At 41.7% G+C, this 209,163-nt stretch overlaps 1 long non-coding RNA gene and 3 pseudogenes across 2 annotated transcripts; 2 read left to right on the forward strand and 2 right to left on the reverse strand.

Moving 5' to 3' along the window:
• Window positions 1–37,053: 37,053 nt before the first annotated feature.
• Window positions 37,054–138,723, forward strand: LOC135968705 (uncharacterized). 2 transcript variants are annotated; one of them, XR_012428821.1, is made up of 3 exons: window positions 37,054–37,262; window positions 134,047–134,140; window positions 138,590–138,723. It is a non-coding gene; the product is annotated as an uncharacterized lncRNA (long non-coding RNA). The 2 variants fall into 2 exon arrangements; XR_010583646.1 differs by lacking the exon at window positions 134,047–134,140.
• LOC107128320 (N-lysine methyltransferase KMT5A pseudogene) lies at window positions 130,552–131,478 on the reverse strand (annotated as a pseudogene).
• A 14,308-nt stretch (window positions 138,724–153,031) lies between the features above and the next one.
• Window positions 153,032–166,269, reverse strand: LOC102121483 (vomeronasal type-1 receptor 45-like; annotated as a pseudogene).
• A 21,115-nt stretch (window positions 166,270–187,384) lies between these two features.
• Window positions 187,385–188,473, forward strand: LOC102121871 (complement component 1 Q subcomponent-binding protein, mitochondrial pseudogene; annotated as a pseudogene).
• The last annotated feature ends 20,690 nt before the right edge of the window (window positions 188,474–209,163 follow it).

Genomic DNA, 209,163 nt, shown 5'->3' on the forward strand with positions numbered 1-209,163 from the left:
AATAAAAAAGACTGTAAGAGAGTATTATGAACCCTTGAACACCAGGTGGATGACCTCAATAAAATGGAACAATCCTAGAAACATACTTCCTGCCAAGTGTCAATTATGGAGAAATAGAAAATCAGAATAAAGCTGTAACTAACTAGTAAGCAGATTGAATCACAGTCAAATTTCTCAGACAAAGTAAAGCACAGGACCAGGTAACTTTACTGCTAAATTCTACTGATCATTTAAAGAATTAATAACAATCTTCCTGAATATTTCCAAAAAGTTGAGTAGAACGAATCAGTTCATTTTTTTGAGGCTGGCATGACCCTGATACAAAACACTATGAGTAAAAAAAAAATACAGACCAAAGTCCCTTATGAAGACTGACTCATAAATTCTCAATAGCATGCTAGCAAACCCAAGAACAACTTATTAATAGGATTACACACCATGATTAAGTTTATTACTATAATGCAAAGTTGGCTCATCAATGAAATACACCACATTAACAGAATGAAGAGAAAAAGACTATACATGATTATCTCAATTGATATAAAAAAGCATTTGAAAACACTCAACACATTTTTATGTTAAAATTACTAATATTACTAAACAAAGACAGAAACTACTTCAACATGAGAAAGGATGTTTATTTAAAAACCCACAGCTAACATCATACACAGTGGTAAAAAATAAAAGTCTTTTCTATGAGAACAGGAACAAGGTAAGGATGCCTGCATTCATGGTTGCTATTCATCATAGTACTGAAGTCATAGTCAGATAAATTAAGCATGAAAAATAAATGAAATCCATGCATATTGAAAGGGCAGTTTTAGAAGATACATAACCTACCATCGGGGAAACACGAATCGTAAACAAAATGAGACATCATCTTATCTCACTTAGGATGGCTATAATTTTAAAAAATTACAAATGCTGGTATGGATGTGGATAAAGAGAAACATACACTATTGGTGGAAATTTAAATTAGTACAGTCATTAGGAAAAACAGTATAAAGTGTCCCAAAAAATTATCAATAGAACTACCAAATGATTCACTAAATCCAATGCTGGCTATATATCCCCAAAACGGTAATCAGTATATTGAAGAGACATAGCTGCTTCCATATCTAGCACTATTTACAATAGCTAAGACACGGAATCAACCTAAGTATCTATCAATGGATAAGTGAACTTACAAATGTGGCACATATACGCAATGAAACGCTGTCCAGTCATCAAAAGGATGAGATTCCGTCCTTTGCAGCAACACGAATGAATGCAAAGGGCCTTGTGTTAAGTGAAATAAGCCAGGTATCAAAATATAATACTGCAAGTGTTCACTAATATATGGAATCTGAAAAAGATCTCATGGAAGAACGAGTAGAATGCTGGTTACTAAAGGCTAGAGGGAGCAAGAGACGGGGGAAACAAGAAGAGACTGGTTGATGAGCACAAAGTTACCGTTAGGTAAGAGGAATATATTCCAGTGCACAGTAGGGTAACTATGGTTAAAATTTTTGTATCATGTATTTCAAAATAGCTAGAAGAGAGAATTCTGAATGTTCTCACCGCAAATTAATAAATGTATGAGGTGATGGATGTAAGTCCCCTAATTCTATTATACACAATGTAAAAAATATATCAAAACATCACACTGTAGCCCATGTACAATTATAGGGTCAATTAAAAACAAAATTAAAAGAAAAATGAGGTCATCGGCTAAACTTCTGCCCTCTAATTGTACAGAAAGACATACAAATACAGAGAATCACAACTCGCCAGAAGAGAAACCCGTAAGAGAAACTTGAGTAACCATCAGTACTGGGGTTGGAAATCTACACTGTAATTGAGGATTCTCTGAAGCCTGAGAGTGGACAAGTTTAAGACCTAAAACTCTGGGGCGGCCAGCTTTAGGTCCTCGTTTTCACTTTTGAGGTTTTTTTTTTTGTTTTTTTTTGATTCAGAGTCTCGCTCTTTCACCCAGGTTGGAGTGCAGTGGTGTGATCGCGGCTCACTGCAAGCTCCGCCCTCCGGGTTCACGCCATTCTCCGGCCTCAGCCTCCTGACTAGCTGGGACTACAGGCTCCCGCTACCAAGCCTGGCTAATTTTTTGTATTTTTAGTAGAGACAGGGTTTCACCATGTTAGCCAGGATGGTCTCCATCTCGTGACCTCATGATCCACCTGCTTTGGCCTCCCAAAGTGCTGGGATTACAGGCGTGTGCCGCCCGCCCGGCTTTTTTTTTTTTTTTTTTTTAAGACAGAATCTGGCTCTGTTGCCCAGGCTGGAGTGCAGTGGCTTAATCCTCGCTCACAGCAACCTCCGCCTCCCAGGTTAAAGTGATTCTCCTGCCTCAGTCTCCCAGGTAGCTGGGATTACAGGTGCCCACCACCACACCCAGCTAATTTTTTTGTATTTTTAGTAGAGACGGGGTTTTACCATGTTGGTCGCGCTAATTTGGAATTCCTGACCTCAAGTGATCCGCCCTCCTCGGCCAACCAAAGTGCTGGAATTACCGGCGTGAGCCACCGCGCCCTGCCCTACTTTTGAGAGTTTTATCTTCAGAAGCCTTACCAGATTCTCACAGTATACATAGACAAATCTCATCGTTTCTGGTATAGGGAAGGGAAATGTACCCATTTTAAAAGTCAGTCAGAATACTCCGTTCTTACCAAGCTCTGCCATCAGTAAAACTGTTCTAGCAGAGTTGAACCTACTGGGGATTTTGTCGGAGGTTAACCAAGCTGAGGTAAGGGAAATACCCGTCTTCAGACTCCTCTAGTTTTCAATGTGGGAGAAGAGAAATATTCGACTCTAGACCACAAAAGGGAAGGGACACCAGCAACTCCCAACCCTTCTAGCCTTTCTGTTAAACCTAACGGGATGGGAAATGTGAAGCGTTTTTTAAGATAGCAGCACAGAGACACAGACTCACTAAAAGAACCAAAACTCACAGCGGTTGGAATGAAGATGTCCTTCTATTCTCAATACATGCACCTGGATAAATTAATGGAGGGGCGGGTGTGAAAAGCAACCTTCATTTTGCTCCCAATATCTGCTGTTCTGTCTATAGATGTGTCCTCTGAAGGACTGAGCGCTTTGTCTATGTAGAGCTTATAGAAGTAATATTTTTCTGATTCCCACAAAGACGTTTTTGATCTAGGTATGATCCTAAAATCTAGAGACCACTGAGTAACATATATGAAGAACCCTGTGAATCACTGGAACCAGCAGGGAGACAGTGGAAAAACCTGACTTTGCATTTTACTCATTTTGGAGGTTGGACTATTGGAAGCTATGTGTTGTTTAAAGTACTGAGAACATGGAATCCACTGGGCCGAAGTAGATGAGCTCACATATGAAAAAGTTTGGAGCACGGCTGTTCCTATTGTGTCTTCCAAAATTAGATCAGTTCCTTTTTCCCTTTGCTGACTTCCTTTTCCACAATAATAAGTCTAGGTCTTGTCCTCTTTCTTCAGTTGACATAAAAATTATAGGCCTGGAGGGAGATGAGCTGATGGTATTGTTTTCTTATAATGAAATGTTGCGAGCCTCATTCTTCATATGTGGACTTACTCCAGGACTTATCTGGGTAAATGTCTGTCAGCATTATTAATGGTGAAAGTGTAAGACACAGGCGAGTGACAGAATGAGGCAGGATTTTTTCATCGAAGAGCTGGAAGAATAGTCTTTTCACAATTCATATTTCAGTAAATAGTAAGTACAGTAGATGTTTCCAAATAAAAAGATTAGTTTTATGAATCTTATGAGGTCAAAAATGTGTTAATTTTAACAGAATCTTGGTAATTTCGTAGTATTGTATTTGAGTTGCAATCATATTTTACTTTTTCTTATTTTTCTTAGTTTAATTTACTATGTTCTTAGGTTAAATATATTTCATAAAAAGAAATCTGAACTAATTCTGAATAATTCAGTCATTCTTCTTTGTTCTTCTAAATTTAAAATGACCTTAGCATATTTATAATACTTAATAACCATTTAAAATTAAGATGTCATCAAACATGAGATTACTTTTTAACATTTTACATTACTTAACTTTTAGCAAATGACCATTAAATTATTTTGTTCTATTATGTTACATTAACGCTAATATACATACTTTGCTGGTTGTTAAAATCTGTCTGGAAATGTTCATTTGTCATTTATTCTTTTTTTTATAATTAGTGCCTACATTACAGGTATAGGAGCTTGTAATATTAAGCATAGTTGCAAGTATTTAAATTCAGTTTTAATATTTAATAATTTTTAATAGACTAAATGTTATAAAATGTTCTCCATATTAGTAAGAGTAATGTATTTTAGTATGAGAAAATAATTGTTTGCAAACTTTGAAGGATAAAACATTTCCTTTTTATTTTAAAACATCTAAGTTATGCATCCATACAGTCTCTGAAAGTTTCAAATTTGTAATCTGCTTATTGAAACTTATATTCTCAAATGTGACAAGCGTATTTAACTTTTGTTGTCAAAATGTACAAGTTAGCTTCGTCTGATTTCAGCAAGGATAGGGCCCTCCTGTGGTCTGTGTTTCTTACATGAAGGCTGAGAGAATAGAGTGAGGTTAACTCGAAACAGAAAGAAAAAAAAATGAAGATTGTCCATTTGTGATCAATGAGAGCACAAAACCATTGAGAAAATTTTACAGTACAAAATCATTATGTCTGTGAACATTAGATAAAGATATTAAAGCATTTTAAACACTGTAAAGTTCTGCATTTTATGCATTTAGGGAGGAGGATAAGGTCAGAAAGAACCTCAATTGCTTTTAATCTGCATACATAAAGAGAAAAGATGCATTTCTTCACATTTCCATTCCCACTTGTAAATTTCCCTCCAAATTTAATATTTGACACAGTTAATAATTGTGACTTATAATCTCTTTACTGTGATATACGGGGGTATCATGGTTTTTTAAAAAAAGCCTTGCAAGCCTTTAGGAAAGAAGGGTATCATACTCACTTAAACCCTCTTGGTTGGGGTGATCAGAAAACAAACAAACAAACAAACAAAATACAAACTAAAAATATTCCCATACAATTTTTAGCGTTTTTCAGAATTGGCCGCACATGATTGGGGACAATATCTGTTCAATGATTTTTGTGCCTCCTCCTTCTGCACTGATACTTTCCCTGCCTATGCTTTCCCCCAGGGCAGCTGAGAATTAAATGTCTTGGAATTAGCAATAGGCTTGTCAGCAAGAGCTGTACTTTCAGCTGCACCCCACACTAAGTTTAATTTCTGAAGAATTGTTGACACATTGCAGTCCTTCAATGATATCTAATGTTTATCATAGTTATTCTTTTGGCATTTATATATTTTATAAAGACCTGTATGGCACTAATTTGGGTGATAAAGGGTTTTTTCTTTTCTGAATTATCCAACTGATTTTTTGAGGTTGCCACATATTGCCACTTATCAACCAACCCTTGCAAGTTGGCACCCAAAATACTCATAATCACTTTTTGCTATTAGGATGAATCACAAAAGATGACTCAACTAATGTAGGAAAATTTGTGATTATAAGAACACTTTTGATTAATATAACAATAAAAGGTTTTCTTCAAATGAATTATATTCTTAAATCTACAAAAGGCAGAGTGAAATGATCACTATTCAAGTGATAGTATTTATAATAGTAAAAGTTAAATGTTGTCATGAAGATAAAAAAATATAGTTTTATCTAACTACTTTTAACTCAAAGGAACACAGTCATTTGATGCAAATCGCTGTCAGATTTCTGTAAATGGCTCCTTTCTTTCATCATGCCCCGTCTCTGTTCTTCATTTGTCTGATCCAAGCCCACACAATTTATGATGTTCTTTGTTCCTGGTGAATTAACGGTGTTATTTTTCTAGCGTTATTGATGATTATGGCTGCATTTTGGGGTTTACAATATTGAGAATGGTCGTAGGTGAAAACCAGTGTAATGAGAGTAAACTTGATCCTCATTGTCTGTTCCGGGGAGTGCTCAGAGGCTTCCTCCTTAGCCCTGGCCATCTCTAGTTGTCACTTCTCACAGTGAGAGATGTGCATTCTGATTTAAAGTTTTTTAATGTATCAAATATAACTCAATTCTTTATTGCGCTCTGACCCACCATGTAAGTAACTTCACATTGATATTTCTTCTGTTTTATGACTCCCACTTTATTAACATAATTTTGCAAATCCCATGTTTTTTTTCAGAATGGAATTGCCAGAATTATTTTTTTAAGTTTCTAAAACTTTAAAATGTGGATAAGAACCAATAACGTTTTTGATATGTTGAAAGCAACTATCAGTTTAGTTCTGGCATTTGAGATAACATTTTAAATGCATAACAAAAATGAGTAATTAAAGTCAATTATTTTTACACCATAATCCGTGGGGACCATGATTGTTTCCTGGCCAGGCTCAGCAGCCATGCCATGCAGATTCTCATGGAGAAACACACCATTTGATAATCCAGAAAATCAAGTCTTTTTAAGTCTGTGATGGTCACTTACAGAGTGAAGGACAAGAATTAGAGGAAATGAGCTAAATATCTGTTGGTAGTGAGAGAAAAAAATACTAAAATTATTATCGATATTACTTTAATTATTTGCACTGTCTGTTTCCAATGTATGGCTTATTACCTTTAAAATATACTAATAAAATTACATAAAGATAGTTAATAAAACATTGCACACATGTTATTAGCCCATGCCCAACTCTTCTGTTAGTAGTACTGGAGTGTGAGCTTAATATTTGAAGAACATTAAACTACTAATTTAATATGATCCCACAACTGTTTCTGGTTCCAAATTGCTAGTAGAAACAAACTGTGCCAAGGGTGCCAATGTGGGCTCGTAGGAGCTCTCTGTTGTATGGTTCTTGCAGCAAAAAATAAATGTGTTCCCTTCCTAGAGTAAGCCTTTGAAGAAATCAGTTAGCCAACTATACCATCACATAGACAATAAAATCTATAAAATCATATACATTAGGCAGCTTTAGAGCAATTTTTACCTCAGCCATTAATTCCTGATTGTTAGGCAGAAACGCTAATTGTCAAAAATGTGGCATTGCCTGCATATGTATATTTATGGGACAGTATAGTGACAAGTGACCTGGAAAATATAGTTGGACACTTTCATCTCATAGGAATCTAAGTGAATATGGTGGCTTTCCATTTCTCCATGTCATGAAGCTAAAGTGTTCTAAGTCCTGGATTAAATTCAATTGCCAAAAATGATGCCTGAATACCAGCTAAGTAACATGAGATAGCAACTGCAAAATTATTGTGTGAAATTTTACAAGATATTCTGGTATTGAAGATATTCTGAGAAAACTTTAGGGAATTATCTTTATTATTGGAGAGAGTATTTTTCTAGGCATTTGAGAGTGTCCCTACAGTAAGTGACATCTCAGGAAAAAGATCAACATAGGATATTTAATGCAACCTCATGGTCGTCATAAAGTGATTAATGTGGTGATTTTTTTCTTGACAATAGAGTGGTGGCAATCCTGTACTGAGAGGAAGAGTTAGTCTCATAAGAGATCTCCAGGATGTAAAGCAAGCTTGGAGAAAGCCAGGACCATTTTTAGGTGATGAAGTTAGTAGAGTTTTGGTAAGCACAATATTGCCCCCTAAAGACGTCCATGTTAATTCTTAGACTGGGAATATATTAGAATTCATTGCAATGGAAATATAAGGTTTCAGATGAAATCAAGATCGCTAATCTGCTGATTAAAAATAATGAGATTATCATGAATTATTTTAGTGGGCTCAGCATAGTCATCAGAGTCTAAGACCATAGAAGAGACATGAAGAATAGGATGTTTTCAAGTTATGGGATGTGAGAAAGACTCAACTGGATTTTAAAAACTATTTATTTTAGTTATTCTTTCCACATTAGCATAAATATTCATTCACTTCAACTATACAATTACCGCTGAGTAATTTTATATGTCCCTCACCATTCTGGGTGCTAAATATAAAATGAGGGAATATAAAGTGATGATATCATTTCTAGAAAGGGAGGCATAGGTATGACAGAAGTTTAGAAACTGTGCACTCTACACAGGCGTAGATGTATCGATGTTTTACATATGCAAGTTATTTGATGTAGAAAATAGTGCAGAGGTTGGATTACGCAGAATTTATATGAGATAGAGCTAACCAATAAGAAGTGGGTACAATTAAAATGATGGTCATGAGCATATGGATCTCTAAAAAAAATTGATAATGTGAAACCTATTTTTTCCCAGCTTATGAAATATGTTTCTTTGCCATTAAGATGAACACACTTTCCATTTATCTTGTGCTTAAAAATGCCTTTTTTCCCCAAGCTGCTATTGGACTTTCAGCCAACATTTTATGTCTTTTCTTCCACATCTTCACACTCCTTCAGCATGACAAACCTGAGCCCCATGACCTGATCAGCTGTCACTTGGTCTTCATTCATGTAGTGATGTTCCCCACTGTATTGGATGTTCTGCCTCCAGATGTGCTTGAGTCACCACATTTGGGGAATGACTTCAAATGTAAGTCATTGTTCTACATAAACAGAGTGATGAGGGGCCTAAGTATCTGTACCATCTGTCTCCTGAGTGTACACCAGGCCAGCACCATCAGGCCTAGCAACTGCTGGTTGGCAAGATTTAAATATAAATTCACAAATAACATTATCAGTGTCATCTTTTTGTTTTGTCCACTTAATTTTTCTCTCTGTAGTAGCATAATACTCTTCACTGTGGCTTCTTCCAACGTGTGCCAGACCAACCTGCTTCAGGTCAGCAAATACTGCTCACTTTCTCCCATGAACTCCATCATCAGGGGAGTGTTTTTTACTCTGACAATATCCAGAGATTTCTTCCTTGTAGGAATAATTACACTGCTCTCAAGTGTGTACATGGTGATCCTTTAGTCCAGGCATCAGAGGCGATCCCAGCACCTCCACAGTACCAGCCTATCCCCAAGATCCTCCCTAGAGAAAAAAGCAACTCAGACCATCCTGCTACTGGTCAGTTTGTTTGTGGTCATGTATTTGGTGGACCTCATCATCTCATCCTCTTCAACCTTGTTATGGACGTATAACCCAGTCATCCTAAATGTGCAAAACCTTGTGGTCAGTGTCTATGCTACTGTCGCTCCATTGGTACAAATCAGCTCTGATAAAAGAATAGGTGATACACTTCAAAATATGCAATCAGGTTGCTATAAACTTTTCACAAGTTAGTGATGAAAAATATTTCTAAAAAATAAAGTCTTCTCCTATAAATTGTTAAGTAATCCCAAATTTAATCTATCTGATTTAAATAAAATGTATGAAATCATACTTTGATTATATTTAAATACTTTTGAAATTGATGCATCCAAAGACTATGTAATTTCTTTAGTTCAGTGTCCACTGTGAGTCAATATTCCCCTATCAAGACTCTTACATACTTATCTTCATTTAATCTCAGTAGAGGAAATGTTTCTGTCTTGAAGTATGTCCTTAACAATCTTCCATTGGTAATCAAATTTCTCAATATTTTTACTTTCGGAAATATTTTAATCTACTCTTATATATAAAAGGCACTCTAGCTAAATATCCAGTTCTATGTTTTATGCCATGCTTTTTCATTCAAACTTTTCTGATTGAAAAAAATTATGTCAATTTGAATTTTTTGTTTAATCTAGAATTTATTTTTCAAGGGTTTTAAGTGAAATTTACATGTGGCTAGATATTAGTTTGGTCATGCTTAATATTTTCTCACCTTTATTGGGGAACGATTGACAAAATCACATACATTTAAGATTTCAATGTGATGTTCCGATATATGTGTAACTGTGAAATTATTACCACAATCAAGCTAAATACATGTTCGTCACTTCCTATAGTTATTGTATTTTGTCTGTGTGTGGTGACAACATTTAAGATCTACTTTCTTAACAATATTCACTTCCTTAATACCTTATTTTTAACTATAGTCTCCATGCTGTATATTAGGTCTCCAGTATTTAATCACAAAAACAGGTGTGTGCCATTTGATCCATTATCTCATTACCACAAACCCCATCTTCTGGTCACCAACATCCTACTTTATGTAAGTATAATTCAAACACTTTTAAAAATTCTATGTGTAACACAGATAACTCAGTGTTCATCTTTCTGTGTCTGGCTTACTTCACTCAGCGTAATGTCCTCAAGGTTGATCTATGATTTTGCAGATGGCAAGATTTTCTCTTCTTTTAAAAGCCTGAATTGTTTTATTATTGGAGACAGAGTCTCTCTCTGTTGCCCAGCTAGGAGTGCAGTGACATGATTATAGCTCACCATAACCTCAAACTCCTAGGTTCAAGTAAATCCTCTCACCTCAGCCTCCCAAGTAGTTATGACTACAGGTGTGTACAACCATGCCCAGCTTATTTGTAGAGATGGAGTTTTGTTATGTTACGTACATGCTGGTCTTGGACTCCTGGCCTCAAGCAATCCTTCCATCACAGCCTCCCAAAGCACTGGGATTATAGGCTTGAACCACAACCCCCAGCTATATAACATTTTCTGTATTCACTTGCATGTTGATGGACATTTAGATTGCCTTCATATCTTGTCTATTGTAAATAATGCTGCAATAAACAGGAATGAAGATAGGTCTTCAAGATGGTGATTTTATGTTTTTGATTATATACCCAAAAGTGAGATTGCTGATCAAATGATGGTTTTATCTTCAATATTTTTATGAACCTCCATACTGTTTTTCATAATGACTTTAACAATTTACTTTTCCTGTGGTAGTGGTGCTTCTTCACTCATAAATCTGGGAAGAAGACAAGAATTTCCACTTTAAATACTCTATTCAGCACTGTACTGGAGATATTAGCTAGAAAAACTATACAATAGAGATAAATAAATGTTTCCAGATTGTAAAAATAAAAGTAGAACTATTTTTGTTGTAAATGACATAATCTTCTACACAAAATTACAAAAAGAACTCACTAAAATACCACTAGAGTTAATAAACAATGTTATCAGTGTCATGAGATATAATATCCACATACCAAAGAAGACTCTACTTTAAATAAAGGCAGTCAACAATAAAAATAAAATGAAGAAAACAATTCCACTTATCATCACATCAAAAAGGACTGTTTGGGGGCAGTCCTGTGTGAAAATTTCCTTGCCCTTGCTTGTGGGGCAACTCTAACAGTGTTGAGCTAGAGGAGGAATTGCAGTAGTCAGTAGGATTTTTAGGAACTTACTACAGAAAAGAGAATGCACTATACAAAAGATTGGATTCTGTCTCCCCTGACTTACAGTTTAGACAAAGAATGGTGGCACAGCTTGGATGTCAAATTAGATTCAATGGAAGGTGAGAGAGCTGCTCTGAAATGCAAAAACTGGAGAGGGATAGTGAGATCCTCAGACACCTGTGAAAACGAAATTAGAGAGGAATATAATGGGAAATCTAAGGCCCTGGGAAAAAGCCTGGGTGAGACTCTTAAAAAAAATTAAGAGAGTTAAATGTAGAAAAGAGATATTGAAGAAAAGAATAAAAACCACAACACAGGCCCAGACAGTTCCAGGCCTAGAAAATACCTGAGAATTCCTTATGCCTTCATCATAGGACAAACTCAAGGCTTAGAGGCCTGCTAATTAGTAAAGGTCTTCCTTACCAGTCGACAAAAAATGGGAGATGTGGCTGCTTTACTTCATACCAAATTTTTGACAAAAGGTTACAAAGCATACAAAGAAAAAGAAAAACATGATCCACTGAAAGGGAAAAACGAATCTCCACAAACTAATTATATAGAAACACAGACATGCGGATACTAAATAAAAGACTTAATATTTGAAAAACATTAAGCTATTAATTTAATATGATCCCACAACTGTTTCTGGTTCCAAATTGCTAGTAGAAACAAACTGTGCCAAAGGTGCCAATGTAGGCTGGTAGGAGCTCTCTGTGGTTTGGTTCTTGCTGCTAAAATAAATGTAGTTCCTTACTAGAGTAAGCCTTTGAAGAAATCAGTTAGCCAACTATGCCACCATATAGACACTAACATCTATAAAATCATATATATTAGGCAGCTTTAGAGCAATTTTTACCTCAGCCATTAATTCCTGATTATTTGGCAAAAATGCGAATTGTCAATAATTCGGCATCACCTGCATATGTATATTTATGGGACAGTATAGTGATAAGTGACCTGGAATATATAGTTGGACACTTTCATCTCATAGGAATCTGAGTGAATATGGTGGTTTTCTATTTCTTTATATCATGAAGCCCAACTGTTCTAAGTCCTGGATTAAATTCAATTGCTAAAAAATGATGCCTGAATACAAGCTAAGAAACATGAGATAGTAACTGCAAAATTATTGTGTGAAATTTCACCAGATATTCTGGTATTGGTGATATTCTGAGAAAACCTTAGGGGAATTATCTTTATTATTGGAGAGAGTATTTTTCAAGGCATTAGAGAGTATCCTAGTAAGTGACATCTCAGGAAAAAGATCAACATAGATTATTTTGATACAACCTCATGGTTGTCATGAAGTGATTCATATGATGATTTTTTTTTTTTTTCTTGACAACTGAGTGGTGGCAATCTTGTACTGAGAGGAAGAGAGTCTCATAAGAGATCTCTGGGATAGAAGGTAAACTTGAAGACAGCCAGGACCATTTTTAGGTGATGAAGTTAGTAGAGTTTTGGTAAGCACAATATTGTCCCCAGAGATGTCTATGTTAATTCCCAGATACTGAGAATATATTACAATTCACAGCTATGGAAATATAAGCTTCCAGATGAAATCAAGATTACTAATATGCTGATTAAAAATGAGGAGATTATCATGAATTATTTTAGTGAGTTCAGCATAGTCATCAGAGTCTAAGACTGTAGAAGGGTCATGAAGAATAAGATGTGTCCAAGTGATGGGATGTGAGAAAGAGTCAACTGGAATTTAAAAGCTATTTATTTTAGTTATTCTTTCCACATTAGCATAAACATCGATTCACTTCAACTGCATAAATACTGCTGAGTAATTTTATATGTCCCTTACAATTCTGGGTGCTAAATATAAAATGAGGCAATACAAAGTGATGAAATCATTTCTAGAAAGGGAGGCATGGATACGATAGAAGTTTAGAAATTGTGCATTCCACACAGGCATAGATGTGTCAATGCTTTATATACATAAGTTATATGATGCAGAAAATAGTGCAGAGGGTAGATTATGCAGAATTTATATGAGACAGAGCTAACCAAAAAGAAGCGAGTAAAATTAAAATGATGATGATCATATGGCTCACTAAAGAAAAAAACATTGGTAATGTGAAATCTACTTTTTCCCAGCTTATAAATCATGTTTCTTTGCCATTAAGATGAACACACTTTCCACTTATCTTGTGCTTAAAAATGCCTTTTTATCCCAAGCTGCTATTGAAATTTCAATCAACATCTTACGTCTTTTGTTCCATATCTTCAAACTCCTTCAGGATCAAAAACCGAAGCCCCATGACCTGATCAGCTGTCACTTGCCCTTCATTCATGTAGTGATGTTCCTCACTCTAGCAGATGTTTTGCCTCCAGATGTGCTTGAGTCGCCACATTTGGGGAATGACTTCAAATGTAAGTCATTGTTCTACATAAGCAGAGTGATGGGGGGCCTACGTATCTGTGCCACCTGTCTCCTGAGTGTCTGCCAGGCCAGCACCATCGGCCCTAGCAACTGCTGGTTGGCAAGATTTAAACATAAATTCACAAATAACATTGTCAGGGTCATCTTTTTATTTTGGCCACTCAATTTTTCTCTCTGTAGTAACATAATACTCTTCACTGTGGCTTCTTCCAATGTGTCCCAGATCAACCTGCTTCAGATCAGCAAATAATGCTCACTTTCTCCCATGAACTCCATCATCAGGGCAGTGTTTTCTATTTTGACAATATCCAGGGATTTCTTCCTTGTAGGAATTACGCTGCTCTCAAGTGTGTACTTGGTGATCCTTTTGTCCAGGCATCAATGGCAATCCCAGCACCTCCACAGTACCAGCCTCTTCCCAAGATCCTCCCCAGAGAAAAGGGCCACCCAGACCATCCTGCTGCTGGTCAGTCTGCTTGTGGTCATGTATTTGTGGACCTTAGCATCTCATCCTCTTCAACCTTGTTATGGACGTATAACCCAGTCATCCTGAATGTGCAGAACCTTGTGGTCAGTGTCTATGCTACTGTCGCTCCATTGGTACAAATCAGCTCTGATAAAAGAATAGGTGATACACTTCAAAATATGCAATCAGGGTGCTATAAACTTTTCACAAGTTAGTGATGAAAAACATTTCTAAAAATAAAGTCTTCTATGAATTGTTTAAGTAATCCCAAATTTATTTTATCTAAATTTATTTTATCTAAATTAATGTATGCTTTCATTATGTTTAATTACTTTTGAAATGTATGCATCTAAAGACTGTATAATTTCTTTAGTTCAGTGTCCACCATAAGTCAAAATTCCCCTATCAAGACTCTAACATATTTATTTCATTTAACTTTTGTACCAGAAAATGTTTCTGTCCTCTTGAAGTAGGCCCTTAACAATCCTCCAATGGTAACCAAATTTCTCGATATTTTTACTTTTGGAAATATTTTAATCTACTCTTTTATATCAAAGGTGCTCTAGCTAAATATCCAATTCTATCTTTTATGCCATGCTTGTTCATTCAAACTTTTCTGACTGAAAAAGTTATGTCAATTTGGATTTTTTTTGTTTAATCTAGAATTTATTTTTAAAGGGTTTTAAGTGAAATTTACATGTGGCTAGATATTATTTTGGTCATGCTTAATATTTTCTCACCTTGACTGGAGAATGATTGACAAATAAAATTACATATATTAAGATGTTTTGATATATGTGTACATTGTGAAATTATTACCACAATCAAGCTAAATACATGTTCATCACTTCCTATAGTTATTGCATCTTGTCTGTGGTGAGAACATTTAAGATCTACTTTCTTAACAATATTCACTTTTATAATACTTTATTATTAACTGTAGTCTCCATGCTGTAATTAGGTCTCCAGCTACCCTAAATGCCAGCCCCTGGTCACCAACATCCTACTTTGTGTAACTATAATTCAAACACCTTTAAAAATTCTATGTGTAACATAGATAACTCAGTGTTCATCTTTCTGTGTCTGGCTTATTTCACTCAGTGTAATATCCTCAAGGTTGATCTATGTTTTTGCAGATGGCAAGATTTTCTCTTTTTTAAAAAAAGCCAGAATTGTTTTATTATTGGAGACAGAGTCTCTCTCTGTTGCCCAGGCTAGAGTGCAATGACCTGATTACAGCTCACCATAACCTCAAACTCCTAGGTTCAAGTAATTCTCCTATCTCAGCCTCCCAAGTAGTTATGACTACAGGTGTGTATAACCATGCCCAACTGACTTGTAGAGATGGAGTCTTGTTATGTGACCCCTGCTGGTCTTGGACTCCTGGCCTCAAGAAATCCTCCTATTACAGCCTCCCAAAGCACTGGGATTATAGGCTTGAACCACCGTGCCCAGCTATATAACATTTTCTTTATTTACCTACATGTTGATGGACATTTAGATTGCCTTCATATCTTACCTACTGTAAATAATGCTGCAATAAACAGGAGTGAAGATGTGTCTTCAAGATAGTGATTTAATGTTTTGGAATATATACACAGAAGTGAGATTGCTGGATCAAATGATAGGGTCTTTAAAATTTTTTGATGAACCTCCATACTGTTTTTCGTAACAGCTTTAACAATTTACTTTTCCTGTGGTAGTGGTGCTTCTTCACCCATAAATTTGGGAAGAAGACAAGAATTTCCACTTTAAATACTCTACTCAGTACTGTACTGGAGGTATTAGCTAGAGAAACTATACAATAGAGATAAACAAATTTTTCCAGATTGTAAATAAAGTAAAACTACTTTTGTTGTAAATGACATAATCTTCTACACAAAAGCATGAAAAGAACTCACTAAAATACTACTAGAGTTGGTAGACAATGTGATCAGCATCATGAGATATAAAATACATATACCAAGTTAGATTATACTTTAAATAAAGGCAATCAACAATAAAAGTAAAATGAAGAAAACAATTCCACTTACAATCACATCAAAAAGAACTTTTTGGGGACAGTCCTATGTGAAAATGTCTTTGCTCTTCTTGCTTGTGGGGCAACTGTAACGGCGTTGAGCTAGTGAAGGAATTGAAGTAGTCAGTAAGATTCCAAGGAACGACTACAAAAAAGAGAACCCCAATGAGGAGGTCCCTGAATGCCCACAAAGGTCTGTGTGGGTTCTGTAGCCCAGATTCCCTTCCTGATGCCTGCAGGCCACCCTGGGAGTGCTGAGATGCTCCAAAAGCTTCAGCAGACTTCAGAGCCTGCATGTGGTTTGAAACTGCAAAGGGTCACTATCTAGTAATTAGAGAAATGCAAATCAAACCTACAATGAGATATCATCTCACTGTAGTTAGAATGACTATCATTGAAAAGATAAAATATAAGTGTTAATGAGGATGTAGGGAAAAGGGTGTCCTTACACCCCATTTAGTGCGAATGTAAATTAGTACAGCCATTATGAAAAACTGTAAGTTCCTCAAAGCATAAAAAATAGAATTACCACATAAATCAGCAATCTCCTTACTAGGTACACACACAAAGAAAATAAAATCAGTATGTCAAAGTGATATCTGCATATGTTGATTGCAGAACTATTTACAATAGCCAAAATATAATCAATCCAAATGTCCATCAAAAGATGGATAAGTATACAAAATATGGTATATGTACACATGGAATGCTGTTCAGCCAGAAAAATGGGTGAGATCTGGCCATCTGCAACAATAGGATAAACTTGGAGTACATTATGTTAAGTAAAAATCAGCCAGCCACAGACAGGCAAATACTGCATGATCTCACTGGTACGTGGAATCTAAAAAAGTTGGTCTCCTAGAAGTTTAAACTACCATAGTGGTTACCAAAGGCTGGGGAGGGTAGGGGAGACAGGGAATTTGGGAACAATTTGTCAACAGGAACAGTGTTACAGTTAGAATAAATAAATTCTGGTGTTCTACTACACAGTAGAGTGACTATATTAGCAGTAACACATTGTACGGGTCAAGATAACTGGATGAGAGAAATGTTAATGTTCTCAGCACAAAGAAATGATAAATAATTAAGGTTACAGATATGCCAGTTACCCTGATTTGATTATTACATGATGTATGCATGTGTGGAAATATCACATCATACTCTACAAATATGTAAACTATTATTTGTCAATCAAAAAATAAAATACAACAAAAAGGAGTGCCAACAAAAGTTGTTAAAAATAAATAAAATGGTATACTGAAACAAAAATTAATAAAACAAAATCTGGTTGACTGTTGGATTCTCCAGCTATCATCTTCTCCCTTTTTACTCCCAAATACCTCACATACTTCGACTATCTTTAGGAAGTGAAGTACCAGGCTGGGCAACATGGCAAGACCTGGTCTTCACAAAAAAAGAAAAAATTAAAAATTAGCCACGTATGGTGATGCATGCCTGAGGTCCCAGCTACTCAAGAGGCTGAAGCAATGGAATCGCTTGATCCCAAGAGGTCGAGGCTACAGTAAGAAAACAGAGACCTCCTTGCATGTGAGTGTGTGATAACTCACACATATATTTCTGGCTTAGAATTTGAGGGAGGAAGAGGAATAATCTCTTATTTTAGGCAGGAACCTCTGAGAATAAGGACAATGTTTTAATAAAGCAGTAAAACTTCAGGATACTTTCTTCCTTCTTTCTCCATAATGGGCTAATGACTTATTTAGGACTTTCTTCTTTACATTTTTTTTTTCTTTTTTGAGACAGAGTCTCTTGCTCTATCGCCCAACTGGAGTGCAGTGATGTGATCTCGGCTCACCACAACCTTCACCTCCTGGGTTCAAGCGATTCTCCCGCCTCAGGCTCCCGAGTAGTTGGGATTACAGGTGCCTGCCACCACGCCTGGCTAATTTTGGTATTTTTAGTAAAAACAAGGTTTCACAATGTTAGCCAGGCTGGTCTTGAACTCCTGACCTCAAGTGATCCGCCTACCCAAAGTGCTGGGATTACAGGTGTGAGCCACCTCTCCCGGCCTACATTTTCTCTATTTGCAGATAATGTGAAAAAGTTCTGCTGACATGTTTTGTGACAGAGATGTGTAGAACTCACCACGAAGTGAGCTGCTGGTTCCCACCTCCCTGCTCAGGGAGCAGCTCTTACAGTAGATCTTCAAGCTGCAGTTTCCTTAGGGCTTCTGGCCTCTCTGACAGTCCACAGCCATAAGGGACAGCGATCTCAGTTACAGAGGGACTTGAATGTTTCCCAGAGTGAGTCTGCTGGGTGGGGTCACTGCAGTATTCTGGAAGGGTCCTTGATTGAACATTTGGTGACAGGGCACAAAGTCCACCCCCGAATGTTTTCCTAATAAAATGCACATTTGGTGCATTTTGAGCGCATTGTGTAGGCTAAGACGCAGACCTTTTGGCACAGACTTTCTTCTTGAATATTTTTCCCACAGGGCCTGGCACATAATAGTGCTCAAAAAATAGTATTTTCCCTTCCAGAGGGTCACAATAAATAACTACAGGTGGGAAATGATAGAAAAGAAAGAGGCAACAATATACAATTGAAGTGAGGATTAGAAATTCTTGTTGATAAAGCTAATTTTGAATTTGTACCCCAAAGAGTTTAAAATGCCAACGACTAACAGACATTTATGAGGTTGCAAGATACTAGATGAAAAAGAAACGACTTACTGAAATGCCGAAATTCCCACCGCTTGTAAGATGACAAAACTGATTGAAATCGGTTGTAAGATATGTGAACAGAATGAGACAGCTGCTGTTACAGCCTAAATTTCCACCACATTTTTTGTACCAACTACCCCCAGATACGCAGACTGGATCCAAGAGCTAATATAAATAACTGCGCATGCCCAAGGACTTCGGCGCCCTCCCATTTCGTTCTGCCAATCGCCTACTGATCTCAGAATCCACCCCCTGACTGTTTTCCGAACAAAGTTAACTACCTTAAAGCCAACAGGCGGAGATTTAAACTAGGCTCTTGCCACCTGTGAGCCAATTTTTTTTTTAAAAAAAAACACCCTTTTTTCTAAAAACCCAGTGTCATGAAATCGGCTTGTAGTATATTAGGCAGCCATCCCCTATCGCTTGGTAACAGTTTGAGCCACAATTTGAGGCTAAATATGCATTTATTTTTATAAAATAAACATATCTGTACTTTTATATTATACTTTTAAAAAAATCTGTTTTTATTGTGATTATTTTACGGTTATTTAAAACAACCTCAGTGACTCCTTTTTTTTTTTTTTTTTTTTAGACGGAGTCTTGCTGTCGCCCAGGCTGGAGTGCAGTGGCATGACCTCGGCTCACTGCAACCTCCTCCTCCAGGGTTCAAGTGATTCTCCTGCCTCAGCCTCCCGAGTGGCTGGGATTACAGGCACCCAACACCACGCCTGGCTAATTTTTAAATTTTTAGTACAGATGGTGCTTCACCTTGTTAGCCAGGCTGGTCTTGAACTCCTGACCTCAGGCAATCCACTCACCTTGGCCTCCCAAAGTGCTGGGATTACAGGTGTGAGCCACAGCACCCAGCCGACCGCATAATATTAAATCAAGAGAACATGTCATAAGTTTAACATTTTTCTACTGGACATTGAGTTTCTTCCCATTTATATTTAATTGTGTGATGAGTTCATAAAAGTTTCTTTGCCTCAGCATATTGTAAATCTTTTGATTATTGTTATATTCTTATTCCATAGCAGTACCTGCTAGGCCTGACGGATGAGTTGATAGAAAACTAGCTTCAGCAAGGAGCTTCCACAGGTGAACTTGGTTCTGCAGTAACAACAGCTCCTGTTGCATAAGGCAATACAATTACTCAGAAAGACTAGGGATAAGATACCTACATTTTCCTTGCATGAAATGGGTTACCAGTTTACTATGGGATTTATCTTTCCTCTTCTCCAATTAATTTATAATCTATTTCACCTTTCTCTTTCCTGGCCTGCTAATTACTGCTCTGTTTGAGGACAGTTGCAGGAAACAGTCTATGATTTTCTACCAGCGTGTTTGTTATAATTTTATTCTACTATTCTGTGAAAATGTGCAACCTCAGGCCGGGCGCGGTGGCTCAGGCCTGTAATCCAGCACTTTGGGAGGCTGAGGCAGGCGGATCACGAGGTCAGGAGTTTGAGACCAGCCTGACCAACATGGTGAAACCCCATCTCTACTGAAAATACAAAAATTAGTTGGGCATGGTGGCGTGTGCCTGTAATCCCAGCTACTCAGGAGGCCGAGGCAGGAGAATCTCTTGAACCCGAGAGGCAGAGGTTGCAGTGAGCTGAGATCACACCACCACACTCCAGCCTGGGCAACAGAGCAAGACTTCATAAAAAAAAAAAAAAAAAAAAGAAAAAAAAAGAAAATATGCAACCTTCTAACTCTCAGTTCATGTTCTGATATTTTCAAATTTTTAGAAAATGTCAGAGGAGAAATAGTTGAGCCAATTTGTAAAATGAATTTCTATTTATCAGCATAGGAAGAGTACATATTTAGGAACCACAAACACGGGTGGAGTTGGCCCTCCTCATCCATGCGTTCCACATCCCTGGATTCAAACAACTGTGAATCAAAAACATTTTTTATAAAATGTATCTATAATGAACATATACATACTTTTTTCTTGTCATTATTTTGTAAGAAATACAGTATAACAACCATTAAGGTAGCATTTACATTGTATTAGGTATTATAAGTAATCTAGAGATTATTTTAAAGTATATGAGAGAATGTGCACAGGTTATACGCAAATACCATGCTATTTAATATAAGGGATTGTGCATCCATGGATTTTGGTATCTAAAAGAGTCCTGAAATCAATCTTTCAGGAATATAAGGGACTGTATATAATAAAATGTGCACAAATAGCATTCAAGAAAACTCTAGCCATTACTACCACAATTTGATAAAATGAATAACAGACTCAAGCCTTTCCTTGCCTCATATGACTTGGCTGGCAGCCCCTGGGATATAGCTCCCTTCCAGAAAGATGCACATTAAGATCAATGTGTGCAGTTGAGGGAGAGTCAGTTGGCTCTACACTGAGAATAGATCACATGCTTTCTCATTCACACTTCTGCTTCCTGAGATTGTCATCTTGAGAGGCATACCACCTTGCTACAGGAAAGAGGTTCTTAGTAAGCTCTGTCAAACATTGGGTTTCATGTTTTTACTATGTACCTACAGTTGCAGATCATGGAAAATTTGAGAATATATAAAAATGGCTTTCCAGCGTTAAGAGGGAAATTTATAGTACTAAATGCCCATATCAGAAAGCAGGAAAGATCTCAAATCGACACCCTGACATCACAATGAAAAGAACCAGAGAAGCAAGAGCAAACAAATCCAAAAGCTGGCAGAAGACAAGAAATAACTAAGATCAGAGCAGAATCGAAGGAGATAGAGATATGAAAAATCCTCCAAAAAATAAATGAATTCAGGAGCTGACTTTTTGAAAAAATTAACAAAATAGAGCACTAGTTAGACTAATAAAGAAGAAAAGATAGAAGAATCCAACAGACACAATAAAAATGATAAAGGGGATGTCACCACTGACCCCACAGAAATACAAACTACCATAAGAGAATACTATAAACACCTCTATGCAAATAAACTAAAAAATCTAGAAGAAATAGATAAATTCCTGGACACATACACCCTCCCAAGACTAAACCAGGAAGAAGTCGAATCCCTAAATTGACCATTAACCAGTTCTGAAATTGAGGATGTAATCCAGAGCCTACCAACAAAAAATCCTAGAACCAGATAAATTTACAGCCAAATTCTACCAGAGATATAAAGAGGAGCTGGTATCATTCCTTCTGAAACTATTCCAAACAACTGTAAAGCAGGGACTCCTCCCTAACTCATTTTATGAAGTCAGCATCATCTGATACCAAAACCTGGCAGAGACAAAAGATAAAAAGAAAACTTCAGGCCCATACCCCTGATGAACATTGTTGTGAAAATCCTCAATAAAATACTGGCAAGCTGAATCCAGCAGCACATCAAAAAACTTATCCACCACAATCAAGTCGGCTTCATCCCTGGGATGCAAGGCTGGTTCAACATATGCAAATCAATAAATGTAATCCATCACATAAACAGAACCAAAGACAAAAACCAGCTGATTATCTCAATAGATGCAGAAAAGGCCTTTGATAAAATTCAACATCCCTTCATGTTAAAAACTCTAAAAAAAACTAGGTATTAATGGAGCATATCTCAAAATAATAAGGGCTATTTATGACAAACCCATAGCCGGTATCATATTTAATGGGCAAAATCTGGAAGTATTCGTTTTGAAAATCGATACAAGACAAGAATGCCCTCTCTCACCACTCCTATTCAACATAGTATTGGAAGTGCTGGCCAGGGAAATCAGGCAAGAGAAAGAAATAAAGTGTATTCAAATAGGAAGAGAGGAGGTCAAATTGTCTCTGTTTGCAGATGATATGATTCTATATTTAGAAAACCCCATTGTCTCAGCCCAAAAACTCCTAAAGCTGATAAGCAACTTCAGCAAAGTCTCAGGATACAAAATCCATATGGAAAAATCACAAGCATTCCTATGACCAACGATAGAAAAAAAGAGAGCCAAATCATGAATGAACGCCCATTCATGATTGCTACAAAGAGAATAAAATACATAGGACTACAGCTAACAAAGGATGTGAAGGATCTCTTCAAGGAGAACTACAAACCACTACTTAAGGAAATAAGAGAGGACACAAACAAATGGAAAAACATTCCATCCTCAAGGATAGGAAGAATCAATATTGTGAAAATGGCCACGATACCCAAAGTAAATTATAGATTAAATGCTATTCCCATCAAATTGCCATGGATATTCTTCACAGATTTAGAAAAGAACCACTTTAAATTTCATATGGAACCAAAGAAGGGCCTGTATAGCCAAAATAATCCTAGGCAAAAAACAACAACAACAACAAAAAAAACAAAAAAAAAAACAAAGCTGGAGGCATCACACTACATGACTTCAAACTATACCACAAGGCTACAGTAACAAAAACAGCATGGTACTGGTACCAAAACAGACATACAAGACCAATGGACATAAGACATAAGACAAAACAGACATATAGATTAATGGACATATAGACAAAAATTAACTCAAGATGGATAAAGATTTTAATGTAAAATCTGAAACCATAAAAAACCCTAGAAGAAAACCTAGGCAATACCATTCAGGAAATAGGCATGGGCAAAGACTTCATGACAAAATGCCAAAAGCAATTACAACAAAAGCCAAAATTGACAAATGGGATCTAATTAAAGAGCTTCTGCACAGCAGAAGAAACTTTCATCAGAGTTAACAGGCAATCTAAAGAATGGGAGAAAATTTTTGCAATCTACCCATCTGACAAAAGTCTAATATCTAGAATCTACAAGAAACTTCAACAAATTTACAAGAAAAACAACAACTCCATCAATAGGTTGGCAAAAGATATGAACAGACACTTCTCAAAGGAAGCCATTTATGTGGCCAACAAACATATGAGAAAAAAAAAGGTCAACATCGCTGATCATTAGAAAAATGCAAATCAAAACCACCATGACATACCATCTCTCACCAGTCGGAATGGTGATTATTAAAAAGTGAAGAAAGAATAGACGCTGGTGAGGCCATGGAGAAATAGGAACACTTTTACAGTGTTGGTAGAAATGTAAATTAGCTCAACCATTATGAAAGACAGTGTGGCGATTCCTCAAGTGTCTAGAACCAGAAATGCCATTTGACCCAGCAATTCCATTACTGGGTATATACCCAAAATATTATAAACCTTTCGGCCAAGCGCGGTGGCTCAAGCCTGTAATCCCAGCACTTTGGGAGGCCGACACGGGCGGATCACGAGGTCAGGAGATCGAGACCATCCTGGCTAACACAGTGAAACCCCGTCTCTACTAAAAAAAATACAAAAAAAAAAAAAAAAAACAAAAAACTAGCCGGGCGAGGTGGCGGGCACCTGTAGTCCCAGCTACTCGGGAGGCTGAGGCAGGAGAATGGCCTAAACCCGGGAGGCAGAGCTTGCAGTGAGCCAAGATCCGGCCACCGCACTCCAGCCTGGGCGACAGAGTGAGACTCGGTCTCAAAAAAATATATATATATTATAAATCTTTCTTCTATAAAGACACATGTCCACATATGTTTATTGCAGCACTATTTACAATAGCAAAGACATGAAACCAACCCAAATGCCCATCAGTGATAGACTGGATAAAGAAAATGTGGTATGTATACACCGTGGTATACTATGTAGCCATATAAAGGAATGAGATCATGTCCTTTTCAGGGACATGGATGAAGCTGGAAGCCATTATCCTCTGCAAACTAACACAGGAACAGAAAACCAAACTGCATGTTCTCACTTATAAATGGGAGTTGAACAATGAGAACACGTGGACACAGGGAGGTGAACAACACACTTTGGGGCCTGTTGGGGAATGAGAGGTGATGGGAGAGAACCTAGAGGATGGGTCACTAGGTGTTAGTCTCTGCTAAAATAGTTTTCCTGATGGCAGAGCTTTGTAAGAACACAGTACTCTGAGTGACTTTTAAAATGGGTACATTTCCCTTCCCTATGCCGGAAACACGATGAGATTTTTCACCTATACTGTAAGAATCTGGTAAGGCTTCTGAAGATAAAACTCTCAAAAGTAGGGTCGGGCGCGGTGGTTCATGCCTGTAATTCCAGCACTTTGGTTGGCCGAGGTGGGCGGTTCACTCGAGGTCAGGAGTTCCAAATTAGCCTGGCAAACATGGCGATAACCTGTCTACACTAAAAATACAAAGAAAAATAGCTCGGCGTGGTGATGGGCACCTGTAATCCCAGATAAGGCACGAGTATCGCTTTAACCTGGGAGGCGGGAGTTGCAGTGAGCCGGGATCACTCCACTGCACTCCAGCCTGGGCGACAGAGCCAGATTCCACTTTAAAAAGAATAATAAACACAACAACAACAACAACAACAACAAAAAAAAAAACCTCCCAAAAGTGAAAACGAGGACCTAAGGCTGGGCCCCTTGGAGTTCTAGGTCTTAAACTTGTCCACTCTCAGGCTTCAGAGAATTCTCAACTACAGTGTAGGTTTCTTACTCCAGTAATGATTGTTACTGAAGTTTTCTCTTACGGGTTTCTCTTCTGGCGAGTTGTGATTCTCTGTATTTGTATGTCTTTCTGTACAATTAGAGGGCAGAAGTTTAGCCGATGACCTCATTTTTCCTTTTTAAATTTCATTTCTAATTGACACCATAATTGGTTTGGACCACGAGAGCCCTCCATGTGAGGGAAGGGACACCAGCAACTCCCATCCCTTCTAGCCTTTCTGTTAAACCTAAGGGAATGGGAAATGTGAAGCGTTTTTTAAGATAACAGCACAGAGACACAGACCCACTACAAGTTCCAGAACTCACAGTGGTTGAAATGAAGATGTCCTTCTGTTCTCAGTAAGTGCATTTGGACGAATTACTGGAGGGGAGGGGTGAAAAGCTGCCTACATTTTGCTCCCCATATCTGCTGCTCTGACTGTAGATGTGTCCTCTGAAGGACTGAGCACTTTGTCTATGTAGAGCTTATAGAAGTAATATTTTTCTGATTTCCACAAAGACGTTTTTGATCTAGGTATGATCCTAAAATCTAGAGACCACTGAGTAACATATACGAAGAACCCTGTGAATCACTGGAACCAGCAGGGAGACAGTGGAAAACCTGACTTTGCATTTTTCTCATTTTGGAGGTTGGACTATTCGGAGCTATGTGTTGTTTAAAGTACTGAGAACATGGAATCCACTGGGCCAGAGTAGATGAGCTCACATATGAAAAAGCTTGGAGCACAGCTGTTCCTATTGTGTCTTCCAAAATTAGATCAGTTTCTTTTTTTCTTTGGTGACTTCCTTTTCTACAAAAATATGTCTAGGTCTTGTCCTCCTTTGTCAGTTACCTTAAAAATGATAGACTTGAAGGGAGATGAGCTGATGGCATTGTCTTCTTATAATGAAATCTTGCAAGCTAAATCCTTCATATGTGGACTTACTCTAGGACTTATCTGGGTAAATGTCTATCTGTCAGCTTTATTAACAGTGAAAGTGCAAGACACAGGTGAGAGAATGAGGCAGGATTTTTTCGTTGAAGAGCTGGAAAAATTATCTTCTCATAATTCATATTTCAGTGAATAATAATTAAGTACAGTCGATATTTCTAAATAAAAAGATTAATTTTATGATTCTTATGAGGTCATCAATGTATTAATTTTAAAAGAATTTTGGTAATTTTGTAGCATTGTATTTGAGTTGCAATCATATTTTACTTTTTCTTATTTTTCTTAGTTACTATGTTCTTTGATTAAATTTCATATTTCATAAAAAGAAATCTGAACTAATTCTGAATAATTTAGTTATTCTTTGTTCTTTTACGCCTAGCCAAGAGTGACATTTTTTAGTATGAGAAAATAATTATTTGCAAAGCTTGAAGGCTATAGCATTCTTTTTATTTAAAAAATCATCTAAATGTTTTATCCACATAGTCTCTGAAAGTTTCAAATTTGTAATCTGTTTATTGAAACTTATATTCACAATATTTTTACATTTAAAAATACCTTAGTATATTTATAATATTTATAATCATTTAAAATTAAGATGTCATAAAACATGAGATTCCTTTTCACCATGTACATTACATTTTTATCAAATGACCATAAAAATTATTTTGTTTCATTATGTTACATTAATGCTAATACCAATACTTTTCTGGTTGTTAAAATCTGTCTGGAAATTTTCATTTTGTCATTCATTATATTTTTGTATAGTGTCTACATTACAGGTATAAGAGCTTATAATATTAAATATGATTGCCAATACTTAAATTTGGTTTTAATATTTAATATTTTATTAATAGACTAAATTTTATAAAATGTTCTCTGTATTAGTAAGAGACAATTCTCATGGCTGAGCCTTCTGAGTAGCTGGGACTACAGGCACACACCACCGCGCCTGGCTAATTTTTGTATTTTTAATAGAGACGGGGTTTCACCATGTTGGCCAGGATAGTCTCAATCTCCTGACCTTGTGATCCACCCACCTTGGCTTCCCAAAGTGTTAGGACTACAGGTGTAAGCCACAGTGCCTAGCCAAGAGTGACAATTTTTAGTATGAGAAAATAATTATTTGCAAAGCTTGAAGGCTACAGCATTCTTTTTTTATTTAAAAAATCATCTAAATGTTTTATCTACATAGTCTCTGAAAGTTTCAAATTTGTAATCTGTTTATTGAAACTTATATTCACAAATACGACAACCATATTTCACTTTTGCTGTCAAAAATTTACAAGTTAGCGTCATCTGATTTTGGTAGGGATAGAGTCTTCTATTGTCTATGTTTCCTAAAATGAAGACTGAGACAATGCAATGAGGTTAATCCGAAACAGAAAGAAAATAAATGATAATTGTCCACTGGTGATCAATGAGAGCATAAAACCATCAAGAAAATTTTGCAGTACAAAATCATTATGTCTGGGAACATTAGACAAAGATATTAAAGCATTTTAAATGCTGTGAATTTCTACATTTTATGCATTCAGGGAGGATAATGTCAGGGAGAAAGAACCTCAACTGTGTTTAATCAGTGTACATAAAGAGAAAAGATTCATTTCTTCACATTTCAGTTCCCACGTGGAAATTTCCCTCCAAATTTAATTTTTGACACAGTTAGTAAGTATGACTTGGCTGGGCATGGTGGCTCGCACCTGTAATCCCAGCCCTTTGGGAGGCCAAGGCGGGTGGATCACCTGAGGTCAGGAGTTGAAGACCAGCCTGGCCAACATGGTGAAACCCCATCTCTACTAAAAATACAAAAGATTAGCCAGGCGTGGTGACACACGCATGTAACCCCAGCCACTCCAGAGGCTGAGACAGGAGAATTGCTTGAACCCTGGAGACAGAGGCTACAGTGAGCCAAGACTGCACCCACTGCACTCCAGCCTGGGTGACAGACTGAGACTCTGTCTCAAAAAATAAATAAATAAATAAATAAGTATGACTTATAATCTCTTTACTGTGATACACAGGGATCTCACGGTTTTTTGTTTTGTTTTTTGTTTTTGTTTGTTTGCCTTGCAAGCCTTTAGGAAAGAAGGGTATTATACTCACTTATATCTTCTTTGTTGGGGTGATCAGACAACAAACAAACAGAATATAAACTAAAATTGTCCTCATAGAATTTTTAGAGTTTTTCAAAATTGGCCGCACATGATTGGGGACCACATCTGTCCAGTGTTTTCTATACCTCCTACTTCTGCAGTGATACTTTCCCTGCCTATGCTTTCTCCCAGGGCAGCTGAGAACTATGGGTCTTGGAATTCGCAATAGGCTTGTCAGCAAGAGTTGTACTTTCAGCTGCACCCCACACTAAGTTTAATTTCTAAAAAATTGTTGATACATTGCAGTCATTCAATGGGATCTAATGTTTATTACAGTTATTATTTTGCATCTCTATATTTTATAAAAACCTGTTTATGGCACTAATTTTGGTGGAAAAGGAGTTTTTCTTTTTGAATTTTCTAGCTGATTTTTTGAGGTTCACATGTATTACCACATATTAACCGACCCTCTCAAGTTGTCAACCAAAATACTCATAATTACTTTTTGCTATTAGGACCAATCACAAGACTTAAAAGATGACTTAACTAATGTAAAATATTTGTGATTAAAAGAACACTTTTGATTAATATAATAATAAAAAGGTTTTAAAAATAATTATATTCTTTAATCTACAAAAGGCAGACCAAAATGATCACTATTCAAATTATATTATTTATAATAGTAAAAGTTAAGCGTTGTTATAAAGATAAGAAAATAGACTTTTATCAAACTACTTTTTAGTCAAAGTAACATCGCCATTCGATGCAAATAGCTCTTGGATTTCTGCAAATGGCTCCTTTCTTTTATTATGCCCCTTCTCTGTTCTTCAGATGTCTGATCCAAGCTCACACACTTTATGATGTCTTTTGTTCCTAGTGCATTAATGGTGTTATTTGTTTAGCATTATGAATGATTATGGCTACACTTTGGGACTTACAATATTGAGAATAGTCCTAGGTAAAAGCCAGTGTAATGAGAGTAAACTTGATCCACATTGTCTGTTCCCGGGAGTGCTCGGAGGCTTCCTCCTGAGCCCTGGCCATCTCTAGTTGTCAATTCTCACTGTAAGAGATAAAATGTACATTCTGACTTAATTTTTTAATGTATCAAGTATAACTCAATTCTTTATTGCACTCTGACCACAATGTAAGTAACTTCACATTGATATTTCTTTTGTTTTATGACTCCCACTTTGTTAACATATTTTTGCAAATCTCATGATTTTTTCATAATGGAATTCTCAGAATTATTTTGTAAAAGGTTTCTAAATGTTTAAAATGTTGATAAGAACCAAAAAGGCCTTTGAGAAAATTCAACAGCCCTTCATGCTAAAAACGCTCAATAAATTCGGTATTGATGGAACGTACCTCAAAATAATAAGAGCTATTTATGACAAACCCACAGCCAATATCATACTGAATGGGCAAAAACTGGAAAAATTCCCTTTGAAAACTGGCACAAGACAGGGATGCCCTCTCTCACCACTCCTATTCAACATAGTGTTGGAAGTTCTGGCTAGGGCAATCAGGCAAGAGAAAGAAATCAAGGGTATTCAGTTAGGAAAAGAAGAAGTCAAATTGTCCCTGTTTGCAGATGACATGATTGTATATTTAGAAAACCCCATTGTCTCAGCCCAAAATCTCCTTAAGCTGATAAGCAACTTTAGCAAAGTCTCAGGGTACAAAATCAATGTGCAAAAATCACAAGCATTCTTATACACCAGTAACAGACAGAGAGCCAAACCATGAATGAACTTCCACTCACAATTGCTTCAAAGAGAATAAAATACCTAGGAATCCAACTTAAAAGGGATGTAAAGGACCTCTTCAAGGAGAACTACAAACCACTGCTCAGTGAAATAAAAGAGGACACAAACAAATGGAAGAACATACCATGCTCATGGATAGGAAGAATCAATATTGTGAAAATGGCCATACTGCCCAAGGTAATTTATAGATTCAATGCCATCCTCATCAAGCTACCAATGAGTTTCTTCACAGAATTGGAAAAAACTGCTTTAAAGTTCATATAGAACCAAAAAAGAACCCACATTGCCAAGATAATCCTAAGCCAAAAGAACAAAGCTGGAGGCATCACGCTACCTGACTTCACACTATACTACAAGGCTACAGTGACCAAAACAGCATGGTACTGGTACCAAAACAGAGATATAGACCAATGGAACAGAACAGAGTCCTCAGAAATAATACCACACATCCACAGTCATCTGATCTTTGACAAACCTGACAAAAACAAGAAATGGGGAAAGGATTTCCTATTTAATAAATGGTGCTGGGAAAATTGGCTAGCCATAAGTAGAAAGCTGAAACTGGATCCTTTCCTTACTCCTTATACGAAAATTAATTCAAGATGGATTAGAGACTTAAATGTTAGACCTAATACCATAAAAACCCTAGAAGAAAACCTAGGTAATACCATTCAGGACATAGGCATGGGCAAGGACTTCATGTCTAAAACACCAAAAGCAACGGTAACAAAAGCCAAAATTGACAAATGGGATCTAATTAAACTAAAGAGCTTCTGCACAGCAAAAGAAACTACCATCAGAGTGAACAGGCAACCTACAGAATGGGAGAAAATTTTTGCAATCTACTCATCTGACAAAGGGCTAATATCCAGAACCTACAAAGAACTCAAACAAATTTACAAGAAAAAAAAAACAACCGCATCAAAAAGTGGGTAAAGGATATGAACAGACATTTCTCAAAAGAAGACATTCATACAGCCAACAGACACATGAAAAAATGCCCATCATCGCTGGCCATCAGATAAATGCAAATCAAAATCACAATGAGATACCATCTCACACCAGTTAGAATGGCGATCATTAAAAAGTCAGGAAACAACAGGTGCTGGAGAGGATGCAGAGAAATAGGAACACTTTTACAGTGCTGGTGGGATTGTAAACTAGTTCAACCATTATGGAAAACAGTATGGCGATTCCTCAAGGATCTAGAACTAGAAGTACCATATGACCCAGCCATCCCATGACTGGGGATATACCCAAAGGATTATAAATCATGCTGCTATAAAGACACATGCACACGTATGTTTATTGCGGCACTATTCACAATAGCAAAGACTTGGAATCAACCCAAATGTCCATCAGTGACCAGACTGGATTAAGAAAATGTGGCACATATACACCATGGAATACTATGCAGCCATAAAGAAGGATAAGTTTGTGTCCTTTGTAGGGACATGGATGCAGCTGGAAACCATCATTCTCAGCAAACTATCGCAAGAACAGAAAACCAAACACCGCGTGTTCTCACTCATAGGTGGGAACTGAACAATATCACTTGGACTCGGGAAGGGGAACATCACACACTGGGGCCTATCATGGGGAGGGGGGAGGAGGGAGGGATTGCACTGGGAGTTATGCCTGATGTAAATGACGAGTTGATGGGTACTGACGAGTTGATGGGTGCAGCACACCAACATGGCACAAGTATACATATGTAACAAACCTGCACGTTATGCACATGTACCCTAGAACTTAAAGTATAATAATAATAATGATAATAAAAAGAATATACTGTTTTGTTTGTGTAGGAACAGAAAACCAAATACCGCGTATTCTCACTTTTAAGTGGGAGCTAAATGATGAGAACACATGGTCACAGAGAAGGGTGCAGCAAACCCTGGGGCCCACTTGAAGGTGGGAGGAGGGTGAGGATCAGGAAAAAGAACTGATGGGTACTAGGCTTAATATTTGGGTGATGAAATAATCTGTACAACAAACCCCCATGATACGAGTTTACCTACATAACAAACCTGCACACGTACCCCCGAACTAAAAATAAAAGTTAAAAAAAGAATACACTCTTTTCTTTGAGAAGTCTCACAAGAAAAAAAAAAAAAGAAAAAAGAAAGCAACTATAAGCTTTGTTCTGGCATTTGAGATAACATTTTAAATGCATAATAAAAATGAGTAATCAAAATCAATTATTTTTACACCATAATCTGTGCGGACCATGATTCTTTCCTGGCCAGGCTCAGTAGCCATGCCATGCAGATTCTCATGGAGAAACACACCATTTGATAATCCAGAAAATCAAGTCTCTTTTAGTGTGTGATGGTCACTTACAGAGTGAAGGACAGGAATCAGAGGAAATGAGCTGAATATCTGTTGGTAGTGACAGAAAAAAAATACTAAAGTTGTTATCAATTTTACTTTAATTATTTGTACTATCTTTTTCTGATGTGTGGCTTATAACTGATAAAATATACTAATAAAATTACATAAAGATAGTTAATAAAACGTACATATATATTAGTCCATGCCTAACTATTCTGTTAGTACTGGAGTGTGAGCTTAATATTTGGAGAACATTAAGCTATTAATTTAATATGACCCTACAACTGTTTCTGGTTCCAAATTGCTAGTAGAAACAAACTGTGCCAAGGGTGCCAATGTATGCTGGCAGAAGCTCTCTGTGGTTTGGTTCTTGTAGCTAAAATAAATGTTTTTCCTTACAAGAGTAAGCCTTTAAAGAAATCACTTAACCAAGTATACCTTCACATAGACACTACAATCTATAAAATCATATACATTAGGCAGCTTTAGAGCAATTTTTACCTCAGCTATTAATTCCTGATTATTAGGCAGAAATGTTAATTGTCAAAAATTTGGCATTGCCTCCATATGTATATTTATGGGACAGCATAGTGATAAGTGACCTGGAATATATAGTTAGACACACTTTCATCTCATAGAAATCTAAGTGAATATGGTGGTTCTCTATTTCTTCATGTCATGAAGCTAAAGTGTTCTAAGTCCTGGATTAAATTCAGTTGCTAAAAAGTGATGCCTGAATTCAAGCTAAGTAACATAAGATAGCAACTGCAAAATTATTTTGTGAAATTTTACAAGATATTCTGCTATGGGAGATATTCTGAGAAAACCTTAGAGGAATTGTCTTTATTATTAGAGAGAGTATTTTTCTAGGCTTTCGAGAGTACCCCTGTAGTAAGTTAATAAGACATCTCAGGAAAAAGATCAACATAGATTATTTTGATGCAACCTCATGTTGTTATAAAATGATTAATGTGGTGATTTTTTTCTTGACAATTGAGTGGTAGCAATCTTGCACTGAGAGGAAGAGTCTCATAAGATATCTCTGGGATGGAAAGTAAATGTCAAGAAATCCAGAAGCATTTTTAGGTGACAAAGTGAGTACAGTTTTGGTAAGCAAATATTGCCTCCTAAGATGTCCATGTCAATTTCCAGATACTGGGAATATATTACAATTCATGGCAATGGAAATATAAGGTTTCAGATGAAATCAAGATTTTGCTAATCTGCTGATTAAAAGAAAGGAGATAATTATGAACCATTTTAGTGGGTTCAGCATAGTCACCACAATCTAAGACCATAGAAGAGTCATGAGGAATAGGATGTGTCCAAGTAATGGGATGTGAGAAAGACTCAACTAGCATTTAAAAACTATTTATTTAGTTAATCTTTCCACACTAGCATAAATGTTCATTCACATCAACTGTACAAATACCACTGAGTAATTTTATATATCCCTCACCATTCTGGGTGCTAAATATAAAATAAGGGAATATAAAGTGATATCATTTCTAGAAAGGGAGGCATAGGTAGTATAGAAGTTTAGAAATTGTGCACTCTACACAGGCATAGATGTGTCGATGTTTTACATATATAAGTTATTTGATGTAGAAAATAGTGCAGAAGCTGGATTATGCAGAATTTATATGAGATAGAGTTAACCAGTAAGAAGCGGGTAAAATTAAAATGATGATGATCATTTGGAACTATAAAGAAAAAAACACTGGTAACGTGAAATCTATTTTTTCCCATTTTATGAAATACGTTTCTTTGCCTTAAGATGAACACACTTTCCACTTATCTTGTGCTTAAAAATGCCTTTGTTTCCCAAGCTGCCATTGGACCTTCAGCCAACATTTTATGTCTTTTCTTACACATCTTCACACTCCTTCAGCATCACAAACCTAAGCCCCATGACTTGATCAGCTGTCACTTGGCCTTCATTCATGTAGTGATGTTCCCCACTGTATTGGATGTTCTGCCTCCAGATGTGCTTGAGTCACCACATTTGGGGAATGACTTCAAATGTAAGTCATTGTTCTACATAAGCAGAGTGATGAGGGGCCTAAGCATCTGTACCACCTGTCTCCTGAGTGTCCACCAGGCCAGCACCATCAGCCCTAGCAACTGCTGGTTGGCAAGATTTAAACATAAATTCACAAATAACATTGTCGGCGTCATCTTTTAGTTTTGGCCACTCAATTTTTCTCAGTAGTAACACAATACTCTTCACTGTGGCTTCTTCCAACATGTCCTAGATCAATCTTCTTCAGGTCAGCAAATACTGCTTATTTTCTCCCATGAACTTCATCATCAGGGGAGTGTTTTTACTCTGACAATATCCAGAGATTTCTTCCTTGTAGGAATTACACCGCTCTCAAGTGCCCACATGGTGATCCTTTTGTCCAGGCATCAGAGGCAATAGTACCAGGCCCTTCCCAAGATCCTACCCAGGGAAAAGGGTCCCCCATACCATCCTATTGCTGGTCAGTTTGTTTGTGGTCATGTATTCGGTGGAACTTATCATCTTATCCTCTTCAATCTTGTTTTGGACGTATAACCCAGTCATCCTGAATGTGCAGAACCTTGTGGTCAGTGTCTATGCTACTGTCGCTCCACTGGTACAAATCAGCTCTGATAACAGAATAGGTGCTATAGCACTCAGAGTGCTATAAACTTTTAACAAGTCAGTGATCAAAAACTTTTCTAAAAATATAGTCTCCTATAAATTAAGTAATCCCAAATTTATTGTATCTGATTTAAATAAAATATATGGAATCACACTTTCATTATATTTAGTACTTTTGAAATGTACGCATCCAAGGACTATGTAATTTCTGTTGTTCAGGGTCCACCATGAGTCAATATTCCCATATCAAGACTCTTACATATCTATATTCATTTAACCTTTGTACCAGAAAATGTTTGTCTTCTTGAAGTATACCCTTAACAACATTCCATTGGTTATCAAATTTCCCAATATTTTTACTTTTGAAAGTATTTTAATTTACTCTTGGATATTTAGCTAAAGTACTTTTCATAAATAAGAGCTACACCACACCCAAGAACAAAAGCCTCACAGGAGCTCACTGTTCTCCTGCTGGAGGGGCCTAGACTGATGTCAAAGAGGGTTCTAACTCCTCCCACCCTCTCCTCTCATTGAGAAATTGAGCCACACTGCCACACAAGCTTGGAGAAGAAGCTTGGAACACATTGTGGAAAGGACCTCTGTCACTCAAACGCTGGCCTTTCTGGCCAAGTCTCCCGTTTGGCACTCCTTCTTCCTGAATGCTCATGGTGGTAACATTGGGCTGTATCCTGCCTGGGCTCTTGCCTCTCATCTGTCCTCCGTCTTGCTCTGTGTGCCATGTTTCTGAGAGGCCTAGATGCTTCTTGGTCTGCCTCAATGTCTTCAACTAAGAACACTTTGGAGTCCATCAGGGAGCAACTTTGCAGAGATCCGTTTCATGGTTGTTTCCCTCTCCAGCCCTATTTCTGGATGACTGGGCAGATATGACGATGCTGGAGCTCTGGGCTTCAATACCCGTCCGGTACAGGGAAGCCCCGTTGGTCTCCATGTCCCACTTGATGGCTATGTGGTTTGTCTAAAGTAAGGGCCAAGTGACCATTTCCGGCCTTTGCCTTCTAGGGAAGGTGATGTTGCATTTCATCTGCACTTCCCATCTCATTCTTGAAGGACACGCACTTCCTCTGCTCCTGAGTGGGACTGTCTCCCAGAACTGAATCTTTTGGCTACATGGATGTCAGGAAATCAAAGGGATTGATTTTGGCTGGGTGCAGGGGAGGGTGCCCCAGGGTTAACTGGCCTCCCGCAGGCATCCCTGAATATGGCTTGCACTCTGGCACAGGCCCTCTCCTGGTTCCCAGGTGTGCTTTGCTTTTCCTTGGCTTTCTTGGGGAGGTCACCAATGCCCCACGGGGCGCATGCCTGGACATCATTGTGGGTCTCTCCTTCGCCCCATACGACCCTCAGAGACACAGGCTCACTCCATCTGCTCTTGGGGGACTCCAGTGCCACATGTGGTCAGATTTGCTAAACATGAGACTCGCCCCTGTCCCTGTTTGCAGGGGTCCCGGAAAGCAGTGTCGGGATGCAGGAGTCCCCAGGCTTAGCAGACTAGGACAAACTACTGCTCCGCCCAGGGAGGTAGGAGGTGGTGGGCTCATGGGTCAGTCCATTTTCAGCTGACACCACGCCTTGAGGCCCATGGGATCTTTCTGTGCCCCAGTGAGGCTCTTGCCCTCTTACCAGATTAAGCCCATCCCTGTTCACCCGGTGGGATCCAAAATCGGATCCGAAGAGGAGTCCGGAGATCCAAGCCGGGGTCCTGAAGCTCCTCCTCCACCAGGCATGGTACCAGAAGAGGACTAAAGGAGTTCTTGAAGACAGGGCTCCTAGGAGTCCGGCCCTGGGTCCAGCACAGCCGGCTCTCCCACACCTCCCCTTACTCGCTCCCCTTTTCTGCCACCGCTGCTGCAGCCCCCGCAGCCCCCGCAGCCCCCGCAGCCCCCGCAGCCCCCGCAGCCCCCGCAGCCCCCGCAGCCCCCGCAGCCCCCGCAGCCGCCGCCATTTTTGAAAGGGGCCGTAGCCTGATTTCCAGGGGCTGAGCGCTAGTCGGCCTAACCAATGCGCATGCGTGAGACCAGAGCCGATCTCGCGTTACAGTGACCCCCACTGTTGCCCGGGGATGGGTCCCTGAGGCTGGGCCAAGCAGTAGCCGTCCGTAGCAGTGCGTGGGTGTCGAGGCTCCGGCCTTACCTCTCCAGGGGATCCACAGGATGGTCTCCGTAGGCCAGGAGTCGCGGAGGGCCGACCGGGATGAAGAAACCTTAGGCAGAGGAGTCCCGGGGAAGCACCGCGCCATCCCAGCTCAGAAGGTGTGGGGGTGAGTCTCCCCGGAAGTCGTGCCTCCTGTCATCTCGAGGACAGGCCTGATAGTGGGTTTGTGGGCTGCCCTCTTACCCGAGGGTCGTTCTCGCTGACAGCAGAACCCGGCAGCCTCAGGGACTGCCTGGGGGTGGGTGTTTCTGTGCCACTGCTGTCTGTGTGCGTATGTCTCTTTCTGTCCTCTGTCTCTCTGTCTCTCTCTCTGTTTTTCTCTCTCTCTGTCTCTCTCTGTTTCTCTCTCTGTCTCTCTCTGTGTGTCTGTTTCTCTCTCCTCTCTGTGCATGTGTGTGCCCGTGTGCGTGTGTGTGTTGGGATGAAGGTCGGCCTGTCTTTGGTGGGCATCTTTCTGCGTCTCCTCCTGGGTGGTGTCGCCGGTTGTCGGTCTTTTTCAGTGGTTCCACTTTGGGTTTGTGAAGGCCCCAGCGAGGTGGGGAGCCTGCGTGGTGATCCTGGAGCTCTCAGCTTCCATACCTGTATCTGACAGAGAAGCTCTCTTGGTCTCCGTGTGCCGCCTGATGGCTGCATGGTTTGTCTACGATGAAATGATGGGTTTTTTTAAGGTTTTTTTTTTTTTTTTTCTCATTTACTTCATGTAAACACCTTAAACACATTTCCAATATCTGACGATTATGTGATGTTTAATTTCTTCTAACCTTCATCTTGGTAGCTTATTTTTTTGTGTACTTCATAGCATATAAAAACTTGTAATTTGAAAATAATTTTGTTTTTCTATTTGAGAGATTATACATGAAATAACTTTTTTTTTTTTTTAATAGAGGGAATAACTTTAGTCAATACTTTCCTTTCTTTATTCCACAAAGGCAGTTGAATAATCCCCAAAGCCTTGAGGTCCGTGTGTTCACCCGGCACCTGAAGGGAACACTGGCTTCTCACTTTGATACTTCTACGGGTCCTTCCGTTAATTTACTTCTGGTCCTGGGAAGCTCCCATGTTTTCCTCTAAGTGTGTTGGTCATTTTATGAATTTTCGTAACTTCTGAATATGTTTAGATATCTGCATTAAGTAAGATATGCAGGCTGGGCACGATGGCTCACACCTGTAATCCCAGCACTTTGGGAGGCCGTGGCGGGTGCATCATCTGACATCAGGAGTCCAGACCAGCCGGGCCAACATGGCGAGACCCCGCCTCTACTAAAAATACAAAAAATTAGCCGAGCATGGTGGCGGGCTCCTGTAATCCCAGCTACTCGGGAGGCTGAGGCAGGAGAGTCGCTTGAGTCCGGGAGGCAGAGGTTGAAGTGAGCCGAGATAGTGCTGTTGCACTCTAGCCTGGGCAACAAGAGCGAAACTCAGTCTCAAAAGAAGAAAAAAAAATTGTAAAGATATTTTTGTTCTAAAATGTCGAAACTTCACATTGCATACCTGAGTAAAATATTTCACATTGATATTATATGCAGAATAATGTCTCATAAGAAATTCCAATATTCTTCATTTAGAACATCACCACCAATATTTGCGTGGGGTAATTTTTATTAATATTTGAATATATATTTATATTTTGCACACATGTTTAAGATATAATCCTCCATGTTAAGAAATAATATGTGTTTATGACCAGAATTACTGTTCTTCTTTAATGTTAAGATAATATTAGTAGAATTAATCATGTGAATGTGAGAGGGGATCTCATTCTGTCACCCAGGCTGGAGTGGTGCAGACATGGCCCACTATAACCTCAAACACCAGGGCTAAAGCAATCCTTCCACCTCAGCCTCCCGATTAGCTAGGACTACAGGTGCATGCCACCAAGCCTGGGTACTTTTAAAATTATTTTCTGGAGATGGAACCTCACTGTATTGCCCGGGCTGTTCACAAATTCCAGACCTCAAGTAATTTTTTCCCTTTGGCTTCCAAAGTGTTGGGATTACAGGAATGAGCCACTGTGCCCAGCCACTATATATATATATATTTTTTAAATTACGACATTTATTTATTTATTTATTTATTTATATTATACTTTAAGTTCTAGGGTACATGTGCACAACATGCAGGTTTGTTACATATGTATACATGTGCCATGTTGGTGTGCTGCACCCATTAACTCGTCATTTACATTAGGTATATCTCCTAATGCTATCCCTTCCCCCACCCCACTCCCCACAATAGGCCCTGATGTGTGATGCTCCCCTTCTTGTGTCCAAGTGATCTCTTTGTTCAATTCCCACCTGTGAGTCAGAACATGTGGTGTTTGGTTTTCTGTTCTTGCGATAGTTTGCTGAGAATGATGGTTTCCGGCTGCATCCGTGTCCCTGCAAAGGACACAAACTCATCCTTTTTTATGGCTGCATGGTGTATATGTGTATTCCATGGTGTATATGTGCCACATTTTCTTAATCCAGTCTGTCACTGATGGACATTTGGGTTGATTCCAAGTCTCTGCTATTGTGAATAGTGCCGCAGTAAACATACGTGTGCATGTGTCTTTATAGCAGCATGATTTATAATCCTTTGGGTATATCCCCAGTAATGGGATGGCTGGATCAAATGGTATTTCTAGTTCTAGATCCTTGAGGAATCGCCACACTGTTTTCCACAATGGTTGAACTAGTTTACAGTCCCACCAACAGTGTAAAAGTGTTCCTATTTCCTCCACATCCTCTCCAGCACCTGTTGTTTCCTGACTTTTTAATGATTGGCATTCTAACTGGTGTGAGATGGTATCTCATTGTGATTTTGATTTGCATTTCTCTGATGGCAGGTAATTATGAACATTTTTTCATGTGTCTGTTGGCTGTATGAATGTCTTCTTTTGAGAAGTATCTGTTCATATCCTTTGCCCACTTTTTGATGGGGTTGTTTGTTTTTTTCTTGTAAATTTGTTTGAGTTCTTTGTAGGTTCTGGATATTAGCCCTTTGTCAGATGAGTAGATTGCAAAAATTTTCTCCCATTCTCTAGGTTGCCTGTTCACTCTGATGGTAGTCTCTTTTGCTGTACAGAAGCTCTTTAATTAGATCCCATTTGTCAATTTTGGCTTTTGTTGCCGTTGCTTTTGGTGTTTTAGACATGAAGTCCTTGCCCATGCCTATGTCCTGAATGGTATTACCTAGGTTTTCTTCTAGGGTTTTTATGGTTTTAGGTCTAACATTTAAGTCTCTAATCCATCTTGAATTAATTTTCATATAAGGAATAAGGAAAGGATCCAGTTTCAGCTTTCTACTTATAGCTAGTCAATTTTCCCAGCACCATTTATTAAATAGGGAATCCTTTCTCCATTTCTTGTTTTTGTCAGGTTTGTCAAAGATCAGATGACTGTGGATGTGTGGTATTATTTCTGAGGACTCTGTTCTGTTCCATTGGTCTATATTTCTGGTTTGGTACCAGTACCATGCTGTTTTGGTTACTGTAGCCTCGTAGTATAGTTTGAAGTCAGGTAGTGTGATGCCGCCAGCTTTGTTCTTTTGACTTAGGATTGTCTTGGCAACGTGGGCTCTTTTTTGGTTCCATATGAACTTTAAAGCAGTTTTTTCCAATTCTGTGAAGAAACTCATTGGTAGCTTAATGGGGATGGCATTGAATCTATAAATTACCTTGGGCAGTATGGCCATTTTCACAATATTGATTCTTCCTATCCATGAGCATGGTATGTTCTTCCATTTGTTTGTGTCCTCTTTTATTTCACTGAGCAGTGGTTTGTAGTTCTCCTTGAAGAGGTCCTTTACATCCCTTTTAAGTTGGATTCCTAGGTATTTTATTCTCTTTGAAGCTATTGTGAATGGGAGTTCATTCATGATTTGGCTCTCTGTTTGTCTGTTACTGATGTATAAGAATGCTTGTAATTTTTGCACATTGATTTTGTATCCTGAGACTTTGCTGAAGTTTCTTATCAGCTTAAGGAGATTTTGGGCTGAGACAATGGGGTTTTCTAAATATACAATCATGTCATCTGCAAACAGGGACAGTTTAACTTCTTCTTTTCCTAATAGAATACCCTTTATTTCTTTCTCTTGCCTGATTGCCCTAGCCAGAACTTCCAACACTATGTTGAATAGGAGTGGTGAGAGAGGGCATCCCTGTCTTGTGCCAGTTTTCAAAGGGAATGCTTCCAGTTTTTGCCCATTCAGTATGATATTGGCTGTGGGTTTGTCATATTATTTTGAGATAGGTTCCATCAATACCGAATTTATTGAGAGTTTTTAGCATGAAGGGCTGTTGAATTTTGTGAAAGGCCTTTTCTGCATCTATTGAGATAATCATGTGGTTTTTGTCTTTGGTTCTGTTTATATGCTGGATTTCGTTTATTGATTTGCGAATGTTGAACCAGCCTTGCATCCCAGGGATGAAGCCCACTTGATCATGGTGGATAAGCTTTTTGATGTGCTGCTGGATTCGGTTTGCCAGTATTTTACTGAGGATTTTTGCATTGATGTTCATCAGGGATATTGGTCTAAAGTTCTCTTTTTTTGTTGTTGTTTTGTCTCTGCCAGGCTTTGGTATCAGGATGATGTTGGCTTCATAAAATGAGTTAGGGAGGATTCCCTCTTTTTCTATTGATTGGAATAGTTTCAGAAGGAATGGTACCAGCTCCTCCTTGTACCTCTGGTAGAATTCGGCTGTGAATCCATCTGGTTTATTTTTAAATAAACAAAATGCATAGTATTTCTCTTTGTGTAAACCTTGTTGCCTTGCCTTTTATATCAAAGGGAAGAAAAATGTGAATAGCTTAAATTACCTTTTTTCACATAAATTCTGAAAAGGCTTACAAAACATATACTAGTCTCTTTGTATCCTTGAGGAATTGGCTCAAGGATGTCTCATAGATATGAAAATCTAAGGATGTTCAAGTCTGTAATATCAAATGTCATAGTATTTGGATATAAATTATATATATTCTCTTATATACTTCAAGTAATCTCTAGATTACTTATAACATGTAATACAATGTAATGCCATGTAGATAGGAGTTATACTGTATTTTGTAAGAAATAATGACAAGAAAAAGGTCTGTACATGTGCAGTACAAACCATTCCTTTTTCAAAAATATTTTTCATCTGCTTGGTTGGAATCATGAATCTGGAACCCAGGAATACAGAAGGCCCCCTGTAATAATGTTGTTACCTTTGGGATATTGAGGAAAATAGACTTAAATGCTGCAAGAATTTTTAAGGGTGAGCCTTCATGCAGACTTCTAAATCTCAGGCTGTTTTTGAATGTTCACATTCACTATAAACAATAATAAACTTAAAAATTCATAAAACCACATTTTATTTTATAGTTTATCAATTAAATGACTAATTTATTTCTAGTTTGATGTTAATCCACTAATTGGGTTTTTAAAAAGTGCACAATATGTTTTCGCAAATCATAAAAATATTTTTATTAATTTTGTTTGTAAATAAAATAACTGATATTTCAGAGCATTTTCTGAAATTGGCAGAATATTAACTGCATTAGGGTGGCATGACAGCCTGAGGAGCTCTGCTGACCCACTGCCCTGTGGAATGTAATAATTATTTTAAAACAATCATTTAAAGCCTCTAAGAAATATCCTAAAGGCAAAAAGCAAATGAGGCACATCTATTCAAAGCAATTCACAAAATCCTATGAGAAATGTAAAAATCTGTGGTGTTTGAACACTGAACACTGCCTGCCTCTCTATCTCAGCTCAGTGAGATGAACACCACTCCAGGCTGTGCACCTAAGAATACAAGGTTCTCTATCCACCTAAGCTTCCAGCAAGAGGTCTTTTTCTGAAAAAATTATGGCTTTAACATTTATTTTCCTACCCATTACTGAGGTTACATCCTGTGTAGGTGTGCTTAAAAGGTGGGAACATTGGTTCCTACCCAAGCCTTACTGATGGACTAGAAGGTCTACTGTAAGCATGGTGTGCCCAGAATACTGGGACACTGATCAGCCTTGCCCCAGCTTGTGAGATGGTGGATCCATGCCAGGAGACAGACTGTGAAGATATCAGGCTGCTGTCCCTCTTCTCCATTGAACACTTTCTTCAAAAGAGAGGATCAGTCAAAAAGCAGCTTGCCATTTTCTCCACTCAAGCTTCAGGGTTCTATCAGAAAGACTTTTTGAGGTGAAAAGAGGCAAGTCATAAAGCAGAGAGCACCTCATTGCTTGCCAAAGAAATTCATTTCAATTTTAACAGAATTTAAGAAGTTCAAGCCAAAGGGCACCCCATCTTCAAGACAGAGAAAATAGAGGTTAAAAGTAGTTAGCAAGTAATTTATGAAGTTAGTGAAAATAAAGCCTAGACTGTAAGCCAGCTAGTATGTAGAAAAAAAAATAAAACAGAAAATAACATTGCTAGGAGAAAATCATTAGATTTCTAGACAACATCACACACTAACCTTAGACAGTATTCCTATAAAGGAGAAACATGTTTGCATCACCTTATAGGACAAATTTATCCCAGGACTTTGTTGCAAATAGCCCTCAGAGAGTAATTAGTACAGTTTAATATCTGATTGCTTTCCAAGAGGGGAACAGAATCCCACCAATACCACTGTCATTCCTGGAAGACTGTGGACAGAATCAAAGCTGAGCCACTCCCCCTCCGGTTGAAGATCAATGAGAGGCTTAACACTGTGAGGCAGAAATAGACTTCACCAAGATAATCCAGCCAGCCACTAACCAGAAAACCAAGCTAATAATGACAACACAAACTAAAGAAGGGGAGCATACACTGAGAAGTTTCAATATATTATGTAATCTGTCCAGCTTGTGATGAAAATTATAAGAAATGCAAGGAAACATGAAAGTATGACCCAAAAACTGGGGGAAAAAAGAATAGTCAGCAACAAAATCTGCCTGGAAGAACAATAGATGTCAGAGTTAAAAAAAAAAAAAAAAAATACTTTCATGTAGACATAAGTATGTTCATAGAACTAAAGGAAAGTATGACAAAAGGCATAAAGAAAATAACATCTTGGAAGTAAACTAGCAAAACCAAACAAAAGAAACAAACTAGCAAATAACATGGGTTGATGAGAATGCAGAGAAATTAGAAGAATTGTGCACTCTTGCTTGGAATGTAAAATAGTACAGGAGCCATGGAACACAGTATGTGAATTATTCAAGAATTTAAAAATAAAATTACCACACTATCCAGTAATTTTGCTTTTGGGTATATGCCCAAAATAATGAAAAGCAAAGTTTTAAGGAGATATTGGTACACCAGTGTTTACAGCAGAATTTTTGACAACTAAAGAATAGATGCAATTCATATGTCTATCAATGGATAATGAGAGAAAAAAGTGGTGCATGCATACAATGGAACATTATTAAGCCTTATACAAAATGGAAATTCTGACATGTGTATGATATCCGTGTACCTTAAGGACTTTATGTGAACTAAGTCCATCTTAGAATGACAAATGCACATGATTCTACTCATATCATGTATCTAAAGTAATCTAATTCATGGGGACAAAAAGTAGAATGGCCGTTTCCAGGGATTGGGGTATAGGAGAATGAGGAGTTACTGTTTCATGGGTACAGTGTTTTAGGTTTGAAAGACGAAAAAATTCTGGAAATGGAAGGTGGTAATGGTTATACAACATTGTGAATATACTTAATGCAAAAGAACTGTATGCTGAAAATGATTAAGATAGTGTGTGATTAAGATGGTAAAGATGGTATATAATTCTGCTCAGGATGCCATAACAAAACGCAATAAACTGGGGGGCTTAACAGAAATTTACTTACAGTTTAAGAGGATTAAAGTGTCAATAGCTTGTTAAAAATTACGACTTGAAATGAAACAATGTAACATATGACATGATAATTTAACTCTTGTTTGTATCAGTTAGGCTATGGCAAAATTGGGTTTTGTTATATAGTTCATTCTTTCACTTAAGGTCACAATTTCAAGAATGTGCAGATGATAAAGTGATAATTTATTGTAGTTAGTATATAGGATACTATAGTATACTATATAATACAGCATATTATATAGTATATAATATATTGCAGCATTATGTATTATAGTATATTATTGTAGTCTTAACAGTTGATTGTGTAATGTGTTTTAGCTGCCTGTTAGCCCAGAGAATAATTCCAACATATTTTAGGTACATTATATAATATTTTGATCAATGACAGACTGCAGGTGTGATGGTATAGCCTAAGTGTGAAGTAGGCTGTATCATCTAGGTTTGTGTAAGTACAGTATAATGACTGCACGATGATAAAATTGCCTAACAATGCATTTCTCAGAATGTATCCCTGACATTATGTGATGCATGGCTATATATGTTTATATACGCACACATAACCGTATGCACATGCACTATATACACACACACATGCATACAAGATAATAGTGTATACTATATATTATATTGAGGTAGATATTTTTGAATACAGATGCAAAAAAAGTCTCAAGAAAAGTGCTAGAAAACTGAATCTACCAATATACAGAAAGACATATAATTCATTACTGAGAGAAATATAACCCAGAAAAGCAATCTTGTTTTGACATGTGAAAGTCAATTAATTTAACCTGTCATTTTAATAGAAAAAAATTCAAAAACCACAAGATCAACACAATAGATGCACAAAAACCATGTGAAAATGTTCAACACTTGACAACAGAACAATACATAATGAGCAGAAAACTTTTTCAAGCTGCTTAAAGGCATTTATGAAAATATCACAGATAACATAATTAATGTTGACATTTAATATGATATGGATTCCGTGTACCCACCCAAAGCTCACATTGAAATGTAATCCCCAGTGTTGGAGGTGGGGCCTTTGTGGGAGGTGATTGATCATGGGGGTGGTTTCTAATGGTTTAGCACCATCCCTCTAGTGCTTTTCTCATGTTAGAGTTCTCGTGAAATCTGGTTGTTTAAAAGTGTGTGGCCCCACTCCCTTCCTCTTTCTTCTACTCCAGCCATGTGAGAAGTGCTGGCAACCCCTTTGCCTTGCAACATGATTGTAAGTTTCCTGAGGCTTCCCCAGAAACTGAGCAGATAACCAGCATCAAGCTTCCTGTACAGCCTACATAACCATGTGCCAGTTAAACCTCTTTTCTTTATGAATTAGCCAGTCTCAGGCATTTCTTTATAGCAGTGTGAGAATGAATTAATACAACAATGAATGTTTTCTTTCTCAGATTAGACACAACACATTGTTCTATCACAGATATCTGTTCATAATTCAAAGTGATATGTGCAAATAAAAGCCAGAAATAATGACAAAGAGTAAAGAGTAACAGATTTAAATAATAATTCACTAGACTATATTCTGTAATACATTTTGTGTACTTACAGATTAACACCAACTCTTTATTAGCAAAGAAAATATACTTTTTTACATCAAAAAACAGTAGCACTTGGTATACAAATAAAAGATGAAAATATCTGAATCTTGCCATATTAGGCCACTAAGAAAATTGCAATGTTTAACAAAAACTCAGTTTTCAGTGGCCCATTAATAACGATAATTAAACAACCATAAAAATTAAGCCTATATACATATTGGAAATACATTTCAATGTACACATAACATTAAACAAACTTGGATGAAAAAATTACTTATTGGCTTAAAACCCATGCTACCTATTAAAATTATGTATTATTGCTTAAAGAGTACCTACAGAATTCTCACCTTCATAATTCTTTGCAGAAAAGGGGAAATCCATAGTCCAGAGACCCTCTTTAAAAATGAGCCAGTGATAACCACAATCTGTTTATAACTCATATAAGATTTCACTCATTTTATAAATTTTCTCAAGTATTATAATTAGGCGGCATCATGCTTTCCATATTACTTAACATCTACAAGATTTTTCCAGCAAAAGTTTTCACATGACTTTTAAAGTAGTTATTAAAATTTAGAACTTTATGTATTTTCCACACTACCAGAATTTCAATCCAGTGTGTATTTTTATATTTATGAGGTCAGTCCATGGCATATGCCTTGTATCCTTGAATGAATATGTAAGAAATAAAGAGAGTCCTATATTTGGCACATTCATAAAGTTATTTTATTCTCCAGAGCAGGTAATTTTATGCCACCAAATACAACTGGAAAAACTAAAGGCCTTACCACATTTTGTACATTTATAAAGCTTTCCTTCAGTATGAGTGCTTTTAAATTTTCGAAAAGCATGAAAAACCCCAGAAGGCTTTATTACATTTCTTACAGCCTTTGGGTTTTCTCCTAGTTTGGTTCATTTCATGTCATAGAAGAAAACTGGAAAAATCAAATACTTTGCCACATTACTCACCTTCATAGACGTCACCTTGGGGTTATTTGTTGACAAAGAATAGGCGTTTTTGATGTAAGGAAAAGAGAAAACAAGAAACTAACAAATTCAAATATATTAAAATTAGAGAATTAAAAGACAAAAAACTGACACACAAATCTGCAATACATACAATATTAAAATTAATGTGCAATGTAAAAATAAATAAATAATTTACCATATATGAAAGAGGATTCATCTTCTTGGTAATAGAATACTCAAAATATAATATAGATAATATTTAACATTTATTACAAAGAGAAAGGTCAGTCAATTAGAGAATTCTAAGTGTTGATGACCACACCTAACAAGTAATTATGCATTAATAAAGGAAGAGCCTGTGGATACCGTTTGTTGCTATTTATTGTGATTTGGAATTTACCACAATCTGCCATCTAGTAATTTTTCTATACTGTTCAGAAAATTGATTGCGCATTTAGATTTGGAGACTGAAGAAAATGATAGGAATAATATTTCTTTCCAAGAGCAAACAGTTAGCTTGAAAAAGCCCACTGATGTGGACAAGTGGATAGTACAAAGCCTTAAACACTAGTGTGTGTAAAACAAATTGAGGCAAGGAAACCACTGATAAACATTTTCATTTTAATTCCATTAATATAACATAAATAATACGTGTTTAAGGTAGTGAATTTGATGGTTGCCCTGATTTGATCATTACACAATGTATGCGTGTATGGAAAGTTTACATTGTATACCATAAATATGTAAATTACTATTTGTCAATCAAAAATAAAGTAAAACAAAAAAGACACCAAACAAGAATAAAAATAATAGAATTGTATACCAGGACAAAAATAAATAAATTAAACCTGATTGAATGTTGGAACCTCCAGCTACCACCTTTTCTTCCCTCACCCTCTACATTTCACATACTTTGACTATCCTTAGGAAGTACAGTTGCCTTTCCTTGAAATCATTAGTAAAGATTAATGAGATGCTTGCTTGGCTGCTTAAGCATGTGTGTTATAACACCCAAAGAATAACGAAAACGCTGTTCAAAATTTATGGTATGGAGGAAAATAACTTGAATTATTTTTAATTAACTCAGTGTTGAAGCCTTATTTCTTCTGTCTCCTGTATGTGAAGTAAACATTTTGAGGTATTTATTAGTATTAAAAGTATCATTTAAGGAGGAAGAAAATAGAGACCTTTGTGCACTTGAATGATAACTCATACATATTTCTGGCTTAGAATGTAAGGAGATGGAGGTGGAATAATGTCTTTATTTTAGGCAAGAGCCTCTGAGAAGAAATGCAATGGGTTAATAAGGCAAGAGAGCCTTAAGATGCTACTTTCTTCTCCCTTTCCTCAGAATGGGCTGTGACTCATCACTCAGGGCTTCTTCCATCACATGCCCCTCTCTTTGCAATTGATGTCACAAAGCTCTGCTGACAGTCTCTGTGACAGAGCTGTTTGGAACTCACCTTGTGTCCCCATCCTGAGCTGCTAGCTCCCATCTCCCCACCTGGGGAGCAGCTCCTATGGCCGATCCCCAAGTGCAGAGTGCTCTGGGCTTCTCTCTCCCTGACTGCCCCAGACAGAGGAGACAGAGATCTTGGGGTAAGACTTGAGCTTCTTCCAGAGTGAGTCTGTCCCATAAGGGTTACACCTCAGCCTAGAAGACATGCCCAAAATGCCTGTCACCAAATGTTCAAAGACCCTGTGAGGTACATCCTGTAGACTGAGGTGAAGTCCTTTTAGCCCAGACTTTCTTCTTGAAGGTATTTACCATAGTTTATGACACATAATAGTGTTCAATAAGTAGCGTGTTTTCTCTTTTCCTGCCAGGGAGTCACAAAAAAACAGCTACAGGGAGAAAGTGTTAAAAAAGAGAGGAAAAAGTGTATTACTAAGTGAGGGTCAGGAGTGTTTATGCATGAGGCTGATTTGAGCGAAGATCTGAGAAAGAGACTATGAACTGTTCTGGATTAGTTACACCATTTCTCCATGATAGCATCTTCTATAATCTCTACCAAAAATGACTGCTTTGCTTGAAAGCTTTTCCCCCAGAAGGTACTGCTGTGTTACCTTTATCAGCTTAAAAAAATTAGGCCATACAATACAATATTAAATATTGTATGTATTGTTTATCAGTTTAAAAAAATTAGGCTAGGGATGGTGGCCCACACTTAACAATCATTTTCGGAGGTGAAGGCAGGTGGATTGCTTGAGCTCAGGAATTCAAGACCAGCCTGGGCAAGACAGCAATACCCCATCTCTACAAAAAACAAAACAAAAATTAGTGAGGTGTGGTGCCATGGCTCTGTAGTCCCAACTACTTAGGAGGCTGAGTAAGACCCTGTCACAAAAAAAAAAAAAAAAAAAATCTGGAGTTTCATTTTGTGTCTTTGTGTTGTTTAAGCAACTGGTATTTTCAAGCTAAAAATTAAAAGTATTATGGAAAAACTAATAATTAGGTATTCATAGGCAAAGAATAAGGTCATATAATTTATTTGTTATAAGATGTAAATGTTATGTTCTAGAAACTTTTTCTCTGATTTATAAAAGTTTCCCTCTCAAGAAAGTTTTTCTTTATGTCTTATAATTTAAAGACACCCTGGATTAAAGTGTGATAGTTCTGTTGTTGGAGTGAGGATAATGTTGCATACAACCTGCCTTTTTTGGCATCATCTTACCCTACTTTGCAGAACAGAGATACCAAGGGTTGGCCTTATGAAGCTGGGGCTGTTTTTGCATTGTGATTTCAGAGATGCTGAAAATACTGATTTTCTAATACCCCAAATTACACTAAAAATTTAAAAGACTTGGGCTTTTTTAAGTCTTGAAAAGTTTTCACCCTGAGTTTCTGTTAAAATCTAAGATGAAAATCAGCTTCCATCCAGAATCCTACCAGGGGTTGCTGCCAGCCAACTGAATGACTTGGATTACAAGTGTGAGCCACCATGCTCACCCATCCAGTATCAATTTTTACTGCAATGTTATCGTCTGGTACTAGCATAAGTATAGATTCACGTAGGCCAACAGAATAGACTAGAAGGGCCACTAATAAACACATTAATTTATGGTAAATTGATTGTGTCAAATATGCCAAGAAATTGTAATAGGAAAATAAATGTCTTTTCAAAAAATTTTGCTGGGAAAATTAAATGTACACTTTGCAAAAGGAACAAGTAGACCCCAACTCAAACCGCAGACCCCCAAAAATATTCAAAAAGGGTAATATATCAAAACGTAAGGGGGTAAACACAAAATTCTTTGGATAAATCCTATAATTAATATTTGTATTCTTGGGTTACATAAATATGTCTAAGATATTACACCAAAGGCACAATTTTATTAAAAAAATAAATCATACTTTATTGAATTGGAAACTTTTGCTTTTAGAACATCAAAAAGAATATGAAAAAATATGCTGCTTAATGGGAGAAAATATTTTAAATTGTATACATTATTTGGGTCTATTAGGGTTTATAAAGAACACTACATATATACATATATTATATATATAAAATCTCGTTTATTTATGGAATCTTAAAAACCAAACTCAGAGAAGCTAGTATCTAGAATATATAAAAAAACTCTTATCAGTCAATAATAAAACAACTATTGACCAAAATTGACAAAAGATTTGAATAGATGTTTTCCATAGAAGATACACAATTTGCCAATTTGCTCAATTTCATTAGTTGTTAAGAAAATACAAGTCAAACCACAATTAATACTAGTTGACACCCACTAGAATGACTATACCAAAGATACAATGACAAATGTTAGAAAAGAAGTGGAGAATATGGAACTCACATATGCTACAAATAGGAATGTAAAATATTGCACCACCTTGAAAACAAAACGAAATAAAAATGTGGCTATCCCTCAAAATGTTGCACATAAAATCACTATAGGACACAGAAATTCTAACCCAAAGTTAGTATGCAAAAGGAATGAAATTCCTATAATCATACAAAGACTCTTATGAGCATTACCACATGTTATGCTCATAACATGTGGTAATGTCCATGCAATAGAATGCTACTCGCCATCCAAGAGGAATGATGTAATGATGCAAGCTACAACAGAAATGAAACCCAAAAGCATTAGGCTGAGTGAAAGAAATCAGACCCAAAAGACCACATAATTCATGATCCTGGCTATTAGAAACTCTGATAATAGGCTCATCTATAGAGACATAAAATTGATTGTTGTCTAGATCTGACATGGCAAAGGTGAATGCAAATAGGATGCATTTTCCTCCTAAGAGACACAAATATTCTAAACTTAGGTGGTAATTAAGCTCGCATGGCTCTATAAATATACTAAATAGCCTGGTGGTGTACTTAAAATATGTGATTATATTATATAAAATATACCCCAGTAAAGCGTTTTAAAAAATTAACATGTCAACATACACTAAGGTTAAGATTTTCAGAAACCCAAGTCACGGATTGTAAAAATGAAATCTATTTCTTGTCCATTTCAAAGCATAATAAAGAAAAGGGAGGCGGCAAGCTAACACGCAAAGGTTTGGTTACTGATGCAGGAGTGTTAATGGGCAGGAACCACGTGATTCGTTTAACCAGGTCAGAAAAGCAAAGGAAATGATAATAATTTATTGAAGACCACTCTGACTCAGAGTGACTCAGATTGTTAGGAGTGTGAAAGCTGTACTCGCAGGGTTGGGCGTATTTCTTATCAAACACAGCTCGAAAGAGCCATCTCACAAAAAGGTTATCAGCGACTCTCCTATCCGCAGTTGCCTGGAGTTTTACAGTTGTCTACCGCCAGTCCTAAAACTGCATTGTAGTCACTCATTCTAAATCCAATGTAACACTCAAATCTAATACGGAACTCCACATTTCATGACTACCAGGTTCAATAATTTGCCTTTTTTTTCACGGCCAGCCCTCCGCATTCTCTGTTTGAAGCCCTACCTGTCGCCGCTCTCTGGAGCAAAATTGTCCACCTCGGGAGCTCAGGCTGCGGGTCCGCGTTCGGCACCGAGTGCCAGTGTTGGCTGGCTCAGGAGCTGTGGGGCGGGCTTGGCGCTCACACGGCGCCGATTTCCCCTGACAGTCCCGGGATCCCGAGGCCGCCCCCCACCAGGCAGTGCTCCGCGCAGCAGGCGCCCCAGGGGCTCAGGTCTGCGCTGGAAACTGCGCCTGGCAGAGAAGGAGCAGGGTGTGCGCCGACCTCACTCTCCACTCCGCACCGTCCGCCAAGTAAACCCAATTCCAGTTCCCTAATAAAAGGATGCAGAGGTGCGCTACTAGCTCCGTCCTTTCCTACTGCCGGCCCTTAAGGGGTGGTCCCGCTACCAAGGCTCGAGGAGGTTCCCCACCCAGGAGCACCGCGACTCCCCGGAACTGAGTTTTCCATGCGCCACGTGTGGCAGGCAGGAGCCCAGGCCTCCTGGCCGCGTCCACCGGGCGGTGCGGAGGGCAAAGCCGGTTTCACTTGCTTCCTCCGGGACCCAGAAAGGTCTGACGCCAGGAAAATACCCTGCCCCGGGTAGGGGCGACCCTAGGGGCCCCACGGATCTATCTCACAGATGCCCTACAGAAGGGCCCTGCAAGACCTAACCTGATGAGGCCCCTTCCACCCTTTACTTCTCGGGGGAGCCATCATTCCCCTGCGAGCCCTCCTAGGTTATTCCCGCGCACCCTGCATTGACCTCTGGCCTTGGAGCACCCTCGAGTTTTCTCCGCCGGAAACGTGGGGACCCCACAATTATTCTCTTCCAAAGACGCCTCCCAAACCTGTCTCCTGGCATCAGCCACGCTGACACACCGCGGCGACTGCCCAGGCTGCCCCTTCCCCGTCCCAACCATCTCGGAGTCTCCACAATGACTTCCCCAGGTCGAAGGCTGTACTGAGACCCCGCATAGCGACCCCGACACACAGGACGACCCTCCAGCACTCCCTCAGACATCCCGCCCACCCTACAGTGGAGACTAGGCCCCACCCTCCATTCAGGCGATGAGTTCCCCCAACCACCCCTAAAAAGATGCTTTCCCGGAGACCCCGCACAGGGCGCCTCTGTCACACAGAGCGACCCTATAAATCCCTCCCCAGACATCCTCGGCCCTCCCCAGATGGAGACCTCACAAGCGGAGGACTCCCCTGGAGAGGATCCTCAGAAACCATCCTCAAAGCCACCACCACAACCAGAAAGACCCAAGGGAGAATCGCGGCCACGAAACTCATCTCCACACACGCACTCCTCCCGGCACTCACGGCCACCTCATCCCATGGAGACCTCAAAACCCTCTCCCCATGTTGCAGGGAAAAGAAACAGAGAGTCCAGCAGAACTTCCCGCAGGAGAATCCATTTTCCTTTTATTCATTATGCAGTGGAGCTAAAGTGCAGGGCACGAAGGATTTTACACAAAATTTTAAGTTCTTATGTATAGGTTTTCGTGGAAATTTAAACATTTAACAATGATAGGGATAATAAATAATAAACTCATCCTAAGTACATTATCACTAGGTTTCAGCAATTCTTACTTTGCCATTTATTTTCAACTATCAATCCAAATATCCTGGTAGTATTTTAAATCAAATATAAGATACAATATCATTAATTTTGGGAAAATTTAAGTAACTATATCTAATAAGTGAAGATAAAAAAGAAAATATCATTATCACAACTAATACAATTTTTAATATACAAAATAGTTAAATTTGTGTATTTACCAAAGAGTAGACTCTACAACCACTGAAGGTTTTGCATGAAATGTTTTAACATCTTTAGTCAATATTTTATCTTCATACACAAAATATCAATACATGTAAATTCAGTTACATATAAAGGGCCACAGATTATGGTTGGAGGAGGAAATTGCAAATTGACAGTGGGATATTCCAAACTACTGTACTGTGGAAGTAAAAGCAAGAAAGAAAATAGGGATTCCTATTGTTTCTGATAAAAGGAAAGGAAAAGTAACTCCCAGAAAGCCACTCCCTCACTTTGCCATATTCAAATGTCTAGGACAAGGCACAGGTCTGGCCATACCCAAGGAAAGATGAGGATTCAGGGTGTAACAAAAGACAGCAGGGATCATGGAGCATCTTAGGATTCTGCCCCCCACATCCACCCTTGCACAAAAACTTGATCTAACGTCTCACATTGGTGGGGATCTGGTCTTGTAAGGAAAAACAAAGTCTCAGAAAGTGTTTCCCGTGTAGGTTCTGAGGCAGTTGATCCTCAGCGCCTTCTATTTTGGAAGCCAGAAAATTCTTTCTTGATTGAGAAGGGGTGCAGTCCTGTGCACCATAGGAGTCCCGTTGTTGACTGCATTTCAGTGGGTGCCACCAGTTATTACAACCAGAACTGTGTGGGCAAACTTCCTCAGGATGCAGAAGCCACTCCCATGAGAACCGCTGCTCCTCTCCATCTGTGAACAGACTGACAGATGCAGGCAGCACCAGCAATCTCTTGAACCACTGCGGTACACTGGAAAATGTGAGTCGTGGTGTGTCCCTGTGTTAGAATTATTGAGAGGCTTTTTTTTGTTGACAAGTGCTGAGACTATAGAATGCACTAGGGCAAGATTAGCTGGGAAAATGATCTTCTGATAACGTTTTGAACCCAGATGTTCCTCCTTTGTTGTTTTCCCAGAACTGGATTAATTCAGTTTTCACTTCTGTAGCTCCCCTAACAATCCCAAGGCCAGGTCTTTTACTGCTTCCCTAGGTGGCGTGACCATTATTGGCCTAGGGAAAGATGAGCTGATTTCATCTCTTCCTTTATAACCATGATGTGGGGACCTCATTTCACATGCACAGATTCCCTCCAAAGACTAGGTGAGCAGGCCTGAGCCACTGTGGTGCTTGGAGTAATGACAGCCTTGCCCCGATGCCACTCTCTCTTCCCACCATTGTTGACTTTTGGGCCATTGCACATTCAGTGCCTCAGTGGACAGAGAACCAAACCCAGGTGCTCTCACAAATCTGGAGCCAATTCTAAAGGTTTTTGAGCTCCAGCTCAGTTCAGACCATTGTCACCTGCTAGGGACTGTGGGTGACTGTGGACACCACTGGCACCTGCTTGAGACTGTGGGTGACTGTGGACTCTGAGCTGGGATGTGCTGTGTCCATGTGACACTCCTCCCCAAGAGTTGTTCAACAAGGTGGTGCCCTAGGAATGCCATCTGGACCCAGTGAAGGAGGAAGGGCAGGAAGCACCTGGCACCCACTGTTCATACCACCATCACCAAATTCCACAATGTGGCAAACTTGAAGATGCTTCCTCTGGATGAAAATCCTAAACAACAACAACAAAAACAAATAACAAAACAAAGAAAAAAAAGAAAATCCTAATTTTGTTGTTTCTTTCAGCAGAAGTGATATTTTCTAGTCTTTACAGTTGAGAAGTTCAGGGTCTCTTAAGGCTAATTTCTCTCTTTAAGATAAGATGGCATTAGAGCACCGAATACCAATGAAGTTCATGCTGATAGCCCTTTTCATTGCAGCTGCATCTCGATGCAAGTCTTTGTATTCACACAGCCGTGACATAGCCTAGGAAAGTAAATCAGAGAGAAAACAGGTACAATTTTAAAAAGGGCTCCAACTTTTTTTTTTTTTTTTTTGACATGGTGTCTTGCTCTGTCGCCCAGGCTGGAGTGCAGTGGCGCGATCTCGGCTCACTGCAAGCTCTGCCTCCCAGGTTCACACCATTTTCCTGCCTCAGCCTCCTGAATAGCTGGGACTACAGGCACCCACCACTGCGCCCAGCTAATTTTTTGTATTTTTAGTAGAGATGGGGTTTCACTGTGTTAGCCAGGATGGTCTCGATCTCCTGACCTTGTGACCCACCCGCCTCGGCCTCTCAAAGTGCTGAGATTACAGGAGTGAGCCACCGCGGCCAGCCAGGCTCCAGCATTTTTATAAAAGGCATCACTGATAAGAAGCCACACATACAGATTCCTTTAGATGGTTCCCCTGCAACTGCTTTGGCTGAGGTTTATACTGCCAGGTTCTGAGGATGCTACTCCCTGCCCATTCACTAAGGTGATCTCCTTTAAGGGCTATGAATAGATTGCCACAGCCAAAAGGAACTTACTTTATTAAGTTATTTTAAAATTGGGTTCATCACTTGATGATACAGTCACATAAAAAATAAAATAGGCCTCCCAAAGATTTCAAGAGTATCGTGACACGATCCTAACAATATCATCTGTTACCTGTGCACTTGTTCCTTCAACATAATAAACATGCACTTGTGCCAAAAAATCAATTTACTCAGTGATTCAAATTCTATGCCATCTTTATTAGTTACTATATATTCAAAGCAAATTTTCATGAGACAGGTGTGTGCTGGGCTATTTTGGAATATCCAAGAAGTCTAACGACTGAAGCACCATAAGGTGCTACTTATATGCACACTCTGGTGGAAAAATGTATTATTCTAAAGTACCACCAAGATACCAGAGAAAGTGCCAATTTTATATATGTCGATTTCAGTTGTAATTTTCCTGTATACTCACTGAGGGTCATAAGCCATAAATCTTACATTGCCCATGTCCTTCCTACAGCCAGTACTTGAAACACTGGCACCTTATGCAGTCTAAGTACAAGTCTCTCAGCCACTACTGCTTTGTCTAATAAACTCCTGGGACTGCATCATGATATATACAGTAGACAATGGCATAAATTTCCAAACTGTGTAAGTAAAAGACAGTCAAGAGTGGTAAGTGCATTGTGTATGTAGATATAATTAGGAATACAATTGCATTTATTCACGTATTGTTGTGTGAATGCATAGAGGTTAAAAACAAAACCCATTAAAATCAGATTAAATTTAATTAAAAATATTCTGAATTATGGTCATAGCAGAAAGAATATCAATAATTTTTTAAGAATATGGATCATTGGCCAGGTGTGGTGGCTCATGCCTGTAATTCCAGCACTTTGGGAGTCCAAAGTGGGCAGATCACCTGAGGTCAGGAGTTCAACACCGGCCTGACCAACATGGTGGAACCCCATCTCTACTAAAAATACAGTATTAGCTGGGTGTGGTGGCGCATGCCTGTAATCCCAGCTACTCGGGAGGCTGAGGCAGAAGAATTGCTTGAACCCGGGAGGCGGAGGTTGCGGTGGGCCAAGATCGCGCCATTGCACTCCAGCCTGGGCAACAAGAGTGAAACTCCATCTCAAAAACAAAATAATTAATTAATTAATTAATTAAGAATATGGATCCTTCTATAAACTATAACAGATAAGCAATACGATGCCAAAGAAATAAGCTCTTTTGTCTGTTAATTTTAAGGCTTTCATTTTCCTAATCACTACTTAATATGATTTTGTAACAGATGTTGGCTTTTGTGGCCAATGAAAAACTCCAATAAGTGACTTCACATCCTTACCTCCAGTCTCTGTGCTTTATCTTTGTGAAGAAAAGTAAATAGAAAGTACAGGTCATAGTCATTTGCCAAGGCACGCAGGTCGAAGTAATATTTTGCATAGACACTGGCAGATACATGAATATTAAACTCAAGTAGCTCCAAGAAACACTTCTCCATCTTGCTCCTGGGGGAGGAGAAACACAATAAAACCAACGTAGGACAATTCTAGTCAAGTGGGTTATCTTTAAAAATATCATTCTGAGCTACTAGGATGCTCTAAATTCTGTTCTGAAACAAATAAAGGCTGCCTGGTCGGGTTCCTACACTGATGTCCAAACAAGACACAGCTGCTTGGGGTCTCTTCTGCATCCCAGCACCCCAAGTTTGGGATGAGGGAAAGGTGGAAGCCTCTTCTGTACTCCTGCTGCGGACTCGGGGTTCATTCTTCAGAGTTCCCTTAGGGCAGCTGCACAACTCAGACTCCGTGCTCACTCATGAGCCCCGCAATAGCAATCACATGACAGGCATGATGGGTGCCATTTATTAGCTCTGAAGGACCTCCAGGCATTTTTACCAGGATGATAACAGGAAGGGGCTTACTGAAGTAGAGAAGCACCAACAGGAGGACTGGGCGCATCACCACAGCAACAAATGGACCCATGGAGAGCCACCCTATTATCTCAGAGGAGGAAAACTCTAAGGCTACAAGAAGGATTCATCCCAAATACCTGAGCAAGCTACATTCCATGGCAAAAAGAATCCCCTTCCCTCTGCTCCAGCACACAAGGCTATGTCAAGGGGGCATAACTCAAGTTGCTGCTCACCTCAGTATTATGAAGAGTTGAAACTGCCACTATGACAGGGCAAGGATATTCTTTAATTTCAAAGGCAGAAAAATCAAGGAGAGACATTTTGGCTAGACTAAACCCGTTTTATGATGTGATTTCTAGTAGGGCCCTGACCTTACACACGCAGTGTTGCTCCTGAGTTGGGAATGCAACCCTGAAGTGCTCAGCATCTGTCACCCCTGGCCAGAACGGGATGTGGGGGAGTTGAATGCAGTGGAACAGGAAAGGGCTGGGAGCCATCCTCTGCCACATGGTCATCTAGCCGCCCTCACCAAGGCTAAATTAATAGGTACACAGAGTACATCTGGCTGTCTTCACAGTAATCCCTGTAATGAGTTAATTGCTTAAAAATGATCAGTATCTGAACAATACATTTGGTTTCTTGGTTTGAAAATTTTAATATTTTACCCACTGGCTAAGTCAACAAATGCTTGATGTTCTCCTGTAAGGGGGACAGTTAGATCATGAGCCAAGATGTGGTGATCTCATTTGCTGAACTTAAAACCCAGTTGAACCTACTTCCAAAATTAATTTTCTGTTCACATGTCCATAAGTCTATAGAAATTTAAATATATATATTTGAAGTATATATATAATTTGAATTATATGTATAATTCAAATAATACATGAATAGATAGCTAATCAGGACTAGACTTATTACAGGAATTAAAGGCACCTCACGATCCCTTTTTATTTTCTTCACTCGTACATTGTAACTGTGTAGAAATACAGTACTTCACAGCATTAACATATTAATAGAAATTTAATCCTGAAGAAAAGCATTCGGTGTATAGAATATGCATCTTCTGGGCTTTGTGGTTTTTTAAAATGGCTAGGTGTTTGAATAGCATACCCTTTACAGACACAGCAAATTTTCCAAATAGCGGCTACTTAGTTTAACTTACTCTTTAGAAAGGAAATATATTCTAGGTAGACACATAGATGTTGGAAAGTTTTAAGAAAAATCTGATGGACACCAATTTTTTAACTATTACATTTACATTCAAAATGGGACCATTACAAACAGTCCACAGCAGGGGGCTGAGACAAATGTCTATTAAACACTTTGACGTAATGCTTTTCAACTTCCCAAGATCATAAACAGAAGCAGCCTGTTCGGAGCATAGCTCCTGGTGTTTCTCCGTTCACACAGCAACAGCACTGTTTGGAACTGGTCTTCTTGGAGCTGGGCTCTGCCCCCACTGCTCCTGGAGCTCACTTCTGTGGAACCTGCACATATCCCTGCATGTGCTCTGATCCTGTGACTAGAACTCAGAGCCCCAGCCAGCTTAGCTACAGGTTTTGAGAACAATTCAGCTGTCATGATGGTAGAACTAAGTGTTCATGATTACAAATTTGAAACTGCCTTTGCAAAAATTATAACTGAGAAAATCATGACAGTGAAAGAGAGCTGATCTAACTGGCTTCATCTTGCTTCTAACCTCCAAGCTGTCCTTGTTCATTCCTAGGCAAAGGCCAAACTAACTTTGGGATGAACTTGGTTTATGGTTTAACTTTGAAACAAAGACGGTAGCAGCCCCTTCCCAAAACAAACCTGTTTCCTGCCTAGGGACTAGACTGCCTTTCCAAGACTAACAAATAGCCACAAGATTAGAAATTATGGTTTAGGAGTCATGTGGCTGAAGGCTGCAAGAGTCTGAACCTCCCCATATTGCTCCTGGGAATAGCATCACTATTGTTAAACCTAAGATCAGAGCTTGAGATATTTTGCAGGCCCTGTATTGGGATCAGGTGGCACCACTCCAATCAATAAACTTGGCTCATCTGGTTTTGTGGCCCCCATCCAGGTGCTGACTTAGTGCAGGAGGACAGGTTCACCTCTCTCTGATTCCATCTCTGATGTGACCAATCAGCACTCCCCACTTTCTGACCCCCTATCCACCAAATTATTCTTTAAAAAACCATCCCAGAGTTTTTGGAGAGACTAATTTGAGTAATAGTAAAACTCTGATCTCCCGTACAGCTGCCTCTGTATGAACTAAACTCTTTCTCTATTGCAATTCCCCTGTCTTAATAAATCAGCTCTGGCTAGGCAGCAGGCGAGGAGAACTCAGGCAGTCACAAATCTTGCTTCCTTTGAGGGACCAGTTTGCAAATTGATGACTATGATCAAGGCCACTTTAGTGTTTGCAGTGTCCAAAGTACTTCTGTTAGTTTCAAGTTCATTTGCTGTCACACTCTTTGCTAAAATGGCTACCAGAAATACCACCACGATCACTTGGTTTACACTATTAGCAAAGTAGTGTCAACAATAGGTTTTTGGTTTTGTTTTTGAGACAGGGTCTGGCTCCATCACCCAGGGCTGGAGTGCTGTGATGTGATCACAGTTCACTACAGCCTCAACTTCCCAGGCTCAGGCAATTCTCCCACCTCAGACTCCCAGGTAGCTGGGATCACTACAGCTGCCTGTCACCATGCCCGGCCAAATTTTTTTTTTTTTTGTAAAATTTGTACGGATAGGGTTCACTGTGTTACCCAGCAGGTCTTCAACTCCTGAGCTCAAGCAGTCCACTCACCTCAGCCTCCTGAAGTGCTGGGATAACAGGCATGAGCCACCGAGCTCAGCCACAAAGGGGTCATTTTTAAATGTAGATATACACTGAGGTATATCGACAATAGACACTATATTTGCAATTGCAGACATACACTGAGGTGATTCAGAATGATAGTATTATCTGGAGTCATGGACAAAGGTCATAAAACTAACTTGAGCCACTGCCTGGAATGATCTTGATCTGCTGCTGCTGCTGCTGCTTAATGTGAACAAGAGCTGCTCCCTTGTCTTGCACAGATGCAGCCTGCACAGCTGTCCTCACTGTCCAGCGGGCACCCAGGAAGGCTCTGCTGGAAACGCCTCCCTGCTCACCCTGCCTGTCAGCTCCAGGGCCTGTCCCTTCATAGCAGTCATGAGGCAGGATTGGAAGGGAGCCCTGGTGAAGCTGTGTTTCAGTGTCATGTTGGTGCATCTGGGAGGAACTCCATGACTCTGCAAGGCTCCTCGCACTCTCATGGACAACTCCAGACCCCAGTGTGCTGCTGCGGATGTCTGAGTACTCATGGAGCCTTGTGAGTGTAGTGGGCATGGGGAGATGCCCCAGAAATGCTTCTTACACTGTAGGAGGTGAACGTTGGAGCTTCTAACTCAGGCTGATTTCCAAACACATGCAACACTCCCAATGGGGAGGGGCCAGGGCACAGGAATCTGTGGCTATTTAACTTCATATCTCAAGGTTCCTATAAAAACAGATCTTCAGAAAAAAGGGGGAGGAAAGGACCAGCAAAAGCAACTTCACAATGGGTGTCTTAGGTTGAAGCTATAACTTCTCCATAGTCCAGAGTCCTTAAGACCTTGACAGTGGCCAATTATTTCAAAGGCCAGGTGTTTTCCCCTTAAAAAGGGACTGAAACTGGCAGATAGCTTCTAAAAAACTGTAAAGATATTTACCGTACTGTGTCATTCTGATAGTACACTTGTATGAGTTTTGCCAAAAAACAATCAGAAAAATACTTTTCAGTTTATCCAGGAGGTTATTACAACAATAACACATCAAGACCTACCCATGAATGCCAGAAAATATAAACTGTTATACTAAAGCTGCATAGAGAGAAGTCTGTGGCCTTATGCCTATTTCCTTTGTCTGCACAATGAAACCTATAAAGATATTTTCTACAATGTTAACTTGGAGAGCAAATGAGGTAGCGAAATTGGTTACACATTTCGCCAAAATCTTATAAACTCACATGTTCTCAACTGCAATGTCCTTGGGATTCTGGCTGTCATCCACACTGCACAGACCACGACTTCTCCAAACTTTGGAGGCAAGAAGCATGGCTCCAAGGACAATCTTTTTCCAATTAGTAGGACAAAGATCAATGTTAGCACTAGTTAAAAGTCGTTCGATGTACACCTGCAAAATAGAGCACTGCTCTTTGATTTCAGTTCAGTTTAAGTGTGGTGATACAAACATTTAAGAATGAAAGATTTCTTCTGGTTTTGACCAGAAAGTAAGTGCCTTTTATTCTTATGTTCTGCAGAGACTTTGCTCAGACAAAGCAAGAGGCCAAATCACAGTCATAGTCAGATACCTCTGCAGCCTACTCTGCCCATAGACATTTCCAGCCCAATTTCGGTCACAGGGATGACTGGACATCCCTGTGGGCATGAAGAGAGGCACCGTCAGCCCCTTCACACTCATGAAAGGCAGCACAAACTCAGGCCCAGTGCAGATTAAGTTGTTCAAGCAACACTCCAGTGCCTTCCGTGTGCAGTGTCACAGCTGGCTGGCAGGTAGATAGGAATTTTACAGGTGTGCCATGCTTGAAAATGTAACACCCAAGTGATACTGAGAACACTGCTGTCTTCTCCTTTTCACAATAACTAACCGGCTCTTGGGACAGCAGCTGAGGAACTGCGGGTCAAGAGCACTTCCCAATGCCTGCCATGCAGACAGCATGACAAGCGCAGGTCTCTGTCGCTGAGAAATAGTTCCCATATTCAGTGCTTGATAAGGAACGCATGTGTATGAAAGGAGGGTCCTGCTCACAGCCCCTATTTTCCACATCTCCACAATCACTTCATGAAAACTCATTTCTTGTCCTACGGTATCTGCATTCAGTCAATTCGGTTGGCTTTTAGGCAGAGACAGCTGTCGGCCTCTGTTTCCCTGGGGTTCCTCTCAACCTGCCAAGCAGTTTGTGAGACAACCTCAGGAAGTATTTTCTGTTTATCCAATTTCTGTCCTATAAAGAACTGGGTGAGGGACCAGCTGAGTGAAGGTGACAGAGGTGAGCTGGCAGGCATTGCTACCCCAGAGGGTGCTCTGCAGAACAGTATGTCTCTGTGTTACTTGATGTTTTTGTATCAAGACCAAAGGAAAATAGTTCATTTTAAGAGAGTTCATTCATTGTCTGAAGGTTGTCAGATTGGCGGCTCAGATCGGGCAATGTTCTCCAAACTCAACTGTGTTTTCAAAATCAGATGGCTGTTGAACGTGATATGTTCTTATGAGAGATTCTGCTCCCTTTCCCCCTAACTCTGCACGATTGGGTATCCTAGGAATGACCCTCCCTCCCAGGGTTCAACTCCATGGGACTCGTTAGAGAGCACTTAAACAGTATTGGCGAGCCCTCAGCCTCCTGTCACCTTTACTGGTAAGCTGTACTTGCTGACACTCGCTAATATCACTTGCCCTCCTGGGTCAGTGAGAAAGGTCCTTTTTTAACACCAACTCTTCTATCAGCACGGTGGATCCCATCCCACTTTTGCAGAACACTGTTCCCCAAATCACCTCTTCTTAAAGACTTTCTCCCTCTCTGCCAGAGATTTCCCCTAATACAAGTGTGTGTCCTGTTCCCATTCTGCTCCCCGCAGCTCCCCAGAGGCATCCTCTCATTTGCTCACAGCATCAGGCCCTGTTGCCAGCTCCTCACCTCCCATCTCTCCTTAACCCACCTCACCCAACCCCATCACTCACCTGAGACTCCTCTTGCCAAGGTCCTCAGAGTCTTGACACCTACAAACCAGAGCCCTTCACCCCAAGTCTCCACTCCCCAAGCTAGCCTTATTCTTGTCCAGGGAATTGCCATTGGCCAAGCTCCTGGGGACTAATAAATGTGAGTTACCCTGTTTCAATCTGTGTGCAATCCCTCTGTCCCTACCTTCACTGGTAGGCTGCCTGCTTCAGATTCTGAGCCGCCATGGGTCACGGCTCATCTACATCACCCTAGCTGATTCTTTATCCTCTTCTCTGCCCCAACCTTCCTCCCAACTGCGGTCTACTCTCCCCAAAGCAGTCGCCATCACCTCTTAAATTAAGAACACTGCACTCCCCTGCTCAAGATCTGCCATGAGTGCCCCCATCAAACTGGAGTAAAACCTGAACTTCTTCCCATGGCCTGCAAGCCAAAGGGCTCTGTGAGCCGTGGCACTGCCTGTGTGGCCTCATCTCTTCCATTCTTTCCTTCATTCCTCTCACCACATGGGCCCCTGCTGTTTGTTCCTTGAACACACATGAAATGTGTTCCTGTCTCAGTCTTGGCACTCATCCCACTGCCTGTCATGCCAGCCCTCCTTATTGTCCTTGCTTTATAGTCAGGTCACTGTTCAAATGTGACCCTCTAGAGAGGCTCTTCCTGATCATTCTATCTGAAATAGTGAGCCCCTCCCGTCACTCTCTCTTTATCCTGCTTTATTGTTTTGCTATTTTCCATAATCTAAAAAAATGCTTTACTCATTACAACATAAGCTGATAAAGACAAGCACTGTGTTCAACCTGTCCTCTTCTCTACCCCAGCACTTAGGAGAGTGGGACAGGGTCGGCATCCAGCGGGTGTTTATGGAACGGACAACTTCTTGCAGCATTTAGCACTGTGACCACAGTCTTTCCTATCTTGAACCTGTGTTCTTCTTTTATTATCCTCTCCTGCTTTTCCTCCTCCCACTCTAGCCACTTAACTGGGGGCTTGTCCCTTACATGCGGTAGTTCTTACAGAGCTATCTTCTGTCCATCTTCCTTTCTTTTCCTTTTTAGAGATGGGGAGTTGCTATGCTGCCCACGCTGGACAGAAACTCCTGATCTCAAGTGATTCTCCTGCCTCAGCCTCCTGAGTAGATGGGACTATAGGTGTGTCCCACCATGCCCAGCTTCTCCACTTTCATTCTACATACTTTCTCTGCATTTGAGCAGCTACTCTCTTTTTTTGGAGACAGAGTTTCACTCTCATTGTCCAGGCTGGAGTGCAGTGGCACAATCTCAGCTTACTGAAACCTCTGCCTCTTGGGTTCAAGTGATTCTCCTGCCTCAGCCTCTTGAGTAGCTGGGATTACAGGTGCTGCCACCACACCCAGCAAATTTTTTGTATTTTTAGTAGAGACAGGGTTTCACCATGTTGGTCAGGCTGCTCTCGAACTCCTCACCTCAGGTGATCTATCTGCCTCAGCCTCCCAAAGTGCTGGAATTACAGGTGTGAGCCACTGTGCCCAGCTCAAGTACCTGCTCAAGAGAAGCAGGTACTCTTACTCCTCATTCCTTATTTCCAGTTCAGATTCATGCTCCAGTCCCATAGATCCAAATGCTGACTGCACATGGCCACTCTGCTGTCTTACAGGCACACCAAATTTAGCCTGTCTACAGTGAACTCCCCCTTCTTCCAATCCAGCTTCAGCTCTCTCTCTCTCCAGCTGGAAGTTCCACTCCTGCTTCCCGCCAGCATGTGCTGAAATTCCAAAGGGCCTGCAGCTCAATGAAGAGGCCTATGTCTGATCCAATCCCACGGAGGGATTTCTATGCAGGTGCCTAGCAGAAGCCTTCTTTTCTAAGCTCTAGCCAGATGCTAAAGGAGAGGGTATCTTTTATCTCCTGGCTGTGTGGTTGACATTCCTCTACAGGTTAGTGTGGGGAGGGGTAAACCAATCCCAGTCATCTGAAGAGGAATTCATATTCAGAATGAGTCTCACCACAGGAATTGTGTGAGAATGATGTAGAGGTGAGAACACAGCCATGGCTTAGCAGGCTATCTAGCAAAGCCTGTGTCCAAGTCTTACTGGTACCACATTCCTGAGCTATTTCCGGAGCAGGCACAAGAGGTCAGCAGGAACAACAAAGCATTCAGACTCCCAGTCACAGCATGCATCAGAAGTGCCCGGGGAATATGGCCTGGGACTCAGCTTAGACCTATATGGGGAATATGGCCTGGGACTCAGCTTAGACCTACATTGGAATCTGTTGAGGGAGAAACCAGAAATCTCTCCTGCTGCCTTTAATAGCAATTATTCTGTGATAAGAAAAGCAATGGCATCATTTTAAACCATGATGATGATTAAACTCAAATATGTGTATTTACTTTGCTTGCACAGGTTTCTCTTAAAAGATCTGATGATAATTTCAGGAATCTACTTTTGGTTAGAAACATGGCCATACGCTGTGTAGGAGACCAGTTGTTAAAGATGCTTTTTAGATAAGAAATATCTTACCAAAGCTACGATGGCACATGGAGCTGTTAGTTTTATGATTTGAAAAAGAGTACAGAAATATCTGAAAATACAGTTGCGTGTGGGATCATGCTCGAAGGATTTCCCTGGAGCCTTCTCTTGCTGAAAGAAGAAAAAAGACAATATAAATATCCACTCAAGAAAACTTTTTAGACCTCTTAAGATGGCAATGTTCACATTTGTGCCCACGTGTCCCTTGCAACAATTTTGATGGGACAAATGTCTTTTAATTTTAGAAATATAAACAGCAGGATCTTAAAATATTTTTGGTTTTCTGCAAACATAGGCCCTAAGGTGGTCCTGTGGCTATCATATATCTGAAGAAGGAAGTTTTTAAATTTTTATAGCATTTAAACTGATTTAAATTTAAGTTGTTTTCTAATTCTATTCACAGAGATTGTGCATATGTGTTAGGACTACTTACAAATACTTATATTGTTTACTGCTATCGAAAATTATTTTTTTAAATGACACATTTTGTTATCTGGATGGTATATTTACTCCCCTTAGCGCACTAATTAAACAAAGCTGCAAGTCAGCTCTTGCTCCAGCATGCCCAATTGACAACACTCCTTATATAAGATGATTAAACACAACAGAGGCAAGACTTAAAGGTGGGTGATTTTGACTTCAGCATGAACTACATACAACTCTGAGACAAAAACAGAACCTCAAAGAAAGTGACACTTACTGAAAGTGGATGTATTGACTCTTCAAAAATAGCCAGAGATCTATTTGCATATCTATAAAATAAGAACGTGCATTTAAGAAATTAATTCGGGAATTGTTAACATCTTGGTGAAGTATCTGCTGGGAGTAGGACATGGAGGGTGGAGGGAGATACATCTTGTTTGCTTTGGTAAAATTCGTTCACCAAAACAGTTTTTGCACATAATGTCCTGAACTGTGAAGTCTTGTCTACATTGATGAGCCAGACTTGCCTTTAAATATTGACCCCCACTGCTAACAGGAATGGTAATAAACTATATCTATTTTCACTCCTCTGACCTCATGCTGGAGCACAAGACCATTTTATAAAGCAGTAGCGGTTGCCAATAAAGTGTTTAGAACTTTTAATAAATGTGAATGAGATTCAGATTTCCCAAATCTTCCTTTATTATACGTTTATCATATTTGTTTAAGTAGTTTGAGTTATAAACTTAATTGCCTTTTTATTTTAAAACAGGTCAGTCTTGAATGAACTTTAAAAAACTAACACATTGTGTGCTCACTTAGGAAACTAGTGGTTCTCCAAATGTGGTTTGTGTACCCCTGAGATTCCCTAGGAGGTCCATGATGTCAAAACTTTTTTTTCTTTTTTTTTTGAGACAGGGTTTTGCTCTTTCACCCAGGATGGAGCACAGTGGTACAAACATGGCTCACTACAGGCTTGATTCCCTGGGCTCAAGCATTCCTTCTGCCTCAGCCTCCCAAGTAGCTGGGATGAAATGTGCACACCACCATGCCCAGCTAATTTTAAATTCTTTTTTGATATAGATGGGGTCTTGCCACATTACTCAGGCTAGTCTCAAACTCTTGGTCCAAGTAATTCTCCCACCTTGGCCTCCCAAAGTGCTGGGATTACAGGTGTCAGCCACCACCTATGGCCCAAAATGTTCTTATAAGAATACTAATTCAACCTGAGAAGCTGATTGAAAATAAAACATAAGAATAATTTATTACTTTCTGAAAGTATTAAGACATTGCTTGCTTTCTCACTGTCAACACTTGTAATGATTTCATAAAAGCAAAAGTGGGTAAAACTGCTGGCTTCTCAGTATGAATAAAGGCCATGGTGCCAAATTGTACTAGTATTCATTCCACTCTTCACTGCCCCTTGCAGTTTTTGTTAAAGTAGCCTGCTTCACTTGATAATGTCCTTGATGAAACAGTAAAAAATAATGGTGTTATTAAATCCTGAACTCTCTTTTTGGTATTCTAAGTAGGAAGTTCACATAAAACACTTCTGCATACTGGAGTATAGTCATGTTAAAGAAAAGCACTTGTGACTTAATTGTGCGCTGAACAAGCCAATTTTTCACAGAACACCATTTCCATCTGAAAGTATGACTGACTGTCATTCTCAAAAGGAAGTCAAGTGAGTCTGTCATTTCAAGGAAAATAACAAGAATTTGTTGTCTATAATAAAGCTAAAGCTTTCAAGCTAAAAATCAGGACTTGGAAAACTCATACCTACTACTGGGAGCTTGACAGCGTCTCAATATTTGAAGACATTTTTATAATCATGGTGATACGTATGAAAGTGAGTTTTTTTGACACTATATATGAATATGAAGTAATATTTTCCAAATAGCCAGTGCATAATATTATAAAAGCCAATGAGGGGAAAGATCCATTTATTGTACAAGAAAGATCCATGAGTATTAGTGGAATGAATTCATTGATATGTACAATCCCATTATAACTGTTTTAATAAATCAGCACTTGTGAAGTTTTGGTGTGGTTAAAGGATACCCACAATTACTTGAAAGCTTTAAAAATACACATTTTTTCCTACTATATATTTGCATGAGGCTAGTTCATCTTTTTCTTTCTTTTTTACAATAAATTGCAAACAAGACATAAATACACTTTGAGATCCTCAATAATTTAAGGGTTAAAAGACTCTTGCAGACCAAAAACCCCACAAATGATTCACTTTAATGCTGTAAGATAAGCACTCTACAGCTTATAATGTCTATAGTTAAAACCTAACAGCGTGTGTCATATTATACAAAGTGATGAGCTGGAGTAACAAGGCAGGTTTTCAAAGAGCTCACCTGTGCTTTATGTTGTAATATATTGCCGAAGTCACACTGTGGAGGGGAAAGAAACATATTTGTAAGAACTGATTTTGTCATTTGTTAGGCCTGAATATATGTTTTTAAAAGGAGGGAATTCTTTTAGTGGCTCTGAAATCTTCTTGTTCAAAACAGTACTATATGAGCACTTTTCTTTTGTTTTAGCTCTCTGGCTTTATAGTGAAAATAGGAGAACCAAAATGCTAGGCAATATGCTGTTAGAAGATGTTTCTGCTGGTGGTTATTATATATAAATAATGACATATTTTCCCTGTCACTTGCTCTTCTACCCATAGAACCTTTCATCCCGTGCAAGTCACTTACATCTATGTGTACATATGTTTACATTTAGGCCATATAGTAGTGTTTTGCTTTTTTAGTGGCTAGGCCCTGCATTTCAGCTGATTTAGTTCACCATCACCTACTCACCCATTTGTCATTATTTCCCTAAAAGCACATAATGAATGTGCTTTATACCAAATAAAGTAACTTAAAATCACCTATGCATAATTATTAGCGGAAAATTTATTAGTAAACATAATGCACACAAAAATTGATGACACTTGTAGCTATCCTGAAATAAGCAGCACTAAACACACAGTGTAACACTGCATCATAAAATACTCATGACAGGTGTTTCCACATTCATTTAAACAAAATATTAGTGAACAAATGCAACTCTTCAGATGTATGTTACCGTGGTCCTAAGTCATCCTCAGATGTTGTGTGTCAGCAAACAGGGGCTTCTCTTGGATAAGTTCTGTGCTTCCATTTGCCCTCAGCATTTAAAATGAGGCTCACAATAACTTGAGAAGGCAAATTTGGTTTGTAAAAGGTAGGCCTTACAACATTATTAGCATCTAAGATGGATATTTCTATAGTGCCTCAAACAGTTTCATCTCCAAATTGATTTTGAAATCACAGAACTTAAAGTTACATGCTGAAAAGGACCACTGAACCTTACATGACACCCATTTTACAAATAAGAGAACCAAGGCTTCAAACTGATTTGCCCAAGGTCCCCAAATAGTGCTTTTGTGAACTGCAGGTGTTCACAAAACACCATGGTATGGTTTAAATTTAAGCATATGTACACATACATAGAAATGACTTGCACAGACGAAAGGCTCTATGGGTAGGAAGAAGAGCAAATGACAGGGAAAACGTGTAATTTATACGTTAGAACCATCACTCCTCCACGCAAAGGAAGCAGTGGCCCCACCCGAGGAGCTTTTAAAATGGCTTCACCGCCAGCTGGAGACATTCTGATTTAATTGGCATTGGGTGTAATTTGGGCATCAGGGTTGTTGGTAAAGTTTCCCAGGTGATTCCAATGTGCAGCAAAGTTTGGGAATGACTGAGTTAGGGTTAAGGTCAGAATCATCTGGGATGCTTTTATCCATAAAACAATGCCTCACATACTTAACCGTTTTTCTAAAAGGCTTGTGAGTGCCCAGAGATGGAGGGAATGTGGAGCTGGGAAGATGCATGTGTTTGTAAACATATATTTTGAAGAAACATGTATATGTGATTCTAGTATGGTTCACTCATCCCTTGGAGAACAATGGACTACTAACCATGAAAAACATTTTTCAAAAGCCAATTTGCTGTATTAATTTGCTCAGTAAATCTTTAATCAAAGTAAATATATCAAACGATCCCTTCTAAAATTTGAGAGCAAATTAAAACTAACTGTATTTCAAAAATAGACTTCTAGGCCAGGCATGGCAGCTCATGCCTGTAATCACAGCACTTTGGGAGGCTGAGTTGGGTGGATTGCTTGAGCCCAGGAGTTTGAAACCAGCCTGGCCAACATAGCAAAACCCCGTCTCTAAAAAGGAAAAAAATATATATATTTTAGAAAAACTTGTAAGACTTAGATGACGCTGGAAGAAAAAGCAGAACCTCTACTTGTTTGAGCAAGGTGAAGCTTAACAACTGCTTTTGAATTGCGTACTGAAACATCAGAATCTTTTGAAATCAGAAGAAACCAGGGACTTGAGCCAAAACAGAGTGCCGTTTTACTCAGGGCTGAATACAAACATTAAGTGATGACTCCATAGAGGCCAAAGCTCAGGGCTTTAGACATAGATGGAGTCTAGTTCCTACTGAAACAGAATTTGATCTCAGTAATTGTTATACCTGAGAGAGGAAAGTGACATTATTATGAGTAAAAATTTACCATTTTTAATTAAACTAGGTTACTGACAAATTAGCTTAACAAGCTAGTACATTAGAAACAAAATTAAGCTTGTAACCTAGTCATGTTTATAGACTGGAAAGTTAAGTTAGGGATAAGGACATTAACATTCAAAGGTAGACTTCTCAAACTGTTTTCCTGAAAATCAACACTCATAATCTAAGGAGATGTTAATAATGTTCCCTGGACATCTCCAGCGGAACTGAGCTTTGTTGTGACTTTTAAAAAAAATATTTTATTTTATTTTATTTTATTTTATTTTGAGACAGAGTCTTTCTCTGTTGCCCAGGCTAGAGTGCAGTGTCGCGACCTCTGCTCACTGCAAGCTCCGCCTCCCGAATTCACACCATCCTCCTGCCTCAGCCTCCTGAGTAGCTGGGACTACAGGCACCCGCCACTGCGCCTGGCTAATTTTTTGTATTTTTAGTAGAGATGGGGTTTCACTGTGTTAGCCAGGATAGTCTCGATCTCCTGACCTCCTGATCTGTCTACCTCAGCCTCCCAAAGTGCTGACATGAGCCACTGTGCCCTGCCTGTTGTGACTTTTTAAAGAAACTTGAACCCTTCTTTTGAGGGTATTTTGAAAAGTCATGTGTGATTGTGGCCTATGAAGTGCTCATGCATGATGGGAAAATTTAAATGCAGATACACTATGGCACCACTGGAGGACAAGCTGTTCCTTCTTCCAAGAGTACTTTCCAAAGTAATACTCAACGTCTTAGGCCTAATAATTTTTCACAGAAACATCCAATAAAAAGCACCTCTCCTTCCCATTAGGTTCAACACTGTCATAACATAAATGCATCAAATAAATAGCTACACTATTTCTGGGATTGCTTATTTGCTCTCTGGCTTTCCCTTCTACCACACAGCATCTAAGGTTAAAAGAGAAACAAAATTCATATTTAGGTCCCAGCAATCCATATATCATTGACATTAATTCCTTAAACTGCTTGCTGAAAAGGGAAACCAAATGGCTGAGATGACAGAGGATGGCCGGGATGCTTTTAGCATACGGGCGTCTGTCACTCAGCCCTTGGCAGCCTCATTGTACTCACCTTTCTAGTGTGTGTCTAAGATCAGGCTGGCTGACTGTGCTGTTATCTAGCAATATGGTGGAACATGAGCTGTATTTTCTATCAAGATGCCATGGAGGTATCTGAAGGAGAAAGAAGATAGAGAAAAATGTCACAGTAGGCTGAACTTACAAAAGTGTGGGCTGTTTTCCTTAGTCAAAATGTCCAACAATAAAACATTAAGATATTTCTTATGCCCTGTGACCTGCCTGAGTGTGGTATCGTGAGCAGCTCTATGGGAAACTTACTGGGGATGCTTCACTTCCGCAGGTGATGTTCAAGGAATGGGTTATAAAATGCTGCCCTTGCTATGATACCAATCATCAAACCTGGCTCTATTACGAATTCCCTTTATAAATAATGGGAAAAGTTTAAAATAAGATTTCATGTTTTTTTAACTATGCAGTAAAAAACAGCTGAGATTTTCTATTTCTATTATTCATTAACTACAACAAAACGTCATACATTAAAAAATATTGGCACAAGACCATTTTTATTGCAGCAAATAAAGACCTAATACTACATTCACTAAATTGCTAATCCTAAGTGTGCTCATTCAAGAGACAGTGTGATGGAACCAGCATCTTAGAGTCAGAGACTCTGTGTGCCAGGGCGGCTCAGTGACCAAACAAGTGAGGGGCCATAGGGTTCTCTGGGCCTGTTTCCTTGGGGGAAGATAGAAAAAGTGCTGCTTTAAGACTCTCTCACATCTGAAAATGAGATGATGAAAACAACTTCGGGAATTTAACTTTCACTTCATGTTTGCATAAGACTGCTATTACATTACTCAAATGAGAACCTCTGAGAATACTTTGCATTCATTTCAAAAGTTGATTGATTTTATCTTGTAAGTTATTTGACACACATCATGGCATTTTTCTGCCTCATTCATGCTGCTCTCTGCCCGGAATAGCTATTTCCCCCTTGTCCCAGCAAGCTGCACCTCCTCTGCCTTCTGGGATCCCTCTGGCAGCAGCCACACCACAAAACATTTCCGGTTTTGTGTACTCCTCAGTCTAATTCACCGTTTGTTACATGATAGCAATTGCCTGCAGAGCATCCTTCTGGTGAGAAAGTAAGCCTCTCCAGGGGAGGGGGGGCCCTTCCTCTCCTACCTGCAGCTGCTGAGCACAGAATGTTGGAGAAATTAAGGTGTTCAATAAGTGCTTGACAAGTTATTTAAATCAGTTACAATTTGGAAGGTAAATCTTCCTACAGTTACAGATCGGTGAAAATCTATCTGCAGTGCTATCAGAGAGGTTACAGTGAACCTTTCGAGCCCTCTAGAAAATGAAGTATCTCTAAAACACTTTAAAAGTATCTATTCATTTGTCAAGAGCGCAACAGTCAATATGGAAACTGCCTCATCTATGTTTAAAAAAAAATGCTCTTCTTGGCCGGGTGCGGTGGCTCACTCCGGTAATCTCAGCAGCTTGGGAGGCTGAGGCGGATGGATCATGAGGTCCGGAGTTCAAGACCAGCCTGGCCAAGATGGTGAAACCTCGTCTCTATTAAAAATACAAAAATTAGCTGGGTGTGGTGGCGGGTGGGTGTAATCCCAGCTACTCAGGAGGCTGAGGCATTCCAGCCTGCGTGACAGAGCAAGACTCCGTCTGAAAAAATAAGTAAATAAATAAATAAATAAAAGCTCTTTCTTAAAAATAATGGCAGTAACCAAATCCTAGTTACCAAATAGTTGAAGAGATCAACAGTATTATTTAAAACCAAAAAATACCAATTATTTTAGCTTTTAAAAAATAACTCAGATGAGCCTGCCTTCCTTCTGTTGGGATATGCTTGTCTGCATCATGTTATCACAATCTTCCGTCAGGGCCTCCCACAAGTACATAAAAGACAGGGAAGGGAGAAGATCTAGTGGTTGTTTATAACACGGTGAAACCCCGTCTCTACTAAAAAATACAAAACAACTAGCCGGGCGAGGTGGTGGGCGCCTGTAGTCCCAGCTACTCGGGAGGCTGAGGCAGGAGAATGGCGTAAACCCGGGAGGCGGAGCTTGCAATGAGCTGAGATCCGGCCACTGCACTCCAGCCTGGGCAACAGAGCGAGACTCCGTTTCCAAAAAGAAAAAAGTACACAGTATTTAAAAATTGCCTGTAGCCAGTAATCAGAAATATCCATACAGTCTAACACCATTTTGCTTGTTTTAGATGCTTTTTACTGTAAATTCACTTACTTCTTAACAAAAATGCCAGATGTTTTTGAACAATATTACTATATGAAGGACCAAATTTTCCTTCAAGGTAGAAATGTTTTAACTCTAGCTAAACTCTTGTGTTTCTTAAGCTATTCTATTAATATGTATACTTTACATTAACAGTGTATGTGTGTCGATGTACACACTTTTATTGCCTCAAAAAACAAATATACTATGAAAAATGAAAATTGACTCATTCAGATACTTTCATTCCAAATGAAAGAAGGTATCCCTTAAGGTCACTACTATTAGGGGTAATACAGCATAATACTACACCATAACAAAAGTTGTTTCTGAGGAAAAAATCCATATATGAGAATAAAAAGAACAGAAAAAAAAAGTACCCAAACAGTCTAGTTGGTACAGCTTTAGATGATATCTGTCCCCATTTTGTTCTATTTAGAATTTCGTATAATGAACATATATTGTTTTTTGTTTTTGTTTTGAATTCTTGCTCTGTTTCTCACCCTGGAGTGCAGTGGCCTGAACTCACCTCACTGCAATCTCTGCTTCCCAAGTTCAACCAATTCTCCTGCCTCAGCCTCCTGTGTAGCTGGAAATACAGGTGTGTGCCACCATGCCGGGCTAATTTTTGTAGTTTTAGTAGAGACAGGGTTTCACCATGTTGGCCAGGCTGGTCTTGAACTCCTGGCCTCAAGTGATCCACCTGCCTCAACCTCTCAAAGTGCTGGGATACAGATGTGAGCCAACATGCCCAGCTCTCAAGATCACTTTTTTCTCCCCATTTTTTCACAAGACATGTTTCAGATATTTTAAAAATAATTAATGACTTTTAGCTAACTTAAAAATTTCTAACACTTTGTGCACTAACAAAAACAGTTCCATCTATGTTGTACAGCAATAGGACCACATGGCAGGTATGGAGTTTGAATAGAATTCTTACACAAGGCCTGAGTGGAAAAGTGTAATATGCTTATTGTAGGTAAAAATAGAAATTGTCTGAATTACTGTATAATTATATCAAATTTAAACTTAGATTTACACTTATATATGGGTTCTAAATTTGGATTAAATATGATGGATTGACCAGAAATTTATTTTCTCTTCCTTCTGAAATCTCATTAGCATTAGTCATAAAATAAACATTATATACAGGACCAGGAGACAGGATAGATGGCAGATGATTCTGAGTCAATGCTGCAAGTTGAAAAGCAGATAGAGGAGTGGCAACTGACATGGAAGCACAACTTTGGAGCTGGCAGGGAGTGACTGGAACAGAAACAAGCAATCTTGTTTGAAGAACCCAACCCAGGCTCCAAAATCAGAGGCACATGGTACCTGGGAAGGTAGCGTGAAATATACAAGACCAGCAAGTTCAACTGTAAATCTGTGCTTAGAGCCTCAAGTCTACCTCTCCTCCCATCTTATAAGGAATTTGGAAAGTCTGCCTCTCCTCCCATCTTATAAGGAATTTGGATGTGTATTCTCTGGATATATTATACCTGAGAGTTTCTGGGCTCAGAGCTACAAGGGCTGAAACCTGGGAAATGGGAATAAATTGCACACACAAAGTGAAACTCCACCTTCTTTCCCAACCCTGCTTCTGGAAAGCCAGCAGCCATGCTTGCACTGCCCAGGCAGAAAATTGGGAGACCCTTCTTGGAAGAAAACTGAACCAATGCAAAGAAAATACCCTCATGCCCTCATATGATACACTGAGGTCCCCCAAAACAAAAGCTGGCTTGACCTCCAGATCCCCACAATGAGACCCCTCAGTGAACAAAGGTCCTGCTTCCAAATAGAGAAAGCCAAAGGCCACCACACATCTGAGGGAAGTCTCCAATAAGAGTTCAAAATAACAGGAAAAAGGAATTCCTGGGACCAGTAAAAATTCAGGAGCAAAACTTTTTTAAAAATCTTAAAATAATCTCCTTCAGGAGATTAAAAAAAAAAAGTCAATAGAAGGGTTAGCGCAGAAAGTCAAAGAATCTCTAAGAAGCAGAGCAAAAGACAAATTGGAAAATAGGAGGGGAAGAAATTAAAGATCAATGCAGAAATACTGATCTAAGAGGCTCAATATCTGAATCGTAAGAATATTAAAATAATAAAACAGAGAAAATAGGACAATTCTCTAAAAGAGATAGTCTGAAGGCTTAATGGCCACAATAAAATAAAAGGTTCCCACGAAGCTGTATTATACAATTTCAGAATCCCAGGAATAGCGAAGGTCCTAAAAAGCTCGAGAAATGTAAAAATGTATTACATATGATGTATCACACAATGGCAGTAGTTTCAAGAACAGTATAATGAAAACACAATACAGAAATGTCTTCAGAACCATGAAATTTAGTTTTCACTGTAGGATTTTATACTCTATAACAAAGGAGGGGTTTTGAGAGAGGCTAGATCTCTATACATGTGTGCCCATGGGCTTTTCCTCAGAAACTGTGCTCCAGCACCACTGGGGAGTAACACAAGGCAGAGGGCAATGCACAGTCTAGGACTCAGGGATCCAACGTGAGTGGTCACAGAAGAGTTCAGAGAGGGCTCCCAGGCAAACAGGCTCAGGGCAGCCTAGGGAAACACAGTCTGTCCTGGAGGAGGATAACTAAAGGCCAAGGAAAGTTGCTTCCAGAGAAAACATGGAACATATGTTTTAGTAGATAAAATACTATTTTTGATAGGCATGTGACAAATGTTACAACACTTGGGGAAGAATAGCTGTCAAAAAAGAGGCAAAGGAACGTAGTCAGAAAATTAATTCCACACACAAAATAATGACGGATGTGAAAACAAAGAGGCCAGCTGGGGGCTAATGGTGGCATTTGGCTTTATGAGCTATCATGGACTAGGAAAAGGGGGGTTATCTGGGAGAAGTGCAGAAGTGTTCAGATTTCAGAACTATTTCAGAGAAACAATGAAGGATGTACAAGGAGGAGGCACAGTCAGAATACTGCATGACTCAGCAGTGAATAATAGGTGCATGGTCATAATCATGTAAATATCAATTAGTGATTTAATAAAAATGTGTTTCAGGTGGAAGAAACGGGGAGGGAAATAAGGTCACAGTGGAGTGAGGAAGCTACACTTTCACCTGCTACGACAGGAAGTCAGCAGAAAGTGTTGAAGAAAGTGGATTTAGCTATTTTTAATTTTACTGAAATACAAAAGATTAAATATTTAAGGCAGAATTTTTATCACAACCAAATTGTGTAACTTAAATGTCAGACACCCTTAAACATGGTCACAGTAAGCTAAAGACTGACTTACTTAAAGTATAAATCTGATATTAGGAAAATAGAAGAGATTTAGAAAATCCACCAAAAAATGATCATGCGAACAGCACTGACTCCCTGTTAAATTTTCAAGGAATCATGACAGAGTTTTAATTCAAACAATTAATTTCTTAACTTTTCAAAAGCTTACTTACATAATATAGGTGAGAGCTCCTCCTCTTTTCTTGCACTAAGAATGAAAAAATAACTAATCAGTTCTGGCATAAATACCATAGGATAAAAGTAGTTGCTAATCATCTGATTATCACTATATGAGATAAAATTCCATTTTTAAAAATTCTTACCAACAAAATTTATAATTTAAATAATCTGGCATGATGAATCTCATAAAGTAAAATCTAAAAATATAGTTTTACTTTTTGACCTAACAGATATTCTGTTGCACAAAAATGAAAGAATCCCCATGTACACAAGGAAAGGCAAAACAAATTAGGCAATGTGTGTGCCCTCCAAGTCTCATGTTGAAATGTAGTCCCCAATGCTGGAGGTTGGGAAGTATTTGGATCATGGGGGCAGATTCCTCATGAATGGCTTAGCGCCAACCCCTTGGTAATGAGTGAGTTCCTGCTCTGAGTTCATGCATGATCTTCTTGGGTTTTTGTTGTTTGTTGTTTGTTGTTGTTGTTGTTGTTCTGAGATGGAGTCTCACTCTGATGCCCAGGCTAGAGTACAGTGCCGTGATTATGGTTCACTGCAACCTTGACCTCCTGGGCTCAAGTGATCCTACCACCTAAGCCTGTGGAGTAGCTGGGGCTGCAAGCATGCACCACCACACCTGGCTAATTTTTAAATGTTTTGTAGAGACAGGGTCTCATTATGTTGGCCAAGGCTGGTCTCAGACTCTGGCCTGAAGTGATCTGCCTGCCTCAGCCTCCCAAAGCGCTGGGGTTACGGGCATGAGCCACTGCACCTGGCCTGATCTGCTTGTTTAAAAGCAGGCAACACCTCCCACTCTCTCTTGCTCCTCTCAATATGTGAGAGATGACTTCACCTTCCACCATGATTATTAGGTTCTTGAAGCCCTTGCCAGGAGCAGATGCTAGCACAACACTTTCTGTATGGCCTGTAGAACTGTGAGCCAATAAAGCCTCTTTTCTTTCTAAATTATCCAGTCTCAGGTATTCCTTGATAGAAATGCCAAAATACAGGACAGATGAGAAATTTAGCTGGTAAAAAATTTACCTATTGTATATACGAACCCCTAAGCAGTAGTGTTTTCTGATTCTACATTTACACATAGCTTACTTTCATTAGCAGGATCTGATAGCTGACAGCTCTAAGAACCAGTTTCTGGCCGGGAGCCAATCTCTAGATGCACTAGAATCCCTGCAAGCATCCCAAATGACTTATCGGTCATCTACTAATATGTCGCTAAAAAAATAAATGGGTCTTTACACAACTGAAAAGTAGCCTATCTGAAACTCGTGTTAAAATGAGCGTGCCAACATAATTGAACATGGCATCCTCAGCACACAAAATCATTTGTTCTAACACAGGTCCGAAGAAAAAAAGCTACAAGGAGGACTTGGGCCACACTTTGTTCCCCACAGTGCCTCCTGCTTTGAAGTTGAACTGGTCTCACTGACACATTTCCCACTGCTGAAAAGACAGGGACATGGGGTAGGTTTTCTTCTACTTTCATATACTCCGTGTGTGAGAAGCCCATGGCTCTGGAAGAAACTGAGAAATACAATAATCCTAACCAGAAGTTACCAGCTCAAGACAGGCAAAGTCGACACAAACTATGAAAATGCAGGGGAGAAACCCATGTTTTATTGTGCGGCATTACTTCAGATGTTATTATAGAACCCCCACTTCTTGTATTCTTGCTATTGAAAATAACTGAAAACATGGTGTATGACTTTTTTGAAAATAAAGTGAGATTTAACAGAATGTCACAAAAAATAAGCAGGAGTACAGAAAACTCCTAGAGTTCTATTGTCATCCTAAAACAAGCAGGATGTGGAAACTTTACGCAAGTTTCACACACTAAGGCTAACCTGGAAAACAGCACAGGCCATGTTTACCTTTCCATTACATTCGAATGAAAAAGTTCTGAGTAGCATGAACATGGATGTGATAGGCTCGTGTGGTTAGAGCACTGTGTAAAAAGGAGGCCAGAATCACAGATCCAATCTAGAACAACGGATTCTTTTGATTTGTTCAAGTGAAATCCAAGCTGTAGCCTAAATTCTATCACTCATCATTAAAATGTACTCTTTGGAGCAAGGGAAAAATGGCAAAGATGTATGAAGAAAAAGGCATAAATCCATGACTACTAAACTAAATCATGTGGCCAATTAATTGCATTGATAAAAATGTCACCAAATGTGTAAACATAAAGTCTGCATGTTTCCATGAACAGTGACAACTAAAGGAAATTATGTCACATATTAATTTAAGACACGTAAATATATGAAAAGTTGAAAAATTTTAACTAATATCTGAGTTCCTCTAAATACTTTCTGTAATACACGAAACAGAAAGGTTGTAGTTTTTTGCTTGGAGGAAGAAGCAATATTGTCTTACCACTCATTTGATATTTTCTCAGGAAGAGTGTGCTTTCCCTTGGATGATCAGAACCAAAACCTGTAGAGGAAGAAGAAGGAAAAATGTAATAATTTAGATGAGCAGAAAAGATTCTTTTTAAAGCTACACATCCATTTTAATCACTTTTAACAGTCTTGAGAAAAGTTTTTAGTGATAAATGTAAAGAAAATAAAGGACACAATGTCCCAATTCTACTGGAGAATGCAAAAATCACAGAAGTTCTCCACGTATGTGGAATAAAACCAGGCTGTGTCTGGGACTTCTTTTTAAAACTTGCACCTAAATAAACTGATGCAACTTGTAGATGAATTGTATACATGCCCTCCTCCTTTTTATCCAATAAAACCACCCTCCTCTATGCTGCTATTACCAGCACATTTTAGGGAAAGTCTCAAGCAGCAAGTGATGCTGTGGTCAATTACTGTCAGACACCAGCTCAATATGTCAAATATGTAAAAACAAAGAGCTGTTTTGGTGAAAAAACAATTTTTTAAAGAGACAGGGTCTCACTCTGTTGCCCCAGCTGGCGTGGTGCAATGGTGCCATGGAGCCAGCATAGCTCACTGAAGCCCCAAACTCCTGGGCTCAAGAGATCCTCTTGCAGCTGAGACTATTGGTACAAGCCACCATACCTGGCTAAGGTTTAATCTTTTTTTTTTTTTTTTTTTTTGTAGAGACAGGGTGATATATGAGACATACATGGAAATGTGTTGTAAATCCTAAAGAATGATATAAAGAGTCTATTTTGGGCTCTCATCCAGCACTATCCATCTACTGCCTAGTGTGTAAAACCACTCAGAGGCTTACCTTACACCACCAAACAAGGAACAACATTCACAAGTACTTGCATGCTTTGTGTATAAAGGTACAATTCATTCACATACTGTCTTTGTTCATTCTTTCACGATTTGTGAATATTCCGAGAGTACAGTACTTTCCATCTACAAAGGCACATTCATCATGAAGCTTAATAATTCTAACGTTTAAATGAATTAAGAGGCCAACCAAAGTTTAAACAGAAGAGCTGTAAGACACTTCCTCTATAGGAATGAAATCTGTAGCATACATTTTCTATTTTGAAAACTTAGTTTTCGCCTAGCCTTGGGGGATGAGAAAGGGGCCAGAACTGGGCACTGGGGTAGGGAGGAGGAAAGAAACCACCAGATGCAGCAGGTAAAAAAAAAATGGGGGTGGGGGGCTGGGCACGAGGCAAGGGCAGTCCTCCTGCCTGGTGCCTGGGCCTAGGAAAGCTGGTTAGGGGCAGGAGGGAGGAGCCCGAGGCTGTGGATGCTTCTAGAGGGGACCTTGGGTCAGCAGCGGCCAAAGATGCACCTGAGGGCAAACAGTATTAGTCGCCTCCTTACCTTTGGGCGTCTCCTGGTCGCTGATGTTCTGCAAGTCATGGCCCTCGCGGGCTTCCAAATCGGACTGAGCAGGCTCCACATCAGTAGGGTGTGGCGCTACTGCCACCTCCGCCTCCGCGAGGTTATAGCTGCAGGGCGGTTCCGCCCACCGCACCCTGCGCTGACTTGGCTTGAGGCTGGCATTAGGGAGCAGCATGTTGCATCTGCAGCGCCTCTGCTCCTCTCTGCCTTGGCCTACACCATTGCTTGACGCTGTCTCATAGATGTCAGCGCTGCAGGACAGCTCCCCAGACCTCCTGCGCTGGCCCCGCTTGGGGCTGGCCTTGGTGCCGAAGCAACAGCTCAGCGTGTTCCCCATGGGGTAGCTGGGGTCCTCTCCAGCAGCTTGGGCCTTCCCTTGCTTCCAAGTCTGCAGAGCTTAGCACTTCCACCTCTTCCCAGCAAAGGCACGCTGGCAGGGCAAGCCCCTGGCTATGGGGCTGCACCCCACCAGCAGCCCGCACCCCGCCTCAGCCGCCTCCCCTGAGCTGACTTGGCTGCAAGGGTCCCTTGGGAACCTGCTTGGTTTATTTAGAACGGGTCTAGATGCAACAAGCCTGAGAGCTGTGATTGCGGAGAAGAGAGCACAGAGGGAGCTCCTCCTCCTTCCACTGCTTCCCACCAACTGAAGGAGGTTGCCCTGCCAACCGCCAGAGCTCCCTCCTGGTTCCCAGGAACCAATCAGGCCCAGAGTACCCTCCACGCGCCCCCGCCCCATTGTGAGGTGGGAGGCTAGGCACCTGGCTCACCAGGCCCCGCCCTGCTGGCAGCCCCGCCCCCACCTTTCATTCATTGCTAGCTGCTGAGAGCTTTCAGGTTTCTCCACTGTGAGGAAGATGTGATGGTTTCAGCAAAGGAAGAGGTTTATGTAAAAGAAAACCGGGCCTGGAGCGGTGGTTCACATCTGTAATCCAAAACTTTGGGAGGCCGAGGCGGGCAGGTCGCGAGGTCAGGAGATCGAGACTATCCTGGTTAACATGGTGAAAACCGGTCCCTAGTAAAAATACCAGAAAAAGCCGGGTGTGGTGGCACGCGCATATAGTTCCAGCTACTCGGGAGTTGAGGCAGGAGAATCGCTTGAACCTGGGAGGCGGAGGTTGCAGTTAGCCAAGACCGCACCGCTGCACTAAAGCCTGGGCGACAGAGCAAGACTACGTCTCAAAAAAAAAAAAAAAAAAAAAAAAAGAGAGGGAGGGGAAGTGAGGAGAGGAGAGAAAACCACACATAATAAGATTTTAAATGTGATCGTAATTGCTTTTTTTTCTCTTTTTTTTTTTTTTTTTTTTTAGACGGAGTGTCGCTCTTGTTGCCCAGGCTGCAGTGCAATAGCGCGATCTGGGCTCACCATAAACTCCACTTCCTGGGTTCAAGCAATTCTCCTGCCTCAGCCTCCCGAGTAGCTGGGATTACAGGCATGCGCCACCTTGCCCAGCTAATTTTGTATTTTTAGTACAGACGGAGTTTCTCCATGTTGGTCAGGCTGGTCTGGAACTCCCGACCTCAGGTGATCCACCCGCCTCGGCCCCTCAAAGTGCTGGGATTACAGGCATGACCCACTGCGGTGGGACAGTAAGCACTTTTCATTATGTACTAGGTGCATAGCTCCAGACAAAGAACAGTGCCTAGAGTTAGACTTCTGCTCATCTAGAAGGATCAAGTCCAAGGGCTTGAGTTTTTAGACAACTAAAGCAAGTATCAGAAGCAAAATTTTAACTTAAATGATTTAACAGGGACACTGATTAATTCAGAACAAATTTCTAAATTTTGGAGACATTTTTATTTTATCTATAATCTTAAAACAATCTATGTATAGGATATATATATATATTAAAGATAGGGCCTCACTCTCGCCCAGGCTGGAGTGATTTATGTAATCTTTTTCATGCTCGGTTTATCTAAAAAATATGAATAATAACACAAATCTTACAAACTTGCTCTAAAAATTAAATGAGGGACATATAATACTCCTCCCTCCGTATATTGAACATTTACAAAATTACAGGCATTGTGTCTAGATTTTTACACATGTACCATATATAAGCCTCATAACAACCCCATCTTTTATAGGTGAGAAAACTGAGACTCAGAGGAGTTAAAAACACGTTCACGATCATATAGTAATGAATGATGGAACTGGGATTCAATCCAGTTCTGTCTGACTTCAAAGGTGGTGCATCATCTTAACAAAGACCAAGTTATTCTCAGCACATGAAGGTACTCAAAAGATATGGATTCCCTTTTTCTATCCCCTTATGTGTGAATTTCAGTGGCTTTCACAGCCTCAGAACAACCCCACACACCCTCCCAGGTTGCCTTTCAGTGGTTCCCTTCTTCTTGGGGCTAATTAGGACTCTGCATATTTAGACTACTTCTTCAATCACCTCTTTATAAACATGTGTGGATCAAGTAATGAAATTTTCTAGGCCATAGGTTACTAACTGTGAATTAATTGTCTAGCTTTTTTATTGCAAATTTATTTGTAACACATTTTATTGCATAAAAAAAATCACAGGATCTACTGAGTTTGTACAGAAAGGTCCCAAAGTACACTGCAGAAACATCTTACTGACTACACAGGAAGACCAGCCCGAACACACAAAGCAAGAGTCCCTCCAAAGGCCAGGTGTGAGGTGGTTCTTGCCTATAATCCCAGCAATGTGGAAGGCCAAAGCGGGTGAATCACTTAAGGCCAAGAGTTCGAGTCCAGGCTGGCCAACACAGTGAGACCCAGTCTGCATAAAAATTTACTTCTTCTTCTTATAATTAAAAAGGGTACCTCTAACATTGCTTTAGAATAGAGAGCTCTGGTCTAGAATTCAAGATACGGAGTTATGAGTCCCAGTGTGGTTACTTAACTACTGTTGTGACTTTGGGTGTGTTATGTAATCACTATGATTCTCAGCCCTTTCTTTGCAAATTATCAGCACTGGAATAGATGATTTTTAAAAGCCCTGACCAGCTCTAGCATTCAACGATTCCGTATTAGTGGATACTTGTCAAAACCATAATTTACTTCTTTAGTGATGCCCTGAGGTGTTCCTGTAGTTACAGGAAACGTGGAAATAATATAGTCATACTGGTCATAGGAAATATGACCATATGGTCAAATATGGTCATAGGAAATAAATTTGGCTTTGCTTTTAAAATGGGTGATTTAACCACATGGAATCTATGACCATTTTGAGAAATAACATGAGACAGTCAATGTGATGCAGCCTAATGTGGTCCCAAAGTGTTTCTGCAGGATCAGAAACTCACAAAAGCATTCACTTCCCCATGAATATACCATTGAGTCCTCTAGCCACAAAAACTTACAGTCCATATATGTTGTAATGTTTAATACTTGTGTGAATTACTGCATTTATAATGCACTCCTTGAAAGAGTATGGCCTGCTTCCCAAAGTTCTTGGTACTGGAAGCCCAACTGCCATTCAGTGACTGGAAAACCCTCTCCCACCTTCTCCTATTTCCTTCCATGACTGCTGGATTATGAAGGAACTGAAAACCACTGGTTAAAGAAGCAAGTGATGTTTATCCTGAGAATGACTGACAACATTTCAGTGAAAAAATGAGAGTAGTCTTTGAATAACTGAAGGTCTATGGTAGAAGAGGGTGTCAGCTGGATGTGTTCTGTAGACCCCTAGGATCCATGGCATGGTAAGCCCCTAGCGAATGTTTATTGAGTGAATAAATCCTGTACTGCTCCCACAGCATGGACCAAGACCATGGGCTGCCATGGGGTCCTGGGGCTGAACTGAGCCCTGGCAGGGGTAGTCTCCTCATGCTCCTTTGATCAGAAGGCTGCATGTGCTCTACATTTTAGAAGTAACCCTGTGAACTGGGACATTCAGACTCCAAATGATGAGTACCATTTGCTTTGAATCACGCCTGTAATCCCAGCATTTTGGGAGGCCGAGGCAGGCGGATCACAAGATCAGGAGATCAAGACCATCCTGGCTAACACGGTGAAACCCTGTCTCTACTAAAAATGCAAAAGATTAGCCGGCCATGGTGGCGGGCCCCTGTAGTCCCAGCTACTCGGGAGACTGAGGCGGGAGAATGACGTGAACCTGGGAGGCAGAGCTTGCAGTGAGCCGAGATCACACTACTGCACTCCAGCCTGCATGACAGAGTGAGAATCTGTCTTAAAAAAAAAAAAAAAAAAAAAGCTTTTTTCATCTAACAGTTGGGTTATTAAAAAGTACCTCCGTAAAATAAAGTACTTTGGCTTCACTTTCCATAAAGAGTTTCCTCAAACACTATGTGTTACATCAGAAATCAATGTGCTCTGTCTACTTTGTCTCTGTTATCTCCAGAACCGATTTTCCTTACCTTCATTTAGTCTTAGTGTGATATGTAACAGAATCAAGTGTTATCACTATTATCTCAAAACCATGTTTCTTTTTAAATTTCTTTTGTTATAGAGACCAGGTCTTGCTCTGTTGCCTAAGCTGGCCTCGAACTCCTGGCCTCAAGCAATCCTCCTGCCTTGGTCTCCCAAAGTGTTGGGATTATGGGCATGAGCCACGACACCCAGCCTGAAAATCTGTTTCTTAAGGAGTAATGTAGAACACATGACATTCTTAAATATACCCCAGCCTTCTCCAACTAAGCCAAATTGTTTAAAAGTTCTATAATATTTAAGATTCAGGATACTGTATTTCAACCTCCCTAAAAACAATGTATTAAATCTTAGAATGCATGTGCCATAACCTCACTTTTCTGACAAATAGTAAAACATTTCATGAGCTTGGTACAATGACTTGAAATAAAATGGTAAATTAAAAAAATTAAAATATACATCCTGCATTTTTTTCAATTATGTATGTCAAAAATAGTAACCTAGACTAAGACATCCATTTCAATCCGTAGATGTTTCAAGCCACAAGATTTAATAATAAACAATATTGGGTCTAGGTAACAATTCCCAGCTAGATCAGGGAAGCCCTAGCTCTACGTGGTATTACGGTATAAACATAGTGTCTCTCTTCACTGTCAGGGAGGGATGGCCTATCTCTGAATATAGGATGCACCTTCATGAGCCATCTTATTTACCACACTATATTTCTTTGCTAAATTAAATACGCATTTTTTCGGGAGAAGACATAGCACTACATGGTACCAAATACCAACCAAAAAAATCAGACAAAAAAAAAAAAAACCCACAGATAAATAATAAAACATTTCAACTTCTGAAACACAGCAACATTAAGCCACCTCAATTTTCTTTTCCCAATACTCGCAGTACCCCCAATTGCTCATCTTATGAAAACATGGGGAACAACATGTGGTATGATAAGGGGGAGTTACATCTCAAAACCATGAAAACCAGCTTTAGAGCTCAATGTTAACTTCCAACAGAAGTAAAGAGCTAATGAGTCTTTGTAACTTTTTAGTTACAAAGATGATGCAGTGGCAGAAATAGCTCATCCTCTTATAATATTTTCTGTTATCGCTGTAGTCATATGAGAAAGAGATTTTCTATTTATCTGTCTCAACTGAGAAGACTTCACTGTCTTGATTCTTTCGTCAGGAACCATGCGCCTCCTGGCACTGTCACTCAGCTACTTGAGCATCTCTTGAACATCTCTTGAACAATTCTGTTGTTGGAAGTTTATAATGTCAGGTGCCAGCACACTTGAAATGCGTGAAAATGAGGTGATACACACAACACTTCTGTTCAAGTTTTGATTCAGCCTGCCCCAGTGACCTGGCCTCTTTTCTCACTGGATGCAATGGAGAGGCCATCAGCATTAGACTGTGTTCTGAATAATCAGAGGACATTGTGTTTTGCTTTCATCTGAAAAGATAATAAATAAATCACAAACCCGGAAAATGTAAAAGCTATGAGTGATTATAATGCCAGACACTGGCTGTTTTCTCAGGTTAACTGTCCACATGATCAGTGCTACCAGACAGCCACAATCTTGTCTGTGGAATAGGAGAGAGAGACAGACCCGCTTACAGTGAAATGTAACAGTGTTGTCCTAGTTCCTTCCTGACTTGTACTGATGTCACAGTCCTAAGATTAATTCATCGAAGTTTCATTAGGGATGATCATAGTTTTTAAATGGGCTTTGTAGAAAAGTTAAATCATTTTAAGAAACAGCAGCCCCTATTGTATTGAGGAGCTAACAAGTTTTGGTGGCTCTTCTGGTAAAGTAGCATAGATTTCTAATATTGTTTCATCTTAAGACAAACAAAACATTGTTTTTTTTCATTTTCCTTAGAGCATGATTCATGAAATACTTTACATAATTTTAAATGTTCAAATTATAAACAAACCTTTCTAATACAAAATACAAAAAGTCCAATAGTATACATTAAAAGTTTGCAATCACATTACAGAAATGGTATCTTTTTTTTTTTTTTTTTGAGACAAAGTCTCACTCTATCCCCCAGGCTGGAGTGCAGTGGTGTGATCTGCAACCTCTGCCTCTTAGCTTTAAGAGATTCTCATGCCTCAGCTTCTGGAGTAGCTGGGATTACAGGTGCCTACCACCACACCTGCTAATTTTTTGTATTTTTAGTAGAGCCAGGGTTTCACCCTGTTGGCCAGGTTGGTCTCCAACTCCTGACCTCAGGTGAGCCACCTGCCTCAGCCTCCCAAAGTGTTGGGATTATAGGTGTGAGCTACCGTGCCCGCCCGGAAATACTATCTTCTTATTGCACAGTTTTAATAATGTAAAATATTTACTCACAACTGCTTATAATATTGTCAATAATTGATGATGATATTTTGTCTGTAACTTGTTCTCCAATCATTGGGCTACAGACCACACTAGAAAATAACTGTCCGCAAAGCGGCTACAAACATTTAAATTTTAAGAAAAAGCTTGTTACTGACAGGTACTTGTACACACAAAGCATGCTATCTTTCCCAATAGAACTTCACATTGCATTGAAATAATCCACTTATAGTAAAACAAATCTTGCTTTAAAAAGCTTACCTAGCCAGATGTACTCCATAGTAAAGTTTATTTAAGGTTGGGGCTATTATATTGCCTGTTGCCCACATAATCTTAACGTTATAAATATGTCAGAGGAAGACAGTGTCATGGTACACAGCATTTGGACTACTAAACCACTTCTTTTAAGATGAAGAGTTCTAAAAACATAGTTCAAGTGTCTAATTCGAGCAAAACCAGCAAGTGAGTTTCACTGGAATACTGCAGGGGACGCCCTTTCTCCCTCTAGGGACTATTAAGTTTTAAGAGAAAAAAAGTGAGGATTGCCTGGGCGCTTTCTGCTCCTGAGGCCGTTTTCCAGTCACTTTTTTTTTTTTTTTTTTTTTTACTTAAAAGGTTGCAGAGTTCTCAAGAACAGTCAGATTCACTGTGGAAGGACCCGAGTCCCATGTGTTCAGCTAGTTTATACCCTCTCCTTGTTCTCCTGGGTGACCTGGCGAATGGACGCTGCCTGCTGTGCAGGCTGCTGAGGTGCTTTGTCCAAGCTGACGTCAGGGAGGGCTGGTTTGCGCCTTTTGCATCCCAGGGTACCCAGAGGGATGGTGCAGCAGCCAAAACTTCCAGGGATCTGGGAAAAGCCTCTGTTCCGAATGATGGAAATCTCATTGTTCTTTATGGCAAGCTCCTGGGAGAGAGCTGCAGCAGGCTGTTTCCAAAAATTGGGGTCGCCATTCATTATTCGGGCTGCCAGATCCTTCTGGAATGTTTCAGAGAACTTCAGGCCATCACTCCCTAGCAGAGTCATGGACTGTTCCACCGAGGCAGCTCGCCTTGGGGGAGGGTGTGAGGGTCCTTATTCCACATGTGAGTGCCAAGTGTACCTGGAGGTTGCCCTTGGTGGTGAAGGCCCTGCCCCAGATGGCGCCGCTGAATGGCTTCTCCCCAGTGTGGGTGCCCTCCTGGAGCTGCAGGGCACCCGCGGCACGACAGGAGAGGGGGCAGCAGCGGCGGGAAGCCCGGGCCCATCCCTGTCTTAAGTCCAGTGGTGTCCTGGACTACCCCCGCAGCATCCGGCCCTGCCCGGCCTGATGGCCTCGTGGTGACCTTGAGCTCCACCTGTGATCATGGTGTGCGCGGCGCTGGAGACCCGACGCTGGCCTGTGGAGGGCCCTCCTCTCTGCTGATGAACTGCAGGTTCTTTGCCGACCCGCGTAGGCGGCGGGGACGGTGGTCAGGTCCTGGCGGCTAGTGGCCGGGGCAGGCGGGTGGGCTGTCCAGCCTCTGGGTCCTGAGCGCTATTCCCTGGCTGCAAGTGGTCCCCAGTTGGGTCCCTCTGCTTGTCCCCTGGGACCTGACAGCAGAGACTATTGTCCCTTGCCCCTTGTGAGCTCTAGGAGTTTGGCAGATCTAATGAAGACCTGGTTTTCAGTTTTGCATGCTGTAAACCTTGATTTCCTTGCATGATGTGACTTGATTTGACCACAAGTTAAAACTGAGTCATCAAAGCTGAAGCTGGGCTGTGACTGCCGGTCAGAGTTCTTAGAGGATTTCACAGCAATGTGAAAGCTCTTCCAAACTACCCCTCCTTCTTAAAGTGTCTGCTAGACACAGTGACTTCCTTTCAAAGTCCATGCCACATTCTGCTTTTCCCTGCACAGCCAGCCAGAAAAACCCAAATTAAAAGTCCCTCAGAAGAACGACAGTGTGGATAGATTGCTGTTTGGGGAACATGGCCAGTCTGCCCTATTCACAGAGTGGTGCATTCAGCCTGTCAGACACGCCACATGCTGCTGCGTTCACTTCATGATGATTACACGAGGAGCAGCATTCTGAAGGAAGGGTCTGCCCAGCCACCAGCAGCTGATTTATTCTTTATATACAATTAAAGGTCAGGGTTCAAATGAATGCCGGCATCTGGGAAAAGCCATTATTCATGTATGGATCAGACTGAATATTTGTCATTTCTCTGGTGACTTCACACACTACCTGTGCCTTCAGACTCAAATTATATTAAGCAGATGCTTTAAATCTTTTATTTAGTTTCATTTTTGATCTTACTCCACTTTTCCAGATTATCTGGGCTCGTTTAAAATTAGCCCTTGCTGCTTCTTCATATATTAAAACAGGAAAGGAGGGGAATTACTTCTTAGAATGTATTGTGTGCTAAAGATGAATGCAAATGATTCGACTATGATTCTTAGTGACCCACTATGAGCATAGTAGAAAACTCAGTACATTAATGCAATACCTGTTTTCACATCATTACTTCTAATGGAACTGTTACCAGGATAATAGCTTGACCTTTAGCTAGATTTAGGTAGCAAAAATGCATTCTGTCTCCTCGATACCTCTATTCACAGAGCATATCGACTGTTTGCAGATCAATGCAATGACAGTCTTTTGGCCTTGTTCTTGAGGCCTCATCTGCTATCGTAATGGAGAGAATAGGATTTTGTCTTCAGTAGGGAAATTCCAGTTAAAAGTCTCTTTTAAGTTTATATGCAATCCATGAACTGGAGTGTCAATAATGTGTCCAGTGGAAATATTTATTTGTGTAGGTATTTTTTGAAAAGCCTAGTGCTGCACCTTCAAAGATCTTAGACACAGACCCAGGAGACGGTGATTTTCTTGGCTTCCTTCTATTGAAACCAAGTAAGTTTTCATTGAAACTAGAGAAAAAAAAAAAAACAAGACATAGTTGCCCTTTTAGTGACTGAGAGAATATTTGAGCTCAAGGTTGGACTAGAAGGGTCTGGTCTGAACCCCCTCATGACGTGGGAGCAGAGTCCACAGTCTCCTTTGGCTTATCTTAAACTTCTTGCCCGCACACATGGGAATCATTCAATGTGGTGTAGTCCAAATCCATTTTGTTAATTTGGAGCCATGACTTTCTAATGTGTGCTAATTTGGACACATGCATTTCACAACCCAAGAAAAGAGGGGTTGCTATGGAAATTAACTGTATGAATAATATTACAAGGGGAGAGATGTTTACCTGCTAAGACAGTGGATTCAGCCATTTTTGTATATAAATAAATAGGCACATATTTTTATATAAATAAATAGGATGCTAAATGCAAATATTTTGTTCTGTTTAATAAAACAGGACTTCAAGAACCTTTTGGAAATTATCTGATTAGTAAATGTTCTTGTGGACATTTGAAGGCAATAAGACCTTGCTTCTTTGAATAGATCCTATTAATTAAAGACTTCCTGCTAATTCAGATAGAACATTTTTCCCCAGTTAGTCTAAATTTGTAAGCTAATGTATTTGCTTCCATTAGAAACAAAACTGGAAAATATGTTTGCTTATTTATCAAATACTTGAGTTCTTCTTCAGAAAAAGGCACTATAGTAGGCGCTTTGAGGGAGACAAAAGAGATGAAGACCCTGAAGTTACTTAGAATCTAGTGGCAGGGATTTGAAAGCATGTGCACCCCCAGGGATAGCCTTTCCTCGGCACATCCCCACCTTGCTCTCCCGGTCCCCCCATATCATACATTGGGCAGCCTGGTTGATTTTCCCCCCAGTCATTAATTCTGCTTTCTAAGCATCACTGCCCCTCTCTGCAGGTGGGGCTTCAATGGAACCTTTCCACTGAGACTCTTATCATAGCCCTACATCTTCCTCTCACTCCCCAGTCCCACTGTCATCCTGACCACTTCTCTGTCCACATGACAGATGGCCTAGCCTATGTAGTCACTGGACCTCATTCATGGTGACATTCACCTCTGCTACATTTCAGCCCTGCACTGTTGGCCACACCTTATCATCCTCACATGCATCTGCTCCTCAGCTGCTGCTGCATGTCCCGGTATCTCAGGGGACAGTTCTTCCAGCTCCATGACCCCTGCTTGCCAACCCATTGACATCTGCATTCCCTGATCTCTATAGATATCTTCAAGCCCATGAGCCTTTTTCTGTCTTCACATCCTTCTGTCCTTCCTAGATTTGGGGGGTGAAGGAGATGGGAGGGAGTGGAGAGGTGAGTTCATTCATGCCAGGTCACACCTTCAGCATCTTCAAGGAATTTTATCTTTGTTCTTCTGCCAAAACTGTCCAGCAAAATCCTGAGCCTAGACCAGCCCTATCATCCATTGTCCTAAAGGAGCTGCAGGGGACTGAGGTGGAAAGCCTGTAGCCTGTCGCCACACTGCATAGCCCTTCCCCATAGCTCATCTGCAGCTTGGCAGCTGTATTAGTTGTCTGTGGTCCACTTCCTCTCCGATTCTTCTCAGAGAGGATCCCTCACCTCCCCCACACCCTCCATCCTCCAGAGTCCCTCACCCCTGAGCCCACTGAGGCCTCCGGAGTGTTTGCTCCAGCCTAGAACCACTTCTGAATCGACCATCTTCCCTTCCCGTGGGTTCAGAAAATGACGTTTCCCTCCTTCTGTTAGAGGAAGCCCCTTCATATGTATTCCAGATCCATCAGCCCCAGCCCTCCCCCCAGGGTGGTGCCTTTGACCATCTCCTCTTTTTCCCTATATCCTGCTCTCTCCTGCTACACCACTGCTCCCTCAGCCTGCACCCCACACCCAAGTCCCCATCCCTTGGCCCTCCTGTCTCCCCTTTTCTTCTGCCCTCCCCTCTGGGCTAGGTGTCCCGAGAGTGGCCACACTTCCTGGCCCTTACTAACCTTCAGAGGGCACCAAACTATCTCTTTTACCCTCCTACCCCTCTTCTGCCCTGCAGCGTGCTGGTCCCTCCTTTTTATTAGAACCGCTCACTGGCCTTCCCACCACTCTCCCCACCCCTCCTGCCTGGCCAGCCATGCTTGGGCCACTTCATGCACTCCTCTGCTTCCACCTTCTCCTGGGCAGCGTAGCATGCCCCAGGGCTCCCAACCCAGCCTATGCCCTTTCCACTCTCTGTGTTCTCTCTGGTGAGCGTTCTCTCTCTTACTATTTTGTTTTGTTGTTGCCGTTGTTGTTTTTTGAGTCAGAACCTTGCTCTGTTGCCCAGGCCGGAATGCACTGGTACGATCTTGGCTCACTGCAGGCTCCGTCTCTTGGGTTCAAGTGACTCTCCTACGTCAGCCTCCTGAGTAGCTGGGACTGCAGGTGCGTGCCACCACACCTGGGTAATGTTTTGTATTTTTAGCTGAGATGGGGATTTACCATGTTGGCCTCGCTGGTATCAAACTCCTGACCTCAAGTGATCCACCCACCTCGGCCTCCCAAAGTACTGGGATTACAGGTGTGAGTCACCGTGCCCAGCCTCTCTCACTGTTTTAAACACCACATGTATGTCTGTGCCTCTTAAACCAGTGTGTTCAGCTTGGCCCCTTCTCTGAATTGTAGATTTCTCTGTCTCAATACACTTGGCCTCCTTGTCTGCAGGTTCTGCGTCCACAGATTCAACCAGCTGCAGATTGAAAATGTTCAGAAAAACAAAATTCAATGCAACAATAAAAAATAATGCAAATAGGCTGGGCATGCCTCCACTGCTGTTGTATGCTCCAGTGTCTCAGGGCACAATTGTACAAGTTGCTTAAGGTCTCGCTTGATTGCCCAGGCTGGAGTGTAATGGTGTGCACTCCAGCCTGGGCAGCTCACTGCAGCCTCGAACTCCTAGGCTCAAGTGATCCTCCGGCCTCAGCCTCCAGAGTAGCTGGAACCACAGGCTTGTACCACCACTCCCGGATTTATCTGTTTATTGACTGATTGACTGATTGATTAATTGAGACAGGGTCTCACTATGTTGCCCAGTCTGGTCTCAAACTCCTGGCCTCAAGCAACCCTCCCACCTTAGCCTCCTAAAGTGCTGAAATTACAGGTGTGACCCACCATGCCTGGCCTATATCAGGGACTTGAAAATCTGCAGATTTTGGTATCTTCTGGGGGTCCTGGAACCAAGACTATATCTGCCATCTCCATGTAGGTGCTCCACAAACACCCCAAACTTAGCATGCTCCAAACCAAGCCTGCGATGTTCTTTTAGCTCACACACCTTCTCTTTCTTCTCTTGTTACCACATCATGTGATTAACCAAACAATGCCAGTTCTCTGAGAGACCCTAGGTGCTTCACTAGCTCAGACTTTCACAGTAGCTTCCTGAAGGGGAGACCCCTGCTTCACTCTGAGTTCCCTGAAATGTGTCCACCACACTAGTGCCATCGATCTCTTACTGCACAATTGGATTGTTTCCGTGTATTTGGCAGTAGAGATCACCTATAGCTGCTTTTCTTTTTCAAATTATTTCCTTAGGATAAATTTCCATGAGTAAGATTACCAGTCCAAAGGTGTAACAGTTTTATGTCTCCCATTAAATATTACTCATTTCTCAAAAGGGTTTTGCCTGTCTGAACCAACAGTAATGTTTGAATGTACCAATTTTATTAGTATCAAGTATTAGCTTTCTAAATTGTTTTTCTAATTTTAGTAGGTATAAAGTGTGTTTTGCAGTTCTTTGGTTTACATATTAATTGAATATTTTTCCTAATATTTTTATAAAATATTTTTTGCCCATTTATCTATAGGGACTTTTGAAGTTATTCTTTTATTTGAATGAGCTCTTTATCTGATGATAGATAGTGAATCTTTTTGGTCACATTTAGTACGACTAGCTTTTCTCATTCTGATGAAATGTCTTATTTTTCATTCAATAGAAATTTTACTTTTTTCTGTAGTTGAATCTGTCAACATTTTCTTTTGCCTTTTTGTTTTTTAAGAGAAACCTTTTAAAACATTGAAATTACCAATATTTGAAATACCAAGGAGGCAACGTGATGTGATGGCCTACCAGATCTTGACCTTATGAAAAACAAGTTGAAAAGATGAGTTTTAAAGTGCTCAGGAGTGAGTGTGAGGCAGAAATGTCAACCCCAGTGCCGCGTGTGCGGCCACATGTGTGCACAGCCTTCCCACGATCATTGTCCCACCTCCCTTGTGTCATGCCATGGGGTTCTCCTTAGTTCCCTTTGTGCTTAATTGGGTAGTTCTTTCCTGGGAGCTCGTGCGATGTACAAGGGGTTGACTTGAAGTAGAACTGGAACTTTCATCATGACACCAACTGCATTATTATTTGAGTGGTGATTGAGTTAATAGAAATCACCATGAGAAATACCATCTTTTCATGTAATTTCGCATTCAATTTTGAATTGACAACAAAGAAAGTGAAGTCTTTTAATACATTTGCTAAACCTTGTCATAACGTCAGTAGACCCTTAGGAAACATTTTCGTCTCTGCTTATAAGGCACATACATATGGATGTGGAGCCAGCAGAAAGAACAGCTTCCATACACAAGAGCAGCTTCCATACATACACCACATCAAGTAAAAGGGATTTTAAGGTCGGGGGTGTGCACGCGTGCTTGCACAGATTGTGTGTGTGGGTTTAAAATTCTGGGCTTGGAGCTTCTGGGATTATTCTTCAAGGAAAAGTAGCACCAGTTGAATTGTGACTGTTCAGATTTGGTCACTGAAGTCTCAGTTTCCCCAAAGTGACAGTGGGGGCCAATTTACTAGTGAAGAATCCCTGTGTAGTCAGCTTTCTCCCATCAAATAAGAATAATTATCTCTAGGAGGCCACAAATCTCTAGATATTATTTTTAAATTTCATATAAATTAGTGTAGCCATTGTGAAAAGCAGTATGGAGTTTCCTCAAAAATTAAAAATAGAGGTTGAGGCAGGATTGCTTGAGTCCAGCAGTTCAAGACTAGCCTGGGCAACATCTCCAGATGTTTTGTGGAGATGGAGACCCTATCTACACACACACACACACATACACACACACACACACACACACACACACACACACCTTAAAAATTAGCCAGGCAAGCTGGCACGCACCTGTTGTCTCACCTACTTGAGAGGTTAAGATGGGAGGATCACTTGAGCCCAGGAGTTTGAGGCTGCAGTGAGCTATGATTGGCCACTACACTGCAGTCTGGGTGACAAAGCAAGACACTGTTTCTTAAAAAAAAAAATAGTGTGGAAATTCTGTAGAAGGCTGTTCTCAGGGACCCAGAAAGACCTTGCTGGCAGTGGGTCACATGACTGAGTAAGAAACACAGTTTAAACGTTGTTCTGGTGCCTCCCTCATGCTGTATATTTTAGACATAAACACACCTTATTTTCCTTCTGTCGTCAGATGCTGAGAGTGATTATTATGAGTTCTGGTCTCTATTCCCTTCCCCTGTCCCACCAGCAAAGAGGCACACACCCAGCAGGGATGTGCTGCCACGTCCCTCTTCTCTTTCCCACAAGCAGACTGGCCAGGGAACACATCCCATAACCATCTCACATTTCTATTAATAATTCATATCACAAATGCCCATTTTCGCCCCAGGTTTGCCCATTTCTACAGGATGAGATCCAAGCCATAGGCTGCTCCCCACCCCTCCCCTCCTCGAGGAGCCTCCACTCACTTGGAGACTGCCCACTCCTGCCTCTTAGACATCAGAATATTTGATATCGAACATTGTAACTTTTGACCACTGCTTTAGATGATCTGCCCCGATGCTTGTGATCAGCACCTTGGCCCTTCTCTTCTGCGTTCCTAGCAGGTTCTATTAGCAACTGAGAAGTGGAAGATGGCTGTAAGACAAAACCAACCCTAACATGCAGACGCAAACAATAGTGTATCGGCAATGACCTGCCAAGTACATTTCATCTCCCCATTTTGTCAAATCCTGTTACACATCATTCCCCTCTAGGGCACAGAAGCGGGGACCCAGCAAATTCAAACTAGAGCCATTTTCTCTCCTTCCACGATGCTGATAGGAACCAAGAGGTCTGGATCAATAATATTACATGCTGTCATGCTTTTTGTCTTGATGATTTTCAGTCTAAATGATAATACAAACAGTGTTGCACAGATATTGCACAACTTCATACTCATTTATCATATCTGGCTCCATTCCTGGAATGAGGTAAGGACTCTGACTCCACAAGCTAATTGGCTACCGCTTAAGGAAGCCTGCACTGCCTCTGAAAAAAAAAAAAAAAGAGAGAGAATCAATAGATTCTAACGTAGTTTTCCTTGCACTGCATCAGTAAAGTAATGTCATTATGAAGACACTGCAATCTTGTCTTCTCTTGTTGGTCTAAAAGCTTGTTTGTTGTTGTTGTTGATCAGCCTTTGGATGGTCTGCCCTAAGGACTAATTTGCTTGGTTCTGCAGAAGCCAGTAGGGTTAGGGGCTGTTACAGACTGAACTATGTGCCCCCCTCAATCTCCTAGAATTCATATGTTGAAATGCTAAGTCCTGGTACCTCAGAATGCACGCGGGTTTGGAGATAGGGTCTTTGCAGAAATCATTAAGTTAAAATGAAGACATTAGAGTGGGCCCTAATCCTAATTCTAAAACCTGGTGTTCCAATTACAAAAGGAAGATTTTGACACAGATGAGAAGCCATGGGGAAAAGATGGCCATCTGCAAGCCCAGGAGAGAGGCCTAGAGCAGACCCCTCCCCTACACGCTCAGAAGGACCAGCCCTGCGGACACCTTGACGTGGACTTCCAGCCTCCAGAACTGTGAGAAAACACATTTCTGTTACTTTAAGTGACTGCAGCCTGAACATACTAATACCTGGGCCATTGCAGCTGCCTTACCCATGATGATTCAGAGGCCTGAGGTGTCCTGATGCTGAGCTCTACACCCCAAGACAGTGCCTCTGAAGCTAACAGTGCCAAATCCAGAAACCAAACTGACCAGTTGTTTGGTGCTTATACACCCCACGTCTGTCCTAGATACCCTGGAGACACAGTGCCAGGCTTCCACCCCAGAAAATCTCAGTAGAAGGTGTGCAACTGGAGCCTTTGTGGGCAACTGGTCTGAGGTTGAGTTGACCTCCTGCCTTTCTCTCAACAATTCTCTGGCCAGGGTAAGGTTTTCCTGGGAAATCCTCACTCACGTGTGGACTTGTGGAGGCTGTGCCCACCCAGAACCTCTCTTCTGATATTTTGTTCAAGAATAAACAAATATTCTGATATTAAACAAATATTCTGATATTTTGTTCACGTTGTTCTTATAAAGCTCACAGTCACGCCGCCCTCTCCCCAGAGTCCCACATGTTCCCAGTGGCCCTAACTCGAGTGTTTTTGTGGAAAAAGAGGAACAGAGAGTATCGAGGCACTGCGCTAAGCACTTTCCAGGCACGATCGCATCTCACCTTCACTGCCTCTCTGAGCGGAAGGCATTGTCCTCTTCATCTGCCAGATGGAGAAACTGAAGCACAAACGGGTTAGGAACTTGTCTGAGTTCACACAGCTCATGAATGAGGGGAATGGATTTGCTTTTGAGTTTCTAAGGCCTGTGCTTTGCTGCTACACAATGCGAGAGAGGTGACCAGATGGCCTTGAGCTCCTCTCCCTCCAAGGTAACCATGGGGAAAGGCCCAGTCAGGACCTAGCCGGATTACTGCTTGTGACATTTTGCTTCTGGAAGTTTCAGAATCTGTCGCACAGAGGCTGGCAGGGGACATGCCTTTCATAGGGCACTGTGGCTCATACCCATAATCCCAGTGTTTTGGGAGGCCATGGTGGGAGGATAGCTAGAGGCCAGGAGTTTGAGACCAGCCTGGGCAACATAGCAAGATCCCATCTTTATGATCCCATCTCTAAAAAAAAGAAAAAAAGAAAGAGAGAAAAGAAAGAAAGAAAGAAAGGAAGAAAGGAAGGAAGGAAGGAAGAAAGGAAGAGGAAGGAAGGAAGGAGGAAAGAAAGAAAGGAAAGAAAGAAAGAAAGAAGAAAGAAAGAAAGAAAAAGAAACTATGCCACTCTTAGAGACCCAAAAGATTGTTTCTGGCTCCATAATGAGGCAAACAGAGAAAGTGAGAGGAAGCGTTCAGGAGCATCCACACACATTTAATAGAGCAATGCTATGTTGCAAGAATCTAGTAATAAAAAAGAAAAGAGCTTGTATTTTGTATGTTTTTTAATACAAAAATTTCCATTTCTCATCACATATTAGATCTCATTGCAAATAAAAACCTGGGTCCTTACCACTGATAGTCTGAGATGCCCTGCTGAGACAGAGGTCTCAGTCACTGACAGAAGGTAAGATGACATGGAAAAATCTGGAGGCCAGGAAATGCAGGGATTCTCTCCAGCTGCCATAGCCACATGGGGGATACCCAGCCACCAGGAAGTTCAACATGAGCCCCTCACCAACTGTGCCCTTAGTAAGAGGTTTTCTGGAATAGTCAGATAGTCTGTCCTGGAAGTTGAGAATTTGGCTTTCAGCCCTGGGTTTGGGTTTTTTATTTGTCTTTGAGACAAGGTCTGGTGGCTCTGTCACTCAGGCTGGAGTGCAATGGCACGGTCTTGGCTCACTGCAGCCTCAACCTGCCATAGCCCTGGTTTAGTGGTGTGACCTTGGGCCAATCATTTAATCCTCTGTCCACTGATTTTCTCATGTGTAAGCTGGAGATCATAATCCTAGTGCCTACCACATCGGGTTATTCTATGGAATAAATGTGTTAATTTGTGAGCGTTCAGAGCAGTGCCTGGCATACAGTAAGTGCTATGTATGTGTTCACTATTATTACAATTAGGTAGAAGTCATTTTCCCTTCTCTAGCCTGTGTTCTACTGAAACAGTTTTTAAACTACTTTTTTTGGGATATTCCTCTTTGAAGGAGGTATTTCAAGACTTCCGTAAGCATCTGACTTACATTTAATTTTTTTTTTTTTTTTTTTTTTTTTTTTTTTTTTTTAGGCAGAGTGTCGCTCTGGTGCCCAGGCTGGGGACTATTGTGCACTTTATGTACACACACCACCTCCTGTGAGCTTGGCATAACTCCTGTGAAGTGGGTGGTGACTTCTTTTATAGAAATTTCAAAAGTGAAACTCATTTTCAGTCTGGGCTCAGACTGGATATCTGGTATACCAAACCGTCTTACAAAGAAATAAGCAGAAGCTGATCACGTGCTGAAGCTCAGAGCCAATGCAGAGCCCGTAAGAGTCAGAGATAGGTCCAGCCCTGGGTCTATACGATGCCAAAGCACCTCTCCTCCACCTCGGTCTGAGCCAGGCCTTGCAAGTCTACCCCTCGCCCTTCTCGGCCACTCCAACCTTGCCCCTCGGTGGTTGAGGCTCTACAAAGCCCTTGGAAGTCAGGGAACACGGAGCCCTAGAATCCTGCGAGAAGGGCCCGGACAAAGCAAATCAATTCTCCACCTGGGAGGCACACAAGGCCTCTTCTCCACCTAGAGAGAAAATCAGAGGCAGGGCTGTTTTGTACCAAGGATGCATCTGTCCAAGGAAATGTGCAGGTGTGTCACTTTTGTTTAGGGTTGGGTTTGGTTTGGTCGGTACAGTAGCTTGGATCCAGGGCCACTCATATTTGATGGGGTTGAGGACAGCACTGCCAAACATCTTACACGGAGCAAGTCAGTCCTGCAGAACGAAGGTCTGCTCATGCTGCTAGTATGGCCTTGTGAGGAATCACTGAGTCCCATCAGCTAACTTTTCCTTTTGTATCCTCTCCTTATCGTTATCATCTTGACATTGACCCAAAGGGCTCAGTCCAGCACTCTGGACTCCATTGCCTGCTCAGGCTGCTGGAGGAGGCAGGCATCCAGAAACACGTGACAGAGCCTTTGTGCACTCGAGACTTTTAATCTCCTTAATGAAATTCATTGGCCTCTTGGGAGGCAGCTCTGCACTGGCCCTCGGTTTCAGCATGTGATCAACTTTTGTTATTTCTTTTAAAGACCAATTGACACACCATGGTATCCAATCTTCTCCCTGAATTCCGGGTCTATTTGCCAACCAGAAGCAAAACCAGAAATACACACACTTACAAAAACAGCTCAGGAAACCAAAGCTGATAAAAATAAGGAGAGCAATTTTCTGTCTCATGGTGACTTAGTGTTATAAAAAAGGCCAGTCAAAACCCCATTACCAAGGAAAGATGAAATCACATGGGAAAGGAGAGATGGGAAGGGTTGGGGGAAGAGTAAACTGCCTGAAGCTTACAAGATAAATAAACTGGGCTGGAGTATATCTAAGAACCAGCTACAAAAAAGATAAAAAGGGAAGAAAAGTGAAACACCTTTTCTTTTTTTTTTTTTTTTGAAACAAAGTCTGGCTCTGTCACCCAGGCTGGAGTGCAGTGGTGCAATCTTTGCTTACTGCAACCTCCACCTCCTGGGCTCAAGCTGTTCTGCCTCAGCTCCTGAGTAGCTGGGATTACAGGCATGTGTGACCACGCCCAGCTAATTTTTGTATTTCTAGTAGAGACAGAGTTTCACCATGTTGCCCAGGCTGGTCTTGACCTCCTGACCTCAAGTGATCTGCCCACCTCGGCCTCCCAAACTGCTGGGACTAAATTGAAAGAAAACCAAACATCAAGAGATTTGTTTGAGCATCCAGATTTGTGTTCATCCAGATACACCACAATCACTCTGAAGCAGCTAGAGCTGCTTTACAAACCAGCTTGGCAGGTCATATCTCTGGGCAAAGCCTCTGATAGGGCCCCTTACCTACCAGACTGATCATATATCCTGGACATATCTCCCTGTGGGCTCTCCTGTGCCATGCTGGTGGGTCATTTTACCAACTGGGCAGTGGGCTTCAAAAGAACAGTCCTATTTGGGGGTGAGGCCACCTTGTGACTTCCAAGTTCTCGGTTCTGTTTCTGCACCAGCTGCATGGGATAACACCAGGAAAAAAGAAGCACGAGGCAGGACCGTCCAGGCATGTAATCCCAAAGATTACAGGCGTGTAATTACAGCCACTTTGGGAGGCCGAGGCAGGCGGATCATGAGGTGAAGAAATCGAGACCATCCTGGCCAACATGGTGAAACCTTGTCTTTACTAAAAAATACAAAAATTATCTGGGCATGGTGGTGCATGCCTCTAGTCTCAGCTACTCAAGAGGCTGAGGTAGGAGAATCACTTGAACCCAGGAGGGGTTGCAGTGAGCCAAGGTAGCGCTGCTGCACTCCAGTCTAGTGACAGAGCAAGACTCCACCTAAAAAAAAAAAAAAAAAAAAAAGCAGTATCTTAAGGATCTTAGAGGCAAAGAAGCACAGCACTGACAATTCAATTCATCACTACTGTGCATGACAAACTCATTGCAAACACCTTGCTTCCTGACTTTCTGAAGATCAAGTCCAGATCCAGAGTCCAGATTTTAAAAGCACAAAGATCCAGCATTTTTGCTGTTGGAAAGCTCCACTTTCAGATCAATTCAAGGAGAAAGTACTTCCTAGTCTCTATGTTCCCTACATAGAGGAAGAAAAACATTTTGTCTACTCTCTTATGTTCAGTTACTGAAGCCTTCAAAATAAAGGGATAAAAGCCATTAACAAGAGAAATGCATAAAAATTTTATTTGATGTTAATATTTTTTCTAGCACAGGAGGCCTCACAGAAAATAAGACCCCAGGCTGGGTGCAGTGGCTTTCGCCTGTAATCTCAACACTTTGGGAGGCTGAGGAGGGTGGACCACTTGAGGTCAGTTGTTGAAGACTAACCTGGCCAACATGGCAAAACCCAGTCTGTACTAAAAATACAAAAATTTGCTGGGTGTGGTAACACACAGCTGTTAAGTCCCAGCTACTTGACTTGGGAGGCTAAGGCAGGAGAATTGCTTGAACCTGGGAAGCAGAGGTTTCAGTGAGCCAAAGTTGTGCCACTGCACTCCAGCCTGGGCAACAGAGTGAGACTCTATCTCAAAATTAAAAAAAAAAAAAAAAAGACCCCAAAGAAGTGGTCAGACTCAGGGGCTTATATACCATTTTAACAAATGGTGATAAATTGTGAAGTGACTAGACAAAGGAAAGCAGATCATTTGGGCTTCTAGGAGTGGTAAACTGTGGAACAATAACTAGGAAATGTATAGTAGATAAGGGATAAATAGTAGGATTTGTTATGCAGACTCACTTTGGTATCGTCTCCAGTGATAAGTCATTTCCATTATTAAGTGTTATTCTCCTCTTCTGGTACTGGAGAGTGGCACCACTTCACAAATCCTTTACAAATGGAAATTTATGTTACCTTTACAAAGGGAAACGTGGCCTGCTTTTAGGCAGAAAGGAGAAGGACAGAGAACTTTTCCTGTGTCTGTATTTTCCCAATTGCTTTCAGCTCATAATAATCCTTAAACCAAAGTGGCATATTCTGGGCCCCTTCACCTAGGAGGAGAAACGTGACATAATGATGAAGGAGAGGGTGAACGCTGTAAAGACAAGGGCTATAACATTATCCATCATCACTGAACCAGGATCTAAGGGTGCTGAACACACAGTAGGCACTCAATAAATATATGTAGAATGAATAAATCAGTGGATGAATGGATGGATGGATGGATCAGATATTGGATCAAATAGGATTGGAGCAACTACAAGGTGTGGAAAGGAAAATTGCAGCTTATTGAATGCTAGCTCCCATAAAATACCACCAAGACAGCATGTTGATAAAGCAAAGATCATGGCAGTAAGAGAGAGCACTACCCCGGCAGTCATAACAATGTCTGAGTGGCATAGGTAAATTCAGGGTGTTTATGACGTTTAAGAATCTGGTTTAAGGCAGCTCTTTAAGTGTGCGGCAGACTAAGATTGAATAGAATTATGATGTCATCCAGGATCATGGAGACAGCAAGGTGAGTTAACAGTCATTGGATGCAATCTAAGTAAGTTTGGGGAAAATTCCTAAAACAAACACTAAATTTACTTGCAATCTTTATCTTTCTAGGCAAGTGTTTCCTGCCATAGTGAAATCATGTTGGTTGATACAGTTTGGATCTGCGTCCCTGCCCAAATCTCACGTCGAATTGTAATCCCCAATGTTGGAAGTGGGGCCCAATGGGAGGTGATTGGATCATGGGGTTGATCCTTCATGAATGGTGTAGCACCTTCCCCTCTGTGCTGTTCTCATGATGGTAAGTGAGTTCTCATGAGATCTGGTTCTTTAAAAGTGTTTGTCAGCTCCCCAACCATTTCCTCCTGCTCCAGTCATGTAAGATGTGCCTGCTTCTCCTTCACCTTCCATCATGATTGTAAGTTTTCTAAGGCCTCCCCAGAAGCAGAAGCCACTATGCTTTCTGTACAGCCTGTGGAACCATGAACCAACTAAACCTCTTTTCTTTATAAGTTGCCCCATCTCAGGCATTTCTTTATAGCAATGTTAGAACAGACAAATACACTGGGAAAGACAGTGGAATAGTAAAGTCATGTTATGAAGACCACATTATAGTAGTCATGTAATGCAGACATGAGGAGGCTTATGTGGGTTTCGATGGTTTCAGTCCTTAAGCTAATGGCCTTAAGTAAACTCTTCTCATTCCACTGTGTGGCACATACAGAAGGGTAAACCATGTTTGTCCACAGGAAGGCAAACAAACCTTAAGTGGGCTCCAAGATAGAGGTGATGGTTGATTTCTGGTCATTGAGGGCTGAGCCATATAAAGGAGAGGTGATTCGGGTGCCTTAGACTTCAGTATCCTCTAACAATAGCCTTGAGGGGCAGGACCAGCTACCTAACATGCAGGCCCCAGTGAAAAATTAAAATGCAGGTCCCCTTGTTTGGAAACTAAGAATTTCAAGCAGTTTGGTAGTTCCTCAAAAAGTTAAACATAGCATCACCATATGAGCTAGCAATTCCACTCCTAGGGATGTGCCCAAAAGTGTAAACAGGCCGGGTGCTGAGGCTCATGCCTGTAATCCGAGCACTTTGGGAGGCTGAGATGGGTGGGTCACTTGAGGTCAGGAGTTTGAGACCAGCCTGGCCAATATGGTGAAACCCCGTCTCTACTAAAAATACAAAAATTAGCTGGGGGTGGCAGAGGGAGCCTGTAATCCCGGCTACTCAGGAGACTGAGGCAGGAGAATCGCTTGAACCCAGTAGGTGGAGGTTGCAGTGAGCCAAGATCGTGCCACTGTACTCCAGCCTGGGCAACAAGAGCAAAACTCCATGTCAAAACAAAAAAAGAAAAGAATTGAAAACAAGGACTCAGATACATACCTGTATGTCAATATTCAAAGCAGCACCATTCACAACAGCAAAGGGGTGGAAATCACCCTACTGTTTATCAAGAGATAAATGGCTAAATGGTATATCCATATGATGGGATCTTATTCAGCCATAAAAAGAAATAGCATTCTGACACTCGCTGCAATATGGATGAACTTCAAAAACATTATGCCAAGAGAAATAAGCTCAACACGAAAGGACAAATGTTGCATTATTCCACTTCTATGAAATATCCAGAATAGGCAAATTCCTAGAGACAAAGTACCTTAGAGGATACTAGGAGCTGAGGGGAGGGGAAATGGGTTGTTACTGCTTAATGGGTACAGAGTTTCTATTTGGAGCAACAAAAAGTTTTTGAAACAGATAGTGGTGATGGCTCCACAACATTGTGAGTGTAAATAATGCTACTGAATTGTACACTTAAACATAGTGAAAATGGCCAGATGTGGTGACCTGTTATCCCAGCACTTTGGGAGGCTGAGGCAGGCAAATCGCATGAGCCCAGAAGTTTGAGACCAGCCTGGGTAACATGGAGAAACCTCATCTCTACACAAAAATTTAAAAAAAAAAAAATTGGCTGAGTGTGATGGTGCACACCTGTAGTCCCAGCTACCCAGGAGGTGTGTCAGAATGCCATTTCTGAGGTGGGAGCATCACCTGAGCCCAGGAAGTCGAGGCTGCAGTGAACTGTGATCACACCACTGCACTCTAGCCTGGGTGAGAGTATATGATCCTGCCTCAGAAAAAAATAGTCTCACAATTAAAGCAAAATGTCTCACAATTAAAATTAAAGCATGCAATACACATATAAAACTATGTGTTTGTGTGTGCTTTTTTGTTAATTGTGGCAAATTACTGTATATATGTGTATATATATGTACACATATACGCATACATATATATATGTATGTGTATATATGTGTGTGTGTATATATATGAAATAATTCTTTTAAAATTGTAAAACAAGAAAAATGAAGAATTCCAAGATGGCAACAGCAGAGCATTAACCAAGTCCAGGGTCCTTCTGAGCATGGGCTCTTTGTGAACCTAGCCCTGCTGAGAGGACACAGAGTCCAAATCTAGGTGTCATTCCAGCTCCTGGAGACCGAGCGCACAAAAGAAAGTGCTGCCCTGCGTCGCTGTAGACCTACTTCTGGACTCCAGAATCTACTCAGTGATCAACAAGGATGATCACTTGGCTCACGCCTGTAATCCCAGCACTTTGGGAGGCTGAGGCAAGCAGATCACCTGAGGTCAGGAGTTCAAGACCAGCCTGGCCAACATGGCAAAACCCCGTCTTTTCTAAAAATACAAAAATTTGCAGGGCATGGTGGTGGGCATCTGTAATTCCAGCTGCTCATGAGGATTAGGTAGGAGAATCACTTGAACCCGGGACACGAAGGTTACAGTGAGCCAAGATTGCACCACTGCACTCCAGTCTGGATGACAAGAGCGAGACTCCATCTCAGAAAAACAAACAAACAAACAAACAAACAAAAACATATATTAGTACCAATTAGAGGTGGGGGAGGGAATGAAAAGGTGGGCAAGGCATAGCCCTGTCCCAAGAAACCTAATAAAAATGAGATTTCTTGCCACCTTGGTCACTTGTGCCTTTGATGATCAACCCTTGATCTGGGCTTTACTGAGCAAAAGGAGTGCACTTGTTGCAAGCCAAACCAAACCAGTGACCTCAAGACGAGCTTCCAGAGCCTGGAGGTTACCTCTTGCTTGCAGCAAAAATACACACATTCACTTGTGGCCTTCAGCTCTTTCACCTCTGGGTGGTCACTCAGCAGGAGGGTGGAGACTCTGCCTGCTGGCAGAGACCAGATCCCAAACAGAACATCCCCCACTAAAATTGTAAGAAACAGTTCTCTAGCTCCAACCCTGTCTACCATTGTTGGTTTCCCCAGCCACCCAAAAGCTTTTCCCATCATTTCTGGGACATTTCATGGATATTTGTGAGTCTCTCAACAACCCCATGGTATGCACTACTTTCTCCAATTTTAACACTGATTTTCCGAAAGGACAGGCACTGCCCCAATCTCTGAAAGCCTGGAAGCCCTAGGAAGGTGCTTCACCCCAGTCCTGCCACCTACACACATGCCTGTGGCCAAGCAGGACATCAATCCAGCCCCCTTGCTATGCAATTCCTCCCTAAAGAAGACAGAAGCCTGAATCATCCCCAGCACCCCAGCGTGGGGGCATGGCGTAGGTTCTCAGGCACTCCTAAGATCCTCAAGGAAGGTCCGGGAGGACCATGTGTGTGGCCTTGCTGCGCTAAAAGTTGCCTTTCAGGGTTGGTGCCAGGCCTGGAATCTGCCCCAACAGCTCTCCAGGCAAACCAAGATGGGGCCTGAATCCTGGAGATTTCAGTTTGATCTGCAGTTCCTGACATACCTGAACGGTAGGGCCTGGGGTGCTGCAGCCAAGAAATCACAATACACCTCCAGTCCTGATCCCTTCTCCTCTAACGCACTAGGACTACAGATATCAGAGGCACAAGCCTGGCTTGAGAGCCTTTAGCATAAAACGGCACAACCCTCTAGGTACCGCCTTTCGGGGTTTTAGAGTCAAACCACTCTTCTTTTAATAAGGTAGTGAACCGATCAGCTTTTTCAAATTTTTTTTTTTTCAACTGATAGATATTACCTTGGAAAAATGTGCAGAAATAGTGCCCCCTAATGGGGGTCCTTCACCACCAAGATCTGTTTTCACATTGCCACCCACCCCTCTGTTACAGGAAAGGGGTCCTGATCCAGACCCCAAGAGGGGTTCTTGGATTTCACCCAAGAAAGAATTCAGGGTGAGTTCACAGAGTAAAGTGAAATTTTATTGAGAAAGTAAAGGAATGAAGAATGGCTACTCTATAGGCAGAGCAGTCCCCGGAGGCTGCTGGTTTCCCATTTTTATGGTTGTTTCTGGATCATATGCCAAACAGCGGGTGGATTATTCATGCCTCCCCTTTTTAGACCATATAGGGTAACTTCCTGACGTGGCCATGGTATTTGTAAACTGTCATGGCGCTGGTGGGAGTGTAGTGGTGAGGACCACCAGAGCACAGTCTCGTCGCCATCTCGGTTTTGGTGGATTTGGGCCAGCTTCTCTATTGCAACCTGCTTTATTAGCAAGGTCTTTATGACCTGTATCTTGAGCTGACCGCCTATCTCATTCTGTGACTTAGAATGCCTTAACTATCTGGGAATCTCAGCTTCATTTTACCCAGCCGCTATTCAGGATGGAATTGCTCTGGTTCAAACGCCTCTGACACCTCCACCATTCCCAAGAGCCTCCTTTGCCAAAACTGTGCGTCTAACAATAAGAGCTAACATTTACTGAACATGTTCTGTGTGTCAGGTTTGGCCATGTGATTTCATTTCATTCTTACAACAACCCTGTAAGAGAAATATTATCTCCCCTTTGCAAAACAGAGAGCAGGTTCAGGGGGGTGAAGTGACTTCCCAAGATCACAGGCTAGTTCGTGGGGTAAGGTTCTTCCTTATTCACATGCTGTCAGGATCCAGATGAGACGTTTATCCTCCTACACCCCAGCTTGATTTCTGAGGAACCACTGGGCAGGCTTCAAATGTAGGTACAGTGAGCTGACTTGTAATAATAACAGCCAATTTCTGAGTACCTACCACATGCCAGGCAATGGACATAGTCTTTCACTTGACAACAAGATATATGTTTCTGCAGCTTGATATTACAGGCTGATCTTTGTTAGAAAATAAATGATTTGGGGGCTGCTTTTCAGTAAAAGGAAAACTTTCAAAACCTTATAAAGGACTTCCTTACCCTCACTATCTGCCTAAATAATTTCTTTTTAACTCCTATATCAATAGTTTAATGCAGCTGTGAACGCCTGGGCTCAAGCAACCTATCTAGCTCAGCTTCCCAAGTAGTTGGAACTACAGGCATGCATCACCATGCCTGGCTAAATTTATTTTTTTAGAAATGGGGTCTAACTATGTTGCCCAGGTTGGTCTTCCTGCAGCTTTGACCTCCTGGCCTCAAGCAATCCTCCCACCTTCAACTCCCAAAGTGGTGGGATTATTGGCATGAGCCACCACACTCTACCCACAGCTGTTCATAAAACTTCAGATGATAAGCAGTTTTAATGCCCAGAATTTAACTACATGGAGTATGTTCACAGCTTCCTGTAGTTTCTAATCTCCAGGTAACACACCTCTCCCATTTTTGCTGTCCCAGTCCTTCCACCAGCTTTATAACTTAATTCCCTGTATTCAAGCTCTCTCTGTTTGAAATATCTAAGGTGATTTCTGCTTTTTCTACTGAACACTTACTGATAAACCATTTTTCCATTTCTTTTCCTTTGTAGATTTGTGTAAATACCCAAGGTTTTATCATTCAGGTGCCTGTCCTCTCTTCTTTTTGCTGAGTTCTTCAATGTGACCCTTCTGATTTTATTTATTTATTTATTTATTTATTTATTTATTTATTTATTTATTTGAGACGGAGTCTCACTCTGTTACCCAGGCTGGAGTGCAGTGGCGTGATGTCGGCTCACTGCAACCTCTGCCTCTAGGGTTCAAGGGATTCTCGTGTCTCAGCCTGCTAAGTAGCTGGAACTACAGGCACTAGCCACCATGCCCAGCTAATTTTTTTTGTATTTTTAGTAGAGATGGGATTTTGCCATATTGACAAGGCTGGTCTCGAACTCGTGACCTCAGGTCATTTGCCTGCCTTGGCCTCCCAAAATGCTGGCATTATAGGCCTGAGCCACTGCGCCCGACCCTTTCTGGTTTTAATTTTTTGGTTATCATCGTTTCTTCCCACCACCCTCTCAACATTGACAGGTGAGAGTTGACGCTTGCCTTTTATTGCTCTCCTTTGCTCTTAGATCCCTGTTGCATTAAACTACAAAGCAGCTAAAGCACTGTACAACCCAATCACTTCCTCTGGGACACTGCCACCTGGGAGCATCGCTGAAGGTTTTGTTCTACTAGGTCATTAGAAACAAGAACTGCAGGCCAGGTGCGGTGGCTTATGCCTGTAATTCCAGTACTTTGGGAGGCTGAGGCCAGTGTATCACTTGAGGTCAGGAGTTCAAGGCCAGCCTGGCCAACATGGTGAAACCCTGTCTCTACAAAAATACAAAAAAATTAGCTGAGCATGGTGGCACACACCTGTAATCCCAGCTGCTTGGGAGGCTGAGACAGGAGAATCACTTGAACCCAGGAGGCGGAGGTTGCAGTGAGCCAAGATCATGCCATTGCACTCCAGCCTGGGCGACAAAGCAAGACTTCATCTCCAAAACAAAACAAAACAAAAAACCACTAAGATCTGCCACAACGGGGCTCTGCCCCTGTTGATGGGAACTACACATAACTAACGAACAGGAAGATTAGTAGCAAAATGGCCTGATCCTTCTCAACATGGTTCTAGTAACTTCCAACTTTTCCAGTCTAGATTTCCCTGTATATCTTCTTTTCTTCCTGATTACTACAAACCTTCAAACCCAGACATTTTTGAGTCCATGTTTGCTTTTCCTTTCCTCCCTATCATATGGCACTTTGCTCTGCAGAGGACCAGATTCTCGGTCACACTGTACACACTTGATTTTTTTTTCTTTTTTTTTTAAGACAGGGTCTCACTCTATCGCCCAGGCTGGAGTGCAGTGGTGTGATCTTGGCTCACTGCAGCCTCCGCCTCCTGGGTTCAAGCAATTCTCCTACCTTAAACTCCCGAGTAGCTGGGATTACAGGTGTGCACCACCACGTCTGGCTAATTTTTGTATTTTTCATAGAGACGGAGTTTTGCCATGTTGCCCAGGCTGGTTTAGCACTCCTGGACTCAAGCGATCCCCTAGGCCTCCCAAAGTGCTGGGATTACAGGTGTGAGCCACTGTGCCCGACCCACTGTACACTTTTGAAATGAGAGCTGGCTTGGTCTTTAGTTGTGGATGTTGAGATGTCAGAGGTACCCAACAATCTGGCAGATTTAAGACTAGACTTTATCTTGTAGCATTGCAAATACCACATGGGTATTTGATACCCATGGGATATAGGTTAGATACCAGATCTCTGTTTCAAAGCTGAGGTAAATAACGTTCAGAGGAGTTTACCACTTGTCCAAAGTCACATGGAGGGTAGGAGGCAGAGCAGGTCTGAACTCAGGTCTTTCTGTTGCCACAGCTCCTGCCAAAACCTGCAGCCAATGGAGGAAAACAGAAATGAAAGCACTGGATCTTAAATTCCAACAAAACGCTATTGCTCCCCTGTCAACCTGCTGGACTTCTTGGATAAACATTTCATTTGGACATTCTTCAGCAACTCTAGAAGGTTTATCAGGAGAACTTCCAGTTCAGAAGGGCCTTCCAGAGTTAATGTCTCCTGAACCATTCATGCATATGGAATACAGTTACACCAACAAGGAGGGTGGTGTGGCAGGCGACATAGGGCATAGAAGCCAGGAGACAGAGAGCAGGGAGGTCATTAGTTTTACCTTTATACTCCTATGTTACATTTGCTACAACAAGCAGGATTCTTTTATAACTTGAAAAGCATCTAGCAACAAAATTAGGAGCTTGTGGCAAAGATAATATTATACATTCACCAAATCCCATTTTATTTTTCTTCTTCCTATGTACATAAGAAGACTACAATCCCAGCCATTTTTGTCCTTAGATTGGGCCACCATAACTGGATTCTGACCAAAGGGACATGGGCAGAAGGGATGTATACCACTTCCAAGCCTGGCCATAAAATCTCCCATGTCATCATCCACCCTCTCTCTTCGTCTTCTGTGGCAAATTGTTTTTTGTGACAGGGTCTCATTCTGTCACCCAGGCTGGAGTGAGGTGGTGTGATCATGGCTCAATGTAGCCTTGATATCCTGGACTCGAGCGATCCTCCCACCTCAGACTTCCATGTAGCTGGGACCACAAGTGTGTACTACCACGCCTGGCTAATTTTATTTGTAGAGATGGGGTCTCGCTAGGTTGCCCAGGCTGGTCTCAAGCTGCTGGACTCAAGTGAGATCCTCCCACCTTGGCCTCTCAAAGTGCTGGGAGTAGAAGCATCATGAGCCACCACACTTGGTCTGTGGCAAATTCTTGAGGGCACATGATGGATATGACACCATCACAAGATGGATGCAGCCTAGATTTTTGAACCAATTATTGGAGGAAAGCCACCAAGGAAAGCCACTTGACCTACATCAAACAATAATTGTATTGATATAGGAGTTAAAAAGAAATTATTTAGGCAGATAGTGAGGGTAAGGAAGTCCTCAGTAAGGTTTCCCTTTTAATAAAAAGCAGCCCCCAAATCATTTATTTTCTATCAAAAAGCAGCCTGTAAAATCGAGCTGCAGACATAGATAAGGTTGCAGACATAGATAAGCAAGATGGAAGCTTGCACAGGTGAATGCCAGCAGTTGTGACAATAGGAAAAGGCTACCAGGGCACCAGGCATGTTCAACATGGCATCTCCATCTTCCCTTTTCTTTGTCAACCAGGTAGGAAACCCATTTGCATAATAAAAGATTAGGGTGGGGGGTGGTCCGCTTCTTCATGTGCTATGTAAATGTCACACCTGGTCCAACCAACCTTTGGGCCCTAGGTAAATTGGACACCGCCTCTTCAAGCCAGTCTATAAAACCCTGTGCACTTCACCATGGGACTGGAAGATGCACTCGGGAGCCACTCTCTCTCTCTGCAGGAGAGAGAGCTTTTCTCTTTTTCTCTATAAAATCTCTTTCACTATTAAGCCTCCGCTTTAAAACTCACTTCTCATATGCCTCTATCCTCAAGTTCCTTAGCATGAGATGATGAACCTCCAGTATTTACCCCAGACAATGATGCTGCTTCAGTATGAAGCCATTGAAAATAAAAGGTTTCTTTGTTACTGCAGCACTACCATACCTATCCTGACTAATTTGGATTTCACATATGCCAGGGGATTCCAATGTCCCACAGAAGTCCTGAGAGGGCATCTTGGTTGCCTCACTCATGGAAACAGCCTTTTGGTGTTTTTACAACCTGGATTTATTTCAGATGTTAAGTTCATATGAGGATCTAGTTCTGAGTAGAGTTCCATTCCCTTCTTCTCCCTCTGAATTACCTTCTCATTCTCACTTTGTTGTGGTGTGCTTATTCCAAAGAGAAATAAATCAACGACGTCATCACAAAGCACATAGCACATGTACTTTACATTCTCACTGAAACAAGACCTGAAAGAGGAGGAAATTTTATTACAATTTTATTCCCCTTCAAGGACCATTCTGAATTTTACGATCCTAATATTTATTTCTTGTTATAGTAAAACCTTGAGTAAACCATCAGGGACTGAGTTGTTTTAGGCAAGTGTTTCGCATAACTAGAGTTTATGCATTTAGGCATTAAATGCTGTTGACTCTCACATGCTTGGAAGGAAATATTAAATATGAAATAGGAAGCATAGTGAATGAAGTAGGGTGACATATTTTGCCTTTTCATGGTGATTCAGGATTCACCTGAGCTCCTTAAATGTGCTATGCTTCCTGAAGAGGCTCGTGCCATCATCGCTGCCTGGAGCGGTTTTTTCCTTCCTTTGTCTCATTACATCATTTCTATCCTTTGGTCATCAGCTCAAAGAGCAGCTCCCTCAGGCACAACTGTATACATTTACTGAAACTCATCTAACTGTTCACCTAAAACAGCTGAATTTTGTGGCATGTAAACTATACTTCAATAATGCTGTTAAAAACAAAACACACTGTCAAGGAGGTGATGCATAACCGTAACCCACCTTTTCTTTAAAAAGAGTTGTTTTTTTTTCTTTTGTTTTTTTTTTTTTTTTTTTTTTTTTTTTGAGACAGCATCTCCCTCTGTCACTCAGGCTAGAGTGTGCAGTGGCATAATCTCTGCTCACTGCAGCTTCAACAACCAGGGCTCAAGTGATCCTCCTGCCTCCACCTCCCAAGTAGATGGCACCACAGGCATGTGTCACCATGCTGAGCTTTTTTTTTTTTTTTTTAAGGTTTGGAGTCTGGCTATATTACCCAGGCTGGTCCTGAACTACTGGCCTCAAGCAGTCCTCCCACCTTGGCGTTCCAAAGGGCAAGTATTACAGGCATAAGCCACAACCATGCCTTGCCAAAAATGGCACATTATCTCTGTGAGCTTCCTCTCAAAACCCATAACCCCAATCTAATCATGAGAAGAACATTAGACAAATTCTAATAGAGGGCATCCTACAAAATTTAACTGATCAATACTCTTCAGAATTGTCAAGGTCATCAAAAGCAAGGAAAGGTTGAGAGATTGTCACAGCTAAGAGGAGCATCAGGAGACACTATGACTAAATGTAATATGGTTACCTGGATGGGGTCCTAGGACAGAAAAATGACATCAGATAGAAACTACAGAAATCTGAATACCTGGCTGGGCATGGTGGCTCATGCGTGTATTCCCAGCACTCTGGGAGGCCGAGGTGGGCAGATCATTTGAGGTCAGGAGTTTAAGACCAGCCTGGACAACATGGTGAAACCCCATCTCTAGTAAAAATACAAAAAATTAGCCCAGCGTGGTGGTGCACACTTGTAGTCTCAGCTACTCGGGAGGCTGAGGCATGAGAATCGCTTGAACCCGGGAAGTGGAGGTTGCAGTGAGCTGAGATTGCACCACCGCACTCCAGCCTGGGCAGCAGAGACTCTGGCTCAGAAAATGAAGTTCACTTAATTTACATTTTTGAGAAATTCCCCAGTTCCTCAAGCCAGATCTAATTGCCTGCTACGTGTTCCTATAGCAATCTGGACTACTGGTTAAATGAATTAATTTATCACCATATGTAATTATATGTTTGTGCATTTTGCTCACTGCTGTATCTTAGTGCAAGGTCAGGGCCTGGCTCTTGACAAGAGCTTAGTAATAGACATAGAGTAAGTGCAACATCACAGAATAAAAGTTTCATGACAACAGGATTTCACCTGTTCTGTTCTCTGTTGTATCCCCACCACCTAGACGATGTCTGGCCCCTGATACACACTCAATCAGGATAAATTCCTCCCCAAGTGGAGTCAAGGAATCTTTTCCCTAGTGATCCAGGACTCTCGACCACCCTGGATCTCTTTGGGGTGGCCTTTCTGCTGTGGGTTGGGGGCACAGGCTTGTGGGAAGAGATTGACTTCCTGGGTCCTGGCTGAGGTTCCACATCTTTCCTCGGCACTGGGCTCTGTAGAAAATTTTCAGCTGGGGCAACTCACTGTTCAGTTAGCACCATTTACCAAAATGAGGGAAAGTAAGAGAGGGGCAAGGAGAAGGTGCAGTTTGAAGAAGGTCCATGAGACATCTAATTGATAAAATTAAGTAGGAAGTTGCATACATCTGTCTACAACTCAGGGGTGGCGTAAAGTTGTAGCTATAAAGCTGGGATTCACCAGCCTATACATAGTGTCTGAAACCAAGAGAATGATGGTGCAGCTGCTGCAGGAAATAGCATGGCACTTCCTCAAAAGATTAAACATGGAATGACCACAGGATCCAGCAATTCCGCTTCCGGGTATATTCCCAAAAGCATTGAAAAGAGGGTCTCAAAGACACATTTATACACAAATGTTTTTAGCAGCATCATTCATAATCACAACAGGTAGAAGCAACCCAAGTGTTTATCAACAGGAGAATGAATTTTTTAAATGTGGTCTATCCATATAATGGAATATTATTTGCCCTTAAAAAGGAAGGGCATTCTAACCCATGCTACATTTACTTCCTTCATTTATCTTTGGAAGTTGCATCCACTCTACTGGAAGAATCTGTTCTAAACCTAAAATAGCTTACCTCATCCTGCTCATCCACATGATAAATAGTCCAAGTAGCATCTGGTGAGACAAGAAAAGAGAACAATCACACACTTACTCTTCTTCCCCCTTATCGTCTACCCAGCCATCTAACCTTCCTCTTGCTCTTTATCACTGCTTTCCTCCTTTCTTCTCTGGACCAGAGATATAAATCTGTCCTGAAAATTAATTAAATGGAAGTGAAGTTTCAGCAGGTTTTCTTGCGCTATGATCTGAAGTACTCGAACTCCTCACTTAAAACACAGAAAGACAGGGAATGAGGATGTAAATATCCCTCCTTTTAAACTTTCTAATTTTCTAAACCATCTCAAACCTACATTAAGTCAGGGTTATGAAACAGTCTGCTATTCTAAACAGCACTTGGCAGGAATGTGTGAAATTGTTGAATAAGAAGGAATTTTAGAAGATATAAATTAAAGTTACCTTGACTACCATTAAAATTGCCACCAATCTTGAGCAATAAAAGGTGAGGTGGAAAGAAGGCAATGACAAACAGATTGCCTCAGATCTCAAGCAATATTCATTTATCAGAAGCATCTCAGAAGCAACGACCCCAACTTATATTACAAGAAATATTTCAGCTTTCTTTCCTGAATCTACCTCACAGAAACTTGGGAAATGCACTACAGGCTGAAAATCCCTTATTCAAAATTCTTGGGACCAAAGGTGTTTCCAGTTTAGAACTTTTTTAGATTTTGAAATATTTGCAAATACATAATCAGATATCGTGGAGATGGGACTTATGTCTAAACACAAAATTTACATTTTATATATACTTTATACACATAAGGTATACAGAAAGTAATTTATAACAATACTTTAAAAAATTTTGCACATACAACAAAGTTTTTACTTTGTTTAACTGTGACCCATTTTCCACTTGTGACCTGGAGCGCATCATGTCAGCACTCAAAATGTTTTGGATTCTGAAGCATCAGAATTTGGATTTTCAGATTAGGGAAGTTAAACATGTGTTAGATAGATGAGTACTTTCCTTCTGATAATTACTCCACAGTGTTCCAGCTCATCAGAGGCAGAGCTGCGACCAGATCGGGAGCCCTCTGACCCTGTGGAAGTGGCTGTGTTCTTCTCTCTCTTCTAAATGGCCCAGTGGGGGAGCCCAAGCCCAAGCCCAGGTGAGTGGGATGCACCTGTGGTAAAGCCTGGAGCCGAGGCTCAGTGACGGAGGATGATGGTGAAACAGGAGTGCAGTGTGGAGCACTGGGCATGGGCTGGGAGTGTGCTGGGCACAAACCACCATACACAGCTGTCCAAGTTGTGCACTAAACAGGAGCCTCTTCCTGACGGGGAAAGGATAGGCTGAATTCCACCCTATATTTCATTATTACTTGTGCATCCCAGCGCAGATGGAGCTATATTCATCCAGAGGAAGGGGTTGGATGACTCACAGCCCTGGACAGACACTCTTATCTCACAGGATGGTCAGAACACCCTCTATGGTTGAGCTGGGACCTGGGATAAAAGGAAAGCAAATTTGGGGGGTCAAGGAGTGAAACTCCGCTAGCCTAGGCATGACAGCTTCAGAGAACCAAAACGGGGCAGGGCAGGGTGGCTGGTTGCCACACCTGTGAAGCCCACCCAGAGGCACTGGGTTTGGTGGACATGGGAACAGGGAGCACTTCCCTTCTGATCATGCTAAACCTACCAGCAGATGGTGCCGCGCATTCCCACAGGCTTCTTCCCATGTCTGTGGGGACTTCGGAAACCAGCCCAGTGCAGCCCAGTGCAGCCCAGGCCTCCCAGTTCAGTCACTTCATTTCAATAACTAGTATTATGTAACAATACTTCTTCAACTTTACAAGGACCTACACTCTGTTCATTCTACCTCATTTTCACTATGTTTAACCCTACACTCCCCATGTTCCCTGTTCCATGTCTATTGTTGCTCCCTTGCCAATATCCTTTATCTTCCTTGCCACATTCTCCCTCTGCTGCATTGCCTGACCCTCCATCCCATTAAATCGAACTCTCCAACTACTCCAGGCCTGCACACACATGGCAGAGAGTGGCTCCAGAAAAAAACTGTATATTTGTGACTATTCATATCCTGGCTGCTTATACCCTACAGTGTCTCATTTCACCTCCACGCACCCGATGGCAGATGTGGAAACCAGGGGCCGGTGACCTCCCTGGGCCTGGTGTCACATACTACGTATGTGTTAGGACCAGGACCAAACTGCAGGACTCTTGGGTTCATCGGGAGATTCTGCAGGCCCAACCAGCAGGAATTGGATCAGACAAGTGTGTCATCTTGTCACAGCTTGTTTGTTTCCTCATTGTGTGTCTTTAAGCAAGTCAGTCTACCTCTATGAGCATCAGTTTTCCTAAATCCCACTGATGGTACCTACTTCATGGGCATATGAAGGATAAGATGGGCACAAAATGAAATGACATGTGTGAAAGAGCTTTGCATGCTCCCAGGTGCTGAGTAAGGCGGAGGACTGCTGTTGTTGATGTCAGTGTCAATATCATGGTTGTGGCTGGTTAAGGTAGCGGTGGAAAATGCTGCAGGAAGGAGCAGGGCCATGCCTGTTCCCTACACCTACAGTTTCTCAGTGCAGAGTGGGGTTGATGATCACTGATTATTCCTCTCTCCAAGAGGCCATTCCTGGCCAACTTGGTGCCACCCAAGATCCCCATTTGAGAGTAAATTTGATGTGAGTGGGCACAGCAGGCCTGAGCTGGGGTTAATCCCAAGGGCTCCCAAACAGTGAGAGACTTTGTGACCTCAAGTTAGGGCAGGTTGCAGGTGGGATGATATTTAGCGCAGGCCAGGCTTGGTGCCAGCTCTCGAGCATGGTCCTGGTTTCAGGCTGCAGTTGCCCTTTCGTTTGTGATCTGGTTTGGATCTGTGTCCCCACCAAGTCTCATGTAGCATTGTGATTCCCAGTGTTGGAGGTGGGGCTCAGTAGGACGTAATTGAATTATGGGGTGGCATTTTCATGAATAGTTTAGCAATCCCCACCCCCTCAACTTGGTACCATATAGTGAGTGAGTTCTCATGAGATAGATCTGGTTGTCTAAAAGTGTGCAGCACCTCCCCTTTCTGTTTTCCTCCTTCTCCGGCCATGTAAATTGCTGTTTCCTGTTCATCTTGCACCATGATCAGAGCTTTCTGAGGCCTCCCCCAGAAGCAGAAATTGCTAAGGTTTCTGTATAGCCTGCAGAACCATGAGCCAGTTAAACCTCTTTTCTTTATAAATTACCCAGTCTCAGATATTTTCTTTAAGTATTATGAGAATGGACTTATATACTTGGCCAGGGCCAACCCTTCCAGAGGCCTTTTGCACTGAGATGGTGGGTATCTAACCCACCCATCTTTCCCCTGGGCTCATCAGGGTAGCAGACTTTGAGCCCCAGCTATCCACCCAGAGGACATCCACCAGAAGCACATGAAGAAGGACCTGAGTGACCTGCTGAAGCTAATGGAAGCTCACTTTGAGAACAGGAAGTAGGAGAGGGAGCTCAGTTCTCTTAAAGACAAGATTGTAGGCATTATGTCTCCCCATCTAATGCTGCCTCAGGTCCCAGTCTGTTCTCTATCCCTTTTGTTTGGCACCACCTCCTCCAAGCAGCCTTCCCTGGAGCCCCAAACCCTGCTCAAGGTGGGCTCTCCTTCAGGAGCCCCTGCAGTACTCTGAGCTGCTCCTGCAGCCCTAGCTGGGTCTTCTTGGGTCTCTGCCTTTTCTCCCCACCAGACGGGATGCTCCTTGACAGCAGGAGCTCAGTCTCATCAGTTTCCAGGCCACCACAGGGCCTAACTCAGGACCTGGCAATGGAATGACTGGTCACATGCCTGTTGTCCACTCTTGTCCTTGCGTCCTCCTCCCCAACCAATGAGGTGAACTTGAATGTGACCTGCAAAATCTTATATTATTCTTCTGCTGAGCATGAAGGTTGCTGTGATTCCTTTTCTCTTTACCAAGCTTGCCTTTCCACAGCTGTGCTCCTCTGACGTGAATGACCTAGCCACCTATCTGAGCACAGAGCACAAAGCAGATGGCAGGGCAGGGTGGGGAAGCGGAAGGGACAGTGGCAGAGCTAGGCGGAGACTGCCTGACATTTCCCAAATCATCGCAGGCAGTCTCGCCATGAGTAAGGTTGGATGTGGATTATCTGCAAGTGCCCTGCTGTGGGCAGTCCTTATCTAGCCAGGGCACTCTCTGTGAGGCCCACCTGCTGTGGGGCTGTCTCCTGCTGAAAGCGGAAGGACTTGGAGGAAGAGTGCCACTGTCCTAAGACTCTGGGAAGGAAAATTCCCTATGAGTTCTCTTGTGGCTCTGTCAGGGTCCGGCACCTGCGATGCCACCTACTCCCCATGCACACCTGGGTGGGCTTTGCCTCTTCTCCATAGGCGAAATGGCAGGCCCAGCTGGCCGAGCAGCTGTGCATCTGGAATGAGTGGAAGAAGGAGCAGCAGAACTGCCTAGCTGGGAGTGACCCTCAAGCCCAGGCCCACAGAGCCCCTCAGGCTCCCATCTCCTGCCTCTACAAACCTGGTATTTTAAGAGACTCTCCAGCCCTCATCCCTTGCCCAGTCTAGGCTTCATGGGACATAGAGAGACCATGTAGCAAGTGGGAAAAACGGGAAGGAAATTTGTGGTAGTCAAGAAATGAAACTCGGCCAGGTGCGGTGGCTAACGCCTGTCATCCCAGCACTTTGGAAGGCTGAGGCGGGCGGATCATGAGGTCAGGAGATCCAGACCATCCTGGCTAACATGGTGAAACCCCGTCTCTACTAAAAATACAAAAAAAAATTAGCCGGGCGTGGTGGCGGGCGCCTGTAGTCCCACCTACTAGGGAGGCTGAGGCAGGAGAATGGTGCGAACCTGGGAGGCGGAGCTTGCAGTGAGCCGAGATTGCGCCACTGCACTCCAGCCTGGGCGACAGAGCGAGACTCTGTCTCAAAAAAAAAAAAAAAAGAAAAAAAGAAATGAAACTCCACCAGCCTGGGCATGGCAGCTTCAGAAAGCCAAAAAGAGGCAGGCAGTGCGGCTGGTTGACATTCATGTGAAGCCCACCCAGAGACGGTGGGTGTTGTGGAGGTGGGGGACAAGGAGCACTTCCTTCTGATCATGCTAAACCTACCAGCAGATGGCACTTTGCATACCCACAGGCTTCTTCCCGGTTCAGGGGACTTCCGGAAACCAGCTCTTTTCCTGTGCAGCTTTCTTCTTGTGCAGCTATTGAAGACATCACAGTAACAGGCCCTCTCCGGTAGCTCCGAGCTGGAGGGGATGATGGAAACTAACACTCAAGAATCTGGATCTGATTCATTTGCTCACTTTTCATTCATTCAATAGACTCCTGTGTGCCAGCCTTGTGCTGTAAGTACACTCAGGAAGCTCATTGCCCAGTGGGGTGAAAGGTGAACTCATCCATAAAGACCACCAGCTTCAGCCAAGAATCAGGAATTCCTGTCCCTGTCATTAATTTACTGTCTTTCTCCTTTCTGAAAATCAGAAAGACAGGGTTCAGTGAAAGGAGGAGAACAGGAGGAAAGTTGAGTAGGACACCCTAAAAAGAAGGCTTTGTCAAACATGATGCATTTTGGAGAATACATTCAGGAGGAAGGGGAGCAGCAGGGATCCCCAGGAAGTCCCGGTATAATTGTGAGGAATTAGGTGTCCACTGCAGCAGGCAGACTTTTGTTAGATTCCAGAAAGATATTCCCAGATGTTGTTGTTCTAAGACTGAGACCTCCCCATGCCCAAACCCTAAGCTGGTACTCAGCCTCTGTTTCACTAGGAGGGGCCTGCTGGGGTAGAGGGCTGCAGGCGGTGCCTGCTTGGATAAGGGGCTGCAGGCAGAGCCTGGAGCATCTGGTCATCCCCGCAGCACCTCATCCCTGCCTCCAGCAGTGCTGAGGAGGCGCCCAGGGGGCTGGTGGAGCTGGAAGGTCTCTGTGTCTAGAGTCAGAGCTCTGGTTAAAAACCCAGCTTTGCCACACAGAGATGTGTGGCTTTATGCAATCTCTGAGACTCAGTTTCCTCATCTGGGATGAATATTGCCTTCCCTGCTGCTTTAAGAAGCTCAAATGAGCTAAGATGGATCATGTCTATGTGCTACACAGCTGTGAGGTTATTTGTCCCTGGGAACTCATCTCGATCCTGATTTTTGTCCCCCACTCCTCCTAGATCCTCCATTCTCAAGGTAGAAGGGTTTATGTAAAATTCATTTTCTCTATTTAGTGAAAGCAACAAAACATTTTCTTAGATATCCAAAATTGCTGGCTTAGAGCGAGACTAGTGTCCCTGCCTCTGCCCCTATGGTTACTGTACTAACCAAGCCTTTGGCATCACCCAGCTATCAAAATAGTCCCAGCCCTAACTACCACACTCAAGTCCTAGGTAACCAGGCCACCAATCAAAAGTGTCTGAATTATCTTCTTTTTTGTTCTGTGTCTCTCTTTGCCTTTGTGTTCTCTGCCTTCTCTCTGTGTCTCTTTTGTAGTCTTGGTCTTTCTTTCTGGGGCTCTCTCTCATGGTTTCCTGGCTTATCAGGCCCAGGTAGGCAACAAAACCTCAAACCTTCTTCCTCCCCATAGTTTTGGAAAAGCCCTTGGGAGGGGAAGGCACTTTGCTGGAGGGTAGGAGTGTAGAGATTGGGCTGGGTGAGGCGAGTGAGACTGGGGAGAGGTAGAATGGACTGTTTAGGCAAAGAAGGGCGGGGCTGCTGGGACTCTCCGTGCCCTTGCCTGAGATTCCCCAGGGAATCCAGGTAGTTGACAGTGCAAGGTGTTACAGCAACAAGAGCGTAAGAAGCTAGGCTTTCTGCAGGCCTCGCTCCACCCCACGCCCGACAGGGAGTCTGGGGAGGGATATGGGTCATTCTAGTTAATTCCTCCAACTTGCCACTTCTTCAGACAGAAAAAGTGGAAAGAGGCAGAGCGAGTGGGAAAAGAAGATTCTGGCTGAGAGGAGGAAGGGGCTGGCCACCGACCACCTGAATGGAGATCAGCTGGGAGGGGTGGTCCTAGGGTGCTGCCAGCATCTGCTTGTGGAGGGAGTGGCTGCCTGGCCCAGCACTCCGAGGAGTGGCCAGGGGGTCTCAAGAGGTGTGGCTGTAGCACCCCCACCCCAGAGTTTCTCTAATAATTGGTAGAAAGGAGGGTACTCACAGGAGGTACTGCCTGAGTGAGGGGCACCTGGAATCCTCCTGGGGCAGGTCAGAGACTGAGCCCTAGGAGAGAAAGACTCTGTCCCCTAACTGAGAAGCAGCAGGCGCCTGGACATGGGCTGTCATGAGGCCACCAGCCACTCACACCGTCTCCTGCATTGCAGATGCACCATCCCCGGAGATGAGGAAGATAAGAGACCACAGTGAGGCTACATTTCAGGCACACAGGCTGGCTGGGGTAGGGCCTGCCTTCCACCCACCAAGCCCTGCTCCCAACAGGCCAATAAGAGACTGAGGACTGGGGGACAACCTTCCTGGGGTCACACCAAGGGTAGGGGTCTCCTCAGGGTGAAGGAGGGCCCGGGCTACTGGGATGGCTCTGATACCTGGCCCTGGGCTCTGGAAGGCAGGCTGGGGGTGGGTGGCAGGGGACACCCATGCTGCAGATGAAGAGACTGAGGCACAGGGCTCCGAAGCTTCCAAGAGTGGTGAAGAGGCCAGTGCTGGCCTGTGGGGACTTTGGTGTTGGTTCCGGGTGAGGTGGGCCACCACAGAGTGAGTACAGTCAGGCGTGGGAGCTCAGGTGGCTGCTATGGGGTGGCTAGAGTGAATGGTTAAGGGAAGCAGGAGGCAATTATCACAGCCCAGCAGGAGGGGAGGGTGGCTGTGGGGGCTGTACGAAGGGTGCTGCAGCACTTCTCAGCAAATGGGCTGTGGGTGTGAGAGAGCGCTCAGAGGAACCATGCCCAGCCATTTTGGCTTGGAACAGTCGCAGGTGGACGTTGCCTAGCCATGGTGCAGACAGCTGGAATGTGGAGTTCTGATACTGGAAATGCTAAGAGAGAAGCAAGTGCTGTTGAGGGTCCTTGTGGGACAGATGCGTGGGGATAGTTACACCTTGGGGACAGATGGTGTATGGCCTGAGCCCTCTGGGGTGCAGCAGGCAAGGAGGTGAGAGGAACCAGCCAAAGGGACAGATCTGGGGGGAAACCCAGGGTGGCAGATCCCAGGAGAAGCCGATCCCAGGAGAGGATCAGATAGATCTGGGTTAGGATAAACATTTGTCCAGTTCAGCTGCCTGCTCAGCTCCTGACCCCACCACACGCCCTGGTGCCATTGCCCTGGGTTCCTGCTTGCCCCTGCCCACGCGGCCATCCCGGGCAGGTGTTAGGTGTTTCTGTCCTGGTGGACTCAGGCTGTGCGGGTCACTGGAGGGCCCCTGTCAGAAGGCAGTGTCTGGCAGTGGGTGGCATTGAGTCACTGTGGTCTTCCAGTCCTGAGAAACACCCCTGCCAGAGCCTGCTGGGCTCTCTCCCTCACCCCAAGGACCTCCAACCTCCAGCCTGGGAGTCCTGAGAGGGCAGATCAGAGCTCTGGAAGGTGCCGCTTCCTAGTGTCTGTCCACATTATATGCACCTGTGCCTTGGCAGCCCCCTCTTAAAGGTGGGCATATCTCTGAGTGTGGATGGCATGAGGTCATTGTTGAGAGGAGGCTACCTCTCCCCTGTCCTGGGGCCCTAATGCCTCCATCCTGGGGCATGGCACTCCAGCCTCCCCATGAGACAAAACAGGAAGGTGGGTCCCACCTTAATTCCTAGGGGGGAAAATAGTTGGGCTGTGAGGGTGGAGGTGGAGGCAGCCCTGGATTTCAGGAAGAGGAGGAGGTAGGGCTTCAGGTACTATCCTCACCCGGTGCCTGCCAGGGCCTGGAGCTCTGCAGAAGGTGGTGCAGGGACTCGAATTCCAGTGTGGACTGATGCCACCTGGCTGCCTCTGAGGCTCCTGGTTCTGCGGGTGTCTGGGAGTGTCTCCTGGGTAACTGCTTTCAAGGCCTCTCCTGGCTCATTCATGCAGCTGGGCTGCCTGATGAGTTCTGGGTCTCTCACTTGGTGGGCCTGCCACAGGGTGCCTCCCTGAGTAGGTGGGGGCTCTCCCTACAATGCCCTTTTGCCCTGAAGGCTTCCAGGCCCACCTGGAGCACCCTGGGCCTCAGCAGGAGCAGTCATTTGGAGGAAGAAGAGGCGGAGGAGAGAAGATAACCCAGCTCTGAGGGTTAGGATTGGGGGACTTTGTGTTGAGGCTCCTGGGAGCCTTGTCAGGTCCAGAGATACTTGAAAGGCCAACATTCTCCCTACATAGTAGGGTAAACTGAGGCTGGATGGTAGGCAGGGGCAGCCTTGGAAGGGCGTTGGGTCAGATGGGCCTCTGCTCCCCATCTCTGCCATGGCCTTCCTGTGCAGCTTTGCCAGAAGTGCCCCTACTGGACTCAGCCCAATTAATGGACAGGAAGTTGCCTGCCATGCCAGCCATCCAGTCCATTTGCTTTTTGCTGCCTGGCGATCAGCAACCCCACTTCTTCCATCTCTGGGAGGAAGAGCTACAAGACTTCCTCAGACTGCACCACATCAGGGCAACAAGGTGTGCCTGGAGGTGGGGGGTGGAACCTGGGGGCTGCAGGGCAGGGCCTGCGGTCCAGTTCTCTCACCTGACATCTTCTCACTGCTATACCATGAGCAGTGGAGCCTACTCACGGAGAGCGTGGTAACCTCAGGTTATGGCCACTGCACCCACAGGGTGGAGAACCAGTTCAGCAGCATCAGCAGATGTACAGTAGCACCTACTATGAACCAAAGTCCAAAATAAGATGCACACTTTCCTGATGTAAGAATATACATTTCAATCCATAAAAATGTGTCCCTCATAATTCTTTCAAAAACATCTGCTTTTTTTCTCTGCAACTTTGTGTTCTCTGAGTTATCACACTGAGTGAAGAACCCCATGATGAGCTTATCTTCACATATTTAACAAATATGATTTTATCGTAACATCCACTGCAAAATTGTAGGATAAAGCCTATTTGAATTATAGTAGAAGGGATATGAAACAATTAGGATGGGCTATTCTGAAAAATGTAGTTAGTTATTTCTGTGTTTGTTTTCTATTAACCCATATTAATTGCTAATAAAAATACCTTATTTTATCCTGTGAAGTTTAAACTGATCACTTGGTAATGAAAGGGGTCTGAGCTGGGTCCTCATTAGCTACTTGCTATTGCACTGTAGGTTGATGGGCCACCATTGCAGCGACTCTGATTTCTTGACAATAGCGTCTTCATTTGGGTGGCAGGTGGGCAGATGTGTGTCAGGGACTACAGTGCTGAGCTGTCCCAAGCTCCAGGTTTCAGCTAGTCTACCCTGTCACTGTTTAAAATTCTTTGGTGTTGTGTGAAGATGGGAATAAACAGCCCCTGAACGCTGAGAACAGCTGTGAGTGAATCCTAGGGTGGTCCAAGGGGTCCTGCAGTGGTTCCAGGGCCCTCTGTGGCTTCTGTCTCCACAGTTTGTTGAGTGGTTTTGCTGGTCTTACATTCTATGGTATGTGGTATGGGAAACTGAGGTCAAGGTGGGGCAGAAGGGTGATGGTCAGCTTCTTGGAGGGCACTGCCAGACTATTTTCCTTGTAGTTCAGCAAGTTTCTTGTTTGAACTTTCTTCTGGTTAAGTGTTCCTGAGTTCTGAGCACAAGGGTAAGAAAAGAAGAAAAGCTCAGAGCAGTCTGAGCTCTGTGAGGTCTGCAAAGCTTATCAGGCCCTGAGAGCATGAATATGAGGCTTCAGCCATGACCCTTGCCCATTCCTAATTTAAAGATATTTTGTTCCTGACTAGCTGTCTCATGCATTATCTTCAGGTTCCTGGAATCTCTAATACAAAGAACAATATGTAGCCCATCTGTAGCTTATATGTTTTAATGTATATTCCCGATAAACATCTTAGAAATTGCTCTTTTTCCTTTCCTTCCTTCCTTCCTCCCTCCCTCCCTCCCTTCCTCCCTTCCTTCTTTCCTTCCTTCTTTCCTAATTGTGACATATTACTGACCCTAGAACAAAGGTGATGTGACTTTCCTGCATGAGCCCTGTTCACAGAGAAATATTGACATTTCCCTGGCCCAGTATTCAGGTGTTGTGACTTTCCTCCCTGGTCCTGCCCACAGGTGGGATTGTGACCTATACCTAGGCCCATGTGACAGTCATAATAATGACTTTCTTACATGGAGTTAGCCAATAGGATAAATTTTTACTTTCATAGGCAGACTTACAAGTAAGGTCCTTGGTCTCCTAATTTAAAAAAGGTCACAGAAGATTATAGCACTCACATGTATTTTATAAAGCCCTTGGGTTGTATAAAGAGTGACAGCAGGGCCCAGCAGACAAGCGAGAGTGTGACTCTCATAGGCACATACAGCCAACAATTAGGATTATCACCTTCACACATGAGAGCAGTCCACAGTTGGAATTGTGACTGTCATATGTGGATCTGGCAATAGACTGGATGTTGACTAATTTCTGGATCCATGTCACAAGCACAGTGTTGACTATGGTACCCAGACCAAGCCAAAAGACGATATTGACCATAGCTAGGCTTGGGGCAATGGGTAATGTCCTGGGTTTCCTGCCTGCACAGAAGTCTCAGAGGACTACGAAACTCTAGTATATGGTATAATTCCCTCAGGTGGTACAGAATATGTCAAAACAAGGCTTGGCATACAATTTAAATTGTGACTCGTATGTACATCCAGTCAAAAGTTAAGTTGGTCACCCTCACAGATGGACAATGCTCACTGCTGAGGTCCTGAATCTCTCATGAATGCAGCTGACGGTTGAAATTTTGACTGTCAGATATGATCCAGCCACAAGTAAAAGTTTTTCATAAAATTCAACATTCCTTCACATTAAAAATCCTCAACAAACTAGGCATTGAAGAAATATAACTTAATAAGAGCCATCAATGACAAAATTACAGACAACATCCTACTGAATGGACAAAAGCTGGAAGCATTTTACTTGAGAACCAGAAAAAAAGAGTGCTCACTCTAACCATTCCTATTCAACATACTGAATGAGTACTGAAAATCCTAACCAGAAAAATCATGAAAGAGATGAAAATAAAAGGCATCCAAATGGAAATAGAGGCAATCAAACTATCTCTGTTTGGAGGCAATATGATTCTATACCTAGAAAACCCCATAGTCTCTGCCTCAAAGCTCCTAAGATAAACAACTTCAGCAAAGTTTCAGGATACAAAATCAATGTGCAAAAATCAGTAGCATTCTTACACACAAACAAAATCCAAGCTGTGAGCCAAATCAAGATTGCAGTCTTATTCACAATAGCCACAAAAAAAAAAAAAAATACTGAAAAATACAGTATACCAAGGTGGTGAAAGGTCTCTAAAATGAGAATTACAAAACATTGCTCAAAGAAATCAGATATGACAAAAACAAACGAAAAAATATTCAATCATCATAAACAGAAAGTATCAATATTTTAAATGGCCATACTGCCCAAAGCAATTTACAGATTTAAAGCTACTCCTATCAAACTACCAATGATATTCTTCACAGAGTTAGAAGAAATGCTGTTTTACAACTTGTATGGAATCAAAACAGAGCCCAAATAGCCAAGGCAATTCCAAGCAAAAAGAACAAAGATAGAAGCATCATGTTACCCAACTTCCAACTATACTACAAAGCTATGGTAACCAAAAGAGTATGGTACAGATACAAAAACAGACCCATAGACCAACGGACCAGAATAGAGAGCCCGGAAATAAAGCCACAAACCTACAACAATCTGATCTTTGACAAATTCAACAAAAGTAAGTAATTCAGGAGAAAGCTCCCAATTCAATAATGGAACTGGGAAAACTGCCTAGTCATATACATAAGATTGAAACTGGATCCCTTCTTTATACCATATATAAAAATCTATAGTAAAAAAGAAAGCTCTCAAAACCCACAGCCACTTCACTCACTTGAAAACATCTATAAGCTGTTTTCTGTTTTTTATTTTATTAAAATAAACTTACTGTGTGCATTTCTATAAAGAATTAACCCAGTTTCAGGAAACCCTGTCGCAGCAGGGAAGGTAAGCAACAGTCTCCCTGACCACGACTAGTTTCATTACGCACCCTGATGCTTCAAGATGTTCAGAAAAGTGGCAGCTTGGAAGAGTAAATCTATGCCCAGCCTGTGCTCAGGGTCACAGGCTCAGTAACCTTTTGAGAAAGCCAGAGGGGAAGCTTGGCTTACTGTGAAACCTTTTAAAAACATATTCAAAGGCTTCAATGAGTGCCTGTCCAGACGTTAGAAGAACATGGGCCTGGAAACATCAGGTCCAGGCAATTGAGAGGCAGCGTCTTCCTCACACCCTGTCCCTGGACATTGGGGTGTGGGGGGACAGTCCTGGTTCTTCCACTGGAGGAGTTCATGTTCATGTTTGACTTTCTTCTAAAACCTGTGCTGTGTCTTTGACTGCATGCCGGGAAGCACAAACATTTGACTTCATGCAAAACAAATCCAAAAACAACTAGAAGAGAAAAGTTTTGGTAATATAAGGTCATCTCTTCAAGTCCACCCTGGAAACCCGTAACATATATTTAAATATTACAGTGAAAAGGCAGCTTAATATACTTTTTAAAAGCATCTGAAGTAATCTGCTAAGATTAAGTGTGTAAAAAAACTTGGATTCCCTTTGAGGGTACTTTGTCCTTTGAAGAAGGGAAGGTGGGGCAGGGAGGGCGCCCGGCCCGGGTTAATGCTTCAGGCACCCGTCGGCTTCCAGGGAGCCTTGCTGCGGTCCCCACAGTAATACAGGAGCACCTCCCAGGCCTCACTATCTCGGGAGGTGTTGAGGATGGCCGTGAGGTAGCCGTCGATGTCCTGCAGGTTGGTTTAGCAATTCCCACATTTGCTGTGATTGATCAGTGTTCCTAAGCGATTTGTGTCTCTAGTTGCATCCAGCAGGTTTTGCTCAGATACTGAAAACAGTAGAGGTAGCAGCTTCCGGAGGGTCCTGTGCGTACACAGCCTCCTGCATCTTGGCGTCGCGATCTTGAGGAGGCCCCGCGGTTATTTCACCACAAAGGCACTCTGGGAGAAATGCTTGATGGCGATGGCATCCCTGCCTTTGCCATCAATGAGGTCATTCTTCATTCCTTCTTTCTTCCCATCTTCAATCAAATCATCTGGTATTTTCCTTTCTTCGGACTGCAGCTCACCTTTGCTCTTCCTGGAGCTGCTTCGGACAGGGTAGAAACCTGAGAGTTTGCCAGTCTGTTGCGTTTTTCCTTGATGTTTTTTCCAGAGGGGGCGGCGGGGGGTGCTGTGTGCCCTTGAAGGGCTTCTTCGGAGCTTGCTTGGTGATGGCTGCATTGGTGGAATCACAAGACGAGGTTACAGTTTTGGGAGGTTCTGCTGCTTCAGATTATTGGTTTGGAAAAGGTGCCAGGGGACTTCTCCTGGCATGTTTGATCTTCTGTTCCTGAGACTTCCTGGTGCTCCGTATTGCATTTCCTTTCTCTTCTCGTTTCTTGGAGATTCTGGCTAACGGTTTCCTTGGCATTTGACTCCGTGATGTGTAACTGAGTTCTCTTCCGGAAGCGGGGAACGTATTCCAGAGCATCTGTTGGGGCTCATGTAGGAATAGATCTTTGATCGCCGGGTGAATACATTCTCCCCGTCCGTGCAGGGCTCCTCGGGTCCCTCCACTCCACCATCTCCAGCCCTCGCCGTCGCTGCCACCGCCGTCTCCACCGCGCGGAGCTTGGGCTTCTTTCTGCCCGTAGCCCCGCCTGGCCCTCGGCAACACCTCGCACCCTGCACGAGCCGCCACCGGCGCTGTCACCGCTGATGCCGCCGTCACTAGCCCCCCCGCAGCTCCCCCTCCCCCATGGCCGGAGAGGCAGGGCCGGGCATCCGCGCCACCGCAGTCCGGGGTGGCCCTGAGCACAGGACACAGGGAGGGAGACGCAGAGCCCTGTCCTCTGCGGCCCCGACCACTCTCCAGTGCCATTGCCCACCATCCGGCGCCTGGCCCGGGGAGGGGGCTCAGTTCAGCTACTGTGGAAAGCAAAGTGGCGATTTCACAAATAACTTAAAACACAAGTACCGTTAGACTCAGCAATCCTGTTACTGGGTATATACTAAAGAAATAGAAATCTTACCATAAAGAGACGTCTATGGGAGTACAGGACAGAAACCCCTCACCTCCCACGCACCTTCTGGGCTAAGTAAGACTTGAAAATTTCCTGTGAGGCTCCCTGTAGGGGGCTCCTAAGCAGGCGCCGGCTTCTAGAAGGATTAAACATTTTTCATGAACCTAAGCCTCTCTTCTGTTGTCTTCCGTCAGATGGACACGCATAGTCTAGAAAAACTTGTTACTTTGTTTTCATTTTAAACAAGAAGTTGACTTAAAAAACAAGTCGCAGGAAGTGGAGAGAAAACTATTCAGGATTCAGTTTTTTTCTTTACTTCTTACATCCCTTCCCTTCTTCACTCCTTTTCCCCTCCCCATCTTTCTTTCTTTCTCTCTCTCTTTCTTTCTTTTCTTTCTTTCTTTTCTTTCTTTCTTTTCTTTCTTTCTTTTCTTTCTTTCTTTCTTTCTTTCTTTCTTTCTTTCTTTCTTTCTTTCTTTCTTTCTTTCTTTCTTTCTTTCTTTCCTTTCTGCTTTTCTTTCTTTCTCTTTCTTTTCCTTTCTTCTTTCTTATTTTTTTTTCTTTTTCCTTCCTTCCTTTTCTCCTCCTCCTCCTCCTTCTTTTTAGGAACACCTATCCCTACCTGGAGACAGACTGTGATGTATGGAACACATGTACAGAAAGATTAGTTACAAAATCTCTTTGAATTTATAACAATAAAAAGCATTAAAATCGTCCAGTCTAAAAATGTATTTGCAAAGGTTTTTACATTGTTGCAGATTTTTGTTCTTTTGTTTCTTTGTGCTTGTTTTGGTTAAGACCAATAAATTCCTCTTCAAAGCTTCCTTAGTCTTTCTTGCTCTGTACATAGCCCTTCCTGCTTAATCTGTAAAGATCACTTGCTTCTCTGCTTAATCTGTACACAGCCCTTCCTGTTTAATCTGTAAGGAGCACTTGTTTCTCTGCTTAATCTGTAACTAGCAAATCTTTTACTCTTACTCTGTGAACCACCTTTCCCGTGCCCAGACATGCCTTGTACTTCTTCTGTAAACACTTCCCGACTTAGCAAAGTACAGCTTCTCCCTTCCCGCCTAATTAGCCATATTCAATTTCAAACAGTAGCCAATAGGTTAGCTTAGACTGTGCGGTCAGACTCCAGCGAATGGGGAAAGGACACAGAAACAAGAATTGCCTTAGGGATAAAAACCCCTACCCTAACCTGCTAGATGTGCTCTTGCGATGGGCAGGAAGCAGGCAGCACACTTCTGCATAAGTAAATGTGTCCTGCTAAGAAGTTTTCTGTCTAAGTACTGATTTTCTTTGTGGCACCAAGCACTTGTTTCCAACATCAGTGAGGGCAAAGTAATTACTAGTAGATGAGCGTAAGAGCTGAGTGAGGAGCCACTGAAGAAAGGGACTCTTTTCACAGAAACAGTATCTTCCCCACTCTATCTCCACTGGATGTCAATCAACCCATGCCACTGGTCATTTAGTAAAAACAAGCAAGCACACAGAAACTGCAGCATGCTTGCACACCTACACCAGATACTTTCTGTACACTAAAGAAATGGGGGCCCAGTGTGGTGGCTCACGCCTGCAACCCCAGCACTTTGGGAGGCCAAGGCGGGCGGATCACCTGAGGTCAGGAGTTTGAGACCAACCTGGCCAACATGGCGAATCACTGTCTCTACTAAAAGTACAAAAATCAGCCGGGTGTGGTGGTGCACACCTGTAATCCCAGCTACTCTAGAGGCTGAGGCAGGAGAATCGCTTGAACCCAGGAGGTGGAGGTTGCAGTGAAGCAAGATGGTGCCACTGTACTCCAGCCTGGGCAACAGAGCCAGACTCCTCTGAAAAAAAAAAAAATTAGAAGAACGAAAGAAAGAAAGAGAAATGGGGAAGGAGAAAGTAAAGGATAGAGAGAAGGGAGAAGGATACTCTACCAGTCTCTACCAGTCAAGTTGTGATGGAACCATATGGTGATTTTCACATGAGAATGTCTGCTTGGTCTGTGGGAACAGAGTTATAAGGTAAAGTAGCATGTGTGTTCTTAGTAGACACCTTTTCTGCTGCTGGAACACCACATATATTCTATCTTTGTCCCCCATTTCTGTCTGTGCAGGTGTGTCTGTTTTACCGATTGCTGCCCATAAAACTGGAATCTGGTCTGTCTCATGAACAAACCCTGCCATTCGACATAGGCTTCCACTCACTCAGTAAGTGATTTGTGCCTCCTTCCTTTCTGCTGCAGTCCAGCACCGTCCTACCTGCCACCTTCAAATACACAGGGTCATTGTCCTCAGTCTTGATTCAAACCTTTCCTTGGCCACAGTGGAGCCTGAAAGCTTCGGCTTCACAAAATTTCCTGTGAGGCTCCCTGTAAGGGGCTCTTAAGCAGGCACGGGCTTTGGGAAGGATTAAGCATTTTTCATGAACCTAAGCCTCTCTTCTGTTATCTTCCGTCAAACACACACACGGACGCTAGAAAAACTTGATTCTTTGTTTTCATTTTAAACAAGAAGTTGACTTAAAAAACAAGACGCTGGAATTGGAGGGAAAACTATTCAGGATTCAGTTTTGTTTCTTTACTTCCTTGCTTTCCTTCCCTTCCTCCCTCCTTAAAGGTCCTAAGTCTGTGCCAGACTAGCAAACTAGCAAGCCAGCGAGGATGTGGCAGAGCTTTACTAGTGTTTTTATTACCATTCCTACAACAGCAGCAGCAACAACAACTACTGCTTCTAATAGTGGTGATAACTATAGTAATGATGAATAACAACAGTAATTGTAATTGTTGATGTTTAGTTTATATATTTATAATTGATAATGTCCTGCAATTTACTTTAATAACTTTTATGGCATGTTACTTTCGGCATAAACCTCTGGACCCCTCCACATTCCACCTTAAGGATGAATTTCACATATGGCCTTATGGCTGCCCACCTACCGGTGTGGGCCCTCTCTCCCCTCTACCCCTAGACCTAAAATCTGGTTGACTTTCTGAGAACACATAGTAGCCATGGCACTCATATAATCCATTTGATAACTTTCTGGAGTGGCCACATCCGCTGCCTGCCAGTGGTAGCCCACCACACCTCATGTTGGTTGACCTGGACTGGGCAAAGAGGAGCATCTCTAGGGAGGCTCAGGTCTGACCCTCTCTCCTCCATCATATGGGAGGGATCTAAGCATGGACAGTGGAAGCCTTCCAGCCCCACTCATACTCACTATTACCTGGCCTGTGGCAACCCCTGAAACAGGGGTGGAGAGGCAGCTCCAACCACTTCCAAAATCCATCCCAGCTAGTAAGCAAGCCCCAGGAAAGTGGAGTAGAGGCAGGATGACCCCTGTCCCTTAGCCTTGGGGTGCATTGGCCACCTCCAAAAGCCCACAGGGTAGGTGGGGCCTCCAGCCCACTCTACTGGCACAGGTAAAAACAGCTCAAAAGACCAGCTATCGCATCAATACTGCAGGGTTCACAGCAGGACAGCGATGAACACTGCTCCCCACAGGGTGGAGAAAGAAAGAAAGGATGAACTTTGGAAGGGTGCAGTGGCTTATGCCTGTAATCTCAGCACTTTGGGAGGCCCAGGAGGGTGGATCACCTGAGCTCAGGAGTTTGAGACCAGCCTGGCCAACATGGTGAAACCCCATTTCTACTAAAAATGAAAAAATTAGCCAGGCAAGGTGGTGTGTGCCTGTAATCTCAGCTACTCAGGAGGCTGAGGCAGGAGAATCGCTTGAACTGGGGAGGTGGAGGTTGCAGTGAGCCGAGATCACACCATTGCACTCCAGTCTGGGCAACAAGAGCGAAACTCTGTCCCCTCCGCAAAAAAAAAGTATGAACCTTAGGAGCACCCTTGTGTGCTGTGGGACGAACGCTCATGACAATGATTTCAATAAATGTATCAGAGTGAGGGAGCTGCTCTACTATGTAGGAAACCTCTACCCAGGAACAGTTTGTCTCTGAAGGGTTAACACCAGGCTCTGCAAGAACGTGCATTACCTGATGGAGTGCCAACAGGACCACACTGTTTTTTGTTTTTTTTTTTTTTTTTTTTGGTAGCAGTTCTGATGAGCAAACAGAAAGGCTTGACCCTTTACATGTACATGGTTCCTTGGGTCTAGTGGGTAGACTTAGATTTCACAGTACAGACAAAAGTTTTGACTGTTCTTTCTCAGTGGTCAGTAACTGCCCTGCAAGTGTGGAGAAAAACAGGTCCACTCTGCCATAGGTGGGGCAGGAGCTGGTGGTTTGAACCATGAAGTGCACTTGTGAATCATGTGGCCTTGGGGTAGCTGGTAGAAGCCTAGGACATAAAGAGCCTTTTTCTCTTGGTTTGGGGTGTCAGGAGATGGGGTCTCAGTGATTCAGTCATTTCAGGGTATGTGTTGGGGCCTCTAGGGCTCAGGGCTGGGATGTCACTGACTAACCACGCAATACCAAGTACCCAGCAGCTAAGGGGTATAGATTGTGTTGAGAGGAGAGTTGTAGCAAGTGTTTGGAAATAGCCATGCTCCTGCTGTTGTTGAAGTGACAAAGAAGTGGCTGTCTGTTTCTCAGTCAGGGACGAATGTCCAAAGCCCTGGGGACCCAGTATCATTGGAGGACTTCCATTCAAGTTCTATATGCTCTGGCAATTGCTAAACTTCAGAAAACAGAGGAGGTAAAACTTTTTGTAGCTGGTCTGGCCTTAGAGGTCCACAACCTGTCATCAATGATGCAAACTGCCCCATACTGCACCCTCATCCACTACCATATACAAAAATCAACTCAAGATGGATCAAAGACTTAAATCTAAGACCAGAAATCATAAAAATTCTAGAGTATAACATCAGAAAAGCTCTTTTGGAAATTGGTTTAGGCAAATAATTTATGACTGAGACCCCAAAAGCAAATACAACAAAAACAAAAATAAGTAAATGGAACCTAATTAAACTAAAAACCTTCTGAATAGCCAAAAACAAAACAAAACAAAACAAAACAAAAAACCAGCAGTCAACAGACAACAAACAAAAAATATTTGCAAACTCTACATCTGACAAAGAACTAATATTCAGAATCTATAAGAAACCCCCAAAAATTAACAAGAAAAAAAAACAAATAATCTCATCAAAAAGTGGATGAATAGACAATTCTCAAAAGAAGATATACAACAAACATATAAAAAAACAGCTAAGCATTACTAATTATCCGGGAAATGCAAATTAAAACCACAATGAGATATCACTTTAGTCCTGCAAGAATGGCCATAATTAAAAATTAAAAATAAATAAAAATAAATGTTGGCATGGATGTGATGAAAAGAGAACACTTTTACACTACTGGTGGGAATGTAAACTGGTACAACCACTATGAAAAATGGTATGAAAATTTCTTAAAGAGCTAAAAATAGAACTACCATTTGATCCAGCAATCCCCCTATGGGTACCTACCCAAAAGAAAATAAGTCATTATATGAAAAAGACACATGTACACAAAGTATGAAAAACTTTATTAGTAAAGAGTATTAGTAAAAAAAGTGTTTTGGCAGGAACTAAAAAAATGTTCAATCATTTATTAACGGAATGTCTATTTAATCTTATTAATATACTGCATACATGACAAGCTAAACATCAAAACCAGATAGTTCAAAAAATTTGATAAAATAATATAATAATTTTAGCATTTTCTTGTCTCACCTCAAGCAGATATAGAACCCATTCTCACTGATTCATGCTCCTTACTTTAAACATGATGATTACATGCTGGAAAAAACTAGATTTTCTGGATTATCACTTTTGTATTTCTTCAATGAGGCATTTGAGGGAATCAGTACTGGGCCTGGACAGGAAGAAATCATGATCACCATGAATAAAGGTAAACAAATAAAATGGATTTAATTTTTCTGTATCTTTGGACATTTGTCTCAACTATCTGGGCTAAACAACTGACTGTTTTCTTCCATATACCAAAATTAAGCATTTTGTATAGCAAAAGGCCAGTTTCACTGGAGGGAGCCTTGGGGAAAGAGAAACAGAGGGAGGAAGGATCCTGGGGGTTGAAAGATGAGGGTAGTAATCTGGTCTTCTCTGAAAACAGTGCCCCAAAACATAGCACCTTTAAACAACCAGTAATTAATATCTCACAATGTGTTGGAACCAGAATAGGGGCGTAGCTTGGTTGGGTGTCTCTGACTCAGGTTCTTTCATGAGGTTGAAGCTGAAGTGAGGGATAATTTGTTTTCAAGCTATTGTGGCTGTTGGCAGAATTCAGTGTAGACTGAGAGCCTGAGTTTTTCTTGGTCTATTGGCCTTGTCACTCCTTCAGTTCTCTGCCACGTGGACCCATACACAGAGCAACTCATAACATCAACATTGGAGCTTGCTTCTGCAATGTGAAGAATACAACAGAGAGACCCAGAGAGAGACAGAGACAGGAACAGAGATTGAGGGAGCAAACACAAGACTGAGTAGAAGGGAAATTACACTGTTTTCGTATATAATCCTGGGAGTCATGATAGACTGATGGTCTATTTTCTCCCAAATTTATATCTCGAAGTTGTAACCCTTAATGTAATGATATTAGGAGGTAGAAGATAATTAGGTCCTGAGGATGAAGTCCTCATGACTAAGTTTACTGGCTTTATAAAAGAAATCTCAGCGAGATTTCTCTTGTTCTCCACCAGGTGAGGATACAACCTGAAGTTTGCAGTCGGCAATTCGGAAGAGTTCTCACCAAAGGCTGACCATACTGGCATCCTGATATTCAACTTCCAGACTCTGCAACTGTAAGAAATAAAATTTCACTGCTTATCAGCCATACTATCTATGGTTCTTTGCTATGGCAACCTGAAGTTTGAGGTGTTACCCTACCATATTTGTTATATTCTGTTGGTCAGAAGTGAGTCACTAACCTCTTCATGCTGGAAGAGGTTATGCAGCTGCTCACTTTATGTATCAAGGTGAGGCACATGGGTCTGATTCTAAATATAATGAGAAAACACTGGAAGGCTTAATGTAAGAAAATGACAATATTTGAATTTCATTTAATTTCGACATCTCATGGCACAAAATTAAAAATAAGGCACAGAGAGAAAATTACTCTCCCAAGATCACACTGCTGGACCCCAGGCCTGTTTCAATTATATATCATGCCACCTCCCACCCCTTATGGTAATTTTTGCATCTTTAAGTTTGCACATTATCTACTTATGATGCCATACCTTGGGTTTTATAAGTTTTACCTCATATACACCTGATGAGTTTCCCAGGAAGAAGATTCTAGCATTGTTGCCATTGTGCATGTTGGGTGACAGAGAAGGTCCTGAAACACACACTGACTTGTCTAAGGTCACAGAAATAGTAAGACAAGATGTTCTGACCTATATGTGTTTCAAGCCTGGGTCCTAGACCATATCCAGCACTTCTCAGGAAGCTGAGAAAGGGGCTAGGGGCTGTGTTCTCATGATTGTGGACAAGGGAGGAGTTTACATGGGAAAGGAGGGTGAGCAGTCAGGAGCCCAGCAGGGCCTGTGGGTCGGTCTTGTTAAAGGAAGGAGCCCAGGTGATGGAATCTTGAAGTGACCTCACTTCCTTAGTTACAAACGCCAAGCGAATTTAGAACTCTGGTAAACTGGGACCCTCATTTTAGAGATAGCCCTGTGTTTAGTTAGAAGATTCTGAAGACAGCAAGATGTTTTCCTGCTGTATCTTGGATTTCTGAGGCTCTCACCTCAGGAAGGCTTAAACTGAGAGCATTTCCTTATGATGTAGACATTGGCTCATTTCTCATCCCTGCCTCTTGTGGAAGGGGGCACCCATAGGTAATAGAAGGCCACGTGGGGCAGGCCCATCCAGGCCAGGCCTCACCTTTGATATCATCTGGGCAACCCTACACCTCTCCTTATCACCATGTCTTATGGGAAAGAAAGAGATAATGGGTCCTTTTCTGACAGGAGCAGGTTTTCAGCTGTTGAGAAGCTAACACATCTGCCAAATTTATACCCCAGGTTATGGCTGGTAGGATAGAAAGTTAAGTGCTGGGGACTACCTTTATCTGTTCAGATGTTTATTCAAAAACTTCAAGCTGTCATCTGAATTTCTCCCTGGGAGGAGGTCAAGGCGAATGTTGCTTTGTGCCTGATCTAAGGGGCAGAATTTTTAATGGGGGTGTCCCGTGTGGTGAAACCCAGGCATGCCATTGACACCTCTTGGCCAGGCTTGCAGGCATTCTCTTTGCAGAGCTCCATGAGGAGCTGTTTGATGAGTTCAGCTACTTTGTCTCATTGGACAAAGAGCAGATACACCATGTCAACAACCATGGGCAGGGTTGGTCTGGGATGGAAGTGGGCACAGTGGGGTCTCCAAAGAGACCCAAAAGACTAAGGAAGGCCCAAGATCCAGACCCAAATATGAGGACTCCCTGGAAAACGTTTTAGAATTTCCTCAATTAAGTGTCCCAAAATCCCTTCCCAAAGGAATCTGGCGTCCATTAGTCCATAATAGCAACTTAGGTGCACAGTCACCAGTCATATACTTGTAGAAATATCAAAGAAAACACTTTTGTGCTGTTTTTACTTTACACTAGGCCACGAGTGTCTTTGCAGGTTGCTACTATGTTTATTGCTTTAACTACCCACCCCAGATACCTCCTGCAACAGGCAGCTTCAATGTCCTCCCTGCCAGAACTTTTCTAAGATTTAAAAATGTACACTCTTACTAGAGAAGGGTTTTATCCAAATAGCAGGGGTTACACAGAAAGGGTCATTAGTCATCTCACAGAACTCATCGCTATAGCCCTGTCAGGGTAGGAGCTGTGCCCTCACATGTCTTCATGATATTTCATAAGGGAGAGCCTTTTACTCAGTAATTAAGCCTTTTAATGCTGATGGATCCTGACATAATAAATTCTATTTCCATTTCACTCATGCTTCAGGAAACATCTTACGTGTGTCCTAATTGGCTATGACACTTTGCTATGGCTTCTGTAATAACACAGGCTGAAGTCTCTAACAACAAAAATTGAGTTTCTCACAGTTCTGGAGGCTAGAAATCCAATCTGAAAATGGTGGCTGGGTGTTTTCTCTGAGGTCCCTCCTTGGCTTGCATATGATCATCTTCTATCTCTGTGTCCACAAGATCTTCTCTTGTGCTTTTCTGTGCCCTGACTGCCTCTTCCAATGAGGGCCCCAGTTATGCTGAATCAGGATGTATCCCAATGAATTCACTTAACCTTAATTACCTTTGCAGAGACTATATGTTCAAATATAGTCACATTCTGAGTCACCAGGTACTAAAACATGAACACATAAATTTTGGGAAGGGGAACACAATTTAGCTCATGACATGTACTAATCCCTGGTAGATGACAGTCTCTCAAGAAAGAAATGACTCAGTTTAAGAACAGGCATATGTAAAGTTGAATAGCTAAAGCCAGATTGTGTTCCAGAAGGGCTGTGACAGGTATACTACCAACAAGAGTTTCTGAATGTATCTGCCATTTTGGATCCAGACTTCCCTGGATGTTAACCCTCTTTGAATTATTTGACAAACTGGTATCAAGGTAGCAAAGAAAATTATGTTTCAGGGGGCGCGCCCAAGATGGCTGAATAGGAACAACTCCAGCCTCCAGCTCCCAGCGTGAGTGACACAGAAGATGGGTGATTTCTGCATTTTCAACTGAGGTACTGGGTTCATCTCACTGGGGAGTGCCGGACAATCGGTGCTGGTCAGCTGGTGCAGCCCAACCAGCGAGAGCTGAAGCAGGGCGAGGTATTGCCTCACCTGGGAAGCACAAGGGGGAAGGAAACTCCTTTTCCTAGCCAAGGGAAACTGAGACACACAACATCTGGAAAATCGGGTAACCCTCACCCTAATTCTGCACTTTACCAAGGGTCTTAGCAAACGGCACACCAAGAGATTATATCCCACACCTGGCCCGGAGGGTCCCACGCCCACGGAGCCTCCCTCATTGCTAGCACAGCAGTCTGAGATCTAACTGCAAGGTGACAGCAAGGCTGGGGGAGGGGCGCCCCCCCATTGCTGAGGCTTAAGTGGGTAAACAAAGCCACCGGGAAGCTTGAATTGGGTGGAGCCCACTGCAGGTCAAGGAGGCCGGCCTGCCTCTGTAGACTGCTCCTCTGGGGACAGGCCATAGCTAAACAAAAAGCTGCAGAAACCTCGGCAGAGGTAAATGCCCCTGTCTGATAGCTTTGAAGAGAGCAGTGGATCTCCCAGCATGGAGGTTGAGATCTGATAATGGACAGACTGCCTGCTCAAGTGGGTCCCTGACCCCTGAGTAGCCTAACTGGGAGACATCCCCCACTAGGTGCAGACTGACACCTCACACCTCACACGGTGGGGTACACCCCTGAGATGAAGCTTCCAGAGCAAGAATCAGACAGCAACACTCTCTGTTCAGCAATATTCTATCTTCTGCAGCCTCCGCTGCTGATACCCAGGCAAACAGCGTCTGGAGTGGACCTCAAGCAAACTCCAACAGACCTACAGCTGAGGGTCCTGACTGTTAGAAGGAAAACCAACAAACAGAAAGGACACCCACACCAAAACCCCATCAGTACGTCACCATCATCAAAGACCAAAGGCAGATAAAACCACAAAGATGGGAAAAAAGCAGTGCAGAAAAGCTGGAAATTCAAAAAATCAGAGCACATCTCCTCTTCCAAAGGAACGCAGCTCATCACCAGCAACAGAACAAAGCTGGACGGAAAATGACTTTGATGAGTTGAGAGAAGAAGGTTTCAGTTGATCAAACTTCTCAGAGCTAAAGGAGGAACGACGGAACCAGGGCAAAGAAACTAAAAACCTTGAAAAAAGAATGGATGAATGGATACCTAGAATAATCAATGCAGAGAACACCTAAAAAGAACTGATAGAGATGAACACCATAACACGAGAAATATGTGACAAATGCACAAGCTTCAGTAACTGACTCAATCAACTGGAAGAAAGAGTATCAGCGATTGAAGATCAAATGAATGAAATGGAGCGAGAAGAGAAGCCTAGAGAAAAAAGAGGAAAAAGAACAAAGCCTCCAAGAAGTATGGGATTATGTGAAAAGACCAAATCTAGGTCTGTTTGGTTTGCCTGAAAGTGACGGGGAAAATGGAACCAAGTTGGGAAACACTGCAGGATATCATCCAGGAGAACTTCCCCAACCTAGTAAGGCAGGCCAACATCCAAATTCAGGAAATACAGAGAACGCCACAAAGATACTCCTCAAGGAGAGCAACTCTAAGACACATAATTGTCAGATTCACCAAAGTTGAAATGAAGGAAAAAATGTTAAGGGCAACCAGAGAGAAAGGTTAGGTTACACACAAAGGGGAGCCCATCAGACTAACAGCAGATCTCTCAGCAGAAACTCTCCAAGCCAGAAGAGAGTGGAGGCCAATATTCAACATTCTTAAAGAAAAGAATTTTCAACCCAGAATTTCATATCCAGCCAAACTAAGTTTCATAAGTGAAGGAGAAATAAAATCCTTTACAGACAAGCAAATGCTGAGAGATTTTGTCACCACCAGGCCTGCCCTACAAGAGATCCTGAAGGAAGCACTAAACATGGAAAGGAACAACAGGTACCAGCCATTGCAAAAACATGTCAAAATGTAAAGTCCATCGATGCTAGGAAGAAACTGCATCAACTAACGAGCAAAATAACCAGCTAATATCACAATGACAGGATGAAGTTCACACATAACAATATTAACCTTAAATGTAAATGGACTAAATGCTCCAATTAAAAAACACAGACTGGCAAATTGGATAAAGAGTCAAGACCCATCAGTTTGCTGTATTCAGGAGCCCCATCTCACATGCAGAGACACACATAGGCTCAAAATAAAGGGATGGAGGGCGATCTACAAAGCAAATGGAAAACAAAAGCAGGGGTTGCAATCCTAGTCCCTGATAAAACAGAATTTAAACCATCAAAGATCAAAAGAGACAAAGAAGGCCATTACATAATGGTAAAGGGATCAATTCATCAGGAAGAGCTAACTATCCTAAATATATATGCACCCAATTCAGGAGCACCCAGATTCACAAAGCAAGCCCTTAGAGACTTGCAAAGAGACTTAGACTCCCATACAATAATAATGGGAGACTTTAACACCCCACTGTCAACATTAGACAGATCAACGAGACAGAAAATTAACAAGGATATCCAGGAATTGAACTCAACTCTGCACCAAGCAGAACTAATAGACACTACAGAACTCTCCACGGTATCACAGCCAAATTCTACCAGAGGAACAGGTGGAGTTGGTACCATTCCTTCTGAAACTATTCCAATGAATAGAAAAAGAGGGAATCCTCCCTAACTCATTTTACGAGACCAACATCATCCTGATACCAAAGCCTGACAGAGACACAACAAAAAAAGAGAATTTTAGACGAATTTCCCTGATGAACATCGATGCAAAAATCCTCAATAAAATACTGGCAAACTGAATCCAGCAGCACATCAAAAAGCTTATCCACCATGATCAAGTGGGCTTCATCCCTAGGATGCAAGGCTGGTTCAACATATGCAAATCAATAAACGTAATCCAGCATGTAAACAGAACCAAAGACAAGAACCACATGATTATCTCAATAGATGCAGAAAAGACCTTCAACAAAATTCAACAGCCCTTCATGCTAAAAACTCTCAATAAATTTGGTATTGACGGAACATATCTCAAAATAATAAGAGCTATTTATGACAAACCCACAGCCAATATCATACTGAATGGGCAAAAACTGGAAGCATTCCCTTTGAAAACTGGCACAAGACAGGGATGCCCTCTCTCACCACTCCTATTCAACATAGTGTTGGAAGTTCTGGCTAGGGCAATTGGGCAAGAGAAAGAAATAGAGGGTATTCAGTTAGGAAAAGAAGAAGTTAAACTGTCCCTGTTTGCAGATGACATGATTGTATATTTAGAAAACCCCATTGTCTGAGCCCAAAATTTCCCTAAGCTGATAAGCAACTTCAGCAAAGTCATAGGATACAAAATCAATGTGCAAAAATTACAAGCATTCTTATACACCAGTAACAGACAAAGAGAGAGTCAAATTATGAATGAACTCCCATTCACAGTAGCTTCAAAGAGAATAAAATACCTAGGAATCCAGCTTACAAGGGATGTAAAGGACCTCTTCAAGTAGAACTGCAAACCACTGCTCAGTGAAATAAAAGAGGACACAAACAAATAGAAGAACATACCATGCTCATGGATAGGAAGAATCAATATTGTGAAAATGACCATACTGTCCAAGGTAATTTATAGATTCAATGCCATCCCCATTAAGCTACCAATGACTTTCTTCACAGAATTGGAGAAAACTGCTTTAAAGTTCATATGGAACCAAAAAATACCCCGCATTGCCAAGACAATCCTAAGCCAAAAGAACAAAGCTGGAGGCATCACGCTACCTGACTTCAAACTATATACTACAAGGCTACAGTAACCAAAACAGCATGGTACTGCTACCAAAACAGAGATATAGACCAATGGAACAAAACAGCGCCCTCAGAAATAATACGACACATCTACAGCCATCTGATCTTTGACAAACCTGAGAGAAACAAGAAATGGGGAAAGGATTCCCTATTTAATAAATGGTGCTGGGAAAATTGGCTAGCCATAAGTAGAAAGCTGAAACTGGATCCTTTCCTTACTCCTTATACGAAAATTAATTCAAGATGGATTAGAGACTTAAATGTTAGACCTAAAATCATAAAAACCCTAGAAAAAAATCTAGGTAATACCTTTCAGAACATAGGCATGGGCAAGGACTTCATGTCTAAAACACCAAAAGCAACGGCAACAAAAGCCAAAATTGACAAATGGGATCTAATTAAGCTAAAGAGCTTCTGCAGAGCAAAAGAAACTACCATTAGGGTGAACAGGCAACAGAATGGGAGAAAATTTTTGCAATCTACTTATCTGACAAAGCTCTGAACCTGTAAAGAGCTCAATCAAATTTACAAGAAAAAAATGAACAACCCCATCAAAAAGTGAGCAAAGGATATGAGCAGACATTTCTCAAAAGAAGACATTCATACAGCCAACAGACACATGAAAAAATGCTCATCATCACTCACCATCAGAAAAATGCAAATCAAAACCATAATGAGATACCATCTCACACCAGTTAGAATGGCAATCATTAAAAAATCAGGAAACAACAGGTGCTGGGGAGGATGTGGAGAAATAGGAACACTTTTACACTGTTGGTGGGACTGTAAACTAGTTCAACCATTGTGGAAAACAGTGTGGCGATTCCTGAAGGATCTAGAACTAGAAATACCATTTGACCCAGCCATCCCATTACTGGGGGTATTCCCAAAGGATTATAAGTCATGCTGCTATAAAGACCCATGCATACATATGTTTATTGTGGCACTATTCACAATAGCAAAGACTTGGAATCAACCCAAATGTCCATCAGTGACAGACTGGATTAAGTAAATGGGGCACATATACACCATGGAATACTATGCAGCCATGAAAAAGGATGAGTTCATGTCCTTTGTAGGGACATGGATGCAGCTGGAAGCCATCATTCTCAGCAAACTATCGCAAGAACAGAAAACCAAATATCGCATGTTATCACTCATAGGTGGGAATTGAACAATGAGATCACTTGGACACAGGAATGGGATGATCACATACCAGGTCCTATTATGGGGAGGGCGTAGGGATAGCATTAGGAGATATACCTAATGTAAATGACGAGTTAATGGGTGCAGCAAACCAACATGGCACATGTATATATATGTAACAAACCTGCACGTTGTGCACATGTGCCCTAGAACTTAAAGTATAGTAAAAAAAAAAAAAAAAAAAAAAAAAGAAAGAAAATTATGTTTCTATTTCCACTTTTCCAACTGGTATGTTTGAGTTACCTTTCAGTTGTTTTGTGCTTATTTGGGTTTTCTGTTCACTGAGTTATCTCCTCAGATCCTTGGCCCTCTAACAGGCTTTCTCCCACCCTGGAGTTTCCCAGCATGGACACTTTTGCCAGGTGTGGGGTTGCTGCAGCTGTTTCTCTCCCTTTAAGGTTAGAAAACGCAGTCATGTTGCTTTAAGTCAAAAGGGTTGTGCTAGGGTTTCTTGCCCTGTGCCCTGTCTTTAAAACAGAGAAAATGCAGCGTCCCCATGCCCTTCCCCTCTATGTCATGAACAGACTGAGCCCCAGGTAGCTTAGAGGAAATGTCATGCAACTCTCACCCTGGAAGATTCTCATTCTGACCTGTGTTTTGGAGCAGCCATTTGACATCACAAACCCTGTGTTTTCTCATTTCTACATTGAGAATGATTTTTGGTAACTCTCTGGGATAGTGCTCTTCATAAAGATTAACACAACAGGTGAGTGCTGTTGTTCTACAGTTGATGCAGTATGATGAAGATGCCTTGAAGTTATTAATGGATTAATCATTCTTTACCTCCACATCAAATTTGACATTGGAAGCCTAAAATATTCTTCACCATGAACATGTATGTCCTCCCCATGCACAGGTCTCTAAAGGATGGGGACCTCCTGATCTGAGCCACACATTCCAGTCCTCTGGTGTTTCATGGTCTCGTCACTGACTGTGTGTTCCTTCTTTCCCCCACCCACACACACACGCCCACGTACAAATATGAGTCTATCCTGAACCTAGAGATTTGAATGAAGCCAACCTCCCAGCCAGGGACAAGGGAGAAGCTGATGCAGTCCCTGGCCGCAGCCTTCAGGGGTCAAACTATCTTCTTCTTTACCATTTTCCTGAACTTATACCAGGACTTCACCACCACTCCACAGTTCCCAGACCAGATGTTCAGTAGGCAAGCTTCTGTTTTCTCCAAGGCACAGTGGTGACTCTGCCAGCTACTGTGTTTCAGAATAACAATGCATCTCTATTAGCCTCAGTTTCCATCTCTGAAGAGAATTGTACCACGAACCTCATACAGTTTTTGTGAGGAATGAACGACATAAAACATGAAAAGTGGATCCCTAGTGCCTGGCTTGGTGGAAAGGCTGCTGGGCATGCTCTGGTTGTTCATATTTATATATTTTTTTCTGTTCTTTCACCCAAGAAGCTTTTTCTCATGTCTCAGTGACTCATGTCCTTCTATAATTGGAAAACCATGTAGAAGACATACCTGTTCTTACATTTGTAAAGGACAGTTGAGCTTCATTTTAGCTGGACTTTGTCCTTGACCCAGAGAGAATGGATATCCATGGTGCTGAGAAAAGTACAGTCAGATATATGTAAAGAGGTGGGAGTTAGGGCTAATGTATTCATCACGTATATATTAAGCACTTTTTCAGACACTTGGCATAATTCAATGAAGAAAGCAGATGACAGTTCCTGGGCCTCAATTTATTTTATGGAGTCAGACACTGACAGTAGACTTCATAAGCAGGTCATTTTGACAGAATGTGAGATATGATTCCCTTATGCCCTCCTGTATGTAGGTATGGATGCACGTCTCAGCTTCTGATCAGAAAGAAACACCACAGGACCAAGTATAACCATTTAAATATTTGAATAAATTTGTTTCAAAGTAACATCCCTTCATGATAAAAACTCTCAACAAATTAGGCATCGAATAAATTCACCTAAACCAATTAAAGGCCATGTATCACAAATAAACAGCTAATAATATATTAAATGACACAAAGTTGCAAGCTTTTTCTATAAGACCTGGAACACAACGAGAATACTCACTTTCATCAATCTTATTCAATACAATACTCTATATCTAAGCCAGAGAAATTAGAGAACAAAATCAAAGGCATACAGATTGGAAAGGAATTTAACTTGTCACTGTTTGCAGATCACATAATTTTATATATGAAACCTTTAAAATTCCACTAAAAAAACTGCTAGATCTAATGTAGAAATGTAGTAAACTTGTGAGAGATAAAATCAACATACAAAAGTCAATAGGGTTTTTACACACTAACAAGAAACTATGTAAAAGTATTTGAAAAGGAAAACAAGAAAATAATTCCATCTATAATACATATAAAAAGTATACTCAGAAATAAATTGAATCAAAAAGGTAAAATCTGTATGTTAAAAGCTAAAAAAAGTTTTAAAATTTGAGGTCAAAAATTAAATAAAAACAAATGGAAAGATGTCCCTTATTCATGAATTTCTAGAATCAATATTGTTTTAATATCTATATTACACAAGATAATCTGCAGATTTAATACAATTCTTATCAAGATATCAGTGACATCCTTTACAGACGTAAGATAAAAATTCTATAATTTATATGAGGCAAAAAAGGCCTTGAAGAGTCAGGGCAATATCAGCTAAAAAAGAAAAATGTGCAAACATTACATTACTTGACAACAAAACATGGTACAAAGCTATAGTAACCAAAACAGTATGGTATGGGCATAAAAACAGACACATAGGTTAATGGAGCAAAATAAAAAGCTCAGAAATTCATGTATTTACAGCTAATTGATTTTAGATAAGGGTAACAAAAATACACAATAAAGAATGATAGTCTTTCCAATAAATAGTGTTGGGAAAACTAGATATTCACACAAAGAACAATAAAATAACACCTTCATTTTACACCATATATAAAAATTAACTCATAATTTATTAAAAACTTAAATGTAAGACCTGACACTCTGAAACTGCTACAAAAAAAAAAAATAGGGTAGAAGTCCCATGACATTGATCTGAGCAATGAGATTTTGAATTTAACCTCAAAATTCCAGGGAACAAAACTAAAAATAAACAAATAAGATTGCTTCTAACTAGGTCAGGCACGGTGGCTCACACCTGTAATCTCAGCACTTTGGGAGGAGGAGGCAGGTGGATTACCTGAGTTCAGAAGTTTGAGACTAGCCTGGCCAACACGGCAAAACCCTATCTCTACTAAAAAAAATACAAAAATTAACCAGACATGGTAGCGCATGCCTGTAATCCCAGCTATTGGGAAGGCTAAGGCAGGAAAGTCGCTTGAACCTGGGAGGCAGAGGTTGCAATGGGCCAAGATCGTGCCACCGCACTCCAATCTGGGCAACAGAGTGAGACTCCATCTCAATAAATAAATAAATAAATAAATAAATAAATAGAAAGATAAAGACACAGAAATATAAAAAATACTGAAGAATAATTAGTATAGGTAATTGTAGAGAAGTACTAAAAGTATGACAGAAAAGAAATGTATTTAAAAATATCCACTTCTGAGTTGTTTGTAGATGTAGACACCTGACAAAGACTTGCTCCTACATTACACAAACAAAAAAGCTAGAAAAACTGCAAATGAATGAATGGTTTGTTCTGAACCATTTAGAGACCTGAAGTCACAGGGAAGACAACAAACCCAACGACAGGGGATGGAGAAGCCTGCAGGTAATGGAGGCCCCAGGCTTTTATGTTCACCCGAAAGACCATGTACACTGGTAAAATTAAACCAAAACTTTTGAAGTAGTACCTGGTGGCTGTGTGTAGGTGGGTGAAGGAGAAGGTGAAACCCTGGAGTCTACAGACATAAGGTTTACACCTTTGTTAAGAGTGTTTCTAGCAACCCTACAAGGCCTGTCAGGGAGGATGGGGTAGAATCCTGAGAATGCTTCCCCAACAGTGCTGATGGGGAGGGACCACTATCCCACCCACTGCTACAATTCTGGAGACATAGCTTTCCTGTCTCTCCTATAGAATACAAGGCCCAATGTGCAGAGTAAGAGCATCTAAACATGAGCCAGAGGGAACCGTGAAAAAACTCACAGCAGCTGATGGTGGAGAAACAAGGCCAACATCCACGTCTGCACAGATGCATCTCCCATAAAGCCTAGCCAGGAGCAGGGCTTATGCCTATAATTCTAGCACTCTGAGAGGCTGAGGCAGGCAGATTAATTGAGCCCAGGAGTTCAAGACCAGCAATATGGTGAAACGTTGTCTCTACAAAAAGTACAAAAACTAACTGGGCATGGTGGCACATGTCTGTAGTTGCAGCTACTCGGGGGGCTGAGGCGTCAGGATCGCTTGAGCCCAGAAGGTCGAGACTGCAGTAAGCGGAGATTGCACCACTGCACTCCAGCCTGGGCGACAAAGTGAGACCCTGTCTCAAAACAACAAAAACAACAAGTAAACTAAACTGTTAATTTACAGGGCACTGTTGCAGACCTACTTCCACTGGGATCTAAAAACATGGACTAGGAGCCTCTCTACTAGGAGAGGAGAGACAGTAATGCGCCCTTGTCCCTGCATTGCATCTACAGGAGTGGCGGGAACATCTTTAAATGTCAGTCACCACACACCCCAGTTGACAGTGCTGTCTGAGGCTTCCTCAGAACATCAGAGATATCCTCACTCCTTCACCTCCTGCCACCAAGTTAAAAAACATGGAGTTGGCCAGGCACAGTGATTCACACCTGTAATCCCAGCACTTTGGTAGGCCGAGGCAGGTGAATCACCTGAGGTCAGGAGTTCAAGACCAGCCTGGCCAACATGGTGAAACTCCATCTCTACTAAAAATACAAAAATTAGCCGGGCGTGGTGGTGGGTGCCTGTAATCCCAGCTACTCAGGAGGCTGAGGCAGGAGAATCGCTTGAACCTGGGAGGTGGAGGTTGCAGTGAGCCGAGATTGTGCCATTGCACTCCAGCCTGGATAACAAGAGCAAGACTCCATCTCAAAAGAAAGAAAGAAAGAAAAAAAAAAAGCAGTAAAAATCAGAGTAAAATACAGCTGTGTACGAGACCATCTCTCATAAAAGGCACCAAGGGAAGGCATAGCAAACCTGGGAGATATTGGCAAAGTATCCTGAAAAGGATTTCAATTCCCTGGTGCTCAGAAGGTTGTTGCTGCCATAACAAATTTCAATCTCAACCTACCTCTCATCTACATGACCACAAACGCCTACACTAAGGCCTATCTGAGGGAAAACTGCTCATCAATAACCTAAAAACTATTTATACTGTTTCATACAACATATACTACTGCTTTTAACAAAAATTACAAGCCAAGCCACAATATTTTGTTTTAATGTGAGATCTTTATTTGTGTGAGAAGCAAATTAAAAACTGTAAAGGACGGAAAAAAATAAGCCATCAGGTAAAGGGGTCAGAAGAAATTAGGCATCACAAAACCTAGGCATATTGGAAATATGTTTAAATTTGTAAGCAAATGGGGAAAAGGGGATAACAAAATAATCAGAAAATTATAAACTAAACAAGCAAATTTGTAAAAGAGTCAAACAGAAATGGAATAATTTCAATATATATTAATATACAATGTATGAGTTAAATATTAAATTAGACTGAGTTGATGACGAGAGGATTAATGAACTGGATTAGTGAATTGGACTATTGAAAAGAACGAATGTAGCCAAATACAGTAAGTGAAACAAAATAGTAGCAATCTGAATGTAATAATACATATATAAGTAACAGAATGAGAAGGAACAAAGCAAAATTATTTTACTTAAGTCCATACAAATAATAAATCACACTAATAAAATAATTACTTTCAAATTTTGAAAATTAAAAACCAGATATAAACTCATAAATTCAGAAGTGTGCCGTGTCTAAAAGAGAGCAATAAATAAGGATATTTAACAAAATAACAGGCAAACTGCATAACACCAAATAGAATGAAGACAATTAAAAGCCATGAGAAGGAGAGAGAACCTACAAGGTGAGAGTAAAATCTCCACAGCCTGTGCAGACCCAGAAAACTGAGAAATAAATATTAAGAGTTCTGAAAAAAAGTTACTGTTCAACCTATAATTGGATACATAGCTAGCATATTTTTAATAACTAAGGGTAAACCAAATTATCTTAAAAAGTAAAAAAGAGAGAGAGAGAAAGAAAGGGAGAGAGATTGTATTTACCAACAGGAGCTTCTTGAGTGTACACTTCAAGAAGATAGAAAAGTTATCTTATAGAAAAATTAGGGAATCAAAATTAAAGATAAAGAACCTGTAGACACAGGAGACTGTAGGGGTGGACATTGAATTCAAGAAACCACTAAGTCTTTGGCGGCATAGGTTTCAAAAGAATTTAGATAGATTAAAAGTGTCATTAAATTATATATCAAATCATCTACTTCTTGGATAATTTAACTAATGTCAAAATAATCTATTTTTCAGACTATTTTTATAATTAATTTATTTAAAATTTATATTTATATTGCACATTACGCAAAATTTTGATTGTCCTTTTATCAGAACTAGTAAGTGCGAAAGGGCTGACAGTGGAATAGAAACTGCCCGCAAGCCTCTGGACACTCACAATGACTGAGTCATAAGCCAATAATAGAGATGAGGAGGATGAGATAATCAGGTCCACCCACTACGTGACCACAAAGCAACTCACCAGCACCAGGAAGGTCTGGGTGGCCCCTTTCTCTGGGGAGGTTCTTGGAGAGAGGTTGGTTCTATGAAGGTACTGGGATCGTCTCTGATGCCTGGACAAGAGAACTACCACGTATGCACTTGAGAGCAGCACGATTGCTACAAAGAAGACATTCGTAAGCAGTGGCAGCATGAACGACAGGCTCCTGATAATGTAGCTTATGGAAGAAAGTGAGCTGTATTTACCCATACTTAGCACATCGGTCTTGGTCCCATTAGAAGAAGCCACAGTGGGCAGGGCATGGTGGCTCACGCCTGAAATCCCAGCACTTTGGGAGGCCGAGACGGGCAGATCACGAGGTCAGGAGATCGAGAACATCCTGGCTAACATGGTGAAACCCCGTCTCTACTAAAAAATACAAAAAACTAGCCGAGCGAGGTGGCGTGCGCCTGTAGTCCCAGCTACTCGGGAGGCTGAGGCAGGAGAATGGCGGGAACCCGGGAGGCGGAGCTTGCAGTGAGCTGAGATCCGGCCACTGCACTCCAGCCTGGGCGACAGAGCGAGACTCCGTCTCAAAAAAAAAAAAAAAAAAAAAAAAAGAAGCCACAGTGGAGGGGAGCAGGTTACTACTGAGAGACAAACTGAGAACCCATAGGAAGAAGAAGGAGTGAAAGATGTAACCTGTGAACTTCTGTTCACTCTTTGCAGATGAGGAGGTGCCAAGGCTGACGGCGACGGCATGGCGCATGCTCAGGAGGCAGGTGGTGCAGATGGAGAGACTCCCCATCACCCTGTGCATGTAGAAGAATGCCTTCCACTTGAAGTCACTGTAGTCACTCTGAAAATACAGTGACTCAAACAGGTCTGGAGATGCCAAGAAGATCACAATGAGGAGCAATACTAAGTGGACAAGGGCCAGGTGACAGGTGATGAGGTCAGTGGGCTTAGGCCTCTGATCCTGAAGGAGGGAGAAGATTTGGAAGAATAGGAGGAAGTTGTTGGCTGTGAGTCCAACACCAGCTTGAAAAAGAAGGGCAATTGTTAGTAGTACCTTAACTGGAACATGGTCATCTTAATGATGAAGAGGAATTATATTTTATATATCTGGGGGAAAAAAAAATAGACCTCTTATCATCAATGTGAGTTATTGTATAGTCAAAATTATTACTAACCTTATCATTTTAATTTTACCCGTTTATCTTGATTAACCCTGACTATCTCATATAAAATTTTTAAATGCAGCCTGAGTATTATATTTTACAACAAATAACTCACATATATATCAAATATCAACACATCCACAATCACACCTATGTACGGTGCACATTATCTATACTCATATAGTACCTGTGGCTCACTCCTCAAAAAGCATTTCTTTACTTTCTGTATTTTTTGTTTAATTTTAACCACCCATAATAACATGCATATAAAATAAATCATGGATGCTTTTACCACTGAACTGACGTAAACTTTATGCTAATGGAAAAAGAATCACCAAAAATTTTTTTGAAAAATGTTGCATTGAATCGATCCAATATCCCATCACTCTAATGCTTTTCTTATTGCCTCCCTCTTTCATATTTAAATACCCTTCTAATTGCATAGGGCTTCTGCTAATGATGAAGATAATCTATCATGAAGTCAGATGCTTATTAACCTTGACACCATCTGTACTTAATTTTCCTTTGTCTTATTAGCTAAGTTATTCACAGGATCTGGGGTTTAGGATGTGAACATTGCTGTACTAACTGTGTCTTTTCAAAATGGTCCTGGTTCTCTTGAAGCTTAGTTTTAACATGGTACTCCTTATCTAAACCCTCATCATCTCAGAAAGGAATTACAAAAACCCTGCTTCCAATTTTCAAGAGAATGAACAAAACATTTCTAAAGTTTATGGCATCCATAATTTCACATTAAAATGCTTATGTGAAGATCTTTTACTTGAGCCTTCACTTAATACAGGAATACCCTCCCATGCCTTCAAAAACACGTTGCTCTTCAATAATAAAGGCAATTTTCTTCATATGTTAATTGAAAGATCTCTATCAAAGTAATTTTCTGAAACTTTACTGAATAATTTAAAAATTGTTCTCGTGTTATTTGCTCTGGATGCTGGCATTATGATTTTATTAAATCAATTCAATACTGGCATAGAACAATTCAGCTGTTTAATACTAAAACAAAATCCATAGGCACTCTATTTTTCTTCTGAGATGTAAAAGTGTTCAATTGTTTTCAAAGTCACTTAAAACTACACTAGTCCCTAAGTGTAAATATGTAAGGCAATGCAAATTATGTGATAGTTCATGTTTTTGGCTCATACTCAGAAAATAATGGCTGAGGTAGACATTGCTCTAAGACCACTTGGTGCATATAAGTTTATAAAAAAAAAACTGCAGCAAATAATTTTTACTTTTTATCCAAGCACTTAATCTATTAAAGGGACATATTTATTTCGACTTACAGATCCAACCAATTGATAGTTCTCAACAATATACATTTGTACCCTCAGCTCAGTTGGAATCTGTTGCCATATTGCACTCAGGAGAAACACCAGAAGAATATCGACAGAAAGTCTTAATGATCTTCACATTATAAGGTTCACAATCCAAATGCAAATCAAAACCACAATGAGATACCATCTCACACCAGTTAGAATGGCAATCATTAAAAAGTCAGGAAACAACAGGTGCTGGAGAGGATGTGGAGAAATAGGAACACTTTTACACTGTTGGTGGGATTGTAAACTAGTTCAACCATTGTGGAAAACAGTATGGCGATTCCTCAAGGATCTAGAACTAGATGTACCATATGACCCAGCCATCCCATTACTGGGTATATACCCAAAGGATTATAAATTATGCTGCTATAAAGACACATGCACACGTATGTTTATTGCGGCACTATTCACAATAGCAAAGACTTGGAATCAACCCAAATGTCCATCAGTGACAGATTGGATTAAGAAAATGTGGCACATATACACCATGGAATACTATGCAGCCATAAAAAAGGATGAGTTTGAGTCCTTTGTAGGGACTTGGATGCAGCTGGAATCCATCATTCTTAGCAAACTATCACAAGAAGAGAAAACCAAACACCGCATGTTCTCACTCATAGGTGGGAACTGAACAATGAGATCACTCGGACTCAGGAAGGGGAACATCACACACCGGGGCCTATCATGGGGAGGGGGGAGGGGGGAGGGATTGCATTGGGAGTTATACCTGATGTAAATGACGAGTTGATGGGTGCAGCACAGCAACATGGCACAAGTATACATATGTAACAAACCTGCACGTTATGCACATGTACCCTACAACTTAAAGTATAATAATAATATATAAATTATAAAAAAAAAATAAAGTTATAAATCCACAAAAATAAATAGAAGGCATCAGTTGATTAAGAGATTTCAACATCTGCAGGGTCTGGGTGGGAAAAAATATATTTTAAAAAGTAAAAATAAAAAATAAAAGGATTTCAACAACAACAACAACAACAACAACAACAACAACAAAAAAAAAAAGGTTCACAATCCAGTATAAGTTAAGCAAAATTTGGGTATGAATCACTAACATACATGGAATTATTTAATAACTATGTACCAGAATCTTTTTATTATTCTTCTTCAGGTATTGTAGGTTATCTAACAGAGAGAATAAATGTAATAGAAAAAGTAACATAACTAATAATTTTAATATGTTCTCTTTTTACCCCAAAGACATCCATCTCACCATTTTTCATTCATGCCCCTACTCTGTAAATGACTCACACTATTATGTGACCTTCTACCCAATGGGACTCTAGGTCATTGGTGCTGAGCCTGGACACTGAGGAGGGCCATGGTTCTTGTGGATTGAGATCAACAGGTAAAGTACAAGAGTATTAAATATGAATTTCACATAGGTAAAAATAGTGAGTATATATATATGTGATATATAATAATAGTTATGCATAGAAATGCTACATGCAAATGTTCAAATATTTTATAGTTATATTAAAAAGTTATTGGTTTTCTTTCTGAATATTAAACCTAACTGTATGTTCTGTATTTTTATTTGCTGAGTCTGGCAATTCCAACATAAAATAATCATGAGACCTGAAAACATGGGATACCACTGAGAGAAATTAAATAGAAGAAAACGATCTATGAGGTCATATAGGTTGATCTGAGTGTAAGAATTGGGTCCTGTTTGATACAGTACACACTCAGAAATCCAAACGCAAATCTCAGCACTCACTATGAGATCTGGCAACCAGCTTGCCTTTGGGTTGAGGGTGAAGCCCCTGAGCACTCTCAGAAGACAGATAATACAGATAAAGTTCATCTTCATTATTCTCACTTTCATCTCAGGATATTCTTAATACTGTAAGCCCCAAAGGATATGCACAATCATGGATGTTAGGGAAAACATCCATCCTTTCAATGGACCAGTAATCAAAGGTTGATTATAAAGTCAATGGGCTTGATCAGACATCAGAAAAAAAGATTGTCATGAGAGAAAGAAGTTATTCACAAACCTATCACTATTTTGCATTAGAGAATATGCTATTTTGGACAAGATAAAGTTTTATTAAATTGATTTTTTCATCATTATAATAATATTTACTATTTAGAATTGTATTTTTTATATGTTTTAATAGTTTTTTTACATTCTTCCTGACATACATTTATGCATAAAAATCCATATCAGAAAATAAATAACACCTTGTTTTATTTTTACTAGTTTAATAATCAAAAACGTCATATTCTCATCAATTTCACCATATTCTATGAACAGTGTCCTAGAACATATTACTAGCCATCAACTATGGTTATAAAGAATGAAGAAATTATGAGAATTGCACATGACCTAGTTGGTAGGGCAGTAGGACTTTTTATTCACTGGCAATAGTTGGTAAACTGACAAACACAGCTGGCAACATCAGAAAAGGGAGTCACCTTTTCCGGCTAAAACAATTTTATAAAAATCATTTGTGTAATGTACAAATAACAAAAGAATAATTTTGGCAAGTTCCAGATACCACTGAGAAATGAAACTGGAATGCATCTACTATTCTATTGCAATTTAACTTAGCAAGAGTGCAGACGGTAGCACAGTGCTCACTAAATGCAGATATTCACTATCTCAAGACATTTTATTTTCACCTCATCTGAGAAAAAAAACATGGGAAAAGAAAGTGTCACTGCAGAGGTAGGAAACAAACAAACAAAAAAAACCACCCTGGCAGGGCATGATCACTAATTCTGAACTTTAACTTTTTGGAAATCGTAAAATTATGTGTGCCAGTGCATTTGTTTCTGATTACCAAACTCTAAAATTTTGAGCAAAATATAGGACTTTTTTTCCTAAATGCTTTCAAGGTATTTTACCATCATATCCCTGTGTATCAGAGTAACAGAAAAATTATACTCATATTAACTGTGTCAAATATTGTATTAAGAAGGAAATGGAGGGCATGCCTTTCTGCTCAGGTACCCTGATCAGGAACAATTAGGATCGATTAAGACTCATCTTTTCAGACATCTTCCCTCTTCTACATGAGCACAGGGCTTCTAACACGAACACATTTAAGAAAAACTTAAAATTCTCTTATGGTACAGATATAGAAAAGTTTGCTACTGATCAAATTTCTTAAGGCTTTCATGCCCTTGTGAGTAAAAAATGGACAATTTCCGTCATTGTCCTTTTGTTTCTTCTGTTTGCAACAGTGTCTTGGTTTCATTCTCTCTGTCTTTCATTTTAAAGATACATAGACACTAAAAGACATTAACCTTATTAAATACAGAAAAGTTAACTTGTGAATTTCAACAATTGAGTTAAAAATTACTTGTCACTTTTTGTGACTATATGTCTAATAGGGTTAACTGCAATTTAAACTTTTCAGAAGAATAAAAAGAGACACTAAATTCAGAAGATTTTCTAGTAAGAGAATGCTAAATTATTCACTTCCCAAATTATTATTCTCTCCTAACGAAACAATCTTACACAAGTGAATACACACATCTTATATGTTTTAGATCATTTAGAAAATCTAAATATCAAACTAAATTTAAAGAAATATTTGAAATTGTACTGGATAGTACCAGGCTCTATTCATGTAAGTTGGTCACTCACACTATTGAGTTTAAATATATAACAAAAAAATGATGGTGCCAGATAGTTTGTGTTATCAAGAAAAAAATCCTTCTAGTAGCAATTACTGTAATCCAATAAGACATAATGTTTTTTATAGTCATCTGCTAAATTATTGGTATTGTGAAATGTTGAAAATATTTTATGTTATGACATCATTATTTAAATAGTGCTAACATATTAAAATATATTGAAGTATCTCTAAACTTTAAAAAAGATATATGATTAAATTATTCTAAATTAGTTCCACTTGTTGTGTGTTGAAAGAATTCTTCATAAGTACATAAAATACTTTGTCATGCTAGTTTATTGTAATCAAAAATAGTCTAGTAAAGTTTCAATTCAAATATGATACTATAAAATCACAAATTTCATTACATGAATATGTAAATTTGTGTGTTCATAATATTAATAACATTTATATTTTACCTGGAAATTCTTACTAATTCAGTGAGAAGTAAAAATAAAATTATGAGAGAATCACAGACACAATGAAGAAAATCCTACCTCTTCCCACTATTCACCTGAGTCTTGAGCACTCACTAGTAGTGAAGGAGAAACAGACACTCAGCAGCTGAGTCTTGGAGTGTTTCTGTGCATGTGGATTGTGGTCCCTGAGACACAGTTCTAAGAAAGAAATGCTGCCAGTTCATTTCCCTTCAGGCCCATAACTGTGTTCTCTCAGCAGCTGCAATTGAAACATTCTGAGCAAGGACCTATCCTAATTGAGAAAAACAGTGTGATTAGCCAAATTGAGGTTGAAGCTGAGCTTCAATTATCTGTGTACCTTCTGGTCTCAGAGGAAGGGGAAAGACAGCAAATCACAAAGGGGACATTTACTTACTGGAAGTGGGGAAGTGGAAGAAATGGGGGAGGCTGTGTGGTCATCAGCAGAAGATATGGAAAGAGTCAGCCTTCTGCATTTGTAGAAATCACAGGGAGTTATTGAGACAGTACAGACGAGGACATTGCCTTTGAAAGAATTTTATTTGGCTTTGCAAGACACACGGAAGTTGCTGGCATCATGAGACAAAAGTTAGGTTATTTTAAGAAAAGTTAAGAAAAATACAAAAACACAACAAAACAAAGATGTCTACTAAAATGATGTTGGCCTACAAGAAGAATAACTCCATTGTTTAAAATGTTTTTATATACATAGGTCAAGTTAGATATAAATATTATGATCTTCTAAATGTTTTCCTTTAACTCTTGACTTATAAATTCTATTGTCGAAAGTACCATAAAAATAATTACAGGGATTTAGAAAACACTAGTTATATTTTATTTATTGCAATTTCTGTTGTACCATTAACAAAAACCAGAAATATCCTAAATTCCCAACAAAAAAAGACAGATTAAGTTAATTGTGGCAGAGTTACAAAATAGAAAACTCTTCAGCCAGAAAAAGTGTTCTGAAGAATGCTTATTAATGTAGAAAAGAATTTCAGAATATGTAAAATGAAAAAAGCGAACAAAAACAGTGATATAGTATTTTGTGATATTTGAATAAAATTACATTCACATGTACGTAGAAAAAGAAAGGTGATATGCTGAGATGTTAACTGTAATTTTTTTGAGTTGTAGAAATAGACTATAGTAAACATATTAAAATATAGATGTTAAACTATAGTCCATATTTTTATTTGCACTTTCCAACTTTTTCTGTGCATGTATTGCTTTGTAATAAGAAATTACCATAAAATCTATTTTAATTCATCATTAAGAACCTTGTTTGAAAATAAGGAAACATTGCACCTATTAAGATAATAATCATTTCCTTTTGAAATGCAAATAAAAATTTGGCGGTTTCGTCCTTGGCATTCCAAGGGAAAGGACCGTTCATAATGCACGAGTTTGTTTCCCTGATCCTCAGTAGAATGGCCCAAGGTAGCAGTTAGGGAACCACTAAAACTGAGTAACATTCTTAGTTCCCGCCAAAGATGTACCTTCTTTTTTTTTTCTTTTTTTAGACGGAGTCTCGCTCTGTTGCCCAGGCAGGAGCGCAGTGGTGCGATCTCGGCTCACTGTAACCTCCGCCTCCCGGGTTCAAGTGATTCTCTTATCTCAGCCTCCTGAGTAACTGGGATTACAGGCGCCTGTCACCATGCCTGGCTAATTTTTACGTTTTTAGTAGAGACAGGGCTTCACAATGTTGGCCAGGCTAGTCTCGAGCTCCCGACCACAGGTCATCCGCCCTCCTCGGCCTCCCAAAGTACTGGGATAGCAGGCAGAGCCTCTGTGCCCGGCCAGCACTCCTAAACAGTGCTTTCGACCTGGCATTAGCACTTCCTCTGAGGCTGGAGGGGATGTCTTCCATGGATAACCACCAGGTACATCCATCCTCCCTCACTGATCCAGCCCTGCCTTCCTTCCTCTGCCTCTTCCCACGGACTGGCTTAATTCCTCTCTGGCTTAATTTGGGGCATGCATGCTTGTGCCCATTGCTCTGATGCATAGGCTTGGGTAAGGCTGATGCAAAAAAAAATTTTTAACCTCCACAATTATGCATCATTCTCTCCATAACTATCTCCAAATTCAAGGGCCAGACATGCATTTTTGAACCATCTCAGCAGCTCTCTCCTGCCACTTTTTGTGCTTCTTAAGAGTCAACACAGCTTTTCTTTTGTGAGGTGGAAGTGGAGAGTCCAGCCTTTGTTATGGCAATGAAATTCCCAGGAAGGAATGAATCATAGGAATTTAAGGTTGTGGGGTGACATTGTCCTGGGGTGCAACTTCAGTGCAAGAGGCACATGTGATAGCTGCACTCTTCACAAATATTCATGCTGCGAAAGATAAAGAAGAAATAAATACCATCCCAGATCAAAGAAGACCAGGGTGACAGAACCACCCAATGTCATGTGTGAGCCTGGGATGGATCCTTTGCCAGGAGAAAAATAAATATGGCATAGAGAGAAATATCACATAAAGAGAAACATAGCATAGAGAGAAATATAGCATAAAGAAAAATATAACATAGAGATATGGCATAAAAAGAAATGTAGCACCAAGAAAAATATAGCATAGAGAGGAATGCAGCATGAAGAGAAATTCAGCATGTTGGAACCTCTGGCAACATTTCAAATGTGGTAGGCTGCCATGTGATTAAGGCATTAAATCAAATTTTGTGAATTCGAAAGTTGTAGTACAGTTATCGTAAGATATTGATTTTCTTCTGAGAAAATAACATTAAAGTATTGGTTTGAGAGAGACAGAGAGAGGGAGACAGAAAGGAATAGAGAGAGCGTGAGAGAGAGAAAGAGTGAGACACAGAGAGAGGAAGAGGGACACACACGCAGATTGGAAGAGTAAATATGGCAAAATGTATAATGTTGGTGAATCTAATAAAGGTCCTTTGTACATTTTGTAACTATCCTTGTAACTATTCCATAAGTTTGGAATTACTTCAAAACAAATTATCGTTTGTTTTGTTTGAAAGAAGCATGTGTCACTTCATAAAGCACTGACACCTGCTGTAAACAGCAGGAATTGTTGATGAGGCAGATCAAATTCTTATCTGTTGTGCAGTCAATCAAAGAACCAGGCATACCTGCATGGTTGGAGATGGAGGACAGATGGACTGATGTATTCCAGCTACAGGCAGGAGGTGTCTCCTAAGAACAGAACCTGCCACTTTACTGTGCTCCCAGATTAAATTAGACACGTCTCCATCATATATTAGAAGCCTGTATGTGTATATATGACTCTTCTCACCATGTATTAAAGAAATGATTTTACTTTTACTTTGCCATCCCCTGAATTATTTTCCTCTTTTCTCTAGAGTAATATATTTCAAATGTGTCCTGCAAATTGCCTTTCTGAAATAACAGTTGTTGCGATGTTAAACGATATTGTGGTATGACAAAGACATTTTCAAATTAAGATTTTATGACACTGATGCACTGCCTTCTGCACTGAGGAAGCAACTCAGATTCAGATTTTAATACCTGAATACCTACCATTGTGAGGGAAAAGATGGCCTTAACACAGTGCAGTAACTACGGAGAGTTTGGAGCTACTGAAAAGTTGTTGTATGATTTACTTGGCCTTTAGTTTCAGAGCATGGAAAATTATTTTGGAAGTTTGTTTTGATTTTAGAAAAGATTTTAATGACTTTCCCTAGAACAAGTTTCTTTAGATCTAAGACAAACTGACTTTACTTAGAAACATATGGCTATAACAAATGCTATGGGAAAATGGTGTAAAAAATGGTTGATCATTTATAGAAGTTACATGGTTCATGTCTGTGCACCCAAGACATAATGTGACCAGTATGCATCATATTTAAAATCTGTCTTTATGTGACACCCCTCTTAGAACATGACATTTCTATTTATTGTCTCATGTTGTTACCATGTGTGAGTCAATTCGGCAGCTTCTGTTACCTGGTGCTTTCAATTTAAATGAACAACTGTAATAACAGTTTTTCTTTTCTTTTCTTTTTATTTTATTTTATTTTTTTTGTGAGACGGAGTCTCACTCCATTGCCCAGGCTGGAGTGCAATGGTACAATCTTGGCTCACTACAACCTTCGCCTCCCAGATTCAACCAATTCTCCTGCCTCAACCTCCTAAGTAGCTGAGATTACAGGCATGCATCACCACACCTGGCTAATTTTTGTATTTTTATTAGAGACAAGGTTTCGCCATGTTGGTCAGGCCTGTCTTGAACGCCTAGGTGATCCACCCGCCTCAGCCTCCCAAGTTACTGGGATTACAGGCGTGAGACACCTGGCCCAGCAATAACAGCTATTTTTTTTTAATAGAACCCATTATGTACCCAGCCCTGTGCATGATGTTTGAGATTTTCTTTATGTCCAGCTTTTAAGGTGTAAGATGTCCAGGGTCATAGAGTTTGTCAATGGAAGGACAACTTTTAAAACCCAGGTTTTTTTTTCTGGTTTCCCTCTAGCACCCTGCCTTGCTCAGCGATTCAACAGGAATACTGTAACTTTCAGTTTACAATGCAACCTTTAGTCTACACAAGCACATTTTGGGCAATGACATATTTGTGTCGATACCATAAGTCTTTGAGTATTTCCCTTGCTTTATATATTCTTCTGCAACATAAAGCTGAACCTGGAACTTAATCTTAATCTTGGAGTACCAAGAAGAAAACATAAAACTCTTACAAATCTACTTGCATGTAATTGACTATTAGAGAAAATCAAAATGTCCACTTATTACACAGATTCTAAAATCCGTCTTTATTAGTTCATTTTCATACTGCTATAAAGAACTGTCAGAGACTGGGTAATTTATAAAGAGGTTTAATTGACTCACAGTTCAGCATGGTTGGGAAGGCCTCAGGAAACTTATGGTCATGGCAGAAGATGAAGGGGAATCAAGGCACCTTCTTTACAAGGCAGCAGAAAGGAGAAATGCTGAATGAAGTGGGGACAGCCTTTTATAAAACCATCAGATCTCGTGAGAAGTAACTCACTATCACAAGAACAGCATGAGGGAAACCGCCCGCATGGTTCAATTACCTCCACATGTCTCTCCCTTGGCATGTGGGGATTGTGGGGATGATAGGGAATAGAATTCAAGATGAGATTTGGGTGGGGACACAGAGCCAACCATATCACCATCCATAATATTAAAATCACTAATACTAAATTGTGTTCTTATCACACACTGTATAAGTTGTCAGATTTTGGAATATCTTGCTAGATGTTTTCTCAGTTTTTAACCTACGTGCACATTTTGTTGAATACCATCTATCCAGGCGCTTTGTGCATGGCATATGTAGCTTAATATCACATTTTCTTATTTTTAAGAAATAATCTTAAATGCTAAGCAAGGTTAAAAAAGAATAAACACATTTCAAGTTGAATTAGGAATATGAGTATACCTTTATTTACAAGTGTTACCATGCTTTAATTGAGGCAAATTATGACATGCCAAAAAGAACAAACAAAAAAAGTATAAACACGAAAATTCTTCAAAGAACTGACTGTGCATTTGGACTAAATCAAGCCTAGCTGGTGGGAACAGGGGCTAATGACTCTTCACTCTCTACTCAGGCCCCTTTCCTCAATTCTGTTCCATTATTACAGATTGTATACTGCTAGTTATTCTAAGTACATGTGATGCTTGCCTTGAATGGATTGAGTTCCTGACAGCAGACAGTTAAGAGCACACTACCATCACTCTACTAGAACGGTTTGAAGTGGTAAATTCTCAGTGTTGGCTTTACATAGAAAGGGCATCAAAGACTCAGAAGACTGCGTCATTTCTAACACATAAATGTGATTTTTTTCTAAAGAGGTCCCTCCCCATTATTCCTTTCTCATGGCTTCAAATATTAGTTATACCATCCCCAATCCTAACATCTCCTCTGTATGTGAAACTCCTATATCCCACTGACTATGTAACATCTCTTTCCGAATATCTAACAGCTTCTCAGACTTCTGGTCTCCCCCACTTTGATCTTGCAAGCACGCTTCACCCACCGTATTTCTCTCCAGCAAACAGGTTTGTCCTTTTCTTCCTCAGACCAAAATCCTTGAAGTCAGCCTTGGCTCTTTTCATCCTACAACTTACCCATCAGAATATCCCATGAGTTCCACATTCAAGATATGTGCATACAACAGCCATGTATCACCATCTTTCTCTGCCTTTATTAGAGCAGTAGCTTTCTTGCTGGTCTTTCTATAACATTTTCCCCTTGTCCCTGTTGCCTAGAGTGTATTCTCAACACAGCCAGCATAATCCTTTAAAGACATAAGACAGATCATATCACTCCTTGGTTCCAAACACCTCAAATGATTCCATTTCACTTTGAGTAAAAGCCCAAATCCTTACATTCATTCATAAGACAATACAAGATCTAGTCCCCAACCCCACACACTTCACCTCTGTCTTCCGTCTCCCCTTCATTCACAACGCTGAAGTTGTAGCCCTTCATGGGGTACCTTGAATTTGCTGAGCACATAATGCCTCAGGGCCTGTGCAGGTTCTGACTTCCCTTTCTGGAATACTCTTCCTCAACTTATCTGCATAGCTGGCCTCTCAGTTTTTCCAGGTCTCTCCTCCAATGTCATGGTATTAATGAGGTCTTTGCTGGCCACTATATATAGAATACTAGAATGGCCACTCCTACCCTGGCACTCATTGTCCTCTTCATCCGCTCTATTTTACTTCAGAGCATTTACTAGCATCACATGTACGTTGACTTGTTTGTTCCTGTCTCCTTGCCAAACACACCGGAATATAAAAGCCCTGAGGGCAAGACTTTGTTTTGCTCACTACTGTATTCCCGGAACCTAGAAGAGAGCATGCGCATAGCTGGCACTCAGTACATACTTAATGATGAATAAATGAACCACTGAAGATTGAAGGTCCCCTATCCTTTTGTGACTGCTTGAAAGTATAATTAGCATCTGAAGGGGTGGCCTGCCCCTGCACACCTGTGGGCGTTTCTCGTTAGGTGGAACATGAGACTTGAGAAAAGAAATGAGACACAGAGACAAAGTATCGAGAAAGAAAAAATGGGCCCAGGGGACTGGCGCTCAGCATACAGAGGACCCGCGCCAGCACCGGTCTCTGAGTTCCCTCAGTATTTATTGATCATTATCTTTACCATCTCGGAAAAGGGGAAGTGGCAGGACAATAGGATCATCATAGGGAGAAGGTCAGCAGAAACATATGAATAAAGATCTCTGTGACATGAATAAGTTTAAGGAAAAGTGCTGTGCCTTGATATGCGTATGTAAACATCTCCATAAACCTTTTTAGTGCATAAAGAGCAGCATTGCAGCTAGGGTATCCCACCTTCAACCCTAAGGCGGTTTTCTCCTATCTCAGTAAATAGAACATACAATCAGGTTTTACACGGAGACGTTCCATTGCCCAGGGACCGGCAGGGGACAGATGCCTTTATCTATCTCAACTGCCCAGAGGCCTTCTTTCCTCTTATACTAATCCTCCTCAGCACAGACCCTTCACGGGTGTCAGGTTGGGGGACGATCAAGTCTTTCCTTTCCCACGAGGCCATATTTCAGACTATCGCATGGGGAGTAACCTTGGACAATACCTAGCTCTCCTAGGCAGAGGTCCCTGCGACCTTCCGCAGTGTATGTGTCCCTGGGTACTTGAGATTAAGAGAATGGTGATGACTTTTAACAAGCATGCTGCCTTCAGCCACTTGTTTAACAAAGCACATTCTGCACAGCCCCAAATCCATTAAACCTTGAGTCACCACAGCACATGTCTCTTGCAAGGACAGGGTTGGGGGTAGGGTCACCGATTAACAGCATCTCAAATACAGAACAAAATGGAGTCTCTTATGTCTACTTCTTTCTATATAGACACAGTAACAGTCTGATCTTTCTTTTCCCCACAGCATCCTTGGAACTATTAATAACACTCAAATTATATTAAAACCCAATAAAAGACATAAATGTTTTCAATCAGAAAACAGCACTCAGTAAAGACTCAGTCATCAATGTAATGCTTCACTCCTCCATACATATACTTTATTAATTGAAAACCCTGGCCGAGAGCGGTGGCTCATACCTGTAATCCCAGCACTTTGGGAGGCTGAGGTGGGTGGATCACGAGGTCAGGAGTTTGAGACCAATCTGACCAACATGGTGAAACCCCATCTCTGCTAAAAATGCAAAAGTTAGCCAGGCATGGTGGTGCATGCCTGTAATCCCAGATATTCAGGAGGTTGAGGCAGGAGAATCATTTGAACTCAACAGGCGGAGGTTACAGTGAACTGAGTTCACACCATTGCACTCCAGTCTGGGCGACAGAGCAAGACTCCATCTCAAAAAAAAAAAAAAAAAAAAAGTAAAGAAAAAATTGAAAACCCTCTAAATTCAGATTTTGCAAAGTTGCATATATTTTAAAATATATAAATTAAATATACCTATTTAAAATTACAGTTATTTCTATAGTTTTTTAAATTTTTATATTGTCTCATATATATCAAGTAGATAAGTTAGGGATGGCTTGAAAAAAATAAAGTTATGAGGACTCTAAATCATTCCTCCTTTAGACCACAAAGCTTGGTAAAAGCCAGCTGTTTATAGCCTAAGTCCCAGTCACTGTGGAAGCTCTTTTGAGGAATGAGAACTCTAGTGAAGGATCAGCCACCTCTCATTGCTGTTACACACTAGCGTCCCCAAAATAACGTATCTCTAACTGATCACACAAGTTTAATAACCAACACATATTTGATAGATTTAATTATATATTTATTTTCATTCTCATTCCCAGAAATGACAGTCTTAATTCTGACAGTGTCAGTGTTACAAATCAGCACTTGTTCTTGTGTCTGAAACTGACAAGTTTCATTTCACCCATGACAGCCTACTGCTGTCACATAGAAAATATGATTTGAACTTGGATTATTGATTATTGACGTGAAAAGCAAATGTCACTGCTTGGAGGGGCCAAGTATATATAACATCCAGTTAGGCGGAAATCACTGTAATAATGTCTCTTTTTTATTAGATTTGGCAAAAAACAACTCTTAATGATCATCTAAAACTTCGAGGTTTTGGTTACTATAGAATGAGGCAAGAACTTAAGACCCATGAAAGCTATCTTTGTGCATGATCCTTCCACTCCAAAACAAAACAAAACAAAAACCCATACTATTTACAGTCGTCTTGCTTACAGCTAATTTGGCAGTGATTTTCATTTTTTGCTATTGTTCTATAGTCACACTAACTCCTTTAAAATATTTCATTCGTTTTTAGAATATTTCATTATACTACATAATTATCATGACAAACGGCAGTACCATAAATAAATCTGGCATAAAAACAGCTGGCTCAGGAGGAATGCATAGCACACCTATTGGGAAATTCAACCTTGCAAGATGAGATACCAGGAGAGAAGCCCCAGTGGTGAGTGCTGTCCCACCAGGTGCCTCAGGCAGGGGCACAAGCCACCTGAGCCTGCAAGGTGATTAAGTGGAGCTTGCGTTTTAAAAAAAATCTTCCACTACTCTATATTTATCTATTCTAAATGATTTATAATTCAGCACAAACTTGCTCATTGGGAAACTAGCTATGGCTATAGGAGGCAAGAAAGGTAGAGTCTAATAGCAAGAAAGAAGTTTTCCAACATTTTGAAGACTGATCCAGAGACTAGTTGACGAAGACTCACCAGACTTCATCTCTGGAGGAAACATAACAGGCATAATCTTATTCCCTGTGATGTCATGAATGAGGAGAAGGACTGCAGCCCCCAGAGACTTCCTGTCTCTCCCAGCCCAGAACCCCTTTCTCTGAAAGGATTGGTGAAATAGTTTTATTCTACACAAATGGATATCTCTCTGGGGGAAATGACATGAGACATGCTTCAACTAATGTCCAGTGCCCCTGCCACCCACAGATGCTACCAGAAGGTAATGGGTGTGTGCAGTGGACTCAGTGGGGTAAAGCCTCTTTAGGAAGGGCCGTGTCTACAACTCAAGTGAGAGTATGTCCTACCAGAGGTATGCACAGGCCACTGCTAGACAGAACGGTATGGGGCACCCAGGTAAACAGGAAGGAAAGGAGAAAAGCAAAAGTGAGTTTACTCAACGCAGAACATACTCTCTCAGAAGCATAGGCACAAAGTTATACCACTACTTTCCTAGAAATGCTTTCTAGCATGCTGGTATTCATTTTATAAATGACACATGCTTTTTCTCATTTTTCTCTCAGTACATCACTTATATGCAGCATTTCTTATCTCTGTGAGAGTAAAAAGATGCCCTTTGATGGAGAGAAATCTGCATTTGAACCATTGATTATGCAATAGTGCATAATCACTCTCCTAATCCCAAAAATAACGTGGTCTAATGAGAGTATGAGATGGGAGAGTGGGTTTCTTATGAAGCCCTTTCCTCTCCTTTCTTCCTTACTGGTGCAGCTATCTTTCTATTACAAAAGTTTTAAGCAACAGAGACTCACTTTGCAAGCCAACCAGTAACTGTTAGGGCATGGGCATGTGACCCAATCACGGCCAATGAGACACACAGGAAAGTGTCTGCCAGGGCATTTTTGGGATAAACTCTTCTTCTGGATAAATCTTCACTCCGCTGTTGCTGCATTGGACATTGTCATTGGGAATCCAGTACCAAAGCTCTCAGGCACCAGGTATAAGCTAAGAAAATCCTTACAAAATTGGCCCAGAAGCTCGACATTGTTGAGCCGTTAAAACAACACTGGACTTCTTGATGTTGAAAAAAACAAACTTGGCCGGCCGCGGTGGCTCAAGCCTGTAATCCCAGCACTTTGGGAGGCCGAGACGGGCGGATCACTAGGTCAGGAGATCGAGACCATCCTGGCTAACACGGTGAAACCCCGTCTCTACTAAAAAATACAAAAAACTAGCCGGGCGAGGTGGCGGGCGCCTGTAGTCCCAGCTACTCAGGAGGCTGAGACAGGAGAATGGCGTGAACCCGGGAGGCGGAGCTTGCAGTGAGCTGAGATCCGGCCACTGCACTCCAGCCTGGGCGACAGAGCGAGACTCCATCTCAAAAAAAAAAAAAAAAAAAAAAAAAAAAAAAAGAAAAAAACAAACTTCTATTATCTTGGACACTGCAGGTCAAATATTCTGTTACTTGTGGTGAGAAAATCCTAATTCCATAAGCAAAAATAAAGAAGTAATGGAGCACAAATGCTTTCCTAACACAAGATTTCTAGGAACCACAGACTTTCAGAAAATATACACTTAGCAATATAGGTCTATACATGGAAGTAGAGAAGCCATATAACACACCTCACACCATTTTCCCCAAGAAAATGTTTGGAGCAATTGTAATATGCAGAATTGATCCTAAAAATGCAATTTATAAGGAAATATTAAAATGAGGTCTAGCTCTTTTCAATGGCTGCAGTGAAGGGGCACAATCTTGGCTCACTGTAGACTCAACCTCCTTGGCTCAAGTGATTCTGCCAGCTTAGCCTCCTGAGTAGCTGGAACTACAGGCATGGACCACCACACTTGACTAATTTTTATATTTTTAGTAGAGATGGGGTTTCACCATGTTGCCCAGGCTGGTCTCAAACTCCTAGGCTCAAGCAATCCACCAGCCTCGGCCTCGAAAAGTGCTGAAATTATAGGTGTGAGCCTCTATGCCTGGCCAAATCATTTTAATATACTGTACTACTTAATGAAATCTAAATGTTCAGAAGTCCAGCCTAAACATTTATAAAAATGTTGCAACTGCACTCACACACTAATAATGTAAATCATATTCACTGCAGATTTGATTAACGCCCGGAAGATGAGGGTTGTAATCCCGCAGGTGTCCGTCTACTTTCCTGACTTTCCTTAGTGGCCTCTCTCTCAACATCTCTCAGAGTAGCCGGTCTTGGCATTTCACAGAAAGTCATTCAATCTCTCTCTAAAATACTTTCAAAATAGTCATTAAGAAACAAAAATTTTCACAAAGTTATCCAACTCATCTTTTAATGTTTTCCTTGAAGAAGACAAAAATGCCACCATTAGTCATGGTGGCTTACACTTATAATCCCAGCGTTTTGAGAGGCCAAGGCTGAAGGATCACTTGAGGCCAGGAGTTCAAGACCAGGCTGGGCAATGTAGAGGGACCATCTTTCTAGTATAATATTATTAAAAATTTTAGGAGGGGCGGAGCAAGATGGCCGAATAGGAACAGCTCCAGTCTCCAACTCCCAGCGCGAGTGACACAGAAGACCGGTGATTTCTGCATTTTCAACTGAGGTACTGGGTTCATCTCACTGGGGAGTGCTGGACGATCGGTGCTGGTCAGCTGCTGCAGCCCGACCAGCGAGAGCTGAAGCAGGGCGAGGCATCGCCTCACCTGGGAAGCGCAAGGGGGAAGGGAATCCCTTTTCCTAGCCAGGGGAACTGAGACATACAACACCTGGAAAATCGGGTAACTCCCACCCCAATACTGCGCTTTAAGCAAACAGGCACACCAGGAGATCATATCCCACACCTGGCCGGGAGGGTCCCACACCCACGGAGCCTCCCTCATTGCTAGCACAGCAGTCTGTGATCTACCTGCAAGGCAGCAGCGAGGCTGGGGGAGGGGCGCCCGCCATTGCTGAGGCTTAAGTAGGTAAACAAAGCTGCTGGGAAGCTCGAACTGGGTGGAGCTCACAGCAGTTCAAGGAAACCTGCCTGTCTCTGTAGACTCCACCTCTGGGGACAGGGCAATAGCAAACACAGCCGAAACCTCTGCAGACGCAAACGACTCTGTCTGACAGCTTTGAAGAGAGCAGTGGATCTCCCAACACGGAGGTTGAGATCTGAGAAGGGACAGACTCCCTGCTCAAGTGGGTCCCTGACCCCTGAGTAGCCTAACTGGGAGACATCCCCCACTAGGGGCAGTCTGACACCCCACACCTCACAGGGTGGAGTACACCCCTGAGAGGAAGCTTCCAAAGCAAGAATCAGACAGGTACACTCGCTGTTCAGAAATATTCTATCTTCTGCAGCCTCTGCTGCTGATACCCAGGCAAACAGGGTCTGGAGTGGACCTCAAGCAATCTCCAACAGACCTACAGCTGAGGGTCCTGACTGTTAGAAGGAAAACTATCAAACAGGAAGGACACCTACACCAAAACCCCGTCAATACATCACCATCATCAAAGACGAGAGGCAGATAAAACCACAAAGATGGGGAAAAAGCAGGGCAGAAAAGCTGGAAATTCAAAAAATAAGAGCGCATCTCCCCCGGCAAAGGAGCGCAGCTCATCGCCAGCAACGGATCAAAGCTGGATGGAGAATGACTTTGACGAGATGAGAGAAGAAGGCTTCAGTCCATCAAATTTCTCAGAGCTAAAGGAGGAATTACGTACCCAGCGCAAAGAAATGAAAAATCTTGAAAAAAAAGTGGAAGAATTGATGGCTAGAGTAATTAATGCAGAGAAGGTCATAAACGAAATGAAAGAGATGAAAACCATGACACGAGAAATACGTGACAAATGCACAAGCTTCAGTAACCGACTCGATCAACTGGAAGAAAAGTATCAGCGATTGAGGATCAAATGAATGAAATGAAGCGAGAAGAGAAACCAAAAGAAAAAAGAAGAAAAAGAAATGAACAAAGCCTGCAAGAAGTATGGGATTATGTAAAAAGACCAAATCTACGTCTGATTGGGGTGCCTGAAAGTGAGGGGGAAAATGGAACCAAGTTGGAAAACACTCTTCAGGATATCATCCAGGAGAACTTCCCCAACCTAGTAGGGCAGGCCAACATTCAAATGCAGGAAATACAGAGAATGCCACAAAGATACTCCTCAAGGAGAGCAACTCCAAGATACATAATTGCCAGATTCACCAAAGTTGAAATGAAGGAAAAAATCTTAAGGGCAGCCAGAGAGAAAGGTCGGGTTGCCCACAAAGGGAAGCCCATCAGACTAACAGCAGATCTCTCGGCAGAAACTCTACAAGCCAGAAGAGAGTGGGGGCCAATATTCAACATTCTTAAAGAAAAGAATTTTCAACCCAGAATTTCATATCCAGCCAAACTAAGTTTCATCAGTGAAGGAGAAATAAAATCCTTTACAGATAAGCAAATGCTTAGAGATTTTGTCACCACTAGGCCTGCCTTACAAGAGACCCTGAAGGAAGCACTAAACATGGAAAGGAACAACCGGTACCAGCCATTGCAAAAACATGCCAAAATGTAAAGACCATCGAGGCTAGGAAGAAACTGCATCAACTAACGAGCAAAATAACCAGTTAATATCATAATGGCAGAATCAAGTTCACACATAACAATCTTAACCTTAAATGTAAATGGACTAAATGCTCCAATTAAAAGACACAGACGGGCAAACTGGATAAAGAGTCAAGACCCATCAGTCTGCTGTATTCAGGAGACCCATCTCACACGCAGAGACATACATAGGCTCAAAATAAAGGGATGGAGGAAGATTTACCAAGCAAATGGAGAACAAAAAAAAGCAGGGGTTGCAATACTAGTCTCTGATAAAACAGACTTTAAACCATCAAAGATCAAAAGAGACAAAGAAGGCCATTAGATAATGGTAAAGGGATCAATTCAACAGGAAGAGCTAACTACCCTAAATATATATGCACCCAATACAGGAGCACCCAGATTCATAAAGAAAGTCCTTACAGACTTACAAAGAGACTTAGACTCCCATACAATAATAATGGGAGACTTCAACACTCCACTGTCAACATTAGACAGATCAATGAGACAGAAAGTTAACAAGGATATCCAGGAATTGAACTCATCTCTGCAGCAAGCAGACCTAATAGACATCTATAGAACTCTCCACCCCAAATCAACAGAATATACATTCTTCTCAGCACCACATCGTACTTACTCCAAAATTGACCACGTAATTGGAAATAAAGCACTCCTCAGCAAATGTACAAGAACAGAAATTGTAACAAACTGTCTCTCAGACCACAGTGCAATCAAACTAGAACTCAGGACTAAGAAACTCAATCAAAACCGCTCAACTACATGGAAACTGAACAACCTGCTCCTGAATGACTACTGGGTACATAACGAAATGAAGGCAGAAATAAAGATGTTCTTTGAAACCAATGAGAGCAAGGATACAACATACCAGAATCTCTGGGACACATTTAAAGCAGTGTGTAGAGGGAAATTTATAGCACTAAATGCCCACAAGAGAAAGCAGGAAAGATCTAAAATTGACACTCTAACATCGCAATTAAAAGAACTAGAGAAGCAAGAGCAAACTCATTCGAAAGCTAGCAGAAGGCAAGAAATAACTAAGATCAGAGCAGAACTGAAGGAGATAGAGACACAAAAAACCCTCCAAAAAATCAATGAATCCAGGAGTTGGTTTTTTGAAAAGATCAACAAAATTGACAGACCACTAGCAAGACTAATAAAGAAGAAAAGAGAGAAGAATCAAATCGACGCAATTAAAAATGATAAAGGGGATGTCACCACCGACCCCACAGAAATACAAACTACCATCAGAGAATACTATAAACACCTCTACACAAATAAAGTAGAAAGCCTAGAAGAAATGGCTAAATTCCTGGACACGTACACCCTCTGAAGACTAAACCAGGAGGAAGTTGAATCCCTGAATAGACCAATAGCAGGCTCTGAAATTGAGGCAATAATTAATAGCCTACCAACCAAAAAACGTGCAGTACCAGATGGATTCATAGCCAAATTATACCAGAGGTACAAGAAAGAGCTGGTACCATTCCTTCTGAAACTATTCCAATCAATAGAAAAAGAGGGAATCCTCCCTAACTCATTTTATGAGGCCAACATCATCCTGATACCAAAGCCTGGCAGAGACACAACAAAAAAAGAGAATTTTAGACCAATATCCCTGATAAACATCGATGCAAAAATCCTCAATAAAATACTGGCAAACCGGATTCAGCAACACATCAAAAAGCTTATCCACCATGATCAAGTGGGCTTCATCCCTGGGATGCAAGGCTGGTTCAACATACGCAAATCAATAAACATAATCCAACCTATAAACAGAACCAAAGACAAGAACCACATGATTATCTCAATAGATGCAGAAAAGGCTTTTGACAAAATTCAACAGCCCTTCATGCTAAAAAGGCTCAATAAATTCGGTATTGATGGAACGTACCTCAAAATCATAAGAGCTATTTATGACAAACCCACAGCCAATATCATACTGAATGGGCAAAAACTGGAAAAATTCCCTTTGAAAACTGGCACAAGACAGGGATGCCCTCTCTCACCACTCCTATTCAACATAGTGTTGGAAGTTCTGGCTAGGGCAATCAGGCAAGAGAAAGAAATCAAGGGTATTCAGTTAGGAAAAGAAGAAGTCAAATTGTCCCTCTTTGCAGATGACATGATTGTATATTTAGAAAACCCCATTATCTCAGCCCAAAATCTCCTTAAGCTGAGAAGCAACTTCAGCAAAGTCTCAGGATACAAAATTAATGTGCAAAAATCACAAGCATTCTTATACACCAGTAACAGACAAACAGAGAGCCAAATCAGGAATGAACTTCCATTCACAATTGCTTCAAGGAGAATAAAATACCTAGGAATCCAACTTACAAGGGATGTAAAGGACCTCTTCAAGGAGAACTACAAACCACTGCTCAGTGAAATAAAAGAGGACACAAACAAATGGAAGAACATACCATGCTCATGGATAGGAAGAATCAATATCGTGAAAATGGCCATACTGCCCAAGGTAATTTATAGATTCAATGCCATCCCCATCAAGCTACCAATGAGTTTCTTCACAGAATTGGAAAAAACTGCTTTAAGGTACATATGGAACCAAAAAAGAGCCCGCATCTCCAAGACAATCCTAAGTCAAAAGAACAAAGCTGGAGGCATCATGCTACCTGACTTCAAACTATACTACAAGGCTACAGTAACCAAAACAGCATGGTACTGCTACCAAAACAGAGATATAGACCAATGGAACAGAACAGAGTCCGCAGAAATAATACCAGACATCTACAGCCATCTGATCTTTGACAAACCTCAGAGAAACAAGAAATGGGGAAAGGATTCCCTATTTAATAAATGGTGCTGGGAATATTGGCTAGCCATAAGTAGAAAGCTGAAACTGGATCCTTTCCTTACTCCTTATACGAAAATTAATTCAAGATGGATTAGAGACTTAAATGTTAGACCTAATACCATAAAAATCCTAGAGGAAAACCTAGGTAGTACCATTCAGGACATAGGAATGGGCAAAGACTTCATGTTTAAAACACCAAAAGCAACGGCAGCAAAAGCCAAAATTGACAAATGGGATCTCATTAAACTAAAGAGCTTCTGCAGAGCAAAAGAAACTACCATCAGAGTGAACAGGCAACCTACAGAATGGGAGAAAATTTTTGCAATCTACTCATCTGACAAAGGGCTAATATCCAGAACCTACAAAGAACTCAAACAAATTTACAAGAAAAAAACAAACAACCCCATCAAAAAGTGGGCAAAGGATATGAACAGACATTTCTCAAAAGAAGACATTCATACAGCCAACAGACACATGAAAAAATGCTCATCATCAGTGGCCATCAGAGAAATGCAAATCAAAACCACAATGAGATACCATCTCACACCAGTTAGAATGGCAATCATTAAAAAGTCAGGAAACAACAGGTGCTGGAGAGGATGTGGAGAAATAGGAACACTTTTACACTGTTGGTGGGATTGTAAACTAGTTCAACCATTGTGGAAAACAGTATGGCGATTCCTCAAGGATCTAGAACTAGATGTACCATATGACCCAGCCATCCCATTACTGGGTATATACCCAAAGGATTATAAATTATGCTGCTATAAAGACACATGCACACGTATGTTTATTGCAGCACTATTCACAATAGCAAAGACTTGGAATCAACCCAAATGTCCATCAGTGACAGATTGGATTAAGAAAATGTGGCACATATACACCATGGAATACTATACAGCCATAAAAAAGGATGAGTTTGTGTCCTTTGTAGGGACATGGGTTCAGCTGGAAACCATCATTCTTAGCAAACTATCACAAGAACAGAAAACCAAACACCGCATGTTCTCACTCATAGGTGGGAACTGAACAATGAGAACACTTGGACTCAGGAAGGGGAACATCACACACCGGGGCCTATCATGGGGAGGGGGGAGGGGGGAGGGATTGCATTGGGAGTTATACCTGATGTAAATGATGAGTTGATGGGTGCAGCACACCAACATGGCACAAGTATACATATGTAACAAACTTGCACGTTATGCACATGTACCCTACAACTTAAAGTATAATAATAATAAATAAATTAAAAGAAAAAAAATTTTAAATGCCACTATTTCACATATTTAGACACCTTTGTCACTATTGCTCAATAGAAAGGCCTGTCTTGGTTTAGCAGAATTCCACAGGATGCCCTTTTATTTGGTAAAGTGGGAAATACTGGGATCCAGTAGCTCATTCATCTAACTGCTAAAATAATACCACTCATGCCACACTTGGATTATTAACTTTTCAAAGAATTTGAAAGCCAAAAAAATCCATTTAACACTAAAGTTGAAAGTAATTTAAACTGTTTCACATTAAGAAAGCCTATCAAGGCAGGGCGCAATGGCTCACGCCTATAATCCCAGCACTTTGGGAGACCTAGATGGGTGGATCACCTGAGGTCAGGAGTTTAAGACCTGCCTGGCCAATATGGTGAAACCCTGTCTATGTTAAAAACACAAAAATTAGCTGGTTGTGGTGACACACACCTTCAGTCTCAGCTACTCTGAAGGCTGAGGCAGGAGAACTGTTTGAACCCGGGAGCAGAGGTTGCAGTGAGCTGAGACCGTGCCACTGCACTCCAGCCTGGGGGCGGAGGGGAGAAGACAGAAAGAGAAAGAGAGAGGAAGGAGGGAAGGAGTGAAGGAAGGGAGGAAGGGAAGGAGGGAGGGAGGGAAGGAAGGTCACAATCCTGTTGTGCTGTAGGTGTTCATGTTCCAGCTTTTTGCCAAGAAACAAAGCCATCCTTTCCGTATTACAAACTATTCCCTGACCATGTCACAATCTTTGTTGCATGCATGAAAGTTTTTTGGGTGATGATAGAAAAGGGTGTGTTTTGTTTTGTTATTATGACCTTCAAAAGAGTAGCAAGTTGTTCTGCTGTACTTCCAAAAACTGTAGCTGGGAAGAACAATATAGCAGAAAATTATTTTCAAGGACTCAGAAAACAAATGTATGGTACGTACTACACGTTGTCTGTTAAAATAGCCAACCATGGTGAAATCCCTTTGTGGGGAAAAGTAGGAATTTTTACAAATGCAAACGTAATGCTACATCTCTGGGTATAACCACAGTAACAATGGCACAGAAAAATATGTCAGAAACAGAGGAAAAATGGGGTTATATGCTCTGAAAATAAAAGCCTCCTATGGATTCTTACTCTGAGAGTGCCTAGAAATAAGAAGCTGAGTTTCATCGATAGCAGCACGAAATGCAGAGTGGGAAAAGCAGGAAGAAAGTTCTAGTAGTGGCCCAAGCTCAGTGGCCCACACTGGTAGCCCTAGAACTTTGGGAGGCCAAGGTGGGTGGATTTTGGGAGTTCAGGAGTTTGAGACAAGCCTGGGCAACATGATGAAACCTCGCCTTACCAGAAAAAAAAAAAAGAAAAAAAAAAAGAGAGAAGAAAAAAGAAAAGAAAGAAAAGAAAAGAAAAAAAAGAAATTTCTAGTAACCACAGAAGTCAGTTGCTTTGACCATGGGATATGATGTCAGAATTTCAGGAGTAACAGAAACAGCAGGAAAGCAGGCAGACAGATGGCAGAGATGTTTGCTGTAACCCTCAAGCCCTAAGAAAGAGTCTTGAGTATGTTAACATCACTTTTGAACACTTTAGCGATCACAGCTCTCAGTCTGTGAGGAAAAGTCCTGCTGGCCATTGAGACTGATGTGACAGACTGTCCTGCTCTGGGAAATGTGGAAGGGCTAAAATGGAAAAGCCTAGGTAGGGATGGTTTGGCTTCCCTGGGCCACATTGGAAGAATTGTCTTGGGCCACACATGAAATACACTAACACTAATGATAGCTGATGAGCTTAAAAAATGCAAACAATCTCATAATGTTTTAAGAAAGTTTACACATTTGTGTTGGGCTGCACTTAAAGCTGTCCTGGGTCACATGTGGCCTGCAGGCTGAAGGTTGCACGAGCTTGGCCTAGGGTTTCTTGATGACATGAAAACCGTGATAGAGCATTCAAGCCCAAAGCATTGTTTTGTCACAATAGTTTTGGAGAGTAACCAATTTGCATTTTCTGCGTGGTTGTTCAGGTATCACAAGAAAAGAACCCCTGAGAAAGCGCCAGCTTCTGGGACAACAGCATAAGTCACACCTTCAACCTCCAGTCCTCTGCAATGAACAAGGAGAAAACAATCGTGCTTCCTGTGGCCACCATGACACCTTTATCACAGCCCATGGGCCACGGAGTGACTCGGGCCCTGTCTAGCTCTTTCTTAAAATGTGCATTTTCACAGCACATGGGGGTAGTTGCCAGTGACGCTTGCTACTTCCCAAGGGAGTACTGATGCATTTCTAATACCGGGATGAAAACCAATACGAGACCATGGAGAGAAGCGACTTCTCAAATGCTAGTGCCTTGCAGATGTTGTGGCTGAATCTGTTTTTTTAAGAGACAGAGTCCTGCTCTGTCACCCAGGCTGGAGTGCAGTGGCGCAACTTTGTCTCCTGCAGTCTTAACCTCCTGGGCTCAAGCACTAATTCTCCCACCTCAGCCTCCTGAGTAGCTGGGACCACAGGCAAGTGTCACCACACATGGCTAATTTTTAAAACCATTATTTGTAGAGATGGAGTCTTGCTAACATAGCAAGGCTGTTCTTGAACTACCAGCCTCAAGCGATCCACCCACCTTGGTCTCCCAAATCGTCAGGATTACAGTCATGAGTCATGGCACCCAGCCATAGACTAAAAATCACTGTCCTAGTTGTGACCTCAGGACGCCTCAGATTTGCCATGTCAGAGTTTGCATGGTCATCTGGTTTAATGATGATTAAACTGCTGTTGAAGATGCTTCATAGCAGTTCTTAAATTACCATGATGAGACATTAGCAATCGAGGCCCTCAAAGAGTTGCCCCAAATAAGTATAAGACAACAGAGCCTCTCACCAAAAAGATTCCCCCAGACTCATTCAAATACAGAAGGTGGTCAGGTGCAGTGGCTCATGCCTGCAATCCTACCATTTTGGGAGGTGAAAGTGGGAAAACTGAGCCCAAGAGTTCAAGACCAGCCTGGGCAAAGTAGTGAGACTCTGTCTCTACAGAATGTTCTAAAATTGCCCAGGGAAGGTGGTGCATGCTTGTAGTCCCAGCTACTCAGGAGGCGGAGGTGGGAGGATCCTTTAAGCCTGGGAGATGGAACTCAGGAGGCTGAGGTGGGAGGATCCTTTAAGCCTGGGAGATGGAGGCTGCAGTGAGCTGTGATTGTGCCCCTGTGCTCCCACCTGGGTGACAGAACAGAAGTGCCAGCCTAATGTCAGTTCTTAAAGGACAGGGCTAACTCAGGTATTTCTACATCACCATGAAGAGCTCATGGGGGTGGTGGGAGGAAGTAGATACTGAAGTCATCTTTTCCAGAAGTTATTACCTGTTTGTTCCAGAAAAGATTAAAATGAGGCATCTCTCTCCTGGTGTCTTCTCCCCCAGACTCCTCCACAGCTTTTCTTTTAAGATTCCAGAGCAAAAACAATAGCAGAGTTGTCATGGTCACAAATAACTGATGGCCACAAATGCATGATTATCAACATAAGATCATTTATATTTTAAAGTGGGGTGTACCAAATTAGTAAAACATGCATACACAGGTCAACAGAGGTTGCCGTAGAGATGGTCAACTGTATTGCACCCAGTTTTATTGTTTGTCATTGCTTGGAAGTACATTCACGGTAATTCTCATCTTCCCAGAATGCTAAAACATGCATGCACACACACAGGCTAGACAACAGTCAAGTGTCACGTTCCTATAACATTTAGGTGATGCTCTTATTTCATTTGTGCTCTTGGAACCATGAAAACTCAGAGCTGCAGGAACTCTCTGTTCAGAGTATTATTCAACTCATTACTTTTATAGCTGTAGAGAATGAGGTCAAGGCCAGAATGGAGGCTAGGAGGAGGGTTCTGACCAGAACCCAAGTGAGCCTCTTTTCCTGAGGGTAAGATGTTATGAAAAAGACCCCGGGCCACAGGGTGCAGTGGGTCATGCCTGTAATCCCAGCACTTTGGAAGTCCGAGGTGGGGGGATCACCTGAGGTCAGGAGTTCAAGACCAGCCCGGCCAATATGGTGAAACCCTGTCTCTACTAAAAATATAAAAATTAGCCGGGTGTGGTGGCGCATGCCTGTAATCCCAGCTACTCGGTAGGCTGAGGCAGGAGAATTGCTTGAACCCAGGAGGTAGAGGTCCAGTGAGCCAAGATCGCACCATTACACTCCAGCCTGAGACGCAAGAGCGAAACTCCGTCTCAAAAAAAAAAAAAAAGAAAAGAAAAAGAAAAGAAAAGAAAAAGACACCTGGGAAATGCAATCGTCAGACCAAGGAAGGGTTCTGTGACATTTGAGAATGATGTCTATCACACATAAAGCACCATTTTTAGGACATTACAGAGCTCTGGGATGTGAATTGTTCTTTTATCTCTAATGTGTTCATCTAAATGCTTTAAGAGTGCAAGTATTACTTTTTGAAGCTATACTTGCAGTGAAATTATTAAGTGACAGCTGTAGTTTTTCAAATTGTGCTTCCAAAATACACATGTAACTCCTAATTTCTTGAGAATACTCATAAAATTCTAACTTAAAAAAAAAAACAACCAGACATACTTTGCACAAATCCTACAACAATAGACTGTTGGAGGAAACGTGGGGGCGGAGAGCAGAAGGAACATTAGAAGAGTGAAAAATGAGAAACATCACAGCATTCCAATAAGAAATAAAAGATGTGTCTCTTCTTTCCTCAAAAAGCTCTCTGGAGCATGGTGCAGTGGCTCATCCCTGTAATCCCAGCACTTTGGGAGGCTGAGGCAGGAGGATCACTTGAGACCAGGAGTTTGAGAACAGCCTGGGCAACATAGCAAGACACCCATCTCTACAAAAAATGCAAACATTAGCTGGGCGTGGTGGCTCATCCCTGTAATCCCAGCACTTTGGGAGGCTGAAGCAGGAGGATCACTTGAGACCAGGAGTTTGAGAACAGCCTGGGCAACATAGCAAGACACCCATCTCTACAAAAAATGCAAACATTAGTTGGGCGTGGTGGCTCATCCCTGTAATCCCAGCACTTTGGGAGGCTGAAGCAGGAGGATCACTTGAGACCAGGAGTTTGAGAACAGCCTGGGCAACATAGCAAGACCCCCATCTCTACAAAAAATGCAAACATTAGCTGGGCGTGGTGGCTCATCCCTGTAATCCCAGCACTTTGGGAGACTGAGGTAGGAGGATTTCGTGAGCCCAGGAGTTCGAGACTAGCCTGGGCAACAGAGGGAGGTCTCGTCTCTACAAAAATAAAAAATTAGCCAGGTTTGGTGGCACATGCCTGTAGTCCTAGGTACTCGGGAGACTGAGGTGGGAAAACCGCTTGAGCCCAGCAGGTCAAGGCTGCAGTGAGCTATGATCGTGCCTGGGTAACAGAGCAAGAGAGTCTCAAAAGAAAAAAAGAAAAAAGCTCTCTGGAGAACACAATAGCTGTGGATTCAGAGCACTCTTCTCACATGCTCAGATCCCTTTGCTGCAATTAGGGCTTCAGATGTAGTCAATGCCAAGTAATACATGCACTGAATACATTTCTTTATTATCTATTTAATAAAGTAAATCCCATCAAGGTAGCCTACTTGCTGGGATCTGATGCTACTGAGCAGTTCTCTAGCCTATTATCTCCAAGTTTCTGTTGCAGCTTTCTGCTGAGTTTTAACATTAGAAGAGATATAGCTTTGGAATATGATTATTACAAACTCTTCATTTTTCAAATGCACAAAATAATCTTTTTTAGTTTCTTTTCTTGTCAATAAAGTGATTCACCTAAAAGCTGGCTATTTCCACAACAGCACAATCGTAGGCTTTTGGTGTTTCTATGTCCTGTAAAAACAGGATGGCAGCCCTTGGCTTTGGCGGTTGTGGAAGATAGAAACAGAGTAATGGAAGAAGTACACTGTACCAGTCAATGCAGGTGATGTCCCTTCTTTTCTCCAGCAACAGAATAACAACCTTCAGTTTTTTGATTCTGGATGAAGACTGGCCAGGAATGGTGGCTCATGCCTGTAATCGTAGCACTTTGGGAGGCCAAGGCGGGTGGATCACAAAGTCAGGAGTTTGAGACCAGCCTGGCCAACATAGCAAGACCCTGTCTCTACTAAAAATACAAAAATTAGCCAGGCATGGTGGTGGGCGTCTGTAACCCCAGCTACTTGGGAGACTGAGGCAGGAGAATTGCTTGAACTCGAGGGGTGGAGGTTGCAGTGAGCTGAGATCGTGCCACTCTAGCCTGGGCGAAAGAACAAAACTCCATCTCAAAAAAAAAAAGAAAAGAAAAGAAAAGACAACTACCGCAAATAGCTGAAATTTGGAAAAAATCATAGAGGAAGTCAGTTAGCTTTGTTAAACTGGTTGCTTTCAAACCTCGTGCCAGAACCACCAATAAAGTAGCAATCCCAGCAAATTTGCAATATCTGCTGCCTTGCCCATCCTGTGATAGAAAACCCTTCACAAACTAAAATGTCATTAATCCCACCATGGCAGGGTACAAAGAGGTAAAGCAAAGGAATGAGACAATCCAGAGCAGGGGTCCCCACCCCTGGTCTGCAGACCAGTACTTGTTGCCTGTTAGGAAGCAGGCAACATAGCAGGAGGTTAGCATTGGGTAAGCGAGCATTACCACCTGGGCTCTGCCTCCTGTCAGATCGGTAGTGGCATTAGATTTTCATAAGAGCACCAAATCTATTGTGAACTGTGCAGGTTCTTCTTATGAGAATCTAATGCCTGATGATCCATCACTGTCTCCCATCACCCCTAGATAGGACGGTCTAGATGTAGGAAAACAAGTTCAGGGCTGTCACTGATTTTACTTTATGTTGAGTTGTATAATTATTTCATTACTTATTACAATGTATTAATAATAGTGAAAATAAAGCATACAATAAATGTAATATGCTTGGATCATCCTGAAACCATCCTCCCCAGTCCCCGTCCATGGAAAAATTATCTTTTTCGTAAAACTGGTCCCTGGTGCCAAAAAGTTTGGGGACTGCTGATCTAGAATAACTAACTGATTTCTAGAGTTTACCCTACCCACATAATTCGCTGCCTTGAATGATAGCAATACATTTCCTTTCTTCACTTTTAATTTATTTTTATTTTTTGAGACAGGGTCTTAGTCACCCAGAATGGAGTGTGGTGGCACCATCTTAGCTTATGGCAGCCTAGAACCTACTGGGCTCAAGCAATCCTCCTGGCTCAGCCTCCCAAGTAGCTGGGACCACAGATGCATGCCATCATGCCTAGCTAAATTTTTTTTATTTTGGTAGAGATGAACTCTCACTATGTTGCCCAGGCTGATCTCCTGGGCTCAAGCAATCCACCTGCCCCACCCAAAGTCCTGGGATTCCAGACATGAGCCACCAGGCCTGGCTCACATTTCCTTTTCTCTTTTTTAAAGCTTATGAATATGAGTATAATCATATTCATTAGAACTGAAAAGTGAAATGTAGTTTTCTTTTCTGTAAACAGATAAAATTGCTTTTAGGCATATGTTAGAAGAAAGGGTGTGGCTCTGGAGAGAAGATCTAGCTAAAGGTACCCCTACTTCCTACAAGAACCTGGGCAATATGTCCAGCCTCCTGAGCAGCTGCTCTATCATCTGTGACATGAGAGTGATCAATACCACTTCCCAGAGCGTTATCACAGAGGACAAATGAGAATCTACCTGAAAGCCCTTTGTAATTTGGGAAGTCCCATATACATTATTGCTTTTATGAGATTAGAGCAGTGCACAGTTTTTAATAATTATTAAAGTATTTTGGTGACTTATGCTTGTAATCTCAGCCCTTTGGGAGACCAAGGTTGGAGGATGGCTTAAGCCCAAGAGTTCCAGACCAGCCTGGGCAACATGGTTAGACCCTGTCTCTACAAAAAATACAAAAATTAGCCAGGCATGGTGGTGGATGCCTGTAGTCCCAGCTACTCAGGTCACCTGATCCTGGGAGATTGAAGCTGCAGTGAACCATGCTCACGCCACTGCACTCCAATCTGGACCACAGAGTGAGACCCTGTTACCAAAAAAGAAGAGTCAAAGTCAAGGGAAGGGAAGGGGAGGGGAGGGGAGGGGAGGGGAGGGGAGGGGAAGGAAAGGAAGGGAAAGGAAGGGGAAAAATGAGGTTAAAGCTGGAGAGAGGGGCAGGAAAGGCAGTAGTGTTACCAAAATAACACAAAATTTGCTGGCTTCAGAACAATTTCCTTTTGGAAAGAGAACAATCCTCTCTACCTCTGCCCCATTACCAGCTGGGCACAGAGAAGCCTACTGCCTGGGAAAGAGAGAAGCAGAAAATAACCTCAGCCAGATTAGTGCTATAGAAAACCAAGACCAAAATGTTGTCAGGTTCTAGGGTAAAAAGAAGCAAGATTTCAGAGCTGTTGAGAAGTTAGGATGTAGATTTTCTATGGCAATGGGAGAAAAACTGGATGGTCCCTTGAAACCCTGGTTTCAAACATTGTTCATTTTTAACAATACCAAAAAGCTATATTTACACTTAAGTTTTCTTCTATGGTGTTGTTACATATTGTTTTTACCATTTTATAGAGTAACTAACACAGGCAGTGATCAGATCAGTGGAGTGGCTGGTGAATGCATGTGGACCATGACCAGCCATGCATTGCATCCTATGGAAACTTTAATTGAAGATCCAGAAATAGTGAGGGGTTACACGCCATTTCTGTAAAGGTCACCCACGTGCTACTCATTTTCCTTGCTTTTCTATTCCCCCTTCTTGTTTTCATCTGCTTTCCTCTCTTTATAATTTCTGTATCTCTCTCCCCTATCACCTTATTACACTGAAAGAATGAGCAATTTTTAAAAGGTGCAACAACAAAAAGTTTTAAAACATATAAATACGCATGCTGGCATTCATTTTTGTCCAGTTAAGGAACCTTTTTTTTTTTTTTTTTTTTTTTTTTTTTTTTTTTTTTTGAGATGGAGTCTCGCTCTGTCGCCCAGGCTGGAGTGCAGTGGCCCGATCTCGGCTCACTGCAAGCTCCGCCTCCCGGGTTCACGCCATTCTCCCGCCTCAGTCTCCCAAGTAGCTGGGACTACAGGCACCCGCCACCATGCTCGGCTAATTTTTTGTAGTTTTACTAGAGATGGGGTTTCACCGTGTTCGCCAGGATTATCTCGATCTCCTGCCCTATGATCCACCCGCCTCAGCTTCCCAAAGTGCTGGGATTACAGGCGTGAGCCACTGCGCCCGGCCCAGTTAAGGAAACTTTTTAAATGATGAGGTTTATGTTGGCACACACGCAAACAAACAACAACAACAACAAAAAATCATAAGGATTTCACATGATGGATTATCTTTTTTTTGGATTTAAAGAATTATACAAATCCAACAGTGTTAAAAGTAATAAATGTATGTATGTGGATTTTTTACAATCCGTGTTCCTGTCGCTCCTGGGATTAGAAACTTATCAAGGCAGCTTAGCCCTGGATCGCCGTTTGCCTCCGCACGCGTTTGCAGCCCTCTCCGCGACGACGCCTCTGGCGCGCTGCGTGGCAAGCATGCTGAGCTCAGCCGCGGCTGGCCTCTGCGCTGCGGCGCCCAACTCGCCTTTCCCGCAGTTCCTGCAGCGGCGCGTGGGCCACGGGCCTGGCACTCCTGGCTGCTCAGAGTGTGCGCAGGGTGTGCAGGGCGGTCCCATCTCCTGCGGTCTGGAGGCTGTGGCTGTAGCGTGGCCGCAGCATGTCTGCGCACAAAAGGAGAAAAAGCTTTTGTTGATTTCCTAAGTGATGAAATTAAGAAGGAAAGGAAAATCCAGAAGCATAAGACCCTCCCTAAGATGTTTGGAGGTTGGGAGCTGGAATTGAATGGGACAGAAGCTAAATTAGTGTGGAAAGTTGCCGGGGAAAAGATTACTGACACTTGCAACATTAACACAGCATTCCTCCAACATTTGATGGTGAAAAGGAACTCTCGCAAGGGCAGAAGGTTGAAGAACAGGAGCCTCAATTGACATCCACTCCCAATTTTGTGGTTGAAGTTATAGAGAATGATGGCAAGAAGGCCCTTGTGCTGGACTGTCACTATCCAGAGGCTGAGGTTGGACAAGAAGAGAAGGCTGAGAGTGACATTTTCTCTATCAGAGAAGTTAGCTTTCAGTCCACTGGCGAGTCTGAATGGAAGGACGTTAATAATACACTCAACACAGATTCCCTGGACTGAGCCTTATACGACCATCTAGTGGATTTCCTTGTGGACCAAGGGATGGACAACACTTTTCAGATGAGTTGGTGGAGCTCAGCACAGCCCTGGAGCAACAGGAGTACATTACTTTTCTTGAAGACCTCAAAAGTTTTGTCAAGAACCAGGAAAGTAGACAAACACTGAAAGCTGTAGTATTATGGCAGGTGTTAGCCAGTGAACCAATCCTACTCTGAAGCCAGATACATGTACTTTGAAATGATTATCCTAACATCATGAGGAAAAAATAGCAAATTTAAATAATTTCTTTTGCACTGTCATTTGTTATCATTTGTTTTTCTGTAAAAATCCATTATTTCTAGATTTTTGTATAACATAATAGAAAATAAAATTGGTTTATCTCCTCCCCAAAAAAAGTTAAGGCAAAAGTTTGAATAATTACTGAGCCAACTAAGCTTCTATCTCAAGAAATGAGAAAAAGAAGAGTAAAGTACATGTGTATAAGTTTGGAGAAAGCACTTCGGCTTGCGGCCAAGGTGCAGCAACAAGGACAAGACTTACCTCCTGCTTGAAACAATAGAGCCGGACAAAAATACATGCAATGACAGTTTTCAAAACAGTGAACATCAGAAAATGAAGGGCAGTGGATACAAATGAGGTGAGCCTGTTAGCAGTGGCAACTCTGTCCAGTTCTGTAGCAACCTCAATTCTTGCCTCCTCAGAATAAAGAATTTGACGGACAGGCATAAGGCAGAGAAAGAAACTGAGACAAGTTTGAGAGTAGGAGTGAAAGGAAATAAAGTACACTGGGAAGAAAGCCAGCTGGGCAACTTGAGAGATCAAATGCACCATTCACCCTTTCACTTGGGCTTTTATACGTTGGCATGCTTCTGGGGGATTGCATCGCTTCTCCCCTGATTCTGCCATTTTCCGTTACTCTGCGTGCATACTCTGCCCATTTGCCCAACTCCTGAGATCTTATCGGGAAGCTGCTGATCACTGCCTTCACGTGTTTCTATCTATCAAGAGACTGCCTTTCCTGTGGGCCCACTGAGACCCATTAATTGTTACTTTATTTTTATTTTATTTTATTTGTTTTTGTTTTGAGACAGAGTCTTGCTCTGTCACTCAGGCTGGAGGGCAGTGGCACGATTTCGGCTCACTGCAACCTCCGTCTCCCAGGTTGAAGAGATTCTCCTGCCTCAGCCTCCTGAGTAGCTGAGATTATAGGTGTGCCCAACCAGACCCAGCTAATTTTTGTATATTTACAAAATATTGGGTTGTAATATTTTGGGATGGGGTTTCGCCATGTTGGCCAGGCTGGTCTCGAACTCCTGACCTGAGGTGATCTGCCTGTCTCGGCCTCCCAGAGTGCTGGGATTACAGGAGTGAGCCACCACACCTGGCCCAATTGTTACAGTGTAACAATGGCCTGACCATCACTTGATGGTCACCTGGCATTCCTGGGGGTGGGGAGCCTCTCCCATGTCTGCCTGACTACCTATTGCTCATGTCTGCCTGACTACCTACTATAAGAAGTCCTAGGAATTTCCAGGTTCCATGCCTTAACCTATTTTCCAGACCACGGCTCAGGGAGGGGAAGCCAGGCAGAGTCTGGCAGACTCCCCAAGTTGAGGAGACAGAGCTGAGAGTCCACAGAGACCAGCACAGCTAGAGTTCATAAGACAGAGAATCAGAGATGAGAGCGCTGCTGACAGAGAACCCTAGAGACTGGCAGAGGGTCCTCCCAGCGTCTTCAGCAGAGTATCAATCACTGCATGTGTATGAAGACACTACTTGAGGCTGGGGCAAGAGCCATCTGAAAGGATTGTAGGAAATGGTGCTGAGCACTCACTCACACAGGGTGGGTAACAGTGGCTGATCTCACCAGCTAAATTAGAAATGCTCATAATTCACAGGTCATTGGATACAGAACTCAACAAATCATGAAAACAAGACCTGAAAGGATCAAACTGTTTCTAAGAAAATAAAATGTGTCATACAACCAAAGCAATCTACAGGTTCAGTGTAATCCCTATCAAAATACCAGTGATGGCTGGGTGCAGTGGCTCAGGCCTGTAATCCCAGCACTTTGGGAGGCCGTGGAGGAATGATCTCTTGATCCAAGAGTTCAAGACCAGCCGGGGCAATATAGTAAGACGTTATGTCTATGAAAAAATAAAAAAAATAGTTAGGTGTGGTGGTTCACAACTGTGGTCCCAGCTACTTGAGAGGCACTTACAGGAAGATCACTTGAGCCAGGGAGATTGAGGCTGCAGTGAGCTGTGATCATGACACTGCACTCCAAACTGGGCAACAGAGTTAGACTGTGTCTCAAAAAACAAAAAATACCAAGGAGGCCAGGTGGCTCATGCCTGTAATCCCAGCATTTTGGGAGGTTGAGGTGAGTGGATCACTTGAGGCCAGGAGTTTGAGACCAGCCTGGCCATCATGGTTAAACCCCATCTCTACTAAAAATACAAAAGTTATCTGGGTGTTGTGGTGCACATCTGTAGTCCCAGCTTGTCAGAGGCTGAGGCACAAGAATCACTTCGACCCCGGAGGCAGAGATTGCAATGAGGCGAGATAGTGCCACCACGCTCCAACCTGTGCAACAGAGTGAGACTCTGTCTTTAAAAAGAAAAAAATATGGCCGAGGGTGGTGGCTTATGCCTGTAATCCCAGCATTTTGGGAGACCGAGGCGGGTTGATCATGAGGTCAGGAGATGGAGATCATCCTGGTTAACACGGTGAAACCCTGTCTCTACTAAAAATACAAAAATAAATTAGCTGGGCGTGGTGGCACATGCCTGTAATCCCAGCTACTTGAGAGGCTGAGGCAGGAGAATTGCTGGGACCCGTGAGGCGCAGGTTGCAGTGAGCTGAGATGGCGCCACTGAACTCTACCCTGGGCGACAGAGCGAGACTCTGTCCTCAAAAAAAAAAAAAAAAAAAAAAAAAAAAAAAAAAAAAAAAATTACATTATTTGCAGAAATAGAAAAAACGATCCTAAAATTTATATGGAATCACAAAAGATCCAGAATATCCAGTCTGTCCCTGGATCTAAGGAACAAGGTAATAAAAAAAGAGACTCCTAAAATCCAAGAAATCTTGAGCAAAAAGAGGAAAGCTGGAGGTATCACACTAAACCACTTCAAAATTTATCATAAATCTATAGTAACCCAAAAAGCATGGTACTGGCATAAAAACAGACACATAGGCAAATGCAACAGAATAGACAGCCAACAAATGCATCCATGTATTTACGGCCAACTGATTTTCTACATAGGTGCCAAAAACACACAACAGGGAAAGGACAGTTGCTTCAAAAAAAATGGTCTTGGGGAAACTGGATATTCACATAAAGAAGAATGAAATCAGACCTTTATCTCACATCAGACACAAAAGTCAACTCAAAATAAATTAAAGGCTTACATGAATGTCCTGAAACTATGAAACTACTAGAAGAAAACATAGGGAATAAGCTTCATGACACTGTTCTGGACACTGGATTTTTGGATAGGATCTCAAAGGTAGAAGCAATGAAAGCAAAAATAAAATGGGATGACATGAAACTAAAAAGCTTCTGCACAGCAATGGAAATAATTCACAGAATGAAGAGACAACCTACAGATTGGGAGAAAATATTTGCAATCCATGCATCTCTGAGGAGTTAATATTCCAAATATGTAGGGAACTCGACTCAATAGCAAATCCAATTCAAAAATGGGGCCATGGTGGTTCTTGCCTGTAATCCCAACACTTTGGAAGGTAGAGGCAGGAGAATTGCTTGAACCCAGGAGTTCTAGACCAGTCTGGGCAACATGGTGAAATCCTGTCTCTACAAAACAATACAAAAAATTAGCTAGGCATAGTGGTTCATGCCTGTAGTCCCAGCTACGTGGGAGGCTGCTGTGGAAGGGCCACTTGAGCCCAGGGGGTCAAGACTTCAGTGAGCCATGATGTAATCATGTCACTGGCATTCCAGCCTGGGTGACAGAGTGAAACCTTATCTCAAAAGGTGGGGAGCAAAGAACCAAATAGACTTTGCTCAGAAGAAGACATATGAATGGCCAATATGTCTATGAGAAAAATGCTCAACATCACTAATCATCAGCGAAATACAAATCAAAACCGCAATGAGATATCACCTCACACCTGATGGAATGGCTATTATTGGAAAGGCAAAAGATAACAAGTGTTGGTGAAGATGTGTTGAAAAGGGAACCCTTGCAGGCTGTTGGTGGGAATGTAAACTAGAGTAGCCATTATGGAGGCTACATATGGAAGAACGTATATGGAGGTTCCTAAAAAAGTTAACAATAAAACCACCATATGATCCAGCAATCCCACTACTGGGTATGTATCTAAATGATATAAAATCAATATGTTGAAGCAATATCTGCACTCCCACGTTTATTACAGCACTATTCACAATAGCCAAGAAATAGAGAAACAAATGCATCCCAGAACAAAAGCTCCAGGTTACCTATAGGAATACAAAAATATCCACCAACCAATAAAGTAAAATGCACAATGTCTGAGATCCAATCCAAGGTTATCAGAAATGCCTTTGCAGGGAAAAAGGACCCATAATAAGGAGAATAATCAATCAATCAAAACTGACAAGGATGTTAGAATTAGCAATGAACGATATTAACACTGTCATTATAACTTTATGTGTGATATTGTGATAGAAGAAGTATATATTTGGTCTTTGTTCCTGGTTCCTGGCACAAAACTCTTGTAATTTCCTGAATGACAAGGTCAGAGGATCATCCTGTTATTCATAATATGCCTCTTTCAACCATCCCTGAGTTTACGCTAATGAGATGATGCTCAGTGGGCCGCTAGATATCTTCAGATGAGGGCTGTTTGCTAGCCCCACCCTGGGCCTCTGGAAAGGGGAGAGGGTTTGGAGATTGAGGTAATCATCAATTTCCAGCCAATGACTTAATCAATCATGCCTACATAATGAAAATCTATAGAAACCCCTGAATGAAGGGTTTGGAGGGCTTCTGGGCTGGTAAACACATCAGCGTGCTAGGAGGGTGCCCCTTCCATATCTAGTCCTATACATCTCTTCCATTTAGCTATCCCTGAGTTGTATCCTTTATCATAAACCAGTAATGCTAAATAAAGTGTCTTCCAGAGTTTTGTGAACCATTCTAACAAATTATGAAACCCGAGGAAGGGGTTGTGGGAACCCCTGATTGATAGCCTATCAGTCAGAATTATGGGAGGTCTGGGGTTTTCAATTGGTGTCTCAAGTGGAGGCAGTTTTGTGTGACCAAGTCCTTAACTTGTGGGGTCTGACACCAATGCCAGATAGTTAGTGTCCAAATTGAATTGAACTGTTGGATGCCCAGTTGGTGTCTGGAGAGTTGGAGAACTGGTTGTTGATGTGGAAAAAACCCACACATTTGATGTCAGAAGTGTTCTGATGAGAAACAGTTCAGAGTATGCCATATGTTAAAAAAGTTAGAGACTTTGAGGATATAAAAAATACATTGAATGGAATTAATAGCACATTAGACATTGCAGAAGAAAATATTAGTCAACTTGAAGACATAGCAATAGAAACAATTGAAAACAAAGCACAAGGAGAAAAAAACTCCACAAAAATGAAAACGGCATCAATGAAACATGGGACTTCAAACAGCCTAATTTGTGAATAATTTGTATCCATGAAGGAAAACAGAGGAGAGAGTCAGAAAAAAAAAAAAAAAAAGCACGTGTGAAGAAATACCCGCCAAAATTTTTCCATGTTTGATGAACACCAGAAACCTACAGAGCCAGAAGGCTCAAAGGACCCCAAGCACATGAAGAAAATTACACCAAGGCATACCATAATCAAATTGCTCAAAACCAGTGCTAAAGATAAAATTTTAAAAGCGGACGGTGGGAAAAATGGAACATGCTATGTACACAGAACAAAGAGAAGGATGACATCATATTTCTCGCCTGAAACAATGCAAACAAGAAGACTGGGAAGCAATATCTTCAAAGTATTAAAAAGAAATAAAAAACTGTCAACCTACAATTCTATACCCATGACAATATCTTTCAAAAAATAAGGTGAGTCTGGCCATGGTGGCTCACACCTATAATCCTAGTGCTTTGGGAGGCTGAGGTGAAAGGATTGTTTGAACCCAGGAGTTCAAGGCTGTAGTGAGCTATGATTGTGCCATTGAACTCCAGTCTGGGTGACAGAGAGAGACTCTATCTCTTAAAAACAAACAAATAAAAAAGATGAAAGAAAGACATTTTCAGACATACAAAAACAGAAAGAATCACCAGTAGATCTGTACTACAAGATATGTTCAAGGACGTCTTTCAGACAGAAAGAAGATGATACCAGATAGAATCAGGAATGAAAAGCGCTGGAAATGATAACTGCATGAGTAAATACATATTATTATTTTTCTTATTATTTAAGTCTCTTTAAAAGCTAATTGACTGCTCAGGCCAGGTGAAGCGGTTCACGCCTATAATTTCAGCAATTTGGGAGGCTGAGGCAGTCAGATCACTTGAGCCCAGAAGGTTGAGACCAGCCTGGGCAACATGGCAAAACCCCATCTCCCCCTAAAACACAAAAATTAGCCAAGCATGGTGCCATGCATCTGTAGTCCCAGCTACTCAGTAGGCTGAGGTGGGGGCATCACCTGAGCATAGAGAGGTCAAGGCTCAGTGAGCCACAATCACACCACAACACTCCAGCCTGGGTGACAGACTGAGACCCTCTCTCAGAAAAAAAAAAAAAAAAAAAAAAAAGATAGCTATTTGAATAAAAACCGCAATGTATTTTCGAGTTTGTAACACATGAAAAAGTAAAATGCATGATACAATAGCATAAAGGCTGAGCAAGGATCAATGGAAACACACTAAAGGTCTTATACTATATGCAAAGTGGTATATATCACTTGAAGGCAGACTATGATAACTTAAAGGTAAATACTATAAACACTAAAGCAATCAGTAAAATAAAACCAACAGTTGGCTGGGAGCGGTGGCTCATGCCTGTGATACCAGCACATTGGGAGGCTGAGGTGAGAGAATCACTTGAGCCCAGAAGTCTGAGACCAGCCCTGGCAACATGGCGAAACACCATCTCTACAAAAACTTCAAAAAAATTAGCTGGGCATGGTAATGCATGCCTGTAGTTCCAGCTACTTGGGAAGCTGAGGTGGAAGGATCACTTGAGCCCAGGAAGTCAAGGCTGCGGTGAGCCATGATTGCACCACTGGACTCCAGCCTGGGAAACAGAGCAGGACCCTATCTCTAAAAATTAATAAAACTGTGCCAGAGCTCTGGAAAACAGTTGATATGATTTAGACTTGGGTCCTCGCTCAACTCTTATGTCGAATTGTAATCCCCGATGTTGGAGGAGGGGCCTGGTAGAAGGTCGTTGGATCATGGGGGCAGATTTCTTCCTTGCTGTTCTCCTGATAGTGAGTTCTCATGAGACCTGGTTGTTTAGAAGTGTGTGGAAATGTAAGACGTGCCATGTAAGATGTGCCTGCTTCCTCTTCACTTTCCTCCATGATTGTAGGTTTCCTAAGGCCTTCCCAGCCATGCTTTCTGTACAGCCTGCGAAACTATGAGCTAATTAAATCTCTTTCCTTTATGAATTACCCAGACTCAGGTATTTCTCTACATCAGTGTGAGAACAGACTAATACACTGGTTAAAAGTCTATAGGAACTGATTGCCCAGTCAAGAAAAAGTCATCTTCAAACTGGGTGTATTGTGGCACTTTTGCTTGATCTTCCCCCACTGTCTGCCTGGCACAGTGGCAGTCTTGGTCTGCCTCAAAGCAGCCACCTAGTTTCCAGTCCCCTCCCTTGAACTGCAGGGAGCAGAGATTTTATTCACAAATTGCTGTGTACCTGCTTTCTTTCTCTTTTTTTGTTTTGTTTTGTTTTGTTTTTTAAGACAGAGTTTCACTTTTGTTGCCCAGGCTGGAGTGCAATGGCATGACCTTGGCTCACTGCAACCTCTGCTTCCCAGGTTCAAGCAATTCTCCTGCCTCAGCCTCCCGAGTAGCTGGGATTACAGGTGCCCGCCACCATGCCAGGCTAATTTTTTGTATTTTTGGTTGAGACAAAGTTTCTCCATGTTGGTCAGCCTGGTCTCAAACTCCTGACCTCTACTGATCCACCCACCTCAGCCTCCCATAGTGCTAGGATTACAGACATGAGCCACCACACCTGACCTGTGTACATGCTTTCTATTTGTCCATCTGTTCTGTGTTCCTTTATTCTCACCTTCTTCTGGATTAGTATTCTTCATTCTCCTTTCCCCATTTGTCTGAAACTTATACATTTTCTGTTCTTTAGTTTGATATCAAACTATTAATTTATCAAAATATTGGTCTAGGCCAGGCACAGTGTCCCACGTGTATAATCCCAGCACTTTGGGAGGTTGAGGTGGGTGATCACTTAAGGCCAGGAGTTTGACACCAGTCGGGCCAACATGGTGAAGTCCTATCTCTATTAAAAATACAAAAATTAGCCAGGTGTGGTAGCACACACCTGTAATCCCAGCTACTTGGAAGGCTGAGCTGGGAGAATCACTTGAACCCAGGAGGCAGAGGTTGCAGTGAGTCGAGATCGTGCCACTACACTCCAGCCTGAGCAATAAAGCAAGACTGTCTCAAATTAAAAAAAGAGCTGGGCACAGTGGCTCACACCTGTAATCCCAGCACTTTGGGAGGCCAAGGCAGGTGAATAATGAGGTCAGGAGTTTGAGACCAGCCTGGCCAACATGGAGAAACCCCATCTCTACTAAAAATACAAAAAATTAGCTGGACATAGTGGTGGGCACCTGTAATCTCAGCTATTTGGGAGGCTGAGGCAGGAGAATCGCTTGAACCCAGGAGGCAGAGGTTGTAGTGAGCCGAGATTGTGCCACAACACTCCAGCTGGGGGACAGAGTGAGACTCTGTTTCAAAAAAAAGAAAAAGAAGGAAGGAAAGAAGGAAGCAAAGAAGGAAGGAAGGAAAGAAAGAAAGAAAAAGAAAGAAAGAGAAAGAGGAAAGAAAGAGAAAAAAGAAAGAAAAGAGAAATGAAAAAACCAAAATATTAGTCTAATGTAAAATATTTTAGAGGATGCATAGTGTGACTAGATGCTGTGGCTCACACCTGTAATCCTAGCACTATGGGAGGCCAAGGTGGGAGCATCACTTGAGTCCAGGAGATCAAGACCAGCCTGGGCAAAATGGTGAAACCCTACCTCTAAAAAAGTACAAAAAATTAGCTGACTGTTGTGGCATGTACCTGTAGTCTTAGCTACTCAGGAGGCCGAGGTGAGAGGATTGCTTGAGCCTTGGGAGGTCAAGGCTGCAATGAGCCATGATAGCACCACTGTACTCCAGCCTGGGTGACCAAGCCAGACCCTGCCTCAAAAAAAAAAAAAAAAAAAGATGCTTAGTGTGTTTGTCTGTTCTGTATTGCTATAAAGGAATACCTAAGGCTGGGTAATTTATAAAGAACAAAGGTTTATTTTGGCTAACAGTTCTGCAGGCCATACAGGAAGCATAGTGCCTTCCAATCATAGCCAGAGGTGAAGGGGAACCAGCAGGTCACATGGGGAGAGAGGAAACAAGAGAGAAAGAGGAGGTGCCAGGTTGTTTTAAACAACTAGCTCTCCTGTAAACTCATTACCACTCATTACTCGAGGGAGGGCACCAAGCCATTCATGAAGGATCCACACCCAAGACCCAAACACCTCCAACATTAGAGGTCACATTTCAACATGAGATTTTTGTTTTCAGGCATGTTCTTGCTTTGTTTGCTCAGGCAGTGGCATGATAATGGCTCACTGCAGCCTTGACCTTCTGGGCTCAGGTAATCCTCCCACCTCAGCCTCTAGAGTAGCTGAGACCACAGGCATGTGCCACCACACCCAGCTAATTTTTGTATTTTTTTTCCATAAAGATGGGGTTTTGCCATGATGCCTAAGTTGGTCTCAAAACTCCTGGGCTCAAGAAATTCACTCACCTCAGCCTCCAAAGATGTCAACATGAGATTTGGAGAGAACAAATATTCAACCCATATCACACACCTTAATACACTTCAACCTGTATTTCAATTCACAGATTCCCTCTTCAGCTATGTCTAATGTGTTGTTAAACTCAACCACTGACTTCTTAAATGTTGTTGTCTATTTCAGGTCTATCATCACTTCCACTTGTGTGGGCGGCAAGTCACCCAGATGCTGAGGCAAGAGACCGAGGGCACAAGCTGTTCCAGTATAATAAAGAAAATATATAGAATAAGAATAGTTATACTAGAAATAGAATATAGGTATGATTATATATGAATATTATTAATCATTAGTTTGTAGCATTACTCTTTTTTCCAATATTACAATAATCTCTGTTCTATAATTATAACCTAGGAAAAACCAGGCCATACAGAGATAGGAGCTGAAGGGACATGATGAGAAGTGACCGGAAGGCCAGTGTGAGCCCTCTGTCATGCCCGGACAGGGCCACTAGAGGGCTCCTTGCGCTAGCAGTAATGCCAGTGCCTGGGAAAGCACCCGTTACTTAGCAGACCTTGGTCTAGTGGTAGCGCCAGTGCCTGGGAAGGCACCTGTTACTTAGCAGACCGGGAAAGGGAGTCTCCCTTTCCCCGGGGGAGTTAGAGAAGACTCTGTTCCACCACCTGTTGTGGAAGGCCTGGTGCACCCGCAGCCATCCAGAGGCCTAAACGCCTCCCTGTGATGCCGTGCTTCAGCAGGCACGTTCCTGGTCTGCTTTCATGTTCCACCCTGTACAACTGGCTCCACCTTCTAGATAGCAATGGCAGAATTAGTGAAAGTACTAAAGTCTTTGAAATGCATAGAAAAAATAATGATGTAAGCTGTCCCTCTCTCTTTCCGCCTTGGCTACCAAATAGGGAAGGGCCCCCTGTCCAGTGGACACATGAGTCGTGTGACCTTACCTATCATTGGAGATGACTCACACTCCTTACCCTGCCCCCTTGCCTTGTATCCAATCAATAACAGTGCAGCCAGGCATTTGCGGCCACTACTGGTCTCCATGTCTTGGTGGTAGTGGTCCCCCAGGGCCCAGCTGTCTTTTCTTCTATCTCTTTGCCTTGTGTCTTTATTTCTATGATCTCTTGTCTCCACACACAAGGAGAAAAAAACCCACAGGCCCTGTAGGGCTGGTCCCTATACAGTTGGTTCTTTTTCAACTCATTTTCTTTTTTCTTTTTCTGTTTTTTTAATTTTTATTTTTATTTATTATTATTTTTTTGAGACAGAAACTCACTGTTGCTGCCCAGGCTGGAGTGCAGTGACACAATCTCAGCTCACTGCAATCTCCACCTCCCAGATTCATTTGCTTCTCCTGCCTCAGTCTCCCAAGTAGCTGGGATTACAGGCATCTGCCACCACACTGGCTAATTTTTGTATGTTTAATAGTGATGGGTTTCACCATGTTGGCCAGTTGGTCTCGAACTCCTGACCTCAAGTGATCTGCCTGTCTCTGTCTCCAAATTACACGTGTGAGCCACTGAGTCCAGCCTCATTTTTAAAAGCTTTAAATTTCTTGTTCACTTTTAATTATTTTTACCTCCATGACCATAGTAAGCTTGTCTCACACTGGTGTCTGATCTTTCTAAAATGAGGAGTCTGTGTAACTGTGTCTGTTGTCTCTTATTTCTCCTGAGTCTCACACATGTCTTGATTCAAGACATCTTTGGTTAGGTAGGGAAGTAATTTTAAATGAATTTACTTTAGGTGGGCTTGGTCTGGGACTGATTATCAGAAAGGAGGCATTCCTGTACTTACAGCCCATTCTTAGCTCTTTATGCCTGCTTCCTCATCTGCAAAATGGGGTAATGATAATGCTTCTGTTTTATGTCTCTTCATGAGTCTTTAATGATAGCTTCTGAGTGCCTGGATCCAGTCATACCTGAAAGTAGTATTTCCATTCTTACTTTTGCTTGTCAGTTTAAGCTGGGCTCCTCACAGCAACTGCCTTGATTCCTGCCTAAGCCAGCAGAGTGACTGGGAGATTTGTGGGTGGTGATGCCGGGGTCGAGTGACCCTCACAGTGAGTCTGGCCAGACCCAGTGCATAGGAAGCAGGCTGGGGGGAGTGTTGAGGCTGTGGTCCTTCAGCTGCCACCAATTAGGATTCCCCCCACCATCAGTGTGAAGGGTTGCATGGCTCCTTTATGTCCAGATTCCTGTGGTAGGTGTTCCATCTTGTTTGGGGTGAGACTGGGGGGACGCTGCCTGGTGGGGGAGCTGGGGTCATGACGGGAGAGGGGGTTGACTGCAGGGGCCACACAGACACAGCACATTTGTCCTGTCTGCCAAGTGCATGTATCATCTCCACAGGAGGTCGCAGGGGGATAAAATCTTTTCAAAGGATACTTACTACTGGGGGTCTGTGAGGTGGTCTGGAGACTAGCATCCTTTTTTTTTTTTTTTTTTTCTTTGAGCTGGGATCTTGCTCTGTGGCCTAGGCTGGAGTGCAGTGGCATGATCATAGCTCACTGCAACCTCAATCTCCTGGGCCCAAGTGATCCTCCCGCCTTGGCCTCCCAAATTGTTGAGGTAACAGGTGGCACCTGGCCTGAGAGCAGCCTTTTTATGTCCCCAAATCACACATTTGCCTACATGGATGCATCTGTTCCATGTGCTCTATTTTCACATTAGCTGTGGTGCAGCTCATGTCCGAAGAGTGGTTAGCAGTCCTGGGTCCAGACAAGTCAAACACCACCTCCAGGAACGGACTTCAGTGTAGCACATGGCATATACTGACCTCCTGACAGAACCTGAGCCATTCCATGACCTCTGTCGCTCAGTATCCCCGTCCAAAACTGGAGGCGACAATGTGTGCATGAGATTGTTGTGAGGATTATGTATCAATCTTTGTAAAATGCTTTGGAAAAAAACCGGGTACACCGTTGGTGCTTGGAATAGCGCCTGGCACACACAGGGTGTTTTTAAAAGCACTTAGAACAGCAGCACCTGGCCCACTGCTGGTGTTCACTAAGCACTCAGAGCTGCACCCATCACACAGCTGGCGTTCAATAAGCACACAGAGCACAGGCACAAAACTGGTGCTCACTTAAGTACATGGAGAAGAAAACCACGCTGCTGAGTGAGGGGCAGACTGGTGCTTTATATAACACACACACAGCAGAAGGTACAGAGCCTCAATAAGAAAATACGCTCTGTTCAGGTGAACCCTCCATGCAGAACACGGGGTAGAGAAGAGGGAAGGGCAAAAACGTAAATAAAGACTAGGAAAGAGGGTTACTACTGGAAGGGCAAATACAGGCGGGGAGCACACTGCGGGTGGGAGACAGGACCTGTTCTTCTCTGGGAGACAGCAATGCAGCACGGAGGAGAACAGTAGTCACGACTAAGCCTGCAATGCCTGGCGGGGGCACCTAACATAAATAAGAGAAGAGGGGTGGACCCAAGAAGAAATGACTGCAGAGAGGGCTTCCTTTTCTGTGGCAGGACCTAGGGCTCTCAATTAACATCCATGAACTCAAGAGCTGGGAAGAAAGCTGCAGGCAGGGGAGACTGGGGTGCCAGATGAGTTGGGCTGGCACAGTAGGCTTCACATCATGTCCTGGTGTTGATAGAAGGGAAGAAAGGCTGCCTTGGACCGCAGGGAGATGACAGGAGTCAGTGTGGATTGTGTGGGTGGGTGCGAGGTGGGGCGGCAGTGTCAAAAGGGAAGAAGGGGAGGAGGGAGGATGGATCTGATGGACCTTGATCTGATTCTCATGCACAAGTGAGATGCTGTTGTCATAAAAGTAGTGCCACTGGCCACTGTCCTTGTTGCAGTCAAATGTTGTGTCTGAAAGGGAGGGACAGTTATCCTCACCCTCCCTTCCTGCCCCTAGGACATGTCCAGATTCACTCTGTCATTCTTCCCACCATGATAACCTCACCACTGGCTCACATCCCTAGTCACCCACTGAGAAGGTACTGACTTCCCCAAGCCCAGATCCCCCAGAGCAAGCCCCTGCCCACAGCCTGGCTCATCCAGTGTCCATCAGGCATGCCCCCATAATGGTTGGAAGCTGCGATGAGGTTGTCCCTGTACAGCTCTGGATTCAAGTCATTCTGTGGTTTGATGACAAACTCAGAGAAGTCCAGGTCCCTGTGGGTGGGGAGAGGGTTAATCCTGGTACACCCCCTCCTTTCCCTGCCTTCACCCAGCCATCCTCCCCTTGGCCCTTGACCGGATAGAAAACTCCACGAGGGTGTCCATCTTCTCTCAGGAGAACTTGGTGTAGGGAAAGCATTTCAGGTGGATAACGAGAACACAGGCAGCATCCACAGGTCCAGCTTCTTGGTGGCCAGCTGGTGCTGCTTGCAGGAGGGGCAGTGCCTACAGACAGAGCCCAAGTCAGCAGACATACTTTTTCCGAGCACCTGCTGTGTGCTGTTTGTACTGCCTGACTCTCATGTACCATTTCAAGGCCACAGAGACACTGCCCTTACTATTAGCCCATCTGGTATTCTAGTATTTACTCTGTTCCTGTTAAAAGCCTTTCACTCACTCATCAATTGCTTACTAATTATCTTTTGTATATGCTTTCATACCACGTTTTGTATTTTTGTTTGATTTCTGATCCATGAGATGCTAGTCTTATTTTAGAGCCCACCTCTATCCCTTCATATTTTCATCATTTATTCATTCACAAGACATTTAACCCTTTGGTACTGTTTTGTATTTCTGTTCCATTTCTGCTCCACAGAGATGCTGCTCTTATTTCTGAGACTGGCCATATGGTCTTGGTTCTCTCTTTTTGTTTATTCTGCAAGTGTCTACTGAGCATCTACTAAATACCCAACACTATTATAAACAGGGAGAAGCAACACACAGTGAACTGAAGTCTTCACCCTCAAGGAGTTAACTCTAATAAAGATGACAAATAACACAAAAGGGGATAGAAGACATCACATCATGTGGCATTCCTGAGCTAGAAAGAAAGTAATGCTTGACTAGGAAGAAAAGAGCACAGAGAGGGGGTGGAGAGGGGACAGTGGGGAAGGGTGGGGTTTTTTGTTTGTTTTTTTTAGACAGAATCTTGCTCTGTCGCCCAGGCTGGAGAGCAGTGGCATGATCTCAGCTCCCTGCAACCTCTGCCTCCCAGGTTCAAATGATTCTCCTGCCTCAGCCTCCCAAGTAGCTGAGATTACAGGTGCCTGCCATCACACCCAGGTAAATTTTTGTATTTTTAGTAGAAACGACGGGGTTTTGCCATGTTGGCCAGGCTGGTCTTGAACTCCTGACCTCAGGTGATCCACCCACCTCGGCCTCCCAAAGTGCTGGGATTACAGGCATGAGCCAACGCGCCTGGTCGGGAAGGTTGATTTTTAACAGGGTAGTCAGAGGAGGGCTGTCTGATGAGGTCATGTTTGGTCGAAGACCTGAGCATAATAAGGAGTGAAGTCCAGCAGATCACTGGGGAAAGAACATTCCTGGAGAAGACACAACCCAAGCCGAGGCACTGAGGTAGGAGTCTGCTCAGGGTATTGGTGGCCAGGGTGGCAGGAAGGGTTTCAGTGCGGAGGAGACTGGAGGGAAGTATATTTAGAAAGGTAAATATAGTGGTACAACCCAACAAAGCCCTCACAGGCCCCGCTCTGGCCCCTTCTCAGGGGTTTTCTTTCTCCAGGGTCTCCACAGTGGTGAAGAGCTGAATGCACTCCTACAGCTGCAGAGAAGCCTCCTTCATCATGTACCCAACATAGTCATGCTTTACACGGCCCTAGGTTGGGTGAGCCGAGGCCAGCTGTGAAGACTGATGTAGAGGCTGACTGTGAGGAATGGTGAAGAAATGTGGAGTCAGAAGGTGGGGACACACGACACGTCTAGTGGGTCAAAGCATAGACTTTGAAGTTAGGTACCTCAGGCCCTGGAGCTCTCAGCAGGTGTTCAGGTCCCAAGGCCAGGCTAGACCTGGATCTCTTGGCTCTGTTCCTGCTGGAGGAGTTCAGGGCGAACGTGCAAAACACTCTAGATTTTAGGCACAATGAAAAATTGTCAGCAAAAAGACAAATAACCAAGACTCTCCCAGCAGACAACGAAAGACAGGATGAAGTTGTCTATGTTTTGAGTGTCTTGTTCACCTCTGTATCACCAGCACTCAAGAGAGACAGTAGCAAGGTCAGAGGTCTAGAGAAAGAAAAATCCCTACAAGTCATTCCATGGCCACGTTAAGTTTGAACTGTCTTTTGCACGTTGCAGGGGAGGTGTCGAATAAGCAGCTAAACACCCAAGTCTGAGTTCAGACCCCACCGGGCCCCGCCCCTGGGAAGAGGACACTTATGAGAGCTGATACATCAGAATGTTATACAGGCCCTCCGAAGAGAGCTGGTCCCAGGGCACCGACCCTAGAAGCAGGTGCCAGAAAAGCATCAGGTCGTAGTAGGAGTTGTCGCAGTCATGGGCAGGGGTGCGCTCCCACAGGTAGACAGGAACCACGATGTCCCCTGTTGATCCCTTGATGGCCTCAATCTGACCTGACGCATCATAGCTGTGGGGGGTGGACAGCAGGAACATTTGATCAGCAACCCCCACCTTCCCTGAGACTCCCTGACTGCCCGGTTGCTCCACCCACTCATCCCCCGCAGTCTGAAGTTACTTTTTAACAGAGCTGAAGAGTTACTAAATGTCTTATGCTTTACAATCTGTTGGATAATTTGCACAGCACTCTGTTTATGTGCTATTTCATAAAGTCCTTTGGTGTTTTCAGTGCGCTGAGGAGGTTCACTTTTAGTGACAAAGGGATTTAAAAACATTTTCTTTTTGGACACCAACGCTTGGTTTACAAAGAACTTTCCTATTCACAGAGCACTTTCTATTTTAGTTTTTAGTTATCCAAAGATTTAAACATTTTCCTGAATGCCCCTATGTTTAGAAAGTGTCTTAAGCGTTCCATATTTCAAAAATCATTTTTTGTTTTTGAGGCCCACAATAAAGGATGGAGCTCAGCTCAGAATCTGGTACCTAGGAGAGGCCTCATAAGTGCTGAATGAGAAGTAAGAAATAGCAGCCTCCCTCCTGTGATGAGGAAGAAAACACCCAGAGACACCCTGTACAAGGGTCTGTGGCTCCACCCCATTGAAAACTTCAAGCCCCCTCCCCTTCTAAGGCACGTGGCTAAAGCTCTGTGCAGCGTAGGTGCCCAGTGAACAAGGCAGAGGAGTGAAGAGAGAAGATGGTTAAGGCAGGCCCATATAAAAGAAAGTGGACCAAGTTCCTGAGGGACTCCATCTCCCCTCCATCCCCTCACTCACAGGAAAATATCATCGCAGTCCAAGATGCTGCTCAGAGGCTTATCCAGCTGGTAGAGCTTATAGAAGCGACGACTGAAGACCTCAGCTATGATCATCTGGGAATGAAAAACAGAGAGGGAGCTAGTCAGTCTGCAAGGCCTCCCCAGGCCCTTCCACCTACTTTCCCCTGAATCACATCCAACCTCCATCTGCAGTCTCACCCTCTCTGGCGAGATACCCGTGTGTTTGGACAGAGCCACACACAGATCTGAGATCTTGCCTTTCTTGGGGACCACAAACCAGTCCAGAGGGATAAACAGTAACCAGAAAAGACCAAAAGGCCGTGTGGTGACTTAATGCCGGAAGCCTTGAGGTATGACAGATAATCAAACTCTGACTATGTATCCTTCATTATGTCCCCATGTCCCCACTGCCCCAATACCTGCTCTGGCTTGTGGTGGGGATCACTTAAAATGGAGCATTTACAGAGTTAAAAGCTGACGAGACCTATCCTGGGAGAAAGGGGGAGATTAGATACATCTCTGCATTTCTTTTGATACAGATTCAATATTTTAAGAGCCCGTACCCTAAACATGACCTCACAGTTTTTATAATAAAAATTTAAACTCACAGCACTGGATGATGTGACTACAAGAGTGGTCAGCAACCTTACAATTTTTCCAAACAGTCCCATCTCATTATAACACATGGCATCATTCCAAAACAAAATAAAAGAATTGTTTACTATGTCAACCTTGGCATACATATGCTAAACTGTTTTTTGATAAGACCTAAGTATTAGGTAGAAACTTGAGAAAAATAATTTTCTCATTTGCAAATTCTTACTATGAGAATTTTTTAAGCTCATGGATGTATATTTAAACAATCTGAGTATTTCCAAAATAACTTGACCGGCTTTTAAACTTTTCTTCTTAAGAGGTCAACTTATTTATCTACTAAGTACCTCCTTTCTTCTCTCAAATTATTTCATTCAACCTATTTTTCACATATGTAAAAATAGATATAATGTACAATCAACTACCTGCAATGCTACTACCATATAGCTTTGAGTTTAGGAGGTATATCATTTCAGAAAATGTTACGTGATTGCAGGCATGAGTTAGCTTGCAGTTTGAATCATCAGGAAGAACACCAAGATTGTAGCTATCAAAACATTAGTATAGTTTACCTATTAATATTTCTCACAGTCAAGCCTCAAATGAAGGCAAACAACTATCCAGACTTGGGACATGTCTCTTAATGAGAATCTTCCCAAATGCATGCTGTAGGTTCTTTTGACTATCCTATCCCTGAACTTCTAGTTCAGTGAAATATTGGGGAATTGACTGGATTGACTTAGAGAAGTCACAGTTCGCCATGCCTTCATTTGACTGTGTTTACGTTACACGGTTTTTTCAAACTAATTACTACCTTTTACCTGGAATAGTTCTCCATTACCATTATATGTTCCATGTGGCCCTATTCTTAACTTCTGATTCATACTCCTAACTAAGACTGAGACCTTTTTCAGAGTTAACTATGAGTATGCTCAATGTTAGAAATATGTTATTTTCTACTTCTGGCCAAAATTCAAACTTCAATATTAGTTGTAAAATTAGCATAAGAAAGTTCACTCCTTTGAGAATGATTGCTATGTGCAAAGTCCCCACAAAATCCCACATTTGCCTTCATACTGGCTCTATCTTTTTTTTTTTTTTTTTTTTGAGACGGAGTCTCACTCTGTTGCCCAGGCTGGAGTGCACTGGTGCTATCTGGGCTCACTGCAACCTCCGTCTCCCTGGTTCAAGTGATTCTCCTACCTCGGCCTCCCGAGTAGCTGGAATTACAGGTGCATGCCTCCACCATGGCTAATTTTTGTATTTTAGTAGAGATGAGGTTTCACCATGTTGGCTAGTCTGGTCTCAAACTCCTGACCTTAGGTGATCCGCCCACCTCGACCTCCCAAAGTGCTGGGATTACAGGCATGAGCCACCGCGCCCAGCCTTAGTTCTATCACTTTTGACGTAATCTTAATTTGTTAGGAAACATTCCACATAAACGATTTCATCCTCATAAAAATATTCCATAGTTTCTTCCCATAGACAGATTTAAATTCACAGAATGCCGCGTTGCTGTGTTCTGTTGCTGATTACACAAAGGAGGCAAGCACTCAACTTTCCAGCTCTAAAGCATTCACATTAATGCATTTTGCTACTGACAGGTCTAGCTTGGAATAGATTCTTAGGCTGAAGGAGTGATTATAGAAGACCAGATTTCTTAAGATAGGTAATGAAAAAGAAAGTTGTTATTCGCTTAGCTGAATTATTCTTTTTCATTATGAGTGCCTTACATAATTAAACAGCATGGGCTTGAAGTTACTTTACACTAAGCGGGACTCGTGTTTTCTCTTTTAATTGGTTATTATGATAAATTAGAAGAAGAAATTAAAAATGTTAAAAATCAGGCAAAATAAATTTGTAACAATAATATGTTTTGAAAGACATGAATAGCCTGAACATTTTATTAAATTACAGTTTCTCATAATGAGAAACTGAACTGAAAGATACAGATCATTTGTTTCCATTAATAGTTTGTTCTTCTTAGATATCCCTGGGATCACACCTTAAAGCAGGGTATTAGTATTCACATTTTAAATAATATCTTGGGCTGTTGCTAATAAGCCACATTTCAAATAAACGTATCAGTTACTGAGAGTCCATGTTGCTAATAAGCCACATTTAAAATAAAGGTATCAGTTACTGAGAGTTCAACAAAAACAGATTCCTTTTTGTTTTTTACTCTATAATCACTCATGCTTCTATCCATATTTATGGACTGCCCACAGGCTCAGTGTTGTCCCTAAGCCTGTTTTGTTTGGTCCACATTATGTCTACAATTTTGGAGTTATTTTTCTCTCCAACAGGTAACAGGCAATCTCCAGTTTATCATGGTCCCTCACCTCCCTCAAGATTAATCCAAATCTCATTTGACTAGTTTCTGCAATATGTAAAAAATGAAGAGAAGGGCTAGAGTAGCAAGTGAGAGGGTGTGGCAATCTACATATGATGCTTCCAAAGCTGAGAAAGGCATGTGCCTTTATTTTAATCACAGGAGAACAGGGAGTGAGCCACTTGACCTGAATGGGAACTGAACAGAATGAGAATCAGTCTAGTACCTAACAATATAGATTGGTGTACTAGCGAAGTAGTCAGTGGTTGTTGGGTTTAGGAATAAGTGAGTAAGGAATAGAAAGCATGAATGGAAAAATAGCATATGCAAAAGTCCTGGGGTGATAGAGAAACGCTGAGATTGGCATAACTAAAAAAACAATAAGAAGAAAAAGACTGTAGCCTGTACGCAGACTGCAGGGGAACCTGGTGAGAAAAAAAGTTGCAGCAATGGGTAGGAGAGTAAGATGGAATAACTACAGCATAAGTAAAACTTACCTCCTAAGTATTGTTAGTAAATAAATATTTACATCAACCCAGCATTTATATTTGCATTTTAAAATCACTATGGAAAGTTTCCAAGGGTACAACAGTAGACAGAATAGTACCTATAATGAATCTCTGTGTACCCTTCACCCAGCTGTAACATAATTTTGCTTCATCCAGATTCATCTTCTTTTTCCCCTCATATTGTTTTGAAGAAAAACCT

This window comes from Macaca fascicularis, chromosome 20, assembly GCF_037993035.2.
Source record: "Macaca fascicularis isolate 582-1 chromosome 20, T2T-MFA8v1.1".
Taxonomy (NCBI): domain Eukaryota; kingdom Metazoa; phylum Chordata; class Mammalia; order Primates; family Cercopithecidae; genus Macaca; species Macaca fascicularis.